Genomic DNA, 227,070 nt, shown 5'->3' on the forward strand with positions numbered 1-227,070 from the left:
AGCGACGTGGAAGGCTCTTCTTCGTGGGGAGGATTTGGAGCAGAAATTGAATGTTGTAAATGATCGCCTCAAGTGGTTTTTCGGTCTTCATTGCATTACACGCCACAAGGCAGAAAGACACAGACCAACTTTGATTCTAAAACTGACCCCAAATCTACTGATCCCCAACGAACAACTCCCGCTACCACCCATTATGCACGACCCGTGTCTGGAGACTTTTTCCAGACCGATTCCAGCAGGCAAAAAAAAGCTCAGGGACTACAACTATTTGCCATGTCATGCGGGATTTCCCTGCGTGACCCTGAAACCGCGACAAACACACAAACTCTTCGCACTGACAAAGGGACGAAGCCAGGGATACTGTGTCCGGTGTCCCGGGGAGCGGGCAAAAAAAGGGGGGATTTGTCGCGTAATGAAGATATATCTCTACAGTAAAAATGCTTAATGGGCGTTATTTATGGAAGGATGCAAAGGTATACATGCCGGCGAGCTGCTTCCCTTGGTCCCTTGGCCGGTCGTTCGGTCAAAATCTGTGTATCATTTCCGAGCGCTGAGCACTGAATTATGGAGCTCAATTTAGTTACCTTCTTTGGTTTGGGTTGGGCAACAACGCCGAGACGCCGCCGAAGTTTGATGGAGAAAATACAAAACATTACATTACTTTGTACCGACCGTGATGCCATCAGAATCGGGATTCGGGCAGGATTGAGCGGAGAGATCGCCCGATCACTTTTCATCCAAGCTGTTTGTCGACGAACGGCCAAATGCAACCTTTTCCACCGACAAAAACACAAACAGAGACACCGTGGCGCATTTATCGAAGCGGAAAAGGCACGGAAAGGATATTATTATTTCATCCACCGGAATCGGTTGCTTCTCGGTGAAAAAGGAACTCGGTCGGGATGGGTGGCATTTTTCCATTCGCTTCGCAGTCGGAAAATGATACCTTTTCCGAAAAGCTAGAGTGGAAGCTCTCGTATTTTTAACTGGGACAGCAAACAAAAACACAAACCAAATCCAGCATAAAACGGCCAAACCCGAACGTATTTTCTTTGTCTGTCGCTATCGATGATTGTGGCGGTTCGGTTCAGTTTTGTGCTGGGTGTCAATTTCATTGGCGCTTTTCCACGACTCGAAATAATCAGCAGGGAGATGCCATCGCAACACCATTTTGTACCGCGAATTGAAGGTTGTTTTTCCAAGGAAAAGCGCGCGCGTCTTCATTACCTTCCTGGCTCTCTTCTAATGATTGCTGTTGGCGTGCCGGTTTCGCGCATCGGGCTTCTTGGGATTGGGGCTGGAGAGGGGTTGGTGAAAAACAGGGGAAACATAACGAAGTCAATTACCACCACACACACACACAGACACATACATAAAACCCAACAAAATGGTTCACCTGACTTACGCTGTTCGCCGGCCGTGCAACGGTTCATTTGAATAATTCCGACATTTTTTCCCACCATTGGCATCACTTTGTCACACACTGTGTCACTCGCTGGCAGAGCAAACATAAAAAAAGATGTTGCTAAAAGTCAATAAATCCCATTTACAACTCTGGCTGTGGGATGGCCAAAAATTCAAATTCCACCCAGTACGCGCGGGTGAGCGATGGTGCGCTGGATGCGAGCGGGCCACCTGTAAAGGTGTGATATATTGTTGTTGTGCGTCGGTGGCGTTGTTGAAGCGAATAAAAACTTTTTCCTCATAATTGCATTTCATTTCGATGCAAATTTTGCGTCACCACCCTTCTGTCGGTCCACCGTTCCACACCGTTTGATGAAGGAACACGACACAGGATAAGCTCCGTTCGGGTGTGTGTTATTAGCTGTCGTCGTCCTGCCGAGTGTGTGTGTGTCCTGTAAAATCGCTTAGTATTTAATGCAAATTACTCTTCCCTGTGTGTGTGTGGTCCCCTGGAGGCAGACAACACACACAAAAAAGCATGCCATACGCTGATAAAAAAGCACTCAATAAACGGTCGAATTACTGCGGGAACCGCTTTTTCGAAGCCACGCGTATGGAAAGTGCTGTCAGCGAAGGAAAAACCGGACAAAAACAATGCCGCCAGGCTGCTGCTGCTGCTGCTGCTCCGTGTATGTGTACTTGTTCCCGGTCAAATCCGATCCCGACCTAGGCTGTGAGTTGCATATTTTTATCCCCCGGGTTTCGGTACAGTCTCGTCGAGACTGTCGCTGTCGCTAGAGTCCAGGCCGCAGTAGTAGTAGACAAAGTTTAAATATTCATGATCCATACGACAGCGACACCAAATGCAAACAAGTTAATTCCACAAAACTACGGGACCGACGGGCAGCTATGAATATTCCACCACCTGAAGGCAGAAGGACCAGGACCACCGATACTGTCGACAGTCGGTCGCATCGGCTAAACTTCGCCCTGTTTCCTTGTGGGATCGGCTGGACCATGTTGGGCGGCCATTTTTTTTTGTTTGCACCACATGACCAACTCCGGCCAGCTCGTGCAATATAGTTTGTTGTACACTCCAACGCTCACCAAGAGACTTTAAAAGAAGCCCGGACCGTGGCACTGGGGTGCCATGTTAATGTTCTGTTTCGATCGTGATTCCAAACTGTGATTAATATTCGACTTCTGCCTGCCTCAACGGCCGGTTAAGTGTCGCATTTTTTGCGGTCGACTCAACAGACCTTCACCCGAGCGGGGGACAACTTTTTGTTTTATGAACTTCTGCGCCTTTTGTACGCAAAATAAACACCAAGCCTCACAGCTGCCCCCATTGCTCGCTCGCGCCCTTCGAGGTGTACTTTACGAGGGAATTATTCAACCCACTATTTTATCGCTTTTGATCCACCTCCGGCTGCTGGGAGGCACAGAAGGACACAGTCACAGCCACAGCCACCACAAAAACCGTGTTTCGCAAGCTGCGATAAATTAATTGATTTTGTTTCCGGCCATGCGAAACTAGCCGCAAAGGAGGAGGCAGTGAGCTTAAGATATTTGTGCTATTTTGTCCCATTGGGGGGACGCTGTGTTGTGACAAATAGTCCTTCTTCTGGGGGTGACTTTGGAGAGAAATGAAGGATCCTGACGTGCCCCTGTTTTCCGACTTAAATTTCACTCAATAATGGTTCATTCAAACGATTGCATCGATTGCCAAAACAAGCCTGGCCTTCTGCTCTGTGACTTTGTTGCCGTGGAGCCGATTGTTTCCACGCGACGGTTAATAATCGGATCGAATTAACATAAAAATACCAACTTAGGTAAATGAATTTTTCGGACAATTTTCAACGATGGAATGCGTGTTGGACCACCGGAAAGAGTGAAACAGAATACAATAAACCGATTGCGGGTTAGAGTTCGCGGACACCGGGTCCCAAGATAATTGGGGATCCCTTTTTTCGCCCTCCCCAAAGGGTTTTGTGTGGAAGGAACGTGCGCCCGCGATGAACTCGGCGAAAGATAACTAAATTCTCGCCGAACTCCAAACCTTCCAGCTAGAGCTTTATCATTTTACGGTGCTTTCCGAGAAAAAGATGAATCACGCCGGATTTAGGGCCGAAAAGTTGCTGTAATTCAATTTTCACTAATTACAAATGAAAACTAATCACGCGCAGTCTCGCAAGTCTCGAGCTGCCGAGTTTAAATTAATATTCTGTTATAAGAACCACCTATGTCTCATCTCAAATCTTCCGATTCTGATCACAGCAGAATTAGAAGTAAAACATTCCGAAATCGTCGTTAGTCCCGACCGACGAACTCGTTCGCTGGTGGTATTGAATGTCGTTCGAGATTCGATCGGTATGCTTCGAGGTTTAATTTATGCGCATAGATTAATCGGGGCACACTTGAAACGATCGACGGACCTATGTTAATGAATCGGAATTATCTCTACATTCACAGATTGTACCCTTGGAGTTGGGAATTTTCGAACTATGAGATGAAAACATCCATCGTCCACGTGTTCAAATTGTTCGAACCGTTGTAGTACAAAGATTCTGCAAGTTTAGATAATCCAAGTTAAAAGGTTTTGTGAAAATATTAATAGCTACATCCTGATGGACAGCCTCATCAAATCAAACCTCTGGCGATCTGAAGGGGAGCGAATCTACAAAAACGCACCCAAATCACGCACTGCCTTCCAAACGAAGTGTTGGGCGATTCTGATTCCCCCGTCATTTTTAACGCCCTAGCAAACGAACGCACGAGTCCTCCCCATTTCTAGGGCCGCTGTAATCTCGCTAGCACGGCTCATCAACTCCAGCACCGAAATAGCTGTGCAGGTCGGTCCAATAAAACCATCCTGAACACAGGCTTCCGTGCAAAAACGATCAACGAGTCGAACGCAGAAGAGCGCGGCCAGTCGGTGCTGGTGTGGCAGGGAACTCCTCCAGTTTTTGAAATTCGGAGTCCGGACCAGCATCACACGAGCACGGCGGACACACCGCGTTTGGTCTGTGCGGTGACATCGCCGGCAAATGTCAAAGTATTTCCTGTCAGCGATGCCGTGTGCGTTTTGATTTGGCGTGTTAGGGGAAAGAACTGGATTATTTTTTATATCCGTCGCCTATTCTTCCATCACCATCGGAGTCCGGATGGTGTGCAAAAATTCAAAGTCAGAACAACCCGTTCACTGTGAAATGTGCAAAGCACCGAAAAAGAAACATTAAGAACTGGTTCGCTCGGTTCCCTCTCACAGTGGACGGATTTTTGGGAGTGGTGACATGTTGAAAAATAAATATTTTCAGCTCACTCAACAAACCTCGCGCGGGCAGTTGATTTAATTCTACGCCTAATTGGTGGTGCCTACTACTTCGTCTGATGAAAAACCAATAAACTCTTTCCCATCGCGTGTGATCGTGTTTAAAAAGTTTGTCAAACTTTTCTTTTCATTTTCACTGCAATCCATTTTAATGATGCAAATAATAACACCGGCAAGTGTCGAGGGAAGTTCTAGCTCTGGGTATGCTATTAATACCCCAGAAATTGGAACGAGTCGGAATCCCAAACATGTGGGCCATCGTACTGGTGCATCCCGGATAGCAAGAAAAAAAGAAGGCAAAAGATGATGACGATGATGATGATCCTACGGCACAGACAGATACGATAGTCGGACCGTGTAAACAAACTGCTGCGACCGACGCATCCAGAAGATCAGTCAACGACCAACAGAGTGATGTTTGGAAATCTGTCCATCTGGAATTTTGGGAGGTTCGTGCTGCATGCGGAAGTCCACCGGTTCACATGGTTCAAAGGAATTTGTCACGATGCATGTTGAAACAGTGCGCTGTAATCTCTAAGCCTTACAGAAGGGGGCTCGAAATCAGAGTTGCGCTGAGTAACATGCAAAATCAATCAATCCGTTTCGTTTGGACGTTTAGGAAATGTTTGCAAAACGCCCATCATCAAGAGCAAGCGGCGAAAAACGCAAACTAATCCCGTAATTTAGCACTTCTCGTATCGCATCAACTTAATCTAAAGTAATAGTATGTTTCATTAACCATCGCAGCCACCGCTGCCGTACCGTGTTGCCGTCTTGCAGGCGTTAATCGTCTCACAACCATACCGAGCCACGGTAAAATGGTGTATCGTAAAAATTGATCTAACCTGCTCCGTCGGGCGAGAATTACGTCCATTACACACTCGAGCGAAGTTAAGATCCCGCGACGACGACAACGCAGTCAACGATGATGAGTTTCATTTTCATTTTCACATTTCCCAAGTGAATTCTGGTTCCCGCAACTTGCCCACATACCTCCACCGCCTATTTACATGATCAACTACCTTGACATTGATTTTCTTGAGCCACCCAGAGAGTGAGAGAGAGAGAGAGCGAGAGACATGTAGGTGTGTGTGTCATCAGACGATAAGCGACGGTTGTCGGTGTGTGGTGCCGTCGTTTCGGAGGGAGTTAAAATGCCATCGTAAAATACAAACGACGTGATAAAAACGGGAAGCACACTTAACATTTTCCCGCGCTTCTATTCCGACCCAGTCACACACTAAAACGGAACTTCCGGCAGGGTCGTTACAAAAAAAGGCACACAAACACAACTTCTGCGCGGGGTGACGTTCGCGTTTTGAAATTGGTACCGGTAATTTGGGCCGTGGTAAATGACGCTGATAAACATGTGCGATAGACGAACCAGCGTACACTGATGATGATCGTTCATTCGCTTGCGGTCTGAAAGCTGGGTCGGGTCGTGTTGGGCTGGGTTGGGTCACGCGATCGGCGCGGCCACACTCACACCGGGTCCGATGAATCATTCCGAACCAATTCCACCTGGTTGGCTGGCTGGTGCTGGTGATAGGTGCTGGTGAGCGGAAAAGGTAAACAATTTGTATTTAACTAATTTTAAACTTTGATCCCAGCGTTTAGGCAACAGTCGCCAATTATAGGATAAAAGGAAACCTAGCCCCGGTTGATTTGTACTAATCACGCCAAGAGGTGTGCATAATTTCATGGTGTTAAAATCGATGCTTTAATTGCGACCCAGAACCGGGGGAGAACTGGCAGCAGCCAGGCGCTGTTTGTTTACCACGCGGGCCATATTGCATCCGGAGCTGCAGTGTGCCACGCTTGGCAGATGCTTTATAGGTGCTAATGAATCGCCTCATTAAGCACGGATATTGGTTGGTAATATTTGACCCGCTTACCATCGATACGGTCTCTATCAAGTGCGCTACCATTTGTGCATCTCTCGGCGTATCCTGCCGTCTCCTGGTGCTTCGGACATCCTTGGAGAAACGTCCGAGGTCAAACCCTCTGCTACAACAAATCCGCTAGCTGCGAATATCGATCCAATAAATTCTACCAAATTATTGCAACATTGTCCACCGTACCGTGCACGGCTATCGGTGCGGTGAGGGCACCGTTTCCGACTTCCGGCGATCAAACCCTTCCACACACGCGCGCGGAAATTAATGAAATGCGTTACAATCATGGTATGGTAATTCTGTAATGATGATTTTAATCAGGTGGTTATTTGTCCTTTCGTTCGAACAGACATTCGCCAGGAACGCCACACGTTGCGTGTTGCGGTGTATGGGTTTCGGTTTAGGCGGTTTGTTCCCGGCTCGCCCAACCAGCTAACCGGGGGCATCATTCCAGCGCCAATTACTGTGATGTTGCCATGCCCTAACTCAATAAGTACTCAGCAGCAACTTCTCCCTAGTCTACCCCACACATTCAAGTCGCGATCCGCTTTCCAAGGACGTTGGGTTTTGTTTAACGATCTTTGGCATATACTTGATGCTCGTGTTTACTTTACACCAACTGTAGAACGTTGAAAACCGCGGCCACCAACAACAACAGAAAAAACTCCCATATCATCTTCCGAGGTCCCGTCAAGCACAACCTCCGCAGCAAGTTAACGAAATTGTGCACATTCCATTCGCGTGATTTGACTTTTCGCGTCGTGCGTGTGGTGGCTAAACTGGCATCCCGCACACTGCAACATTCCAAACGCCCACCAATGGAAAATGTTGAAGCACGAATTTTCCCACCCTTATGTTTCCAAACAACACCGGTTGGCAAGTGCATCAGGGAACTGCATTCCTGTGGGCGGATTGATGTTCGGCGAGAACAACTAGCTACAAAAATCTGACTTTCTTTAAACTGCTCTACCGAACTGTACAATGTATACCTTCGGAATTTGGTTTGTAGTTGTGCTGTGGCCATCTATTATTAGGCTTATTTAAAACGTCCAACACGAAACCACCATCAACCGTTTCCGTTGGCTTGACGTGCTCCAGTATTTTCGGCCAATATGCAGTTATTTTGATGGATGAAAATAAAATTTTCCCCCCAAAAAAAAAGCTTGGAGGAAAGGTTCAAGCCGCATTCCCCGACCGCGTTCCTTCGCAGCACCATCGATCGGTTATGATTGATGACCGAAATCGCCGACGCAAGTGGCCGTCGGGTGGTCAGGAAGTCATAATCCATTGGAGAATTGAAACACAGCTCGCCCGAACCGAAGCACGGCAAACCCGTTGGGGCCAGGGCACGCAAATGGAAAATGCAAAACTGTGATGGATGGCGTATTGGATGGATGAATGAACGCACGAAACGCCGGAGCACGCACGTGGACTCGCAGCGTTCGATCCAGCAGCGAGGCCAGCTCCAGCCGCAGCAGCCCTGACCTGACCCACCGATTTACCAGATTTAGCTAAGTGCGTGACTTCCCCTTCTGAAATGGAAGGAAATTCAATTGGAACACGCATGGATGTAACTTTGGGAGTAGGCTAACCCTGCGGAACTCCACAGACTTGTTTCGGTCAAGGGCGAAATGTAGTAAAAGGCGGATTTTCACATGAAGTTTCCATTCTATTGCGAAACGAAAGAAGTATTTCCCTTTGTACTGCGAAATGAATCTGTTGGGAACGTTTTTGAAGGGTGTTTGTGGACAACTGCATCCAACTTAATATTTTATGGGTTTTGGACGGTCCCTACTGCGAGCTTTAGATAAATGAAAAGGCGCCGTATTGTTAACAAATACTCAGAAACAGTTGCATCTCAGTTGTTATTTATGAAGAAATGCAAGACAAGGTTTTCCTCATTGTGAGAGCTCCTGCTCCATGCTTACAAAGAAGTGCCTAACAGTGACTACTTCGTATAGTCTCCAGGTTCAAGCGCCCACGACGCTCTTGTTCTTGGAAGGGAAACAATTTGTTGCACAATTTAAAATGTCATTCATAACACCAACGAGACCGAGTGTTGACTTCCCGACAGCAATATCTGATCCTTGTGTAAGAACGAGATCAGAGCAGAAATGCCATTTTGTAACTGGATAGCTTTAAGAATTTTGGATCGATACAGTAGTTTTCGATCACCCTGTAGAACCTTGTATACAGTTTCCCTTTGCGTAAATAAAATTGATGCCTAATATTTGCATTTTTCCACTGCAACAACCGATCTCTCTCTCTCTTCTCTGTTTCCGAGAGTAAAATTGGCCAGCGTCAAGGAATGATATGCACTTTTATTGTATCGATTCCTGGAACAATGATTTACCTCCATAACGGTACGTTAAATATTTCCTGTAACATGGACGTTCTCCCTTGAAACGCTGCTCAACACAACACATGCCCAGGATGTGTTGCGTCGCGATACGGTAGTAAGTATCATGCCACCTTTCGCCAGCTTTCAACCCTCTCCCGGTCGTACTTAATCGTATTTCGTGCCGTGTACACACACACACACACACACACACACACACACACACACACACTCCCCTAGCCCCCAGCTCACCTCAACCGCCGAGTGCCGGAGGACCAATTTCCTGCACCATCATGCACATACACATCGAAGCATATTGTTTAAAACGTCCCCGTAGTTGCATTCTCGTAGTGGCGAATGATGTATTCATAAGCATAAACTATGTCCAACAACATCATCAGTACAGCGAACCACCACCAGCACACGGACCGGACCGGGGGTACGTGAACGTTGGATGCAGTTTTTGGTGCATAATGCGCTAGTTCTGCCAGCTGACATCCTGACTGAAGCAGCTGCGTAAACGAGCGTCGTACACAAAAAGGCAATCCTTCGCCAATCGCAGGACTACCGGGCACCGGGGTTCTTGCCGAGACCGAGAGCCACACTCACTCACCAACCTCGAGTGTGCAAATAAATTCTGAACAAATTTTCTCCCGGCCCACGTAGGGACGGGCCCGCTACAGGACATCAACATCAGTCGTCGATGGTTTTCGATGGCAGTCACGAAGACATCGCCGGCAGTGCACCTCGCAACATGTGCCGCCCGTCTTCAGAACATGTAACGAATTAAGAAGCGATCGTTTCCACTAAACTTCCAAACAATTTGATTTATGTTCCACCTTCCCAAACCTCCGGCAAAGATGGCCGGGGATCGGTGCCGCATTCTATATATGACATGTGTTGGCAGATTTTATGGCCGTTCTGGGTCGGCTCTCCTCGGCGCTCAGCTCGGGTTTGATGCGATGCTGTATTTATATTATCGGCGCAGTGCCGTGGATGCACATCGTGGTGCTCGTACGAGAGGATCGGAGCATCGGGAAATTATGATTTTCCCTAGCTACACAGCATCTCCGTCGAGCTGATCCTCTGCCCGGGCCGGAGCAGAGTGCGCGCAGCACTAATTTAATGTGTGTAATCAAAAGTTTATTGTGTCGTGTTTTATGAGCAGCCACATTGCACCAGAAACGATAACAAGTTTACCCGCGTCATGGTCCGCACTCCGATCGGGTGGATCGGGTGGGTGTCTGTTTATCGGTCTCGTTTCAAGTGAGTAAAAAAGGGTAAAATTGCTTGTATTTCTCTGGTCTGTACGCTTTTTTCTCTTCTCCGTCTTCCGTCGATTGACTGTTGCCCTTCTGCACCATTCATTGGAGCTCAACAGGAACTTGTACTCGTGGACGCATAATTGAAAAGGAGCAACCATGCCGCGATCGTTTTAAATTTACATAATCGATGTCACCCGGGGCTTGGATAGCCAGATACCAGTTACTGATCGCGTACGATAATGTTGTTCTTCTTGATCAAGCAGCAGCTCTCGCACAGCACAGGTGAACTCCGCATCGTGCGAACTACTCGAAAAGCGTGCAATTAAAATTTCAATATCTACTTAATCGCCTCCGGTCGTTGTCGTTGCCACAACACACTCAAGCGTCGTCATGAGTGAAAGAGCTCAAGTCGAGACACTCAAATTATGTCCTCGACACCGCTGCACCACTAGAAAGGTTCGTGCTCGTGTCGATACCGTTTTCCATCCCTAATTGACAGCAATTATGATAATATTCCGAACCAGGTCCCGCTCAACCTTCTCCTTCCACCGCAAGTGCTCCTCCACCTTTCCAATGGCAACTGGGCGAAAAATGGCAAAACAAATAATCACTACTTTCAGATCTCGCACAGCACCATGGCAACGGAAATGTCTTGGGTTCAAATAATTTGTCTGCTTATTTTTTAATGAAACGTACTACAATTCGACTTGTCCCTCCCCGGGGGGCTAGGAACTACAGCACAACAAGCTTGCGAGGACTTCGAAAGTAATTGCCGTCGGTCGGTGAACAACAGCACGACCAAATCGGCACGGGAGAAATTGCACAGCCAGCCTCCAACGAGACGACGCTAGCTGCTTGGTTGAGGTGAAATTACTATTCTTGAACGTGTAATTGATAAGAAGCGCTTAAGAATCGTTATCATCGTCTGCTTCTTGAGACTTTGCGCCTGGATCGCTTTCGAAAGTGCGCCAGATCAATACCTCGTCCTCGTCCGTTGTCGTCCTGTTGTTGTTTTGTTCCGGAACCTGGGCCGGAGTGTTTGCGAGACGGTTCAATTTCAAATTAATTTCCCTTCACGCGCTTTCGTAGTGGAAAACTTTATTAATTAAATAAAATTTCTACTCTCCCCCCCCCCCCCTTCCACCAGCAGGGTCCTGATACTCGGTTCGCGCCAGTAATGCGTCGAGTGAGCTACAAACTACTTTCTCGCTAATCAATCTTCCACCAGCTCGCTTCACGGCCAACCGAACCGTTACCACTGGTGACACACTGTTACTGGAGGGTGGGAACGGAAAGTTCGCGTCCGTTCAACTGTCGAAAAAGCACTCCGTCATTGCTTGCTAACCCTCCAAGAGGAAGGATATCGTCCTGCGCCCGGTCTTTTCAGCAAGCAACGAAGCTGAGCTGAACTGGAAGATGGGAAATTGGATCAAATAGAGGTGACCATTTTAGTGGAGCGAGGCGGACGAACTAAATTCGACGTGTCACCTTTGGAAGGATGACCAAAAATTTTACACTTCATTGGAAAAGAAGTAAACTGAGAGCTAAGGGACGCCAAAGTGAGATAAGATTGAGTGTGCGAATGGATGTACACTGCACGCTCGGTTTGGCACAGCGAGCAACCAGATCGATCCGTTTCGGAAACCAGGCTCCAAACGCGATAGAGACGTAGCACAGCACATCGTGACGATTTGGATTCGCAGAACGACGTCCTTCACTCAAGTGTGCTCAGGAATGTTGCACATTCCTTGGCAGCTGTCATGAAGCTACCGGGCTAGGTGAAGATTAATCGAACATTCCCACTGTGCCGGACGGACGGGCGAGATGTGCTACTCAAGTGTGGAGATCATATTCGAAACCACACATTTTGACACATTTCCGATACCTTCCATCATTCGGGACACAGACATTAGAGCTTCAGCATTCGGTGGCGGCGGCGGCAGTAGCAGTAGCAGGCAGCAAGACGCATAAAGGAGATTAGTTAGTAAAGCTCAATGATGCGCGAAGCATGCTCTGGAATCTGTGTCGGGGCGAGTGCGGCGGGAATTAACAAAATGGACCAGCCCGGCTAGGAACGGCGAGCGGAACATCATCATCATCAGTCATTATGCGGATGGACCCATCATGAGCCTCTGCGCACCTCTGTGCGTCCCTCATACGTCTCAGAAAATCTCCGTTTGGAACCATCTTTATCAGCTACAGCCGCCAGGAAGTGTTGATCGGGGCGGACGGAGCAATCAAGCTCCCTCATCTACGCCTCGATAATGGGCCTTGCCTACCAGGACCTCCACGACGATACACGGAACGATGCACGATTGGCCACAAAAAGCCGCGACAGAAACTCCTGCGTATCTCCTATCCTGCGGTAACCATGCCGTGTCGTTGAATTTTCCAACCTGCACGAGCACCTAATCTATTGTATTCCAATCAGGCATCCCGACAGCGGCGCAGTGGAAGGTCGTCGAAGGTGATACACAGGGCGCATTTCAACACCGGTTTTCAATTAAAACCGAAAGTCCTTGTCACGTCTTTTGCTAACGCGCGCGCGTTCTCGCTAACAATGAACCCATCGCCGCCATGATCCGGCCAGGGTACGGGCGATCCCGCGGCAAAGGTTGCAGTTACTATGGTATTGCTTTATCTGGGTCACATAGTCACGGTGAAATCTTCAACCAATTGTTAAGCTTCTCACGGATGGCTGGTGGTGCGCCCGGAACGGGTTGCGTCGAGGAGTTTCCTTTTTGCAAAGAATTTCTAATTTTCATCCCGGAATTTTGCGCCCACCTACCCACACTCCCCACACGCTGCCGGCTGATGACTATCTCCACTCGGGAGCTCCACAAAAACAGCGGCAAGAACAGCAACAGCAAACACAGAAAAAATGCCACGCACAAGAAACCCTTTTAAACAGCTGGCATGACTCCTGACTGGCTGGATATGGTCGTGAGCGAAGAAATCGGTGCGTAAACCTGCAATTGTAATGTCTCTGTGTTGCGTAAAAGCAATTAAGTAATCTTCACTTGCACGCGCGTAGTGCGTTTAGCATGAAGAGTCACCGCACACAGATCATAGCACATCTTCGACCATGCGAGGTCCCTCTCTTGGACACCAATCCATCACCACGGTCACGGTCCCCTTGGTGCACTGGGAACTCTGGGTGGTCTCACGTTGTAAGTTGCCGACAACTGAGTGTGTTGAGTAAACAGGCGCATTTATGAGACCACAGTTAAATCAGCATTACTTCTGCTGCTGCTGCTGCTGCCACCGCTTTGCCAGCTGGAAAACGAAACGCCCAACTGTCGATGGGATATTCATTTTTCGACTGTTCGCCAAGAGAACACCAGGACCCGGCAACCTGCTGCTAGTGACGATTTCCCATTCCAATGCGACGGCTGGTGTCGTACAAGTTGTTGAGGCAACGTTACGGTGTTGTGTTGTTGTAAAGCGAAACGAAGCAGCGCACTACCTCCAACCATGTTAATGAGCGTTCTTCGCTTCCGAGGAAATTCTCCCGCCAGACCCAGACCGCGCAGCAGAAACACCAGACGGCGCTCTAAATACATGAATGAATCACTGGTAAGCTCGGTGAGTGGTGGCAAGCGGAACACGATGTTGTTGCTGTGCCGTGGCATCGGCAACCGTACAAATTTACGAGCACAAGATACTCCGAACGGTGGAGCATTCCGGCGAAAGGTGATGAAATGTTGATGGCACTACTATCGCCGAACCCGGCGAGAGCTTCGGAACTGGATTTTCATTTGCATTACAACAATTTGTATAATTTTACCATACTTTAAATTGATTCATGTCTGCCGGTCGCTCCCGCACTATCATCATTCCCGAGTTAATGGTGTTTGCCGTAGAAATTAAAGCGCGTTTCAAATTAAAAGCTTTAGCGTGCCCGGAAAACTGTTAAGCGCCATCGATCGGCCTCTATGCCAGACCCACTTTACACAAATCAAAATTAGCTCAACACATTAAAAGGACCCCATTTGTGATGAAGAAATCGTTAAACCGTCGATAATAATGATACTCAAATCACTCCGCCATCGCGCCAGCTAAGCGTCCAGCAAAACGGCACATAAACTCTCGCTCGCCAGCATAATTAAATGGCACAGACTCCGCCTGTAGACAAAGCGCGGCATTTGGCGCTGTTCCAACGCAAACACATGGCGATGCAGACACGCAGGCACAGGCACAGGCACAGGCACACAACATTATTTGAAAATCGAAAATAAACTATCCGTCACGGAGGCTCGGGAATTGCACGAGTTTATTACCGCCCGAGTCGAGGTCTCCCGGGGGAGAAATATTTTCAACGACAGCGGCAGACAACACGCTAAGCAGGAAGTGGGCAGAATCACTGAAGCAAGCATTCCGAAACTGGTCATTTAGTACTAACGCCCGCCCTCTGCATAAATGACGTGAATTTATGAACATTGAATTTATGGTGTCGTCATAAAAAAATGCTCACAAAAGAGGACAAAGCACTCGGTCGTCTTTTGTGTCGTCGGATGGGAGATGGCACTCTGCATAAATGGGACCTATATGCCTATATGGCCAGTTTGGCAGTTGGAGATTAAGTTCTTGGCTCCGACGACGGTCATCGACGGTCTGTGGTTGTCCCGCCGGCCGGTACCGATCCAAGATTTAATAAAGAGCCCCGAACGATACGCCGGATGCTACGGCTGCTGCTGCTGCTGCTGCTTCTTGGCTGGTGTTCCTGTTCCCATGCTGCAATTAACATAACATATATAATTAATTCGGTGCGTACTTCAGCGTGGATGTCCTAACCGATTCGAAAACAAACCCCACACCCAAGGGCACCCTTTCATTTACGGCCCCGAGACGCCCTGCTACGGAGAATCCATTGAATTCAATCAATGTTGATCCGCCCCTTCCGAAAAGGACGCAGCAAGCCTCGGCCAAGCCTTTTGCTCTTATCGCTTAACACCTCGCCGGCCAGCAGCTAGCAAGTCCGCCAGTTCGGGGTTTGCCCTTTGCCGCGCAGAACTGCAACAGTCGCACGTGCAACGAAACGCGGCAAATCAAGCGAACTCTCGCCTCGAATCCGTCGGCAGTATTACCAGACCCAAGGCACAAAATAAATACTAATCTTAATTGGAAATCACGATAAGACGTCCATCTTTATCTTTCGCCAGACGTTCGGGCTCTTCACTCGGAACAACCGTCCATTAGGCTCTCGTCGTCGTTGGCGGACATTCTATAACGCACACACACACTCCGCTCTCCTTGTACACACACCGTCCGTCCGTCGTCGTTAGCGTTTCGTGTGGAAATTCAATTAACTGCCTGCATCTCGAATGCCCTGCCGAAAACTCGAATTATGGGCACGGGAAACACACCCCAAGGGGTGGATAATTGGGCCCGGAAGCCGTCGGCCAAAATTTTAACAGGCTTCGGGCTGGGCGTCCGAGATCCTCACCAGAACGGTACCGGTGATGATCGGTTCAAGGGATACCGCCATGAGGTCCATTCCGCCATGTCCATCCATTTGCACATCTGTTGAAAAGGCTGATCCCAATGCATAACGCTAAACGATTGTCCGATGCGTGTGTTATTAACATCTCTTCGCCGATTGAAATAGGCGTTCGATCGATGCTTCTGGAGATCCGAATCGGTGCACTATTCCCTTTCTCTGCCGTGGCATTTTTATCGCCTCATTCCTATCCATCATCAGTTCGCTCTAATTTAATGTTAGTACTATCCACCCATCGTTCCCGCCAGCATCACACTCTCCCAGTGCGTACCACCTACCAGCCCAAGATAGGCCATGGCGGCAAATCGAAAGATAAAAACATTCGAATTTAAACACGTGCTGAAAGATAGGACCGAGCAGCTGAACCTTCCGCTTTCGTGGCGAAAGTGCAGAGACCGAATCGACCCCAAAAACCAAAAGTGGGAACCGCCTTTTTCCACACGGGTTTGTATGCAACGAAGCATTATGCTGATGTCTTCATACGGATGTTCCAGCTCGAGCTGCAGCCGGGATGCAAACAAATCGATTCATCCACAATCGGAATGCTGGCCGCTGACGTGCAACGAAACATTTTAATTGGATGCATATATGCTAATGCATCGATTGAGATGCTGAAGCATAAACTATCGTCGCAGCGATCGACGGTTCGGGGCGTCCATTGTTATTGCTACCTGATAGACCTGGAACCCTGAACGATAAAGATTAAGCTGATCGCTTTCGGAAGTTTACAAATAGGCCATTAAAGGCCCATCAACAGGTTGGAGAAAGACGGAACGCGGTCCACAATCTAAGAGGCTGGGGGTGTTTTTACCCTGCAATAGACTAATCTGGCATGGGGAGGTCTGATAGTGAAGTGGAGATGCTGCACTCGGTAGGACTTGCATCAAATCCCTTCAATATCGTTCTTCTGTATGCAGAATAATCTGAAAAGGATTAATTCAAGATCTCTTGAGGTTGAGTTCCTCCAGAAGAAGCGGAGAGAGACTTGTAGAGAATCGGCTTCTTTACTAGCCTATTTTCGTCCTCCAGCAGTATTTATTTGCTCGACTGAGTGATACTGACAGGTTATCAATCAAAGTCTTTTCATTTATAACTTAATGTTGAAGTAATGACTGTTCGGAGGATTGTCACACCTGATAAGAAGAATAATCTGGTCTTAAGTATTATACTCCTTCCCGATATAACAAAATATAATACACCCAAAGAAAACTGCATATTATCAACGATGGAGTTAACTCTCCCACATTAATGGCCACCTTTTCAATTGCAATCATTTCCGTGCTGCTTTAAATCCTGCCCGCTTTCCTTCGTAATAAAATTTATGATAATCGCCCTCCTGCGCTTAGAGCCTTCCACCGCCGGAACCGACCAGAGCATGTTAACTTTGCAATTAACTTTGCAGCAAATTACAAAAGCAAAGAACAAAAAGAAAGATGGAAATACAACTCTCCCTCCAACCGAACCTGTGCGGCGCTGGAACCGCAAAAAAGGGCAAACTTTCTGCCTCAGAATTACGGTTGAATAAATCAGCACAGGCAGACTTACCGACGGTGGCGGCTTTTTCTTTCCCCCGATCGCACGGTGCACTGCTAGCGATGGGCGATGAGTTCAACACGACCACGAGCCAGGCTCTGCACTTGCCAGGCTTTTCTTCGCCGGTGCGTTTCTGTCTTTCGAGTGCTTAATTAAAATTATCATAAACTTTGCTCCGGTAACGCACTTTCCGTTCCGATGAAATGCAATCGACAAATCCGGTGGTGAACGGTGCGCTGCGGTTACTGCGTGTGCTGCATCCAGCGCGCCCTTGGGGGCTGATGAGTGTTCCGTGGAAATCGATCGAAGGAAATGTCGTCACGAGCTCGGCGATGGAGAGTTGTCGGGGGAAGTGAAAAAAGGAAGTACCGGGTCATACAATTTTATCATCCATCCATCTATCGAACGAGATTACATTTTCCCCGGAGGCAGAGGTGGAAAATGGTCACCCTTTCACCCCTCTTCCCTCCTACCGCGAGAAGTTACTTCCAACAGTGTGTCCCACCGAGGTGTCAAACGGAGGGTAAGAAAATATTCAAACGCCCCGGGGACAACTTGAGGAACCGAACGGGCACGATTCTCACGGCAAGTTTGCCGGCACCGTACAATCGGGCGGAGTTTGCAGTTTGTAATAACAGGTACAACTTTCGAGGATGTCTCGGCGCACTGGGTGTGATAAAGAAAATGGAACCCCATTGCCGCGCGTTCCGGACTCGGTTCGTGAGGGCCGTGAGGATAGCCCCACGAAGCTACAACAACCAGACACAACTATGATGAAAATAACCGAGACAAAACGTACTGACATTCCTGTCATTTTCATCGCCCTTTTGGATCCCACTAGCTGCTGCCGTCGTTACTGTCATCAGGTCTCTGCCGGGCGTCCCTCAGCGCCTCCGATACGGGATCCGAGGATGGAGTCACAAAACGAAAACAAAACACAAAAAGGCCACCCCGGCAACTGACATCTACGGCCACCAGCAGCAGGATCGCTACAAAAAAGTTGACATTGTTGAAGTGGAAACACGCCAACATCGGGCGGGAGAGAAAAATGGACAAAAAACACGCGAAAGATTCAGTCCCCCACGAGTCGGTTTGCCATCCCCACCCACTCGTCCGAGCCGGCATTCGAAGAAATTCCGAGATGGAGGCGGCAAAAGTTCACCGCCTTTGTTACTTCCGCTGCACGGTGTGTTGCCCTAACGGCCTCGCGGTACGGTTTCAGTGAAAAATGCTCCCTCGCATCGCATGTCCCGGGGAAAACTCCGTCCGTCCAATACGGCCCAACCTGCTGCCGAGGGACACGGGGCAGCAAAATAAAGCGGAAAACCTAGAGAACCTCCCCGGAATATCCACTGACTGCGGAACTAGTTTTTCTCGTCGTCATTTTCCACCTCGGCACCTTTCGCGGACAGTTGCTGCTGCTGCTGCTGCCGCTGCTTCGGTGGGGCGTTTTTCCATCGATCTCTTCTCGCTTTCCCGTGTCCTTTTGTCACACGCTGTGTTATCATTTGTCTGGGCCACGGTACGTAAACGGTCCAAAACCGGTGGTGGCGACTATGGGGAGAACTGATCACACGGGGAAAAATGTAATTTATTTCCATGGCGTTCCGCACAGCGGGCCGCTCTCGGTTGGCGTGATCGAGATGAAACTAAAACAAAGATGAACCGAGTACTAACGGTGACAAGTTTTCTTTTTCTTCCTCTCTCTCTCTCTCTCCCTGTACAGCTTTTCCTGGTACACTTGCCACGATGAAGTTGCAGTTCGCTCCAGGGGGAATTCTCTGTATCGCTGTCTTTGCCAGTGCGGACACTAAACGTTACAAAGATTTATAGCATAAATAAGAAACCCATCCATATTTTATGAAGTTTCATCGCTTGGAGTAGCACACGGTGGCGTACGCTGATCTACGTCGTTATTTGCCTTTTATTGGACGTCAAATTCGTCGAGTTTTATGTTTCGCAAAACCGTGTTCGTTTATCCTTTTGTAAGTTCCGCGCTCGTCGAAGGGCATGCAGAACGATCCAACGACTTCTTCGCACCCATTCGCACTTCAAACACATTGCCAAAATTTTCCTGATTTTCCCGCTGTTCCCTCTCTGCTTGCCGTTGCTCCCACCATCCCCACGATAGCGGCTCCCTCCAAAACGATATAATCGGATTCATTTTTTATTCAATTGTTTACACCGCCACAGTTCGTGTTCGTGGCGGCACACATACGTACGGCAAACAATTTTCGAAACAATTTGCTAAACAAACTCAAAAACCTGCCAAGTGCTCTTGAGCAGCAACGGCAGCAGTAGCAGAACATTGTACACCGGAACAACACAGATGCTGGAGCATGAAGTTGAGCTTCAGTTTTGCCCTACGCCGCAGCATCCATCCCGTCAACGATGTCGATGCTGATGGATCCCACAAGAACCGTCCCGAAAAAGGACAAACGGAATCCGATTCAAATTTAATGCCGTCCCATACCAGCCCCGGCGGCTGCACGCGGAAAGTTATTATCATCAAACTTATTACAACATTTGCTACAGCACTCAAAACCTATTTTCTGCAGGCTTAAATCGACGGAGCATATTTCATGGTTCCCTGGAAGCTGGCAAATATAATTGAATCGAAATGAAAGTGCACTTTTTCCTGTTTGATACTTCGTTCGTCTCGCGGCGAGATGCGCAGAGTGCGCGGCAGAACAATCAAACCGTCTTTAAGTATTTGAACAACTCACGAGAGCAGACGGCCGCATGGAGAACAACATTTGTACGCCCGGCGCAGGTATCCCCCCGCTTCACTCCGAACGGGCCAATGATCCGACAACTTTTCGCAGACAATTACCACCATTAATTGGGCCGAGGGCCGAGGTCCTGCCGACGACTGGTGGAGCTCCCACGAAAAGTGACCATTAATCATCGATCGGCGTAGACACGCAAGGCTGTTGACTTTCTTTGACTCCATTCGAACGGGCAGGAAAGGCCAAATTTAATGGGTTTCTCACCTCAGCGCTGCGGGTGACTCGAGAGATATCTTCATTCTGCTCCAGGCCGGTTTGCTAACAATCGTACATTTGCACCGAATTTTCACATTCGAATCTCGCTCGATTTGTCATTGTCACTGAGTGAGGTTGAGCGGTACGGATGGGTGTTTTGGATTTCCACAAAACTCTAGCACTCGCTGAAGCCGTTTCTGCCATAACGATCCAAGAGTGTACGCCATACGGTCGGACGAGTTCTGACGAATTCCACCTACGTTGCCTGCATTCCACGCTTGGCGACTCAAATTTGTTGTTCACATGCCTTCCATTTTTGTGCACACACACACTCCAAGCCGCTTCATCTCACCGGCCCACCTTCTTGACGATGGCCACCATATTTAACTTTGTTGGCAAGCGACAACCGGAACACCAAAAACAATACACACGATACACGCCATGGAACGGAGAGCAAACGTTGCACAATATATGTTTGGGTGCTTTTGTTTGCCACGACGACAACCGGCACGAAAATTCGTCCTGCGTCCTTGAGCGCACCCCCGCCCGCCATACCTGTGCTCTATTGACATGTGGCCGCCCGGCTCGACTTGGAGCAGGCACTTCAAGTGCAAAAGTTGGTATCTTTTAATTTGATCAACATAGTTTTCCATTATTGCGATATAAAACACCGGTGCCCTGGGTCGGGCGGGACCGAGCGCACTCAGCCATCGACATTAGATGCAACAACAGACCGAGCTACCAAGCCCTTCGCTGTACGTACACGGCTCGGAGCTCGTACGGATTCTTGCGTCTTGTGCCGTATGCATGCATGTGTGCATGTGCTTGGCTTGTTCGAAAACAACGTCATCTACTCGTCTGAAGCGACTTCCGGTTTTTGTGGGCCTCGCGCGGAACCACCCACACATCCGCCCTCCGACCGGAAACCTCACAGGGAAGCCGTTTTCTTCGGCCAAAGTTCAGTCAAGCGCAGGACGCAAACGAGAGTGACGAACAACTTCTAGCATTATGGCTGCAGGATGGGTAAGGGCGGCAAAGCAGCCCGGACGAAGGTGTATTGTTCTACGCTAAACATGCACATCATGTGTGTATGCTATGCTGCTGCCGGTATGCATCAATGCAACTACCAAACTACACTCACTCACACACACAAACGCTGTTTGGCCTTTCAACCCGGGCCTACAAAACCGACTGACCGAAAATCAGGTCCGCACTGCATTCTGGGAAGAACATTTGCCGTTGCTTCCTGTTGTTGTGGTTGCTCTGTGCTGTGCAAGACCCTAATCGCCCTTCAGCGCCAAGTGTCAAAACACAGGGTGATCCCCATGTTCTCGGGGCAGCGTCTTTCGAGACCGATTATAATTTGCACGATAATATGTTTACCATTCATTACATGCCCACAACTTTTGGACACCTTCCCGGTACGGGACGTCGCCGTCCTACCATCGGACGGTGAAGCTTTTGTTGGATGGCATTTCCTTACCGGCCGTGGCGCCACTCTCCTATTGTATGAGCAGTTTTTCTATACCGCTCCGGGACAGATCTTGTACCGGGCTCACATGCAATCCCCTGTGCTTGCTGTGTCTAATCCTGCCACCCGCCCGAAAGACAACAGGACAGCGTCCAACGTCCTGGGCAAGAAGGATTCAATTCAATTTTCCTATTCCACCGAGATGAAGCATATTCCTCCTGGACAGCACAAACCAACAAGACACCGCTCCGTCCACCGGGTCCGTATCTTTTATCGTTTGCCTCTTCAGCCTCAGTACTTCGAGATACTGCACACTTCTGGTTTTCTGGTTTCACCTCGGCAAAAATGCCATTCAGCGAGACCTCAGCGAGAGCAGAGGAATATTATCGGGTTGATGGCTCTTCAAAGGAAATGAGCTTGCACAATCCCTGCCCGTTCCACCTCGTGCCCGCTCTCTCTCGCTCTCTCTCTCTCACCCCTGATGCTCTATTCATTTCGCCCAGAAATATCGCCCACTATAAACGAGTCGACCGCAAAGACTCGGACGAGCATGGGACGCAAATAAAATGGCGGTGCGAGAGCCCGGCACGAGAGGGCAATAATGCTTAGAACAAATAAGCACAAAATTTAATACCGGAGGCACTTGGTCCATCGCACTTTCGCCTCTGGTCGTGTGATCGGATACGGGAAGGCGTATAACCCGATGTTGTGGGAATCCCTGGCGAAGGGACGCCGCTCGGTGGACAGTCGGTCGCCGGTTTCGAAAGAACACTCACAGCAGGCTTTACTGTCCAACGGACCGTTTTCGGGTCCGTCTCCACCGCCCCTGTGCAAACGGTGGACTACAACGTGAAGCAAAGTCAAGCCAAAGGATGACATAAACGTGTCCGTAAATTTTTAATAAGCCTTTGTCTGGCTAAACTTTATCGTCCCCATTGTAAATCCCTGACGTTTCACTATCGCAAAAACCCCTTCGGAATAGTCCAGCAACAGTCGCAAGTGTTGCACCGTCCGGCCATCCGACCACTTTTACAATATCTGCTCCAAGATCCGATGACTGTCGGTCGGGTAGGGGCAGTGTGCTGCGTGCAAGGTAACGAACCCGACCAGCCACACCAGAACGTAGCTAATCTCCGATAAACGGCCAACCTTTCTTGGCCTACATATCGAACGGGCACGCAGTGGCTCAGCCCAAGCTCTAGAGCGGAGCAATTTTTTGTTAATCACTGCCAGAAGTTAGATAAATAAATAAATTACCCGAAACTAATGATGAGCCCACGCTTTCCAGTTTGCACGAAATTACGTCGACCCCGAACCGCTGCCAGCGCTTCCGCCCTTCGCCTACTGCCAACAGCACATGTGGAGTCGTGGATATGTGGCCGGATGTATGTATGTTGGCAAATAATAAAACTTTTTAATGGAGTTTCTCACTCACCCGGGGTGGCCCGGGTAAGGGATAACTTCGGCTCGCAACAAACTGCGGTAATCTGCCGTCCTCTAATGCCCATAATGACGCTTGTGTGTGCTTGCCTCGCTCCCCGCTTCTCGAACGTAGTCAATTAAACTAACGAGAGAAGTAACAGATCTTGCTGTGGGCTTTCTCGGCAACCGATCTAAAATGCTAAAGATGCTGCGCGAAGATAAAGCGTATTTATTGATGGAGCCATCTCCAGCACCGCAACTCTGGCCAACTTTGATATCAATTTCGTTAGGAATTTCCACATAATTAATCATGTATACGGTTTATGAAACACGATCGTCTGCCAAGAGACGGGACCAGGCCATAGGCACCGGAATAGAAGGTGGGAATACTGTCTACTGCGAAGTGGGACCGGGCCCACTTCAAAAGCGTTACATGTTCCTGTTAATTTGTCCTCCGAGCGTTCTCGATGAAGTTGAAACATACCTGAAACGAGCGACAGGATAGAAACATTGGGTAAGTATTTCAATCAAGCATTTAATCACTGTCGGTACTTTGTATCTATCTCGGAAGCAACAAACTAAATGGGATGGATGGAAATGAGAATGCGTCTCGCCAGTCGATTGCATTTAGTGATTTGAAAATTAACACTTGTGACAAGCATTCAACGTCCTCCGGAACATAGTTCTCGGGTTTTACTTCCTTCCGCACTTCCGGAGCTCGGAATCGGACCTGACATTCCAATGTCCCATGCCCCATATCGATGACCGATCGTTATCTCGACAAATGATTCGGTTCGTATTTCGCTTCCCACATCCGTACGGGACTTCCGCAGGGTGCATCCAAATATCTCGACTATTCGTGTAGTTTTATATGGTTGCGAATGGTCATGCTGTGGGAGGAAGCGGACGCTACCGATGGACATCCAGTACGGAGCGATCTCCAGTTACGGGCATTCTCCAACTTAGTCTAAACAATTCTTCACGATCTTCACGCTTGGACCAATTCGTCTGCCACGGCGATCAAGTATGACGTCTCAACAGGAGCTCGTTTCTCATTTTACAGCTCTGGATCATGCTGGGGAGTAGCATGATCTGTCAACAAAAACAAACAAAACTCAACAATGCGATCAGATGTTTGATCAAAATTCAATTTTGGGATGGTAAATTGTGCTGGAATTTGTTTTTCTGCTGTAACTCTATAGAACAAAAAGCATACAAATCAGCCTTTCGTAATTCCACGCTAATTCCGTTAGACAGAGTTAAGAAGATTAATGGTTGTTTCTGTATTTGTGTTACTTTTCGATGGCTGGTCGGTGGGTTTTCACCTGATTGCGCGTTAATGTAAACAGCTTAAAGTTCGTTAGCATAACCGTTGCATAACACATTCCACTTCCGACGCGCCATATTATCAGCTTAGCATTTCCTGATCCCCTTTTTTTGCTGTGCTCCACCACTTCCCAGCATACTACTCATGCCCTATGCAAATGGTTTACATCACCGAAAGCTACTCCTGCCAGCAAGCGGAAGCGATGTTGCATTCGTTTGATGTGAAACGTTGAAGAAAGCAAAAACAACCTCCCATAGAACAGACTACGGGGGGTGCGATTTCGGAACGAAGGGGATAGGGGGGTGAGCGGACAACAAAAGGCGAGAAAATCGAACTCCGACCGCTTCTTTCATCTTGGTACGGCCAAAGTGTCAAGTAACAAACGCTAAACACCCGACGGAAGACTTCTTATCGAGTTTCGTGCTACGCGGTACGCGAATTCCGCTCGCAAGACACTCCCCGGCGGCAAGGACAACAACTGGATACTGAAACAATCTGTTTAACAAGCAACAAAATAAATCGATTTTGAATCTTTTCAGCATAATCCAGGTCTCTCCTCTCGGTGTCCGCCTTCCTCGACGCAATGGTAACCGTACGCGCGACGCGAAGACATCCAACCACGGCGCAGTCGATATCCTGGTCTATACCCTCCCTGGTGTCAAGGTACTCGTTCCCACTTCCGGTTGGTGCCGCCCAGAAGACGGACAGACGTCGAACACATCGTTACCGCTTCCGATCGATCCTTACGGTTTGATTAATGGAATGTAAATCGAACCATCACGCTTTGGCTTAGACGAAAAAAGGGATTCGGATCGGATCGGCTACTGACGTGAGATTGAATTCCATTCCCGCACCGTCCAGCGAACGCAGCCCTGGCTACCTTTTCTCGAAGTAGACGTACTACCCAGCGGCAGCGACCCTTACCGATTGGTAGGTAGTGGGACGGAGAGAACAAAGATTTGCTCCCTTACTTCTTCCGTCCAGCTCCGCATTCCGTCCAAAAGTGACGAAATTAAAAACAAACATTCATATGTGTTTGTGTGCGTAAAAAGGCATTCCATCCCGACATTGCATACGTTCAGGCGTTATGGCCATGTGGACGGGATTGTCGACTGGATGAATAGAGTGCCCTTCTGTGCTTTCAAGACACTCGAGTACACATGTTCTGATTTTGGTTCTATTCAGTGAAAGGAATTACTAGCTCACAAGTACATTAATGTAATTTGCCGCTTGTTCGGGCAGCTCACAACATCGTGCCCTACACCAAAAAACCACAAACAGACGCGTTCGTCACGGGATTTTCCAACTAATTGAACTTGACCCCTGAAGTCCCCGATGCAGTGTCGACGCAGTAACGCTCTTAGCATCTTGTCGACCACATGCCACAGATGTGTCACGTTATCCCATCCGACCGAGCGCGCTCTGTTGTTCTGCGAAGAGCTTTGATGTCATCCAGGTTTGAGTCACCGGCATCTCGCGCACATCCATCGATAACAACCCAATCGGTCGCCATGGTTCTGGCACGCGAAGAAAGAGAATTCCGTCAGACATTAAGCCGACAGCAGCACCAGCAGCTGCCGGTAGTGGTGTTGCACCACAAACTCTACGAGCAGCACCGTAGCGTTCCGCGGCGGCACGATGAAATTGATTCAATTATGATTAGTTTAAAATAGCGCTCCGCGAAACTCGTTGCGCCAGCCTGAAAGTCTAATTATTCTTCATTATTCGCGCCTCGCTTGTCTCGCGGGCGCGCGCTACCGACCGCGCGAGAAATGGTGTCTCAAAAGACAAATAAGCGGGCAAGGATACGCCACCGGCGCTCGCTTCACTTTGTACCCGGTGTGCTCGGAGGTTATGGTTTTGGCCTGTGTGTGCCGAACTTTTCGAATCGCGGCCCGGTGAAACTTTGTCTTGTTTCTGCTAATTACACACCGCGGCACGGGAGCAGACGAATTGTATGCACCGGAAATGGGGCGTGCTTCCGAGACAAAGGAAATGCAACACGAAAACGTGTCCCGTGCTCTCTCCACTCAGATGCGATGCGCTTTCTACGAATTGCTGGATCGTTTATTTTTCGCTCTATCACTCGGATGCACCTGCACAGAACTGAGCGAGCCGGCGCTCCATTTCGGAAGGTCCAGGGACTTTCGTCCCATGTTTTGTAAGACTACGATCGCCAACGAGCTTCCTAATGGTAAGGGTAGAACGTTCTTATCGGCGATTCAAGTGGCTCCGGGCGCGACACTCCACCGAACATATTGTCCAACAGAATCGCACTATAAGCAAGTTCTGCGCAGTAAACAAAGATGCTTATCCCGCCAGTGCACTAGCTACTAATTTATGGACGTGCTTGCTTTTCCGCTTTATCGACCGACTTTCACTATCGGAAATGGGAAAAGTATTAAATCATGACACATCTTGACGCCACGAGCGAGAGTGTGGTCAAAGGAGCCGGAAAAATGGTCACTGTCACTATTGATCAACTTTTTCTCCCGTATCACTCTACCGGAGACCTCCGGAAAACAACTTCCGATTCCGATCCACTAAAAGCACCAAAAATATAAAACTCACATCCCCCGTTTGCTGAGCGCAGTTTGTCGGCCCGAGTTCACGTTTGCGGCTCCTGTCGCACCTTTTTTTGAAGACCCACAACACAACCGAGCTTTTTGGCGATGTGTTTTTCTTTTGTTTTTCATCCTGTGTTCCGTCCGAATCCTTGTTCATTCCCATCTAATTCAATAAAACGTTCGCCCGTTTGCCGGGAAAACAAAAGGGGTGATAAATTGGAAAGATTAAAAAAAGGGTTTCCCGGTAATATTTGGGGCGACCGGAGCTCGGCCCACTTTGGGACTGGCTTTGAGCGCTGCGGAACGAACGGACAGGTATGAATGCTGCCGTAATGGATTCCAGGCGGAACGGATGCTTGTAAAGTCGTCCAGCCCAGAAGCGCCCTTTCGAGCCTCCGTACGCCGGGCACAAGCTAAACACCGAGTTCCGTTTTGACAGGGATCAGCCAAAAATATGATAGGATTAAGGCCAACGCCGAAGAAGGAAAGCCACAGTAAACTCGGAAGTGGTGTTACAGTGAAGATGAGAATGTTGTGCAATAGTTGTTTTTTTCCTTCTGTAAAATGAGTGATGGCCTCAATACACGTAAAATGTTAAAATAAACATCTACTAAATGCGTTTTTCATAGATTTATTAACTTTAAACATTTTTAACGCTCTTATTCTGGTTTTGAGGCAGTGAACCAATGAACACTTGCACTCAGCAAACCGTATATGCGTAGCCGTTAAGTTTGATTTGTTTGGACTACTGCAGCGCAGCTCATTTGAATATTTTATAACGATCCCAATCAACCGCAACATAATGACAACAAAGTGATCCAACAATGCGCACAGCAAACAACGCTTAGGATGAATTAAAAATGAATATTTGAAATGAATTAATGGCGCCGGGCCGCCTGGAACGCATCTTCCTATCGTCATATCGTTTGTGTTGCACCGAAACTGGTCGTCTTGGTTATGGCTGATTGAATTCAAGCAGATGTAAAACATGACACTGGCATCAAGATTTCACGGTGTCTTGCTGAGGTTGGGACACACCTGGTGCCGTATTGCATCACAACCGCAGGCCACAGTGTGGTTGCACAGCAGTTGGAGATTGAAAACAATGATAAAGCTATCGGCGATGAGATCTCATTAAACACATGCCCCGGTCGTCGAAGATGAACCAAACCTCGCTCTTCCTTCTGTGCCAAACAGGTTTAACGATCTTGCATGATCGATCGTGTTTACATAATGTGCGTTTTCTTTGCTGAAGACAAGGAACCGTGGCTAACCGGTTGGTCAAATAGATCATCTTTTATTGCACATTACACGGATAGAAAAAAGTCAATAGTTCAGTCAAATTTTGTTTTGGTTAATCTCAGCTCCGCTTATCCCGCAAATCCGAAACCAAGACCTCCCCTCAGTCCAGTGGAGATCCCGGAGCCACCAAGAATTCCACTACGGGCGGAAAGGCTACCAGCGACGTTCAGATTGCTGCCCACGTTGGAGGCCGCCTGCAGACCGCTGCTCAAACCTCCCAACAGGCCACCGGCCACATTACCGACCACGTTTGTGGCCGCTCCGAGCACATTGGTTGCGGCTCCGGCAACGCCTCGGACGACATTACCCGCAGTATTGATTGCAGTACCGGCCAAATTGCCAGCAGTGTTCACTGCAGCACCGGCCAAGTTGCCAGCCGTGTTCACTGCAGTACCAGCCAAGTTCAAGCCCGTGTTAGCTACATTGCCAGCAGTGTTGATGGCTGCTCCGGCCAAGTTCAATCCAGCACCGAGCAACGATCCGATCGGACGGATAGCAGTGCCAACGTTGACTCCCGTTCCGACGGTTCCAATTTTGGTACCCAGGTTAATACCTGCACCGATGCCACCGAGACCTGCTCCGATGCCGATGCTTCCACCGATTCCTCCCAATCCTCCAATATTGATTCCACCGCCAATTCCAATACTGACTCCGCACTTACGTGTCGTTGTCGTAGTGACAGTGGTGGTAGTCGGTGCAGCGGTAGTAGTAGTAGTGGTCGGTGCTACCGTGGTAGTGGTCGTGGTCGTTGGTGCAGCGGTAGTGGTCGTGGTCGTTGGAGCCACGGTAGTAGTGGTCGTAGTCGTCGGTGCAACAGTAGTAGTCGTGGTAGCCGGTGCGGCAGTAGTCGTAGTAGTCGTCAAGCTGGCCAAAATTTGGGTCAACAAATTTACCAGACCAGTGCTAGATCCCACGATAGTAATCGGAGTTCCGTTCACAGTAAGCGTAACAGTGACACTTGCTGCTGCTGTAGTAGTTGGGGCTGCAGTTGTGGTAGTAGTAGTAGTTGGGGCTACAGTCGTCGTTGTGGTAGTAGCAACAGTAGTAGCAGCCGTTGTTGCTGCTGTCGTTGCTGCAGTGGTAGCAGCAGTTGTTGCTGCAGTTGTGGCTGCGGTTGTGGCGGCGGTTGTGGCGGCGCTTGTGGCTGCAGTTGTGGCTGCGGTCGTAGTACCTTCTGTTGTACCTGCAGTAGTAGCTGCCGTAGTGGCCGCGGTAGTAGCAGCCGTAGTAGCTGCAGTTGTAGCTGCGGTGGAAGCTGCCGTAGTGGCTGCGGTGGAAGCTGCCGTAGTGGCTGCGGTGGTAGCAGCCGTAGAAGCAGCCGTAGTAGCTGCAGTTGTGGCTGCGGTGGTAGCTGCTGTGGTAGCTGCTGTGGTAGCTGCGGTAGTAGCAGCCGTAGTGGCCGCGGTAGTAGCAGCCGTAGTGGCCGCGGTAGTAGCAGCCGTAGTGGCCTCGGTAGTAGCAGCCGTAGTGGCCGCGGTAGTAGCAGCCGTAGTGGCCGCGGTAGTAGGAGCCGTAGTGGCCGCGGTAGTAGCAGCCGTAGTGGCCTCGGTAGTAGCTGCCGTAGTGGCCTCGGTAGTAGGAGCCGTAGTGGCCGCGGTAGTAGCAGCCGTAGTGTCCGCGGTAGTAGCGGCCGTAGTGGCCTCGGTAGTAGCAGCCGTAGTGGCCGCGGTAGTAGCAGCCGTAGTGGCCTCGGTAGTACCAGCCGTAGTGGCCGCGGTAGTAGCAGCCGTAGTGGCCTCGGTAGTAGCAGCTGTAGTGGCCGCGGTAGTAGCAGCCGTAGTGGCCGCGGTAGTAGCTGCCGTAGTGGCCGCGGTAGTAGCAGCCGTAGTGGCCGCGGTAGTAGCAGCCGTAGTGGCCGCGGTAGTAGCAGCCGTAGTGGCCGCAGTAGTAGCAGCGGTTGTAGCTGCAGTCGTAGTAGCAGCAGTTGTTGCAGCGGTTGTAGTTGCTGCAGTTGTTGCTGCGGTTGTAGTTGCTGCAGTTGTTGTGGTAGCAGCAACAGTCGTTGTTGAAGATTGTAGCGATGCTACAATCGCCAAAATCGTCGCTAGATCGGACGATGCTATAGTGATAACACCTACGATGGTTTTCATTCGGAAATCGTATTAATTCTCAAACTCTGCACACAGTTAATCAGTACTTTGCTGTACTTACTTCCTCCAATGTTAATTGAAACCGTGGCGGATTGGCTAGCGACAGGGCCGGTGAGCAAACACACGGCGAGCACCAGAGAAGCCAAATAGTTCTTCATTTTGTTCACTACACGGCTGCCGTATCGAAGGATAGGTTCTGAAGACTGAATGACTCCGAACCGCTTTATATACAACTAGTTTGGCACATATGCACAATTGTATCACCTATGGTGCACGTTTCGAGACCACCGTCGACAGATGTATTTTTAGCATAATAGTGTTCATTGTCTTGCTTTTCGCACGATCCAACATGAACCAGTTTGTCTAATGAATGATAGGTCATTATAGTCGAACGTGTATCACGATATGTCTATACTTCGATCACGTCAATGGATGTAACAATGTTTTGGAATCGTTTTCAAACATTCAAAGTACGATTGGAAATACAAAAGATTCATTCTTAATAAAGACTGCCCCAACACAACATGAAAGTCATTCATGTTACAGATATTGAAGCCTTTTTTCTTGCTTAGAAGCTTCTAGAACCAAACCTGTACTCTAGGATATGTCCAACACCTGCCTAGCTCTAACAATTTAACAAACATAGTCATGCGTAGCGTTAAAACACACACACACACAAATCATCTTTAAGCATAAAAAAATCATCAAACCATAATCTCCAATAACAATCAACTGAATCTCATGTTATATTGCAATTTTATTTAAAAAGTATTTTTACATCCAGGGCCGTTCTTAGCAAACAACAAAACTAATTTTAAAATATCGAGCTAAATCTCAATAAAAAAAATCATTGATGTTCATTGCATGGATTCTTTATTTTTCTGCTGAGCTCATGATCTACTTGCACAGGTAAACATTCCATCTGCACTGCTTAACCCATTACACCCAGGCGGAACCCTCCTCCGAAACCTGCTCCAAAACGACCGTTTCGTCCGCCCGCTCTACCACCAATACCAGCGCTCAATCGTGCATTAACTCCACTGCCGATTCCTGCCGCAGCACTTCCTACTCCTCCTAGCAATCCACCCGCTAAGTTACCGGCGGCACCGACAACATTTCCGGCGAGATTTGCAGCAGACCCAACCACGTTCAAGCCAGTACCCACAACAGTACGAGCGACGTTACCAATGGCTGGCAGGATTCCGAAGCCTCCGACCTGCGGTGCTCCGAAGCCTCTGATTCCACCTCGGACACCCAGTCCAAAGCCAAGGGGACCAAGACCACCTACGATACCGAAGCCTCCACCCAATCCTCCGATTGGAGCACGAGTTCCACACGTTCTTCTGGTAGTGGTCGTAGTTGCGGCGGTAGTAGTGGTCGTTGTAGTCGGCGCTGCGGTAGTAGTGGTCGTTGTTGTTGGGGCCACGGTAGTGGTGGTCGTTGTAGTCGGTGCAGCAGTAGTTGTGGTGGTCGTTGCAGCTGCAGTAGTCGTGGTAGAGGTTGTTGCAGCAGCAGTCGTTGTAGTAGCGGTGGCCGCTGCTGTTGCAGCAGCTGTCGTAGTAGTCGCTGCCGTGGTGGTGGTCGTTGTAGGTGCAGTCGTAGTGGTCGTCGCTGTCAAACTTGAGATTAGCTGAAGAACTACATTTACCAAGGAGTTATTTGAGGAGGATACTGTTACACTTGCTCCATTAACAGTGACAGTTACAGTAATAGGAGCAACTGTTGTTGTGGTGGCCGCTACAGTTGTAGTAGTCGTTGGGGCAGCCGTGGTGGTAGTTGTTGTGGCAGCCGCGGTAGTTGTGGTTGTTGGAGCTACTGTAGTCGTAGTTGTTGTTGGAGCTGCAGTCGTCGTCGTTGTAGTTGGTGCTGCGGTGGTCGTAGTAGTGGTTGAAGCTGCAGTGGTTGTTGTAGTGGTTGGTGCTGCAGTAGTAGTAGTGGTTGGTGCTGCAGTAGTAGTAGTTGTAGTCGGTGCAGCAGTAGTTGTAGTAGTAGTCGGTGTAGCAGTGGTCGTAGTAGTCGTTGGAGCTGCAGTAGTCGTAGTAGTCGTTGGAGCTGCAGTAGTCGTAGTAGTGGTTGGAGCTACAGTGGTTGTAGTAGTGGTTGGTGCAGCGGTAGTTGTAGTAGTAGTTGCAGCAACCGTAGTTGTTGTAGCTGCTACTGTTGTTGTTGTCGCTCCAGCTACCGTGGTTGTTGCTGCAGACGTAGTGGTTGTGGCTTGCAGAGCTGCTACTATTGCTAAAATGGTGTTAATATCGTTGGAAGCAACAGTAATTGTACCTAAAGCGTAAAAGTTACAGTCGTTTAATACATGATCTGTTCGTAGCTGCAAACATTGTCTAATGGCTGTACTTACTTCCTCCAACGTTTATAGATACAGTAGCTTGAGCCTGCACTTGACTTACTAGCAGACATGTTGCCAAAGCAAACGTTACAAAAAGGCTGTTCTTCATTCTCACTTCAAGTTTGGCACTAAACATTGAATGCTACCAACGAATTACGACCCTCCTTCTTTATATAGAAAATTTGCGAAACGAAACAATCCACAAGGCTATATTTTTGCCAAAATATACTAAAACAACATCAATTTCACACACAACCATAGTGAGCAGAAGCCTGCAGTAGAAAAATCAAAAGGACTGATTATTTATCGAACTTCATAGATTGAACAACACAAAACTGATCTTCAGTTCTAAGCTATCTGTGTAGACAGTTTTTTGCGACGATCAAGCTATCAAACATATACATGCCAACGTTGTACAAACCTTTCCTTTGTGCAGCAATAACACGGTAGGGGACACTTTCTCCTACAAGTTTGGCAGTCGCTTTACAACGCGTTATCGTATAATTGTCCTCTTTGATCAGAAACTTTCGTCTCCTTTACCAATACTCGATCAAGAATTCAAATAAATCGACATTGCACTACACTCTAGCAAAATGATTTTGTTTATCTATAGAAAACCTTGGGAAATAAGCAATAAATAATTGACTAACGTGCAGAACAATTTTGTGGTCAAATACAGATTTGACACTGCACAATTCTAATTTTAACAAAATCCTGTCAAGTAAATACATTCATTCACGTTCGTTGCATGGATTCTTTATTTTTCTGCTTGGCATATGACATTTCGATCGGTAAACATTATAGCGACACCGTTTAACCCATCACACCCACACGCAACCCTGCTCCGGTGCCTAATACAAGACCGCCACTTCCTCCAAAACGACTTCCCGCTTGGATATTTCCGCCAATTCCACCAACCACTCTACCGCCAACTCCTGCACTTAATCCTGCATTAACTCCACTGCTGATTCCTGCCGCAGCACTGCCCAGTCCTCCGAGCAATCCGCCCGCTAAGTTACCAGCCGCACCAACAACATTTCTGGCAAGATTTGCAGCAGATCCAATCACGTTCAATCCGGTGCCGACAGCTGTACGAGCGACGTTACCAACGGCCGGCAAGATTCCGAAGCCTCCGACCTGTGGAACTCCTAAACCACCAACCACTGGTGCTCCAAAGCCTCCGATTCCACCTCGTATACCTACTCCAAAGCCAATGGGACCTAGACCACCTACAATACCGAAGCCTCCACCTAGTCCTCCGATTGGGGCACGAGTGCCACAGGTTCGTGTGGTCATAGTTGCGGCGGCAGTAGTGGTAGTTGCAGCAGTAGTGGTCGTTGTTGTTGGAGCCACGGTAGTCGTGGTCGTTGTAGTCGGTGCAGCAGTAGTAGTGGTAGTGGTGGTTGTTGGAGCAGCAGTCGTAGTAGTGGTCGTTGTTGCAGCAGTGGTCGCAGCCGTTGTAGCAGCAGTAGTTGCCGCGGTCGTAGCAGCAGTGGTCGCCGCGGTCGTAGCAGCAGTGGTCGCCGCGGTCGTCGTCGTGGTCGTCGTTGGTGCAGCCGTAGTGGTCGTCGTTGTCAAACTCGAAATGATCTGAAGAACTAAGTTCACCAAAGAACTATCCGAGGAGGATACAGTAACCGTAACACCATCAACGGTTACAGTTATGGTTGTTGGTGCTACTGTTACAGTTGTTAGCGCTGCTGTAGTAGTCGTTGGAGCGACAGTGGTGGTTGTCGTTGTTGGAGCGGTTGTTGGAGCCGTAGTTGGAGCGGTAGTTGGAGCAGTTGTTGGAGCAGTAGTTGGAGCTTCCGTGGTAGTCGTTGGGATCCCTGTAGTCGTCGTACCTGCCACTTGACTAATTAGCAGACAAGCTGCCAAAGCAAACGTTAGCAAAAGGCTGTTCTTCATTCTCACTTCAAGTTTGGCACTAAACATTGAATGCTACCATCGAACTACGATCCTCTTGCTTTATATAGGAAACCCGCATGACTATATTTTTAACAAAATACACAAAGCAAATATCGCTTCTACACATCGATTAAGAACTGAACCCCTCAGCAGCAAAATCAAAAGGGCTGATTATTTATTGACCTTGATAAATTTAACGGCTCAAAACTGATCTTCCCATCTAAATTATTTGTTTCAAATGTTGTTTTGCACCGAGCAGGCTTACAAACATATATCAACAGCATACAAACCATTCCATTGTGCGACAATAACAAGTTGAAACACATTTTTTACGACATATTTGGAAGCCAGCTTGCACAAAACGTGGTATATCTTATACATAATTGCCCTCTTTCATGATCGCAGAGTACTACCTATTCCTAAAGTCATTTATACATTTAGATTATACAAATCAGCAATAGAATACGCTAGGCAATCGTTTAGATAACAAGTTTTTGTTGTTGATTATCAGTAATTTTTTTTGGGAATCAACAGCAATCGCACACTCAGTGACTTGCTCGTTATTGATAATGTTGTATCGTTCTAAAAGTATGGCAATTAAAAAGAACATTGTAGTACGATGGAAGAAATAGCATTTCTTGCTTGCAAATAGCTTTATCGAATGAAACATATTTGTTAAAGCGATGTTTTCCTTCGCGAAATTTCTCTTGATTTGCTGATGAGGCTAATGAACCATTATGACTTACGTCACATCTTTTGCAATGAAGTAAAACTTCTGATAAAATTATATATTTTTATTACTATTTTGTTTTACATCTTAATGAAATCTCAAAGCACTGTAAACGAATCAAAGGACCAACAAATAAATCACCAGCATTTCCACCGAATAAGATAATTTTTTTCTTCATCATCTTCTTTCGCGCTACAGCCTTGAAAGGCCTTGACCAGCCATCTTGCTTCCTTAACATGGTTTTACCCATTCTCTACACAATCCTGTCAACTTCACAAACTTCACTATCCTTCTCATGCTACCATTGATAAAACTTTTAATGTAAATGTTAATTCATGTTTGTTGCATGGATTCTTCATTTATTTGCTGACCATATGATCCACTTGCACAGGTAAACATTCCATCTGCACTGCTTAACCCATTACACCCAGGCGGAACCCTCCTCCGAAACCTGCTCCAAAACGACCGTTTCGTCCGCCCGCTCTACCACCAATACCAGCGCTCAATCCTGCATTAACTCCAGTGTTGATTCCTGCTGCAGCACTTCCTACTCCACCTAGCAATCCACCCGCTAAGTTACCAGCGGCACCGACAACATTTCCGGCGAGATTCGCAGCAGACCCAACCACGTTCAAGCCAGTACCCACAACAATACGAGCGACGTTACCAATGGCTGGCAGGATTCCGAAGCCTCCGACCTGCGGTGCTCCGAAGCCTCTGATTCCACCTCGGACACCCAGTCCAAAGCCAATGGGACCGAGACCACCTACGATACCGAAGCCTCCTCCCAATCCTCCGATTGGAGCACGAGTTCCACACGTTCTTCTGGTAGTGGTCGTAGTTGCGGCGGTAGTAGTGGTCGTCGTAGTCGGCGCTGCGGTAGTAGTGGTCGTTGTTGTTGGTGCCACGGTAGTGGTGGTCGTTGTAGTTGGCGCTGTGGTGGTGGTAGTAGTAGTAGTTGTAGTGGTTGTTGGAGCAGTGGTCGTGGTGGTAGTGGTTGTTGGCGCAGCAGTAGTGGTGGTAGTAGTTGTTGGAGCAACGGTCGTAGTAGTCGCCGCCGTTGTCGTGGTGGTCGTTGTGGGTGCAATCGTAGTAGTCGTCGCTGTCAAACTCGAGATAAGCTGAAGAACTAAGTTTACTAAGGAATTACTGGTTGAAGATACTGTCACAGCTGATCCATTGACGGTTAAAGTGACGGTAATAGGGGCCACAGTCGTAGTAGTTGGCGCTACTGTAGTAGTCGTCGTCGTCGTTGGAGCGGCGGTGGTCGTTGTAGTAGTTGGCGCTGCTGTAGTTGTTGTGGTGGTAGTTGGAGCAGCAGTTGTTGTTGTTGTAGTTGGAGCAGCAGTTGTTGTGGTGGTAGTCGGTGCAGCAGTAGTCGTAGTAGTAGTTGGAGCAGTAGTTGGAGCTTCGGTTGTAGTCGTTGGGATCCCCGTAGTCGTCGTACCTGCGACTTGACTAATTAGCAGACAAGCTGCCAAGGCAAACGTTAGCAAATGGCTGTTCTTCATTCTCATTACAAGTTTGGCACAAAACATTGAATGCTACAATCAATCTACGATTCCCTTGCTTTATATACGAAATTCACAAGGCTATATTTTTGCCAAAATATACTAAACAAAAAACATCACTTTCACACATCGCTCCAGAGCGAAAGCTTGCAGTAAAATCATCAAAAGGAGTAATTATTTATCGAATCTTGTGTGTTGATCGACACAAAGCTGATCTTCAGTTCTCACATGTTTGTTGCAATTTTTTTACAACGATCACGCTTTCAAACATATTCGGAAGGCATACAACCCACTCCATTGTACAGCACTGACACGTTGAGGTACACTTTTTACAACTTGTTTGGAAAACACCGTACAAACAACTCACTTTCTTATAATTGCCCTTATTGATTATCGCAGAACGTTGCTTTTGCCGATACACATCAAAGTATTTAGATTATAAAAATCAGCAATACACGAAGCTAGCTCAACACACAGGTTGTGTTTTTGAAATTTGCTAGCGTAACTTGACCAACAAGCATTAAACAAATTCAATAACATCATTGGGGCGGTCCGGTGGCCGAGGTGACAGCGGCACCGGTCTTCACACGGCAGGGCCGGGGTTCAAATCCCATCCAGACCGCTCTCCGTACGTAAGGCTGACTACTTTGCTACGGGTAAAACCAAGTCACAGAAAGCCAGGAACGGCAGGCCGAGACCTCTCGAGGTTGTAGTGCCAAAGAAGAAGAAGAAGAAGAAGAAGAACATCAATAGCATTGGACATCTTTACTGATTTAACTGATGAAGCTCATAATACACCACTTACAGCGAGTCCCAGCATACCCTCTACGCCTCCAATACCTCCAGTGGTCTTTGTTTGTTACCGTCGCTGTATCACTTTGGTTCAGGACACCCAGTACCCAACATAAATATCGTAACTTTTGGCAGCATTTTCTACAGTACAGTAAACATCTTGAAAAACTTTGTATTCTGTACTAATGTAGACATAGAATCCTGTCCGGACTGTCTCTCCGTACGGAGGACCATCTATTTTAAATTTAAGAATTTTAAAATTGGAGAGATTCAGATTTAACTGAAAAAAATCCTTCATCTCTTCAACGAATTCACACTATCTTTTAAAAGAATTCAATAATGCCACGTCAAAATTACTGCAGTCAGAGAATAGTTTCATTTGTTAATGGAGCTGTGCGGCCTTAATTATACTTCCTTAACTATTTTTGATAAGCGTATAACATTTGATAGATAATGTTGCATGAATTATTTATTTGACTGTCAAGCACATGATCTGCTTGCATTGGTATGCATTCTATCAACACTGCTTAACCCATTACACCCACACGTATTCCTCCACCGAAACCTGCTCCGAAACCGCCACTGCCAACACTCCTACTTCCGCCAGCATGGATATGTCCGCCGATTCCTACTCCCAGTCTTCCACCAATACCTGAATTCAATCCTGCATTGACACCACTGCTGACTCCTGCTCCTACTCCAACTCCCATTCTTCCACTAATACCGGAATTCAATCCTGCATTGAGACCACTGCCGATTCCTGCCGCAGCACTTCCTACTCCTCCTAGCAATCCGCCAGCTAAGTTACCAGCGGCACCGACAACATTTCCGGCGAGATTCGCAGCAGACCCAACCACGTTCAAGCCAGTACCCACAACAGTACGAGCGACGTTACCAATGGCTGGCAGGATTCCGAAGCCTCCGACCTGCGGTGCTCCGAAGCCTCTGATTCCACCTCGGACACCCAGTCCAAAGCCAATGGGACCGAGACCACCTACGATACCGAAGCCTCCTCCCAATCCTCCGATTGGAGCACGAGTTCCACACGTTCTTCTGGTAGTGGTCGTAGTTGCGGCGGTAGTAGTGGTCGTCGTAGTCGGCGCTGCGGTAGTAGTGGTCGTTGTTGTTGGTGCCACGGTAGTGGTGGTCGTTGTAGTTGGCGCTGTGGTGGTGGTAGTAGAAGTAGTGGTGGTTGTTGGCGCAGCAGTAGTGGTGGTAGTAGTTGTTGGAGCAACGGTCGTAGTAGTCGCCGCCGTTGTCGTGGTGATCGTTGTGGGTGCAATCGTAGTAGTCGTCGCTGTCAAACTCGAAATAAGCTGAAGAACTAAGTTCACTAACGAATTGTTGGTAGAGGACACAGTTATGGTGACTCCATTAACGGTTACAGTTACGGCAATAGGGACCACTGTTGTTGCTGTGGGCGCTACAGTTGTAGTAGTCGTTGGAGCAGCAGTAGTCACAGTCGTTGTTGGTGCTGCGGTGGTCGTTGTAGTAGTTGGTGCAGCAGTAGTCGTAGTAGTCGTTGGAACTGCAGTAGTCGTTGTAGTGGATGGAGCTTCTGTAGTAGTAGTCGGGGCTTCAGTAGTAGTAGTTGAAGCTTCTGTGGTAGTAGTTGGCGCTTCTGTGGTAGTAGTTGGAGCTTCGGTGGTAGTAGTTGCAGCGGTGGTTGAGGCGGTAGTTGGGGCAGTAGTTGCAGCGGTAGTTGGGGCAGTAGTTGCAGCGGTAGTTGGGGCAGTAGTTGCAGCAGTAATTGGAGCAGTTGTTGGAGCAGTTGTTGGAGCAGTTGTTGGAGCGGTAGTCGGAGCTTCTGTGGCAGTCGTTGGAATCCCCGTGGTCGTCGTACCTGCGACTTGACTAATTAGCAGACAAGCTGCCAAAGCCAACGTTAGCAAATGGCTGTTCTTCATTCTCATTTCAAGTTTCAAGACACAAAACATGGAATGCTACAATGCAAGCCAGTTTCTTTTGCTTTATATACCAAATCCGGAAGAAACAACAATCCCATGGCCATATGTTGGCAAAAATATAATTAAAAAAGCATTGCTTTAACACATATCCAATCGAGTTAGGCTTGTACTAAACAGATAAAAAGGATTGATTATTCATCGAACTTTGTATGTTAAACTACAACACACTGATCTTCATGTTTAAGATATTTGTTGCAGACGGTTTACTGTAAAGCTATCGAGCTTCGAAACATATCTAAACGACATACAAACCACTCCATTGTAGTAATAATGACGCGTTGAGGAAAACTTTCTACGACTCTACTGAACTCAATTAACAAACAATGAGTTATCTTATAATTTAAAACTTATCTTTTTTGATTATCTTACCAACAGCTTGTCACTCTGACACACCTCTGAAACACAATTCTGTTTATTATAATAATCATCATTATACGAAACAGGCATAAACTGTTGTCCAACAATCGGGATCGAACTCTCCTTTAGAGGCATTGCCCGATGATAATCATCATTCATTACTTTGTTTGAACTTTTTTTTCAATAGTTTTAAGTGAAATAGACATTTCAATGATTAAGAGCAGAGATGTCAAACTCATTTTTCGCTCGCGGTCCACAAGAAAAATCTTGCATCCGTTTTCTAGCCATAAGATTCCTCAAAAGAGCGCAATATACATGTTACTTATATTTTATGGTTATTGAATGTTACTTCTTGGTAAACTTTTTCATCTTCGCCTTAAGCCTTGACCTCCTAGGTGAAACTGGCCATTTAATGACTGACTAAACTTATTACTATCACGTAATTGGATAGTCAGTTGTAACTACTGTGGGACGGTCCGATTGGGATTCGAACCCCGATCCTGCCGTATGTAGCCCGGCATGCACCACCGGACCCAGGTAACAAAATCATCATCCTTTCTCGCTTGTTACTTAGATAGTACGAGAAAGCATTACGGTTGTTCTTACCTGGGGACCGACGCAAGGCTACGGTACGAGCAGGTCGTCCTTCTTGAATAAAATAAAACAGACTTTATCCAATGACTCCGTTTAAGTAGCGACGCATTAGATTTGTATACATAAAAGGGACATCGACCGAGCATGAAAACGTCCGCGATTTACGTCATAACATCGCTGTTTGATTAACGTGTATTAGCAATGTAAATAATAACAACAATCAATCATTATGCATCTTGTTCTTTTGATAGCTAGGAATGAATAGTCTCAATGTACTAACCGCTTAACTCGTCGCTGAAGGCTGTTGAAGGTCAGACGACTATTTTCTACTTAATTGTCAATGTATAATGGTCCGTATTCATGTGTAAGTGTTATTGTAGTTTTATTTTCGTTCGAAGGGTGTTTAACCCAACCCCGCTCTGGCCCCTATACCAAAGCCTCCAGCTGCACCTATGCCAAATCCACCGCTCAGCCCTGCTCCGGCAGAGAGTCCCGCTCCGGCAGAAAGACCCGCTCCGGCCGATCCTAACGCACTGACAGCATTTGCAATTCCGCCCGCTATATTGTTAATACCTTGTCCTATTCCATTCACAATTCGGCCAGCAGCAGTCAGCACCGGTCTAGCGACGAGACCAATAGGATTTACAACCTGAGCAACTGGAATTACCGGAGCCGGCGTGACAAGCGGAGCAAGTGGTCCGATCGGTGGTCTACCGATGCGAATTCCTCCGCCAATGCCTAGGATACCGCCTGGACCACCGATACCGATTCTTGCCCCAAATCCGAAACCAAAGCGCTCGTGGCTATGATTATGCCTGTGACAACCGCCGGTACGTGCAGTTGTTGTGCTAGTGGCGGAAGTCGTCGATGCAGCGGCGGCTGTCGTCGTCTTCGCCGTCGTCGTCGTTGTTGCTGCACTCGTTGTGGACGAGGATAGCTGATTGAGCAACTGTGTAAGCAATGTTAGTAGTGCGCTATTGTCGGCCACAATAATTACGGACGAGCCATTGTAATTGATCGTAATGGATATCGAAATGGAAGGTGCAGCAGTTGTTGTCGAAGCAGCAGTGGTTGTTGTTGTTGCGGCTGCTGCCGCGGTGGTTGTTGTTGTGGCGGCTGCAGTTGTCGTTGTTGCAGCTGCAGTCGTTGTGGTGGCGGCTGCAGTCGTTGTTGTAGTGGCTGCGGTCGTTGTGGTAGCGGCTGCAGTTGTCGTAGTTGTTGCGGCAGCTGTGGTCGTAGTCACTTGTAGAGCTTGGATTATGGCCGTGATTGTTGCTATGTCTGAGGCAGCGACTGTCAGAATGCCTACAACACAAAAGCCCATTGTCAGTTGCTAAACGATTATCTCGGGACCAAGCAAGATATTGCTTCTAAAGCGATACTCACTGCCACCAATGTTGAAGATCACGGTAGCCGGTTTCGAGGTCGTAGTAGTTGGCGCGGCAGTCGTTGTTGTTGTCAAGAGCCCTGCTACTGTGCCCAGTATGGGGATTGCTGAAGGGACTGTGACACCGAGTGTAGGCACTGTGACACCGAGTGTAGGCACTGTGACTCCTAAGGTAGGAACAGTAACTCCCAGCGTTGGTACGGTCAGCGTTGGTACCGTAACAGGCAGTGTGGGAATGGTTACCGGAAGCGTTACTGGAGGCACTGTAACGGTGAGAATCGATACAGTAACCGGAGGTACCGTTACACTAGGAACTGTCACAGGAGCCACGGAAACGGAGATTGGTCCAACGGTTACCGGTGGTACAGTAACTGGCGCAACAGACACTGTTACCGGTGGTACAGTGACGGGACCGACGGAGACTCCTCCTATTCCAATTCCAGTACACAAGTGCCCGGTTAGGGCTAAAAGTGCCACAATCGTGGCGAAAGTTTGCTTCATTTCGATACCTCCCTCTGCTGCAACGGAATTAGCAAATTTGCGACCCGCCACTCTTTATATACGTCAAAGTCCAGCAACGGCCTCAAGAACCGCGCCTTCATTGAAGAATAGCTTATATTGTGTTCACTCGCAAAATCAACCCAATTGTAAGGGGGAACCATTTTTACAAACATGTCTACCGGATATGTGCTTATCATCGTTCACTCGAGTAAGTCATTCAGCAAAGTTACTCTAAAATTGCTGCCTAGCTATTGATTAACATAGCACTGAAGTAGTATAAAGAATTAATTTTTGTTTCTAAATCTAAATAAACAAATAGCACGAGCCCCTGGAGCCAGTGGAGCGAATGCGTCACTAAACTTGACGCGCTATAAAATTTCGGCTCATGTGAGTTCGTTGGACTTACTTCGTCCCCTCGCTATCAGTTAAACTCCCCGAAGGTAAAATTATCGCACAGAGCATGAAGGCTAGCACCAGTTACTAGCTCTGATCAACCTATCTCCATTGATGTTTATTGGTCAATGAAAGAAAAGTTTCAACAAGATATACATACAAAGACACGCGTCTCGAGAACGGGTTTGCTCAGCTTCGTAATCATGCAGCCTAAAAGTATGCTACAAAATGCTATCTGTTTGCATGATCGAACATTACCTCATCGATTAAGAACGCACGAGCATCGTTACAGAATAGCGCAATGTAACAGAACTGCAGGGTTCCCTGTATTTTATTAAATCATTTTTCTCAATTTTTGAATGTCTTGTGTGTCAGGCCATGTTTTCGATAATTAACTCCTCGCAATGATTCATTCTGGCATGAAGCTCACACAGACAGGCTTCACGTCATGCTTTCACCCTCTACAGAACTGTCCCGATTCAACCACCAGGCGTGGTTGCCATGCGTATTTGCTTCTCTTTTTTTGCTGATTGCCCTGGATGATTACTGACATTGTGGGGTGCCACACGCAATGTGTTTAACCGCACACAACCGCCTGGGGAGCAAAGGAGCAATAACGAACTGAATAAATCCCCCCGTTTTTTTTTTTTTATTCCTCACTCACTCAGACACTGGCACGATATTTCTAATTGAATTAATCAATCTGACGAATCAAAGCTCTGTTGCTGAGGATTTCGTCATGGAAAGTTGCTTCAAAAAGAGTCATAGAGACATTGATGAGCAACCGAGCACGCCAGACATCGGAACGAGCAGCAGCAGCAGCATGAAAGACATTGGCGAGTAATTGCATCTGCATCTAATTTTCCAGAAAACACTCCGGCAAGCTCTGCAAGCCTGCAATCAAAAGCCTGTGACATATACGACCAATGATGGTTTCTTTCTGCATCCGACACAGGTACAAAGGAGCAAGCGTCTATGAACATTCATTCTGAAATCCGTGCTATCACAAGATGTGATACGACGATAAAACTCCAAAGTCCTTTTTCCCTGTTGGATACTTTTAGCAGCCTTCACCAAGCTCTCTCCGCGATTCCCCAATGACCTACGGCTAGCATAATGCATTTGGCACAAACCTTGCCAGCTTCCTTACGGCACACCCTGTGCTTCATTAAACTTTGAAGGTGTACCACATTTTAATGGATATACATATGAGACTAGCTCATTTGAAAGACGTGTCGCTGCTATCGGTATCGCCGCTTGGACGAAGTGTGTATGAGGGCAATGCTGAGCGTAGAGCACGGTCGTCGTCGTCCGAAACATTTACCCTAAAACGTAAAATGTCCAACCTACTAACCTTCCCAACTAACCACCTGCCTGCCTGGGCTCACGTGCTGAGGAAAGTATTATTAAATCTCCCCCGAGGCTGTTCGCTTAAACTTACTCAAAAATCACACACATAAATACATTAAACGAATGAGAGCCGTGTGTGGGTGAGTGTGTGCGAGCGCCGCAAAGGTGAACGATTGCACGGCAAAGGATACATGAGCGCAGTCGCCTTTTTTCGCCCTAATTCGTTATGCGCTCCTGCAGGGACCCGCACGATACGATCTTAAAATTTTAGTCAATTTTCCTCGTTATATATTCATGACGATTTCCATTAGATTCTCCACTTCTGTTTCACTTGCTTGGTTACGGTTTGTCGGCCACCTTCTTAATCCCAGCGAGAAGCACCAGAACCTCACACAGTTTCGCAGTTCTCATTGGCTCTACAATATGCACAATATTGCTTAAATAATGCAAATTATTATTATTCTACAGGTCGATTAAAAGCGAAACATTAAGCGATAAGCGACCGATCCTTCTCTCGCCTTGGGGAAGCGACGAATTCTCATCATCTTGTCAATGAGGCATTAAAAATTCATCACTCAAAGGACTTTTCGCATTACGCAAACCCGACCCACGTCCGGAAGCAAGCAATCAACGCTCTTCCCCTTTACGTGTTGTTTTCAACTTGCGGGCCAACCCGAACCCTGATTGGCTTCGTGTCGGATAATCGAATCTCACTGATTAGCATGCGGAACGGAAATAGAAATACTTGCGGAAGGTAGAACCTTTTCATTATTTTGAGCATAAAAATTGGCCAGATCATATAATATCTTCTAGCGACGCAACTCCATCGATAACAACATTACCGCCGTAGCTCTAATGCTTCCGACGCAGACTGTTGGCTGATTGGTGATTTATTCAACACAGGGCGGACAATCTTACTCACGCCCCATCCGCCCGGAAGCCGGCTTCTGGCTTGAGATTCGTTCCTTCGCCCTTTTCGCCACTATCAATCCTCATAAAAACGTAATTTCCTGCGTTCGCGAAAGATGAATCGTCAACATGCAACTGGTGGTCGGACTCCTGAAACACGGAACCGTCTTCGGTTTTGCTCGGCAGCGTAAAATGTGGCGTGGCGTGCGTGACTTTCACCACCCCGCACGAAGCAAGCACACGATCACGACGTTTTCATCGTCCCTAGTGTCCTACTGGAGTGGATTAAGGCGCTCGTCCTTGCTGCCTTCGTCGCAAAAGCTAGCAACGGTATAATGCATTTCAAATTGCATTTTTCTCATCACATCGCGCGTCCCGTGCATAGAAAATACATAAATACCGGGATAAAATATGTGCTTCAGCACGCGCAGCCATCTTGCACAGCAGCACGTCAGCAGAATATGCAACACATTTTCCGTCGATTTGTGTCAGTTTCATGCAGCCACTTACGAACGATGCAAAGAAACCGACTGTATTGTTGTTGTTAAGACGGTTGGCTGTTCCGTTCTGTTCTGTTTTTTTCTTATCCCATTTTCCAGTGACTGATACGTTCGAACGGTTGGAGCTTATCGTTTTCCGCTGATTTATGCTCCTTCAGCGTCAAGCATCTCGGACGAAAGATGCTAGAGAGTTCATTAATAGTGTTTCGTTAGTTTCTCTTCAAAGCAAAAAAATGGATCCATTTTTAAGTAGAGTTTGTAAGCACTGTTCTACGCATGACAGTTGACAGCTGTCAGATATTTGACACATTAGTACTCAATACTTACATCTACGATGAATATCAAACAATCAAAACAAGTCCGTTTTGCTTACCTGAGAAATAGAAACAAAACAAAAGTTAGTGGAAAGTCTTAGTATGTGCATAAATCAAATACATTGCGAGCTTGGGAAAACGCGAAACAAAGGAGGGAAAACACAAAACACACATTTTCAGCAACCTATTCCCAACTAGCGCTGGGACTGCCCCGATTCCCCAACAGGTGTCCTAAAATTTCTAAATGGAATTTTAAAATTTCACTAACTGCATGAATTATGCAGCAGACAAGTTGCTCCTCCGATTCGGATTCGCTTACAACAAAGCGATGCGAGCGGGCACGGAATGGAAACTGCCACTGGTCCACTGAACCAAATGGAGAGATCCGAGCGCAAGACGATTTAAATATTCAAACCCAAAGTCGGTCAACCATCGGGCGGTCGCTCGTCAAAATTGCATCACCAATTTCGATGCCGTTTTACAAAAACAAAAAAAACACACTCACACACACACGGTCGATAAACAAACAGTCTGGAAAAACACTCTTCTATCGGTGTTGTCCCGTAGAATGACTCCCCAATCCCTGTGGCCATTTCGGGTAGGTTAAGGTTTGCCTTGCCGTCCCTATCTCGTGATGCGCCCAAAAGCTTCCCCAAAAGGTTGGGAACGATTCGGAGGAAAAAAATGTTGGCATTCTGCAGCTCACAGCAGGATAACACATCTAACAGAGGCCAAAAATATCGAGCTCTTCAAAGTGTGCAGTGTGCCCCAAACCACACGCCAGACGACCGCCAGACGGGATGTTCGAAGATGTCGGGAAAACGAGGATTCGCTCCCAAAACGATCATGCTCAAGACATTCTTCCACTACTTCCTCCCGTCTTGCACTCGCTACATGCCCTCCCCAACTTTATATTATTTTTGCTCCCCTTCACAAGTCGACAGGATCACTTTAAACCTTGGAAACTTTTCACTAACCCACATACCGCATCACTAAAGCCCACACTGGCTGACATTCGGGGCACTTCCACAAGGCATGCAGGCTGCCAAAGTGAAGCTACTGTTTGTTCTAAATTCCTTGCTCTTCCTGAGTCCTGACTGCTGTCCTCGTGGCTTCTTCACGCCGCGGCCAATGCATTTTCTTCTTCCACTCATTGCACAACTTCCGGCGGTGAAGGCGATGGCGATGTGGGCGCGCAATATTTTTGGCATCCGATCAGAAAGCTCCACCAACCACACGCGCGCACAAACACCGGCCATGCATCCTATGCATTGCATATGGAAAGGGCAGCAAACTCGTCCTGCACGATGGAGCAGATCCCGCCGCACACTCAGATTAACCTGCCCCGGTGCCCGAAAAACCGACCACGCTTTTCCCAACATACGGTCGCGGTCGCTTTATAAGCGCATTCCGTGCCACCCATGCTCCACGCCACAAACTCCCCTTTTCGCAGATGGTTAGGAAATATTTTCCTCCTCTTCATCGCTGCTTCCAACGTTTCTTTCCTGTGCCATGTGAATGGTGGTAACAGTTACCGCACAGCCTCTATATACGATACAGCGTTGTTTCGGGTTGTCGGACTGTCCGGCATGGAATCAGCATTTGAAATGTGGCCAACGGTAGCACACGCGCATACAGAAACCTCGCACACTTCTAGATCGTAAAAGTGGATTTGAAAAGGAGCGCTAGGAAAAACTTTCGCCCAAACTTCTCCCTCCTGCCAAATTCGATTCCATTCAATCCCGATGTGAATTGTTTTAATGCTGAATTCATTGAATGCTGCTCGCGACTACTACCGCTGTTGCCCGTACTGCCACTGCAGGTAAATGCCCCAAAACCCTAAGTCGGAAAAGCGTATGAAATCGGTCGGAAAATGGATAAACCCGTACCGGCGGCATTCGGTGAAGCTTTGCCAAGTGAACGCCGTGAAGGACTCGCCTCGCCACAGGACGGGAAAGTACAGCTACTGTGCGCTGCTTAATTTTCATCATACTTTTTCCAAGTTTCCGCTATTGTCTCCTCATTTATCAGCGCTATGCCGAAGCGACGTCGAAGCTTTCCTTCTGGCCTTCTTCCCCCCACACCCCCCTCACTGCTACAGAGGTTCGATTGGGAAAGCTTCTTCCTTCCACCGGCTGCACCACAAGCGGCGTTGCCATCAGCGGTCGGCACATTACTCGGAAACGGTAGCTCGATTTCCGGTACACATACAATCAACACCGGAACCACCGCGAATACCGTCGGCCAATCATCTGCCACCGCGTGCTGCATATTGCACATCGCATATCAAGCGCAGAGTACGAGCAACCGTGCGAACATCGACCGGAGCGATAGCGAATGCCCGGTGTACTTTTATCTCCATTTTTTCCGTCTTCTTCTACTGCCACCACTCCTGCTGGCCTTGCGTCCACAAACCTGGTCCTCTGCACCCATTTTTCACGTAAAGCGAGAAGCGCAAAGTGCATTGCAATGCCATCGCCATACTGCGCTGACCGTGGGTCCGACCCATCGCTCGGATGTCTCATGCCTGACCGCACCGGGATCTGGAGCAGAACGATACACCGATCCCCAATCAGAATTTGGATGGGAAAACACGTGTATGTTCTTGACGTACACCTATACCAACCCCGAACGATGAGGGCCACCATCGCTGTCAGTGCTGGGGATACTGGGATGACCGGCCATGCAACCATGACCAGCATGATGAGAATGCATCCTTCTTTTCGGGCCATTCAAAACGATTCCTAACCTCTAACAGCTTCCCAAAACCACGACAGATGATAATTGCTACGCCAAAATTCGAGGACCGACCAACGTCCACCTCAAAGTCCGGAAGCGGCCTCAACCTTTGCGGTTAAAGCATTCAAAATAACACACTCACACACACACACATTATTCGGTAAAATCACAGGCTCCTTCCGGAGCTGGATCCGATCGAGCGATCGAGCTACCCCGAACGGTGGCGAATAACGATACCAAAACCTCGCAAATTCATCTCAATTATCCTCGACACTGATGCTTCGGCGAACGCACCACACAGGCACGGGTTGCAATAAATGTTATGTTTTATTCATTATAACTGATCCCTGTTTGCCGGTCGCGCGGAACTCTACACTGCAAATAAACTCCTGGCGTAATGATGAAGAAACATCTCACCGCACTGCACTGCGAGTAGTACACTACAAGGGCCGCATTGCACTGGGAACTAATGAGGCGAATGTATTCGATAGCTTTCCATATCATCAATGCATTTTGATCCTACCTATCTCCGACACCGTTCTGCGCGTGTTTTTCGACCCGGCAGCATCGGGCACCGTCTAAGCAGTTTCATGTTACACCCTTATCACGGGTGAAATATTTGCATAACGAGAATCGGGCATTCGTTCTGCATTCGTTCTCTGCTCCCGCATGCCCCTCTTCGAATATCCGAAACCGCTCGTGAATGCATCATTTAAAACAGATTTACAACGTTCGAGGTTTTCGATCGATTCGACATCGTTGATTTTAAAATTGCTTTTTTGCTCGAATGTCCTCCATCCTGCTGTACGCGGCAGGCATTTCAACGAGAGCACACCCGTCACACGTGCACATGTTTTAGAGACATGTGGGGTGTCGTTCATCCATCCGGCTTCGAACCCTTTCGACAGGATATATTAACTTTAAACGGTACCGTCTGTCACTTTATCTGCCCAATTTCTGCCCAAACTCTCCCGAAAGACTCGATTGTCACAGTTGAGACATACCTAACGCAAACAAAGATTGACAAAGGTCGTCTGGCTGTGGAGAGTGGAGTGGATAGTGTGGACACCATACAGGCGGCATCACTTGACGGTAGATTTATTCCACTGCCTCTGGGTTTTATCTCACCACCAATCGGGACCGTTCCGTCAATCCTGTCCACCGACACCGCTTTGGACAGAGGTTTTAACGAACAAACCGATTGGGAAACGCTATCTCATTGCTTATCGCACTGTAAGAACTGCGAACTAGTGGACAGCAAAATGCATAGACGAATGGACACTCGGATGACTAACGGGCAAGGGAGAACCGTCGCCTGCAGCTCCTCACACCAGACAGGGTGAATACGTACAATTAAGGCTTCAATTTTAGCTCTGTTTAGCGCGCGCCACTCTGAATAGGGTGTTAAATTAGAGGCAGAAAGATACACTTTGCGCCGGTCCCGATGAATGAATGGCCAGTTAAAAACTGTCCAGTCATGCCCGTTACTTCACGACTTTTTCTGGAATTTTTCGTCTCCAGCGTGAACTATGCTGAGTTTTTCATTTTTGCTATCAAACTATGGTCGTCCAGTGCTGGAGAAGAATGCTTGAAAAGTCAGTTAGACATCTCAAATGAATTTTCAAGCAGCAGCGAAACAGTCGTCTATGATATGAACGAAACAGTCGTCTAGCTCTGCAGAATTTACCGATGTCTGCTTGCCGATTATGAACAGCATTACAGTTCTCAGCGGGCAGTTTTCTCTCCGACCTGTCATTAGCATTTAATTCCATCATGAAATTGCAGTTGCAGTGACGTTTTCGTGCCTCCCATTAGCATCGCCGTTTGGTGGTCCTCAGGTCCAATGCCTATACGGGGATGCACTGTCAGCGCTCAATTAATATTCATAAAAAGCATTTTACGAAAGGTTTTCGCTCTGAATGACCACTCTCCGCCTGCCAAGTCCCCGGGTCAATCATTTTTGCATCCCCAAACATTCTGACACCTGACCATCCTGTCAGGGTAGCGGGCAGTCCCAGGCACGGATTCCTGTATTGATTTTTCGCCCCAACACATTGCACCGAACAGAATGTAATCAATTTGCATTGGAGGCAATGGGACGAATGGGACGCACGAGCCACGGATGGTTTCGTTACAGGCGGCAAGCTCAAATTTGCCATCACACAATTGTTCGGTTTACCGAGCGACGGCAACCAGACAGGAAGCCCGGCCGTGGACTCATCCGTCAGGCATCGGCCGGCATCCGCAACACCGCAACCTGCCAATAAAACCGAACGCTCGAGCCGGAGAAGTGACACACGGAAAAAACCGCACACCAGAGCCCAAACTGACTGGCAAAAATGCAACGTGCCATTTTCGACCCGACTGCTCGTTACCGTGGTCCTCCCTCGTTGCCCCCGTTTCCCCACACAGCTTAGCCTCTTTCCCGGTCGGGGGCAAATCTTGCGGAAGAAAAGCGCGATATCGATTTTTCATTTGCATCTCGACCGTTCTCGCTTCTGTTGGAATAACGCTTGAGTCGTACCGTGGACCGAGGCCACTATGAACCACTGTGAGACGACATCGTCGATCCGTTGGCGACGGAATTCGGTGCCAAAAATCGTCATGTTTCCTGGCCACCTTTCCTTCAGGCCTCCTCCATCCAGCTTCGTCCAGCTCACGGAGCGCTTATGATAATATTCCGCATGCAAAGCTTTCTTGGCGATTATTCCCTTGGTGGTGCGATGCTAAGCTTTTGGACATTTGGTAATGTGCAGCGGTGGACGAGAATTTGCATCTCCAAACATGGAGATTGGCTTTAGAGACTGAAAAATGTTTATCCTAAATTATGACCGGCAACCGGAAGTACCACATACTGAAGACAACCGACATAGGTATCTGTCCATCGACCCGCGTGCCTGACTGTTAACAAAGTCTTGCCCCGAAGCGCCAACATTAACAACCACACATTCAAACAGGTTCCTGACCACTTGGACGCAGATTTATTCGCAACCCAAAACCTGTCTCCCGAACAGGTTGTGTGGATGAATCTGCAAAACTGGCCGGTTCTATAGATTAGCCAAAATCAAGCGCTATTTTTACGACCTTCAGCGCGCCGTGTCCCCGTCGTGACGCTTATGACGATTATTTACGAGGATGACTAGAATCTCCCAACTCCACAATACAGGTGGTGATTACATTTAAAAGAATCACCCTCCTTTTATGAACCACGCGCTTTGGTGGAACATAAAAGTGACCCCCCGGTGGGTAAACATCAATGTGCTGCTACAGCCGATCGAATCGGCGAAATCGCCCACTCCAACACCATCATTAGCCACATCGGCACAAAACGATTAGCCGCGCTCTGGCCGACGACCGACGACTATTGTGAGCGAAGCAGTTAACGCTAGGCTTTGCCCACAGGCCCCAAATCATTTCGATGCGCTATTAATGGCCATAGAGCATCATGCCATCTACGATCACGATTCCCTTCATCACGGCACATCCACTGGGGGACGTTCCCGTAAAACAGATTATGTTACGCTGGTCACACCTTTACAGTTGGAATGTTTGACTTGCTTCGCCTATTTTCTTTTTCTTCTCTCTTGCTACAGGGCTGGCACGGTTCGATGATTTTGACTCATTTCCAGCATCCAGTTTCAAAGTGTCCTGTACCGCACACACGCATAGTTTGTCCTTCGACACCTTCGGGGCACCTTCAGAAGGGCCGCTTGTTTTGCCAACATTGTAAATTCACCCTATACCGGGTGCTCTTAAATGTGGCGAATCAATATTTACAGACCACTTCAAAATTCTCGCCAGTTGTTGCAGCAACACTTTTTCATGCTTCCGGTCTGTTGTCCTTTGGGAACAAGGACCGTACCAGGTGACGGCAGACTGGGCAGGACTCAAAACAACACCAACTTTCGATGGCTGAGTTTGATGTGACACTTGCCCCGAACGTGTACCTGTGCTCCACGAGTTCAACGACACGGCAGGGCTGCGAAACTTTGTCAATAGAGTCATTGCACAAGATGCCAATTTGCTCTCTGGCGCACGGTCCACCATTTCTGCCCAACGAGATGGGAGCGCCTCTTAGGTGAGCCAAAAACAAGTCATAAATTTCTAACCAACCAGCATACCAGGGTCGTGGTACGCCGAGGTTCAAAACATCTAGCCAAGTCTAGACCGTGGCACAGGTAGCCAAGTATGTCCGGAACGACATACCTTTGCTACCTACAACAAATTGATTACTTTCTAATCTATAATGCATTGGTAAACGTGGCATTTCGTGGCTCTGCTCGCTGATGTACTCGGCACGGGGTTAAACAGCACCATCACTTGGAATCTTGTTATCTATGCATCATCGACCAAGAATTCGGGTAATGGAAAGCTCATACAACACACACGAATCAAAGGATTATTTTAAATTCTAGCAAACACCACCTGCATTCGATTGCCCATTGCGTACTAGCGAACTACCTGCTTTGGGACGACCGAACCTCAACAGTTCAGCACGGGGGACGGGTGGGGGGGGGGGGGGTCGAAGGGAAAGTGAACTGAATTTATGATTATCGCTATTCCGGACACCGAGCCCGGAGTTTGACATGTTTCACATTCCATACCAAGAGCGTGACACTACATTAAGACAGTGTCCGACCGGGATGGATCGAGGTCGACACCAACTAACCAGAAACATAAACAACCCACAAATGAATTGATTTATCGAGCATGAGTTAATCATGAGCATGCAAGTTCGTGCTCGATTAAATTCGGAAATGCTTCCGACACATTCCATTCGCTTCTTTTGCCGAACATAATCATCTAGCACAATGAAATTTCATGGCCCTTTCGAACGCAGTTCATTGTGTACTGCCAAATCGTGTTCAACCATGCGTATGCAAAAGCAGATTCGCGCAAAAAGGGATTCCTTTTACTTTATTGGCGTATTAAGCACACACGCACGCGCCGATGCGTGGTGCTGAAAATGTATCGGAAAGAGCAAAATTTAAAGGGAAAACACAAGCCTTCTTTGTCAACATGTCTCGTGCCGGATTCATTGATGTTTCCGTGAAGAACAGTAAAAAATCCGTTTTCCCAATTGTTGTGTTCTTGATATTAAAATTCAACACGTGTTCCGTGTGCACAGTAATCAACCATCCCACCGGAGCACCGCCAAAGTCACGCGTGTGTCTGTGTTATCCTTTGCGACGGAACGGGCTGTGAGCTTCGGCTTTGGGTGCCCGCGTATCCGGGCACGGATCCAGCACATATACATGCATGCTGACAGTAATTACATTATTGCAATTGCAACGAAACCTTGCAACAGCGCCAGTAGGCCGACGGTTCGGATCGGTTGTGCTCCAACGCCACGGTTAACCAAATCGAGTGTCGCCCCGTGTCGAACACTAATGATTCAATTACGTCTCCTAATTAGCTATAATTAATGAACTCACGACAACAAACGCCAACTGCCTAATTGACAGTGGGTTGTTTCACAATTGACAATGACAGTCAAACTACGGGCAGATTATCTTCTGCTGAAGGTGATAAGTAGTGCTGTCGACCGATCAACGCGTGACCTGTGTGGAACTGCAGGTCATTTTTATCGGCGATTTACATTGTAGCGGCTCGGTGGCATAGTGGTAGCGTATCCAGTAGCTAGCTCGAAAGGACTGTCGATCAACTCCCGTTCAGAATAGGAGTTTCCATCGTATCCTACTTAATTGGACGAAATTCCTCAATGCAGCACATCGGCCTTCGAAAATCGACAGTCTTCATTCTCTCTCATTCCATCAAAATCGGTCTTTGTTTACACAGCTAAGAAAGATTCCACAGCATCTCAATTCTATTCAAAACGGGGCCGAAAGGAAATAAATCTTTGACGGGTGTCCTTCTCGAACCCAGAGACCCTCAAAGCACGAAACAATCAAACGGTGGTGTGATAAAACATTGGCAGTTCCATTCCCTGCTTTATGAGCTTCCAAATATCGGTAAAATCAAAATGTTGTTGTTGTTTGTAGAGTTTAAAGAGACTTTGGGTCTCTTGGACCTCTTTCGTCTCTTACCTGTAGTATTGTTCCCGTTTTTTGTTTTGTATGATTTAAAAATGAATTTTTGGTTATTGTACTATTATTGGGAAAAAAGTGAAATTTAAAGGATAACGGGGATAGGGAGGATTAATAGTGTGAAAAGTTGTTTAAGGTAACTCAAGCCCCTGAACCTTGGTTGCACCAGACCAAAGGAGAGAAGCAAATCTCTCTCTTGGTCGAATTTGCCCCTTCGTGAGTTGTTTGGTAACTCCTACCTTCTGACCATGTATGCTCCAGCCTGTATTTAATACATTCAAATTAGCTACTTGGATTATATAGTTATTCCTCTCTTCTTTTTATATTGTTAATATTTTGATTATTATTATTATTATTATTATTTTTTTTGTTTCAAATGAATTTAAATTTTGTCATAAAGTTGCGTTTTCCTGAGGAATCGCAAAAGATTTTTCTGTTTTTTGTCATCAGGAGACAAAATATCATCGATATTATCATCCAAATTACACGATTTTTTAAAAGTAATATACCCGTAGCATTCTGTTAGAAGATGTCGGACTGTGGTTTGTTTCCCACAGAATCGGCAGATTGGTGGAGATTCTTTTGAGAATAAATAGCTATGTGTTAAGAGGGTGTGCCCGATTCTTAGCCTTGAGATGACCTGTTGGTCTTTGCTGTTCTGGAGATCTGGCCATGGTGATGTGGATGTTTTGATGAATCTTAGTTTATTTGATGTGTCCTGTAACCATGTGTGTTACCAAGCATTGGTAAGCTCGTGTTTGCACTTTTTTATTGCATCCCTTTTGGATAAGGGATGTGTATTTATATCTGGTGATTTTCGGCCTTGATTAGCGAGTCTATCTGCTTTTTCGTTTCCTGTAACTCCGATGTGGCTTGGTATCCAACAGAAGGTTATGTTGTTTTTATTGATAGCCAGTTCTATTGATTGAATATGCGGGTCTTTAATTTGCCCATGTTCTAATGCAGCTAAAACACTAGCGCTGTCAGAAAATATTACATTTAGTTTGTGTGGATTAATGGCTTCCTCAGCAGCTATGGTGATTGCTATGGCTTCAGCGGAGAATATTGACGTAAAGTCAGGTAATTTTACTGCAGAATTAGTGATTGGGTTTGTATTTTCAGAGTAAATTCCACAACCAGCCTGAATAGTGTTAATCGAACCATCCGTATAAATTTTGTGATATGTTGAGTAATTATTTTTAATATGCTCTATTGTGAGTTGGTATGCTTGATTCGTGTTTGTCCTAGTAAGTTTATGTAAGGTCCAGTCTATCGTTGGTGTTTTTTCTGTCCAAGGGCGTCCAGACAGGCGAGGAATTTTTAAAACCTTTGGCAGTTTTAAGTTTGTGATCTCTTCAAATCTCGCATTAGTTCTATTAAGTAAGGAAGTACATTCAAACTCTTTTTCTATACAGCGGCACGCAGATCCAATCAGTCGCATTATGGCAACATAGTTGAATGGGAGTGCTCCGCTTTCGCATATAAGGGAATCCGTAGGGCTGGTTTTGAAAGCACCGGTAGCCAATCTGATTGCTGTATGATATATGGGAGCTATTTTTGTATGGAACGTATCAAATTGTGAACTAATTATTTCTGTCCCATAGAGAATTGTTGGAAGAAGCCAGTTATTTATTAACCGGATCATGATTGCTCTCGAGGCTCTGATTTTGCCCGAGCCTAACATTTTAAACAAATTTGAGTGGGATTTCGTTATCGTTTTGATGTAATTACAATGTGCAATAAAGGACATTTTGCTGTCTAAAATGACCCCTAAAATTTTTGCTTTACGGACATTTGGTATCTGTATACTATTTATCTTTAATGTATTATTTGGGCGTGAATGTTTGAGATTACAAATATGTAATATTTTGCATTTATCCGGAGCCACTTGAAACCCGGTCGATTTGCACCACTGTTGTAGTTTATATAGACCCTTTTGCAGTTTTATTCTAGCTTCTCTGGGTGAAGAGTCCATAGAGATTATTGTTATGTCGTCTGCATATACTAAACAGGTAACATTTTGAGGTATGGAAAAGAAAAGGGATTCAATACTGATAAGAAAAAGAGTTGGCGAGAGAATAGCGCCTTGAGGAACACCGTTATCCACCTTTTTTATTTGAGAAAAAGCGTTTCCTATTGTGATTGAGAATGTCCGGTTTTGTAAAAAGTTTTTTATGAAGATTGGCAAATTTCCTTTGAAACCCCAATTTTTTAATTGTTTTAAAATGCCATGTCGCCAAGTTAAATCATAGGCTTTGGCAAGGTCTATTATAGCTAGATCTGTGTGTTTTTTATTTTCTTTTGCTGTTGAAAGCATATTGTCCAGTTTTGCAAAGTAAGTTTCTGTGCCATGACCACTTCTGAATGCGTGTTGATTGATATGTAATAGTTTTCTGTTTTCCAACTCGTGGCTTAGTCGTCTGTTGACCATCCTTTCTAAGATTTTACTTATACAGTTTAATAATGATATTGGTCGGTAGCTATTGACATCAAACGGAGATTTTTGTGGTTTAGGTATAGGTATGACGTAACTATGTTTCCATCCATCTGGAATTTCACCTGTGTGCCAAATATCATTGTAAATTTTTAACAAGTACTCCAATGCACAAGATGGGAGGTGTTGGAGCAGTGGGTATCCCACACCATCTGGGCCAGCAGATTTTCCATTGCACTTTTTTAACGCATGTTGAAGCTCTTGTATTGTGAATGGTTTATTGTAGTGTATATTTTGGGAGGTTGTAAAGGAGAGACTTTTTTGTTCGGCCGCTACTTTATACTTCAAAAATTTGGCAGAGTAACTTTTGTTCGAGGATATATTTTGGAAATGTTCAGCAAAGCTCTCAGCTATTTCGCAAGGATTAGTGATTGGATTTTGAGGATTAATTAGATTTGGAAGGTGAGAATACGATTTTTGTCCTGTCAAAAGCCTTACCCTACGCCACACTTCTTTGGAAGAAGTGGATGGGCTGATTTCCAGGATAAGTTTTTCCCAGGACTTGGATTTTGCCTTGAAAATTGCTATTCTGGATAGTTTATGTGCATCTTTATATTTTTCGTATATGTCTTGGCGAATGTGATCGTTACAATTTGAGGGTGCTAATTTCCGGAGTTTTCGCAGATATTTTCGTCTAAGCCTTATCGCTTCTGCTACCTCCCTATTCCACCAAGGAACATATCTTTTGGATATAGTTCCATTGGTTTTTGGGATGCTTTTTGAAGCCGCTTCTAATATCAGCTCTATGAGTCTTTGTTCACTCACTGTCATTGAACTCCATGGGGAACTATTTAGCACATGTTGGTAGGTTGACCACTCCGCTTCTTCGTATTTCCACCGTGGTCGGTATGAGGGTTTTGTTGGGTTTGGGATTGAAGGTACGTGCTTAATTGTTAGTGGAAAATGGTCGCTGCCAAAAAGATCTTGTTCAGAACAAAGGCTGAAGTTAGTGACTATTGAGTAGGAAATTGCACAGTGATCAATTGAACTTTGATGGCCTGTGGAAGGATCAATGCGAGTGGGAAATTGGTGAAAAATTGCGTGTATCTGGCTATTTTCAAAAGTGCTATGAACAATTCTGCCTCGATTGTTTGTTATGGGGCAGCCCCAGTCCTCATGTTGTGCATTAAAGTCTCCTATAAGAAGCATGGGGTGTGGTATTATGTTGATCATGTTATTTAGTTCCGTTTCGATATCGTAACTATTGTTTGGTGATAAGTATAAGCAAATTATATAAATTTCTATTGGGCTTTTTATATGGGCACATAGAGCTGGCATTTTTGAGTTGATAGGAATATTTTTGTACGGTAAGTCTTTATAAATTCCAATACAGATGCTATGATGTGTGGTGGAGGAAGGCTTAACAATCCATGCGTATTTATTAAGAGGAGTTCTATTAAGTATGTTTGGAGGTATATGTGCTTCTTGTAGGGTAATTATACTCGGCTCATGTTTGTTTATTAATAGCTTTAGTTCATTCAAGTTTTTCGAAAAGCTTCGTATATTCCAATTCAACAAAAATTTTGGTTCTGAATTCCCGTTGTTCGTATTTATGTTTTGGGTTGTATAATCCATTTAAAAATAAAAAGAGTTTTCGTGTACTCAAATCTTCAAAAAGTCACTTATTTGTTGAACGTTTCGATTTTTTTGTCTGTTTTTCGTCGCTGGATGATGTACGTGGGTGTTTAAAGATCATAGTTTTGTTTGTTGCTGATGGATTTGTGTTGTTTGGTTCTGAGTAATCTGATTCCATGTCTGATTCGTTTGGCGGTCGGTGTGTGGTGTTCTTTTGTTTTGTTAGTTTTTCTACAGTTTTTGTCAGAGTTTCGATTTGCTCGTTAAGCTTATTTATTGTTTTTACGAGACCTTCAATTATTTTATCTTTTGAGTCTGACTGTTGTGCAGTAACCAATCTTTGTTGCACAATGTTTGCCATGGTTTGTTTTTGATTGTTTTGTTCTATTTGTGTTCGGGCCTCTCGGAAAGTGCAATTTTGGTTCACTTTTATTTTGATAATTTCAGTTTCCTTCACATATAATGGGCATTTTTTGTCAAATGTGTTGTGGTTTTCCTGGCAGTTAGCACAGTTTGGAGTGGAGTTACAGGGACCGTGAGAATTTTGTCCGCAGTTTGAACAAATTTCTTTGTTTGCACAGTTCTTTGTTGTATGTCCAAAACGGAGGCATTTGTTGCAACGCATCGGTCGTGGATAATATACCCGTGTTTTTATCCTCTCTAGCCCAATGTATATATATTCCGGGATTTTCGTTGCTTGCATTGTCACGACGTACGAATTTGTCGGCGTAACTTGGCCGTTTATTCTCTTCGTGAATCGGTACACTTCCGTTATGTTTTCGACTGCTAGGTGTGTTTTTATTTCCTCCATGTCCATTTCGTTTATCGAGTTGCACGTGAAAACAAATTTCACGGAATTGAGAGTAGCGTGTGGTGTGATTGTTATTCCCTCGCCGTTTGTTAGAGAGGAAATCTTTTGCAGTAAGGTAAAATTTTTTTCGGATCTGGTTTCGATGAGATATGTGCTATTGTCCAGTTGACGTCCCTGCTCTATCTTACCTATCGCTCTCTTGATGGTGTCAGAGAGAATCCATGGGTTCTTTGGTAGTTGCTTTCCTTCTAAAGCGCGTAGAACCAGGAACCGTTTTTCCCCGTATTCATTTGTATCGTCCAAGTATGCCGGCAGCGTTCTCCCTCTTTGTTCCGTAGAACGGAGCGGGGGGAACCCGGCAGTGAGGGTCGGCGAACTCATCGCGACACCTCACGCTTCCCCGAAAACACTGCTGCTGTTTTGTTGTTTTGCACTGAGTATAACTCGTTCAAACTGGATTTTTTTTTTTTCCTATAAGAATCGTAACAGTTGGTGAGACAAAAAATATTCTGATTTTGACTTTGGCACTGAATCACAAACACGTCTGTTCACGTTGAGCGACCGACAGCGACTGGTAAAATCAAAATGAAAACCATCAAACACAACAATCTCGCGTGCAAATAAATAGGAACACAATCAAGTGAAAGAGAGAGAGAGAGAGAGAGAGAGAGAGAAGAGAGTGTAAAGGAAGGCCGATGTCTCTGTCTGCGCTTGTTTCTTCTATGATTTCTGGGCGAAAAATATTAAAAAAATGCTAACAAAAAAATGTGGCACGCCATTTGGTAGCGGCGCCTTTCCTCCCTTGGCTTGGTTGCAAAACTTTTAAATTTAATTTACAATCGAACCGATGCTCAAATCGTACGAAAAACTTCCTGCCCGAAGGCCTTGGCCGATCAAACACCGGGACAAGCAATCGAACGAAGACGGGGAAAAACAAGGAAAGCAGCTTTCCCTCTTCTCGCGCGCAGCAAACAAAATTAATGAACGGATTCCAGCTCCAGTTTTTGGGTGGATGTAGTTTCCGTTTCTTGTCGATTTCTTTCCCCACTAGCTGCCGTGAGAGAATCGGGTATTGTTTTACCAAACTCTCCAGCCTACCAACGAGCTGCGCAGTGATTGTGGCGAGGGAAAGATCGATTGTCCTTTGCTAGCGGGGGTTTTATTATTTATTTTGCTGCTGCTGCTGATGCTCAGATCTCATCATCCACCCGCCGAAGGGATGCTGAGCGACATGCCACGGTCCCTACATTTCGGTTTACTTTTGCGGTTTCGATTTGTCGTGATTGATTTTAATTTGATTTACCCCGCCGACGCGCTGCCGACTGTTCTGCTGCAGAAAACACCGGAAGCTACCGCTCGAGCAAAAGGTAGCAGACGAGATTGATTTTTGCCTTAAGACATTAGCCTTCCTGCGCTTACCTAATCAACCGCATTTTTTAATCATGCGGATCGCTTCTCGAATCCTGAAGCCTGAATCCCCCAACCAGTGTAGTTTGCCTACCGGCCTCGCAGAGCCTCGGTTTCGGTTGCGAGTGAAACATTTCCGCCAAAGACGCAAAGTCGTCTGACAGCGAATGACTGTTTCATTAAAATCATGTTAATGTAATGTCGGGAGCCCGGGCACGGTGCATCAAAATCAAAAGCCGGCACAGACTGAGCTTTTACGTGAGCTTATCCGCCCACTGCTGGATCGGCGAGTTGGGAGAAATTTTCAATTTGCCTCAGCCAGCATGGGACGCACCACCACAGGTGGCATAATTGAACCACCGTCAGCACACACAGCACAGCTTATCATCTTTGATACATGAATCCTTCGGTGGTTTTGACATGTTTTATGTAGCGGTAGAACAGCTTATCCCCGCGTGCCTCGTGGAAACCTAACACCGGGATGCACTAGGGTGGAGTCACTTGAACATGAGCTCAATGGAGGATTAAATTGAGCGATCAAATCAGTGCCGAACGAACCTCAACAAAGGCGGAATGTGGGTATCAAAGGCAGAAACGGGAGAGAGAAAACAAATTTTTCATTTTGCCTAACCAGACACTCAACACAGCTTGTCAAAAAGCATTCAACTGAAGCTATAGATCCTGCGATTCGCAATTCGATCGCGGAACACATCGCGTATCGTGTGCAATATTTAATTTTAAATAGGCCCATAAATCGACTGAATACTGAATTATTATTATTGTTTTGTCGGTCTAGATGCAGAGAGAGAAAGGCTGGAATGGGCCAGGAATTGGCCATTTATTTTCCCGCACAACCCTCGAACCGGGATGGTGAAAATCTGGCCAATAATTTTCGAACTCCACACAAGCTCACTTAATCCTGTTGCGTTGCATTTCATGACGTCGGAACCGCCCGGACTGTGCTGCTATTAAAAATTCTGCAAGCCTGTACAAACAACAACGGAGCTTACTTTGAGCAAACAGCGTGGTTGCGGTGGATATGGGAGGGTGCGGTCACACAGATGCAATGCTCAAGATAACAGCCACACAACACAATAACGATTCGGAACAACAAAAACCTACCCACCAATATTCACCCAGGACCAGGACCAGAACCATCCATCCAATTCCATCGATGGTCGACGGGTACGAGCTGCAATAAATTTGTATGAACGGGAACGAGAACGAGCCAGAAGTCACAAAAAGGTTGTAGATATTTTCCATTGTTCAAATCAATAAATCGCTCATGGCGGTCGTAATTGTGCTGGGGAAACCGGGCGACCGGGAAAGCTGGTTCCCGCACCGCCAAGCACAGCCACAGTATTGTGCTGGAAACGGGGAAAATTTAATTCCCATTTTATTCGATAAAATTATTATTTTTTTAAATTCTTTCAAACGAATCCACGCACCCACACACCCCCAGCATTGCTTGCGAACTGGACTTTGGGAGTTTGGGTCCGATTTTTCCTTGCGGTTTTTTACTCCCCCTGTATGCTGGCCAACCAGAGTATCAAAACGGATAAATTTTAATCACTCCAATCAACATACAGCTCTATCCGGCGATAGTACTTTATCATTTTCCATTTTTTCGGTACTATTTACGTTTCTTTCGCTCGCGCCATGAGGCGAATTGGCTATTGAGGTCAATGTTGATGTTTAACTGCCTTTTGCTACGCACACCAGCGATCGGTAAATGTACTGCAAAAAAAAGCGTTCGAAAACCGAATAAAAACAATAAAAAAGAGGCTATCAAACGAACGCGTTCTGACCGCGGGAACAATTTCGTTTTAATGTCGACCATCCGTTCCGTCCGTTTGAGCAGATGTTGTCACACACCAGCACTACCACCGCCACAGCTCGGCTTGGGTTGACATCCACGGGTTGAAGTCGTAAACATAAAACCAGACAAACAACGATCAGCCACACACATTCACTCTGTCCCTTCCTGGGCGTACACCTTAATCCTGGAAGTCGGGATCAACGCGGGAGCTTCCCGGTCGGTACGAGGAAACTGGGGCTTTAAACAGATTTATTGTGAAAGGGAATTAATTTTATTACCCTCTCCCGTGGAACGTGGTTACCGCTGTGTCCTAAACGCACCAGGAACAGGAACAGGAAGTTTGACCCGCTCCGAACTCGAACACTCGAACTCGAAACGATTTTAAGCCGTCCACCAGACTGACCAAGGGCTGGCAAACAGATTACCGGTTCCCTGAACGGGAACAAAGGACACCGAACGATTCGGGAGGGAAAAACGGGGAACTGGCAATCCTGACTCCTCACTGACCAACAAGTTTTATCTGTTGATCTATTTGACGAGTTTATTGCGCGAGAGATTTAACAGTCCAACAGTCTCACCCCCCCGAAATGGTTCCTTGCTGCAGTTCCAAACATAATGCCAAACCGTGGATTACGCGAACATGAACCGGAAGCGTTCGCCATTTGCCGAACCCCCAACCGGGGCAAGGTATGGGTCAGGGGGAAACCACAGCAACCGACATCACCCAACTTAAACCCTAACTCATGTCGACCCCGTACGACAAGCAACATCGATATGCCTTGTCCAGTCCAGGCCACATCAGACGGCCCTCCAGAAGGGTCCACACGTGAGGGTAGCAACATAAAAGAAACCTTCAACGTAATCGCGATTGTTATCTACCGCGCTCGGGTATCATATCAAGATCAATAGAAACGCAAGTCCCACCCCTTAACGTTCCCTACCGGGGGGTTGATTGACGGTTGTTGTTTTTTTGAAGCACCACAAAGTGACCGCATCTGACCACTTGCGAGGATCGATCGATCATCATTCAACGTCAAAATTCGACACACTGATTATCGATCAACGACACTCGTAACGGCCAACGTCTCGAGCCAATTTCTTATGGCCAAATATCGCTAGACCATGTAGGATGTTTGACAAATAAACGTTGAAGGCATAAACTCCTGTTGGAGCACAACTCTGCAACAATAGCAAACAGCCATAACTCGATGTACAAACGAACCAATTTTGTCACGCAAACTACACATGGCCAGTCTCACCAGCATTGAGTGCGAATTTCTTGCCGTTACGAATTGGAACATGCAGCGAACGGTTCCATGAAAATATACTCTTCCCAAGCAGGTTGGTTTACGGTGAGAAAACTTTCCTCCAGGTTCCCGCTTTAAGAAGCCTCGCGTGCCTCAAACCTGCAGAGACGGACTTTATGGGGAAAAGTTAAAATTTTGTACGCAGCACTTCGACGCCATGCTGCAGAATTGGTGCAATCGAACACGGTTGCCGGATCCGATCCGGAGCAGCCTTCGATAAGAAGCCCAATACAAGCACCGAACACGGTTGTTCAAATTAAACCTAACGTAGTTTGTTGCTTCGTGGACGCGCGTGTGTGTGTGTGTGTGTGAATGGGGCATTTGTGTGGAGCTGTGGCACCATTGCAACGAAGTCGGGTACACGAGTGGAACAAACCCTAATTAAAGATCATCTCCATTGATTATCTCATTATCACGCCAAACATCCCAAACAAAGCTTGCCAAGCTGCTTCGGTGCTGCTTCCAAACTGATACACCGAAATACGAAACAGTTGAAGCTAGTCCGGGTAGATGGAACCCATCCGAACGATGAGCATCGCCAGCATTCCCGTGGAATATCGAGGGGGAGAATCGAGCCGGACGGGGACAGTACGAGGGTACGCTGCAGTCATTCTGGAAACCATTAATTTGGGTTCACTTTGTTTTTCTTTGACCAACTACCAGGCAAACTCCGGATAAACCCGTCCGTCCTTTCTGATATCGGTTTCTCCTTCGCCTAGCGCCATACGGTTACGACAGGCAAGCTCTTAAAGTCCTGCTGAGATGATGGTGCCCTCTACCTTACTGGCGGACCCTTTTTCCCTCGGTTGCACAGCGAGATACCTTCACTGGATACTGGCAAAAGTCAAACATCTTGAGGACTACATCAAGCCGTTCTTCCCGGTAGCTTCGCAGCCTTTGTCTCCTAATCCCTTCGTAGGTCATTTTGATTTCCGGTCCAAAAGATGCACCCTTCATGCCTCACACTCACGTATGCTGAGTCACGCAGGCACTCAGGACTCAGGACTCACAGGAACAGCAAAACCAATTCAATACATTTTTTGTTAATCTCGCTCAGCCCGATCGATCCCCTGTTGAAATGAAATAACACGAGAAAGACACAAAGCGACGCGTGCAGCTAGTTATTATTAGGCCGGTATATGGCCACCAATTTATATGCGATTCCGATTCCGAACTTTTTCGTTGCTGCCTTTAACAACTGCCAGCCCTTTGATTATGACATCTCGAGAGAATATTGTGTCGTGGCACCTACACAGACACAGGCACAGCGCAGACAGGTATTTGCGAGAAGTGAGATATTAATGGCACCTCATCAATCGTACTAATTTGATGATTGAGATGATAATCGAGCCATGTTAATCAATCCCATCCGCGCCTCCTAACGAAACGCACGGTCATCAATATTATAAGGGTTTGTTTACACGGACGCGAGAGGTCTCCCGTTTCGATTGGTGGGAAACTTGATGTTTCCTTTCCATTTTGCGTGCGTTCTTTGTCGTCTAGTTTGATCGGCAGGCAACAACAACGCGACAAAAAAGTGTGTATCCCAACGAAAAAACATCTGAAAGAAATATATCTTTTCGCCTGAGTTTGGTGAAAGGAGGTATGAGACGAACCGACACGACGCCAGCAGAGGCCATCAAGAAGCGGGAAAACATAACAAACGATGAAAAAAAGACCTTATGGTTCTTGCTCGAGAGGGGCTGATCTGCTCACGGTACGCAAGCAACGTACAAGCGCCAAGATAAGTGCTCAAGATATCAAAAAACGCACTTGACCAACGCAAGAACCCGTCACCAGGCAGACCAGATGAAGAAGCACGAACCGAAGCGTCTGCAGAGTTTGGAGTGGGCACATGGATGGGACCGCGCAGGAACTTGTTTTTGCCATTTCCTGTTTGCTCGAATCGATCGGAGGCTCGGGACCGAGACGAGCGTACGCAAAAGCGGAATGCCCGAAAAAACAAATGCTTATCGCAAAAATACCTTCTAAACACCGGTGCACCGTAGGCTTACCGGGCGAGGCAAGAACTGGCCCAGTCCTGTTTGCTAGCTGTTGAATCACGGACAGTGTTGACACAAGACGCCTCGTACCTCGCACCGACGACAGATGGGCAATTTAGGAGGGTGCCCTGCCATGCTTGCCAAACATTGCACCAAGCGCCCGTACCGTGTCCGTGCTCCGCTCTGCCTGACAAAGTAAATAGCATTCAAGCCAAAAACCCAACCTAAAACCTGCGAAATGTAAACATGCCGCGTGCGTCTGACGCCCTGGTTCGGAGGATGGCAGGGCCACGCAGCGAAGATCCTACCGCCTTCGATCCGATAATTTGATGTAAATGGTTGACTTTGAGTAGGCTCTTTTCACACCTAAAACGACCGTTTGGGATCTTATCGCCGGAAGTAGCATGTGGCCATTTTGGTCGGCCGGGTAGCGGGACGGAACTGGGCCCGAAAGAATCTCCTAAACGGCAGATTGATTGAGTCTATAAGTCAATGCAAATGACACCGTTTGGTGTACTGTGACATCAATAGGTGGGACGGACGTTGATGCACACTGAAGTTAAGTACACATGTGGGGAGCCAACTCAAGTCGGGAGCCATTCCTTTGCTCCTTGTTTGGTACTGTGTTTGTAGCCATATTTGATTACGCCATTATATTCCCATAAGTCGTGACAGGGTCCTTTCCAAGTGCTTACTGTGCATCTTTTTTTCTGGTCAAGGTCGTCTTCTGAGTTCTCTAATATACTGCCCCTCCCGCTCATGCACGATATGGTTAGGTAGAAGATTCACTTCGTGCAGAGATTCCGAGTCGGACTGGACAGGAATGTGCTCCGAACCACTTACCAAGGGTAATCAGTCATTATCGTTACGACTAATTTAACATCCCCCAGGCAGCGAAGACAATGACTGTCAAACGTTCGATAAATAAAAGTAACAACGTCATTGAGAGCAAGTTCCGCTACGCTATCTTCCAGGGCAAAGCAAACCCCATTTAGAGGAAACCTTTAGTTCCTCCAGGCCTACGGAATGAAACCGGGCAACGAGTGCCCGGAGAACCGAGCTACGGCGTGCTGTCTCAATTTGCGTGCTGTCATCCATAATTAATCAATCGAGCTGAGACGCGTCCCCTTATTCCCTATCCCTGTGTATATGAAGGTTTTAGCTGACTTACCAGTTAGTATCGATAGAACGCTGATGTAGTTCATGTTGAGACTTGTCGGATGTACCAGAGGAGTAGTAGTAGCTGATAAGGACTGCTGGAGCAGTGCACACTATTCGTCCAAGACGGAGGCTGTTCTGGTCGATTTCACAGCACAGCAAGCCTTGAAAAACTTCACTTCTGACAGCAGTGGACTTCACAAACACACCTCCCTGCGCAAACAATCGTATGCGTACTTGGTACTAATGGCGGGAAAGAATACGCTACTTGCACTGCAATTTTTTCGTTGGCTTTCACGCTTTTCGGAACAAACCCTCGAACAGAACCTTTCCGTTCTTCACACTTTACACTTGGGATTGGAGGCTTTCGCTTGTTCCAGTGTTGCTGCCCGTATATTTTGAATAATTAATCGTCACCGCTTGCTGCGCGGGAAAAGTCCCGGATACACTGGTTCGCGCGTCTGCCGAAGCTTTCCGTTTCACTTGTTACACCAAACCCTCTGATAAGAGAAATTGAATCGCTTCCAGCCACACTTTGACCTAAGTCTGCACTGGTAAAACACCTTCAGCCCAACCTGCCGAAAACCGGCGAACCAGCAATCGGATAAGCAATCAAATAATCCGCATCACCTAACCCACCGCGTGGGCCGCGAACGAAAACTTACTTCGGTGAAGGTAAACAAATGGAAGCACACCGCTTTGCTCGCGGGATGGTTTACTTCTTGCTAGTGCTGTTTGTTTTGACCGCGTCACCGCTTTGAGAAAGGCCGGCCTGCCACAGAAGGCGTATCTTGGCGTGCCGATTCTTGAAATGTAACACTCACTTTTCCGTGTCGTTTCCACGCACGCAGCACGCCACAAGGCAGGCGGGAACTTTAGGTCAGGTTTTGACACATCAAACGCTAACTCTCATTCAATGTAGGGTTGGGAAGTTTTTTGCTTCGCCTCCCGCGCTGGTCTAATAGAATACGAACGTGGGCCAACTGCTGGAGTTGGTAGCGGTGCACCGGTTGGAGCTGGTGGCACTTTTGTAAACGAGATCACTGCAATTGGTGATCGACGAGAGCACGGGGAGGAATATCGCGGAATCGTCGGAACGCACCGAGACAACGAGTGATTGTAATTACCTGACGTAGAATGGCGAAGCTGTCCGGCCAGCGATCGCGAAACTTTTTAATTATTCATTCAATTTACTCTCCGCGCTCGATCGACCGGCTTTACGACGGCCAATTAACGGCAAAATAAACTCAACAATCAACAATGTTGATTATTTTCCTTCCCTCGGTTAATGATTGCTACAGCCGCGAGTGCTGATAGATTCTGGCTAAAGCTCTTTAGCGCGTATTTTCCGCAATCACTTGATATTTGAAATCACGTACTTTAGACACTTTTCTTCCCGGTCGAGCGATATACGGCGCCTGTTGAGTGTCGAGCACGACCGCCTCGTTGGAAGTCTCGTAACGGAAAACGCATAGAATATTTCGCACGACTACTTCAGGCATGCCCTCGCGCGAGAAGTTCATGCAGCTGGTTCATCGCGTTCATGCGTAGAGTATGAAACGGTGCCGGTGTTTTGAAGAGCTATCCGAAGATTAATTTACACCGCTCTTGAATTTGTCTGAAATGATATTTAACAAATGTTTTAGTACTTTGTTTAGTAAAAAATATTAGATAAGAATATTTTAAAATAATAATAAACTGACCTCACGCATTCAACTCAATAGGCGTGTTCATTCTCTCTTACAATACCGATCTCTCTCTCTCGAACTGGTACAACGGCTGCATAAAGCCCAGTTTAGCATCGATGAATGTGTTCGAGCAAGTTCTACGATTGTTCACGGTATCGTGCCGTGGTTCATATCTCGACTAAACGTATTCTATTGAAAGCATCGTTCGTACTGATGATTTTTGTGCAGTATCACCAATTTTCCACGAAATCTTTTTTAAAAGAAAAATGAAAACTATCCAACTGAATGTTCTGCAAAGTTGCTCCTCCAGCATCTCCAACCTCTAAGTCAACATTTTACAAAGCATGCAGCAAAGAATTCGAACAATGCAGCTTTACATGGCATGAACATCGACAACACTTTCTCTCTCTCAAACGGTTCGCTCTTTACTCTCTCACTCTTGGTCACACTTTCTCACAATTTCCTTAGGGGTTTCCTATGATTCATTTCACAAACAGCTGTTCGTCGTATGTTTTGCTTTCGCCACACGTGCACGTGTTTCGCACAGCATACCGAGCCGAACACCACAAATGAATGCATCTCCCTAACTTAAATTTCTTACCCAAACGTTTCTTATCGTTTGCTGGGAAAAACAAAGATTCGATTTAAAAACTCGCTGAGAAGCTTCTTGTTTTCTTCTCCACTTGCGCTTTCTTTCGATAGTGTGTAAAACTCGTTGAAAAACAAATACTTGCCCCAATCTTTTTTAAATTCAGCACCTTTTCCTCTTTTGGGTCTGTTATTATTACAACAGTTTGTAACTATTTTCGTATGGTAATATTATAGCTCACTCTCTCCGTGTGTATGTGTGAGAGTTTATTTTCTTTCGTGGAGTTCAAGTTTTGCCAGATCTTCCTGCAGAAAAGGTTCAAAAGGGATTTCTGTTTATGGAAGAGCTAAAGGGTTGTTTTCATACATAATGCAACAAGCGAAGGGGGGTCAGTTGATGGGGAACGATTGATTTCGTGCAAAAGAGTGTTTGGGCTGAATAAATCCCGTCCCGTAAATAAAGCCCTACTTAATTGATGCTACTAATGCTAACTGATCCAATCTTTTCAATCTCCTTTAGTCGTCTTCAAAAGAAACGTAAAGCACTCACATCGCCTCAGCTATTTAAAAGCAGTAAGTCGTAATTGCCTTGTATCGTTGCACGTGTACGTCCTCTCAGCCACAATCCCACTCTAGATGCAATTGCACGCGTCGCTTCTATTCGTCGTAGTGTCTGCCAGGAGTACGGCCATTCCGAATAACTGTTTCCGATCACATCCCAAAATTCTATGCATCGTTGAACCGTTCAAGTGGGAATTCTTTATCGTTTCATATTTTCTCGAGTGAATAAATCTTCGGTCCAGAATGAGAATCTCACAAAAGAGCTACTCGTTGATGCTTGATTCTACTCTTTCCACTCAGCTCGCCAGCAAGCAGCTCGTCCCATGAAGGAACAAAAAATCTTCTCCTTTTCTCTGATTGACTGTGCACCAATCCTGGAGCACAAAAACTAAAACTCCTGATAGTCTTATATCCTTCGACAGTCTCGGGCTTCATTCAACGTATTTCCCAGTACACCGGAGTACATCATCCAAATTGCATACCACGCAGACGAAAATGCGCGCACGTGAGAAGCTTGATGAACTTTTTCTCGGCAGGTGCAGACGTGCGCTGCCATCATCCCGCTTGCCACCCCCTTTCACGACTGTGGAGCAACGGCTACCGAAGCACCGGATAGGCACACCCCTTTTTATTGCTTCCGGGTAGTTTCCCCCAACATGTGGCATGTTAGCCCGCATTAAACGTCATCATCGTACTTCCTTTTTCGCCGCACCATTTCCGTTGCCTACTTAGTCGGCCGAGCCTTAAAACGCCGCTGCCAATGAACCTAAGACCGCTGGCTGCTTCTTAGCAGCTCTAGCCGCCAGCACTTTGCGCTGGTCCCTGCCGCAGATAATATCGTTACCAATGATGCATTATTTATTGCACATGTTTGCCGACACCGGTATCGAAACGAAGGAAAGGGTTCGATACATCGGATGCTGCCACGTTTCGCTGCTGCTCGGCTAGCTAGCGTACGAAGGGACGTTGGACGTTTGGCTATGCTTCTCCGCTTCATGTCTATTTTTTTCCAATTCCAATACTTTTCATTTTTCATCAAACAGCACACCCCTGGTTTCTGTTAACCCCATTCGAGTGAGGAAAGGATCATGAAAATTCATGGCTAATTATATGAAGCCGGCCCGGAGAAGGGATACAAATTTACTCTCAATGTTTGCCCAAGAAAATATCCTCAGGTGAAACTTTTGCCTCACCAGTAGATATACACCCGTAGCCAAAAAAAAAACGGGTGAATACTGCTAAAACGATCTCAGCATGAATATAAACAGATAACTAAATACACGACACGTTGGACGTAAACATCAAAAGGAAGATTTCTCTCTTCACTTTTAAAATTTACCCATTTTCACGATAAACATCGAGACCGGTATCGAATCCTATCCGAACCATCTCCCCCGTATTCTGGACGTGACTAACCAGCTACTGGTAAACAAACAGTCAAGCAAGCCAGAACTGGCAGACCGAGACATCCAGAGGTTGTGGAGCCAAACCCGAAAGAGAGCGGAGTATGCAACCTCAAACACACAAAGCGGACGTTTCATTTAAACCGCATCAACCAACCTAACCACTACCAAGCTGGGTGTCCCTTAAATCATAGAATTTACGGTACAGCCACCTGTATCAACATCTTGTCCGCATATTGATCGCTTACTTACGCTCCCCGACTATTTGATGCCGTTGTGCCAACAGGCGAAACTAGACCTAGAACCGACGAAGAAACTATGCCAAACAGGAGCTGCTCAGCAACATTTCAGCGTTGAAAAATGTGTTTCATTCAGCTAGATACTTACCGACTCAACGGCTCGTCGCATCGAGTATTGGTCTGTGTTTGAGCCGGAGTCCCAATTGCTTCCATGCTACGAGGAGTTCTTTCGTGAGTGACACAGCACGACAGTAAAATCCGCCACACAATTTTCCGTGTCGTTAGTTCTTATATTCTATGTGTGTATTGTGAATCCTTCCTGCTGCGCGCGTAGCTGCTGCATTCAACGCGTCTCCTATTGGCTAACGCAACGAAAACAATGCGTTTTATCATCTTGAGCTAAGCAAACACCTACCATAATCTTAATTACTTACTCTTGCTCGCTGCTTTCCTCGCTGTATGGACACACACGAAAATTTACACTTGCAATCCGCCAATTAATGTTTCCCACCGGCCAAAGTTAGTACGATCACACCTGTATCTGTGACCTTTTTTTAGTTTTGTTGTGCTATACTGCCTGCCTTCCTTCGCTATTACTACTTGCCTATCTTCCTTCTATTACCAGAGTATCTCACAAGTTCTCTCTACACACGCACCCACACACAGAGCTGCACAGCCTCGCACGATATACAGTGAGTAGGAAAATGTGGTGCACACCCTATATTGTTCCTATGACTAAACATTGTAATTCGATTTTTGCATTTTGGGCATATCACACGCTATCTTATCCTCTTATCTCAGCAACTGGCCTTCTCTAGGAGGGAAAATTTAAAAAAAGCAACCGAAGCGTCCAGAGCTCGTTTTTGCGTTTATCCTTCTTTTCCAATGGCTCCAACACCGATGTGTCCTTGGTCTCTGGTTTCAACTTTCGTACAAGGGACAAATATTACATCTTACGCATTTTTGCAAGTATCAGTACTTGTGCGAAAGAGAGAGTGGAAGAGACAGAGTTGCATGGATCGGCATTATTATTGCATAAAAATAAATAAACTCAACAACCGTTGGTCAAGCGTTCTCTTACATGGGAAAAGTTGTCCTACTAATAATGCACACGATCCGAAGCGAACCGGAGAGTTGTACACTACATTACGCACATGTAGCTGCTAGGTGGACAGACGCGCACACACACACAATAATGACGGAGTGAGGAAAGGTATTTAAAACACATCATAAAAAGGACAATCAAATTGACGGTTTGTTTCGGAAATACGCAATTACCCTCCATCTTTACACCCACCGGTTCACTGCATCGCTTCTAGATCGAAAGTCCAAACACCGATACGATGCAGTACATCGTCTTATTCTCCCAGCGTACCGTGCAGGAACCGTCCGTTTCGTTGTTCCAGTAGCAAGAACTTGCCGTATGCAGTCCAGCGCCATTTTTTTGCATTATCATGCACGTTACTAAAGAAAGAGAGGGAAGAACAACCAGAAAAAAGTTCACTTTATAAATCTGTGCAGCAACACTTAATCGGTCGACGATGGAAACGTGTAAAGGTGACACCAACATCACGATTACGGTGTGACTCTATCTAAACAGCCCAGCGTGGCCACATTCCGGGTAAACCGAATTTTACGTCCTGCGTGCAGCACGCAACATAACGGTGTGCCGGTGTCTCAACCAAATGACTAATTTATTGTCTCTTTAGCACTCAACGTTCAACCATATCAGTCAGGCTTCAGGTCTAGGGCTGAGTTCGCTCGAAAAATGAAAGTGCTATAAATTCACACCCACAATTTTCTTCCATGATTTACCAATACGAAAATCCAAAACACTCTTACACGCAAAAAATGTTTATATTTTGGTCCTTGCCGAGTCGAAAAGAACCAATGTGGTTCTTCTAAGGCACCGCGTCGGTTCTAAGGTTACTCGACCCAAACAAACGGCAGTACAATCGGTTTCACTATTCAAAAAACTGCAAATACAAATTCAGCACATCTGCCAATTGACGCACTTTCTCCGTCAAGAACAATAACCTTGTTTTAGGATATGTTTTTGGTCTGCTCCTCGGTCGGAGAGGCTTCTGGTTCCGCCAACAAGCGAATTGATTGATAAAGGATTGTCGATCGAACGATGGTTTACGCATATATAAAACCAAAGGATCTACGATCCGTTCAGAATCATCGGTTATCATCAGCAACTCATTTCAACCTTCTACGAAATGAAGCAGCACTTCCTTACTTCTATCCTGCTCGCCGTGTGCCTACTCACCGGCAGCACGCTTGCCCAGATCGGTGTCGGTATAGGAGACATCGGAGTCACAGTCCTCGGTACGTCCTCCATCATTGGTGTTACGGTGGCCACAACGGTTGCAGGAGCAACTACCACCACACCAGCCGTGACCGTAGCTCCTACGACCACCACTACCGCTGCACCAACTACTACCGTGAGCAGCGCCACAACCGCTTCCGGAACGGGAAATACCGTTGTTTTTAACATCAATGGAAGTAAGTAAAGGATAACAATCCGGGGGTTTTCTTTCTTTTAACCCGACAACCGATCGTTCCTTTTCCAGGTGTCGTAACTGTCGCTTCATCCGATCAAGCCACGATCGCCGCTATTATCGCAGCCCTGTCTTCTACTACTACCGCAGCCGCCACGACCACTACCGCAGCCGCTACAACGACAACTACGACCGCTGCGACCACCGCTGCCACCACCACTACGGCCGCCTCTACTACTGCCGCTACGACCGCAGCCACTACTGCAGCCACTACTGCAGCCACTACTGCAGCCACTACTGCAGCCACTACTGCAGCCACTACTGCAGCAACTACTGCAGCAACTACTGCAGCCACGACCGCCGCTACGACCACCACCGCCGCTGCTTCCACTACAACGGCCACTTCCTCCATCTCGATTACGATCACCATCAATGGAACAACAACCGTGATAAGCGCAAGCGATCCCAACCTGCTGTCGATTCTCACCCAAATTCTCAACAACCTGTCCACGACAACGACGGCCGCCGCCGCCACAACTACTACAACTGCAGCAGCTGCAACTACCACCACAGCCGCTCCCTTAACCCGCGGCGGTTGTGGAGGCCGTGGCGTCGGAAGAATCGGAATCGGCTTTGGTGCCGGAATTGGACTGCGCGGAGGCGGCGGCATTGGTTTCGGTGTCGGAGGCGGTATCCGTGGACCCGGAATTATCCGTCCCATCATCGGCGCTGCCGCCAACACGGCGGGTAATGTTATCGGTTCGGCAGTTAACGCTGCGGGCGCTATTGCCGGATCAGGACTGAATCTCGCCTCGGGACTCATCGGTGGTGCGGCCAATCTAGCAACCGGTGTCCTTGGAGGATTAGGCAACGCGATCGGAGGTATCGGAACGGGACTATCGGCAACCGCCAATGGTGGACTACGCGCCGGAGCAAATGCTCAGGTTGGCGCAAACGTTGGTTCGCGATTTGGTGCTAGATTCGGCGCAGGTTTGGCAGCGCGAGGAGGACTAAACGGTGGAGCTGCAGTCAATGCCCGATTCGGTGTTGGTTTCAATGGATAAATTAACCAGCCCTGCCCTCCATTGCCCACACGTGCTCGCACACACACGCAAACCGTAATAGAGATTTTTGTGTAAAACGATAGCTACTTCTACAACTACTAAAAATCAGCAATAAACGAAAGAATCCATGTCGAACCGTGTTCACAACAGTGTTCCTTGCACCCGCATCCGACTTACCTATGTATTTGTAAGGCTTCTGGAGCTTTGTTAGCACGCTAAGGCAGCTCTCCACCACCGATCCGGTCCAGTTGTTGACCTTATCATGCTGATATGCATTACCCCCAATCGTCGTCTCGATCGCTTCCTTGATGATCTTGCTCACATCGTCCACAACGAACTGGTGCTGGTGAAGAATTAACATAGCGCGGTTAGTATTGCGGGTAAGTAGAATAACATTCGCGAACTAGATCTATCCAACAACTGTGGGTCACCCCCGGGGATTTATCGGGGATAAACATCCGATAGAAAAAGTTTCATCATGGGGGAGAAGTTGTTATTGTTGCCTATGTCCCTACCTGATCCCAGGGCTTCAGCTACACTACTTCCGTCGGGGAAGAAGGTAACAACACAACCTGCTGGCGTCAAACACGAATTACTTCGCGCCAAAGTTTGATCAATGCGCTTGCTTGTGAACAACGCTACCGCGCTGCGTGTCCGCGGAACGAGGTCACAACACAAACCGTTGGCAAATTTCTCACTCTTTTCTTCCGTACACATGATTGTTTGCACATGGTTGGTTATAGATAAATTACTACCAGCCCTGCTGAAGGGATTCCACTTCCGCACTTTTTCTGCGGCAAATAAGCCATCATCGCGAGACATACCGAAACGCGATGCGTTGCATGACCGGGAGCGATCAATCGCAAACAATGGCATCATCGCACCCGTGGGTGAGGTGTCGCTGACGCATTCTTCACGATGAAACTTTCATCCTAGCCCTAATGGCCTAAACCTTTTACATGGTCAATGCTAAATGAAGATGTTTCACTCATCTTGAAGCGGGCTTTTCATTCCCGCAATACAGCAAACCAGCCAATATGGTTTAGTTTCATTCTACAAAGAACGTGCATGAGAGAAGACGCACTAGCTTTAACTGTATGGAAGCTTGATTTGAAGTAAAATAGGTTTTAAATCTAGCAGACATTGGAACATAACGACAGCTTGGCAAAAAATGTTACTCTTTCCACCAAACACATTCCTTGCGGGCCAGTATCGACCACCGCGAAGGAGTGATGACGGAATTCTTCAACGTCAGCTGGCCATCCAAGGCTGGTGCTCTTGTTGGCCGCCCATGCAATTATTGAACCTCCCTCTCGACACAAAAACACTGCACCAATCCGTGTGTTGCACTTCGCAATCGTTGCTTATCTTACCTCTTCTTTTCCGTCTTCCATGGCGATTTAGTGCTGAGGCCAGGAATCCAAATATTCACGCTATCACGTACTGTTTTGAATATGCCGGAGCCGCTAAAAGCTGACGACCATTAATTCCTAGAACGTTCCGTACTGCTTCTGTGCTTTTTGCCCACGATTTTTGACAGTCCTTTTGTTTCTACGTTTTGTTTGCAATGCGTTTATACTCCACGCCTTCTTTACTCTGCGTTGTGCCCGGAACGACAAGCGTTGATATTCTCTGCTCAACGCAAATTAAATTAATTAGTTGTGTTTCTAAAATGTAGCATTTTTTATATTTCATCTCAATATTATTTATTAGCTTGCAAATAGTATAAACATAGCTACAGCACCGGTACAGAACTCCACTCCTTATTTTAAACGTATTGGTTGACGCACTATTTCCAGAAATTGATGACTTTTTTATGTTGTCCCGACAAAACGCCATCGTAAACAAACAGTCCTCACGAACGCGGTAAAGCAAGTATTTTTGCTGCATATATCGGAAATAAAAAAAGGAAGTAAATTGAGCATTCTAGTTAAACAATGGCAGGCTTTAATCCAGTAGATATGGTGGAGGAGGATGCGGCCGATTTACAATTTCCCAAAGGTACAAATACACCCTCCATTTCTTTCCTCAACACAACACGCACTGAATGTATTTGTTTACAGAGTTTGAAAGTGCGGAAACCCTTTTGATCAGCGAAGTACACATGCTGCTGGAACATCGAAAGAATCAGAACGAATCCTCGGAGGAAGAGCAGGAGTTCTCCGAGGTTTTTCACAAAACGTACACCTACACGAACGAGTTTCGTAAATTTCGTAACAAGGAAACGATTGCCAGCGTTAGAAGGTAGGTAATCATGCTACTAGTGGCTACTTGTAGAGAGCTTTCCACAGTAACGTTTATTTGATGTGCAACATCTTTCCTTAATTAGTTTGCTGATGCAGAAAAAACTTCACAAATTCGAGCTTGCAGCCCTGGGAAACCTCTGCCCGGCATCGCCGGAAGAAGCAAAAGCTCTCATTCCTTCGCTCGAAGGCCGCTTCGAGGACGATGAGCTGCAACAGATACTGGACGACATTGGCACGAAGCGCAGTTTGCAATATTAGGCTATTCCTACCCTCAGTTCTTTAGTAGGGCTCATTGTAACTAAACGCATCAGCCAATCCGGTAACTATAAAGTGAATAAAATACAAAAAACAAATAGACTAAGTAACGTTTCTCGTCCGTACGCTACGATGGTGTACTTACGATGCAATTTGTGCTTTCCATATGCTTCCCGGCTGAGCAATTTGGCCAGCTGTTGGTGACATTTGCAGTACGTTCGCTCCAATTCATCCACCTGCGAATTCGCGATGAAATCTCCCATCGTGCTGTTGTCCGGAATGTCGCCCCGTGTGTCCATTTCGGTGTAAAGTACTGTGTTGTTCCATTCATCGCGTAAAATGTGCACCAAGTTCAGCAACCGTATGATACCTTCCATAACCGGTTTGCTATCATCCTGCTGGAAGCAATGATCGAATATGGTCGCAATGTAGGACTGATGAACGGCGATCATCTCACTCAGGTTGTCGGCCAGGTCGAGCTTCTCGTCCAGTTGCTCGCCAAACGATTGCAGTACGTGCGTCATCAAATGCGAATGGATGCACTGGACCGAAAATATCATCCAGAACTTAAGCATGGCCAAGCGCTTCAGGATTAGATCGAGCATTCCGAAGCTTGCGTACGGTGGGCGCTTTTTCTGAGATTCTGGAAAACGCAACATTTCCAACGTACCGAGGGCCCACTTCACCTTCAGCAAGAACCGAAACACGCTGTTATAACTGGCCATGGTTTCGTCGTTGATCATGTTGCTTAAATCGTGGCTCGGATTGTATAGGACTTGTATTTCATCGATCGCCGCCAGTACTATGGTCGTGTCGAGCTTGTATCCAGCCGCTCGATTTACCTCGACGGTGAACAGCGACGTCATATCGTTAAACCGTGACGCCAGTATGTCGTTCAGCTGGATAGTGAGCAGATAAGGATTGGCCCAACTTTCTCCCGCCTCTATTCGACGGAACAGATCGCTATAGAAATAGTCCATCAGATCACTCGCCTCAAGCAGCAGGACCTTGCGAATGTTCTTCAGATGATCCATCACATGAAACTCGTCCTTGTAGATGTACGTCACGTAGTGGTTCGCGGCCTGCCGCTTAGTTTCCATGAGATTTTTGATAGCATTAAACAGCACATGCTCCAGCGGTAACTGAAGGGTAGAAATCGAGTTGAGAATCGTGTACATAGTGTAGGCGTTTGAAAGCTTCCCAGCCGATTGTTCGGCCGGCGACGAAGGCTCATCCGTTCCAGTCTGTCGACAACTCTCGTCCACTAGCTGGAGCGTGCTGTTGAAGGCTAGCAGCAATAGATCATCATCACACACTTCACGCATTTGTTTGCGAAGATTGTGCAGTACAGCATTTTCACTTTTCTGTAAGATAAAAATAATGACCGAGCAGAACAAATTACAGAAAACTATTCCTCGTTTCCTACCTTTTCCTGTACGACGGGTTGCTGCTCCGTCTCGCAGCTCTTTTCTTTGGGGCTTTCTGTGCGGAATCGTTCCAACTCGTGTACGATCGTTTCCAGAAAGTTGACATAGACCAAATTTTCATCCATTCCCTGTTCCTTTCTCATATCGCTTATTCTGTCCAGCCCGTTCAGTATGTTTAGCGTGTAGCCGGCCTCCAGCGAGTGGTGCAGCAACAGCTTGATGATCGGATCGTTCTCAATCACCTCCGATATGGCCGAGCTAACGTAAAACGAGCGTATTTTGCATTTCGAAAACAACCGTGCCTGATACCCCGTCTGCAAACCGGTGGGTGAATTTTCTGCGTATGTTTTTTCCACCAGAAATTCCTCTCGCCAGTCATCGAGTCGGCCTTCCGTCCACCAGGTATCGATTATGTTCATGTAACACTTGAGCGCCGCCAGCAATAATGCAAAGGCCAGGTTTCCCTTTTCTAGGTTGGCGCTTAGCTTTACGCTGCGAAACAGCCCAGACAGCAAGTGTGCGACCGCAATGTGTGCCGGGAACTTGGTCCAGTCAAGCACCGAAAACTTGTGAATATCGTAGAGCTTCTTCAGCACAAATAGTTCCGGTTCTAGCTCGTGGAAAAACTTGATGATCGTGTACGTTTTGCCTGGTTCTTGTTTGATAAGCTCCTGCTCGTAGCGTATCATTACCGCTTCGATGTTGTCCAGAAAGCTCTTCACACCAGCCGCATAACACTCGAAGGAGTGAGGTGCCGGCAGGCTTCGTGCAGTGTGCTCCAGAATGCTGCTACAGAAATTGCGCAACCGATACGCGATGGTCATATATTCGGTGAAGTTCAGCAGAAATGTTTGTAGGCCGTGCTCGGTCGTGCTCGACAGGGAGACATTCGTGTTGATCCAAATCTGATCGTCATCGATTCGGAACAGCTTGCAATCGACGGGATTGGTAAACATCCACAAGATTTCTCTTAGCATACAATGCTCCGACACGGTCGAGACGGGCTCGCTTTTCAAAAATCCGTGGGACACTTTTACGATACGTTCGGTCCAGAAATCACAAAACGAAGCACCTCGGTGTTCGCTGTTTACCTCCACCTTGTACTGAGGGTCATTCCACCAGGCCTCTTGTACATTCTGCTGCAACCAATCCACTGCCAACTCGTCGTTAAACGTGTCGTAGGTTTCTTCTTGTCTTGGGGGTTCAATTTTGTTGAATACCACCATCTCCTGTAGTTCAGCGTTCCCACAAGCCAGTTTGTTTCCAACTTCAATCGATTCTATTTCAACTTCCTTTTGCCCGATGCTGTGGTAGTTTCCCGATGCGCTCTCCTCTAAATCACTCCAATCACTCAGCTCCGATTCTTCTCTATCGTCACGTGTATCGAGCGGAAAATTATCTTCCAATAACTCAGCTATTAGATTTTCACGCTCTTTATCCTGCCAGCGCACTTCCGGTGGTTCTGGTTCGAAGAGCTGAATAGAGTCACCTGTCCGTAAGCGTTCCTTTAGCGCCCCGACCGGATTGTAGGCAACGGTTAAAAGGAACAACAAAACTGACCACTGGATGTCTTGCACATAGTGGTCCAGACATGCCGGATCACTGATGAACTCTTCGTAGCATCGACGCAAATGGCCCGCCTCAGTGGTGAAGTTTGTTATTTCCATGTTTTCTATAATCGCTTCCATCTTTCTCCGTATTTCATGGCTATTGACGGAGAGGTAGCGGTCGTTTTTTATGGTGCCCAGCGTAAAATTATAACAGATATCAAAGTTTTCCTCAGATTCCTAAAAGTAAACATTGCGGATAAGTAAGTGACCATGTTCGCACGACCAAAATACTTGCATTGAACCCGGTCAGAGATTTTATCAGCTCAGGGACATATTGCAGCACCAGCGCTTCTACTTCTGCTAGCATTTTGGACATTTTTGCTACTGCTGCGCTAGCTTTCGCACTTTCACTGCAAAAAGGTTTATTTTATGCAATTCTTCTATCCAAAACAAAACATCCGCGTCCGTTTTCGTACGGTTTGTTTTTGCAATATAATTTTCGCACCTTTTCGACCAAGGTGTATGTATTTATATCCATACACCTTGTTTCCAACCGAAACACCGTTGACAGCAGCTGTCAAACTGAACGGTCCGTTTTGTTTGCGCGAATTGTATGCAGCCAACTGGCAAACGGAGGGAAATTCAAAGCGGGAGAAATTATGGATTTTCAGTTTCAGTACGCTTGTTCGTGCAGAAATCAAAATAAACTTACCGTCAGCATACTGCACGATACCGCCTACCAACAGCGGATGATAACACGGCTGAACGAAATCGTCGATCGAGCGTGGGATGAGGGCGATCCGGAAATCCTTGCGGAGCTGGTAAGAAATGACCGGATGAGAAATAGCATTATGGGAAGAATATTAAAGAAATTGATGTTTTAGGCGATTGTGCCGGAGAATATAAAACAGCTGGATAATCTGAATGACCCACCCGCTGCTAGGGAAAGTATTTCTATACTCCACGACAGCGAAACGGATCTAGCGGTCATGAACTGCATTCGTAAAGAAAGCTTTTCGTCAGGAAATGCGTGCATTTGTGAGGCAATTGCCGACAGATTATCCACAGTTCTCGATGCCGGACTGGCCCAAGTCAACGTCGAACCTGTGCAAGAAGAAGCTTTGCTCGAGAAATTGCAACTGATAAAACCGTTCGTGCAAGTCCTTAAAGACGATATCTCGCTAGCCAACTTTTTTATCAGGTGTTGGAAACAAGCAGTTCGGTTTTATTGTCCCAAGCTGGTACAGGTCCTGGCGCAGGTATACCCACAGTTCCTTACCGCTATCGTAGATGAATTACTGAAGCGTAAAGACTCAGATTACGCTTCACTGCAATCGTTGAATCACTTTAAATTCCTTGCCCGAACGCTTACGATAGGCGAATCCTTTTATGCCACACTATCCTACCTGGCCAAGCAGGACCGTGCGCGTGCTCAACCTCTGATAAGTGCATGCATTCGTGCTACCAAGGACCAGCTATCCAGTAAACAATATTTTGCACTATTCCCGAAGCGGCTACGGCCGTACGCCATTATAATGAACGAAATTATTAATCCCAACGATCCTGACCTTGAAACGCTTATCCTGCAGTTGAAAAAAGAGCAACCCCACGACTACAGAATCCTCATCATGATTTCCCCGGTTTTTTGCTGCCTGGAGGATGGATTATCAGAAGAAGTCAACAGTTGACCCCCATCTCACGGCAATAAACATAAAAGATGCTTAAAATTCTTAATTCATCTCATGCGCATTTTCACTTTCTTCCACCTTCAACCGTACGGTGCCGTGATTTCCAGTCACTTTCGACTTCGCAGCTGCCCGCTCGGTTCAGTTTTGACAGCAACTGCCAAGGAAAGAGCTTCACAACATTACTGGTTCTGTGGCTTGAGGTGAACCTTGTTGTGTGTGGTTCCGAATCTTGCGACATAAAAAAAAAAAACAATTTGCCAAAGATGAATTAGTAACCGAAGCAGAATCGTACTTAATATCTGTGCTAGCGAAAGAAAACAACAAAACCCGTGCCTATACTCCCGTTCACTAGTTGTGGTCAATATCGGTGCATCGGTGGTTGCCGTGTAGCGTTCGCGTCTAGTGTTCTGGCGATTGGATCGAAGCTCTACGCGATAGACTTCCATTTACCACAGGTACGTGGATGGCACTTGCTACATTAAGTCACAACGTATTTAACTGCAAGGACGAAAGATTAGATTTGAGGTACGGTTTCATCATCGTGCGTGCTTTTTATCGCTGACGTAGCGATGTAGCCCCAGCAATAACAGAACGGAAGAGTGGAGAGCAGCTGTTATTTACATTGCGCCAGTGCCTGCTTCTCATGCTTCCGAATAGTGCAAACGCAAAGCGGCAGTGCTAGGGGCTAAAGACATCGTCCAAGCAGTCGGTGTCTGATTTCCCAGTGTTTGTTCCTGCTATCTTCCGCTACAGTGTTGTATTGTACTCCCATCCCATGCTCGCCCACGCAGGCCACAACTAACAGGTTCTGCTTTATCGGTCAATGTAAACAAAAAGTCCAGTTATGATTGCCGATCTCCCGTTTCATCTCGCGTATCTAGCGCTTACACGTTTCCGACGCAGTTTACTGATTTCACGCATGCAACGCGGTGCGGCTCCCACTTTTCTCTCCACAAGGTAACACAGCCAGCCAGCCAGACAGCCAGCCATGGGGAATGATTGAGTGCAGTGAGAAGGAAGAGTGTGCCAAGGAAAAGAAAGACAGCTCGCTTATCGGATACGGCGTATCTTACCGTGTGTGTTAAGATGCCCCAGTCCACGACGACCAATCAGCATAACGCTGGTGTGAACGTGTGCGGTTCGCACCAACAGCTTTCCTACGATACGGCCGCCACCGCCGCAGCAAGCATAGGACACGGAACTAGTGTAGCACCGCGATCTAGACCGAAACCGACGCAGCAGCACACTTCGACCACACCGTCGATTGGGCTCACACTGGCAGCAATACCGCTGAATCCCTCGCCGAAAAACGTCATCTCGCCCATTCCGGCAGCTATCGTAGAATGTGATAAGTTTGTGGCCAACTTTGACGACAAGTTCCTCGGTGCGTCCGTACCGAGACAAAGTCCTGCGGAAGGAGATTCAAATAGTTTTAGGTAGGTAACCGTTCGTTACCGTCACCATACGTACGTAATTAAATGTCCTGTTTTGTAGATTTGCGGTACCTTCGGCAGCTGTATCACCCGCTGCTCTGCTGTCCCCCTTCGAGCAGGATCCAATGTCGACCTCTACCACCACGGTTTCCATTCGCCCGCGGCCAACGGTGCTGTCGCATTCGCAGCAGCACATGCTTAGCAACTCGAACAGTGAGAAATCGCTAGTCTCTCCCCTGTCCGGTTCGTCCACGTGGAATCCGTTCGGCGATCCTTCGCCATTCAGCCCCATATCAACACTAACCGAGGATCAACTGTTCGGTGCCGAATTCGATAAGCTGCGGCTCGAGGGAAGTCAAACCTCGATTGTGACCTCGCCGGAGGAAATGAAATCGGACCGATGCGTTTCATACTGGAGCTCCCAGCGTGGATCACTTTCGCAAGCTCTATCGACCGGCATGATTGCCACGAACGGAGGAGCGTCTGGAAAGGATCTGCTTACCCTCGAGGAAGATCCGTTCGGTTCCGCGCCATTTACTTTGCCGAAACGTTTCAAGCAAAAAAGTAGCTCTTCGAAGCTGGCCTCCAAAATAAGTGACCGGTGGCGGTATGCGGTGGGAAGTGGCCAAGGCGGAACCGGCAAAGAAAGTCTGATAGAAAACACTCCGACCGAACCGTGCGGCAATGGCCTAGACACGGGTATTGGCAACTCGCAGAAGGAAGCGGGAGTAGACAAAACGGTCGGACTCGGACCAAAGAATCTGAAGCTGGACGATCTTATCAGCAGTGGTGAAAAGGGCTCGCCCAGCTTCATCAAACTCCCGTTGGACGATCGTAACAAGTACGAAAAGCTCAACTCCAACGACATCACCTCTGACGACAGTGATTCGGAGTTTTACTCCGAGTCGATCGGATCGTCCGGTGTTGGTGGCACAGGTTCAGCAGGAATTCATGCCAACAGTGTTGCCAGTGGTGGAAGCGCCAAGAAGCATAGCTTCAAACAGTTCGTGGAGAGCAACATTCCAGAGAAGTTGCAAGCCGTGTACCATAAGGTGGACAAGAGTCAGATGAAAAACGTACAGCTGGTAAAGAAGCTGCGCAGTAAAGTCGCTCAAGCGGGCAAAGATTCGGCGGCGACCAGCACCGCCACGACGAAGGGCACCAAGGATCGTCGTTCGGGGAAAAAGAATGGAAATAGAGAAGAGGTGAATGCACCAACGAACGGGAACGCGGCATCAGACGATGATTCGATTGGATCAGCGTCGGATCTGCGTGCGAACGATGATTTCCCGGAGGGAGACGAACCCAACGCGAAGGTTCCTTCTCAGGAGCCGACCCGCAGAAAACCATTCGTACGGGGGGGAGTGTTTGGCGGGGAGGGGAGTGTGGACGATTGTATTAGCGAAAGTATTAAGACGTGCGGGTCAAGTGCCTACCATGCGGAGTGTGAAAGCGTAACCACCAACGAGGACAACACGAGCCGAATAGTGACGCGGGTTCGCGTTAAAAAGCGGGAACATTTGGGTTCCAAGCACAGCGTCATCGACGAAGACGATTCCGCCGAGGAGGATATGATTCAGGGCGAGAAGCCTCTGCTGTTGGACGATGAGCTGGACTATGAGTCGGCGGCAGAGAATAACACGAGTGGGGAAGAGGTCCTGATGGATCCATTCACGCCCGAGGACGAGTTGGGTGTTGCAAAAAAGCAACGAAGCAGCAATCTCGAGGAAGATGAAGCAGATGAAGCGGAGCTGGATCCGTTCGCGATGGCTCCGTTTCGTAAGCCATTCGTGCCAAAGCGGAACAGTGGGGTAAAGTTTCTGCCCGAAGTACATCCCATCCCGGAGCACTGTCCTACCGGCGGTGGAATAGAGCTGATGGCGGGCGATTTCATTACATCTACACCGATAAAACCGGCCGCAGCCAGTCGCGAACCTGTTGCACCTGCTTCTGTTTGCAACGAATTTTTCGATCTGACCGTCGATCCGATACAACCGCAACGAGAAAAAGACTCGCCAAGCGCTCGGCGCGATCTGTTCGGATTGGAACCGTTTCCCATCGTGCCGATGGTTCCCGTTGTTTCGGCCCTTTCGCCAGCAACGGTCACATCATCACTGCCAACGCAAATGGTGGCTTCCCCTACCACAGGAGCTCCTATCGCACACGCACCTCAGGAATCGTTAATCTCCCGCGTTACGCTCGAGTCTGGTGGCGTAACGTTGACCCACATCGTAATTCCTCACACCCACAGCTCCGTGCAGACTATTCCCATACTCCCCGCGCCACCACCATCAGTGCCGTCGACTATTTCGTCCCTGTCCGCAACCGGTTCCAACCAAAACCAGCAGGCAGATACAGCCATGAACAGCCATCTCCACTACAGCGGCCAACAGCACCTGACCGCACGGCGCAACTACGTAAACTTTAGCCAGATCCCCTCGCATAGCGTCACTTCGATATCGCCCGACAACAACTACGTCAACTTCTGCCCCGATGACGATGACGTGCGTAATCTGAAGTCGGACGATTACGACGACAATAGCAGCGATACGGTTGTGAAAGTGTCCTCCAAAGGATTTCTGACCAAAAAGCAAAAGGTGCGGTACAATCATTTGCAGGAGAAGAGCAGCAGTAGCAGTGCCAGCGCCGCCGGTCACGGGCGTCCGTATGAGGAAGCGTCCAGTGCCGCCAGCCTTGGCCAGAAAATGAAAGCGAACGTGAGCGGATATCGCAAAGCGGTGCTGGAAAGTGGCGTTGGAAGCATCGGGAAAAGCCGCAAAGATGACCAAACGGTCAAACAACCGAAAAGCAGCTCAAAATCCAGCACCAAAGCAATGGGATTCAGCAACATGAGCTTCGAGGACTTCCCGTCGGACGAGCTGGCGGATGAAGCGCTTGGAGCGGCCGATGGTACACGGCTGACGAGTGCAGTTGGAGGTGGTGGTGGTGGTGGAGGTGGTGGCGGTGGGAAGCTACTCAAGATGGCCCCGTTCGAGGTGATCCGCAACGAGAAGATGCTGCTGGAGGCGGAGAAAAAGTTCGGTTCCCTAAAGCGTCGCAGCAATCCGTTCTCCTGATTGTACGCCGAAGGATATAAGAAACGAAAGTGAAGCAGACTGGTGTTGCTAGGCAACCAAACTAACTTATTGCTGCTGTATTCTATACCCAATCAAGCTGATATCGGCAATTCGGAAACTGCTCCCAAGCGCGGGAATCGGTTGAGTATTGATCAAAAAATTCGCCAAGAAGTAAAAACAAAATGTACATGCATGGGTGGAGAAAGATTCTTTAGAAGAACACAACACACGTGCATGCAATGAACCAAGAGACTGGAAATGCTTCGTAATGATGAGTGAAAATTAGTACTTGCAAGCTACTAGCTATTACACACGCACGCACACGCAGAGACAGTATGTGGAATGGTCCCGGACAAGAACCGGGAACCGGCGGCACACACGACGAGCTAAACGCTTGAAAGAGGAACACAGCAGCTAAGCCTCCCTCCCAACCTCATCGACTCCACTAAGTTACAAAGATTTTACTATTTAGCGATATTACCAAAATGTAGCATTATTGTGTACGTAAGTGTGTATATTACGGTACTACTGTATTATTGTTTTGTTTTATTATGTATGTGTATGTTATTTATTACAACTTATTCAAACGCAGCAGCTCGATAGTCTGTGGGCACGTGCGTAGGTCTCTTAGGACAGTAGAATGCATGCAATGATGCAATTAGACTCCAGACAGTATGTGTAGCACCCCGTTAATATGTTCAGTATTAACCGACAGAAAGGTAATACGCAAAGTGCATTTCTTTACACGCGCCGTTTCATCCAAAACTACAGCTCTAAACTTTTATTCCGGAAACTATGAAGGATCGCAGGGTAGAGGAGGTGTCTGGTTGTCTGATGTCCGGACAAGACGGACGTACGGCTGCCTGTAACTTGAATCCTTGCCTCCAAAAGCTAATCCACCCCTGTACCAGCTGGTTTACATAGACTGCAAAAGGAAATATTCGATACGTCATAATGCAATCCCTGTACGATCGGTTTATAGTATACAATATATATTTATATAAATTACCCTTATTGTGCTTGCCGTAAAGAAAGAATTTATTCTATACCTTAGTATCGTTTAGTTTAGTACAATTTTCTTGGGCTTGCCCTGTTCCACCTACAACAGCAAGCTTTGTCGCAGTTTCCTCACGGTCATGTACACCGTCTGGTACAGCTGCTCGTCCTGGTCGCATTCGACCTCGTGCGTCTGCAGGTTGATCACGATTCGCTTGCCGCGTACAGTCACGGTCAGCCGGTCCGCGTCGATGAATTTCTCCATCGACTGTTCGCCAAACAGTTCCTGTAGCGTTTCGATCAGACAGTCCTGGTAGTGCTTCTCGTCCACCTTGGACATCCGCGTGCCGATCACGTTGCTACCCGCGATATCACACTGCAGCAAGCAGGCCATCACCATGTCCGCGTACATGTCGTTCACCGGTGTCGCTTGCCATTCGAGCGTAACGATCTTCCCGTCCGCCGTAAGATCGATGCAATCGCACACCCGTAGCCGCGCCGTCGCGGTGCTTCCCACGGCTACCGCACATTCCACTACCGATCCCGGTCCACCGGCACGCTCCAAAAGCAACTTCAGCACCACAGGTGACCCGGGCCAATGGATGCTTTGCTTCTGGGTCACAATCGACATGCTCATATCGGTGTACTTCGAAAGATCGGTCGGTGCCAGCAGATGGTACTTGAATTCGCGCTTCACCAACACCCCGCTCAACCGCTGACAGTCTGTCGGTTCACCGACAGCTAACGTGCCCATTACTTTGGCCGTTTTCTCACCCCGGAAGTAAAGCTCCACCGGTTGAGTGTTGCGCGGATTGTGGAACGTGATTTGTACCTTCGGGTTGGCCTCATACTCTCTCATCAGTGCAGATTTCAGCCGTCCCATCTCGTTCTGTTCGCCGTGCACGAGAACCACGTGCGTTGGTTGCAGCAGTCGAATAAATTCGCTCGTTTGCTGATAGTCCGTGTGCGCCGAGAAGGAAATGTAGTCCACCGACATGTTGAGTGGCAGCTTCTGTCCGTTCATGCTGGTGATTTCTTCCGGCTCGAACAAAATCGTCTTGGCAAGCGTGCCCTCCACACAGTAACCCGCTATAATGACACCGTTCTTCGGGTCCGTACACCACGATTCGAACAACTCCCGGGATAGTCCACTCTGCATCATGCCGGGCGATGCCATCACGACGCACGGACCGACATCGTCGAAGTGATCGATTCCCTTCAGATTCGAGATGAATCGAAACACGAACGGATTGTTGATGGCAATCTGTCTCCGGATTTTATCGTTCATCGCGTTGATGTACGTCTGGTACACGGCCATACACTTTTTCGCCAGCGACGAAGCGTAGTAGATCGGGATCTCCTGCAGGTCCGGATTTTGGCTCCAGTACTCATCCAATATAAGCAACAGTTCCTGCGCTCGGCCAAGCGCAAACACCGGAATCAAGCAGCGCCCTCCTTGTGTGACGATTTTTTGCACCAGTGAGGTGAACCTATTTTCGCGATCCTCACGCTTCTCGTGAATGTGCGTTCCGTACGTTGACTCGGTGATGAGCACGTCGGGCCGCATGGCCGGTATTTCGGCCGCCATCAGATGCCGATCTTCCTGTCTCGAAAAGTCACCCGTATACAGCACACGAATGCCTGCAATTTCGATCATGAACATAGCTGCTCCCAGCACATGACCGGCATTGTACGCCCAGAACCGTACGCCAAGGATGTCGCGTTCTTCGTGAAAGTTTATCGTCTCTATCTTCTCCATGCTGGCTTCCAGGTCCGCCTCGGTGTACAGCATTTGATCGGTGGAAATGTTGCTGACCTTGATGTAATCGGACAGCATCCAGCGGTAGATGGCTTTGGTGGCGTGCGTCATAAAGCAGCGGCCCTTGAACGAAGTCTTCTGCAGAAACCATGGCAGCGCACCGCAGTGATCCAAATGGAAATGCGAGATGAACAGCAAATCGATCTGATCCGCATCGATCAGATCGACGAACGGTAGCGCATCCATGCCGGACAGTCCCGGATGGATGCCACAGTCGAGCATGATCTTTTTCCCCTTGAACTCGAGCATGATGCAGGATCGGCCCACTTCCTGCCCGGCGCCCAGCGGCCTGATAACCATCAGATCGCTTTCCTCCTTTAGCAAGCGTGCTCCGTTCGATGCTCGTTTCTGTGCCATTTCCGAGCTGGTTCTTACTGCTTTCCGATTCTTTTTCTATATATTTCACTCCACAGTTCGATTCAGGTAGGGCGGCAGGGCTTCCGTAAACAATCGTTTCACCACCTGGTTTGTTTTGCTTGGGCTACGCACCGGGCGGTCGGCCATCTGTCAAAACCAACACCAGCAGCTGTCAAACGGGCTGTTTGGAAGTAAACATGGGCATGTGCTTCGTCGTTCGTTGAGGAATCGTGTTGGGAATAGTGCTTTTTTGTTTAGTAATCGCAATTATAGCTAAAGCAGAACCATTCGATAGCGTAGAAAATGCCTCGACCTAGTGCAAAATGGAGCGATTTATCCCCATCGCTAAGTGCGCCAGTGCTCGAGGTGATTGAAGGGCTTGGATTCGATAGGATGACGCCGGTGCAGGTGAGCTGAGAGTTACTGCTACATTACTTGTTAATATTATGCACAAGCAATTAACATTATGATTGTTACTCCAGGCCGCAACGATTCCGCTTCTCATGTCCTACAAAGACGTAGCTGCTGAGGCAGTGACGGGATCCGGCAAAACGTTAGCATTCCTCGTCCCTTTACTAGAGCTGTTGCTCAAAAGAAAGCGTAGCGAGGCGTGGAAAAAGCACGAAATCGGTGCCGTTATAGTTTCTCCCACGCGCGAATTGGCCACCCAGATACACGAAGTACTGTCCGAATTTCTAAGCCACAAAGAGTTGGCCTGCTTTCGACAGAAAATGGTGATCGGGGGAAATGCCGTGGAAGACGATGTGCTGGCTATCTTGCAAGATGGTGTCAACATTCTAGTGGCCACCCCTGGTCGACTGCAGGATCTTTTCGAACGCAAGGGAGACGTAAATCTGGCCGCCAAGGTGAAGAGCTTAGAGCTGCTCGTACTAGACGAAGCGGATCGTTTGCTGGATATGGGGTTTGAGGCGACGATCAACACGATCCTCACGTACCTTCCGCGCCAGCGTCGTACCGGCTTGTTTTCCGCCACACAAACCAAGGAGGTTAGAGATTTGATGCGCGCTGGTTTGCGTAATCCGGTGCTGGTTAGTGTCCGCGAAAAGGCCAGCACAAGTACGCCGAAATTGCTGCAAAATTACTACGCGATCGTTGAGCCAGAGCAAAAGCTGGGGGCTTTACTGGAATTCATACGCACTAGGAACGTGAAGAAGGCGATGATGTTCTTTCCCACGTGTGCTTGCGTCGAGTATTGGTCCGTCGCTTTGGCGGAGCTTGTATCATCGATGCAGGTACTGGCCTTGCACGGAAAAATGAAATCGCAACGCTTTCGCACACTGAAGACGTTTCGGGAAGCGGATAGCGCGTTGCTCCTGTGTACCGATGTACTTGCCCGAGGTGTTGATATTCCCGAGGTGGATTGGGTACTGCAGTGGGAACCACCATCGAACGCAGCCGCATTCGTTCATCGTGTGGGTCGTACGGCACGCCAAGGATCGGAAGGAAATGCGCTCATAATGCTGCTTCCGACAGAGGATGCTTATGTGAATTTTCTTACCCGTAATCAAAAAGTTTCGCTGAAGGAAATCGAGTTAAAGCTTCCCGAGCTAAAGCTAACCGAAATCCTTCACACGCTGCATCAGCTTCAGACGAAAGATCGGGCCACATTCGACAAAGCCAACCGAGCGTTTGTGTCGCACGTGCAGGCGTACAGTAAACACGAGTGCAACCTTATCCTTCGCCTGAAGGACCTCGATCTCGGCAAGGTGGCAACAAGCTACGGACTGCTGCAGCTACCGCGGATGCCAGAAATTAAGCCACAGTTTAAGGAGTCATTCCGCGGTCCGGAGCAGACGGTGGACGTGTTCGCGCTGGCTTACAAGGATAAGCAAAAGCAGGCCTCATTCCAGGACAAGCTGAAAACGTACGCCGAAACAGGCGAATGGAAGGGCAAAAAGAAACTTATACGCAAGAAATCGATTCCCTGGGAGCTGGCCAACAAGGAGCGTGAGGAGCGCAAGGAGATAAGGAAGAAACGGAGGGAAAAGAAACAAACACGAAAGGCCGCGATCGAGGCGGGTGCTGTGGTGCCGGTGAAAAAGAAACGGCCCAAATTTACCCAAGAAGAGCTCGACGAGCTGGCCAACGACATACGGTTGTTGAAGAAGGTGAAAAAGAAGAAAATCACCGAAGAGGAATATGCGGACGAGATGGGTCTGAAGGACGGAGAGGATGATTTGATGGACTCGGAATAAATTGATCGCCGGAGTGGCGTGGTTAGTTTTATGGCTAAATCAAACATTTCTATTCAATGAAATCATACATTCGATTACATTGCATGTTTTTAAGCGATTCCTTCGAAATGTGTCCGTATCCTATGCTTACATGTTAAGAAGAGGCAGGTTGCAAGTCCAGCACACGTCCCTCGAGCACGTGTAACCGGTTGTTGGTGGCATTGGTGAAGCCTTCGCGCGTGCTGAACACGATGAACCCATACCCACGACTGATTCCGGTCGTTTTGTCATAGATTACGTTCGTCGAATGGACATGGCCGTACTTGGAGAAGTAGGTTTTGAGCTCCTTCGTACTGACCGTCCACGGCAGGTTGCCTACGAACAATTTTTGCACGCCTCGGGCGATCGTGCTGGCCGCAGCGGTGGTGGAAGACATGGCAGTAGCTTTTGTGAAGGGCCTATCCAATCGGTTGTCTCACTATTTCCAACAAATGGACGGTATGGTTGCCCATCAACTCCTGTGGATCTACACCGAGGTCCTCACTGAGATTGTCTAAGCTGATGACGGAACAAACCAAATCCCACTTCTTCAGGAGATTCTCTATACACCAGTCGGCACTCCGTTCTTGGTAGGTGCAGATGAATTTCGCGCCCGGATTTGCCTCGAGTATAAACGAAACCGTCACCAAAATGTCTTCAAACACCGACGGATCGTAGAACACGTCGGAACCGAGAATCAAGTCCAGCGGTCCTAGCTGCAACACCTGCTCCAGGAATAGTCCCCACGTCAGTCCGATGACTTCGATGTCCTTGCCGGGTCCGGGCACAAGATTGTTCAATCGACAACAACGCTGTATGTGTTCCAAGGTCTTCGGTAGCGTACTGCAGTCGCTGAGTGTTACGTGAGCTCCACACTTTGCTGCCAGCAGCCCCGGCAGCGCCGTACCGGCACCGATCTCTAGTATTCGTTTGTTGATGAGCGAATGGCGTCGTTCCCAAAGAAACCAGGCAAGCACCGGTGCAGACGGCCAGGTGTAAAACGAATAACCCGGCAGTGGAAGCTACAACGGCAACGAAAATCCCGAATTAAAATGATGCTCCGTGAACGCAATGTGCATGCGAGCGAGGTGATTGTAGCAAGTTTGACACTTGATCGGACGCAAGCGTCAGCCCAACGCCAATCAACAAAATCGTCGCAAACGATCGCTTCCAGTTTGGACGGAGCAATCGAGTTGCTTACCTCCGGTATGAGTATTTCCAGCTTTTCACCTACGTACGAGGCACCGTTTCTGGATTTACCGCCAAAAACAAACCTTTTTATTTGCTCGCCATCGTTTTCCATTTGTTGGAATTTGGTCATTTTCGTCCAAACTGACCCTTGTTTTGGCAAGTGTACGGCAGGTACAGTGGTTGAACGAACGGTCAAAAGCGCAGGACCTAACATCAATATTGCTTAGGAGGATATTTTGTTGTTCTGTGACAAAATCTCCACATTATGTTGCACCAAATCTGTTAGAAATTTGTATTTTCGTTAAACAAAGATGGACTTTTAAAATCCCAAAAAGCGAAAAATAAAAATTGTGCGTTTAATTACGATGCTTTTATCTGGCATCACTGCTTTGACACTCTCCATCAAACAGCGTATATACATCCGCGGTTAACTTAGAGTTGAAAGGCAATCAAAACAAATCCCATACAAGCAGCACAGTCTCAAGCTGGCTTCAAGATCGATCGCCCAGTTCCTGTCCCGCAAACTCGGCTTCAACTGCATCCGAAGCGGAAGCATAGAAAAGATGCGAACAAAAGCAAAGCAAATAAACAATAATAAAAAAAAATTACAAACACCCTTCGCTTGCGCGAGCTGTCACTCTCGCGAGGCTTTTGTAGGGATAAAAGGATCCTAAATTTAGGAAGAGTTTGGAAGAAAATGGTTCTGCAGTAGTAAAAACATTTATTACTACTGTCGGGGATACGCCAAGAACGCCGCGCATAACGTAAGATACCGTATTTGATAGTCCAATTTGAAGTGTGTGTGTGTGTTGTGGTCGGAGAAGAAGCTTGGCCATTGCGCGGTACACAAACTAATTGCAATTAGAACTAATTAATGTGATGTCTCAGTTGGCACCATCGAAAATCTTAATGCAAAATGCGGATGAAAGGCATAACGCTGTCGGCTATTCTGGAGCAGGGTGCCACACGGCGGCGCAAATCACCTCCTAAAGAAGAATGTCCCAAAAAGCAAAAACGTGACTGTTGGCGGAAGGTAAACAATTCGCTCGAACGAATGAATGGCAGGCATTTTCCATCAGGAGTAATCTTTTTTTCTTCCCCCCTTTGGTTCATTTAAAATTGTAGATAGCAGCAGTATTAAACAAATGTGAGAGCAAGCGAACGCACGATGAGGTGCGGCTTTTGGAGAGCCAGCCGGAGGTAGTGAAGCAGATCCTCGAACGCCGAAAGCGCAATGTCGAGTACAAGGAACGTGTACTCGAGACGGAAGACGATCCCGAAGTTATCGAACGGAAAGCCTTAAAGCTAGCTCAGGCCATTGCCAAGGCAAACCATCTGATCGTCTACACCGGGGCCGGAATTAGCACCTCTGCCAAAATACCGGACTACCGCGGAAGTCAAGGAATATGGACGCTACTGGAACAAGGCAAAGACATTGGCGAGTACGATCTTTCGCTGGCGGATCCTACCTTCACCCATATGGCGCTGTTCGAGCTGCACCGAAGGGGCATTCTAAAGCACGTGCTGTCGCAGAACTGTGACGGGTTGCATCTGCGTTCCGGATTGCCCCGATTCTCTCTCTCGGAAGTGCACGGTAACATGTACGTGGAGGTGTGCAAGCAATGCAAACCGAATGCCGAATATTGGAGGCTTTTCGATACCACACAATTCACCGCCCGTCATTATCACAAAACGAATCGCCGGTGTCGTCGCTGCGGTGGACCGCTCATCGACACGATCGTACACTTTGGCGAGCGGGGTCAGTTGAAGTGGCCACTTAATTGGGCTGGCGTAACGCCCCATACCGAGAAGACTGATTTAATTCTGTGCATTGGATCCAGCCTGAAGGTGCTGCGCAAGTATACGTGGCTGTGGGCAACGGATCGACCGATAAAGAAGCGGCCAAAGATCTTCATCATCAATCTGCAGTGGACGCCCAAGGATAAGGTGTCGACGCTCAAGATAAATGGCAAATGCGACGAGGTGATGAAGCTGGTAATGGAGCACCTGAACATCGAGGTCCCGCAGTACAATCGGCTCAAGGATCCCATATTTGCACATGCAACATTGCTACTGGCCGACGAACAGCACACAGCGTCGCAGCCAATGTTGAAGAAAATCACTGCCGCCAAAGAAGAATCGTCGGAAGAGCCGATCAACGACGAACGTGACGAAGAAATCAAAACGGAACCGAACGCATCCGCCAGTGCGACCATCTCACCTCAGCAAATATACTTAAACAATCTGTTTCTCGCGCAACAACAGCAAATGAGCAACAATTACAGTATCCTGCTAAACTCGGCAGGACGTACGGAAGCGCGCGGTTCTCTGTTGCCCTGCAATTTGCCGCCGCTGGTGCCCTGTTCGCTAAACGCTAGTGACGGTGGCCAAACTAAAAACGAACCGAACGGCCCCTCTTCATGTGACGATCACAAACCGCTAACGTCTCCTCCAGTAAACGTTATAAAGATAGACACTGCATCGAATCTGTTCGGTAGTCTACGCCAAGTGCTGAGTACCATCAATCCCGGGACAAACTCGTCTTCCGTGGAGAGCAAACCGCTTTCGGCCGCTGATGAAAAACCCAACGCTTCCCAAAGTGCTGCAACGGAACAGCTTTGTAAGTGAACGCCTTCATCATCATATGCCTTCTTCGTGTAACTGTTGATGTTTCTATGAATTTCAGTACACGTCCCCGTACCACTTTTGATGCAACCTGGTGTAACCGTAGTCAAGCAATCGTTAATGGCGGCTGGTACATCGGACAAAAGCAGTCTGCTCGATGCGGCCGCTCAGAAGAAACCGCCAATGTGTAATCAGATACAGCTGATCGTAAAGCCGGTCGTGGTAAGTAATCCGCCGAGTTTGGTGCCGCTGAATGCACATCGGCCGGTAGATGCACATCAATCGGCGCATAGTGCTCATGGTTCATCCGGTGTGTTAAATAATGCAATGAAAGTGGAACCTTTCGAGGAAGTTTTACCAGAGATTAAAAGTGTGCCAGAAGTTCTTTTGAAGGGCGAAGAAATTGTCGACGATGGTAGTGAAACGATCAAATGTGAAAATACTTCAAACGAAATGGCCGTTAGCAGGGAGCTTAAAAGAGAGGAAACCGGCGACGGGCTTTTGGCGCCTGGTCAGATCAAGCATGAACACCAAATCAACACTGTGGACACATTGGACAGTGAAATGGAACTGGGCAAAAGTCCCGAAGAGATATCCGACGTGAAACAACCGATTCCTGGTGATGGACCTGAGCCAGCCAGGGAATGCAGAGCAGAAGTAACGACAGATGATATAGAATGCATTTCCGTACATTCTTCATCTTCCGAAAACGATATCGATCAAAGACACAGCGTTGGCGAGGCTAGTCTTCATCCTGAACCGGACACAAAGCAACCAACGGACGTGAGGGTTCCTGCAGATGATAAGCGCTGCACCGAACAGCCCACCGGCAAAGTGGATAAAACGTTAGAGCAAGGCTTGTTGTCACCATCGCATGAAACCCTTCTGGAACAATTAAAAAGCGTTTCTGTGGAAAAGGCAGACAACAACATTGAAAATGCTCGTGAAGATCGTGTACCAGACCCAGTGCAAAGTATGAGAGATTCTTTAGATCAAAGCGATGAATGTGATGAGATGAAAGAATCAAACCATTTTGATCTTAAAGCTGCTAGTATGATGGCCACGCATGAGGGTCAGCCGTCAGCTTTATGTTCCCAACCGTGCACCCGGATCGAATTGCCCAAGCACGAAACAAGCAACGGAGCGACTCCAGAAACACAAAATTTAAATACCTGGGTAGAAGCTGAAACCATCAACAAGGATTTGGTAAATGAATCAGTTAGTCAGCGGAGAAAGGTCTCATCAGATGCAACGGTTAACGGCAAATTGGATCTTAACGGTACTGATTCTGAGGCTTCTGAAGTAACGTATTCGAATGTTGATGAAGCTATTAGTTGTGCAGAGCCGGTACCAGTGAAAGAGCCAGCAGATGTAACGGAAAGCACACAAGAAGAAGCTGACGATTCTCAGTCTCCACAAGTAGAACCAAACGCTGTAACCGTAGCATTCTGTTCAACGCAAGCAACGGAGACAAGTATGGCAAAGGCAGAAGCAATTCAAGAGATAGAGATTGATTTGGGCAGCGAAGAATCGTGGCGCAAGTACGATGCGTGTGATGATGCGAAAAAAACTTCAGCCAACGAACGAAGCGTCGATGAAACGGTCAATGATGACGACTCACAAGCGAAAAGTGAAGTTGAAGGTTCATGGGCCGACGACCATGATGAACCTCACAGTTGCGCCGCTGTACAAAGGAATGGAGACGTGAACGAACTTGAAGTGATCTCGAACGATGTATTGCAGTCAGAAGATGTTCTCCCAACGAACCAATCTGACCGTGACCGAGAAGAGAAAGTTCCTCTGGAGGTAGAACAAAGCGAGACTGATGCCGACACTGTACCCGTCACCTTGCTGCTTGAAACTAATCTTACAACTTCGCCAGTGTGTGAGAAGATAGAACAGGAATTGAATTCTGTTACATCGCCTGAGGATGGTTCCACTAAAGATATCGCCACTGGTGGAACATCCCCGGTGAGCAATGATAACACATGCTCCCTGTCGGACAATGATCGCGACGTAGCAAAGAATCAACCGGCGTGTGAACTGAATACAGCTTCAAGCCGGCAGCAGGAAACGTTAAGTACTGAACCGAATGATCGTAGCAACGTACATCAAACCTCCTCGAATGAAAACCTGCCATCACAGTGTCCCGAGCATGAACGAAATAGGGAAGCGACGATGGGACATGAAGAAGGCGTTACCAAACCTACCCCAAATGCTTCGGACGACCTGTTGCAGTTAGTCTTGAAAGATGGCGCGCAAAATGTCCCGCAAAAGCCAAACGCAGATTCAAATTGCGGCCCACACTCATCGCTTCCCAGCAAGCGCACACGCCACCAGAACATGGTCAAGGTTGTGCTTAGCAATAGTGCCCTGTTCGAGCTGTACGAAGCTGCACCGAGGTTCACGGATAACTGCCCGCCGGCATTAAAGTTGATAGCTCCGGTCAAATATCAGCTTCCCACACACGTGGTTGCAAAACTGGCCAAACCTGGCAGCAGTCCGCCGCCGGCAGCAAATGAACCTAAACACGAAAAGACTGATGAGGATGATAACCTCGAACAGCAGCAGCAGCAAGATGCAACACCAACGCAAGCCTCGTCCCGATTTCAAACGCTCGATCTTTCCACGACGACACCAAGAAGCTCGCAGACGCCGCCCTGCAAACCGATACATCGGCCATCGGCATTTCTTCTCACTCCGCCAATGCACTGCATCGGCAGCACACTGACGGTGGCCCCACAAAACGCTACTCCATCCTCGGTAGCTTCCTCATTCATCCCACTACCAGGCCAGGCCGGTCTGTCGGCGAGTGCCAGTGTGGCGGCCTACATGCTAAAGAACGGCAGCTTCATGAGCACGCAAGCGAGGCTGCCGAACCTGTTCGGCGGTTTTCACACCGGCCTGGGGACGAACTTACTCCTGCTGACCAGTCCTCCCAAACATCCAGCGACTCCAAGCGGTAGTACTAGCCAACCGGCAGATAGCTCTCCCACGGCCACAACACCAACGACACCGGCCAAGTCCTTTCGGCTCGAGTCGGATGAACAGACCGACGAGGAGGATGGCATGAGTTTGAAAAAACGACGCTCCAAGCGTCTCGAGTCGGCCCGGCTGCACAAGCACCAGCCGGTGACGCCGGAAAAGACTGACTCCGATACGGACACCACGATCGATCAATCGCCCCGGGAGTCGCGAGCAAGAGGAAGCAACCGATCTAGCCAATCGCTCGACGGAGCGAACGAAAGCGATGAACTGACGGGGGAAGGTGGTTACGGTGCGGGCCGGTCACGCAGCTTTCGCATTCGACGAAAGCCCGAGTTTCTGAACATTAAACATCCGGAGAAGAAGAAGAAGCGTCCCAACGATGAACCGCCAGAGACGGCGGCGTGTGCGAAGCCCTCGACGAGCGGCTGCCAAGAGAAGATGCCAAAACACGGTGAGCAACTGGCAACGGCAGCCGCCACCACCGCGTCGACGACATTGCCGGCCACCAACCGATTATTCACGATTGCTGCTCCAGTAGCGTACTTCCCTGCCCCGTTCGTCTCAACGCTAGGAACCTCAAGCTCAAGCGCAAGTAAGTTGTTTCCATTTCCAGCTGTAAGCATGTAAGACTTGGTCTGATAGATGTTTTAGCGGTCTTTACACGACAGGACCGTGGTTTGAAACCCAGTACGGGCAGGACTGACTCTCCAGCTAAGGGTACAACCCATTCACGGAAAGCCAGAACCGTGGTAAGCCAAGACTGCTCGAGGTTGTAGAGAGTGATGGTTGGCAGTCGAACCAATGTTGTTGTCGGTGCTGACTTTAGAGCCCTCAGATAGGTATAATTTTCGGAGCAGGGCCGCTGATGGGGCCAGCCATCCTTTTGGTTCTCACCTCATTAATCTCCAACCCCAGGGTTTAGTGCCGCTCGCTAGATCCTTTGGTAGGCTTCTGCTACATTGGACAGCCTCAAACCAATGATGTCTGTGTCGTCAGCGTATGCCAGGATCCAGAAACATCTACGAGTGTCATCCGCTCTTTCGTTTGCAATCGCTCAAATTCCAGCGCCATTTGGTCGGTAGAGAAGGGGACAAAAAGCACCTACTTTATCATCTTTTAGGCATTTTGTCAGCAGCAAAACCAAACGCTTGTTTTCGTTTCGCATCACTCGCCAAGGCTTAAGCTTTGTTGGCTAAATAAGATTGTTCCACAAAAACCCAGTCCATCGAGTGTTGTTTGAGCGTGTCTTTTTGGAAAACAGTTGCATGATAAACCTCGACAGGTAATCCTCCAAGTAAACACTTATGGGTTAAAGTTTTTCTTCCGTCTCTTGCACTCGGACTGGCTGTTTTCGACAGAATGCTTTGCTCGGTCGGGAATCTGGGGAATCTGGACTTTTAGACTTTTAGAAGCTCTTCCCCGAAGCTTCCAGCTGCGATTCTCGGGGATGGTCGATCCTCGGTAGCGCTTGAATGAGGAGAAAACTGGCCAGTCCATGGGAAGGTTTAAGTGATGCTAAGGCTTTCCATTCCGCTAAAGGAGTCCTCTCCCGATGGCCCCATCTTCTTCTTCTTCCTTGGCACTACATCCTCGAGAGGTCTCGGCCTGCCACATTTCTGGCTTTCTGTGACTTGGTTTTCACCCGTAGCAAAGCAGTCAGCCCTGCGTACGGGGAGGCGGTCTTCTGGATGGGATGTGAACCCCGGTCCTGCCGTGTGAAGACCGGCGCCATTATCGCCTCGACCACCGGACCGCCCCAAATTGTATAATTGTAATTTATGCGCTGTTATCCGTTTCATTTTGCAGTAATGTCGCAACAGGAAAAGTACAAACGCATCCTCACGTACTACAAGACCGCGATCCAGCAGCAGCAGCAGCATCAGCAGCAGGCCAGCAGCACGCCCAACGCGCTGCCCCAATGGTATGACGTAAACTACGCCTACTCCGGACTGCACAGCATTATCCATCCGCCACCACCGGACGTCAATCTTTGGGGCTGTGGCTCACCGATCAAGCTGGAACCGCAGCAACAGCCGCTAGAAATCGAGTGCAAGTTCTGCTTCGAGAACTACGCCCAGTACAGCTGCCAGTTCTATCCTCCCCAGCCGGCGGATTTCGCCGTCAAATCGTTCCGCCGGGGCAGGGTGGTCGTGTGCGAATGCTGTGACCACTCCGATGGGGAAAATGAGAAAGCTCAGCCAGACGTCGTTGCCACGGGAGCTGACGAACCCGGTTCCCTCGCATCAACATCGCAGGTACCGTGTGGTGGTGGTGGCGGCGGTGAAGCGAACTCCTCCGAGAATGTAGCACACGACGCGCAGGACCAAAAGCGTCGTCCGCTGGCAGAGGAGGACCAATCGAAGGAGACGGAAGTGAGAGTGTCCAAACGTCCCAAGTGTGAGGCAAGCGTTATTTCCGCTGATGGTTCCAGTTCCGGAGTCGGCGGCAATACGAATGGCACTAATGGCGCTGCACACAAACCGAGGGTGAAACCGGGATGGTACGGAAAGGGCTATCGAAAGCATTTGCGGCGCAAGAAGCGCACGAGTCAAGGATGAAATTGAGAGATCCAGGCGGTTCTGTAATGTAGATACCTAACAGCGACTGTAAGCATTTGCTTCTCCTCAGCGTTAAACGGCGTGCTCAACAGATCCACTAACAACCGATAAGCATAGAACTAGGAAGTAGGATGGGTGCCTTGCTGCGAGGTAATAGGGTGATAAGGGCCAATTTCAAAGTTCTGTTCAAACACACCCTTGTTTGTGTGAAAGTATTGTCGTTCCTTTTTTACTGCGCTAAGAAATGTACATACAGGCTAGTCGGTAAGGTTACGGTTCTCTTAGGCTTAGTCTGATGAAGCTCACCCTTCCGTGAGCATCCTGCATCATCGATCCGTTCGAGGACAGCAAGAATGCGTGAAGGTGAATATGTTTCCTTCTTTTACCTCCAAACAGCGTGTGAAGCGATCTCAATTATATGTCCAGTAGAATGTACCAACTTTTGTCTTTCATCAATCGACTCCGTAGGCCGACTCGGTGGCCGAGCGAATTAAACATTAATACAAAAATGACTAAGCGATCGGCACGGGTCATTTCTAACATTGGCTCAGCATTGTTTCGTAGATTTCTCTGTAGACAAGAGGGTGCAAAAGGGTGGGCCATTTAATACAAAAGGACGGTGTAATGGCAATGTGCGGATTGAGTGAATAAAAACCAATTGAATGAGACGTTTCGGCTTGGTTTTGATACGGCGACCAAAACACTAATCCGGATAATCAGTGGCACATCAGGGCTGGCAGAGGTTCATTGGATAGGCCCAACTTGGACTAGCAACATTGGACAGTCTCCTTGGACGAGCTAATGGAATGCTAGATTGTGGTCGAAGTCTCTGGCATCTGGCATCTGGTGGTTCGATTGTAGCTGCACTCCCAAGACTGTGCCGATTGTTCGGTTTCGAAGCGTCCGGAAGTGCGTTAGGTTCACCGTTGGTGACTTCATCGACCAGACGACTCACGCCACAAATTATTTCCGTTGAAGGCAATTTGGTGGGTTGGCGGTAATATGACTCTTGCCCTCCTATTGACCACTTCTCTTGGTTCGGTCGATGACGGCATGCTGGTACAAATATGGTTAAACAGGTTAACGAGAGACAGAGCGTGGGATGGCGGCGGCTCCAAACAAGTTTCATGCGATCAACAGCGCCCACCACTCGAGCGCCGTCTGTGCCATGGTCTTTTCACTTTCAGTGTAATCGCGTTGGCGACGATCAGTGGGTTGCTGAGCGTGTCGTTAACTGGAGAGCGAAAACATTGCCTTTTAAAGAATTGTTTTTCATTCCCATCGAGACTCTTCATGCGGCACACCATAAGAGGCGACCATAAGAGTCGCAAGTCACGTGTGGGCAACGTGGCCAAGATGATGTCATTGCGCAGTTCTACAGAGGGCAAGTTGCTAACGAACTGAGATGATAAACTCTCCAATATACACCAAATGTCATCATGGATTGCAGTACCTTCCCTTCCCAAAATTCAACGCACGTTAGATTTCTTGTACAGAAATAATTTATTCAATCAATTCTTCATTTTTTAATGGAAGAAGCGACACATCTCACCAATCTTATATTGGCCTGATGCTTGCTTCTTCTTGTTGTTGCTGTTGTTGCTGATGCTGATGCTGTGGGGTCCCCACTGCTGGAGAAGCATTCGGCGCTTAGTACTCTTCAGCACCTTCGCCTTCTCCCTCACCGGAGTCCATACCGACCTCCTCGTAATCCTTCTCGAGGGCGGCCAAATCTTCACGGGCCTCGGAGAACTCACCTTCCTCCATACCCTCACCGACGTACCAGTGCACGAAGGCACGCTTGGCGTACATCAGATCGAACTTGTGGTCCAGGCGGGCCCAGGCCTCGGCGATGGCCGTGGTGTTGGACAACATGCACACGGCACGCTGCACCTTGGCCAGATCACCGCCCGGCACGACGGTCGGGGGCTGGTAGTTGATGCCCACCTTGAAGCCGGTCGGACACCAGTCCACGAACTGGATCGTGCGCTTCGTCTTGATGGTGGCGATGGCCGCGTTCACGTCCTTCGGCACCACGTCGCCACGGTACAGCATGCAACACGCCATGTACTTGCCGTGGCGCGGGTCGCACTTGACCATCTGGTTGGCCGGCTCGAAGCAAGCGTTGGTGATTTCGGCCACCGACAGCTGCTCGTGGTACGCCTTCTCGGCCGAGATGACCGGCGCGTACGTGACCAGCGGGAAGTGGATACGCGGGTACGGCACCAGATTGGTCTGGAACTCGGTCAGATCCACGTTGAGGGCACCGTCGAAGCGGAGCGAAGCCGTGATGGACGACACGATCTGGCCGATCAGTCGGTTGAGATTCGTGTAGGTCGGGCGCTCGATGTCCAGGTTGCGACGGCAGATGTCGTAGATGGCTTCGTTGTCGACCATGAACGCGCAGTCGGAATGCTCCAGGGTGGTGTGGGTGGTCAGGATGGAGTTGTACGGCTCGACGACGGCCGTCGACACCTGCGGGGCCGGGTAGATGGCGAACTCGAGCTTCGACTTCTTGCCGTAGTCCACCGACAGGCGCTCCATCAGCAGGGAGGTGAAACCGGATCCGGTACCGCCGCCGAACGAGTGGAAGATCAGGAAGCCCTGCAGGCCCGTGCACTGATCGGCCAGCTTACGGATGCGGTCCAGCACAACGTCCACGATTTCCTTTCCGATGGTGTAGTGGCCACGAGCGTAGTTGTTGGCCGCATCCTCCTTGCCGGTGATCAACTGTTCCGGGTGGAACAGCTGGCGGTACGTACCGGTGCGCACCTCATCAACGACGGTCGGTTCCAGATCGACGAACACGGCACGGGGCACGTGCTTGCCGGCACCGGTCTCGGAGAAGAAGGTGTTGAACGAGTCGTCACCTCCGCCAATGGTCTTGTCCGACGGCATCTGACCGTCCGGTTGGATGCCATGCTCGAGACAGTACAGCTCCCAGCAGGCGTTTCCGATCTGGACACCGGCCTGTCCGACGTGCACGGAGATACATTCACGCTGCGGGGAAGAAAGACCAAACACGTTTCATCGCATTAGTACGCGGACAGATGCTTGGAAAAGCTCGTCGATCGATCGATTATCTAATGTTCATCCCTCTCCAACACATGATGGCCATTGAACGTGCCAGTATGCCAAATGATTCAAAGGACTTGTCGCTGTTGCCTCGACTGATTAAAGGTAGAAAATGCCAAAGTTTGGGCATATGCACCTTTTGCCCAGTGAGGCGAAAATGTAATCTGTCCCTTTTCTTCCACATGACCTCAATTTTCCTTCATTTCCATGCGCACAATCCGTCATCGCCTTCTTTTCCTGCTAGCGTTGCTTTCGTTCCCCGTTATTACAATCCAAGATGGCATCGCAATGCGGTAAAAATAGTATGACTCATCAACGGCGATCGATTCCAACCAACGCCCTTTTCCGTGTCTCCTACGGTGATGAGTTTGTGGGGGGTAGGAAGTTTCGAAAATTCTAACCTCAATCAACCAAAAATGCGTACCCCTCACGGAAGATTCTTACTAATTAACCGTAATTCATGTTAATGAACGTGTCTGACTGCCGAAAATAGCCGGCAAGCCAGAAACACGATGACGTGGAAGCAGTACCACGAAATGAGGTTATGGGAAGCCCTTTTCCGCACAGCGACCTAATGCTATTCGGTTTACAGACAAAACTTTTACCCTCACGCAATTTTAATTCCCTCACTCTCCGTTTTCCCAAATTCCACACTGGTTACTTACCATCTTGAATAAATGCCTTGGTTAACACTTCACACACAAGAAATGGAATAGATTCACGTTTGTACGGGATTCCGCTTGGCGCAGCTGACTAGGACGCTTTCCAAACAGATTCGGTTTGAATGGAACCGCCGCACAATTTTCTGTTTTATACAACCGACAGGAACACACCGGAATCTGAAACGACGCTCTCTCTTCTAACGGACTTTACTCGCGCTCTCCGGCTATCGGGTGGATATAACGCACAGTTGGATACTTTCGACAAGGGAAAACGCTGCACAGAGCCACCATTTCCGGGTTATGGTTGAATTTATGCGATAAAAATGCGCTTGATATCGCGCAGAAGACAGTTTTGATAAAGTGGAGCGGTATTTCAGCGATTTGCGGACGAAATTTGAACGTAATTAGAACATATGCTCTTGGTTGGGGAGGGTTGGATGTTGCCGCGGAAGGAGGGAAGGGCTTGGCTGGGATGCATTTGCATCAACGAGAGACAAATCAAAGGAAAAGAGAGGGTTTAATGGATGTGCAGCGCTTACAAGTTGCAGATAGGCCCGGAGCGCAAAATCAGTCACATTGCGGTCCGTAGGCGATTAATTTGACCGTCGACTGCCTTCGGGGGTCAAACCACAAACATCTTTGGACCAATTTTATGTCATTTCAAAAAAATTGCTTGAAGAATATTCAACATGTGTGACTATCTTTCTTGGCTTCATCATCATCATCAGCATAATTTTTTCTCAAGTATGTTTCGATCATTGATTGGAGTTGATATGCAGGCACTATTTTTACTATGGCACTATGGTTACTATATTGTTTATGTATCAATGGATGCCAATCGTAGCAATGTAATAGTCATTAGAGCTTACAATATATTCGAGTTTAATCATCGTAGGACAATCATCAAGCATCAAGTAAACGATTTTTCATGTACATTATTTCATTCACCGATCATACCAAAACATGTAGTGTGTAATTAAGTGTGTTATACTAGAACTGGAGAAGTTCAGTGCTGAAAGTGGAAAAATTGTTCCTTTAGTTTATTGTTTGGCATTGGAAGTGGTATCATAGTCATCAAACAGGCCCAATAATAGGGCCTCGAATTTTCAAATGGTGATTATAATTGTTTTTTTTTCTCAGGGCATCTGCCGTTAGAACGCTCGGTCAGGCGGCAACAACCTCGGCGTCCACATAATACACCCGCAACAACACAGTGGCCTAACCATCTCCAATGTCTTGAAAGGAGGCTGCGTATCACTGAAACAAACCCAGAAGATTCGACATTTAAATGCCTCGAAAATTCGATTCGATTCGATTGTCCATTTTGCAATCTCAAAAATGAAAAATACCACATCTGTTTGGTACTAACATTGATTGTTTACGCTTCGCAAAATAGTACCACCTTCAATCAAAATTATATAGTTTAATAATTGTAATTGCATTTTTTTCTGATCAGCTACACTAACATGCCGAAAACTGGTACAGTTACCCTAGTGGAAATTCATGGTTATCATAAATATTTTTTATTTTCGGTAATTTCGATCTGCTGGATTTGTGGTTCTTGCATTATGAATGAAAAAAACATGTGAAAAATTATAACTATTCGTAACATTCGAAGGGTGAATTCTTTTGTTGTGTTATAATATGATTCGCTATTGATTCCGATATCGAGAAAATAATTCAATTCATGGACTAAACACATTGTTCCAATTTTTCTCTTTCTCTTCTAAATATGGCATTCTCTCGTGCTCTCATTCCACAACTCTCGCAGAAAGCTTGATCTCCCCAACCAAGAGCAACTGTTCTAATTACGTTCAAATTTCGTCCGCAAATCGCTGAAATACCGCTCCACTTTATCAAAACTGTCTTCTGCGCGATATCAAGCGCATTTTTATCGCATAAATTCAACCATAACCCGGAAATGGTGGCTCTGTGCAGCGTTTTCCCTTGTCGAAAGTATCCAACTGTGCGTTATATCCACCCGATAGCCGGAGAGCGTGAGTAAAGTCCGTTAGAAGAGAGAGCGTCGTTTCAGATTCCGGTGTGTTCCTGTCGGTTGTATAAAACAGAAAATTGTGCGGCGGTTCCATTCAAACCGAATCTGTTTGGAAAGCGTCCTAGTCAGCTGCGCCAAGCGGAATCCCGTACAAACGTGAATCTATTCCATTTCTTGTGTGTGAAGTGTTAACCAAGGCATTTATTCAAGATGGTAAGTAACCAGTGTGGGGGAAACGGAGAGTGAGGGAAATAAAAGTGCGTGAGGCTAAAAGTTTTGTCTGTAAACCGAAAAGCATTAGGTCGCTGTGCGGAAAAGGGCTTCCCATAACCTCATTTCGTGGTACTGCTTCCACGTCATCGTGTTTCTGGCTTGCCGGCTATTTTCGGCAGTCAGACACGTTCATTAACATGAAATACGGTAAATTAGTAAGAATCTTCCGTGAGGGGTGCGCATTTTTGGTTGATTGAGGTTAGAATTTTCGAGACTAGCTACCCCCAAACTCATCACTGTGGGAGACACGGAAAAGGGCGTTGGTCGGAATCGATCGCCGTTGATGAGTCATACTATTTTTACCGCATTGCGATGCCATCTTGGATTGTAATAACGGGAAAAGAAAGCAACGCTAGCAGGAAAAGAAGGCGATGACGGATTGTGCGCATGGAAATGAAGGAAAATCGAGGTCATGTGGAAGAAAAGGGACAGATTACATTTTCGCCTCACTGAGCAAAAGGTGCATATGCCCAAACTTTGGGATTTTCTACCTTTAATCAGTCGAGGCAACAGCGACAAGTCCTTTGAATCATTTGGCATACTGGCACGTTCAATGGCCATCATGTGTTGGAGAGGGATGAACATTAGATAATCGATCGATCGACGAGCTTTTCCAAGCATCTGTCCGCGTACTAATGCGATGAAACGTGTTTGGTCTTTCTTCCCCGCAGCGTGAATGTATCTCCGTGCACGTCGGACAGGCCGGTGTCCAGATCGGAAACGCCTGCTGGGAGCTGTACTGTCTCGAGCATGGCATCCAACCGGACGGTCAGATGCCGTCGGACAAGACCATTGGCGGAGGTGACGACTCGTTCAACACCTTCTTCTCCGAGACCGGTGCCGGCAAGCACGTGCCCCGTGCCGTGTTCGTCGATCTGGAACCGACCGTCGTTGATGAGGTGCGCACCGGTACGTACCGCCAGCTGTTCCACCCGGAACAGTTGATCACCGGCAAGGAGGATGCGGCCAACAACTACGCTCGTGGCCACTACACCATCGGAAAGGAAATCGTGGACGTTGTGCTGGACCGCATCCGTAAGCTGGCCGATCAGTGCACGGGCCTGCAGGGCTTCCTGATCTTCCACTCGTTCGGCGGCGGTACCGGATCCGGTTTCACCTCCCTGCTGATGGAGCGCCTGTCGGTGGACTACGGCAAGAAGTCGAAGCTCGAGTTCGCCATCTACCCGGCCCCGCAGGTGTCGACGGCCGTCGTCGAGCCGTACAACTCCATCCTGACCACCCACACCACCCTGGAGCATTCCGACTGCGCGTTCATGGTCGACAACGAAGCCATCTACGACATCTGCCGTCGCAACCTGGACATCGAGCGCCCGACCTACACGAATCTCAACCGACTGATCGGCCAGATCGTGTCGTCCATCACGGCTTCGCTCCGCTTCGACGGTGCCCTCAACGTGGATCTGACCGAGTTCCAGACCAATCTGGTGCCGTACCCGCGTATCCACTTCCCGCTGGTCACGTACGCGCCGGTCATCTCGGCCGAGAAGGCGTACCACGAGCAGCTGTCGGTGGCCGAAATCACCAACGCTTGCTTCGAGCCGGCCAACCAGATGGTCAAGTGCGACCCGCGCCACGGCAAGTACATGGCGTGCTGCATGCTGTACCGTGGCGACGTGGTGCCGAAGGACGTGAACGCGGCCATCGCCACCATCAAGACGAAGCGCACGATCCAGTTCGTGGACTGGTGTCCGACCGGCTTCAAGGTGGGCATCAACTACCAGCCCCCGACCGTCGTGCCGGGCGGTGATCTGGCCAAGGTGCAGCGTGCCGTGTGCATGTTGTCCAACACCACGGCCATCGCCGAGGCCTGGGCCCGCCTGGACCACAAGTTCGATCTGATGTACGCCAAGCGTGCCTTCGTGCACTGGTACGTCGGTGAGGGTATGGAGGAAGGTGAGTTCTCCGAGGCCCGTGAAGATTTGGCCGCCCTCGAGAAGGATTACGAGGAGGTCGGTATGGACTCCGGTGAGGGAGAAGGCGAAGGTGCTGAAGAGTACTAAGCGCCGAATGCTTCTCCAGCAGTGGACCCCACAGCATCAGCATCAGCAACAACATCAACAAAAAGAAGAAGCAAGCATCAGGCCAATATAATATTGGTGTGATGTGTCGCTTCTTCCATTAAAAAATGAAGAAATGATTGAATAAATTATTTCTGTACAAGAAATCTAGCGTGCGTTGAATTTGGGAAAGAAGGTTGGTTCAATCAATGTAAGCCAACGCAATACGCATTCCGAAAAATTGTCCTCTAGGTTATTTCTAGACCGGGCAACGAAAAGCAATCTCAATGCATTCTTCCAAAAAGCTGTAACAACCAGCACTATTTGGTATCGCTCATTTGCTACGGCATCACGATGACATCATTCAGATTCTGCCGCTCGCCCACACTTGGTTTCTCTTCTGTCCTCTTTTGGTATAGCACTGAGACGATTGATTTCAAGCGAGGAATACTTCCATAAAAGGGCAGTCGTTAGTGCTACCCTTTTTACTTCAATTTGGATGTAACGCTGTGGGAAATTGTTTCCATCTCGAGGCTAGAACGATTTCTCAATTTAACGATATCATTTGAGCTAGAAAGGAGATCGAATTTTATCTATTTCTCTGGACTGTTTGGTCTTTATGCGGAGGCGAAAGTTTTACTAAACTCTTATTTGATTGTTGCACATGCATTATGTAGGTTTCATGTTTCATTCCCGCATTTTCCTGTAAACGTTTTTCAGTATTCGCTAACTTTTATACGAGTGCCATTTCCTCGCTTCGAACCTTATCTATGAACCTTGGTTTTCAAAAAAGCTGTCATGAATGTTACTTCGAAGCACCCTGTTTTGCTGCAAGGGCACCAAGCCAAATATAAGTAATGGCTAATTTAAACCATTTCCTCAATTTAATTGTAATTACTTGTGCGAATAAGCCCAACTCCCTTTTTTCGTGGAGCATATTTAGCTTTCATAATTAATACTTATGAGCTTAGGCTTTAGCTTTCATAATTAATACTTTCCAAAACAAAGATAAAACTCACTTGAGCTTTTATTTTCGTTTGACAGCTGATTGTGGGACAACTGTCAAGTCGCGCGAGGTAGAAAGTTTTGATCGGATTGCAGTGAAATGGGAATACGCGGTGTTGTCGTGGGAGATAGATAAACGTTAGTCTAATTATCTAAATAACGATGACATTGTGACGTGTACCGGAACGTGCGTGTACCTCCTGCTGCACCGCAATTGGTGCGCCCTTGCCAGCAACCCTGAAACGCACACGCGGCCAGTTATTGATCGGGAGAAGTAGGCGCACTCTCCTACGGAGCGGAGACGTCGCCACCGATGAAGCAATTCGGCAGCAGCTCGAACTTGTCGTCGTCCTCGTCATCCTTGCCGTACACCAGTTTGGGGTCGGGGAAGACCACTTCCAAGCAGTCGTCCTCAGGCTCGACCATCATCGACACTGGGATGTATTTGCGGGATTGGCGGAAGGCGCTCCGTTCGCCACCTTCGTACCGGATAGGCAATCGGACCATTCGGTTGCAAGTGCACTTCACCTGGGTGCTGGCCACACTGTGTGCGTTCCTTCTCCTGGTGCTGTACATCTCCTCCAGCCCTTCGTCGTCGTTGATCAATGATGCACCTCCGGCAAACAGCTTTCTGAGGAATTCGGTCATAGTATACAACCACACCTACCCACTGACCAGTCCGATCATTAGCAGTGGCATATACTCGTTCAGGATAGGGATCATCGCCGACCTCGATACGAATTCGGCGCTCAAGAAGAATCAGTGGGGCAGCTACTATCTGAAGGGCTATCTGAGCTTCATTCCGTCGAAACGATCGATCACGGTGTCCTGGGACGATGGCGAGGCGAAAGCACTTCAGTCTGGGTTTTCGCTGAAGGGCCGGGGGATGGAGTTGTCCGAATTGGTGGTGTTCAACGGTAGGCTGCTAACGTTTGACGATCGCACCGGGTTGGTGTACGAGATTGATGGCGAAAAGGTGTTGCCCTGGGTGCTGCTAATGGACGGGGATGGCCGCACGACGAAGGGCTTCAAATCGGAGTGGGCCACCGTGAAGGATCAGGTGCTGTACGTAGGGTCGATGGGCAAAGAGTGGACGACTTCTACCGGGGATTTCGAAACGAACGATCCCATGTACGTGAAGGCGGTCACGGTACACGGAGAGGTAAGGAAGGAACGCGCTCTTGGTACTGTGGGAAGAAGCTGTCCAATAACGGAACTGAACAATTGCAGGTGTATCACTTAAACTGGATCAACAATTACAAAGCCATCCGGAAAGCGATCGGTATCGAGTGGCCCGGGTACATGATTCACGAGTCTGGCGCTTGGTCGGAGGTGCATCGGCGATGGTTCTTCTTGCCCCGGCGCTGCTCCCGCGAGCGCTACAATGAAACGCGGGACGAGCACATGGGGTGTAACTTTCTCTTATCGTGTGACGAAACGTTCCAAGGAGTTCGCGCGATCGAACTGAAGAGGAACGACGTGCCATCGACGCACGGGTACTCGAGCTTCAAGTTCCTGCCCACGAGCAACGATGAAATAATCGTTGCCCTGTCCACGGAAGAGCTGAACGGCAAAACGTCCAGCTTCATCAGTGCGTTCACCATCGAGGGCGAGCAGCTGATGGTGGAAACACGCATTCACACCGAGTACAAGTACGAGGGACTAGAGTTTATCTAGAGTTTTAGTGTGTAGTTGCATTCTTGTACATAGCCAACAGCCGCACAGTGTATTCTCACTGTCCCCGTTGGCAGCTAGTTAGACAATGACACCTAAATCCGCAATCGCGATAACGCTTGTAGGAGCTTGCAACCAAACCCCGTGGTATCGGAGAAGCGTTAAATGCCAAACTTTATCATCACACCTTTTCTTTTCCTCCGTACCCTAATATACCACCACGTACAACACACACGCACGCGGCAGGGTTGGACACAGTTATTGGTGGTTTCCGATGCGTCGTGGGCAGCAGAAACCATTTGTTGTGATATAGTATTTCTGTGTGTTGTTCTTTGTACAGCTATAATATTATTATTTTTAAATAAACGCAACGCACGTCGCTCTGAAGCAATAGCAGCGTACGAGATAATAGGTCTTATCTAACGCATTTTGGGGCTTTCACAAGGATTAGGCGTGTGAGACAGAGAGCGCGAGAGCGCGCTTGATTGTGTGCGTGTGCGTATACGACAACCAAAACAGAGAGCAACAAATGCCGGCACAACCGAGCTGGAGAGTAAATAGAGATAGAGAGAGAGAAATAAGGATGGCTGCGTTCACTCGGGCGGATGACATTTCACGACACGCGCTATATCCTTTCAACCAAGGAGTCCACGCGGAGAGATTAGGGCCGTTGTGTTGTTAGGCAACCAACCACTTTCAGGAAGGAGCTGCAATACGACGAATCCCGAACACTTTCACCGTAGAACCAACCGTGAACGGATAAAAATTAAGTGTTCCCAATGTATTTCGCTTTCGCGACCGGTCTGGAGTTTGTGCGAAATTGGCCCGGTGGGCTCACGGTTGTGTAGGCATTCGTTTGCGACAGTGTTAAAACCAGCCAGAAGTCGCCCCATGTTGCCTTGACCTTATCCGTCGTCGCACGTTAATCATGGATCGAAGCAGTCGAGCGTTGTAAAGTGTTAGTGTTTGGTGGTGATGTGTGGTGAAGGTGTAAAAGTGTGCACCACATGTTATCACACAGCACCAGGGTGTTTCTTTTGTTGACGTCGGAACTCGCTTTGAGGGCCGCCCTAAAAAGTTTGGAACCTGTACCTCAAGCGTTTGTAGTGAAAAGCAAGCTGTGTGCTGAGTATGTAAAGAGCTTTGTGTTTGTGGACTGCTGTGATGTGATGTCAGACCGACCAACCTTAACAACCGGTGATTTGCTTATATTCGTTCGATTTGTACATTCGTAGTACACAACCTGGAGTGGACATGGACAAAACGACAAAGCTATTATTAAACTACGGGCTCATCTTGTATGCATTTGGCGTATGCATTGAATATTCGATCCGAAAATCGATCCCCGAGCAACTAATCTGTTTGCGGATTTGTAGCGCTAGTCCATCCCATACGTGAGCTTCAGAATAATGTCCTTTTCTTAATTTTCCTTCGCACGGTCATTCGGGTTCGTTCTGATCGCTGGGTCGCCGTTTGTATCCTTAAGTGGGAACAAACGAAAGTTTGAAAATTGATTTCTTCTTGTCACACAATAATATTCAATTTATGCAATCCCAACACAAGAATAGAACCGTGTCTGTTTTCGCGTCGGGAGTTAACCGGCATTTTTTAGTTTCGCTTTTACTTCCTTTTTCATGCGTGTTTTTGTCCTTTACGTGCTGTACTGGACGGTACTTTGCAGATTTGCGTGCCAAGCGATAGTATATTGCGCGCTCCAGTGTCTTTGGGGAAATTGAATCGATTAAATAAAAATCAATTTCTGCTCTTTTACGTGGATTACAAGGATCTCGAAGGGCTCTTTAGCGAAACGTGCACAACGAAAACGACTGCTTTGCTGTTCATATTGAGCTTCTGGAAGGTCCTTTGTGACATGATACGGCAATATTCGAAGAATAGGATATTGATCCTCTTAAAGAACATTACAGGCAGAGGAAGCTTGTTTGAACGGTTTAACATTTCTTTCAGACGTTAATTACTGTTGAAGGTGTTTGTTATGAAACAGTTCCTGCTAGCGATAAAGCGGTTGCGGTTAGTTGAAAGGGTACCGTGCTAAAAACACCCGGCAAATTGAAAATTACATCGCGATTGGTTTAAACTGCGTACAGCCTACGAATGTGCATCAATTTTGCTGGTTGATGGAATATACGGGACACGGCAAGGTATTCACTGTTGCCACTCTCACGACATCATGTGTACCACTTCCGCTGTGCGAGAACAAACAATGGATGATCTCAAGGATTGGGAGTACGTAAAGCAGGGCATCACCATGTGGCTTAACAACATGCCGAAAGCTGCCGAGGATAGCTTTAAGGATCGGCCGTCCAGTGTGCACATTGTAGCAGGGCACACATTCATCTCGTTCATGGTAAGTAAATAATGCAGACCAAATTGCTAGGGGAATAGTGCAAGAGCTCTCTCGGTGTAGCACCATTAAAGATGAGGAATGCGCGTTTTCCCCTTTTTTTGGATGGAGCCACGCGGCTTTGTTATGGAGCAGTAGTAGTAGACGACAATCGGGCGGACACATCGCAACTGCCAGCAACAACAATAAACACAGCAGAACAATATAACAAGGGTGTGCGACCCTTCGAGCAACGAAGAAGCTGCTGTGCCAGATGCTAATGATAGGAAAGCGTTGTCAGAACATTAAGTGGAAATTGCTTCTCGTACAAAAGGAACGTGCTATTGTCGTCGCTCTAGCTAGATGAGAATTGCTCGAGAATAGAGCTTCGGTTGCTATGACTATAGCGAGGTGGCACATGTTTTAGAAGCACCGCGTTCAAGCAACCTACGTTTGAAAATGGTGAAACCAACCTGGCGCCTCCATTCCGCATTAACACATATTGGATTTGGTTACTTTTTCTCTTTGACCGTTTTCTTGTGATTGTGAACCGTGGGTGGGTACAATATAGCATCTGGATGGAATGGCACATTGTCGGGCTCACATATGCTGCAGCGTTAAAAGTGTCACTTGATAAATTGCTACAACATCAAGGGCACACTGGGTCGTGTTCCACCCACAAACAGTTGGGTGGACATAGCGAATGCGACCCGATTGTTTATGCTGCATGTGATTGAGAAGAAGCATGGAAGCACTCTAATGAATGCCCGATTCCATCTGACAAAGATTAATTGTATTCCTTCACCCGGGAAGAACTCGCGTCAACACGTGTGCTTGCAGGGAACTACAGATTGAAATTTTATTGCACGACGTTTTACGTTGGTTTGATCTACCGCTTTATCGTATTGTTAATTTGGATCGCATCTACAGCACTAGACGCGGCAGAATTCTTGGACGGCGAATCCAAGGACGCCGGATCCAGGGACGACGAATCGCGGTGGCCTGGAGCCGTCCAACTAGATAACGCTTCAGATAGTCCAACTCTTGCTGGCGCTCTTCCAGCTCCTCCACAACTGCTCGTGCCTCTTCCAGTTCGTCGTTCTCGTCCGATTCGTCCGATTCGGCCTGGTCCTCTTCATCCTCATCGGCTTCCTCTTCATCGGCTTCTTCCTCATCTTGTTCCTCGTCGAGTTCCGGGGCTGCAGGTTCTTCGGGTGCTTCGTCCTCACTAAGTGCCGAAGGATCCTCGGCAATATCCGCAGGGGAGTCTGGTTGGATCGGAGCTTCCGGTTGCTCGGGAACCTCGAGATCTGCCGGCACCTCGAGATCCGCTGGCACTTCCGGGACACTATCGACGTCGGCGCCCACTGCCAGACCGACACAGAGAACGAGAGCAAAGACAAAAATCTTCATGATGCTAGACTAGTAGATACCACTATCAAGAACTGTCCCATCGATAAAAGATGGTTAGCCATTTATAGGGCCAAGCAGAGTTGTTCGAAGGTAGAATCAATCACCCCACTTGAAAGCTGCAAGATACACAAAACAACAAGCATCGTTTACCTTTATTCCAATTGTAGATAAAATGCGCTTGTTCATAGAACTGACGTCTTGTAATGTTGTGAAGCACTTTGGCTGGTAAACCCCATTCGTCATCACTCTCAAGTTTCGGTGTGTTTCATTATCATATTTTAAACACTACAAAGCGTGTCACGTTTTAAATGTGTTTTGAAAATTGAAAATGAAATTGTGATTGAACTGTGGCCCGTATGCATTATTGAATTTCAATGTTCCTTTCCTTCTCTAAGTGGTTAACTCCTTCCTTCCGTGTGAGCGATTCGCAATTTCATGCAAAATTCAACATATGTTTTACGCATGAAACACCAGATTCTTCCACATTCACAGTGCGTGATCTGGCGTGCTTTCTGCTTTTTCGCTCCACAGAATGCCGTCATTTCGTGGGAAACGGAAAAGATGAATGATGCCCAAACACGCCTCCGTGAGCTCGAGAAACAGTGTGCCGGCGATGTCGGCTGGTTGAAATCGGTTCGATCGAAGCTGTTCGGGTCTAGCGAACCACGAAAATCACTTACCGAAACGCTGGAAGAGCAGATTATACTGGCCGACAGCCAGCTCTGTCTAGCGATACTGGTGTCCTTGGGCCAGGATATTGGTGGATTCGTTAAGGGCGGATGGCTGCTGCGGAAGGCTTGGAAGGTGTACCAGCACACGTATCAACAGATCTACCAGCTGTACTCCGATACGGTGGGAGAGAATGGAGAAGCGTCCATTCCACAGGCTCCCCTACGTCACCAGTTGCAGAGCAGAGAGTCGGGTGCGAGGTTATCACTCGACCTGGGCACTCCTTCTTCCACGGATTGGACGGTACCGAACTCCACCCTTCAGTCTCCGGATGATTGCAAGTGGTACGTCGACTATAGGTCAGTCTGGGAACCCAATGTGTAATTCGTTTTGATTCTGTATTTCACAGGACAGCGCACCTGGAGGCGCTGCGTAAATCGAAAACTACAACCTTTGAACCTTCCGAGCCTTTTAACGAAACGACCTCGAGTGAATCCGACCCAAGCGGAAGCAGTGGCAGTGTGAAGAAGAGCTACACAACTGAATTTGTTGGGATTGGCATTCCGTCGGGTGCAGGATCAAGTACCGAGTCACTGGAGAACAGTGGAGCGATGGAGCAAATGGATCGCGGAAGTGCCGACCGAGATCGTTTGATGTTGGACCTGAGCCAGGGAAGAGAGCGACGAATAAACTTAATGCCTAATGGGATACCTCCAAGAGCAACCACTAGCTGGCGGTCGTTAGCAACAGCTCCTTGTGAGCCAGGTCCAAGCGAAAGGTAGTATGGTGCCGTTGCTGCGCCGAACCTACCAATTCGAGACAATTCATCCGGTCCCACCAATCTCCATTTCAGAGCCATCCATCCAGAAGACATCCACCGGCTAATGGGCGCAATCAGCTTCGGGTATGGCGTGTTTCAGCTGAGCATATCGTTGCTACCACCGAGTTTGCTCAAGCTGATCAGCTTTCTCGGGTTCGAAGGTGATCGGGCAATGGGGATTGCGTGTTTGAGCTTTTCCCGCCAAAGCAACGACATGCGGGCACCGTTGGCTACGCTCGCGCTTCTCTGGTACTACACGATCGTGACGCCATTTTTTGCACTGGATGGTTCGAACCTGAGCATCGAAATTAGTGCCGCCCAGGAGCTGCTCGATGAAGCAAACGATCAGTTTGCCAAGTCGTCGCTGTTCCTGTTCTTTCGGGGTCGTGTCGAGCGGTTGAAGGCGAGTCGCTGCGTGTTTGGTAGATAGGAGCGATAGAGCTTAACTTGTTTCTTACTTTTCTCTACAGTCCAACATTGAGGATGCGATACGTGCCTACGAGCTAGCATACCGTTCATCCGCTCAGCGCGAGATTAAATTGCTGTGTCTGCACGAGATTGGATGGTGCCGGTTGATTCAGTTGGATTTTGGAACGGCGATGAAGAACTTTAAGGAACTGAAGTGAGTGTCTTGCGACCATTTGCCAGACTGATGCCCAAACATCTTGCATTCCTTTCAGGATGTGCAGCCAATTTTCCAAGAGCTTTTACTCGTATCTGACAGCAATATGTGAAGGATCGTTCGGGCAGTTTGCCAACCTCGTCAAGTGGCGTTCGGAAATACTGGAATTGGTCAACCGATCTCCACAGAAGGTGAGTGCGCAGGTGAGCGCTGACATTGACATCCATTCCTTAACCATGGTGTCTCTACCCCGGTGTCTCTAGGACTCACAGATTGAGCGGTACATATTCCGACGCAGCTTAAAGTTGCCACGCGCGGAAGGTGGAGAGCAACCAAAGTACCGCAGTTCGCTCTACTGGAAGTATTTGGTGTTCGAGATGCTCTTTCTCTGGAACACGCTGAGCAGCTGCAACGAGGAGCAGCTCGAAAGCATGGTTGCCGACTGTTCGCAACCAACCGATGCATTCAGCGAACCGATGGTTGGAATCTCCCGCTTGATTCTGGGCGCCTGTCTGAGCTGTCTGGCCCGCTTCGACGAAGCGATTCACGCATTCCGTGAGTGTATCTCGATGAGGGAAAGATTCGAGCATCAGGAGCAACAGGATACGCACATTTCGGCCTTTGCCCACTACGAGCTGGCCGTGCTTCTGCTGCGCCAGCAGCAGCACGCCACCACAGCTGAAGCGCATCGTTTGCTTACGCACGCGCAGCAAAACTTCAAAAACTACGACTTTGATAACCGTGTCAGCGTGCGCATTCACACGCTCCTGAAGCGGCTGGATTAGAAGGAGTGCATGTTTTCGGACTGTTGGACGATATTTTTAATGGTGCCTTATTTATTGATACATACATACACCCAGAAAGTAAATGTTTAGCTGCCGAGCGTAAACGACATGTTTTTGGGGGGATAATTCTGAATAGTCACGTACACTACTTGCTGGTCAAGAGAATCGTAACGTAGGAAGATTGAGTAGATAGTCCTTGCCTTCCAGCTGCCACCAACCAGTGCTGAGTGCAATACTAGAAGCAATGCTGTTGTTGATTTTTTTATTATTACCCATTACTTATCCACTTGCAGCAAAAGCAACAGAAGGTTCAACAATCGCAAATCGGAAACAATAACTTTTATACAATGCACAAGTTTCAAACCAATTTGTCCAATTGTTGATGAGTAGAGTAAGTAATCCAAATAAAGCAAACAAACAAATGGTCCGTGTTATTAAGAAGAGCTCAGCGGGTCAGTTTAAGGATTTATTTTTAAGGTAATAGAATACAACAATCGGCTTTGTTTTTGAGATTTGGTTGTTGTTATTTGGTTGTAATATAATAATGCTTAGTCCGTCTTTTACTTAATGCGTGCACTTTTAGCTTCTTAGAAGATGATACACGCTTCTCCTTCTGTTCTTTCGCGCTCGTTGAACCGACTTAACTTAGGGGCAGCAACACGTGTGAGAGTGCTAGACGAAGTGTGAATAGTGTGAACTATTCAACGAAAATCGCTCGGATTTGGCGGCTATGAATGTGTGAGACGACCCCTCCTTTAATCACAATGCAGTTTTTATTAGACTATTTAATATTTCATATTACAAGAAACACGGACAGAAACCCGTTTCTTCCCATTTTTCTTATTTGGTGACAAGCGTATTTAAGGTTTTTTTTTCCTAATTATCTCGTGACTGTTTGCTGATGTCCTTTGAACGTGACGGAAAACGTTTTTGACTAGAATCGTAACAGTGCTCCTCTTGCTGCACCACGAACAGACGAAAGCACCCTCGCCCTTTAGAAAACTGATCCCCAAAGCGGGTTGCATCGCCCGGCTGCAGTAGGTGTCCCTTCTAGGTGGCTTCTTCTGTGTCCTACCGACGACCACGCAAACGCAATGTGAGGAGTGTGTAGTTTTGGAAAGGTCGAGGGTGCGCGTAACTTTGGGGGGTTTGTTTTAGGTAGTAGCGTTTAGTTCCATTGCTTGTTTGATAAAACAATACGCTGGAAAGCAATTCCGTAGTTGAATAATATGGTGTATGTATCGTTAAAAATACTTCTTATCCACCTACACTCTGATTTTGGTCGTCATAAAGTCTTACGGTTTATCATTTTGTTGGTTTTTCAAACGTTCCTGGTGCACCGGAAACATCCGGGGAACACCGGTGATAAAATGCGATGCGAGTTTGTAGTTTGTGTTGCTGTTGTTGATTTTGGTTTTGGTTAAGAGAGATTGTTTGTGACGTGGCTTAAAATTGGATGAAAACGGATGGTAAGGATAACTCTGTTCTGGTTTAGCCGTGCCATTTCTTGTGATCCGAAATGGAGCTTCCCGATGAACACAGTCCTACGTCGTGACGTGAGCGAGACCGTACGTCCTCTATTCCAGATAGAGGAAATGCAATTTTTTCCTCGTCTCCGAGTCTCTCGGCAATGCTAGGGCCCATTTGCGCAGTCCCGATAGGACCACCGAGCTGACCACCAGCAGTGCACCCAGCACCGAGTAAAGGCTGGGCGTTTCCTTGAAAAACATAATTTGCCAGATGAAGGCAAACACGATGTCGGCCGAACGGGCAATCGCTACCGGACCCGCCTGTTCGTACTGCAGTGCGAGCGTCAGCAGTATCTGGCCACCGAAGCTGAACAGGGCTAGTGCTATGACGAGAAACCGATCCGTCCCGCACAGTGGCCAGCACAGTGCACCGATGTAGTAGCACACTATAAGCGTGTAAAGCAAGGCAAAGGCGCCAAAGTTGGACATGATGACGGAAAAGTGTAGCCCTTTCAGGGCACGCAGCAGCACGTACGCGTTCGCACCGAACAGCGTGGACGACAAGGCAGCCACCGGGCCCCAGATGTCGTAGCTGTTTTCCATAATCTGCTCGTCCACCAGCGACACCTGATGGTCGCCAAACAGGAAGGGCGGTTTGGTGATAAGCACCACACCGATCAGCGTGAGGACAATCGTGATCACGTTGAACATGCCGCAAGCCTCGCGAAGGAAAAGCCGCGCAAAAATGGCCACAAACACTGGCGTGGAAAAGATAATCACCGACGCATCCGCCAGTGGCATATGGCGGAATGCATAAAAGCTAAGCATCAGTCCCGTAGTGCCCACGAAGCATCGGAGCACCAGTATGATGCGCTTTCCTTCGGGGAAAAACGTTTCTTCGCGATATATTGCAATCGGTATCGATGGCAGCAGCACTCCGATAAATCTACAAACGAAGGAAAAGAAAGGAGTTTAAATATACATATTCAAGCGTAAGCGCTAAGGATTATTGCCCCAGCTACGAACCTGAACGTAGCCAGCTCGATAGGATTAACATCAACAAGCCCTTTCACGATGACGGAGCATAGGGAAAAGAAAAACGAAGAAACCGTGGCAAGGATGATTCCCAGGTACGGACAGGAGCATTGCAGCCACGACAGGGACGGATGGCGTGTGGTGCCCTGCAGCACCCCATCCACCAGCTGTTGCAGTTCGAGATGTTCGGGCATTTTGTGGCAAATATACAGTTGGGGCCGTGTCGATGTGCGATTCCGCCCAACCCTCCTCCGTCGTTCTAAGCGATCTAACACTTCTACTTGCGATTAGCTAAAACCTTCCTCGGCGCGGCACTGCAAAAAGACAGTTTTTTCCGTTTCCAAACTTTTCATTAGTGGGTGTGAACGAAAGCAACAACAAAAAAAGTGCAAAAAGCGGCACTATAAACAAACCTTCCTTTCGGTCGCATATTCTTCTGCCACGACGGTGCTGGCACAGGACGGAACCGAGCAGTGGAGGAATTTGTCGCACCATTAATCCATATCCTCTATTCGGAACGCACTGTCTGGGCACGGGGGGTCACACTCACGCAGCACATTTTCACGAAGTATTTATTATTAACCAAGTTTTCCACTCGCTACTCGGACGAACGATAAGCTGGCAAAGGCTCGTAGGCGAAATCCTGCTGTTTTTTGTATGAAAGCATTTAAGGATTCCGGAATCGATTACAGTGCGCGCAGCGTACGGTACGTTCATAATCCTTTTTCACACCACTACATGCGCACGGCGTTTGACGTTTTAGAACTACAACAAACCGTTTCGGGCCGACGAGTCTGTTTAAAACAGACTGAATATTACTCTTGTATCCAAGAGTAGAAGGGATTACAAAAAAGCGCTTAAATGGATTAGCATTTACAATAATAAAACACCAACTGTGAATGGTTTTGTAATTGCAGGAAATTTAAAAAGCCCTCACAGGATCTTCGAATGCTTTGAAGTTCGAAAAGGAATCAAACTTCGGCTCCACTTCGGCTTTTCGATTTGACAGCTGGAGCAGTTTGTTTACCGTGCCAAAACAAATCAGCCGACAACAAGATAGAGAGAAAAAAAACCTTCACATCACAACAAACAACGGAGCGGTTTTAGCTTAATTTAGTTCAAAAAATGTTTTCCGTTTAGCCGTATTTAGTCAATCCATAGAATGAACTAGCTCTCGTACATAAAGGTAAGTTTATTATACGTGTATACAAAAGTAACGATGTACAAAAATACTTGTAATTACGTGCCACTCTGCCGTTGCTGCTCTGTCTGCTGCTGCGTGCTTGCTGCATTGATGCGGACAATGTTTTCTGAAGCGATAGCTTTTTTGCATTTAGTTTGTTTGTTCATATGAGTATAAAGTACTGCCACAAGGTGCTGGAACGGCGGTGGAAAAGAACGTCCTGCAAATATACATTGTTCCGTTTTCTCCCGAGTTGCTTGCATTGTACGCCTAGGGAACAATTCCACATTCGCACACACACACACACAACTTACAGCGCCTGCAGCTCTTGGGAGCTTCCTCGGTCCATCCCATTTTACTATGTCGGTAAAGATAATCTACAGATACTGCTACGGAGCAGTATCAGCCCAAGTCCGCTATGACGTTGTCCAGATCCGTTTGCAGTGTACAACACTCCTCACGCACCTTGCTGATCTCGTCCTTAATACGGTCGACGTTGGCCTGCAGCAAATAGTTACCCTTCTTTAGCGAGGCCAGGCGTGCCTCGTGCCGTTTGACTCTGGGTTCCAGATTGACTTTCTTTTTGTCATCCGGAGCATCCTAAGGGCGGGAGAAAACGGGGACAAGGGTGAAGGTCAGAAGCGAGTCGCAAACCAAGCAGTGTCAGTTGCCCACTTACTTCTGCCTCATTTTCACTCTCATTTTCACTTTCCGATTCCGATTCTTCCGATTCACTCTCCTCCTCCTCCTCTTCTTCCTCCTGCTCGTCTTCCGGTTCCTCTGGCGGTGGTTCCTTGGCCTCCGCGGTGTCATCGTCATCATCGTCCAGCTTCATCATGGCGGCCATCTTTTCCACCTCCTTCTGGAGCTTTTTATACTTTTTCCTCTCAGCTCTGTTGGTAAAGTATTGTTAAATTGAATTTATCCAGGATGCGGAGATATGGAGATAAGGAACTGCCAGGAGATACTTACTTGAGGGCATACTGGTTGGTTTTCATGGCGTATTTCAGGGCCTGACGTTCGGCGTGCTTCTCCTCCTGCTTTTCCTTCAGTCTCGTTAGCCGAGCCTGCAGCATGTTAACCTCCCGGTTCAACCGTTTGGCCATCTTTTCGGCCTTCTTTTCCTCGTCCTCCTCTTCCTCCTCCTCTTCCTCTTCCTCGGGTTGCAGCTCGGGCGAGCTTTCTTTCTGGGCCGACTCCGTGGCTTTGCGATCGTCCGTAATGCCCTAAGCAAGTAGTGAGTGCAAAAAGTTATTTTTCTTGCGCAAACACAATGCTGCCACTAATCTACCGACTAATCGCTCCACTGCACATCAGCCATACAATGACAAGCAGCTGGAGATAGTTAGTAATACGTGAAGCCGCTTTAGGAGAGGCAAAACCGATCTTTTCCTATGAGGTCTCTTACACCTTTCTACAACACTGACAAAGGTTACATTACCTGATGCTCGTTCAAGTAGTAGTCATCGTCCGTTAAGCACTGCGATTAAAATGATAGCAACATAGAACTTTAGATTAGCATCGAGTCAAGCCATAGCCATTTCAAGGGAGCTTGTTCTGTTAGCTGTGTCCAATCGAATTTCAAAAGTTAGTGACATTTGTTTCGCAAACCAAAAGTTAAGTTTTTTTCCGCTCTGGTCACCGAAAATCGGCCACTGATCTTCGGTGATCTTTCTGTGGTGTGTGTGAGGTTGGAAGCTGCTTCCCTGTAACGATCCCATAACCCATTACCTGGAGTTTCCTTTCAAGCTCGGCAATCTTTCGCTTCTGCTCGTCCACCTGCTTGTATGCCGTATCGAGCTCCTTGGCCACCGTTTGGTATTTATCTTCCAGCTGTTTCGATTGTTTCTGCGCTTCCAGCGCTTCATCCTTGAGGGACTGTATTAGATCGGACTGTGGTCCAGTGACGGTGGTTCGTTCCTCTCCACTCAGCGGATTCCACCGTTCGCGGGAAAGCTCAGCTTCGAGGTTCTGTACCCGCGCCTGTAGCCGCTTGTTTTCCCGCTCCAGTGCCTCGTTGTTACGAAGCTCGTGGGCAAGCATCTGCTTGGTGCTTTGCAGATCATCCCGTACCTTGTCGATATCGTCCAGCTCGTCTAGCTCTTCCTCTTCGGCCGGCGGTGCTTCCAAGTTAGCGCGCGATTCCGACTTGGCCAACTGCTCCTCGAGCGTCATCTGACGCCGGAACTTGCGCAAACCTTCCAGGATCGGTTTGCTGCGATCGTTACATTTGGTCGGCTTAAGCTGCACACCGCCCTGAATTTGCTTCAGCAGCTGATTGTGTGCCGTAGCCTTCTCCGTCTCAAAGATGAACTGATCCTTTACCTTAGTGATCGATTTGGAGTTTATGATCGGATGCGATCTGTTGGCGAGAAATGGAAACAAAGTAAACTATCGGGCTCGCTTGACGGAAGGAAGCGAAAGAGGATCTATCTAGGGGGAAGGAGTTGTCGGTCACACTTATCACATAGAAAGCAACGCAACGTAACAGCGACGAGCAACACAGAACAGTGGATCGTGGATCCAACGGGGCGGGAGTTGGGCTAACAAAAATCGCAAAAAGAAGATCGTCGATCGTTGGCTAGGGCGCAGCCGCTTGTACCTGTCATTACACTCAACGTGTTTCAGTTTCCTGCCCTTCTCAACCTCCTTCATCATGTCCGACCAGTCCGGACGTCGACGTGGACGACGTCTGCAAGAATGGAAGATTCATAGAAAGGTAACAGTTTGATTAGTCGTTGTTAGTCGAGGTGACGATGACGATGACACGAGAACGCACACACAATTTTGGTTAGTGACGGGTAAGTTTTAGTATGCGCGCGCGTGTGTGCTGACACAGTGGAGTGGAGTGCTACATAGCGGGGCAAACATCTACTGGAATGGTACGTTACATGTAATGGTTTAACAGCGAGATATGCAATGTATGGGAGTGGTTTTGTGTGATGCTCTTGGTGTAACGCACGATCGCTGGAATACCTACTTCAGCTTATCGAGCACTTCCTTCTGCTTGTCGGATATTTCTTTCTTCTCGAAGTCCGGTGGTGGCTTCAAGCTTGGCGGCGGCGGAGGCGGTGGAGGTATAATCGACTTTGGCATTGGTGGTGGTGGAGGAACTAGCGGGGCAGATGGAGAAAAACGAGGGCTAAATTAACCTTCAATAAAGCTTGCTGTTCGTCAGCAACGCAGGTTTAGGATGGCCTAGGGTAACCCACTGGGACTTTGCTTAGTGACTCATCCATTATGCTCTGCAACCTGTAGCTTGTGCTGCTTTACGATAAGCGAAGTGTCAACAGTGGGTCAACCTTAACTACACCTCTTCATGTTCGCGTTTTTAGGTTTTTAGACCAAGGTCGCACGTTGCCATTTCAAGCTACCACCCCACTTCCCCATCATCCTCCTCACTACTTACTTCTTTTACTGCTTTCCGATTTCAGCATCGAAGGCTTATGCGGGTAGGCTTCCTCCTTCTTCGGTATGTCCTCCAGCAACGGTTTCTCCACCTTCTTCAGCTGTACCTCCGGCAGCTTTTCCTTCACTCGGGGCGCTTTCAGATTGGACGGTACCTTTCGCAGCTGCACGCGGAAGTTCTTGGCCGGTTCGGGCGAAACGGAACGTTCCTTCGGTGGCGTATCCTGTGGCGGCCGTACCACCTTCTTAAGCGGTGGCCTAATGAATGGTTTCGGTTCCGGCGAAGATGACTTCTCCGACATCGACTTCGAGGACGATTTGCTGTCGGTGTCGGACTTTTCGGGGCTTTTCGTTGGCGTAACTTTGCGCAGTTGCACAGCGGGCAGCTTCGATGAGGTGTCAGCCTCTTGCCGCTTTACTGGTTCGGGCTTTTTCAACACCGGTTTCGCGGGTGGCTCCTCCTCGGATTCGGTTTCCGTTTCGTACTCGGTGCTGCCCTCCTCCTCCTCCTCCTCCTCTTCCTCCTCTTCCTCTTCTTCTTCCTCTTCCTCCTCCTCATCGTCGGACGGTTCGGGGGTTGGTGGCTTGGCAGCGGGTTTTGGCTTCGGTTTAGCCACCTCCCGATGGACCGTCATGACGGGCGTCGTGTTTTTAAGTCCCACCGTCGGTTCGGGTTTGGTCAGGAGCGGATTGGCTGGCTTTTTCTGCGCAACGACAACCGGAACTTTAATTTCCTTTGACTGTAGCTTGGCCGTCGTGGTTGCTTTCGCACCCGTTTCACCATTTTCTTTGACGGGAGTGCTAACGACAGTCTTCTTTACACCGGTGGTGGACGCCGGTGCTGTTGGCTTGGTGCTGGCAGTTGGCGCAGCTTCGCTTGCATTCGATTTGTTCGACGGTGAGGATTCCTTTGTGTCTGTGGCAGGTGTGACACTAGCCTTGCGAGTCCATGCCGGAGGCACACTTTTGTTCACCGTCTCCAGACGATCCTTTAGCCAGGGTGGACGACTGTTGACCGGCATTATGCGCTAAGGGAACGCCGAACCGGGAACGCCGAGTCGGTGATGGTCACGTGAAATTGAGTCAACGCTTGCCGAGGTCTGTTTTGCACTGTACAGAAACTATTGTTCACTAAACGTTCTGATTCACGACCGATCGTTTGAGGCGTCACTGTTTAGGTAGCGTGCTATTTTTCACCGGACACAGGCTTTATGTTGATTCTTCATATTTAAAAATAATCACATTAATTTAAAGACAACTACCACGAGTGTGTGCATGCGGCAAAAATAGGCGTGATTCATCGTTCGATGGCAAATGGCATTGAAGCATAACATAATAACCGTTTAATGATCTTGCTTCGTAGACTTTGCGTGGTTCAGTTTTTGGGTGTGCGTTATCATACACGAGCAGAAACGCTTTTCGAATGCTGCCACAATGTAGTAGAGGGAAAAAATAACTACAAATCAAAAAAACATCATCCCACAAGAAGTGGCCCGCTTGAGGGAGGGATTTGCAATTAAAATTTTCTCTCATCATCCGGTGTCGCTGGTCGTCGTTCTGATGACGTCTGCAGCATCGTTTGTCACACATCTATTTTACGGGGACGTCGTTTGTGGGTGGTGGCCAACCGCCAGTGTGTGGTGGCGGAGACGAAATGTTGGTATAAATAAAGGTGTACAACATTTTGCCTAAAAATAAAATACCGTCTGTTGGCGCGTTTTTGCGGAGGAGATGGGTTGGGGAAAAATTCGCAATGATTTGGTTCTTATCGAGAAGTGTGATCGTGCAGTGTGTCACCATGAAGAAGACTCTCGGGTTTTGCCTTATTTACTGTAGGTGATTAAAGGTGAACACTTTGAAGACAATGGTTTAAGTTGGCCACAGTCAATATTTCTCCAAATGCGGCTGTTTTGCTGTTTGTTTTTAATTTTCTGAAACTAAAACTTATTGCACGTAAACACTTTAATGAATGCGCAAAGTGCACAAACATCCACAAACTATCAAAACGATCGATGGTTTTTCTTTTTCCTTTATCTCTATAACTGTTACCTTGAATAATCGAATCGAATGAATAATTTGAACAAACCAGTAGCCCAAATTCTAATCCACTCGAAACGTGTGATTCGTATAAAACGCTGCCACTGAACTGATTTGCTCCGCTAGAACCCTTCCAAAGCAAACCTAACGCCAGTGATCATCTCAACAAAGGAACGACGATATTGCGTAGGATGATCTTATTAGCCAACTACGGACAATAGCCACTCCTTTTCGCGTTGCATCAATTATTCAAAATAAAACAAGTACTTCGCATTTTAACGCAGCTAAGGTTATCAGGTAAGCATCGTAATCCGCACCGTCCATGACATTGGATGTTTATTGATGCGAATCTGCACCCTTGGAGATGTATCTGGCGTATCTTAATTGGGCGATGAATATAGTATACGAGTGATTAACTATTTTTTACGCGGTTTTTGGGTGTTGTCGTATGCTTCTTGCTAGACAAAGTGGCGTAAATTGAGTTGGTGTGGACGTGTAATAATGCGTAACATGAGGTGGAGGTTTATTTTTTAAAGTTTGTCTAAGAATAACTTCTCTTCAAACAGTGATTCGTTGAAGAATATATGCCAGGAAACAGATACATTCACACATACACACGCACACACACAGCCCCCTGCCTGCACGTGCTTTACAGATGGAGGCGTATGGTCTTTCACCGGTTTTGTCAACAATCCGTGAACCCGTGGGAAGACGAAGGCAGCGGACAAGTGTGCGTGTGTGCGGCGTGACACGATCGACTGGATCGAGCGAAACGCCGTGTGTGTGTGTACGTAGTTTAATTTAGAAGTGTAAACTCAAAAACCACCCAGCGATCGGCCCCGAACTGGTACCGTTGTTGGATGAAGATGTTAAACAAAAAGGTCAAGACGACAGTTTTATTGGAGGCCACTGAGCCAACCGAGCTAGAACGGCACGTTTGAGGGTTGTCCGTGTCCGTTCGCCTGTTGAAGGCCGAGCTATAACACCGTTCGGCCTTAGTAATAAAGCCGAGACCCTACGGCGTTTTAAGAGAGACACACAGCCAAGGATTAAATAATTTTAATGGAGAACAAGGAATCGGACTTTCTTCCGATCGTGGAGGTTGGAGAGTAAACCCCCAATCAGATCGCAAGTCGTACAGGAGCGTAGCCTCCGCACTGGTTTTGCAATAAATTTCCCGAATGACGTCACTTGGAATGGCAGACGATCATAGTATTGGAGCCTGTTTCTGTGTGTGTGTGTGTGTGTGTGCGGTGTGTTCGTAGATTTGGCTCTGACCTAATGAATCCTGTGAGTGTGTGTGTGTGTGTGTGTGTGTGTGCGTATGTGGCATGATGTCTATTGGAGATTTTCACAAATTGTCCGTAGACTGTGGTAACGCTACAAACTATGAAATGAAAGCTGCGACTTCCTCAAACAGTGGGTGCGCAATCATGAGCGTGCGTGTGATGTCGCGCAAAAAAAGGAATCTCCCTTTTGAAAGAAATGTCGAAAATTTCACTCGTTGCAAAGTGGGTCAGCACACGTCGAATTCCACCCGCAAAGACGGATACGCATCGCCGTCTGTTGCGCTTCCCGCTTCACTGTACTTGTTGCGCACCACTGTTTGCGGTCACACTTTTCCCTTCCGTTTTTCCTTGCTCGCAAAACAATTTCTCACATCCCTGCACACATACGCGCACTCTCACACCCACACACACACACATTGGCACAGTTGCACGGTCGTTGGTCTTCCTTTTGTATCGATGCAGATATATTGGCTCATCAAGCGATCGCAAGCGTGCAATTTTCCTCACATTCACCAACACACTCGCACGAAGGATCCCGTACACACACCGACACTCACACACACACACGCGCGCGTGCCAGATCAGGTGAAATTGAAATTCCTGCCCGTCCCGTGCTCGACTGAGATGCGCTCGTTTTTGTCATTTGGCAGTGTTACGACACGGGATTTTTGCAATACGCGCCTCATCTGTACACGATCGTTCGTGCCTTTTGCTGCACCTTGTAGTTGTGCGGCGATCGTTTTGGAATCGGTGTGCAGCAAAGTTCACATGCTTAACGTCGCACCAGAGCAACCTTGCGTTAAGGCTTGGAATTGGAAAAATTTCCAACCGTCAGCCACGGTGTGATCATTAACCCCTTACAGTCTACTTAGAAGTATGTCCTCTAAGTATTGCGTCGTTGTGGCTTCTGCTCTCTCACACGCACACACTGGCTCTTTTGCAACTGTTTTTCGCCTTTTTTCTGTTGCACGGAACGGAAAATGCACCCAGTGCTCCGGGTAGTGCCGCGTACGGTGGGCGATCTTTGGCGACTGAACGCTCACGCACGATCATCACGATCACGGGCGGCACCCGCAGCACGTCGCGAAAATGCAGAGAGATTACGGCCGAACCGAAATGCCCGATCGTGTGTTCTCAACGTGGTGGTCATAAGGTGGTTTTTCCGAATTTTCCCACCCATCTCACTCATTCCGTACACACACACACACACACACACACACATACGCCACACCACCGTACGCCACGCGCCTACCGTCTGTGGGTTCGCGCTGTGTGCAGAAGAAATGCACGCGCAAAGCTAAAATTAAAATTCTTACGGCTTTCGGGCACTTTTCCTCCATCGGCGGATTGAGATTGAGAAAAACGAGGTAAAAAATGAGAAATCATGTCCGTTCGCTTCCTCGGCGATCGGCGACGCTGGTTGTGACGCTCTCACTCGCCCGCTGGGTTTGGAAATTTTCGTCCAACGTACGTTCTTCTCTCGGGGAACCAACCACGTCACACACGCCACACGAGCCGTTTTTGAAATACTTAAGGTTTGCTTTGTTTACCGCCAGTGGCAGACACGAGCGCCATTGGGTGGTTGTTGTTTTTCCTCGGTTTTAGGGAATCGACAGACCTGTCGCACAAAGGCGCCATCACCGGCTCAGCTGATTTTGTGTCTTTGTACGCAGTAAGCTTCGGCAGAGGTTCGATTCCGGTGGCGCCAATAATGAGGCCAAGAGCAAGATGTTACGAGTAGTGGCAACACATAAATTACGTGATACGGGACTAAGGGGCGCTCCACATCGCCCTTGATTCTTAAGATTATCGTCATGCAAGGGCGCGCTCATGCGGTGTGCCACACAAACAGACACGTGCTAATTAAAGATGATTTTCTTTTTTTATTTTCTTACAAAAAGACAACAACATACACACTAGGAACATGATGGATTGTGTTGGATGCACGACGAGGTAGTGGAACTAACCGTACGTTAAATAGCTATTATCGGTTTACAAAAAGAAATACTTCGTTTCGATCCAGGCGTGTGGCTCGTGCTCATACACTGTTCTGGTCCACGATATCCGTCATCGGGTTGAAATGGGGCCATGTCTTAATCTCCTCAAACAGTCGATCGCCAGGACACTCGGTTGTGCGCACTTGTCGATGTCCGAGCAGGGTGTAGTTCTGCGCTATGAGTCCATTCCGGACGCCGTACTCGATGAGATTTTTTGCTGCTGCGAGCATATTCTTCGGTGGTAAATCCGCTGGTAAGGGACGGGGGGACTGTTAGACACAGCTTCACGCACATTCCAGGACATGAACTTACCAACCCAATCGCCGATCAGGCAGATCCCAACGCTCCGGTTGTTGTACCGTGGAGCGTGGGCACCAACGACGTTGAATCCTCGCCCTTGGTAGATACGGCCGTCACCACCGACCGCAAAACTGTATCCAATGTCATTCCACTGCCGAACTTCTTGATGCATTTTCTGCATCTGTTGCATCGCTGCAATGCACTGCAGGCCGTTGTAGCACGCCGCCGGCATGTACGAATGGTGTATGATGACGTACGGTATTGGTCCGGCAAAATGTTCCACCAGCTTGGGTGGCAGCGCGTTCCAGAAGTCGCGTGTGACATAGGGCACCGGGTCTGCGAAAACAATGCACTCGTTAATAGTGGGGACGGATTGCGATCGAAGGGGAAAATTTCCAGCTTCGTGAGCGGCACGAAGCGGCAAAAACGGAAGCTGCAGCCATCGGTGTCACGATCACGATTAAACCCTAGTCTAGTGGTGGAGGTCTGCTTGTTTGCAATCAACTGCCCGTTGGAGGTAAACACATTCAGCCCTGCCGATGCTAATCAGTGGTTGGTCAGCTGTTTTGATGGGCTGCTTTTTGCCCACGTTAATGGCTTTTTTTTTTAAATGATAAGGAATTCATTCAATGATCATACGTCATCGCTCGTGAATCGTCAATGGTCAGAACAGAATTTGTCGCACTATCCGGTCCAAGCTACCAAAGAAAATTAAAAGAGTGCAATCTGTGGTGATGTAATGGATTGGAATCCGCATCAAAATCCAGCTCTTCAATGCAGGGGATTTTTTAAGCCGATGTAGCCCGCTGAATGTCAAACTCCGGCCGACCGATGATGACCGATGGTTGATTAAGGCTCTAGGCACTTTACCTGCCCACTTGGCAAACACTGTTTCAAATCGTTCTGTTCGACTGTTGTTTCTTGTTTTTTGTACTTAGTGTCAAGGGGAAGAGTTTTATAAATAAAAGTGGGGAAAAGCAAACTCACCACATGCTTTGCTGTCTACGGCAACGTACAGTACGGTGAACGCTGTTATGGCCACGAGACACGAATAAAAGTCTTTCACTAGTTCCATATTTTCGGCAGTAAGTTGTTGGGACAGTTCCGCCACTATACTACGATCACGTGTATTAACCTGTGTTTACGTTATGTTTTACGGTACCTTTTGCACCGTCTACAGTTCATCAATCGGTAACCTCCAAACCGGTCATTTCAACCAGCAAACAATAGGTTTTTTTTTCTAAACTGCTGCCCAGTATCTATTGCGCTTGATGCGTCGAACGAATAAATCACTGTCACACAACGCCAGGGCCAGGACAACGTGCTGGAAGAAGGCCCGTTTTTTCTATTCACTTTTTGCCAATTATCATTGTTGCCATCATTACGTTTGCAGGTATCGGCAGACGAGTAGAACTTCAACAAAGGTACCAAACCAAGTGCCACTTGATCGAATGTCTAGGTCATGTGCGATCCCGCGCTTGAGCTTTGATAAGACAGCAAACTACGTACTCAGTTCGATTCCGTTCCCAAACACGACACTTATCGCCGGTGGCTCACGGGCGCAGGTTGAATTGATACTGTTGTGGCCGAAAGCGGCCGGCTGGCGTTAAATACATCCGCGCGCGCGTGGTTAAGGTGCGTTGCCAATGCAGAGCCAACAGCAACCGTTTGCGTGAAGCCAAGAGCGAATGTGGCGTGAGAACAAACGACAACAGAGAGAGAGAGAGAGAGAGAGAGCGCGCGCGTTAAGTGATCGCATGAAGATCCCCGTGCGGTTGAATGGAAGCGAGCAGCGGGGAGAGAGAGATGGGACCGGACAGTTTCACGCCACTGGGGCGACGTTTTCCCACCGTGGGCTTTATTTCGCGGGGAATCACCGTGGTGAAGAGAGATACGATCGCCGCCGCCGCCGTCGGAGATAGGTCGAGTGTCGTGCAGAAGGATAATCTGCGATGACCAACGAGGATCGGAAAATTCCTCCCATGATTCATGGGTGGTGATTAGGAGCGCGGGCCGTTGTCCATTTATTTATGGAAGGAAATTTAAAGGATAAATGCATCCGCTCATTTCCCTACTCGCTCAGCTCAGTGTTGGAGGGACGAAAGATTGTAGTTACACCACCATGTGCGCATTAGTAGACAAATTATTGCCTGCTGCCGGTGGTCGTCCGTCCACAGCCGGGAATGTACCGATTACAAGGCGGACCAATTAGGGGTGGAACTTCTCACGCGACATGTAAACCTTTCCGGAGCGACGAGCCACGGACACGAGCTAGGCAAGCACCGATGGGAGGAACTGCGCCCTGTGCCGCTGTCCGACAAGCGGCCGTTGTTTACTCGCGAATATATGCATAATCATAACAGCAAACAAAACGCAATTTAAACGATGCCGGCAAAGTACATTCGACAATAAAAATAAATGAATCATGTAGCAGCTATCCGAGCGCGCGGTCTGGAGTATGTATTGATTTGTCTCTTATCAAAAATGCATTGCTTCACACACTTTTTGTCATCGCCGGTGCCGACAGCTCCTGGAGGAGATGTGTGTGTGTGTGAGTGTAGTGGAGAGTTTTTGCAGGAGTAAGCTATACTTGGCGGTGCTTTATTTAAATTTTGATAACATTATATAAATGCTACAAAGTTTTGTTGTTTTATTGGCATTCTCTTCTAGCCGGTAGCGTAAAGCAGTAGCCATTGGACCTTGTTTGGTGGGTCTGTTCTCTGTCTGATTATCAAACCAACGAGTGTGAGAACAAACGTCAGAGGTTTGTGCCGATGAAAATCCCCTCGACAGCATGCGCAGCGCCAAGTTACAAGCGGCTTTGGTGAAACGCCGGGAAGCGGAACAAATAAAGTACCAAAAATCGGCCGCCGTCGAGCGGTACTACGACCAGTGGGGACGCATAACGAGTCGCTACGAATCGTGGACCACACCGCAATACTACCGGGAAGCGGAACAAGCGCTCCGGAAGCGTGAGGATGAGAAGAAAAAGCAGGAAGCGCTCGAATCCAAGCGGACCCGCCTGAAGGAGCTGTTGAAGAAGGAAAATGAGCAGTTGCAAAAGGAGATGGAAAGTGAGTGAGCGACGCAAGCCTAGTAAAGTATTTGTAATATTCCACCATCTCCCATCTCCCATCTCTAGATGTATCCCGACCGAAACCGAAAGCCGTTTCGACGGAAATCTTGGAAGGCATCCGGTCGCGGCTGCACAGCGCCGAGGAGGTAAAAAAGCGCATCGATCTCGAGGCCAATCTCTACAGCAAATGGCGCCTCGGCTTTGATAAGGACGCGGTCATCATGGACTCCAAAACGAGCCACCAGGCGATGGCAAAGCTGAACTGGATCGATCGGCAGGTAGAACTGCAGCTGCAGGACGAAAAGGAGCGCCGCGAGCAGCAGGAGCGTGAGCTGAAGCTGTGCGAAGAAGTTCGCCGGCGGGAGGAACTTCTGCTGGAAAAGAACCGGATGCGGGAGCAAGAGCTGAAGGAGCTTCGCAGCATGCAGGAAGTGCACATGGCGGAGCTAAAGTCCCGCGAACAGGAAGCGAACGACCTGAAGATGTACGAGGTGCGCTTGAAAACGAAAAAGGACGAGATGGCAACGGAGCTAGAGCAACTGCGCGTGTACAACGATCTGCGGCGCGATCGTGTAGTGGCGATGCATAACCTGAGGCGCATAAAGATGTTGCTCCGCGAACGTTCGGAAGCGGTCCGCAATGATCTGCGGCACGACATACAGCTGTTGCAGCGGATTAGCATAGACAATCCGGCCGCTTCCGACAGTGCCGAAGGAATCGAGTATCTGCGGCGAAAGTTCCAGCTCCAGTACGACCTGGAGGTTGAGCAGCAGACGGCGATCGAGAATATGTACGAGTCGGAAGCAAAGCACAGTCTGGCGAAGTGTGAAGACAAGTGGAACAGTGAGGCGATCATTCGGGAGCAACAGTTGCGCTGCCTGCTCGAGGATCGGCTGATGGACTTTGAAACGAAGCTGGTCGAGTGTACGCAACGGCAGCGGGAACTGATCGAGGTGCGGGAGCAGCACATTAAAGCTATCGAAGGGGCCAACCAAAGGCTGAAGGAGCTGATGTCGGACAAATCGCGCGACGAGTTCGTCACCTCGTCGAACAATAGCCAGCTGCGTGATCTTCAGGTGCGAGATGGAAGCGTGAAGCAGGGCCCGCGCCGCCCGTCAACACAGAACTCCCAGCGGAGCAGCACTTTTAGCAGCATTTTCCCATTCGACGAGCACTGTGAGGACGGGTTCAAGCTGACGGACGAACATCGATCCTACGCCGGAAGACGCAATGAAACGCCGACGAACGGTTCCGAGGGACTGAGCGCTCCACGGTTTGGGAAGAAGAAAGTAGCCTGGTGCTAGAAGCGAAGAAGCACATTTCCGTCCGTCCGTCCGACTAGTAGTTTAAGGGCAGTTTTAAAATCTGCAGCAGTAGGAAATAATATGTTTTTTTAGCATTTTTATAGGATTAAGTTGTGGCGTGCTTTGGAAATGTATTTTTATAATGAACCACCCTTTTGTCCAATGCCGTCTCGTTTCGTTCCATGAGCTTACCGAACAGTTTAAAGCTCGCTTTCCTATATGTTCCTCCAGTTGATTTTGTTTCGTTTCTTTATTTCCTTTTAACTCTACATCCATCAGCCCCCGATGTTTCCCCACACAATCACGTAAAGTTTAATGCGCAAAAAAAGACTGCATGTGTGTTGGTTGAGTTGGAAAGTGATGGGATTGAGCGGTTTCTGGTATGGGAAAATATGAGTCTCGCAAGGATCCGCGACAGAAAGAAAGAAAAACCAAACACACCTTTACACCCATTTTGCCGCAGCGTGCCGTCTCAAGAAGGGGTGGCAACGTTCAGGATTCTGGCACCGCAGGGAACTGTTATGCTACAACGAGAGGAGTTTCCTATAGTTTCAAATCTGCCTAGCTTCCTTCGGGATCGTACCGTACCGCTCACTTAAGTCTATGCCTATGCGTCAGTAGGAAGAGAAGAATGTGTTGCTCGCGTTACAACGACTTGGTCGTCAGCTGGCCTCTTAGTTAAGCAAAAAAGCATGATAAAACGATATCAACTATGTTGCCGATGGAATGATGGGTAGTTTGTGGTTTCGAGTACCTTTCTAGCGCTTCGCTAATGCTTTCGTTTGCAATGGCATGGTTTATTGTGTCGAACAACAAGTCCAAAAATGTGTCGTTACTTAGTGCTTCAACCCTTGGCTGCTCCCATGTCCTGTTCTTTCCTCAAATCCGAGCAGATACGAACTGAGAACCTAAGAGATACAGGGAAAAGGGAAAAGCCTCCTCTCCTCGAACTGCTACCAATATCTGCTTTTCGCTTTTTTTTTCTGCACACACAGATTATACACGCATATATTATGTTTAAAGGTTGACAATTCTATTTTCTAGAGTGACCATTTTATAGCATACTTTCTCCCTCGCTCGCTCTCTCTCTCTCTGTGTATCGATCTCCTGCACGAAAAAAAACCTACAGCCCTGTTCGTAGAATCGACTATGAGCTCTAGAATTCACATTCTCCCGAAACCATCGTTACTTAAAAATCTACTAGCATTCGCTCCGAAGCAATTTCTTCCATTTGCTCGTTGCGGCTCAGTGCTTACTGCGTTTTCGAATACACACACACACACGCGCATTTCGCCAATAGCTTTCGCGCAGAAAGCGCTCGTAAAATATCGCAGACCAAAAACAACCGGCAAAAACACGGTTAGCATTCCAAGCAAATTACTACCCATGAAAACATTGAATCCCACGGAATCTCTTCTAATGACAAATCATTTTGCAACGTTAGCCGCACCTCCTCCCCGAGGGATGGGACGTGGACAATTTCGTGAGTGTGTGAATCTCGGACAAACAAAAAGTGGAGACACATCAGCTATACTTCTTTTCTACGCTTTTCCTCGCTCCTCGCTGCCTCGCGGTCCTGAATGTGGCGTGCAGTGATGAATGTGGCGTTGTCCGCGTCGTCCCTCGACACTCCCTATCCGTTTACATACAGTTTAAATAATAATAATCATAATTATTATTTAGTGTGTTATATAAAAAAATAATAATTATTAATAGTAGGACTACTACAAGGTCAAAACAGATTGCACTTCGATAGCCAGCTGGGTGCCTTCCGTGGTTCGACCTGCGGCTTGAGCTGATGGCCACCTTTCGGTGGGTTGTTGGCTTCCTACAAAAGGGCAACAAAAAAAAATGACACGTTTAATGTACCAAACATGTTAAGCCTTGTCCGCATCAGCAAGGCAGCACTCACCATCCGCTTCTCCATTTTGCATTTAATGTCGCGGGCAAGTGTGAAGAATGCATCGTCCACGTTGATGCTCGCCTTGGCCGAAGTTTCCATAAATTTAATTCCATATTCAACTGCTAGCTGTTCACCTCTAACTCGGGTAACCTGCGGAAAGCGAAAAACAGCCGTTTGTTTCATTATCCTTTGGGTTGCATCCATGCACCACGACGCCACGGGCTACCGTACCTGTCTTTTTTCATTAAGCTCACACTTGTTGCCGAGCAGCATCTTTTCCACGTCGGCTGCCGCGTTCTCCTCGATGTTTCGGATCCAATTTTTGATGTTTTCGAACGATTTTTCCTGTGTGATGTCGTATACCAGCATGATGCCCATCGCGCCCCGGTAATAGGCCGTCGTGATTGTGCGGAATCGTTCCTGTCCCGCTGTGTCCCTGTTGAACGTACGTAATAAAGAGCAGATTTTTTCTTTTTGTAAACAGACGCAAAAAGGCAAACGTTGTGCAACATTTACCATATCTGCAACTTTATCTTTTTCCCGTCCAGATCGATAGTCCTAATTTTGAAATCGATACCTGGAAAGGAAAGAAAACGTGTAAGCAAAATGCGTGAAATGCTTGAGATGCAATCGTTTTCTCATTCTGGGTAGTATAAACACAACAACACTTGGTCGCTATGGAAATGCCTTCACGTGTTAACTCGATTAACTACACACTACACGGATGGATGAGACGAGGCTGCACTTTGTCCGGCAGAGCGGTTGCCAAACTTTCGATCGTTTTTGCCATGCTTCGGTTGGGCAAGATGGGAACCCTTCAGGGTAGAGCGTTGGTTGGCTCGACAGGAGAAGGTGCTGTGAGAGATGAAGGAGACACGCTGCTTGTGTGGCGCAGTATGATCATACAAAGATATTTTTATCTTATTGTCATTCTATTTGCATTGCTTCCAATTCAGTCGCGCATATCCCTGAATGTGTGTTGCAAAACGGGAACATTGCTAGTCGCCACTGTTGTTGCCGCTGCTACTAGCACAGCACATGTACAATTTGCCATATTTCACGTTTCCGTATCTGATCTACCACAGCCGCATACTCGCGATACGTCTTCCAAACGTATCTTAACCAATGGACTATGACGGATGAGAGGCATGGATTAAGACGAAAGCGGCAAGCGGGGAAGTTGCGAGTCTTTTATTTGAGCTGTATAAATAACGCTCTTTTGAGGTGTGTACGGGTGGTGAACGAAATAAATTTCATTGTTTTTAGGATGCCGATGCGTCGCTGCACAAGGGTTGTTTCCTTTTATCAATTATGCGTAACAATTGGCCATTTTTTGATAACCCTTCTTGCAACCAAACCCGAAAACAGAAATTATTCAACGCAAGCAGCTAGAGCGACCGATACTTGTGGACGTCGTATCACACGAAATCGATATTTGATAAGCTGTTGTTATAGGCTCTAACCGACCCGTTGGAAAGTTATCGAAAACGAGTCCACTAGTTCTCGTTCTTGCGTGGTTGTGGTGCAAAAAGTTACGCAGCATGAAACGATGAAAAAAATGAAAACAAAACAAAATAAAAAACTGCTTATCGGACACTGGTGTGGGTCTATGATGATTTGGGGCCCAGCCATGTATCATCGGAATTCTACTTATGAACGATCTATCAACCAACGCACACATGCACACACACACATAACGCGCGTGTACAGCTGACAAAAGAAACATAGCTGAACCAAACATAGCCCGATATGCCGGAAAAGGCCTCGCCCTTCGTTGGGAAGATGGTGATAGAGGGAAGTGAGTCGAATGAGACAGATTTTTGTGGAACCACCAAAATTGGCTTCTTTTGCGGCATTTTCCATCTCTTGCTTCACAGATCGTCGATCGGGATCCAGATAGACTGGGAGGGGGTGGATGCAGAAGTAAAAGAGGCTTTACCACCTCGTCATTACGACAGGTGTAGCGGTCGTAGTACTACTCGTCGTGGTTGTCGCCGTCGTCATGGTATTACTCATAGTAGGACCAGTTTCTTTATGTGTGTAGTGTGTAGAAGCATTATTAAATCTCGACTGCCCGTGTCGACCGACGGTGTGTCGAAGGCGCATCGCACAAGGTCGCCATCACCATCGGCCGTTTATTACTCACCGATTGTACTGATGAATGTGGTATTGAAGGCATCCTCCGAGAAGCGGAACAGTATGCAGGTTTTGCCAACGCCGGAATCGCCGATAAGTAAAAGTTTGAACAGATAGTCGTACGTTTTCGCCATCTCTGCTTCGTTGGAGCTTTTTGCTTTTTTGGACACCGGTGTTACTGTGGCAGCTGGGGTGCTGGCTGGGTCGTCGACACTTTTGCTTTGTGAGCTGTCAGTGAAAGAAACAAAAAAGAAACACCCCGTTCGGCGGACGAAAAACTATACGGCGAGGATTTCTTTTTTTCTTTTCCTGCTCGCTTTTAAGAACCCGCAAGACGCACAATTTACACCAGCGCGACAGGGCACGATTTCGTATCCAACACTTTCACACGTCGTCTAGAACCAATTCACATACAGTTGAGTTTGCGGCTCGTTTGGAGAGGTTTCTTGCGGTCGGCTTTCAGAGGGTCGGAGGGTCCGGAGGTGCAGCGGTGGGTGCTGCTGCTCCTTTGCTTCGATTCGCGTACGAGATGATTGCGATGACGAAAACTTGCTAATCGTGGAGGAACAACGCGGCAGGCACAAATAAAACTGGCACGGAGGGTAGGCTTCAGCTTAAGCCTACGATTTGTTCCGGAGCTGGTCTTCCGTGCAAAAAAAACCGAAACTTTCCTTTTACTCGTCACACTCGTGCGTGTTCTGTGCGTTTTCCTCCTGTCTAGCGTAACAACGTAAAACGAAAACGGGAAACTGAGAAATAGACTTCGACGTCGCTTTTTGTTTCAATCACGCACGTAGAAAACGTCAAACCTGGCGATGGTACGTCAATTCGCCGAAGGCACAACTATACGACGTGAACCGGGGACATCGGCATTACAACAAAAATAACAAAATATATTCTTGTTTGAGAATAATATGCGGCTAGCAAATAAAGGACAATGACTAAAAAATTGGATAAAATTTTCACCACTGCTTTCTTTGCTGACTGTTTGGTCGGAATACGAGATCGGGGAAAACTGAGCAACAGCTTTTGGACAAATAACAGGTGGAAGTTGCTCAAAGTGTTCCAATCTGTCAATAAACCGTTGCCCACCGTGTAGTGATGGGCATATTCGGTGACAATAATGCAAATCGGTCTTAAAATATAAAATTACGACTTTTTCGAGGAAAATGACCGTTCCGATTTTATTTTTCAACAAGACATGGCTAAACAGTATGAAACGCTGGTCAATGAGCTCAAAACGCGGTGAAAATGAATCATTAGAAAATAATTTCAATTTGTCACGATTCTCATGCCGACTGACCACCGTGCACAGGGTTTGACGTTTCTACGAATGGACGTTCCAAGCAAAGAGCACAAGACCTTTAAACATTTCCATTGCGGAAAACGAGGAATTTACTAGTGTGTCCCGTTGGGAAATTGTTTAGAACGGTGGCAGACGTACCCAACGCTTATCTGTGTGTCGCTTAAAACCAATTGCATTTACCATTGGCTACCGAAAGCGAGTGTGTTGTGTTTTGTGTGCCAGTTAACAAGATACAGCTGAACGGGGGCGTGAGCGTGTGTGCGTGTGTGTCCCATGTTTTATGTGCAATCAGCGTTTGCGATATCTCTCTGTGCGACGTATTCACTGCTAAAAGGTGTAGTGTACAAAACACGGGCAAATTGCGTTGTACTACCACCCCACGTCTTGTGCTCGGCTGCTCGCTCGCCCGCTGACGGGGTCGAATTTTTCGCGGATGGTGTGATGGGGCTTTCCCGTGGCTGGCAGAAGAAAAGCTACACTGCATAGCCAAGTGTGTGCGAGCTGATAGTGTGTGGTCCGTTTCTCTCGCCCTCCCCGAGAGAAGAAGAAGGTGTCCGAAGCAAAGAAAGTGTGACGCAATGAAAAAATCGCATCTGCTGCTGACTGCTGCATAAAACCCTTTTTTTTCGTCGCAGTACCCTGGGAAAGCCATGTTACAGCGGGGAAAGCGAAAAGTTTTTAGGCGGTGGTAAACAAGTAAAAATTCTTTCCAACCACCCCCTTCCCTCTCCCACCCGTTGCTGTTTAGCGGAGTGTGTGTTGTTTGTTCAAGGATCAAATTCGCGAACGTGTGTATGCGTGTGTTTGAGTGCTCGAATGTGCCTGAAACAGGCGAAGAAAAGTATTGAAATTTGTTAAGTAAACGGTTATCTGCTTAGCTCTGCTCCACGATCGATTCGACCCGTGGAGGAGCCAACGTAAGCCATGAAAAGTGACATGAGTGAGCTAGGTTCTGAAGCACTGGATAACTGTCCGTAACTGCAGCAGAAGCAGAAAGAGCAGGAGGCAGGCAGAAGGGAAACAAGGTCTCGATCTCGATCAACGCAAAGCAATCATGGGAGCCAAGGATTCGAAGCCGTCCTGTATTAGCTACGAGGAGGCCGTCAAACGAGGTAGGTAATGCTAGTGTGTGGGGGCTTCGAGGAACTGTCTCATCAAGTCCCCCCACTTACGAGTGGGTCAAATCGTGATGCACACCTGCAGCATTCCTTCGGTTCGGTTTCGCTGGCTATTGGAAGACAGCTCAATGAATGATGACGCTGTCGGGCGAGCGGATGGATCGAGGGAAGTCGGATTCACTTGTCCAACGGCGTCAGCACCGCGAGGGCTGCGAATGAAAGCTAATTAGCAAGCATCACGTCAGCGATAGAGTTGTAATATAATGTTCCCTTTTGCTCTGTGTCCGGTCGTTAAGTCTGTGTGTGTGTTTATTTTACTATGGAGACACACTTTATTGCAGTTGTACACTAGCTGTTCTAAAATGTGTGTACGGGATCTTAACAGGCTAGAACAGCTTACTCAGGGGGAGCTTTAGTTTGGAGGGAGAAAAAGAGGGAAAAAGACAGAGAGAGAGAGAGAGAGAGAGAAGCAACAGCAAATAAAGAGCTGAAAATTGGTTACTTGATGTAAACCCCGCAGGAACCAGCAGGCTGGAATGTGTCGTTTTATTATGCTGACTGTTACCGAACTAGCAGCAGAACTAACACGACAAAGGAATTTATTGATTTTACGTTATGCTGCAGTTCCGTTCGGATTTGTTTGTTATTTCCCCCTTTCTACTGTTACAACAAAAAACCGGCTAGAGGTGGAAATTTCTTTCCATCATCATGACGGTACATGGACCTTTCGCGCAGCCAACCCTCGAATTCTGGCTGCTTTTTGTGACATACGCGAATTTAGCAGCAATTTTTCTTTGTTGTCAGCACCTTGTTTTAAAGACAGATGGAGAGATGTACCGTGCTTGAAGCCGAGGTTTGTTTTAAATATTCAAATCAAACAAAAACCTGACCACCGTGCACGCTACTAAACGGCGAGGACGCAGGCGAAAGACACACATTCCTGTCGCTGTCCGGTACAAAGATTAGATTAGACAAGACTGCTTGCCCAGTGCGCGCGTCTTTTGCAATGTACAAAGCAAAACTTTCCGTGTGCCGGTCTTTAGTTGTGTGTGACAATCTTGCCTTTTTTCCTTCAAGATCTTTCTTTTTTACTTCACCAGAAAACTGTAATACTGACCGGGTCGGACTTTTTTATGAACCCTGTGAAAGGGAGAAGTTTCGACAATGATTGAAGAAATGAATCAATCACTTCCTGCTTCGTCCCGGTGGCATGATGGAATGAATAACGATTAGCCAATGCTGTCGTCATTATTAGGTCGCTGCTGTAGGGTGATTAGATGATAGCCATCGACAAGCAATGCTCATCATCGTACGAGTATTCTTTTTTGGACCGTCCCCAACAAACAGCAGACTGGGCTGGGCCGGGTGGTGTTTGTGTGCGACGTACTGGTGGTGTTGTACTTTGCTTCGCTTCGCAGTGCAAGTTTTCCACGCTGATAGCGTTTTATCGCTGTGTGTTGTGTTTTGCTAATTTTTCGTTTCTTTTCGTACCGTGCAAATAATAATGAACATGGAGTTTGTGTGTTTTTTTATTTGATTCGAAATTGGCTAATGAACAGAATAAAGTGTATAATTTGTAGCAAAACAGAGACAATTAACTTAACGAAGCCATCCCTACATTGAAAACTCCGTGTTTTTTCTTTCGTAGACTGTCGTAGCGGGGCGGTCCGGTGGCCGAGGTTACAACGGTGCCGGTCTTCAGACGGCAGGACCGGGGTTCAAATCCCATCCAGACCGCTTCCCCGTACGTGGGGCTGACTACTTCACTACGGGTAAAATAAAGTTCCAGAAAGCCAGAAATAGCAGACATAGACCTCTCGAGGTTGTAGTGCCAAGGAAGAAGAAGAAGAAGACAGTCGTAGTGAAGATTGATTTGCCGCAGGTGATAACTAATAGGCAGATTTGAAAAGTTTGCATTTATATATGCTTTAATTGCCGACCATTGATGGTTTCGTTTGAATACTTCTTGCACACCCTCTCTCCAGGCTATACGCAGGCAGATGTTTTAAAGCTTCTTGTCCGATTTTTCTCTTCTTCAAGTCGGGACCCTGAAATGAGACAAATTCAGCGTGCGTGTGTGTGAGAGAAGGGGATTTGGCGCTTGGCATCTCTTCAACACAGATGATACGTCGTACGTGGTTCGTTGATGTGTGTTTGGTTAGCAGATTTTACCAGATGGTGACAATTTGACTTTAATCAAAAGACAAATATTTGTCCCGCTTGAGACTAAAACGGCGGCAGATCTGGCTGTCTTTCGGGTGGGCCGTCGCGTGAAGAACAGTAATCCGTATTCTTGAGAAGTGTGTGCGGACTGGACGAAAAGACCAGTGAATGAACTTTTCCATGGCTTCCTTAGGTTGTCTGATATTGCAAAGGGAATAAAATGCTGAATAATGCAAATCATTACATGCCGCTCCGTAGTGGTATCCCAACAATCTTCAGAGTTTTTGGGAAGAAGTATTTAATAAATGAAATTAAATAAAAAAGGGGTGCCTAACAGTCACTTTTAAAACTTTTTAAATTTTGTGTTGTGACGTGGTGGGTAAAAATTTACCATTTGGTACACGCTGCATTAGCTCTTGAATGGGTTTTCAAGAAATTAATTTACGAATTTACGAATTTACGAATTTACGAATGTTAAACATGGGATCAGGTTTCATAGAAACGTAATTTACCACCCCTCCGCAACCCACCAATTTGATGCAATGCATACTCAAGCCGCTTTCGTCTTCAATCCCAATTGATTGTTTGTTGCGTTTGAACTGAAGTCTTGCTGATGCTGCTGACGTTTGCTCTAATGTCTGTGGTCATAAAAATTACATGAATAGATTGTGCTTTTGCTGCGGTTTTCTGTGGTGGGATAATTCCGTTCGCTTGATTTGCGCCCTCTCGCTCGGCTATAGACTGGTTGACATTGAAACACGAGGAAGAAAGGGACGATCTGGACGCCGAACGGCAAAGAGTGAGGCATGCTTCACCGCAGGGAGAAACGCACTGGGTCGATGTAATAGAGTGGAACCAGTGCGCTAAGCCCGGGCATTTTCCTGCACTTGTAAACACCTTCGTGTGAGCGGAAATGTGTTCTGTGTCATACAGACGGAAGGAGTGAATTGCGCCACAGCGCAAACATGCAGCTCCCGCTAGTCCACACACACACACACAGACACACCGTGCGCGTACATACTCTAGGGATTCTTTACACACAACAAAACGAGCACTTACTCCAACTCTTGATGCGTCATGGGACAGCTCTAAAAAAAAAATGTATTTTAACGCTTATCAAACGTGTATGAAGGTATGAAAGGGCAGAAACGTTATCGGCAAGATTTTGAACGCGTATCTGGAAGTTCGTGTCACAGGATGCTCCTTCTCGTTCGTTTCTCGATTACCGATTCGATTGCTTTCCCAAGGGTTAATCGTTTTATCTGGCCCCATCAAACGGCTGTATCGCAACGGCGGGGTGTTGTGCCGTTGGATTAAAACCCTCCTCTTGGTCGGTGGTCACGGTTTTTTTTTTTTTTTTGCAGAAGGTGCCACCAGACGGCAGCAAAAACACACATAATAAGGGCGGACGTGTTGGAGCTGTAACAGAATCTAAATGGAGGCACGTTGCTCTAGATGGAAATGAGCTGGGTGTGTCTGAATGAAGTGGTGGGCCCCTAATAAAGGGGTGTCGATAAAGCGATCAGAATATAAGCATGTTTGCGCCCATGTCCACACGGCTGCGATGTGGCGACCGAGTAGCGCTTTCGTAATGCAATATTGATAGCAAGACAATCATCATTAATCCTGCAAACATTCACTAAAGCTTGTGTTTCTTTTGTTTTTTTTTTTTCGTTTTAGTGACGGACTCGGAGCTGCGACGAATCAAGGATGCGTTTAAACGATCGGCCGGCACCAGCGGATCAGTGCTGAGCAAATGTGCCTTCATGCAGGATGTCCTCGGCGATGGCGTACCTTCGGTGGTGGCCGATTGGCTGTACACGGCTTGCGGCGGTACGGCCAAAGGTATCGCCTTCAAAGAGCTGCTCTGTGGCCTCGTGCTACTAACGAAAGGAACGCAGGATGAAAAAATTAAGTAAGTGTTGCTGGCGGCGCGATTGGGCCAGCGAATATAATCTATACCTCGTGGCCGGCACTTTCTTATCGCCAATACACTTAGATAGTTCACCCATTGTTTAGGTGGTAGTCGGGCCAGCTAGCAGCTATCCACCGGTTAGAAGAACTCGCCCGATGTAACACCTCCAACCCACCAATTCCATCATACAGAACACCGCCAGCGCGTGCGGGGCCTGTGTGTACACGAGTTTATTTATATTGTCCTGCTATCGGCAACTTTTGTTGGTATCGCGCGGGTATCATCATTGTTTAAGGGCAGGGCGGCTCGTTATCATCAACGCGGGTTGTCGTTAGTGTGTCTTATCGTCGATAACGATACGCAACGCGATCATTTCGATTGAACGCATTTGCAAACGATGCAAAGGATACCCCGCGTTGTACATTGATCCGCAAGGCTTAAGCGACGATGATAGAGGGAATACTTGTCACAGTTACTTGCGGATTTCCGTTTTATCTATTTTGCTCGTCAATCATGCTGCAGAAATTGGTTTTGGTGGGTGTGTGCGATTTGTTTTTGCCCCATTTTACTCGTACATTTATTATGCTTTGCATAATGTATGGGTAGTCGGTAGAGACTGGTGGACGGTGTTTTGTGCGAGCGTTTTAGCAGTTTGAGCGCTGTTACGGTCATGTTGCCGGAAACGCTAATTGAACACCATTTGGGGAAAATGGCGAAAATCTGCTCAACGAAGGAGGAATGTTTCAAGGGTGGGCAATTATTCAATTAGAATGCAAGGCCACACCTGCAGCAGAATATGGCGTGGCAGGTGTGCGGTAGCTTTCTAAGTCAGGGTCATTACCCTCCCATCTGTGGCCAATGGTGGTGGTCGGCCGTACCATTCATTTGCCGTAGACGTTTGTGTACTAATTGGGATAATATGTCGTTTTGGCCGAGGCGATGGTTGAGGCTTATTATGCAGCTACATGTTAGAATTAACGCTAGGAATCATACGGCGATCGTTTGTGAAAATTCTAATAGTCTTCTCTGTGGTTTTCAATGTTTATTTATTTTAGATTTCTTTGGACGCTGTACTGCAACGAGTCGGGCACGCATATACTCAAACAAGAGTTCCACAAAGCCATACAAATAGAAACGACCTACCAAAGCAATGCCACCAATAGCACCAACAGCAACAACAACACCACCAACTGTAGCAATAACAATAATAGTAATAATAACAATCAATCGGTAGTGAATAGGAACAATCATCAGCACCAGCAGCAACAGTTCCAGTTGAGCCGGTTTCAGGTGTCACTGTTCGGCCAGAACGATCGAGTCACGTTTGAGCAGTTCAAGTCGTGGATACAGATGCACCGCGGTGCGACGGCCTTATCCAAGTGGTTGCTGCAGGACGCGTGCGTCAACCTCAGTTCCGAGCTAGAAACCCCTACCTTTTACCAGAGTTTGGCCGGAGTCACTCACCTGGAAGAGCAGGATATCGGTGATCTGGAAAAGGTGTTCTGGTTGCTTAAGGGTGCTGCCGTTACGGGGCAGCTAGATTTGGAATCGCTCGGGCCGCTGGTCAGTCCACCTGTTCCGAAAGCCGCCCTCGGTGGAGTGTTTGTAGCGTTCGACGAGAACCACGATGGGCACATCGATTTCAAGGAGTTGTGCTGTGGTGTGAGTGCCGCCTGCCGAGGACCGAGCGTGGAGCGTAGCAAGTTTTGTTTTAAAGTATTCGACATCGATCGTGATGGAGTGCTGAGCTTTGTGGAGATCAGGCAGATGATCGACATACTGCTGTCGGTGGCGCGCGAAGCAAATGCCAGCGTGTATCGGAATCTGAACCACGAACGAGTGCTTGCGGAGCTGTATCGCCGAGCAACGCAGGGAAGTGAGGGTAAAGAGACCGCCAGCGAGGCCAGCGGAACGCCTCTGGAGGGTGGGGTTAGCGCAGCGAACATCCCGGAGTTTAAGTTTACGCAGGAAGATTTCCTGATCTGGAGCATTGAGAGCAGTTCGAATTTGGTTCAACCATTCCTCGACCTTCTGTTTGAAGTTTGTCACATTGTGCTTGGGCTGCGTCCCCAGTGCCGTCATCTCGAGGGTGACATAGTTCGTGGTTGGCTTTCGCGCGAAGTTCGTCGGGGGTATAAGGTTGGACAGTTTTGGTATTTAATATCATCGGACTGGTGGCAGCACTGGTCCCAGTACACCCAACTTTCATCACCCAGCTCTTCCTGCGTGCATTGCAAAACCACGGGGACCAGTTACGCGAGCAATCGCGTCAGTGCCAGTGCTGCAGGTGGCATGCCCAACGGAGGTAACGTTACTAGCACCGGAACGGTGGATGAGGCAATGATCTGTGATGAAAGCTTTACGTCCAATTCGACCGAGAGTATGGGCGATTTGCTGGGTACGGGGGATTCATCTAGTCTGGGCTCGGGAAGTAGTGGAATTTCGTACGGTCGGCACGCCGGCAGTGCGCCCGGTCCGATCGATAACAGCTGTCTTATAGCGCCGAACATTTACAAGCAAATACCGACTCTTACCGGCGAAGGTGGTCGCTTGAAGCGGGATCTTACCCTGGTGCAGCACCGAGACTTTGAGCTAGTGCCGGATTCACTGTGGAAGGCGCTGGCGCAATGGTACGGTGGTCCGCTGCCCTTGCCAAGGCAGGTCATTCAACCGCACAGTATTGGCGATGTCGAATTGGAGCTGTACCCGTTGAACTTGAGGATACTGCGCCATCAAAGCCAGCCGGTACAGCATCAGCAACAGCATGGACAGATGGCCGGCAGTAGTGCGTGGGCCAGCATGTCCGGAGGGTACGGCGCACTCACGACCGGAAACTATCCAACGTCGGTTTCGTCGGTACCGGCTGTCATGCATCCGCCGAAGAAGTATCTCGCTTACACGGCCGCCTTCAGCCGATTGGCAACCATCAAGCAGGTAGCCGAGTTCCTATGCCAAAGATTGAAGTTAAAACCGGAAGACATTCGGCTCTGGCATCTCGTTCCAACGCCGACTGGAATCAGCGAATTTCCCTACCTACTGGAGGAAGACCAGCTGACGCTGCACGAGCTATCGATTGGAGATAGCGATCAGATCCTGCTAGAGATTCGTAACAAGGATCTCACCTGGCCAGAGGAGCTTGGTTCGCTAGCACTATCGCAGGGCACCGGCAGCACCAGTATGGAGCGAAGAGGAACCATTGCGTCAATCTCATCGCAACATCCTCCGGGTGCGACGGGACTGCACAATCTGGGCAACACGTGCTTCATGAACGCTGCCCTGCAGGTTCTCTTCAACACGCAGCCACTCACGCAGTACTTCATCCAAAAGAAGCATCTGTACGAGCTGAACACAACGAACAAGATGGGCACGAAGGGACAGCTGGTGCTTCGGTACGCTGAGCTGTTGCGCGATGTTTGGACAGCTTCGACGCGTTCTATCGCTCCGTTGAAGCTGCGTTTTTGTGTAACGAAGCACGCGCCGCAGTTTTCGGGCGGTGGACAGCACGATTCACAGGAGCTGCTGGATTGGCTGTTAGATTCGCTGCACGAGGATTTGAATCGGGTGATGGAGAAACCGTACACGGAGTTGAAGGATTCGGACGGACGTTCGGATGTGATCGTGGCGACGGAAGCATGGAGTCAGCATCACGCTCGCAACCAAAGCATCATCGTGGACCTGTTTTATGGACAGCTAAAATCGAAAGTAACCTGCCAGGGTTGTGGCAGAGATTCGGTGCGGTTCGATCCGTTCAGTCTGCTAAGTCTGCCGTTGCCCGTGGAGAACTATACGTACTGCGAGGTACTCGGTGAGTAACCGTTGGATTGAGCAGCGCTGCTGGGTGCCAGTAGTTATTGACCCTTGCTCTATGCATTACAGTGATGCTGCTGGATGGCTCCGTACCGGTAAGGTATGGTCTGCGGTTGAATTCGGAAATGAAATATTGGGATCTGAAGAAACATCTGAGCGATCTGTGTGGACTTGAGCCGGACCAAATGTTAATCTGCGAACTGTCCAACTCGCAAATTCGACTTATACTGCCCAACGAGCTACGAATAAAGCCGAGCACCGCATGCGAGTTGTATGCGTACGAGCTGCCAAAGACCGACAGTGTGCTCCGATCTCGGGCCGGCTCCGAGTTGGGCATTAACATCGAGAAGGGGCTCAAGGATATACAGCGGAATCAAGGTACGTGGAGAGAATTTGGCTCTTATTCCAACGCTTATCGATCGTGCGCAACTCGTGGCGTTCATCTTATGTGTGTTTCACTACATTACTGTAGCGGGTTTCGTTGTTGGGCCGTTTTTGTTTTGCTGCAGAGAAGGAGTAATGTCCTCTCAGTGTTTTGCCCTTGTTTTTTGTATAATTTAAGATTATGCGTACCACAACGTTGATTTTAATTGTGTTGTTTTTCTTTTTCGTTTTTGTTCCTCATGTTCCTCTTGTTCTTCGACGAACCATTTTCTGACCTGATTTTTCCTGTTCTTTCATGCTCTCACCTGCCACAAATCCTCTAACTGTAACTCGTTCATACCGGCATGCCATCAAACACTCACACATTCACTGATTTGCCCCTTCATATCTGTGTGTGTGCGGTGCGTGTGTGCTCTGCTCTACTCGCTTTCCATCTCAACCTGAATCGAATCCGTTGCAACTATCTGTTCTCATCAATTTCGTGCATCATACTCGCCACAACTCTTGCCAATGAGGACCGAAACCTTCCTTCACGCAAAATTCGTTCCGACAATCTGTACCGTACTGCAATCCAGCTCTTCTACTACCATCATTAGACCCGCACCAGCTAACGACAAGCTCGATCAACACCACGATCTCGTCGACATCGTCGTCCACGTCCTCCTCCTCCTCCTCCTCCTCGACGGCCACGACAGACGATACGGCGGCCATCACCGGACGCAAGGCGGGATCCGCCGGGTTCGGCGGATCGAAACCATTGACGAACGGAGTGCACTACAATGGTAGTGGTGCAGGCGGCGGAGGCGGCGCCAGCGGAGGAGGAGGTGTCGATGGCGGCAATGGAGCGACGATGGCTAACCGCAGGACCTCGGCCACGTCGAAGGTAAGCCGGTGCTTTGGCAACACACTCTGCATGCCCCCGAATATGTTGTGCTTCAAGGTATGGTTGTGTATATAAGTTTCTTTCTTTTACTCAATACTGTTGTGTTGCTCTGTGTGTGTACGTACATTTGTTTAGCTAGCAAAGTGCAGATTCCGTTTCACTCGAGTTCCAGCAGGTGCATCATACCAAGTTAACTCAAATGAAAAAGAACTTTATCCAGGTGAAACATTCAGTACGAATAATCCGTCTTATTTCTTAGACTCTGTAAATATGCGACCAGAGTTTCGGTTTGTTTTAAACACAAACACTAACAGTTTGAAACGTATCAGTTGTGAGCGTATTTAAAATACGCTTTAAGGCTTGTAAATATTTGTCTAATGCAGTTTACCCGATCAAACATCAAGCGTCCTTTAAATATTTAAAAGAAAAGTCGGGACTTACGGACACAAATCAAATCAATTTAGAAAATAAATCCCTTTAGATTCGCTTGAACGAATGCTACAAAGTCATCGGTAATATAGACGATTTTGCTCATTCTTACTTATAACTTTAAACGCCGTAAAGTCCTTTCGAGACCAAGTCTTTCGAAGCATTTTTGGTAAAAGACTCGAGAAGGCCCCTCCTAGAATCTTTTGTGTGCAGCACTGTGGCCTGTCATTTTTATTGCACAGTGGGATTTTTGTATGGTCATAACTCGTTTCATATAAACATTTTGCATTGTTCCCTAAAACTGTTACTGGACAGCGAGTAGAGCATTCTGTTTTTATTCTTAATTTTCCTCCTTTTCTGAATATCTATGCTCGTTAACAAGTATCCATCGAACCAATGTTCCGTTACAGTGCGGGAACACCGTGTATGTTGTAAGCCTGATTGGTCACTCCTAGCGTGACCAAAAAATTAGTACGTAGCTCCTGTAAACCAATATAAATGGTTAGGATAGAGGGAGGGAGTTTGAATCGAATAATAAGCAACATTTCATTCGACTTTATTCAACCGTTTTTGACCACACTGAAAGCACACTGTGATGCTTTCGCAACGTGTACTGTGGATTGCATACATTCAGGCGTAAATCATACAGTGCCTAACAAATTTTGTCAGGGCGGGGGGGCTTCTCGAGTCTTTTACCTTACCCGTAGCAAAGTAGTCAGCTCTGCGTACGGGGAGGCGGCGGTCTAGATGGGATTTGAACCCCGGTCCTGCCGTGTGAAGACCGGCGCCGTTGTCGCCTCGGCCACCGGACCGTCCCAAATGTATTTGTATTAACAAACAATATTTCTCATCAGTATATTTAGGTGCTGCAGTTGTAGATATAATCTATATTGTCCCAGAAATTTGAGGGTTTTTAAACAAGCCAATAGTGTTGCTAGAATGATTTGATGTCTGTACACGTCTCAGTATATTCTGTATCTCTAATCGCGCTTTGTTTCCAAGCCCTTCTTGATGTTTAATCTCGTAAACGCTGTATAGTTTTTGTTTATCATACTTTCCAGTTGCTATACTCTCCAGTTTTTTTTAAAATAATTTGGTTTTTGGATAGAAGTAGATTGCCAGTACATTAGTGCATCGGTAATGCAATAACGCTGTGTAGAATCTATTAATCCCTATGGTAATTACCACGGTTGGTACCCAAACCATCCTCACGCGACAAACAAAACATTTCAGGGGGCATTCATTTATCTATTTCTTTAATTAATTAGCTTAATGCAAACCAAAACCAATGCTCTAGTATCCACCTCTATTGCAATGTTTGCGATTGTTAATTAGCAATTAGTAGTACAGCTAGAGGCTAGACTTCGGACAGTGGCAGGTGGCATCGCTGCTAGTGAAGGAATGATGTGCGTCTTCACCAGGCGCGGTTTAACCCCGTTGTGTGATGTTGATTCCTTGCTCCCTTACAGCACATTCCGGAGATCAGCACCAGTCCCGACAGCACGTTCGTGTATGGCGCCGGGCAGTACAGCGAGCTCGCGGCCGGGTACGGCGGCAATACGAACAGTGTTATCAGCCATCAGCAGCATCATCATTCGCAGCCAACGAAAGATCCGAACCGATCGAAAACGATATCGACGACAAATTTGTTAAACAACACCGATAACAATGGTTGGAGCAGCAGCGGCGGTGGCAATGGTGGCGTTGGGTGCGACCTATCGAACACGCACCATCTGCATCATCCGTACGAGTGTACCGACTGCGATAATATCTACATGAGCGAGGACATGCCGTCGTACGGTGATCAGCAGCAGCAGCAGCAGCAGCAGGGAGATGCGATAAGTCTAAGTGCAATTAGCAAGCGACCGCAGGGGCACGGGTTCGCGGGTGGCCAGCGGAAGACTAACTACCTGATTGCGGTTCATCGGAAGCTTAGTCGGCAGGACACGTACTTCCTTTCGCATCACAAATCGAAACCGGGCCTGTTCGGTGTGCCACTGCTGATTCCCTGCTACGACGGGGTCACCAACAAAGAGCTGTACTGCTCCGTATGGTTGCAGGTGGCCCGTTTGCTCAGTCCACTGCCTCCGACGCCTCCCGACCAATCAAACCACGCTACCGACTGGTGAGTCATCGTTGCGGGTGATTAAGCGCACCCGGTAGTTGAATGGGCGATAGATAATAATGATCGGTTTGTCTTATCATTCCGCTTTCTTCTTGGCGTTTCGTGCCTCGTCCATGAACAGTGATGATAGTCTAGGGTACGATTTTCCGTTCACGTTGCGAGCGGTAGGAAGCGGCGGCCGCATGTGTGCCCTCTGCCCGTGGTCACGTTTCTGTCGTGGTTGCGAGATCCCGTGCAATGACGAGCCTTTGCTGCAGGGGCTGATTTGTTCGGCACCCGGTTCCACAAGTAAGCATTTACGGTCGATGATCTGTTACGAGACGCATTAACCGCTTTCCGTTGCACAGGTAACAGTTCCACACCAAATCTATCTTCGCGCGAGCAAACACCGACCCTGCGACGGAAGGGCTATGCGGCAAGCTCGTCGGGCAGTTCGTCGCTAGATGGGACCACCAACCATCAGCAGCAACCGTCGTCGTCGATGGGAACAGTGCCAACAGCGTCGTCTGCGTCACCGGCAGCCACGTTGCAAAGCTCCATCAATGCACGGTCGATCCAGATTGCCATCGATTGGGATCCGACGGCGCTCCACTTACGCTACCAAAGCACGCGCGAACGGGTATGGCTGCGCGAATGGCGCATGTGTGTGTGTGTGTAAATAGAAGCTTTAGCAAACGAATCTCAACTATCCTTTCAGCTGTGGACCGTGCACGAGTCGGTGTCCATCTGCCGCAAACAGCAAACCGAACCGGTCGATCTGGATCACTGTCTGCGGGCGTTTACCTCAGAAGAGAAGCTCGAGCAATGGTACCACTGCTCGCACTGTAAACAGAAAAAGCCTGCCACTAAAAAGCTGCAGATCTGGAAACTACCTCCCATTTTGGTAGCGTATTGCGCTTATGGGTGCTGGGTTGCGTTGGAGCATGCGTATGTTAATTGCTTTTTTATTGCAGATCGTGCATCTGAAGCGCTTCAACTACGTCAGCGGTAAATGGGTAAAGTCGCAAAAGGTGGTCAACTTCCCGTACGAAGACTTTGACCCAACGCCTTACCTTGCTTCCGTGCCGCAGGAAACGATTCTGCGCCATCGGGATCTGCTCGAAGGCATCGGTGCTGGTCCGCGCGGTGACGGGCGCAACCGGGACTGCCACGAAGAGTTCGTCGAGTTCGATCGGGAAATGTCCATGATCGATGAAGCAAGCGATGAGCTTTCACTGTCCTCGCTGCGGATAAACGGAGCGAAGGATAGCGAAGCGGGCGGCGAAGATGACGGCGAAGAGGACGGTTTGGGTGGCGTTCCGCGGACCAGTATTATCACGCCGGCCATCGTTGGTTCGAATCATGTGGCAAGCGCCCGTCAGACTCAAGACAGCGACGGGGTGGTGTTGGGCGGTGCTAGCTCCTCAGGCAGTCATGAAAACAGTCCCGCATCCTGTTCGTCCGTACGGGTAAAGTCGGCATGCTCGGTGCGGAGCAGCGATTCGACTCGCCGGCAGCGGTTAGTGTCTACCAGTCTCACGAAGACACCCATCATCGATGGAGAGCTGACGGATTTCCACAAACACCATCTGAAGCCCGAATGTGATGCATTCGAGTTGAAGTACCAGCTTTATGCTGCTGTGGTAAGTACGTTCAATTGCAGGGGGGGCTTTCGGATAGTTTCGTAGCTATGCCTGCGAAATCATCTCAATAAACCTCTGCACGATGCGACCTAATGCTGACGATACTGATTTTGACGATTGTTCGCAGTGTCATTCCGGTATGCTTAACGGTGGCCATTACATCTCCTACGCGGCCAACCCGAACGGATCGTGGTACTGTTACAACGATAGCTCGTGCCGGGAGATACCTACCCGGCCGAAAATCGATCCCAGCACGGCCTACTTGCTGTTTTACGAGCGGCGCGATCTTGACTACGGACCGTACCTACCGAAGGTGGACGGGAAGCAGCTGCCGAGCGAAGGCCTTCTCGACATCGATGACAGTGATAATGATTTAAAAAAGATGTGTACGCTCATGTAAGTCGAGAGCTGTTGCAGTGTAGGGTAGCTAATCCACAAAAGCAAGCGATATAATACCATACGTATGGCGCCATTCTTTCATCATACACAAGCAATTAGTTGTCCGGAGCAGCGTAGTTTAGCTTAAATTTGATAAAATCAAACCTATAATCAAAGAGTTTCACGTCTAATCTGCAATCGAGCGAAGAGGGGATTGTTTTTTGCGATCCCATTCCCAGCCTCCAACTAAGGTGGTGTGTAGGTAGCGCAGAGCAAGCATTTGGGTTTGTACGTGTTTGCTTTTGCATAAATATTGCTAGGCTTTACATTTTTTCTACGAAAAATATAGCGCAGGGCAGGGCTGCTTTAAGTTGGCCGTCGGTTTCGAGGGCGCGTGTTAGGAACGTTGAACGGCGCTGTGATCAACTATTTGCGGGGGGAAGGGCTGATTTTGAAGACATTCGGGAAGGGAGCTAGTGAGGAGGACATTCCACATACACCTATAGTCCCTCTATCGGGTGAGAATATCGGTTGCAAGCCAAACCATTGAGGGAGCTGTTGCTGCGTATGCTACGCCACCGTGCTTGTAGGATTTGTTGGGCGCGCAAAGAAGCTGATGGAATATCGATATTGTAAGCAATAGATATTATAATGGAAAAAGTGGCAGCTGCATTAGCGCCGAGCCGCGGCAGACCAATCAAACCGTGCATTATCGTGCTTTATTAGATAGCTTTTGTTTTCCCGTTGGGTTTTCTTTTCTGTTCGGTTTAACGCCATCATCAAAGCCGAGATGTTGTTCAACAGAAACACGTTCCTTGTTCAGCGTAATTTGTCCGTGTTTGTGCGCTGCAAAGGAGTCTCGTTACATTTCACGTGTCATCATGCTCTATGTATTGTGTTTTTTACTCGCATGTATGTTGTTTAATACTATCGTGATCCGCTGTTTGTATGACTTAAGCCAGCATCACCAGAGGGCTCTTGCTCTGCTGCCTCTGCGCCCTGAACTTCTGTCGGAATGGGTTGATCCTCGGTTTAATTGTTATTATTTGTACGTGAATAGGCCTTTTATTTTGTTAGTTGTTTAAATAAAGAAGAAAAACTCAATCTAGCTTCAATTTTGCAACCTTTTCTCTGGGTGAAAGCAGCCAAGAAAGAAACGCGCTGTCCGCTTGTCAGGAAGGAGGGGCTTCACAGTGTAATCCGTTTATTTCATAATGATGCTTTGCTCTAGCTGCGTCCATCCCAAGAGCAGGACGTTTTTCCGGTCTACACTCTATGCAGCTAATAGCAACCGAACAAAACAAACAAACAAACAAAAAAACACAACCGACTCTGCTTAGAACTGACGAGCTTGGGAGCTAAAACCAAGGCCAACGCCACGCATCGTGTGGGTCACCTGTCGCGCAACCTCGTACTGCTGTTCCATCGTGGAGAACAGTTCCTCCTGCTTCTTAATACTATCTCCCGACGCTTTGCCACCGCCGTTTGACGTGCCGCCACTGCTCGCCATTCCACCAGCACTGCCGCCTGATCTGGCCGTGGCCGTGAGCGACGAAGAAGTGCCGGCGGTGGATGGTGGCGGGGAGGTCGTTTCTTCGCCTGGCTTCGGATCCTTGACACCCATCAGTCGGAGAAATTTGGACGCTACCCGTCCGTCAGTGTCCTGGGCAAACTTGGCCTGCTCCCATTTGCTAATGTTCGAGGACACCTCCTTGCTTTCGGTTGTTTTGTGGCTCCAAAGCAGTTTGCGCTTCTGCACCTGATCCGCGTATCGGACCGGATTCACAACGCCCGGATTGTAGTACGAAGGGAGCGGCACACTGTCGACCGCTTTCTGGCTCTGCTGCAGCACATCGATGCCCATCTTTTCCAGCTGCGCCGCCTTCGCGGTATTACGCAGCAATGCGCTACGGGATAGCAGTATGTTCGCGATGGCTGGATCTTGAGCAGGTTGAGCACCTTGAGGGAGCGGCAGACCCAGCTGGACTGCTTTAGCTTCGTTCGAGAGGTTGAGCTTGGCTGCAACGGCTGGCGGAATAAGCGAACCGAGCGGCGGTTTCGTTGGGATGCTCATCAAGGACGGTATGCCAGCAGTTGAAGAAGGTAGTGCTGCAGGCACTCCTAACAGCGATTGGGTGGCGGGCGGAGTGGGCAACAGAGGTGTGGGGTTTTGTGAAAATCGGCTGGTTGGTGTTGGAAGCAGCCCGCCAGCGTAGGGTGGGTGTAACGTTGGTGTTTGTTGCTGGCTGGCCCGCGGTGGTGAAGGTTTACCGCACGACCGCGAGCGCGACCGGGATCGAGAGCGAGAGCGCCGACGGTTGCGGGACTCGCGTGAGTTTGAGCGACGGTTCCTACGGTGATCCTTATCGTAATCTCGGCCGCTTCGCTTGTCCTTACGATCATCCTTTCGATCGTACCCGCGTCGGTTATTGTCTCGATCATTGGATTTGCTGTAGGTGGGAAAAAATTAAAGCAATTCAGAAGCAGGTGGTGTAAGCAAAGCTCCCCGAGCGAAAGATCCGCTTTCCGATCATTACCTCCAGTTGCTTCCACTTCGACGCTGATCACGATGGTCGCCACCTCGTGAATCGCGAGTCGCACCACGTTCACCACCACGATCATGACGATTGCGTTCCCGGTCTCTGTCTCGTTCCCGTTCTCTGTCCCGTTCCCGATCGCGATTACGATCACGATCCTTTTGCCGGTTCTTCTCCCGTTCTCGTTCACGGTCCCGATCACGATTCCGATCACGTTCCCGCTCCCGATTGCGGTGCTGTTCACGCTCACGATCTCGCGTACGATCACGTTCTTTTTCTCGATTTTTACGATCCCGATCACGGGATGTGCTTCGATCGCGTCTGCTTGCATCCTGTTTCGGTGGGGAAGATTTGCGTCTGTCCTGTTGGTCTGCCTTCGCAGGGCTCTGGAAGGATAGTGTTATTGGTACAGATAAGTCAACGCTTTTAAATCGATATGAGACCTTACTAGCGTACCTTATTGCTACTGGGGCCACTGCCTGTTTGTGAGACAGAACCCGTACTGCGACGATGATGATCTTGCGGTGATTTCGATTGTCTACCCTTGCTATCCTTGCCAGCCGAAGATCTTTTCTGTGCCGATTTGTGAGCATCGGCACCATTTCTTTTGCTACGCAATGTGGGCGATGGGGTGCGCGATCGAGACCTGGAGCCGGAACCGTCCGTCGAGCGGGAGGAGGATCGCGAGCGGCGACTATCGCTGGGCGACGATGAGTTCTACAAAGAAAGAAACAAAACGCCATGCGTACGACCCAGCTGTTTTATACTGCACCCAATCCACTCGCTTAACATGCACACGCCACGAGAGCGAACCAGTGTGGCGTTCTGTGCACCCAATTGTCCGTTACAGCGGTCAGTAACGGGCGTGGTTGAACATCGTGGCTCAACAAACTGTCACGTCTTGGCGAGAGCATATTGGTTGCAGTAAGTGAAGGGTTATGTGATAAACAATCCGTTAAATCCTTCTTTTCATACGCGCCACGATAAACCACCACGATAAACCACCACGATAAACGATCGGCGGGCGAATATATGGTTTAGCATTGGTTTTTCTTTTCATTGTTTGTAAATAAGGCTTTAAAAAAGTAACATTATTGGGAGATTGTAGTAAAGAAGAAGAAAGCGTGAGTTGAACAGGTCGATTTTGGAGCTTAAAGTTGTGGTCTAGGCCATACTTACACAGCACGCTGCATCTTACTCACAACGGAACAGAGAGAACGTGAGCGGCGGCGGTGGTTTTGCTACTACGAGTGTCCCTATTCGAGTGGCTTCAGACAGCAACACCTGCTGGCTACTGGGATGTTGGAACTGGCAGCACAGTAATGATGACTACCAGATGACCGTTTGTTCCAGCGCTACCGAAAAGCACCTTCCATGCAAAGCTCGTTTGGAAGAGGGAATGTGTTGCTTCGGTGCCGTAGGGTTTCGGTGAGACCGCTTGCAGCAAGGACGTTGCTCTCTTTAGGAAGTTCTTTTGAGTGTGTGTCTTTTGTTTTTTGAGGAGGATTTTGTGGCATATGGCATTTTCTTTTATAGGCTAAATGATTGAGGTGTTCTTTGGACGACAACATAACACGCGTCAGGATTATTGGCAGTAACAGCAAGGGGCGAGGTTTTGTTTTTGCGAAAAGAAATGAACGTAATACTGAATGGTTTTGGAATTGAATCGTAACGGTTTCGTAGAGACAGAGGGAAAACACAAACACACGCATTGCAAATGGAAAGCTTAAAGTTCTTTTCTGCTCCGAGAATGCAGATTCTTCTCGCAGTTTTTTTTTTGTGTGTGTTTCTAAGAAATCAGTGATCAATAATTGAACTGAACTTTACGGATAGAAAAACAGGTGAACAGGACAACAGATGCGCTAGGCCTAACACGCTCATATTTACCTCATGCAGCTTCTTGCGCGAGTTGTGCTGATGGTTCTTTTCCTCCTTCCTATCGTCATGCTTCTCATCATTACGGCGTGCGGAAGATGGTTTAGCGTGGCCACTTCTATCGGGTGATCCGGCCTTCGTGGAGGAGGAGCTCGATGAACCGGTCGGTGACGCGGTATGTTCCTATGGGAAGGGGCAACTATTCAGGGCGTATACAGGCAAGACGGGCGAATTGTGTTATTAAAACGGTCTTCACACAACTGATGATGCATGATTTGCTTGGCGGAAGCAACCTGTCCCACACAACGCACCACCGGATACGGATTGCATTGACACTTTCGTGACCTTGAGCGCGGAGGTACCGTACAAGCGAGCTGTTCGTTTACAATCCAAGCAACCTGCTTTGTTGCTCTATGTACGCTCATCATTAAGCGTATTTAACCAAAAAGACTGATCCTCTAAGCATGCTGCAACGCATTTGTACCCGTGTGAAAGTGCATAGTTGCTTCAACCATTGATTCTACGCTGGCTGAAAAATCGATAATATCCCGCGCAGAGTATGCACACTCTACAGTAGACGGGAGAATCACATGGGTGAAATGCTGTCGGTCCATCATCATCCATCCAGCCGGAGGTACAAACCGGTGGGCTATATTTAATCTTGAAATATCTTTTTTTAGCTATTCCCGCAGCTTTTGACGCTGTTCCTTTATCGCTTCAGCTTGGTACGTACGCATCCCTATAACTTCCTTATATGGTTTACACTCCTGGTGAAATGTGCACCACCGTGTGCATATGTGTACCACCTCCGAATGAAAGTGCTTGCAAAGGATTAGAAGCACGCGTCTAAATGTGTTACGTTCCTTCCACTGAAACATCCACCGCGAGTTACGGAAAAAGGTACGACCAAACGTTCAACAATTAACTACTTACCCGATGCGAGTCCATGTCCTCCGATTCTTCCTCTTGCTCGTCCGCTTCGTAGTTACGTAGAAAGTCCATGGTGCTATCCCACGGCTAGGACGCGCAGAACAGGCCAAGAGCGTCTGTTCTTTAAGCTCAAACTTTCCAAAAACAATCCGAGATGATATTTTGCGCTACACAGAGCAGTACAGGTGTTTGAAAAAGGGGTTTCTTGTCGATTTGCAAAAGTGCGCCCGAAACAAACAAACAACTTGACAGAAGGAATTTCTAGAGAACTTTTTCAGGCTTCTTTCGCATATTCTATACATGAGCAGGTTTTGCTATGGGCAGATTGGATGTGTGTGCGTGCGTCTTTTGATTCGCTTGTCAACGCGTTTATGTACGAGAGTTGGCTACTGGGTAAATTAAAAATTCAAACTGAAGCAATAAGCAACTATTTTGAAGCATTTTTTCTTGAAATTAGAATAAAGAATCATGACAAAATAGCTAGGTATAATGCAAATAAGCCTATTAAACCTTTTCAATCCTTGTAAACATATGAATAATTTGTTGGTACGTCTTCATCGACCACTGTGTTTGGCGTATTGCAAGCAAATGTTAAGGTGCGTTTAAATGGTAATCATTATCGAGTTCAGATCCAACCGCGTGCTAGAAGCAACATTTCCGAACGATCGCTTAGTGCTTTAAATTCGCTTCCCTTTAAGCCAATTAGAGTACTCCGATTTTAAATTATCCTCCTCGTCATCATCATTCTGACGATCCGGCTTTATTTCTCCTCGGAATGTTTCTTATCAAAATTATAGCTCTCCATCGTATCGCGAACCGCTTTCAGCTCGTTCAGCAACAGCAGCGCATCGTTCCGGTTAAGATTGACCGTATGGGACGTTTTCTTAGGCAGCCCGTCGACTATCTCATTCTGTATGCCAATCTTCAGCTGAATGCAGTCGATCGTGTTCTTCGGAATGCTGCAGCTAAACGTGTCCAGCTGGTTGATGCTTAAGCTTTTCTCCCGAAGCACAGCCCGAATTTTCAGCACGTAGGCGTCCAACAGTTGGCAGAGGATGGCGGTGTGGTCCTTTGGCAGGCCGAGCTGCTGCAGTTCCGTGCTGAACTCGGCGCTCTCTGTGTTGTATCGGGAGGCACTGGTTAGCAGAAATCTCAGACAAGCGATGCCTCCCTTCGGTGCATCCATGGAACCCTTTGTGATGGAATAGATTTTACTGATTTCGTTCTCCTGCAAGAAAAAAAAGTTGTATCTCGTACTTTAGTTTAGCCTAAAGCCTGGTGGCTTACCGGTATTTCCGCTCCAAGGATGGACTTGGCCGTATGCTCTCCCAGCTCGTTCAGCTGGTCCGTGGTGAGTTGGGCCAGGTTGGAATGGATTTCGGCCAGCACCCAATCGGGACAGTCTCCATCGCCGCAGAAGCGAAATTTCTAAAACGGTACCAAGCACCGAACAGATTTACTAACCTTGCAGATTTAGACCGTGGATAGTGGGGCACGCCAAAGGTAAATGTTTGGGGTAAAACTTTCCAACCAACTTCATTAAACGAAATGGGCCAGTTAACCGGTGGGGGCTACCGGCAGTTTGAAAGTTTCCAACTTCGCGTAGTAGAATTGGAGAATGGAATAGGTTTAATTGCTGTTGCTCGATGACGTACGATCCTGCAAAGTCTCGGAGTAGCGGAGGAACGTGCAGCTTTAGTTATTGACCGCGTCACACAAACAACAGCTCGATGTCTTTAGGCGAGAGTCGTGCAATGATGACAGTCCTACCAGACGCACCTTTATATTAAGCAAAAGACCCGGACAGACGGAGGTGTAGCGTGATCGCGGCACAACCCTACGAAGGATGTGCTTTCGTCACGAAAGCAGTACGAGAGAAGAGGCACCGGGCCAATTTCAAAGGTTCAGCTGAAGCCCGCCGTCACCAAGGGGTGACCAGAAAAGGCCAGTCACCATTATTCGGCCAGAAAGGATTCCAAAATGGCTCTCTGGTGCAAGTTTTCAAATGAGTGTGCCAAACGTACTTCATCGGTTCCGCTCGGTTGAACATATTTGATTGCACGAGCACCGAGCAGTACAACCTGAGCGCCATTACTTTCCGGGTCGGCCATTTGATACAACCCTCTCCCCACGGTGATACTAGGTACTAGATGTCACCTTTCTCCCACCAGATCTCCCTCCTTTGCTCCAACCAAGCTGGCCATTTCTTTAAGGATGAAACTTTTCATTACGCACGTCTCTGATCCCTTGGTGCGCGGTTCGATGGGGGAGTTCGCCGGATGAGGCTTTGATAATGGATGTAAATCTTAAATCCCCTTCCCGCTGTTTTCTATGTTTCGTTTGTTAGAAATACTTCAATCGCTTGTAATTGTCAGCAATCAAGGATGCTTCACTGCCAGCATTGGCAGCTGCGTGGCGCGCACTCTCCCTCCGGAATTATTTTTCCGAATCGATGAATTGTGTAGGTTCCACCAAAAAGGACGCAGTCAAAGAACTCGCTTCGCCAACCGAACCGACGTGTCGTTTGGTCGTTTGGTTGGAAGAGGCAAAGGAAGTGTATAAAAAGGACATCCGCCGTTCAACAGGTGCGTCAGTTTGCGATTGACCGTGACCGCGTCGACATGCAGCCGGTGTCGCGTTCGGTTGCTCGAGACTAGTGGGCTGTGAGAAAGGCAGACACGCACAACAAGGAAAGGACTCGGCAAAAGTGCAAACATTTATTTTTGGTGACCCGAGGATTAACCCAGCAAAAGTGCAAACAATCTGTTACCGTTTTCGGGCGTAAAACCGTTGCTTTGCGGTAGTGTTAAGTGGACAGGGACACGATGGCCATATTTTGTCTAGTGCTCGCCACAGCCGCATTCGTGCTGACTTCGGTGCCCCAAGCATGTCGCTGCGATCGTTCCGATCAAACCGATGGCAACGATTTAGCGCTGCGAGCAATTCTGTCCTCCAGTGATAACGGGTTGGAGGGAAAAATTTGGCAAACTATTCGCGAACGATTTGCAAACGGAGATGAGAACAACAATTTGATTTCGGCCGACGCCAAACTAACAGCGAACGTTCCGGCGAGCTCGTCCGACGCCGTGCAGTTTCTGGAATCGCTGATCAACCGTTACCGGAAGTACGTGGTGGAAAGATTCGTTCGGTTCGATGACGCGTGTTCGGTGGAACTGTTGGGCGGTGGAACGTCCGAAAGCGACGACACCGAGGATAACGAACCGCGCACAGAAATATCGCACAGCAGCGCGACCTCCGACGGTCTGCTGGAGGGAAGTCCGGCCAAGGGGGCTAGCGGTGGTGAGTCGTTTCGACCGGAAATCAACGGTCAGTTTATTTGATTTTGGAAGTCGCTGGCGGTTTTTTTTCTTCTGTAGAATCATCTATCGAATTTTTGTGTTCTGCACACGGAAGCACTCTCAGCGTGTGTAGGGAAAAGGGTTTTTTTTTCTCTTTTTACGAATGTCCACCGACACACCGGGCATGGCATGTTTGCTTTGCTGCTAGTTGTTGACGGTGAGCCATTTTAGCGTGATTGCTTTTTGCCCTCCAGTTCTTTCCGTCTCGCTCACTCTCCCTCTCGATGCATGCATGCGTGGTGCAGAGGGAAGTTAGTTGAATTAATGTAACGCAATCATGCAATTATGGCATGTTGGTCCATGTAGGATGTGTTTTTAAATGTACTTTCCTCTCTGGTCCTGGTACTACGCTACGCTCGAAGACCAAAAAACAGGGAAATTGTGGAACAGGCTGGAGATGTATTAATTGCACCCTTTGCACGCTTCGTGCACGGGCAGATCAATGCTTTGTAGGGAATTGATTAAAAATTCATAACTACTGTGCGGTTTTTGTCTGCTTTCAGCATCGAACCAGCTAGGACACGATTTATGTTCCCGAGGCGTGAAACAGTATTACCGCTGTCTGATGGAACGCTTCAACGATCGGCAGCTGATCGGCATGTTGCAGGATCATCTGGAAACGTACTGCTTCCGGCGGGGAGACCGGTTCGACGGTAGCTCGGCCGCGCTTCGCAAACGTGACACCCCGCGCTATGTGTCCAAGCAAAAGTTCCACTCGTGGGGAGGTAAGCGGAACACGGCCCAGGTGTTTTATCCGTGGGGTGGCAAACGTACCGTCCCGCGACCACACAAGCAACCGAAGGTGGTCATACGCAATCCTTTCCACTCGTGGGGTGGCAAACGAAGCGGACTGGCGATAGATTCGGTTTCAGATTGATCGATTGAACGTCTACCCGCCATCGTCTTGCGTCTCAGGTAGTAAGGAGAACGTTTCTTTGTCACCGGTAAGATGATGAAGCTATGAAGCCAGCAGTCGCCGTCACCGATCCACCAGCCATTTCGACGCTTTTCCCCTCCGGTCAGTGCATGTTTTGTGGTATTACTATTGCTATCGTCCCGTTTGCTAAGCGCTTTCCAAAGCTGCCCCGCGCAAGCAGTTCGCACACTCGCAATTCACACAGAGCAGCAAGGAAATCTATTTGAATAAACATTACGTTTGCGAACCGAACTTCGATTGTGTGGTTTTTTGTATAATACAAGTGGTGTTGTGAAGGTCCGAACTGTTTTCTCGGATGTAGCATTCCGATGTTGTAGCGATAAGAGGACAACTTACCATTCTGCTAGCGCTCGGCGGATGTTGTGATAAGAGAATGCACCACCTACCGGAACTGTAGTACGGGAGTTTCGCTCTTATTCGCTATTATGTCCTCAGTATCAGTAGAAAAGAGGTCGAAAAAAAGATTTAATCGGTATCCAGCGCAGGGATCGGTAACTCAAGACGCAGGGAAACGGTTAAGAAAACGAGAATCCTTCGTTGAACACAGAGCGGCTGGATAGAGTTGTTTGTTTATTTTGTTGCGATTGATATGATAAAGGCTCGTATATACAGACAGCGCTGTCAAACAGCTGTCAAACTTCGGGGTCAAAAACAAACTTCGAGAAAGCTCACGGACAGATGGCGCTGCTACTGCGGAGGAGATTTCACGTCGTGAAGCTTTCTCTACTGAGAAACTATGAGGACCCAATTCTTAACATTACAACATTTAAATAACTTTTTTCTGATTTCTTCTTTAAATTGTCCCTCGTTGAAAAAAGAACGCGAAAATATGAAATACAGTGTGTAGAATCAAGAAATGTCAAGGATTCACAACGATTCTCATTTTGCCCTCGAATAAAATGAGCCAAAAGCGATTAAATCAGTTTGTCGTACGTGGAATTTACGCCAACGGGTTAGATCTTTCCCTCTCTGTCTCTATCTATGGCGAAGAAATTGCACTTGAAATTGTGTAAACTTGTGTGCATGCTCAGCAAGAAAGCATTTGGCAAAGTCTTTTGGCAACAGAGTTTTGTGATAAGGGTGGCGTAGGATTACAAAACGCTTTGCGAGTTCGGTTGATTTGCGACGACCAGCGAGACCGGTGAATAAAGATGTGGATGTGTGGGAAAAGTTTTGGCTAAGATTCCGACTCCCGTCATCACCTAATCCATGTGCGCTTCTCAAAGAAGCCGTGTAATTCAATCAAATGTTGTGCAAACTTTCACCTACCAGAATGGGTGTCAATGTGTGGTTGGTTCGCTGCGGGGCTTTAGCCAGAATTGCATGTTTTAATCTCTTACTTTGCCGATAATCCGACCAAGCATGTCTGGTCCTTTATTCGCTTGATTATGGTTCCCGCAAAGTTCTTTGTAACAGGAGCTATTTTCTTCTCGATTACCCACACACTGGCTCGTTTGCGTTCAATTGACGCTTCTAACAGCGCGATGCATCTCGATGCAAGCGAAAGGATCGTTCGGTGTGTTGCATCAGTGTGGAACGGTGGTTAGGGGCAATCGAGCATTGCGTCTTTCGAATGCAATCGCCAAGTACACCCATTAGTGCAACAGATGGTTTGCGATGATGCGTTCCCGGGGAGAACCCCACGAGAGAAGCACCCATTGGTGGGGCTACTTTCGGTAGCGCCAATTACCGTGATGCACTTTCTGTCGCATCTGCCAATGCAATCGTCGATAGAATCGATGCCATTGTGGTTGGTTCATTAGAAAACAGGCAGTGTTGACGGTTGTGTTGTGTTGTGCCATTGTTGCTGCTTTGTAGCCGCAGGAAATGGAACACTGGGAGACGTACATGCCGTACGAAGTTCTCGATGGCATATCGTTTGAAAGGTGCATATGGTCAAGAATTACCGATGTTATGAGACATCTCCAGAAACATCTTGCAAGACACATTTCGAAAGGGTTCCGTGAGCAGTCCCCTTTCGTCCCGTGGCGTTATTGATGAATGGAGAACGTGCGCGCAAGAATGTTGCGTAATGTTGACCATCGATCGCGTCCGAAACAAACGCGATCTTTGACCTTGGCGTTGGTGTCGTCTGACGACGTCGGTGTCTAGCGGAAAAAAGGGAATGGGACGAATGGATCCCTTCTGGCGTGTGGGGGAGAAGATCGCGATACGTTTGAAGGCTCACTCATAGATCGGACAAGTAAACAATGTGGGACATGACGGGTCTAGTCTGAGAGTTGAGGGCGTCAGACATTTCGAGCAACGACGTGATGAACCAGCCACCGTACGACGTTCAAGGTTTATGGGGGCTGCGCTCGTGAGAAGGTCCACCAAGAAACGTCGGCCGGTTTGAAACGGAAACGGCAGGACTTGCGTTCTGAATACGATCGAAAGATGAAGAATGCGATCGATTTGAAGCCGGACAATTGCGTAGCGCTCTTGGCTGACCGTGGACGACATTCTCTGATCTAGATACGATCAAGGCAGATGCGAGAAATGAATCTACGATGGCCGTTTGAATGTCATCCAACAAGATCATTTCAGCGTGATAATCTCCCCCCCCCCCCGATCGATCTCAAATGACAATATCTGGCTGCTCTCTATGTCTTGACCCCAACAAAGACAATCTGATTATGACTTTCGAACACGTGATCGGGTTTGAAAAATGAAGTTGCCATATTTCCGCCGGCTAAGACCACCCGCCTTAAGGAGGTTGGGCCCTTCGGTGAAGGTTCGTGACGGAAACGGAGCAAATCAGAGCATTAGAGACCCACCGCTCACTTTCGGTAGTGAAAGGAGGAGAGTAGATTAACATGCGATTTAGGGAATTTCTTACCGCATAGTATTTTGTTGCTCATTTCTCATGCCTGAACATGGGCAACACGATAATTCATTTTTCTTGCACGGGGACACTGCATTTCTATTTTTGAGACAGCTCGTCGTGACGCTACATCGACGACGACCTACACTGGCGAGAGGATGCAAATAGTGGACGGAGTTACCTTCAGAAAAGGAAATTAATTTATTGTTTAAACGTCGAACGTCGGGGAATGTACATTAAATGTTGGGGAACCCCGACTCGGGTCGAGCTTATCGGCCAATCCGGGAATTCCAGCGATGTACATCTGCAGGGAGGATTGAGATAATTCGGTTAACTGCGCTTAATTAATAGATAATATTTACCTTGTCGAGCGCGTAACGATTGCATCTTCCTCGGGATCCGGGGTAGTCGAGCTGATGTTTGGTCAGTAATTTACATAATATCCTACCATCGGATTTGGTTCGGATTTAGTAAGAGTACGAGGGTAAGCGCAGACCGATAGAAATTGATGTTATAAAGGCTTAGGAGTAGATATTATAAATCATAACTTGGTGCAATCGTGGTGAATCGCGGGGCTCGGCACTGGGTGCAGATATGCGCCACACAATGGCTCGATGATGATAGGTAAGTGCGAGGTGAAGGATCAGTCACGCGTTCCTGGCTGAAGGAGGAGGAATTCAGGAGCAGATGAAATTCTATAACATAAGCCTACCTTTAAGTGTAATAGAGCAGCGAAATGAGTCTTGAATGGGCGTCCGCGGATTGATTTGTGCTAATTAAATTAATGTATGGCGCTGATGTCTAACATCCCCAACGGCGTAAAAGGCTAAACATCGTAAACGCACTGGAAAGTGTGCCGGCGTTGCTATGGTGATGCGATGTGCAGCTCTCCTCAAATATCAAGCCACTCATGCTTTGTTCGGGGGTTTCCATCGATTGTTCCTTGTTGGCGAGGGCTAGAAGTTGTCTAAAACTCGTCCCCGTTATAGAACGTTATAGGTGGGTTCATGTCGTAATGGGGCAGCAAATGATACGGCCCTTTTCCTCCCCACACACACACACACATGTACATTGCATGCAGTGCAATATGCACATGAGAATTGAATTCGCTCTCGTAAACGGAAATGAAATGGCTAGAGTGAGAGTGGGCGGTGAAATGCTTGCACCCGACTGTGTGTGTGTGAGGGAGAAGGAAGGGCACATAGTTGAGCGATGCCAAAGGCGTAAATATTTGAGTGGCAATGATTTTATAATGTGTTCTCAAACACTTGGGAGCGCGGGAACGCAGGGTTGGTTTGTAAGGACCGAACGGAGTGGTTCTACAGCCGGAGCAGCATAATGGGTGTAATAGTCCGTGAAGTTAGTGTAAAGTTTAGTGCACGAAAGGGGTTATGCGTAGTGGCGGGAAAGCGTGCAGACGATAGCTACACGTGCTAACACGTGCTTGAAGCGAGTCGAGCGAATCTGTATGGTGCTACTAATCAGGAAAAATGACGATTCCATTAATGGTCTTGGTGCGATGGCATAAATTACACTTTGCGAAATCTTTTCCTTGTCCGCCTGTCGATTGCCGGGCACGATGCCTAATTAAACACCGTCCTTTCTGTGGGTGTGGCTCGCTCACGGAGACCGTGTTGGACTGTCAGCGTTTTGAATTTTTAATACAATCCTGATGACAATAAAGAGCGGCAAATCCAAAACCCTCCCTTAAAGAGCTTTAATATTAAACTTGGTTTGAGGTGTTGTTTTTTTAGCTTCGTTCTTGGGGAGTTCTTTCTCCTATCCTAACATCGTCCGCACTGGATGACGAAGGTCTGGATGGAATTTTTCGAGACACACCACATTTAACGACATTATTATTATTCATTACAATGATTAATTACAGCACGGTTTTTTTCGACGGTCACTCACGGTTGAAGGTGTCGAAAAGTGGCTCGAAACACTGCCCACCAACTAAACCACTTCACAGCGCGAATGATTCAGCAAGGAGGCAAATTCCAACGAAATAAGAGAACTTGTTGTTGGTAGGCAAACAACGCATCGGGTGACTCGGTCGGTTGGGTGGTTTAAAGCAGGTGCAAGGTATTTAAAACAGGAACAGTGTAACAGTGCCAATGATGACAAGCAACACTTGATCGTAAAAATAAACTTCCAACCAATCGAAAAACGTGGACGGCAGCACTAACAGGAACAAAACCCGTGCTCCTCGATTGGAGTAGAAGCGAAAACAAAACAAAAAAACAAACACTTTAACATTACACCATCCAAGAGCGGTAAAAATGGATGTTTCCTTGGGTTGCGTGAAGCGGGTTGGCGCCACAACGTGCTGGGCTTTGATGTTCGATTTGCCAGCTTCCAGCAGCTCCATCGCCCATCAACATTAAATCATTCCGTTTCCCTTTCGACAGTGTCGCTTTTAATTAGTTCGTTTTGAACACGGGTGCCAAAGCAACAGATTAATTGCCCTTCAGAATCTAAGCGAAGTGGATTGGCGCGCTCGAGAGCGAGATCGAGAAAGAGTGGAAGACCCTAAGCGTCCGCCGAACAATTAGCCGCCTCGTGCAGGATGTGACAGATTGACACAATGCGCAGGTGACATCGTGGTGATGCAACACGCGATCGACGCACGGCCAAGATTAACATATGAGCCCGCGAAAGTCCGAACGTGAGCGTATTAATCGTGGGAAAGTGAATCAACGGAAGTGGATAGAGAAAACGGGGTCATTCGGAAGAATAACTTATGTTCAACGACCTTGCGCTAACGGAAACCCCTACGGCTGAACGACGTGTTGTTGTTATCGCGGTGGAATGTGCGCTGTTAGAAAGGTGTGAAGAACTGGCCACTTGCTACACATCACGACTGGGTTGCTACCAACACGGATTGCTCACAAAGTTCGAAGATCACTATGGGCTCGATCGATCATGGGACGTCGCGGATCGGATTGGAGGTTAGAATTGTGCATGCGCCGGCTCATCAAAGGACAGTGCGACATTACGACACAGAACTGCGCCGTCAATTCGCGCAAATCCGAATGGCAAACCGACTGGGTGAAGGCAACTCACGGACCCGACCGCTTCACTCGATCTTACGATTATGATCTTGAACATATGTACGTGCGTGCGTAAGCCTGTGAGCGTGCGGGTTTTGCGAGTATGGACAGAAATTGCGCCACTGCTGCAATGGCGGAAGATAAATGGTGTAAAATTGGAGGAAAAGCATGTGCCTTCGATATGGATCGAGCGATAGGCGAACGGGCTGAAGATGGTAACCCGAGGTCTGTTTTTAATGATATTCCGTGCAAGTGCGTTCCTTTTTAGCGCTTTGGCACACGCGGATTACGAGGGTCTGCTCTCAATGGTTTTGCAAATGTGGTGATTGTGGTCGTTCCTAAATGGTTTGTCGTTGAGTTGAGCTGAGTTGGATCCTCTGCCAGCTCCGGGCCCTGAAGGTTACAATCGCTCGACACTGAACTTCGTCGTGAACACTCGAAGGCAGAGACACTCGCTCCGAGTGGAATTCGTCGAAAGCATAGCCGGAGCTGAAGGACGAATGTATCTGTTTGTTTTATTAGTTTGCTTGGGTGACGTATTATGACAATTTCCTTTTACGACCATATCCACTATCTGATGGTTTTGGACGCTTGAGGTCATTCCTGACATTCGGCTAGAAAAGTGAAATACGTGAATGATACGTGTTTTAAATTTAGAGAAGATATCAAATAAAGACTCTAGGACGAAGATCTCAAAGAAACTCTTTTTCATTAATTTCTAGACTAAAAAGGCCTTGTACAAAAAAAGCTTTTACACACGGCCTTGTAACCTTACGGCAAAGAAGCCGGAATTCAAACCGAGACCGATGCGGAGATGGGTGTTTACGCTTTGACCTCAAAACGATTAGAATAGGTCATCCGATTGAGAGTAGCTCAACAAATCGACATGGGTTAGAGTTGAAGCATACTGAAAGTGTTGGATGACTTCGACAAACAGTATATCTTCAACCAGTCAGTCAGTCTAGCGGTCAGGTTCATCCATAAAATCAAATCTTTCGTCGGGTATTACTTCATTTCCTGTACCTGTAGTTATCCAAGATATTGTTTATCGTGTTAGACGTCCCTTCGATGTTCTCGCCTTTCTCATCATGAAGGTGAAGATGAAGTTGATAGGGAAAACCAATCATGGAGCGTAGTTACTTGATTGTTCCGGATCTAGCTCCAAATCAACTGAAAACGCAGTTGATCGCATCTCTTTTTCTGCATGTGTGTGACAATAGATATGTTGACTGACCATTAGTTAGTACAGACATAGATTCAGCCCATTTTTTTTTAAAAGAAAACAAACGAGAGTTACAATTAAAAACTGTAATGTCATTCGATTTGATGCCATCGTAATTGCATTAACTTTCTCATGCTCTCATAGCGATACATTTTCGTTGTTCCGTTAGAAGAAAAGTAAAAGTGAAACTAGCAAAGATGAGTTAACAAAATAAAACGAACTACCAACGTAGCGTCGCTAACAATATCGAATTAACAAAAGAGTGCACACAGACGGGTGTAATTGCGTCAGCCCCCAAACAATGCGGGAAAAAGGGCACAGGGTCCAGGGTGGGGAAAAAATCGGGAGAAGGTATCTCAATCGGGCAGGTGCATGGGAAGGGCCATAGCAAAGCAAACGCGTGCCAAGAAGCAAGATAATCGTGATGAAAACGTGGATCGAAACAAGCACCAAGCACAAAGCGATGGCGTTCGGCGAAAAGCTGGATGTATGCTGGCGAAATGGCATAACTAAACACAGCAAATGCAGACACAAACACACACACACACATTGAGACTCATTGATCATTGATGACTTCAGTGTGTATCGAAGACAGACGGACGGATGCGGGTCGTGCTTTCTGTTATGCTCGTGTTACCATGGATCGGGTTGCTTTGATTGAAGTAAAAGCTCCCGAAACAGAGCGCCCTTTCGGAAGGGGAGTAGAGTACAGGGCGGAGAAATGTTAGCCGCTTTGGCTTTGGGTAAATATTGTTGAATGCACACGACCGAATAATTCCGAATGCTGCTGGCTGATAAATAGAGGACATTTTTGTGAGTGTGGCTGTGTGTGTGTGTGTGTGTGTGTGTGTGTGTGTGTGTGTTTCGGCGTTCCGCAATCGATATACGGGAAATGGTAATTGAATCCGATCCGTTTCAAGCAGCTCGCTCATCGCCATTAACCCGAACGCAAACGAATAGGTCATGTTTATCATAAAAAACTGCTATTATTGAACCAGCCAAAAAGCAAACAAGAGCGCATAAGCGACCGTGTGCACAACGAAACATAGCTCGTTGGGAGCGGCACCCGTACACAAAGCATATTCAAAGCCTGCGTACTGCTTGTTTCTTGAGCTTATGTTAATTAATGTTCGACGAGTGGCAGCTGGCCGTGATTAGATAAACGGTTCGACAGATTACCCTGGGAACTACTGGGCATTACTTGGCGTGCAAGACTTTCAATTTTTCCTGTGGCCCATCTGCCCGCTCGAGAGAGTGATGCGTCTTGAAGACACCGGGGATCGCGCTTCATCTTCATCAGCAGCTGGTGATGACGGATCGATGCTTCGAACGGTAGGAACGATCGTGGTTACGCTTACTTACACTGTCGACTGCCTCTCGCGCGGTTTCGTCATACCATTTGCCGTGTGTGGTGAGTGAGTGCGTCGCCGAGTGCACGTTGAGAGATGAAATTGAAAATTAAGCGACCTTCTAGTTCAATGTCTGCCGATGCGCGATGTTTCGCAGCAGCAGCCTCTGCTCGTAGGACCGGATTAAGCTGGAACAGGCCCGGTCTGATCGACCGGTGGTACAGACGGCGATCGCTAACGATCATGGATAAATAAGCCATCGCAGCGGGAGAGCACTTGCTCGTCCGCGTTTCCGTGGTTGATTGTTGTATTGCAGGTCGCACGTGTGCGGTGCGCCATGTGTGTCGTACTTTGGGATGGAGTACACAGTACACGGAGCATAATTACATACTAGCATAGCATAGCGAAACGGGTGGGTTGCGAGTGTGGCAATGGAAAGGGAGAGCGAGAGCATAAAAACCATAAACCTACATCAGAACAAGGGTTCTTTATTGTTGCCGTAGCTAATGGAAAATCGATTGTATCTCTCTGGAAACCTGAAGCATTCAGATGTAGCGTGGCATCAGTTTCATCAGTTTTATTTTAATAACGCATTGCTTTTCACTACAAAAAAACTCTAAACAAAACCCTAGTGTGAAACCTTTACACGCTAGCTATGGGGAGTACAAATTAATTGAAACTATTATCAGTATCGGCCCTCTGTGTAAACTAACCGCGGTTCCAGATACGTAACAAAAGCGTCCCTTTGAAAGCCTCGCGATCGTTTGGTTGGTGGCGCAATATTGCGAACGCGAAAAAAGTTATCATCAGCGACTCACATTGACAATGATGATGGGTCGGCTGGTTTTCCATCTCCCTGACAGCATAGTCCATCGATCGTCCCGGTCGTGGCACAGTAAACCCGTCTGCAACTAAGCGTCGCGCAGTTGGCCACTTTTATTGCCTACTTTGATTAGATTCAACCATTTCTTTCACCCGGACTAGAGCTAAGTGAATGGTTTTGAGCGTTACGTTTTCCTTTTCCCGGTCCGCGATGCTGACCGTGGCCAACCAAACCGTGCTCGATCTAACACTAATGGGAATGGAGAGGAAAAAGATGATGCGAATTAAATTAAATCATACTTTAAACATTCTCTTTGGCCGCTTAAGCCACTCATTGGAAGCGTTGTTGCAACGTTCGCTGGTTCTTATTATGCATTGCTTCTGGATGCATATAAATCGACCAAAAACACAGAATGTCCCCCAGCGGATTTGTGTGTCTATTGTGTTGCAAGTAAAGGTAACAGGTGCTGGCCGCAGCAAACAAAAAATCACGAAAAATGAAAAATTGAATAGCCCAACATGTTTGCAGATTTATGGAGTAGCGTGTTTTATATTCACGAACTTCGCAATGGGGACCGGCAAGGCGCATGGGGCGATAAGTGTTGAAAGTGCATCAACGGACCGGCCGAGGCTCCTACTACTCACTCTCCCTCTCTCTCTCTCTATCTGCGGCTCCTTACCAGTTAATCTATGTTTAAGGTAATCTTTCCACTATCTTTAGCAACATCGGTTTTCGGTTAGAAAAACATCGCTCCTAACACTGCGGTCGTGCAGGAAAAGGGTGCAACTAATTGTGCTGCTGCTTAAAATGTGATCTCACAGCACTGTGACCCCTCGGGGTGTGACCAGTACCACCCAGTACCAGCACGCTGATGTGCGCTTGTTCCCGCATAAATTAGTTCCGTTGTTTTGTTGTTTTTGCGGGCTGCAGTGCTGTTGTTCGATGTTGCAGCTCTATCGCTGCGAAAGGTGTTGATGGTGCAGTTCTCACGGGCCGGGTTGCCTTACCTGCGCGGTGTTAGTACCGCACGGTGCTGCCGAAATGCATCCTGATAAGGTTGAGAGTGAAGCGGTGAAGCAGATCTCGCCACCTCCAGCACCAGCGGCTGGCATTGCCGTTTTCCGATCTGTTGGCCGAAAGCAAAAATCATCCCTCGTCGCTGCTTTCGTTTCGTAACGGTAACGTTAATTGCATCTACGATTATTGCTCGTAAAAATCAGACCGGCGGTTGTTAAAACCAAACCGTAAAACATTGTCACTTTCATTCGGGCCTGGGCATGGTCGGCATGATTAAACTGTAACCCCGGGATGGGTGCAGATGTCGAGCGGAACTAAGCGATACAGTGAGAGTGGCTTAAATTGTGTTTTTTCTTTTTATCAAAAATAATTCAAGCCTTATTGACGAAATCCATTAAGTACAAGATTGCTGAAAAATTGCACGCACAGGTTATTGCGCCATTGTGTAGCGCGTTTCCTTTTGAAAACGATGTGATTTAACAATGGACGGATGGATCGATGATAGTTGATTTAATACCGAGAATATGGTAGAGAATATTAAATAAAATTAAACTCGGGAATTGTATTTGAATGGGTTTGGTTATTGAACATGAGTTTTTTTGAGAATTACTCTCATTACCGTGAAAGGCCAAAACCAATGTGTTAAACAGTTTGGGATAATTAATTTTCGTAAAGCTCACTCTAGCGGGGATACGAAGCGGTAACGCAAGATTCATTATTGGGGCAAATATTTGGTTAGGAAAATAAACAGATTCTTTAACAGGTTTTTTAATGCAGGATTAAAAGGATTTGGGTTCATCCAAAGTTCCTTTCCCTGAGCTCGCGAATTCAGAGAAGATACCGGAGACTTAATCTGATTTTATAGGAGGCTTCTTTCGAGGACATGTGAGTCTTTCATCATCATTCTAATGAATTAAGATTCTCTTTCAAATTTTTTCTTTAAGCTTCATTGACTCTAGTTAGCCCGAAACCGAAGCAAAGTTGAGAAGAAGTTTGAGAAGAAATAACAAGAGAAAATACTGTGCCAATGATCGCCCATACCTCTACGACGACTACTGATCACGATGACCCAATTGTTGAGCAGTATCATACACAAATGTCGCTACGGGAGTCGCGAAATACTGACCTGCACTCCTTGGCAAGCGTAAAAACCCATGAAAAAATGTGGCGAAACTTGTCCCAAAGATTTTACGATCAATGCCTGTGGTAGAGATGCTCTGGCTAGTATACGATAGGATAAGAGGGTTTTTTTTTTCAAATTTTCAGTCTAAAAATTGCATGTAAAGTTGTTCTCTTGTAACTCTGGACATCTGTTAATTTGTTCGATGCCTAAAGCTAACAATTTTTCGAACTCGAATATTGTCTTAATTGTTAACAGTCTTTCAACTGTATGAAGATGTAATTATACACCCTGGTTATCGGTCCCAATCGAACCTGATCGGGCCTCGGGGGGCTCGGGCGCTTGTCCTCTGTTTCATGTCAAACGCATTACTGGACCTTCGGAGTCGAACAAATGCAGCGTCCGTGAGGGTAACGAGACACGAGGCTAAGAGACGTGCAAAACCCTTCGATTGACATCCTACACCAGGGTTGTAAGCGATTCGATTTGCCTTCCTGGTGAAGCATAACTTGCCTTTTGGACCGAAGAAGCTTCAGTCTTCGGCCTGATCCAGGTGTAGAATGAGGAAGGTGGCACCGGGGGATCCATTGGAGCATGTGTGTGTGTGTGCGTGGTGTTCCTTTATTTGTAGGATGGTACTACGGTTAACGTGTCGAGTTCGAGTTACAAAAGCGACCGTAACACAGTTACGGCACCGGTCTTCTGAAGCTGCGAAGGAACGTTCACTTTCGATTGCAGGTGAGCGTTAGCCCTTTCCACCCCATGTAAATATGATTTGTGTCGAACCTGCCACTCTGCCATTGAGCACAGTCACACAGTCCCAGCCAGGGATAGAAGAAAAATGTGCACACCGTTAGTGGTTAGTGGCGATCAAACGGTGGAACTGATCGGGCGGGAAGAATGCGGAAACGACAACGACGCCGACGACGACGACGACAACGATGATGATGATGATCATGTGGTGAGTGCTTCTTCTGGACGATCACCTCGAAATGGTGTCCAACATAAAGTGAGCTTATTTTAGCATGATCGGGGCAGTTAAGGAAGGGCTTAAGGGTTCGCTTGTTGTCAGGAGCTCAAGAAATTCGAAGATTGACTTCATTTTTCCACCTCTTAGGCTGGAGCTGGACATGTGCATACGTTTACCGGGTTTGGTAATTGCTCGTCAAGGTTCTTCCTTTCACAGCGCGTGAATGAGTGAGTGTGCGAGTCGTGGCTTTAGAGCGTTTACGAGATGAAGTTTGTAAGCGTCCGGATGCTACCGTTTTGTTCGGACAGAGTTTGTATTGGTCCTTAACTTATGGACACGCAATCCAACCCCACCGAAAAGCCGTTTCATTTCCATAACGATCAATTGTTTGCGGTTCATTGGTGGCATTGGTCGAAGATCGGTTGAGTTTTTCTCGCGTTCAATGAAGCCCATCGCAGGCGTAATATAAACCGTTTGTCTTGGTTAATTATCAACCGTGTGGCCGCATGAACACATTGCTCGAATTAAAGCTTCAAATGGGAAAAGGAATGTAACATTTCACCTCCCGCCCATGTCAACGGACCGATAAGTGGAGGCCGCTCTTTCGCCACAACGGGTCACACTTTGGCCTGCTGTTCATCGTCATCGTAGAAGCGCTGGCGTACAATTAAAGGTGTCAAAACCCTACGAAGATCGCGGGAAAACTGACCCATCGCACATCGATCGATCGTGCACCGGTTGCTTCAATATTGTTTCGCGAAAGATGCTCTACTGAAGATGATCTTCCTCTGTCGTGCACTGCTCGTTCGTCTGATTTGCGTTAGAAGTCGTGCGATCACCTTGACGGCGATCCATAAATGGAAGGTAAAAATATATTCTTTACTCGTGATCCATTTTTCCTTGCCTGGTTACACGTCGCGATACTCGTCATACGATCGTGCGGTGAGAAGAGTTGCAAAGAACAAAAAAGCTCAGTATTGACCACTTTTGGTCTTTTTTTTGCGCGCCATCTAACACATCTGTGTCCGTATGGTTTGACGCGTCAACTGATTGATGGTGGAACTTGGTGGTGGTGGAAGCTAATGTGGTAGAGAGCGTCCAAAGAATGTGTTCCATTCGTGGCAGTGTTTTAATGCCCTATGACGGTGCCTTCTGTTACGCCATCGCCACCGAGTTGGTGAGTGGAGAGTTCCTTTATAATTTTGAGTGCTGCAAACTTTAACTATGCAAAATTTAACAGTTTTTCGCGAGAAGAAAATTGCAAACTACGTGAGGTGGTGCGTGCCCAGCACTCTAGGCTAGGGTGAGTGGCAAATAGCGGATAGATCAAGCCATTACGACCTTTGGCGCTGGATTGGATTGGGCTGAGGATGATGTTGTCGAACTGAGTCCAATTATCGAACCCCCTATAATTGCAAAAACCTTCGCTGGTTCGTGCGAGCAGATAATTTAGCCTGTTAAATGATTAATTTAAAAATAATATTTATACAATTATGGTTAATCGTAAATGGTGGCCGGTGGGTAAAAGCTCAATTATGAAAATGTTCCCCCGCGCGGTTTCGGTGTCAGCATTTGCATAATAAAGTAATGTGTAAAATACAATCATCCAATTCAATCGGTCGTTTGGAGGTCTAAACGCTAACAAACGCTGATCTGCCTTAAGATGTGTCTTTCGAAGACAGCGAGCAAGTGTTAACGGAGTCCGCTCGCTAGTGATTAATGGTTGTTTTTATGTGGAGTGTGCACCTACACGATTGATACACTTGTTCTCGAAGATGGATAGTGAACAGACAGCCAGCGAATAAAGAAAACCGCTCGCAGCAGATCGGATCGTTTGAAGGTGATTCTATTCCGGTCGCTTGGAGTGGTTCCGTACCCGCATAGTGTAGGGAGGGAAGCTCTGCTCAAAAGTAGTTCACACGAACTGGTCGTGGTAGGTGGTAGGAGATGATCATTCTTCGCCCGCTCACCTGTACGACGGGCAAAAAAGCTCGCAGTTGGACGAAGATGCGCGGGCACATTTGTATGGAGGCTTCCAGCACGAGCCTCTACAGCGAATGCAATCGACCCTTGTTCCACCCGTTCGTCAGTAGTTGCTGGTGGCAACAAACTACAATCTCTCGCTTTGGGCTGGTGGGAGGAAAAACAAAAGGCGAGAGGCGGAAGGTACGGATATGCCGTTGCTGCTGCTGCTGTTGCTGCTGCGGGTGAGCACGTGCAGCCGTGAATTAGAGAAACAGAGAAAGAGTGCGCCCGATGATGATCATGATGATGTTGTTCGGTTGCGGACAAAAGCGACGAACCGGGGTCCGAAAGAGAAGCAACGATCGCGCCACGAGACTGCAACGGGCCAAAGCGCACGAACCCCCGACAACAAGATTGGTGAAGATTCAAACGATCCGATGTGACACCCGACGTGAAGCTAGGGGGCCACCAGTCCACCGAGACGGGAGGCTCTCGTTTTGGGGTTGTTTTTCATAAAATTCAACCACACTACGAATAATGGCGCTATTTGGTGTTTGAACCTTCGACACGGCGCACGGTGCGGTCGTTTGTGGCGCAGAAGCTCGATCGAGTTCGTCGCTTGATTGCTACGTTGAAGTTTTTCGTTCCTTGTTTCCAATCCCATGGGCGAGTTTAGTGAGCAGCACGATTGATAAATGATCCCACGATAAGGATCGTTAAGCGGAACGACGGAAGGCATAGCGGGTGCGAGTGATTTATGCACGGAAACAGTGAGATCGCAGCCAACAGAAAAAAACGCGACTCTGCCAGTGACATAAGCCGAAAAGAACAGGTGCAAATGTCTGAACGGCGGTGAAACGATCGTGCCGTTATCAACGTTCGCCGGAAATCATCATCATCGTCATCGTAACGGCCCAAATTCGCAGTGAGTGGTAAAGGTGTGATGCGATATAATAAATCATCGCGGGCAGGGCACAACGACCGTTGATTGCAATCGCGGGAAAACTAAGAAAAAGGTGTTGACTTGAGCGTGCCTCTGTTTAGCTTATCGGTGACAGGCAGTGTGTTTGTGGCCGTGTGCTTTTGCTAGCTGCTCCCTTTTCGTAACGTTCCGATGCGGCGATGGCAAGAATTCCGGGTGGATAAAATCACTGCTCGATCGCGCAAAGTAAACACAATCCCGTTTCCATGGCAACAGCAGCAGCGCAGTCTAGTGATCGGCGCTCTAATGGCTCATTGTGATCTTTCGCAAGCGGAGAGCTTATTATTCGATCGTAGCACAGTGGATTAGCAGTGTAACGAGACGAATTTACTTTTAAAATCGATTACACCTCAGCTCATCGGCATGATTCGATCCTTTCGCTTCGTTTCGTATCCGTGGATCTGTGGTGCGTGATGAAAGGAGATTGTAGAATAGTGACTAGCGATCGAGATCGAGAGTCTGGAGGGCTTTTATATCCTTCGTGCGCAATCGAGTGCCGGATAGGGGAAACATCGTTTTGTACGCCAGCCGATGAATTGCTTAATTTCACTCCAGAGCTACGAAACCCATCCTCACGGGTGCTGTTTATTTTCTCACACATAACGTCGCTGGTGATCTATTGTTTCACGGTGCCGTTTAGTAGTGTATCAGGGCTTCACACAGCTGGCGGTCGTGGTCATAAATTTGGCAGTTTTCCTTGGACCGGTGTAACGCATTCATCTTGCTGGGGGGTTTTGTTTCTGTGTGTAGTGTGTAAGGTTCGGTAGACGGTTTCGCAGCTACTGGCATTTTAGCGGCGCCGCGTGTTTACGAAATTATGCTAATGCATGCTCACACGAGCAACGGCCGATAAAATGCTGGTGAAGATGCCCAGACACAGGTTGGCGGGATGGGGAAAAGGAAATCATGCCATCATGCCAAGAAACGAAAATAACACAAATATTATATGCAGCAGCAGAGTGCTGCTCGCAAGCTTGACGTGTGTTGCTGGTTGCTAGTTGCGTTTTGAGCCCATCGTAGAGTCGCTGTTCGTTAATGGGCGACCGATGTGCGATTGTTATCAAAACACTTACCACAAGGGGGGCCTGAAAAAAAAAAACGCAAATCTTATGATTATGGAACAACGGCAGCGTGTGGTGCAGTCCGATGCAGGAGATCGGGCCCTCGCTGGTCGCGTTGCTGGTCGGATAAGAGTAGAAAATGGAACCGTCTATTCCATTTCGGAATTTTCAAGGTCTGCTGCCTGACGGCACTGTGACATAAACTTTCGTATTTCATTAGCCTCGGGACGGGCATGCTACGTGGCGTGGAAGCAGGAGAAAAATGAGAAATGTATGAAAACTTTCCCATGACGATCCTGCAAAAGTGAAGTAATTTCTTCAATTGCCCTGCAAGAGACACACCACCGTAGAGCGCAAAGAAATGATGAAATGTCCGTTACAGTTCGTTCGCAACGAATCAGCACGGCAAGGGGCGGTATCGAAGAGCTTGTGAGGAGGAGATTCATTCAATTTAAATTTTTATGATTGCAGGCCCTCCCGGTGATGGTGGATTCTGAGACATTCCAGGACCAGCAGCTGCAGAAAGTGCATCTCGCTGCTTGCATTTGTTGCATCGGGACGTCAGCGGTACGTTTGTTTTGTTTATTCAGTTTTTGTTCTGCGAGTGGCTCGTGCTTGAGTTTCCATCTTCGCATTTTCCCATGCTCGAAGCACGATAACGCGTTTGATTGTGCGTTTTTGCACTCATGGCTCTCATTGCGATCACGGTACACTTTGTGTGTGAGTGGATGGCCCGTGGTTCTGCGAGATGGTTGATCCTTCGGCATGGATTAGACGACGGAAGAAGCGAGCCAGAGCAAACCGTGCAATAAAAAAAAAACTAACTGGAATATTCTTCCGATTTTCTAGCAAAACAGAACAGAAAAGGAAGTTTAATTCGATTAGAAGCATTCGTCTGGATCTGTGGCAGGTTCAAGTGCCGAGGATTGCACAATGGATTGATATTGATTTTCTGTTTCAATTTAAAGCACTCTTTGGCCCCACCCATCCATCCGAGCGTTCCAGGGATTGTCGTCGGTGGATCGAGAGAAGAAAGATCTCGGCCAGACGGTTACGCAATCCGCACACCGTGTGGACAATAAGGAACCAGTTGATGAATGCAATTATCAGATGAATTCTGTGGAAACTGGTGACTTTTGATGTGCCATTTTAAGCCTTGGGGGTCTATTTCGAGTGAAAGGTTTGAAGATTGGTGAAAGCTTTTGCAACTCGGTGCCAAAACTAAGCTTCTGAAGCAGAAAAAGAACTATCGATCAAAGGACAACGTTCAACGAATGTTCCAGAAAAATCCCCTACTAAGGGTAGGCCGGAATACTTAGCACAGAATAGTTTACTGATGATGTAACATTAAATCGAGATTGCGGATGATATCGCTTCATCTTAAATTTGAATCCACTTCGAAAGGTGTGGTTCGCTAGACCACCTGCTAAAGATTCATTAGATTAATGCAAAGTCGTGTTGCTCCGGTGGAAGATGCGAAGCCTCAAGCAGCAGGACATTTAGTTTCGTAGTGAGTTCTTGGTGGCAGGCGTCATAAAAATAGATGAGAAGGGATTTGTAAACATTTCGCGTCCCTTCGCTGTAATCCCGCGAACTGTGCGAGGTAGGTAAAGTTAATTGGAAAGGTTAAATTAACGCTTGCCGAGGGTGCTTTCTGGTGCGCTGAGCGTTGATTTCAACGTGGCGGAAGTTGTCTCTATGTCAACTTGAAATGATACCATCGGACGGTTTTTTCGCGGCAAGCCGTGGCGTTGAAAAGGGGTGACCGTTAAAGATTATAATGAGTAATTAAATTTTAATTGATAATTTAAGGTGTTGCAGTGCTGGTGCAGAGGACCTCAAACGCACGAGCAAGATTAGTTATTACGGGGAAGCTTGTGTCAAGAAGGGCATAAGCATGCTGTTGAGTTGAGACGATTTATTTAGGATAAAGGGAAAAAAAATATTCACAATAAGGTCATGTATGTCTGGAACTCCAGCACGAGGACGCTAAGTCGGTTGAAGGTAAAGACATTCGACATTTCGTTGCCTTGACTGATAACCGTGGCCCCAAAAAATGATTCCAAATGACCGTTAAGTCGAAATGGTCAATTTGTGGAATATTTAGGTTATTACGTCATGTCCAGCCGATGGCCTACACTGCGGCAAAGAAACGATCTCTAATGCTCATCAAATGAAAATAACTCATGATGATGGAGGATGAAGTGCGTGGAAAAAGCTGTCTGGTATTCATCTCCTGCAGGACACAACTGTCAAATGATAGAAAATGAAGAATTCTTGTTTTGTACTGCGTAAGTAGACAGAAGCAAAACCGTGAATAGAAACGATTGCCCCATTATGAATAGCCGTAGACGCACACAAACAAGGAAAATCACTTGGTCAAAAAGATCTAAAGCGGTTCATTAAGCCGGTGGTGGGCATTGGGTAATTTTACGCTTTTCACGAAATTCAATTTCCATCTTTCAAACGTCATGCGAACGGTTGGCAGGCAACGCAAATTCATGAAAAGCTCACATTTTTGGATATATTTTGAACGGTTTTTTTCTTCGAAAAGTGGAGCCAGCAGACATCATGTAATGGCCAGGGATTGAAAAACGCTGACCCTGAAATGATACAGTAATTCGGTAATGGATGTTATGGCTGATGTTTTGGAAATGGTTTCCAACTTACAACAATAAATTATGCGTCCGTTAATGATATGGTAAAGCGAGCAAGGGCAATATGGTGCGTCAGGAAATCAATATGCCACGCTTAACCCATTTCCCGAACTTGTTGGACAAACGCGTACCTTCGACGGAAAGCTCGGTCGAGGATGCTCACTAATAGTCGGAATATTTCCTCTGGTTTGCTTTTGGCCACGGTCCATGACCACGGTGCCTGTGTGTGTGTGTGCGAGTAGTGACCACATACGGCAGCGGTACGTACCAATCCGGAAAGATCATCCGACAGGACACTGGCTGACGGTACGGTGTTGCTGTACTCGTGAAACGTGTCATTTTGAACAGGAAAGGATCGCCACCGAACGCCGATTGTCACCGTGTAATGTTTGCGGTTAGCCTGCGACAGGCCAGGGGACCTAGAATGCCTTTCGCCTCTCCTCCTCTCTCGCACACACACCCGGGAAAGCTTCTGCCATGCCATGGCATAGTCGCTTTTCCTTCGCCAGCAATTAAACTTGGACATTTGATTGCGTGTGCATAGGTTGATGTGATTTGCACGTGCATTGCCAAGAATCGATTACCTCGCTCGCCTGGATCGATCAACGGTGAAGGATGGAGGACAGTTTTTATTGCATTTCCTCTGGCGAGGCCTCGAGGACAAACGACACGATGGTGCAAACTGTTGCAATGCAGACATCGGCACGGCAGTGTGAGAGTGTGTTTTTTCTTACATTTCCGATTTTATGTTTGATGCAATTGGTTTTTTCGGTGCGAAATGGACGCAGAAAACGTTTCGAAGGTTTTCGTTACCAAATCCAAACGTTAGATGGATTAGAGATTCTCGTGAGAGAACGTCCGGACTTGACACAGTTCCATACAGACCACCAATCAATTTCTCAATCGCACCAAAGTGTGATGAAAAAAAAAACTGCACAGAAAACAGAAAAAATAAAAACAATCCCACAAGGCTTTTTATTTGACACTCTGCCACATTTGACACTTTCACATTCAAATTGACAGTTTGAACCGTATGCAATCGATGAATAAATGTGTGCCCCTCGATCTGGATTCCAGGGAAACTTCCCATTAAACATCAGCAATGAAATTGATGCGAGGTTAACCGGATCGATTAAGTTTGTCGGAGAGATGGAAAAAGTCACACACATTCGCGGTGTACCAAATGAATGGGATTTAGCACGAAATTGACAGACAGTGCTCGCCGGAATGCTCAATCATCGCTCGGTAAACAGCCCACGACGCTATCAACGAGCGGATTGTGGTTTGAAGGATTTATGAGCAGGCTTGGCAAACGCACGTGTGCGTTTGTGTGTGTGCGTCCCGGCCGGGGTTGTAAATAATTTAGCCGAGTCGAGTATGATTTGGCGACGAACGTGACCACCACGACTTATTATCGGCTTTACGGAGTGGCTGTACGGTCGGACGAGGACGAGTCGAGAGGACCAAAGTTAGGAGTACTTTGCCGGTGTCGTCTCAGTAAAGGCGCTTTCACTGTAAAGCTGCCATGTGGCACTAGTAATTTAAAGTTCATAAAGTTCGACCCTTCAGCGTCGGTGGATGCTGGCAGTCGTCGGCTGGTGGTTGGTTGGCTCGGCAAGGCCTTACTGCAGCCACACCGAAATCGTTCATCATCATCGCCATCGTGGAGCGCCCGGGAGACTGGCGAAGCTGAAGGAAGGAGAAGCGCGTGGAAAAGGAATCCGGAAGCTTCACACGCACACACAAGACTATATACCCACTTCCGCCAAGCACACACACACACACACACACTCAGACACACCTATGCGCGTCGCTTCAACAGTCGATGATTGTAACGTGCGGCGTAACACGAATTTCATAAATTCAATTTTAATCCGCCACGGCTAAGCCGGTGGAAATTTATGGGTGTGATTTCGTCCACACCGCAAGTGAGCGCGTGCGGTATCCAGGGCGTTTCGTTTGTTTTTCTCGCGTACGGTACATCGGAGGCATCGGGTGCCATGTTGGACCACAAAAACCGCGAAGGCACTTTTGCAAACCGATCGCCAATGGTTTTCCCTTGCGGGGAAAACTGATGTCTCACCGTGGATCGCTGGAACTAGGTGGATTGATAAGTTTGTGGCGCGAAAAACAGCCATCGGAAATGGTTTTTGGAGTAATAATTTCCAGTTATACAATTTTGGTTTCCACGAAAGACGGCATTTTGTTAGAAACTTCCCGTGCCAGTGTGCGGAGGAACCGCACGGCGGAATGTTAGACTAAAAAGCCTTGCGAGTCGTAGCTGGGGGTGTCCACGTGGGGGTATTATAATCTCATTTCCAAATGGGAGATGGAAATTTATTAGCAGCTAACTACCATTCCGTGACGTGTGCGCGTTGATAAATGGCTCGCGAGCGATTTGGCGGGGATGACTGAGGAAAGCGCCACCAAAGATGATCGGAAAACGGCGCCCGGGAAGAAGATGATGGACTCGGACCGAAAGAGATGATGTTGCAATAGAGAGAGAGATGAGGCTCCCATGTTGCCCGCACAATTCATCATTCTGTCAAATTGAAAACAACAGCGGAACGTCTGCGGAACGTGTACGCGCGTATTGCGTCGTTGCCTTGGTGACGGTCGGCAGCTTTTTGGAAGGCATCCCTTGGCCTTATTGCTACTTCATTGACGGATACGTTTTTCATTTGGCGTGCTGGTTGATGTTTGGATTTCTGGCGCCCAACTCCAGCTAAGGTTTCCAGCTTCGGTTTCAACCGTACGTGTGCGTGTGTATGTGTGTCTGTGTTTGGAATGCATGATGATTATCGGCGTGGGTTGATTGGTGTAAGAGATGAGTTTCAATGCAAATTTTCCCAAGAGCGGGACCGACAAAAAAAAAAACCAAACCGAGCTTGGAGATCCGTGCTCTATTAATGAAAATATGACAAAACGCTTGTGAGCTACCGTAAACCCGTTTTACATCGTGTTTCCCTTGGCTCACGGTCGTCGGAAGGTAGGTTTCGCTCGGGAACGGTTGCACATACCGGGTTGGGAAATGTGAAGAGCTGCGCTTTAATGATCGTGTACATCAAAGTGCAGCGCGAACGGTCTTGCGAGCGGGCGTAAATGATGTCTTTAATTTGAGCGGCAGACACTTTTCGCGGTGCGCCATTACGCATCTGCCGCGCGGGCCCGGGCACATTAAAGCACGGTGGCATTGAAGCTTTTAATGCGATTTACCACGAAACGGCAATCCGCTAATGTCTGATGTGCCTACCGAGGTGGATAATTCGGTTCGGGAGGCTTACGTCAGCGGAACTCGTTTGCGACAGGATTGCGTGCGTTATGAGCGAGTCCGAGTCCGGGCAGATGAAGTGCTCCGGGAAAGTAATGTGGATGATTGGAAAATACTTTTACTAAGCCACGGGGCAAAGTTACAACAAATCGGGAACAAACTTCGCACAGTGATGTCACCGATTAATCGATGGCGATGTCCCCAACGATCGGACTTCTTTGCCGTCGTTCGTTGAAAATGCGTGTCGATGGATATCAATCGACTTCAATTTATATGGCCAATGGGTTTTTACTGTCCAGCCTGGGCTGGACGACGCTTAGAGCTATCGGTTTGTGGGTAAGCTCTCATGAAAGCGTGTTCTTCCGTCCTTCTTCTTCTTCTTTTTCTTGAGTTCGTCCAGCTCAGGATATCCGAAAGGACACATGTCGACGAGCTGGAAAAGATAGGCCCGTTGGTCCATAAAAGTTTATCGACCGCCCGAAAATTCGTAACAAATGAGCAATCGGTGCCAATATCTCTAGTGTGGACGGTTTCTGCTCCTGCTGCTGGTGGTGCTGTTCGTTTTCATGTAGATTTTGCACCTACAGGAGACGTCCTAATATCGGATTCCGGGCCAGGCCAACTACGTGGGTGGGAAAACAGGCCCAAACGGAAGCGACAGAGAACGATTAATGATCCGTATCGATGATAAACATGATGTGAAAACAGATGAGCTTTTGAGTGGACCAACGGACGGAGGATGCTTATTGGAACGTGGATGTGGATTTGCTTTCTTTTTTTACTTCTCCCCGGTGGGACATCATTAGGTCAGGACTTGCTGTGTGAAATAGGCTGAAGTTGTGGCGGGATTGATTACAGCAAGAGAAAGAGATTGAATGAGATAGTTCGTACTGATAGCACTGTTTTATATTGAGGATATGTCCAACTAGTGATGAAGTAGTCGTACTTCAAGGACTATGAATCAATCTTTACCAAATTTTTGAAAGGGTTACCCACGAATTCTACATATCAACACCTGCTGCATCAACGTGTGTGTGTATATTAAATTTGCCAGAAGACCATCGTTAGATTCCAATATTTGATGAAGAATCAACACAAGTGTTTTGCAGGAGCAAATGTTTTCGTAATATAATTAAGCGATTCTATAGATAATTCCTCACCCGGTGGCGTGTTTCAGTATCGTATTCCGATATCAAGCAGGGCGAGCTTCTGGAATTTACACTCACTGCCTCGTAACCTCACTGGCCCACTCCCAAGCTTTTCATGCCACTTGATCCCGTTCGGTTTACTTGCAACTTGACCATATCGCCCCGTGAGTCTAGCAGCGCCGTAGTGAGGTTAGTAGTGATGTTACGCAAACAGTACGGCAAATTGATTATCAATCGCGTCCGCCGCATTAGCGCATTTGGAAAGGTATGATGCGCCAGCGTGTGACGGCCCCGTCGCTGATGGACCCGACTCCTGAAGTGTGTGTATTTGACGCATCGTTTCGATTGCATCGGTGTGGGGCGGTCTGGTGAGATCTTGCTTTCGCTGCACGGGACGACGAAACTTTGTTGATGAGATTGTGCACTTGAACTAGCAGCGTTTGATCAGCGGCAAGCGTGTGTGTGCACGTGTGATTGCGCATCGGCATTCAGCGCCGCATCACATCAGAAGCAGCAGCGGCCATGTTATAGGTTAATAGGTACCTTTGAACCCGTCCAGGGTGGTTCGATTGTGTTAACTGAATTGACCTTTCGTTGTATGACGCGTGTTGCACAAAATGAGTACGTTGAACGCTTATCAGTCTTATGATTATCGGTTAAATGCCTGATAAACGTTGAATTGTGTTCCAGGACTATGATTCGGTACTAGGAATGAGCCAAAAACAAATTGTCACTGTCCGGGTCATAATTCAAGGAAAAGCGATGGCTCTCCTATGTAGCGGCACAATATCTATCGTCGGCATCCATCCATCTACCTTGGCTGTGGCTAATGAAATGGTCTATCCTTCCACGCGGCGTGGGCAACGGTCGAGAAGTGAACGCTTCGTCAGTAGTCAGCTTTTATTTGTTGAACCGTTCCAAATCGTAATAAGATAATCCGTGCGTATTTGTATAGTCACGTCCCGGTAGCTTCACGGCAGTCGTTCGTCGTAGTTTTGCGGGAAAAGTTAGCTTCCAGCGAAAGCGCCCCGACTGAAAGTGATAGTGATTCATAGTCCCCTTGATGGACTTAGCGAAAGATCTGGCGCCGAATCGTCGTCGGTCGGGTCGGGAGATAATCATCGGAGGAAAATTATATCTCTATAAATATTTTCCCATCGGCGGCACTAAAACGGTGCTTCTTCAGGTTATTTTTTTCTCTCCGTGAGGTAGAACGGGACAAGTAGCCGGAGCAATGGAGTAACCGGGTAGGTCGAGTTTTTTGCCGCCCTGTTTCGTCGTTTTGCTCAGCATCTGGTGCTGGATCTCGGCGCTGTGTAAGTGCTCGTTCCGGAGAAATTTATTGGCGCTATCATGCTGAAATCAGGTACTGCCACTTCTGCGCTGTGTTCTGTCTGATGCAGCCAGATTCCGTGCTTTACCAGCGTCAGGTGAAAATGGACTGCACCGTGGCGTGGCACCGGGGAACCGGGTATGTGTGTGTGGAGGTGGGAAGAATTTTTTAAATAAATAAAAGCAAAACTGTTTTAAACTCCAATAACACTTAACGACTAAACCAGAGCTCTGGTGAACACCGCAGCCGGGCAGAGAAGTGATATGGTTCTCGGGACTCACGGCAAAGTATCCTTGCAGAGAAGCGTGTGACGAGCCCGGCACACGGATGGCCTCATGGTCGGCGAACGGATGGCTTTCCGTGGGAAGATAGTTGCAAGAACCGGCAACTATGAGCACACGGCCGTTAGTGATGTATAAAGGAAGCTCGCCGAGAGGAAGATGGGAATCGTGGTTTGACTTTGCTGGGTGTGAGCGTATTTTTCTTCACCGTGCTGGCCGTAGGTGCCAGATCCGTACATTTCATCAAGAAAACCTCTCGCCTTACTCCGGGCTTGTCCTTTCTTTCCCTTGGCCGCACACATCACAAGACGGAGAAAACATTGTAAAGAAATATAGTACGGTTGGAAATAACGTTCTGCTCATGAATATTAATTTTGATATTGTTGTTACCCCGGCAGCGCGCTCTCATCCAAGTGTGCGTCGATTTTAGTGGATACCGGCCGACCGTCCGTCGGAGCTTTTTAAGCGTTCGGTCACGTTGTACAGCATGGTTGCTATAGCTACCGGTGGAAGGCTGAAGTTAATTTTTATTGTTTTAAAATTATCAATTATCGTAAATTTGGGCACTTTCCTCACGATTTTGCTGCCCCGGGGAAAGCAACGGGCCCAAGATGGAAGGAGCTTTTCTGCAGCAGGGCGTGGAATTAATTTAGTCAAACAGTAGGATCGTAGGATCTGTTGAAGCGTAAATTAATTGTTTATGGGTGGGCCCGTTTGAAAGTCCGTTAAGCATTCCTGCCACTTTTATGCCGTTATCGAGTGTGGTAATAATGAATAAACAGTGTTCAAATGTGCCGGTATTGTGAGCGTGGAAGTGTTCCGGCGTGATAAAAATAATGAATAAAGCATTGTCATAAAATTAGCTGCCATGAAGGGTGGCGTTCCAGGAAAAACGCATTCGAAATGAGTATCTGCTAGAAGAGGAGCATTTTTACAGCGCAAGTGTATTATTTGAGCTGTGCAACGGGACAGGCCTCGGCACTGCGAAATGCACCGAAAAGTGAAGCAGCTCGGGACTCTTTAGGAGCTACTCCTCGTACACGAGGAATTCACGAGTGAGAACTAATGAAGACTAATGATGGCCGGTATTTTTGTAGCAACAAGAGCGTTCTATACCGAGGGCTCACTCGAAACGAACTGGGCGCCTTCTTGGGTCGTTCGGTGTATTTGCAGCTTAGCACGGGGCACGGGCTCGCATTTCGTACTCGCTACGCTAAGAGCACTTCATTCCATATGGCCCCCGGGTCCGGTGCAAATTGTTTCACGTTGAGCCGTCCAGCAGGACTCGACTGTAGCCGTGGGAGGACTGCGTACTACTACGGGTGGACACAATGTGGCTAATGAATAATTGACCGTGGTTTCTACACGGGAACTACGACGCCGACGACGACGATGATGTCGATCTCGAGAGTGGGCCACCGGAGCTGTGGGAGTTGTCGAAAAAGATTCGACGTGCGACGGTGTGCTGACACAGACACCGGCAGACACTGGGAATGGAATGTGTCGTCGTCGTAGTCGTCGCCGGAGTCGTCTTTGCTTCGAATGTCGACCGCGTACGAGTTCATCAAAATCCTGCAACAGCTATGAGCATCAGCTGCGTTTGCAGGATTGCTTCATCCTTGCTTGATTACGGTCGGCTATCGAGGGCACAGTGACTGGGAGAATGATGTGGTTTTGTGGTATTTTTGCAAACATTCAGTGACGGTTCTATTTGGGGAATCGCATCTTACTGAACCTCAGTGGGTCACCCTTTTTTCGGCTTTGGCAGGGTGATGTTTCAGCACTATCGTCGGCAATTTTGGCTGAGTGCTGGCTAATTGATCGACACAAAGTCCGGTAGTGGCGGTGAATATGCTGTCACTCGTTAGTACTTCAAGAGCATTACCGAAAACAGTGGTCAGACAGCCTGTCGAGAAGGGTAAGGGAGAGCAAAAGTAACTTGCAACTTTACCAAGATAAGTTATAAAACATAAAGCGCGAAGAGACTTCACAATAAAAGCAGGTCTCAGTTCTCAGAACCACGGAAACCAGTGCTATCAATCAAAACACCTCTTGGTGCGCTATTTATGGCACCAGAAAAACGAAACTCACATGAAACTTTCCAAAAACCATATTTATTATTAACCGAAACGTCTAATGGTTCTGCCAGACTGTGGGCATTTACGGAAAGCTGTCGTTTTCTCAGATGAACTATAAATTTTTCATTGAACTCGTGCTGTCAGTCTTGCTCGAGCCAGACTTAACTCGCCGAGAGCTCGTCGGTGTTTATTTACCAGCGGCTGTACAGCGCACATCGCGCAGGGTTACCATCTAGGGCACGATCGTCTGCAAAGACGGCGGAACATTCAGAGACAATCCTTCAAATCCTTGACAAACACTCGTCACAGCCGGGAGTCGTCTAGGGCCGATTCAATGGACGAACGGAGAACCGTAGATGGGTTTGGTTGTGCAATAATTTTTCGCACCTCACCACGCCACAGTCTATTTATCGCTTGTCTTTGCGAGCACGACCGGAGGAAAAACGAAGTGTCCCCGTTGTGATGAGGGTTCACGGTTTCTCGGTTGTGTCTAACGTTCAAAAACAAAACCCGAACCAAACCATAACGGACGGGAGATGGTTTTTTGAGGTTAAGAATAGAGTCGGGGCCTGGGGCACACAGAAGTAGAGTGAAGCCGTGAGATCTTACAGGTGTTTTGTCCGGCAGGAAAGGGAAGATCCATGGTTTTGCCGTGAATGTACCGTCGGAATACTGAATCACCTTCTGGGCGAAGCTTTCGAGGAAATGTAAAGAGTCGAAAACTGTTGAAGACGGTCGTCCGAAGTGCAACAGAATCGCAAAAAGGGTTTCCCGGCAGAGTCTTGGGCGTATTCATACGGCACAGCATTTGTTTCTATTTTGTATGACTTCAATTATTACTTTCTATTCCTTTGTCATTTTTCATCATTCTCGTTGGGGCTTTAGCGCTCCATCTTGCTCGGCAACATCTCCGGATGCTTTATTCAGCCATGGTTACCACTATTTACCGTCGTAGATTTAACACCGGGTTTCTTCGGGTGTTAGGTTTTACAATGTGTGTCTCTCTTTCTCTCTTTCCTTGTACTGGCTGGACAGCGAGATTGGCTAGCTGGGCTGTAGGGTGTGAGCAAGGAAGAGCAAGCGAGGTGCGGTCAATGGGCAACCCATCCATCCATCCCATGCCGGGGTCTCCCCGGTCGGAGCGGGTCAGGATGGGGACTCGGTTACCTTTGAAAAAAGATACCTGCTTCGGGTGACACGACGACGCCATAACACAATGGCACTTGGGTTTCCTTTTTATCCCTTTAATTTTCTTCCATGTTGTTGTTTCATTATTATTTAGCTTTCCCGCTCCCGCCGCCGGGCATCGTCGGCCGGCGTGAATCATGATCCTTCAGCTGTGTTTTGCCTGGGGCAAGTACCATTCAGCCATTCAGTCAACAATCTGCTATCGCAAACGGTTTTTGTTGCCACTTTTCACTAGCTTCGGATTCGGTTCCTCGAGAACACGGGTATCCTTTCACTACCTCGTTGGTTTGCTGCTTTTTTTTGTTGTTGCTGTTGTTCTGTAGTCAGCATCCCTTGACCGGAGCACCCGGTCCCGGAGGAAGGAACCTGAAACTGTCGAGGATGTTTATGTGGGTGGTTTGTTTTGCCCTTGCGTACACGGGGCAAAACAAAGCTCTTCTCACGCGCTTGTTCTCTCGTGCCTGGGCTCACTGCTTCGAAGGTGACCGAGCGGAAACGGAAGTGTGGCGTTTGGCTGTGTTAAGAATCATCAACAATAGTACCAACAGCAGAAGCAGCAGCAGAAGCAGCAGGAGCGTAACAATAACAAAAGACAACAGAAAGTAACTCACCACGAGCACCCAGTGTTCGGTGGCGAAACCGGGTAAAGGGCACAGCAAAGTGAAGAGAAAACAAAGACATCTTTATTTATTCGGCTTCCTTCGGGGGACAGACTCCTCCGCCTACCCTGCGTTCATTGCTTTCCCAAGTTCTCCTCCGTGCGTGCAGAAGGTCCGAAAAGCTTTTTCTTGGACGGCCAGAAGCAGAAAGGATTCTTTACGCACGCCAACAAGCTGAAGGCACCGAGGGTTGATTTACATTTGTCAGCGTGCTTTCGGTTGTTAGTGTGTGCGCTTTGTTTAAATTAAAATTTCTCCGAGAGGAAATTGGAAAACATGATGCACGACAAAGGGCGTCGCGCGTTTCGTCCTGCCGAGCGTGCGGTCCAGCCATGGATTGTCCAGCCGGGAAGATTGAGTTGCCTTTAATTGACCGTACTGCTGTAAAGGTGGCGTGGAAAAGCTACACTCAAGCGTCTTCTGGTATTCGGTGGAGGTTTAATGTAGCACGCAGAGTAGAGCTCGGGTCCATCCCGCTTCGAGGTATTCTGTAATTCTGGGCAGATTGGTCGATTGGCCGATGCTAACCGCCATTTTGCAAGCTCAGTGCAATGTGGCCAACGTCGAGAACCGGTTTGATTTGTGTACGTGCGAGTGTTGACGTGCAGAAAATGGCGCCTTCGATGCTGCTAATAAATTAATCATGATTTGCTTGGGGAGCTCTGAAGAAGCGGTCATATGCAAAGGTATTTAGTTGAGTGAATGCACTTCGTTACAAGCGAATAATTGGGAACGCGTGTGAATGGTGCGTTCGGCGAAATATTTCGATTGCTACCAAGCGCACAGAACCATTGAAATACTCAATTTCATAAACTACATTGCATTGGTAATTCAGTAGAGATGATTCGTCTACTATTCCGGAGCAACGGCACATGACCACAGGCCTAGGCACTAGAACCTTAGCCCTGCCGAGGTCCATTCGAGATATCAATTGCATTTACGATGCACGGAACTCTTTGGAGGTTTTCCATGATACTTTTCTTGGAACCTTGGCCGGCATTTGCAATCGATACACACCTCTCTTTCTCTCACTCACACACAAACACGGGGGTTATTGTTTTGTGCGTAGCCACATGAATACGAAGCGAACATGAATACTGTTCTGATGCCGGTGAAAACAATGATGATCTCCTCGAGGGGGTTGCACTAAGCGTATCGGAACACTGCCGAACGTTTGGATGAAAGTTCATCACAAATGGTTGGATTCGATCCGAAGCTAGGTGGCGTGGGGAGAAAGGACAGGGAAAGCAGTCACTGGTTCCGGTTTCCTTACGAGCGCTGGTAGTAGTGGTGAAAGGTGGTGTGTATTTATGTGTTGTGGACGGACGTGGACATTGTCCGAGGCGGTGCTGCTATCTATAATCGGATAAACATATGATAAAGTGAGAATAATAAATCAATGCGGATGATATTTTCCTCCAGACGCGTTGGTGCTCCACCGGGGAGTGCTTATGGGAGTTTTGCACCAAGATTCTGGACGACAGCAGCCGAATGCCAGCCTGGACCATGAATAAGTTTCGGCCTCATTATAACAAATGTCGACCGAACGACAACAGCTGCCATACAGGGAGATTGTGTGTATGCTGTGGTGTCGAACAAGTTTCGTACGAAACAAAACTTTTGCCCACAACCGGAACACGTGCGTGATGCATTGAATTTCAATTTTCCTAACCGAACGACCGAACAGCATGCCGGCACACCGAGTTGGTCCACAGACACCCGGGGGGCTTCGAGCCAGTTTGAGCACGCACGCCGACTGCAACGAACCCGGGTGGATAAATAATATCTTTACCCGAGTTCTCACATTGCAGGCTGTGGTGGGTGACCACACACAACGGGACCAACGGGACTGGATGAGCTGATGAGCTTAAGGAAGATCATTTGCGGGTAACACTGGCATCGGCCATCGGCGAGAGGATGGCCGTGTGTCCGGTTGCAGTAAAACAAAAGAAGTGAATGGCCAAATTTCAGATTTTCATTCGGTTTAATTACGTTCCAGGCTACGGGGAACGGTTTGGTTTGGTCGATTTTGGAAGGAGTCTATGTCCGGTTGTACGAAAAGTCACCGTGGACAGGCCCAATCCGACCCGAAACATTCGGTTAGCATTGTCTTGATTCTTGGGAATGGTAAATGCAGTTTGGGGCTAGAAGCTTGCGTATTTGACCATCGTGCGTGTGGGGAGCCTGTCTTCATGGAAATGTAATTTCTCCACATCGACAGCATCGTTCGGGGAAATGCCGTTTCGCAGCGGAATGTGTCTATTCTAACAATGTGTCGGTTCTTTTTTCGGTGTTCGATCTTGCAGACCATCGGTAGACGAGCTCCATCGAATGGCAGGATGAAGGTTTCACTGTACATAATATTAATCTCGATCTTGCTCAGCAAGCACTACGCGTTATCGCACATAATCAGGGTGAGTGTTACGGGCCAAAGTCACCGACGATGAGCTGCTTTACTCACAGGCCTATTCGTTTGGGTTCTTCACAGAAACGGCAGCTCTTCCGCGAGCAAGTGCTGCCGCACGCCGGAGGCAAAATACCAGATTCTGCGTTTCTAACCGATCGCCTTGCACTGAACCGACTGCAGAAGGATGGCATCGCCGTCCCGGACGGTGTACTGCTCGAGCAGCGTCAGTATCAGGTGTACCCGCACGCACATCGCTCCACCAGGCCAACGTTCCGCGTCGTCCAAACGCCGGACAATCGGTACACGTCGCCGGAGGGAGAGTACAACCACAACGCGCTGGCGACGGTCGACACGACGTACCTGATTCCGCACGCCGGTGACAAATTGTTGCTGCATGATCATCCTCAGCATCAGCATCATCGGCAGGCGCATTACGCCGTCCCGAAGGCACCGATACTGAAGGAGTTCCGGTTACCGAACTATGCCCTGTTTAATTTCGACTACAAAAAGAAGAAGGTTCCCCTGGGACAGGTGCCTCACTCCACGTTCAAACACTATGGCCATCCGCTGAAGCTGGATGGTGGATGGCCGCAGCGATTACCTCAAGACTTTGTGAGCTTCCATGCAGGTAAGGTGTAGCGTGCGGCTTGTAGCAGCAAGTTGCATACCTTTAGGCGTTTCCACTGTATGGGTAATTCGATTCGATTCGTTGCAGCTGTCGGTAATGGTCACAATTATCCATCAGCCCATCCCGTCGCACCGGCAGCGTACGGTAGCGATAGTGGCTGGCACAGTGGCTGGATACCGTCCTCCGGTGGGCAATCTGGCGAGTCGTTTTCAGCGGTAAGTTGTATTCCATCCCGCCTCTCTCGTGGCGACAAAATCAGTGCCGCTTCGTTTTGTAGCCTAATCGGTTTCGCGAAGTGCTCACGAATCGTATCATTCAATTATTCTGTCAACGTCCGTCCCTATAGCAACAAACGCTTGGCAGTTTCGAGGACTATTACAGTCAGTTGAACGATAAGCACCGCTTCTACCGTAACGTGGGCGAACCGAAACTCGCGGCCAGCCCGAGCCCAGCACCGAAGCCCGGCACCATATTGCAGCGTGACCGTCAACGTGGCCATCCGCAACGCCATCAAGCTTAAAATTGACTTCCTGTGACGGGGACTGGGATCGTGGATGCTGTCGTCATCCGCTTGCTCGCGTTGGTCGTCGTCGTCGTCGTCGGCGCGGAAGTGTAGTATATGGTAGCGTAGCATAACTGGCGCAAGATGATTCCATTCATTCATCCATTTCACCGTACATTAGACATAAGGACGTTGCGGGAGCTGCGATAGCCTATCTAAAGGACTCCTAGGGCGGGCCGGTACGCGGGCCACTACCTGCTACCGGCTGATGGTGAGATTAATAGAGTGATTGACGGGATCAAACGCCAAAACACCGGCCACCGAGAGGCGGCACTGCCACGTCCGAAGTGCTCCGAGCGCTCCGAACAATAAACACGCAAAAGAACGTTTGCTTTTGGCGCGCTGGAGATTGTGATTAGATAAGTGACCATAAAGAAAATAAAAAGAGAATGTTCAAGTACACGCCACCGAGTAGTAGCGCGAGATGGGTGAAATAATAAAGCACTGAATTAAGATAAGTATCGGGCATCCTTCCGTGTCGCTCCGAGGGGACACACTGTGACGATGATACTGCTAGCCATGAGCCCAGGAACGTCCTTGACATTCGAAGCCACACCCCTGGCCGTGAAAGTTGAGACGAAGACTTCTCTTCTTCCTGCTGTTGTTTTTTGCGTCTCCGGTTCATTTCCATTTCAGGTTTTTCGGCCTTCCGCTCACTTCGAATATCCCACGGCTTGACCGTTGACAGGAGAACAGAGTATCACATTCTTGCTTTCACGCGCCAAAACGCTGCGGGTTTGTTGCTGAGGAGGAACAATGTCTGTCTTTTCCACTGCTCTTCAACGGTAGGGCGAGTGAGGTAATGCATGGGAAAACTGCTCCATCATCCGTGACGTAAATTGGGCAGCCGAACAGGCGAAAACAAAGCAGAGGCACAGGAAACAGCAGGCCTCCGGAGTTGGAAAACCATTGCGCCACCATAATGATATGCAAAATATTGCAATAAATTGAATGTAGGATTCTTTCATTTCATGCTTCTCTGTGCGGCGTGTCCGGGAAACCGAATGAAGCCAATGTGCTTTTGCCAGCAGCTTGATGGAGGCGCCTGGTAGTTGATGGAGGCGCCTGGTGCTTTACCAAGTTTCGAAGCAGCAGGAATGTGGGAGAGCGAGGATGAGTGCGTATTATCTCCGGGTGTAAATCTTGTTCCAATTTCTCACCACAGCCGCAGATAGGGAGATGGCCACTGTGGGATCTACGATTACATGCGGTAGATAACGCGGTAGATGGGTGTGAACGAACGCAATGGGGCAGGACGCCACACGCTGAGCAGGCTTTAGGAACCGGTGTCGATTGTGGTGCCATTGTACAAACATATGAATAATGAAGAACCAATAAACCCTTCACCTGGAGAGTGGGCTGAGTTGGCGCCCTTGCTGATAAGCGTTCACCGTTTCTCCCGCTCCTTCGTGCCTTCCGCAAAAGGGCCGTTCCGTACACGTTACTGTCAATTTGTTGTTGAGCTTTGCATTTATTATTGATTTGTTCGAGCGCACGGTGTAGAGAGGCCGTGGTAGAGTGAGCAGTGTCCGGGTGGTAGATAATGAAATCAATTTAGTTTTGCGTTAAATATTCATAGACGTCAAATTGAAATTAACGACTATGGGCGCCCGGATAAAAGGCGATGCTTGTTTGCGTGCGTTGTTCGGCTGGTGCTTCTCGAGAATAAAATCAGCAAACAGACTGGAGGCGGTTGGGCTCGTTTGGGCAATGAGTCTAAACACACACATACACACACAATCACACGTACGCGCGTACACACAAACTCATCCTCACCTGCAAGGGAAGCGTTGAATGGAAAACTTTTTCTCAGAAAAACTTACACTGGCTTTCGTTTCAGTTTGTGCCTTGTGTGCTTTTGAGCACAGGGAGACCCAAGGATGTTGCGATGCTGAGGGCGTAAAGTTTTGTAAAAGACGGTCAAACGGCTCGTTTTCGAGGTCAATGCAAAAGAATAGCGCCTGAAAATAGGACACGGCTGTAAGCCATGCGCTACAAGGTATTGTTTCGTACGAGCCTCCGGAGTGGAAGCGAAAAAGTCAAAGTTTTTACTGGTAGATCGGGTGGTGGAGGCTGCTGATTTGCTAAGGGTGTGCTTGCCAGTGGAAAGCTTTCTTTTCTTCCCGTAGGGTGTCCACTTGCGCAAGACGTGCCGGAGGGGGTGTGGTTCATCAAGGCTAACGAGGGCCACAAGAGCATGATCGAGTAGAGCGGGGCATTGGATTGTCGGAATTGTTGAAATTTCGAAATGAAACAAATGATCAGTCACAATCAAGTGGTTGGAAGTATGGTCAACTGTCCCACGGCCAGTGCGCAACCACAAGATGGAGCACTCCGGGTGGAAGTTTGTGCTTGTTAACGGTAGGATTTGCAGCTCGGGAATAACACCAGAAGGGCGATGGGATGCACGGTGGGAAACAGTTTTTCACTCTGAAGTAGAGCAAAAGGAAACGGAACCAAGTGAAAGGTCCGGCAAACTATTCCCGAGAACAATTTATCAACAGTTAATTTTGCTCTTTTCTCTTCATTTGCTTCCGTGGGAGTGAGGCAGAGAACAGTTTGCACGTTCTGTGTGAAAATGCAATCAGTGTTTTCGTTACGAGGCTGACAAGGAGCTCGGTGGAATTCGGCAACCAGCATAATGATGTTGATGGCAATGATGATTAAGAAGCCATTGCAGTGGTAAGTGGTGTCTACTCCACCCGACAAGATAAGATATGTTTAGAAGGCTCACAAATCTATGCCTACGCTCACGTTTTCCAACGGGCACAGTTCTGTCGATGGTTTATGTGTGTAATGCAGATTTTAAGCACTTGATAATACTGTACGGCCACTTGCTGCATTAGCATACGTATATAGCAGTCGTTCTTCCGTGGTGCTCTATGGGGCTCACAACACGTCCGAAAAGAGGTACACGAGTTTTGGCTTTTCGGACGCATTTATGCGACGGTTTATCATCATTAAACACAGATTTAATCATGTTTATATAATTGTTATGGGAATAATTCATAATTACCCTTGATTCGCTCATTAGTTACCCGTGTGTCGGGTGTGTGTGTGTGTGCTGTTTGGTGTGTTTTTCATGTGCACTTAAATAAGCACTGCCGATTGACGCACACGCACACGGTAGATGGATTGAAGCCTTTTAGGACGACTTTCGTGGGGAAACCCAAATTGACCGATACACTTGATTACGGTAATGTTGTTTTTTTGAAAAAATGTTCGCTTTTGTTTGATCTTTTTCAGTTTTCTTCGCATGGTGTGGGATGTACGAATGTCAGCGCAGTTGGCTTCCAGCAAATTTAATTCATTCTGAGTGTTCTCTTTTTATTGGCAGTCATTCATTCCATTTAATGTGTGTGCGCGCGTGTGTGTGTGTTTGCGGGGAGAACTCACTTCGAACTCTAAAGTATCTCATTACTGGTTTTAATGGAGATGACATTGACTGGTGACAGTGGTGAAGATGGTTTGCTGCTCTTGTCGAACTCAACGCTCGTTGCTGATGGCGGAAGCCATGCCTGACCATTAATTTGTCGATGCGTTTCTGTGAAATTAATTTCATTTCAGTGTGATTAAACATTAATACGGTGGGAAAACATTCGCTTAAAAGTTCGCTGTGGGTTCCACGATACGTGATATTGGCTTTATAAAAGGTTCGTGAAGATGAGCGTACGAATGAAAGAACGTTTTGTGGAAGAAGTGTATCACGGCAGGAAATAGACAGCACTGACAGCATTGTTAATTCGTGTTAAAGCAATGTCACCTCCTGAAGGTATGCAATGTGTGTTATATTTGATGTTATAAAATGTATACATTTAGGCGTAAAAGACAAAGATCCCAACTTCGTTTACCTTGTTTGTACATTATAAGAAAAACATGATTTTCTATGTCATGGTTAAGAGGCCGAAGAAAAAAGCAAACATTACCTTTCGCTTGCAGATTTTCTTACAGATTCGCTGATTAAAATTGAATCCAGATCGTCCTCCTGCTCTGTTCATTCGCTTCATATTCGAAAAGCTTGTGGTAATAAAATACAACATCTAGCTTGCAGGCTGGGTGATTCAGACATACATTTTATGGTGCGTCGAACGCGTTGAGTGTGGTTTAGATTTTTTGTTTGGTCTGTTTTCTTTCTAAAACCGTTGCTTTTCTTGCTCGTTTGCATTGTCTTGTCTGTGTGTGGGAGCATTTCGCTCGATGTCATCTCACTATCGGGAGCCGTGGAAAAGCGTGTAAAGCGTTAGATTTTACTATAGTTTGTAGCATTATCGCGTCGAAGCACGTACGATGTTTGTTGAATTGAAAATGTGTTTACATTCAATAGAAAATACAACCGGCAAACAAACCGTGGCGTGGCAAAAAGTTCCGATGGAGTTGTAAAATGTTCAGTTTTATAAGAGCATTAAGCAAAAACAGACACCCCCGCTGGGGCAGCTTTTGTGTTTGTTGTGTGAAATTTCATCTCAAGCTAAAACAAGACAGTGCTTTTTTAAGAGAAAAGACTGATTAAAATATAAATGAATACCACGAACAGGTGGTGGAGACTATTTTGCCGTAAAAAAGCTTATTATTTGTGGAGCCTCTGGAAGGATAATTCAAAACAATACGACCTACGGTAGCCAAAAAGGACTCCGGAAGGCAGACGAGAGCAAATTTGATAAATGGCAGCCCGGCCTATGCTTTGGCAATGTGTGCCCGTTGAGTCTGTGTGGGAGGATAAATTTAGCCTCCGGAAAAAAACGAGAGCGTCTCTGGCCGGTTTGTCACCGATTTTTCGCCATGAGCGCCAGTCGGCCGCGTTTGCATAAGGGATGAAGAATGGATTGGAAGCTAGGAGTAGCGTCGGTGGTTGCCACATTGCGCCACATGTTACCCGTTACGCTTGTCTGTAATTTGACAGATTATCATCGACAGTTTGTCGAGGATGTGGCTGACGAGGACGAAAGGCAGGAACATTAGGTCCATTCGTTCAACCATTTTTCGCTTATTTTTACCCATCATTCGTACCCGAGACTGCTCCGCGGTACTGTGGTACCGCTTTCGTTGATGATGATGCCTCCACAGCCGATGTTGGGGAAATGGGTCGCTCCATCGACGTTGGCATCGTTAGGAAATTCAATCACCTTACATGTTGCGAGTACGAGACTCAATCACGACCCTGAGCCTGAGCGCGACCGCGCAGCGAGAAAGGCGACAATATTTTCTCGTGTCACCGCTGTCGAGGGAGGCTTGGTCTAGCAGGCAGCTGTCGGCCAGAGTCTTGAAGCTTCCTTTATTCCAAAACACGCGTTCGATGATCTCAAAATATTGTTCCATTCGCTTCGCGCGTCGCTGCACCCCGATGATCCCCCTGAATTGCTGCTGGAGTGTGGTTTCTTTACAGCGAAAAGCTCTCGAAAAGCTGCCAGAAGCAACTCGCGATGGCTCGCGAGGCATACACCTTCACGGGGCTTACTGACACTTCGTACGCTAACGATGCCCTCTGGTACCATTCGCGCGGACGGGCGTTGTTTATGAGTCACACGATAAAAAACGGTAATAAAATTACATGCGCGGCAGCTGGGCGCGGAATGGCGAGTGATCCAGCCAGGCAGGCAGGCAGACAGGCATCTTGCCGTGCGGCTGTGGTGTCTTAAGTAGCGAGCGAGTGTGGTGTCGTTGGAGGTCCTTTACGCAGTTTTATTTTGGTTTGCATTCCATAAACAGTCCGTGTCGGTGCGGTCGGTTTTCTATGGTACGGCCATATTTTAACGGGTTCCGCTAGCAGCTGTTCAGTTTATGAGTCCTGGGTTGGTGGGGTGGGTGGCAGATAAGACTACTTTTTTTAGCCGGAATTGAAGCAGCTCGATCTCATCCTGTCTGGTGTGTACTTCAGATTTACTTAAGCAAAACTTTCGCACTTTGTTCACGAAAGCTTTTTCTAGTTTTTAAAGACTCGGCAAACTCTTGGAACCTGGGGAGTCTCTTATTTCAAAGAATTAAAATCCGTAATTTGTGTTGTGCTTATGTGGTTGTCTTAGGTAAGCTAGTGTATGAAGGTTACTAGGATTTACCGCATCCGAAATGGATACTGAAAGTGGCAATGTGTTGACCTTTTTTCCTGGGATCGTTATGAAATTGCTGCACAACAAGCACTTGCTCTGCACCATTCCAGGAAGGCACACGGTCGCATCGAATGCTGTCAGTGGTTCGATGGGTTTTTTTTTATTAGTAATCCATCATCTGCGTGGTGGACAGAATCTACAGCCCAAAACGTGTGTTCATGGTCCATCAAAATTCAGTGAGAAAATTGAGTCAAAATGAGCGAAAAACGACTCACATGGGACTGGGCAACCGTGCAACCATTTCCATGGAAACGAGCGTCGGTAAGCTCGGTCGGGGAACACAGCGGGCCACATCATTGTAGCAGCTTTCTTTACCATTTTGTGTGCTCGTGTGTATCTATGTGTGTGTGTGTGTGGCTGGCTTACCACCGTGGCTGTATGCAGCGGTCCGAGATTACTGGCGCTGGTCGAGTGAGTAATAACTTTTATTTATGCTCCTTTGCTGTAATCTCCTGCGAGTAGGCAGCAATTAATTCCGGTGCTTGCAATTTTCCACCACTCGGTCGGTTGGTCGAGCGGTGGTTTTAACCTCAGCAAAGAAAAACAGTCGCTTGGGAGCGTGATGGGTGGCACAAAAACCACGGTAAAACAAACCACCCGATGACCGGTGTATGAGGTGGAGCGATGTTTGTGTGTGTTTGTTTGCTTCCTTTTTGATTGGTCGTTTGGTGGATGGTGGACCGAAAATTCACTCATCCAGCAGCTCGTGCAGCAGCCCGGGCTCGTCCGAAGGTTCAAGCACATTGGCCGCTTTTTGCGGGAATAGTTATCAAACTCTTCGCGCCGGTGAGCTACGCTGGTGAAGACAGCTCGAAGGCACTGGAAGAAACCACTCACCCTGGGGCCAAGTCTCTCGGGGATCGTCCTGCTCTGGTTGGGGCTGCTACTAGATCTAAGTTTCATCTTTTCCAGTGCACTTGAATTCGTTCACTCGCTTTGTAAGGGCGTCGTTGTTGTAAGTTTTGTTGATTATCTTGAGAATCTCGAGTGGGGCGAGCTGTTCCTTCGCAGCACGGCCAAAGATCTGCTAGGGCCAGCGATCCTCACCGCAAGGAAGCGAAGCCCCAGAGCTGAAGGTGTTTGGTGGAAGAGTTTGGTGAAATAGTTGCAACTTTAAATTGCGCCACTCCATTCCATTCCTGGTGTGGCCCGGCGTGCCATGGCATTAAGTTTTTCCACCCGTGCACCGGAACCAACCTTTAACATTCCCGCCGGGAGATCCGTCCTCTTCAATTCCGTCCATTTCTCGGGCCCCTTTCTCACTCCAGGGGTTTGTTTTATTGCCTTCACCATTTTCGCGCACGATCGACGAAGTGGAAAGCCTCGATGGGAAATTGCTACACACACACACACATACTCTCTCTCTCATCCAATTCCAGTTGCGTGTGGCAATTGACTAAAAGTTTTCGGGTGTCATCGCTAGTATCTTTACCGGCGAATCCGAGAGCGAATGCACTTACTTTAAACGATTTTTCACGGCCCCAAAATGGTATTGGATCCGTGGAGTGCCAAGCCGAATGCGGGCCATCGTCGCCCGGGTACGCTCGTGCAGGTAGTTTTATGATTTTCGTCAGCAAGTTCTTAGCCGTGGCTGTGTTTCATCGATGGAAAACTTTCTGCACACATATGCATCCCGAGGTGGAGGGGCGTCTGAAGGAACAGTGCCGGTGACAGGACGATCGTTGGGGAGTAAAGTTGCTAGCAAAACGGAAGGAAAACGTGATAATTTACTCGTAAAAATATTTATTGTTTGCATTCCAAATGAGAAAAGTTATTATAAATGCATGCTATCAAGCGAGCCGTCTTTCCACGTGGAAGCAGAAGAAGTTTTGTTTGGAGAAGATGTTCCGCCAGGAGTGTTGGGGGTTGGTAAAGGTGGGTAGCGGGGGCCACAGATCTTCATTGTGCTGCTCAATTTGCCACGCGACATGCTACACGTCGGGGTTTTGTGTAGGTGAACAGAGAGCGCAGATTGGGAATGGTTTTAGTTTTATTAATAATGAAGCCAAGAATGATGGTTAATGCTCCTCGCATGTCCGATAAGGACTGACATTGATCAAACAACCGACCGTTCGGTTAAACTGCACATCTGAATCAAACCGTCGGAGTAAACGACAATGTCTTGTTGTTTAATTTCGAATTGTGCTTTGCGGTTTTCATTAAGGGGTGGTTTGCCATTTAAAAGCTTCTAAATATGCTCAAAAGGACTCCGTTTTGGGTGCAGCGCTTACATGGCAATGCACTTGTGCTGGGGTGAGCGCCATGATGAGTTCAGGTTAGTTGATTGTGTTTAAAGAGCAAATGGACGCTTGCCTTGCCATTAGCGATGGTTAGGATAGAAGATTGAGCAGTAGCAGCACCTTATTATTAGTGGGAGGAATGTTTTTTTACAACGCTCAATTAAACCCACCAGGTTGGACGAGACTCAAAAATCGCTCATGTTGATCCAGCGTGCTTTCTTTGCACTGCAACCTGCAAGGCTAAACCGAAGCTGGATCGCTCGCGTTGGATTTTCTATTTTGCTTCAGAGCATTCTATCTCGTCCCTGAGCGACAGAGTGGTATTTGACCACCGAATTCACTGCATTGTGACCTAGACGGGAGGAAGCAAAAGAAAAAAAAAAAAGCGAAAACGAAAAGAAATGTGCAGCGTGCCAGCGGAAGCGCCAGAGCAAATTATATTACCCTCTAAGCGCTGTCCCAGAGCCCAGTTCATCCCACCCGAGACAGGAGAAGCACTTTGTGCTATCGGGAGCGTCTGTGTTTTTTCGTTGCCATTTGTGCACGAAACAAAAGAGGTCCTAGCAATCGCGTCGGGAGCGGAGGCTTACATCGCGCAGAAAGCTATGATAGGATGCAATTTTATGCAGCACTCATCAGTGCCGTCATCGTCTGAGGAGCGGCGGCTGGGCTGGGGCCTGGGAAGCGATGTGAACGGCCGGGAGATGCTCGAAAATGTGGCGCAAAGCAACATAACCTAAAAACTGGAAATGGCGTCTTCATCGTCGTGGAAACGTTCATCGCAATTCGCCATTTGCAGTGGGGCTGTCGGGATGGCCTAGGACGCAGTCTGCATGATGTGAACTAATTTAAAAGTACGTCAGCCAGCGCTAGTGTCCTTTTCGCTTTGCGGGTGGGTCCAACATCGGTCACAGTTAGCGCTGGAGCTGGTGGTGAGTTTTGTAGCACGCTTTCTTTTTTGGCTTTTGATGGTATCAGTGTGATATGATCTCTCTCTCTCTCTCTCTCGCTCTTTCTCCAAAATATTTAATGTCTTGCTCTCACTTGTTCAATGCGAACAAAGGGATTCTCTTCAAGTTGCACGTGGTGTTGGGCTTGGGTGTGATGCGAACGCTAACTGACAGACTTGGTTTTGAGTAGTCGTTATGCAGCGACCAACAAGCACTGACCGTTGAACACGTGGATTTGGATGGCGGAAGTGAGTTAGAAGTATCTCGTCAAGGATAATGTATTTATCAGCTTTAAGTGGCCTGATGTATCTGGACCACCATGCCTTGGTAGTAAATTAGCAAACAGATAATAATCACTCACTTGATAGAGTGAGTGTATAGTTTAGCGAAGTAAACTCTGAAGTCTCTGGGCAGTCTGAAGAAGAAAAACAAGAACAGAACCTTAGTATGACTCACCCTTCATCAATGAGCATCAAATCTTATGTCACTTTCCTGAAGATCCGATCTTCTGATGTTTTGTTATAAATTGTCCCCAATTACTTAATGCAGATCCCTGGACATTTATCCTCGTAGATGGCTTAAACATACTTTACCAACCGAAGCTGAGCCATCTATTTCACCAACAACGCATAGTACAGTCATCGAGCGGCTTCATAAAATCCACCCTCTGTATCAGTATTTATCACAACTGTCCATGCATATTTTTCGTGTAGAATGCTAATGAACTTGAAACTATTCTTTTGCATTTTATTAAACATTGCAAATTAGATTCTCTCTTCCGCCGTGACACAGTAGTATCGAACATACACGAGCGACACAAAAGGATGCGATTTGTTTAATACGATTGATAAAATCAAAACGAGAATCCTCGCCGTAATTGTACCAAACTCAGCTTTTGAACGAGTTCCGGCGGTGGAACTGTTCCGGTGGATGCCACGAGCTTCGCTGCAGAAAAAAAGGGGTCACAATCGTGTGTATGATGATTGTAAAAGTTTTCGCACTGCTCGATATTTCTAGCATCCCCACGTTTCCGGATGGTCCTCCCGCTAGGTTGGGGGTCGGTTTGGCAAGAGTGTAGACGAAGTGGAAAAGTTGTCGATCGATCTCGATTTGGGAAGTGCTTAAGCGTTTGATTGCTGGAAGAAAAATAGGAAGTGTATGTGTGTGTGGTGGGAGAGTTTGTATTTTTACGATATTCAAACCGGAAGTAACTGGGTTTTTAGTGGGAGGAGAAGGCAAAGGACCTGTTCTTTCTGTAAAGCTCTCTTTGGCACTTTGACGTTGTTTTTTTGTTGTTCAGCTTTAGTGAAAAAACTTGAACTGAAATTGTTATGATGGGAGCTGAAGTTGAGCGCCTCTCCCTGCTGCCGGACCTTTTGCCTCCTCACCATTACTATGAGGAGAACGGATAAGAAGAAACAAAACAGTAGGAACAGAGGGAGTAAAAAAAGGAAATCGAGTGGGAAAGAGTTGTAAAACTTTGTATTCGTCGTTGGCCGGTTATGAAGCGTTATATATATAAGTCTGCTGGTGTTCCGCCTTTGGGCTGTGGGTTCGCCTCAAGGAGCGTCCTAGAAGGAATGAAAATTTTAACGATTCCGTTGACAATGGGATCGAAGCCAGCTGAATCGGACAGCGGCAGAAGACGATACGCGCGTGATGGTGTGGAAAATCATAGGAAAACTTTTTTCATTACTATCGATTTTCATTACTGGTTTGTTTTGGTTTCGCAAGGCTCCCGGAGGTTCATCGGGGACACTCTCGGTTCGGCAGTTCCGTTTTGTGTAAGCTCTAATTCTGTGGTTCACAGTTCCAAACCCGGGCTGCAATAATGGGTTAAGCTGGTTTGCTGTTGCTGTATTCTGCAGTTTTCATAGTAACGTACACTTCGGTCGCGTTCGAACAGGGCAGGGCAGAAAAGTTGCCGATGAAGGTTTGTGTCGGCTGGTAGGGTTTTATTGTACTATGGCTGCATCCTCCAATCTGGATATGCTTACTGTGGGCGAAGAAGTAGGATGGAATGGCAGACCGATTGAGTCTGGCTGGTGGGACAGTGGACGCTGAAGAATGCCAGTGCATGAAATCTTTTGTGGATGGTTCATTGATTTTACACTTCCGTTCCGTCTTTGTGTCCTGATGGGTGGGCGAACGAGTGAAGGGTGTCGTACACTGCGTTGAATAAACTTTCCAATCGAGCAAATATAAATCCGAACAATCGTATTCCACGACACATAACGGACTTATATGACATACTGTCGGTGGTGCACCGAGGGACTCGGGGAAGTGGTTTCGTGACAGCAGTCACAAGGATAAGCCATTAAAGTAGTCAGGAACTCCATTCGTTGGTTAGTATCGTGGAAGTTCCAAAGTTCTGATCGCTGTGGTGGTGAACGGGGACTCCATAGATTGACCCAATTCCGTGCAGAGAAAGTATGTCATCTACTTATAGTCGAAAAACGCCAAGCTGTTGTAGAAGCTGCTTATCATTACTCAGTTGATTAGTGTTCTAAATCGTTTGGCTTCGTTTTTTTATGGGGAGACTTGAGTTTTTTTCCTGCTTCTCACATTTGCTTTACATTTAAATATTCTTTGTTGACATTATTACGGAAAAATGACCGACGGCCAGCGACCACATTGTGAGCCGCCATTCAGCTGTTGCACGCTCGTTTGTGCCGCAATTATGTTTCACGTCCTGGACATTCAGACCGGAGGCCGGAATTTAACAGTTTTATTAAACGAGCTTCGTTATTACGTTTGATATTTTACTGCTGCGAGGCGGGAGTCGCATTAACCAGTGAAACAGCAGGCAAGTACGAGGGCTGCAAGGAGAGGCAGGAAAACGTACCGTTTTTATCAAGCGGATCTCATTAGGACGATATGACCTTCGTTACGGGACCATGCCCGATGGAAAATAAAATAATTTTATATCAAAGCGATCACCAGTTCACCAGGCGCTAGGCTGTTAGCAACGCATGTTTATGGTCGCGTTCGATTGTTATGAATTGACGGTGTGTTTAGGCTGAAGGTGTGCGAAAGTACAAGCAAGCCTGAATAGTGCGGATGCAAACATAAAGTTGCAAACATAACTGTTTGCTCAACTGCTAGTTTTACGTTCGCAATATGGCCGAGCACACGGACAATAGATCGTGAAATGTGTAAAGGGTGCCATAGTTTACAGTCGACATTATCATCCGTATATTGTTCTTTTGCCCGCTGTCTCCATCATCATGTGGCATAGGTTTTGTGGTATTTGAATGTCTGTAGGAAATAGTATTTTAATTACTGCATTCTGGCCATACGATTGGGTGTAAACGAGGTGGAAAAATTCGTTTGATCATTATTCAAACATATTGCATAGTTGTGAAAGCGAACACCACAAAGACCAGGTGATAACAGGCGTGAGTGCAGCGTGGGGCAAAAACGTTCACCGGTTGGGTAGGTGCCTACGTATTGAAATGAATTGTTCCGAAGAAAGAACGAAAAAAACAACCATCGAACCATAATTTGACCAAATAGTTTACCCTTCACGACTCGCGCTAGTGGGGTGGCCAATAACAGCGGGAAAAATAGTAATATGCCATTTTTTCCCCAAAATTTCGGTCAAATCTGTGCCGCTTTTGAACACTCACTTTACTTGCAAAAATGTCCGTCGTCGAAACATCTGTATGGATGAGGAATTCTTCCGGTCCTCGAATATCCCTAATGGAAGCAAGTGAGTGGAAAAATGGACATTGTCACATAAAGTGAAGCTAAATGGACTGATTTCACATTCTTCTTGTCGTGGATGGGGAGAAAGAAATGCCGGCTCCCGGAAAGCGGACCTGGTACCGGTGCCGGGAGAGTGACCACCATTTTGTGCAATAAAATCATAATCGGTGTCATAAAATATCGCGGTACGTTCATGCCAAATCGAATTGAAGTGAAGCGATGTGAGAAACGATTGATTGATGGGCCTGGGTCGGTCGTCGACGGACGGTTTGTTTGTCCTGGACAGGCTACAGCGAGGGCTGAAGGTGTGCAAGTTGTGCGACCAGACGCATATGTTGTTTGTAGAACCACAACATTCATCCTTCATCCGTCGCGCAGGGATTGCAAACGATTCAAAGCGTTTCGTTGTTGTTGTGGTTGATGTAAACAGGGTACGTACCTTTTTTTATTAGAGGACCCGATAAGAAACTACCAGCCACAAGTAAGCAAGCATTTCTAATAAATCAACACGAGCTGCTTTGAATGGTCGCCGAGCGGGCGAGCGGCGAAAGAGTTGAGAGCTGTGATAAAGCTTGCCGGGATAGGTAGGAAGTTTGATTTATTTTTTGTTTTGCACCAGACTCCAGTCACGAGCTTTCGCTAGTCCTCGTCGGAAGAAGGACCTCCACGTCGACTTACAAGGTCTTACTGAAGGCAGAGTTCTAGTGGACTGGATCGAGTTGCGTGGAAAAGAAGCTTGGTGGTTATCAGTAACGGCAGGAGGGAATTACTTTACCACGAACGAGTGATTCCGTCCAGCAAAGTCGGCAAACTTCCTTCCGTTTGGTAAAATTTTGCTCCCAACCCTCCTGCGGAAAGTCAGTGATGGGCAAGTTTGAAGAGAGCAAAAAAGCAACAACAGAAACAAAGTGTTCCTAGTCCCGGCTTGGCGCTCGTCCACTGTGAAAACCCCTGCGCTGGCACATTTTGGTAGTGTTCCTGGTAAAGCAAAATTTTGCCCAGTTGCACTAGAAGAAAAGTTTATTATGATAATCATTTGTAGAAGTGATTAAATTTCCTTTCCCGCTGGATCGTACAGTGAAAAATCGTTGCACGAGCGAGGGAGACAGAAAGTGTGTGTGTGTGTGTGTGTGTGTGTGTGTGTGTGTCCGGGTAAACGATAGCCCGAGGGTAAACGTAACGTAGTCGTTCGTGGGTGGTCTGGCCATGGCCCGCAGTCAAATAGTTCTGTGAAAATGAGAAACTGCTCAACGCTTCTGGTTTGGCACTCTTAACCGAACACGCTCTCGTTCCACTCGCGTTGAGCTATAATCTTCCGGTTCCTTCATCATTTCTCGCCGGGCAGCGGAATATCCACCGGGGAGGTTTTGCGTTGTGATGTCGCTCGGTGGAACAGCAGCAGCAGCAGCTCATCTTGCACCGAGGAAAAGTTTTGGAAGGTTTTTTGTGTTTTTTGTTGTTGTGTGAGACGGTTTTGTTCTTTTGTTGTTGATTCGCGCTGGCTTTTTCGGGGGAAGCGGCGATGAGCTTAACCACATCCAACAGCACAGTGTCGGAAGTTTGCGTCAACTCAACAGGAACCTCATGAGCAGTAATTTGTTACTTTCGGTGTCTTGCATTCCTTCCCATTCCGCCACCTTGATGAAGTTCGACCAACTACGGTTAGGCGAAGGCAACTCGGCTCTTGCGATTCTTTGGCGGACGGTTGGCCCGTTCGGCCATCTCCAGTTCCACCGTCGGTCGGCGATACTGCATGCCTTCGCGAGTGTCATCGTCCGAGAAGTTATCGTCGAAATCGTCGTCAACTTGGTAAGCAAAGTTGGTTCGACCTCCGGCACCGAGTCCGTTGTTGGATGACTGACGACCGCCACCACCACCACCACCGTTGTTGTTGGCACTGCTACGCTTCCGATTGCCACCACCAGCCCCTCCACCCGCTCCGTTGTACGATCGCGAACCGGGAGAATTCTGCTGACTCGGTGGCTCGTCCGGATACCAAAGATCTCCACCCGAATCGTACGGGTTCTGGCCTCGGATGATCGACTTACGGATCTTTCGCTGTTCGGCCATCGATTTACGGCGCGTATCGAGCACATTGAGCGTTTTCCGGCTGAGCGTAAGTCGGCGACCCAGGTCCAGTTCGCCCTCCTTGTAGTAGTTGCGCTTGAAGTTCGCTTCCAGATTGCTCCAGTCCTGTTTGTTTTTGTGCTGGTACAGAATGCGATGAATGGTGTCGCGTCTTCCAATAGCTTTCTGTTCATCCTCCAGATCTTCCTCGTCCCACTGAGGTTTGGGACGCTGGAGACGGCGCGCAATCTCAACCGCATTCTCCCGCAGTTCCGCATCGAGCGACATGTCCTTTGCCTTCTTGGAACAATACCAGTTCAGCTCGGTCGAGGCAAGAATCTGGGAGATGGTACCGAATCGATGCATCAACATCGCCACAAACTGGATGACGAGAATCAATCCGAAGAACATCACAAACACCAGACCGATCGGTTCGAGCTCCAGATACTCCCGGCGGATCATAATCTCGACGGTGCTTTCGTCGAAGCTGATCTTGTTCTTCACGTTAAACCACCACTCGATGTGTAGCTCCTGCTTTTTCAACTGCAGCAAAAAGATAACCAACACAAACAGTGCGTTGGCCATCACGAAGGCAAACACGGCCAGATCGCGGAGTCCTTTCAGCTGTGACTTCATCTCGTCCTTCTGCTTTTCGGTGAGATCGAGTGGCTTCAGATACTTCTCGATAAGCTCAATCCAGAACAGTTCCTCCGAGGCAGATATCGTTTCAGTGTCCCCGTTCTTCAGATCCACATCGTACAACCAGTCCGGAAGGTAGTTAATCTGCTTCTCGGGCTTTAGGGTGAAGTAGAGAATAGCGAGAAAATGATAAAAAACAAGACGATCATACTTGGTGCGATGTGAACGTGCGTTTGTGCCGCTGTCACAGAACGAAGCGTACCTCTTCAAGGGAATCATTTTTCACCGTCTGGATCGGTGAGGCGGCGCCGGAGGTTGAGGCGGGCGAGGCCGGGCCTCGGCTACCTTCCGGGCGATGCATATCGAGACTGCCGATGTCATCATCTTCGTCGTCTGATCTCATTACGCTGACGTTGCCGGTTAATTTCCTGAAAAAATAAATACGACTCCATGAGTGAGTGAGTCGCGTACCACGGCCACGGCTATGTAGTGGATGTTTGGAAGAAGAGTGACAAAAAAGCACCGCGAGGGTTTAAAAGAAGCGGAAAATCGCACCGCTGTGAATCCTGCTGATGGTGATGCGCTTCGGGAAGCATAAGGTAAGATTCCGCTTTCTGCTTGACAGCAAACGCCTCTCCCCATCGTCTGGCGGTCGGCGTGCGGATGTACGGGATCATGTACAAGCGTCGGATGAGAGCATTTAGGAGGGGAGACCCACCGAAGGGTGGTGGGGATTTTAAAGACTTAGCGAAGCAATAGGAAGCACGCTACGCTGGATGAAACTCGCATTCGGAGTGGAAGAGAAAAACGGCAAACACCAGTTCTTGCCGCGGTTGGGCTGTAAAAATATTGGGTAAGTCACTGGCAAGACGGCACGCGGAAGTGCGAGGCACGGAAGGATATCCGGCGGGTGATAAACGCAACGATGGCAACGACCGTGCGCCGTGTTTAGTGATGCGCGACGACACGGGAATTGCATTTAGAGGGTTTGTCCTTTCCTTTACCTTACCGCGGTTTGGGTGTGTAGTTGTGTGTGTATGTGTGGATGAGCATGATGTCGTTGATGTTATTATCGCAGTGTTAGCCGACGATCGGGGGAAGCGAGATGATTTGGGTAGAGAAAACTACTTAAAATTATGTGCAAAATTGTAAACGCGAGCTAGGAAAATCGTCAGCGACCAGCGTTTTTCTCGTGTCGCTGTAGGGCTTAACTCCCCAAGGACTTGTGGGACAAGCGCAGAGGAGGAGGTCGTATGGGGAGTGGGTGGGGGGAGGGAAATAAGCGTGCAGTGATGCAACGACAGACATCAACAGCCATCGTGGCACGAAGCGGGGAGAGCGCGAGAGAGCGATGCTGTGAAGAAAATTTTCCGAGACAACGATTGTGTAAACATTCTGAGCGTTTTTCCATCTCGCATCGTATTTTTACAAGGGTGACAGTAAATAAATGCAAATATGCACAGGCCCTTAGCCACAGCATTCAGCGTGTGCGCGATGTGAGGGAAAGAAGGGGGGCGCAACAGTGGAATACGTTAAGAGCATAAAGTGGGCCCACGCCACCGCACACACGCCTTGGAGGAATGTGAAAACGGAATATAAATTGTGTTTTAATTTAATTGAAACTCATTTTTCCCTCAAGGGGGTAAACCATTGGGGATGCGCGGCAAGGGGGTGCAGGGTAATAACGAATGGCGGAGTTTCGATTCGGTACTCACATTTCTAGTGCCTTCATTTTGACGCTTATTTCGCCGAGAGATGCTGCAATTTGTGCGATCTGCTCCTTTTCCGCACTGGCCTTTGGATGCGTGCAGAGCAAACACCGAAACAGTCCGTTAATCGAGATGTCTATCGAACCGTCCTCTTCCTTGTCGGGTGACCGGAGATAGCCGAGAATCTTTTGCATCTTTCCGGCTGGTGCAGCTGTCGGTGGAGGTGCCTTCTTAGCTGCATCGACGGGATTTTCTCGAGTTCCCCAGGAAACGTCGTTCATGTTGAACACGGAGTAGATGACGAGCAACATGTACATGGAAGGGATTGTAATGTAGTACACAAGCCCGGCCGGCAAGGCTTCCATTTCCTGAGGATGCAACACCCCGGTGATGACGATCTGTAATGCGACGGCGAGGAAAAACACGGAGGAGGGCGCAAGTATACCGTCCTCCATCACCTGAACGACGATACCGACGAGTACGGCCATCATGACGAGCGAATAGATGGCCGATATGAAGAAGGCCGCAATGAGTTGATACTTTTGCTTCATCCAATAGCAGATAGCCATGAACCCGGCGAGAGGGACTCCGTTCCACAGGAACGATGTCCAAATGTCGATACGGAACACGGCCACCAAAGCTCCCACCATCATGAGGAAGATCGTTCCCGGGCCAAGAATCGTACCGAACATGAGCATGCACTGATAGATGATGTACGGCATCGAGATACTGTTGTTGGTCTTGACGACACGCTTCGCATCGGCCAGAAGATCGAAGATGTTGGCAATCGTAGACGGAACCCAACGACGGCGTTGATTGTAAAACTCGTTGAATCCTTCCGGAGCGTGCGTGTAAGCGTCCGAGGCGGCCGAATATTCGACACGGAATTTCTGCTTCAAGAGGAGCGTGCACAGCCATCGATCTTCGCCCTGATCGTACTGTACGTAATGCCGTGCCTGGTCCGACTTGGTGGTGTACTTCTTCATGACCGAGTTTTCCATCAGCGCTCGACCACGGAACAGCGAGAAACAACCGGGAGAACACAGCACACAACCGATCACGTGCTCGGTAGCCTTCTGCAGCCAATGTCCAATGGCGTATTCGAAGATTTGATACCACACCATCGGACCCGTACCGACCGGGTGAATGCGTCCACAGGCAGCTCCAAGATCGGGATCAACCTTCATCCGCCCGACAAGCAGCGATACGGCATTTGGTTGAAAATCAATGTCCCCGTCCAGTGCCAGCAGGTATGTGTTCTGTGCAATGACCATCTTGCGCTCGGGAGATGTATTAAGCTGCATGATCCGATAGCCCAGCAGGTAGTACATGTACATGACCTGTGACCAGCGCTTCTTGTGTCGAATCTTGTTCTTGTCCTTCAGATGTGCAATCATTTTCGTTCGTCCGGGCAGAGTCCAGATGAGGCGACCACCGTACGGAGTGACGATTTTGGTCGGTGGATACACGCGCATCTTCGTTTTGTACACCTCCAGTGCTGCTTCTTCTATGTGGTTGATAAGCGTTTTGACGTAGGAGTTGAGCGGGGACGCATCGGCACTTTCGCACTTGGATTTATCATTGACGAAGGCGTCGTCGAAGAAAATGTGAGCTACAAGAGAAGAAAAGAAGTGTGATAGAGTGAGAGAGCTCTCTATGATTACACAGGCCTATACATACTCTCAAGATCGTAATAGTCCGGATCGATGTCATCCTTGTTCGCCTGGATGTGTTTCATCGCCATCCGCCGCGCGCACTGATCTTCATCGAGTCGTAGGATAGACTTTAAGAACTCCATCAGCTCTTCCTTGTTTTCGTGCCACATAGTAGCGCAGATGAAGATCTGCGGTATGCGATCGTAAGGTTTGATCCTGTCGTCCTTACCTTCGTTTGCCTTTGCATCGATTTCGTTCGCCTTTTCGGTGTCTTTCACCTTCACCATGTCCTGCATGAAGCATATTGAGCATTAGTTTCACGGGCCTGAAAATCCACATTAGTGAGCTTACAATTTTCTTGACAAAATCTTCCTGATCCTCACGCCGACGATTCATGGCAACACTCTGGTCTATCAAGAGACTGTTGTACATCGGCGTGACAAACAGTTTCTCCGTGGACGCATTACGATCGCTCTTGGCCATCCACAGATGGCGTGTGATCCAGGTCTGCGACAGTAGCCAGAGCAGCCAGAGCCAGGAGAACTCATTCACCACGTAATCGAACAGGTAGTATATCGGCGGCATGCGGAAAAAGATGTAATCCGGCAGAATGTTATCGAACGCACAGACATCCGCCTCCCGCAGGCCACAAAACACCAGCAGCAAGGTGACAGTAACTGGGACCGTTAGGTTAATGGGGAACGCCATCGAGAAGCTTTGGATTTGAATTTTACACGCAAACTTGCTGAAGATGTAGCACAGGTACGCACACAGGATGTGCGTGACGGTCGTCCAGATGATGGCGTTGCTGGTGGGGAATATTTCATGCACCTCCAGATCGGACGTGATGGACGAGAGGTCCGGGAACTTTTCGTTCAGAACGGCCTCCATCTGCAAGCGTAAAAAGGACGCTATGCTATGAGACGGCTGATCGGGTCCAATTTGTAGCCAATTAAACGGTATGAATTAATTAATGAAACCATTTTGTGCAAACCAGTTCGAAATAATTATAGCTCATAGCGTTTAGTTGTGGTGCGCAGCATATTAAAAAATTGCGATGCTTTTTATGAACATATTTGGCCGTCGAAACATGTCGGACCCTTTTTGATGTGAGAGTGGCATATGGAAACAGTTTTCCCCGTCCCTCTAAGTAAATTCTCGTGCAGTAAATATTGTGCGCCAGGTAGTGCCAGACTTGCAATGTGCAAATAATTTAATTCCATCTGCTCACCAACGCTCGTCTGCCTACGCAGCACCAGCTCGTGGGGGAAGGTCTGGGTGAATATCTGGCGGAGGTCTGGGGGAAAGATGGGGGCGAGTTTGGCGAATGATTTCATCCGCTTTGCGGATGTAAAGTACTCGTTCAACCAATTAATGTGATTGCCGCTCAGGAATGATACCCAGAAAAACCTCGACAAAAAAAAAAAAAACGGGGAAAAAGGCTGGACAAACGGTTGGAAAAGAGAAGATAATTGCGGCACATCAAATTGAAGTAAAGTTTGTTTCACGATAAAATTATGGTACTTTTTAAGGGGGTTTGGTTGAATTCCCTCCAGCATTTGGCTGACGTTGCAGCACCGGCCAGCTCGTGTGTTGGTGATGGCTCGTCGAACGCATTTGTTTTTTGGGTTAAAGTACAAACAAGTGGCAAAAAAATAACAAAGCCGAACAGCCGTACACGAATTGATAATAATTAAATAGGATTTCATTAGTGGGGAATTATATTTCACTGGCAGGAAAGCGTCCGGTAGCTACGGTGCATTGCTTCGTGCATTTCATCAAACTTGTGGAAAACAAACAACGCTTTGTGTGTTCGTGCGCGTGTGTTTGTGTGCAGGCTCCGCTGTGGACATGCTGGGCTGTAAACATGATACCTTAAACATGCAGTTACGACACAAAGGAGTACAATAGAGATTGGTTCAATCTGTTGTTTTGGGTGAGAGTTGTGACTTTAAAGGCAATCGTTCCGGAATATCGATTTAGACTGCATGAATCACGACCTCTGGTGTGTGGTTGTGGAGACAGAAATCGATAGGATGAGAAAAGATGGGCAGCTGTGCATTGTTATAAACAAAAACTATGACTTTGTAAATGGGAGCTACGAAGATAAAATCTTATCAAATGCTTGCCCTTTAACGGGAGCATGTTCGTTTAGGTTAGTTTATGCACTTAGCGAAAGGCGAAGAGCTGCATCGAACAAAAAAGGAAAATATTGCGCTCGTCACTGATGTCTGTGGCCAATCGGTCGTCAGTCACATCATCAGGCTCAATCGGCGACCGGTTATCGTACGAAAGTGGAACGCGAAATGCCAGAATCATCATCACAGCTGGATTAACGATTTATCTAACGGTCGCCACTGAAGAGCACGAGAGGCAGAGAGAGAGAGAGAGAGAGAGAGAGAGAGAGAGATAGAACGAGGCAGAGCACAAGTGTTACGTCGATGTCGTGGGGAGGAGGATCAAAATCCTTCCCCAACACACTGACAACGCTAATGGCATATCTGATCCTTTCGAATTCGGAGAAATAGTCATTTGCGCGAGTAGGAAAAACAATTGCAACGTGCAAAGGGACGTGGAGAAGATCGCGGTAATCCGGCGAGCATCGTTGTAGTCACGTTCTTATCAAAACTCAAAAAAGCTTAAAAAACCAGGGCGATAAATTTGAGGCAGCAATGGTGAACTTTTTAAGAACAGTGGGTGATGTGGTGATGCGTTTTTTGTTAAATGATTGTTCTGAGAGATAGCCTGCAAGCGGGCTCAATTACCTCGCGTACTGTAATGGTATGATTACCCCAGCCACTGTCGAACATCCCGAAGAAATCGGACACGGTTTGCCCGGACAGATAGATGCAGGCACCGAGAAAGAGCAAAATTTTGTACGGCGCGATCAGCAGATAGGTCTGGTATCGACAGTCTGTTAATTTTTCACGTATACCGGCAAAAAGAGCAATCGGACCTGCAATTCAAGGCGAGAAGAACAATGAAAGAAACGCTTAATATTGGTTGTCACCGATGTTCCCAAGTGCTTGTTGCATACGTACGAAGGAGACTTTTTTGCGAAAGGTAGTTTTCCCACCAGTGACACGATACGAGGAAGATGGCCCCGGGGATGAACCACAGCTCGAACTGATTGCTTAGCAGGGGCCACACGACGTACCCGGTAAGCTGGGCACTGATCGCAAGCAGGTCGAAGATGTACTTAAACGCCAGCTTCGACTCTTTGGGCGAACGGGACAGAAGTCCTCCGATGGCGGGGACTAGACAGACACAGTTCGTCAGCATCGCTGCCTTAACGACGTCCAGGTTGGGGTAAACAAGAAATGCCAGTATCGCGAGGCCAATCACGTGGAAACTTTCCATGACCGTGACCATCAACAGCTGGCCCCAGGATGGGCGTGGAATGTTCTTGAAGAAGCAGATACGTGACGCGCGGATGAAGGTACCGACCTCGGGTACGGCGAAGGAGAACACGATTGCCCACATCCAGGCTACCCGTTGCTCGCGTGGAATATACGCCTCGAATTGTTTGTCCGGTTCTGTAATGAGAAATGTGTGCATGATACATTCGAGAGAACTTCCATGATGGATAAGAGTTGTGCGTTTATAAAAAATATCGTTCGCCTTCATATTTCCCGCTCGATGCTAAACGTTCTATTGAAAAGTCATTCATTTCTGCTCGAACCTCCCAAAGGTCGTTATCTCACTACATTGAAACGCTTCTCACTCAACACGTACTGTGAAGGACGAAAATAGACACATCGCACGGGCGCACAGATTGTAAAGGGGCCAGCAAGTTTACTCACGCCGAACGTCACAGTAACGATTCTTGGTACCGTCCTTGATGTTCGATACCATCAGCAGGAAGGACATCTTGGCAAAGCACGCACTGGCCAGAATGACGAGAAACACGAAGATGTAGGTAAACACCTTCAGTCCTTTGATGAACACGAGCAGATACTCCCGGCTGGCGGCAGAACCGGATGTCTGCGGTACTGGCGGATCCTGGAACGAGTCCCATAGCTTGTTGTCCTGCTGCACTCTGGAACGAGAGAACGATCGGACGAAGCGTGTTAGTAGCGTGTAGTGGTGTCTAACGACCATCTCGGAAATCTCTGTGGACCGGCCGGCCGGCTGGCTGGCTGGCTGGGGTGACGCTTTCAGGCAAGGCGTTCAGGCTAGCGTTCGATATATTGTTAATCAAAACATCAAACACAATTTAATTAGACTCCATCGGTGGTGATAAATTTAATGGCTTACAGGTTAGCGTATCTTGCCTCCGCAGCACCCCGTCGATTATCTGCCTGCTTCCCCGATGGTGAATAAATAAACCCACAGCAAAGGTGAAACACGACAATGATGGTTCGGATGGTCGTGGAAAATGCCGGTGTAACACACAACCACTCACTACGATTGTGTGTGTGCCGTTGCGTAAGTGCTCGTGATTGTTACACACCAGCGAAACAATAGCATCCGGCCAATCGATTCGAGTACACGATGTGGCGCCCACATGCCAAACCGGAAGACAGCACTGGATGTATCGCTGCGGACTGCAGCAACAATTAGTCGGAGCGGAGTAGTGGCTCTCGGTCCAGCGTTCGGGAGCGAGAATGTGAGCGAGAGCACTGGATGGTAAAATTTATGAGCCAATTGATTTATGGTCCTATGCAAGGATAGTTCCGGAGGATATTGCTCATTCGCTACCGTTCCGTTACGACCGCAACGCGCACGCCATGGCAAGGAAAATCCCAATCAATCGAATCGCTCGCGGATCTTATCGGTGGCGACGAACTATGTGTCTTCCGGATTTATCCAACAGTGCACGTTGGACATTTGGTGGGATGGAAGTCCAATATTCAACTTTTGGATGACGTTGAACTAAACATTAACATTAAGATATAACATTAAGTGAATGAGAATTTGAAAGAATGCATCAGGTCTCTGAGAAGGAGTCAGTCAGTTAAGAGAAGAATAGCTTTAGTTAGGAAAGAAATAGTTCAAGAGTTAATTATTCCTCTTATTGTCTTATTGTTTGTTCCAAAACAATTTTGGCGCTGTTACCATAATGGCGCCAAATAACCTTTCAACGGGTAAAAACTTGATCCAACAAAAAATATCCAGACATTTGTTTGGAGCTGCCCACTGTGCAGTAGTACGTCTTCATCCTTGCTTAGGTCATTTTGTCCAGCGAACAGTAGTAACCGAGGACCAGTAACAGAGTCGCTAATGCACTAAGTGGTTCATGGCAAAGTAAAAAGGAAACTTGCGTCGGTTTACTTCGTAGCAGAGCAGAGAGTCGACGAAAACAGGAGAAGGTATCGAATTGAAAACTCAAATTGATTGATAAGGTTATATTGTTCATGTAGCAGGAAAAACGTGCGAGGGCACAACAAAGAGGAGAAAAGGAAGGAAGGTTCACCAATCAATGCGTGTAAAAGCGAAACGTTGTTTACCGGTGACTGAGAAACTGAAGTTGCCGAGGCGGACAAAAGTCCGCGCACTTTTATTACCGTGCGGCTTCACGATTCCCGAACATCCCGGGGCAGAAGCCTTACGTCCCAGTCAAGGGCAAGCCCGTTTTACCCATTCGCGAGGTTCGGGTAGATTTCGCTTTATTTACTTGCACCGGGTGTTTCCTTCAGGTGAACGGATCCGGATCTTTTCTACCTCGTTTCGCTTCCGAGGATTTCGTCGCAAAATTGTTATGAGCGAACGTCAAAAGCGCGGTGGACGTGGACGAGTGTTTGGAAACGCATGGGATCATTTCGACATTTTCCAACCCCACGCTTCTACGGTATCCGAGCGTGTTAACGGTGATGGTTTTTCACATCAAAATTCGGTTGATGTATGACGGGTGACGGGTGCGTGTTGTTTTCGTGATTCATTCGCTCTGCGTGCTGATGGTGGCTCGGCTCGTAGACACGACCGGCGAAGGCCGACAATGGCCAAAATTCGATTTTAAGAATTCCGCAGCTGGTGCTGCACACAAACACCCACCCACACACACATACTCACGTACACACATACACACGTAGTTGAAATGTTGTTGTTTGTAGAGTTTTGAGAGACTTTGGGTCTCTAGGACCTCTTTCGTCTCTTACCTGTAGTATTGTTCCCGTTTTTTGTTTTGTATGATTTAAAAATGAATTTTTGGTTATTGTCCTATTATTGGGAAAAATAATGAAATTTAAAGGATAACGGGGATAGGGAGGATTAATAGTGTGAAAAGTTGTTTAAGGTAACTCAAGCCCCTGAACCTTGGTTGCACCAGACCAAAAGGAGAGAAGCAAATCTCTCTCTTGGTCGAATTTGCCCCTTCGTGAGTTGTTTGGTAACTCCTACCTTCTGACCATGTATGCTCCAGCCTGTATTTAATACAGTCTAATTAGCTACTTGGATTATATAATTATTCCTCTCTTCTTTTTATATTGTTAATATTTTGATTATTATTATTATTATTATTTTTTTTTATTTCAAATGAATTTAAATTTTGTCATACAGTTGCGTTTTCCTGAGGAATCGCAAAAGATTTTTCTGTTTTTTGTCATCAGGAGACAAAATATCATCGATATTATCATCCAAATTACACGATTTTTTAAAAGTAATATACCCGTAGCATTCTGTTAGAAGATGTCGGACTGTGGTTTGTTTCCCACAGAATCGGCAGATTGGTGGAGATTCTTTTGAGAATAAATAGCTATGTGTTAAGAGGGTGTGCCCGATTCTTAGCCTTGAGATGACCTGTTGGTCTTTGCTGTTCTGGAGATCTGGCCATGGTGATGTGGATGTTTTGATGAATCTTAGTTTATTTGATGTGTCCTGTAACCATGTGTGTTGCCAAGCATTGGTAAGCTCGTTTTTGCACTTTTTTATTGCATCCCTTTTGGATAAGGGATGTGTATTTATATCTGGTGATTTTCGGCCTTGATTAGCGAGTCTATCTGCTTTTTCGTTTCCTGTAACTCCGATGTGGCTTGGTATCCAACAGAAGGTTATGTTGTTTTTATTGATAGCCAGTTCTATTGCTTGAATATGCGGGTCTTTAATTTGCCCATGTTCTAATGCAGCTAAAACACTAGCGCTGTCAGAAAATATTACATTTAGTTTGTGTGGATTAATGGCTTCCTCGGCAGCTATGGTGATTGCTATGGCTTCAGCGGAGAATATTGACGTAAAGTCAGGTAATTTTACTGCAGAATTAGTGATTGGGTTTGTATTTTCAGAGTAAATTCCACAGCCAGCCTGAATAGTGTTAATCGAACCATCCGTATAAATTTTGTGATATGTTGAGTAATTATTTTTAATATGCTCTATTGTGAGTTGGTATGCTTGATTCGTGTTTGTCCTAGTAAGTTTATGTAAGGTCCAGTCTATCGTTGGTGTTTTTTCTGTCCAAGGGCGTCCAGACAGGCGAGGAATTTTTAAAACCTTTGGCAGTTTTAAGTTTGTGATCTCTTCAAATCTCGCATTAGTTCTATTAAGTAAGGAAGTACATTCAAACTCTTTTTCTACACAGCGGCACGCAGATCCAATCAGTCGCATTATGGCAACATAGTTGAATGGGAGTGCTCCGCTTTCGCATATAAGGGAATCCGTAGGGCTGGTTTTGAAAGCACCGGTAGCAAATCTGATTGCTGTATGATATATGGGAGCTATTTTTGTATGGAACGTATCAAATTGTGAACTAATTATTTCTGTCCCATAAAGAATTGTTGGAAGAAGCCAGTTATTTATTAACCGGATCATGATTGCTCTCGAGGCTCTGATTTTGCCCGAGCCTAACATTTTAAACAAATTTGAATGGGATTTCGTTATCGTTTTGATGTAATTACAATGTGCAATAAAGGACATTTTGCTGTCTAAAATGACCCCTAAAATTTTTGCTTTACGGACATTTGGTATCTGTATACTATTTATCTTTAATGTATTATTTGGGCGTGAATGTTTGAGATTACAAATATGTAATATTTTGCATTTATCCGGAGCCACTTGAAACCCGGTCGATTTGCACCACTGTTGTAGTTTATATAGACCCTTTTGCAGTTTTATTCTAGCTTCTCTGGGTGAAGAGTCCATAGAGATTATTGTTATGTCGTCTGCATATACTAAACAGGTAACATTTTGAGGTATGGAAAAGAAAAGGGATTCAATACTGATAAGAAAAAGAGTTGGCGAGAGAATAGCGCCTTGAGGAACACCGTTTTCCACCTTTTTTATTTGAGAAAAAATGTTTCCTATTGTGATTGAGAATGTCCGGTTTTGTAAAAAGTTTTTTATGAAGATTGGCAAATTTCCTTTGAAACCCCAATTTTTTAATTGTTTTAAAATGCCATGTCGCCAAGTTAAATCATAGGCTTTGGCAAGGTCTATTATAGCTAGGTCTGTGTGTTTTTTATTTTCTTTTGCTGTTGAAAGCATATTGTCCAGTTTTGCAAAGTAAGTTTCTGTGCCATGACCACTTCTGAATGCGTGTTGATTGATATGTAATAGTTTTCTGTTTTCCAACTCGTGGCTTAGTCGTCTGTTGACCATTCTTTCTAAGATTTTACTTATACAGTTTAATAATGATATTGGTCGGTAGCTATTGACATCAAACGGAGATTTTTGTGGTTTAGGTATAGGTATGACGTAACTATGTTTCCATCCATCTGGAATTTCACCTGTGTGCCAAATATCATTGTAAATTTTTAACAAGTACTCCAATGCACAAGATGGGAGGTGTTGGAGCAGTGGGTATCCCACACCATCTGGGCCAGCAGATTTTCCATTGCACTTTTTTAACGCATGTTGAAGCTCTTGTATTGTGAATGGTTTATTGTAGTGTATATTTTGGGAGGTTGTAAAGGAGAGACTTTTTTGTTCGGCCGCTACTTTATACTTCAAAAATTTGGCCGAGTAACTTTTGTTCGAGGATATATTTTGGAAATGTTCAGCAAAGCTCTCAGCTATTTCGGAAGGATTAGTGATTGGATTTTGAGGATTAATTAGATTTGGAAGGTGAGAACACGATTTTTGTCCTGTCAAAAGCCTTACCCTACGCCACACTTCTTTGGAAGAAGTGGATGGGCTGATTTCAAGGATAAGTTTTTCCCAGGACTTGGATTTTGCCTTGAAAATTGCTATTCTGGATAGTTTATGTGCGTCTTTATATTTTTCGTATATGTCTTGGCGAATGTGATCGTTACAATTTGAGGGTGCTAATTTCCGGAGTTTTCGCAGATATTTTCGTCTAAGCCTTATTGCTTCTGCTACCTCCCTATTCCACCAAGGAACATATCTTTTGGATATAGTTCCATTGGTTTTTGGGATGCTTT

General features: G+C 47.6%; 32 protein-coding genes across 54 annotated transcripts in view; 13 read left to right on the plus strand and 19 right to left on the minus strand.

Annotated features, from left to right (window-relative positions):
- Positions 1-28,307: 28,307 nt before the first annotated feature.
- Positions 28,308-36,959, minus strand: LOC118502495 (mucin-5AC-like). The gene is made up of 7 exons (XM_036034726.1): positions 35,825-36,959; positions 33,589-34,711; positions 33,027-33,042; positions 32,135-32,664; positions 31,718-32,067; positions 30,491-30,662; positions 28,308-30,413 (listed from the first exon to the last, which is right to left on the minus strand). Exons 1-7 carry the CDS (start codon positions 36,944-36,946, stop codon positions 28,408-28,410), a joined length of 5,319 nt encoding a protein of 1,772 aa, XP_035890619.1. The 5' UTR covers positions 36,947-36,959; the 3' UTR covers positions 28,308-28,407.
- LOC118508429 (cell wall protein DAN4-like) lies at positions 31,284-32,929 on the minus strand. 2 transcript variants are annotated; one of them, XM_036048207.1, is made up of 3 exons: positions 32,783-32,929; positions 32,474-32,706; positions 31,284-32,314 (listed from the first exon to the last, which is right to left on the minus strand). In XM_036048207.1, exons 1-3 carry the CDS (start codon positions 32,904-32,906, stop codon positions 31,361-31,363), a joined length of 1,311 nt encoding a protein of 436 aa, XP_035904100.1. In that variant the 5' UTR covers positions 32,907-32,929; the 3' UTR covers positions 31,284-31,360. The 2 variants fall into 2 exon arrangements, with proteins under 2 accessions (XP_035904100.1, XP_035904099.1); XM_036048206.1 differs by having other exon boundaries at positions 31,284-32,706.
- LOC118508432 (mucin-5AC-like) lies at positions 35,731-39,672 on the minus strand. The gene has a single exon (XM_036048210.1). It carries the CDS (start codon positions 39,646-39,648, stop codon positions 38,239-38,241), a length of 1,410 nt encoding a protein of 469 aa, XP_035904103.1. The 5' UTR covers positions 39,649-39,672; the 3' UTR covers positions 35,731-38,238.
- Positions 39,673-40,992: 1,320 nt separating this feature from the next.
- Positions 40,993-42,556, minus strand: LOC118508433 (mucin-5AC-like). Its single transcript, XM_036048211.1, has 2 exons — positions 42,016-42,556; positions 40,993-41,934 (listed from the first exon to the last, which is right to left on the minus strand). The coding sequence occupies exons 1-2, from the start codon at positions 42,515-42,517 to the stop codon at positions 41,033-41,035; spliced, it is 1,404 nt and encodes a 467-aa protein (XP_035904104.1). The 5' UTR covers positions 42,518-42,556; the 3' UTR covers positions 40,993-41,032.
- Positions 42,557-45,127: 2,571 nt separating this feature from the next.
- Positions 45,128-68,955, minus strand: LOC118508438. The gene is made up of 3 exons (XM_036048217.1): positions 68,723-68,955; positions 67,357-67,556; positions 45,128-46,042 (listed from the first exon to the last, which is right to left on the minus strand). The coding sequence occupies exons 1-3, from the start codon at positions 68,864-68,866 to the stop codon at positions 46,039-46,041; spliced, it is 348 nt and encodes a 115-aa protein (XP_035904110.1). The 5' UTR covers positions 68,867-68,955; the 3' UTR covers positions 45,128-46,038.
- A 3,136-nt stretch (positions 68,956-72,091) lies between these two features.
- Positions 72,092-76,938, minus strand: LOC118507959 (dynein light chain Tctex-type). The gene is made up of 3 exons (XM_036047286.1): positions 76,764-76,938; positions 75,568-75,733; positions 72,092-73,286 (listed from the first exon to the last, which is right to left on the minus strand). The coding sequence occupies exons 1-3, from the start codon at positions 76,782-76,784 to the stop codon at positions 73,138-73,140; spliced, it is 336 nt and encodes a 111-aa protein (XP_035903179.1). The 5' UTR covers positions 76,785-76,938; the 3' UTR covers positions 72,092-73,137.
- On the plus strand, positions 73,980-75,525 carry LOC118507951 (mucin-19-like). Its single transcript, XM_036047277.1, has 2 exons — positions 73,980-74,330; positions 74,399-75,525. Exons 1-2 carry the CDS (start codon positions 74,045-74,047, stop codon positions 75,388-75,390), a joined length of 1,278 nt encoding a protein of 425 aa, XP_035903170.1. The 5' UTR covers positions 73,980-74,044; the 3' UTR covers positions 75,391-75,525.
- LOC118507958 (DNA-directed RNA polymerase II subunit Rpb4) lies at positions 75,707-77,997 on the plus strand. Its single transcript, XM_036047285.1, has 4 exons — positions 75,707-75,770; positions 77,190-77,391; positions 77,454-77,634; positions 77,720-77,997. The coding sequence occupies exons 2-4, from the start codon at positions 77,328-77,330 to the stop codon at positions 77,892-77,894; spliced, it is 420 nt and encodes a 139-aa protein (XP_035903178.1). The 5' UTR covers positions 75,707-75,770; positions 77,190-77,327; the 3' UTR covers positions 77,895-77,997.
- LOC118507941 (gamma-tubulin complex component 5) lies at positions 77,640-81,376 on the minus strand. Its single transcript, XM_036047259.1, has 4 exons — positions 81,164-81,376; positions 79,318-81,105; positions 78,037-79,255; positions 77,640-77,959 (listed from the first exon to the last, which is right to left on the minus strand). The coding sequence occupies exons 1-4, from the start codon at positions 81,242-81,244 to the stop codon at positions 77,916-77,918; spliced, it is 3,132 nt and encodes a 1,043-aa protein (XP_035903152.1). The 5' UTR covers positions 81,245-81,376; the 3' UTR covers positions 77,640-77,915.
- Positions 81,377-81,436: 60 nt separating this feature from the next.
- Positions 81,437-82,606, plus strand: LOC118507953. The gene is made up of 2 exons (XM_036047279.1): positions 81,437-81,689; positions 81,753-82,606. The coding sequence occupies exons 1-2, from the start codon at positions 81,528-81,530 to the stop codon at positions 82,554-82,556; spliced, it is 966 nt and encodes a 321-aa protein (XP_035903172.1). The 5' UTR covers positions 81,437-81,527; the 3' UTR covers positions 82,557-82,606.
- Positions 82,607-82,730: 124 nt separating this feature from the next.
- LOC118507940 lies at positions 82,731-88,061 on the plus strand. 3 transcript variants are annotated; one of them, XM_036047255.1, is made up of 3 exons: positions 82,731-83,011; positions 83,514-83,992; positions 84,051-88,061. In XM_036047255.1, exons 2-3 carry the CDS (start codon positions 83,643-83,645, stop codon positions 87,064-87,066), a joined length of 3,366 nt encoding a protein of 1,121 aa, XP_035903148.1. In that variant the 5' UTR covers positions 82,731-83,011; positions 83,514-83,642; the 3' UTR covers positions 87,067-88,061. The 3 variants fall into 3 exon arrangements, with proteins under 3 accessions (XP_035903148.1, XP_035903149.1, XP_035903150.1); XM_036047256.1 differs by lacking the exon at positions 82,731-83,011 and adding an exon at positions 83,065-83,081; XM_036047257.1 differs by lacking the exon at positions 82,731-83,011 and adding an exon at positions 83,363-83,381.
- LOC118507945 (cleavage and polyadenylation specificity factor 73) lies at positions 87,857-90,376 on the minus strand. The gene is made up of 2 exons (XM_036047270.1): positions 88,116-90,376; positions 87,857-87,991 (listed from the first exon to the last, which is right to left on the minus strand). The coding sequence occupies exon 1, from the start codon at positions 90,236-90,238 to the stop codon at positions 88,166-88,168; it is 2,073 nt and encodes a 690-aa protein (XP_035903163.1). The 5' UTR covers positions 90,239-90,376; the 3' UTR covers positions 87,857-87,991; positions 88,116-88,165.
- On the plus strand, positions 90,356-92,498 carry LOC118507946 (probable ATP-dependent RNA helicase DDX55 homolog). Its single transcript, XM_036047271.1, has 2 exons — positions 90,356-90,646; positions 90,721-92,498. Exons 1-2 carry the CDS (start codon positions 90,542-90,544, stop codon positions 92,452-92,454), a joined length of 1,839 nt encoding a protein of 612 aa, XP_035903164.1. The 5' UTR covers positions 90,356-90,541; the 3' UTR covers positions 92,455-92,498.
- Positions 92,477-93,647, minus strand: LOC118507960 (SRA stem-loop-interacting RNA-binding protein, mitochondrial). The gene has a single exon (XM_036047287.1). The coding sequence runs from the start codon at positions 92,867-92,869 to the stop codon at positions 92,588-92,590; it is 282 nt and encodes a 93-aa protein (XP_035903180.1). The 5' UTR covers positions 92,870-93,647; the 3' UTR covers positions 92,477-92,587.
- LOC118507954 (methyltransferase-like protein 23) lies at positions 92,477-93,991 on the minus strand. Its single transcript, XM_036047280.1, has 2 exons — positions 93,674-93,991; positions 92,477-93,494 (listed from the first exon to the last, which is right to left on the minus strand). Exons 1-2 carry the CDS (start codon positions 93,875-93,877, stop codon positions 92,892-92,894), a joined length of 807 nt encoding a protein of 268 aa, XP_035903173.1. The 5' UTR covers positions 93,878-93,991; the 3' UTR covers positions 92,477-92,891.
- Positions 93,992-94,104: 113 nt separating this feature from the next.
- Positions 94,105-102,502, plus strand: LOC118507939. Its single transcript, XM_036047254.1, has 5 exons — positions 94,105-94,427; positions 94,552-94,696; positions 94,789-96,283; positions 96,350-99,868; positions 101,083-102,502. The coding sequence occupies exons 2-5, from the start codon at positions 94,580-94,582 to the stop codon at positions 101,832-101,834; spliced, it is 5,883 nt and encodes a 1,960-aa protein (XP_035903147.1). The 5' UTR covers positions 94,105-94,427; positions 94,552-94,579; the 3' UTR covers positions 101,835-102,502.
- Positions 102,503-103,316: 814 nt separating this feature from the next.
- On the minus strand, positions 103,317-106,093 carry LOC118507949 (tubulin alpha-1 chain-like). The gene is made up of 2 exons (XM_036047274.1): positions 105,575-106,093; positions 103,317-104,834 (listed from the first exon to the last, which is right to left on the minus strand). The coding sequence occupies exons 1-2, from the start codon at positions 105,575-105,577 to the stop codon at positions 103,485-103,487; spliced, it is 1,353 nt and encodes a 450-aa protein (XP_035903167.1). The 5' UTR covers positions 105,578-106,093; the 3' UTR covers positions 103,317-103,484.
- A 1,230-nt stretch (positions 106,094-107,323) lies between these two features.
- Positions 107,324-110,025, plus strand: LOC118507948 (tubulin alpha-1 chain-like). The gene is made up of 2 exons (XM_036047273.1): positions 107,324-107,780; positions 108,512-110,025. The coding sequence occupies exons 1-2, from the start codon at positions 107,778-107,780 to the stop codon at positions 109,859-109,861; spliced, it is 1,353 nt and encodes a 450-aa protein (XP_035903166.1). The 5' UTR covers positions 107,324-107,777; the 3' UTR covers positions 109,862-110,025.
- Positions 110,026-110,848: 823 nt separating this feature from the next.
- LOC118507950 (soluble calcium-activated nucleotidase 1) lies at positions 110,849-113,838 on the plus strand. The gene is made up of 2 exons (XM_036047275.1): positions 110,849-112,025; positions 112,094-113,838. Exons 1-2 carry the CDS (start codon positions 111,177-111,179, stop codon positions 112,538-112,540), a joined length of 1,296 nt encoding a protein of 431 aa, XP_035903168.1. The 5' UTR covers positions 110,849-111,176; the 3' UTR covers positions 112,541-113,838.
- On the plus strand, positions 113,596-119,609 carry LOC118507944 (tetratricopeptide repeat protein 39C-like). 2 transcript variants are annotated; one of them, XM_036047267.1, is made up of 8 exons: positions 113,596-113,734; positions 114,503-114,902; positions 116,766-117,304; positions 117,370-117,738; positions 117,814-118,183; positions 118,251-118,402; positions 118,461-118,593; positions 118,666-119,609. In XM_036047267.1, exons 2-8 carry the CDS (start codon positions 114,726-114,728, stop codon positions 119,185-119,187), a joined length of 2,262 nt encoding a protein of 753 aa, XP_035903160.1. In that variant the 5' UTR covers positions 113,596-113,734; positions 114,503-114,725; the 3' UTR covers positions 119,188-119,609. The 2 variants fall into 2 exon arrangements, with proteins under 2 accessions (XP_035903160.1, XP_035903162.1); XM_036047269.1 differs by lacking the exon at positions 113,596-113,734 and having other exon boundaries at positions 116,823-117,304.
- LOC118507957 (glutamic acid-rich protein-like) lies at positions 115,713-116,336 on the minus strand. Its single transcript, XM_036047284.1, has one exon. The coding sequence runs from the start codon at positions 116,289-116,291 to the stop codon at positions 115,803-115,805; it is 489 nt and encodes a 162-aa protein (XP_035903177.1). The 5' UTR covers positions 116,292-116,336; the 3' UTR covers positions 115,713-115,802.
- A 31-nt stretch (positions 119,610-119,640) lies between the features above and the next one.
- LOC118507952 (solute carrier family 35 member G1) lies at positions 119,641-122,716 on the minus strand. The gene is made up of 3 exons (XM_036047278.1): positions 122,105-122,716; positions 121,683-122,005; positions 119,641-121,602 (listed from the first exon to the last, which is right to left on the minus strand). The coding sequence occupies exons 2-3, from the start codon at positions 121,883-121,885 to the stop codon at positions 120,765-120,767; spliced, it is 1,041 nt and encodes a 346-aa protein (XP_035903171.1). The 5' UTR covers positions 121,886-122,005; positions 122,105-122,716; the 3' UTR covers positions 119,641-120,764.
- LOC118507947 (trichohyalin) lies at positions 122,703-136,435 on the plus strand. The gene is made up of 3 exons (XM_036047272.1): positions 122,703-122,877; positions 134,576-134,979; positions 135,048-136,435. The coding sequence occupies exons 2-3, from the start codon at positions 134,700-134,702 to the stop codon at positions 136,283-136,285; spliced, it is 1,518 nt and encodes a 505-aa protein (XP_035903165.1). The 5' UTR covers positions 122,703-122,877; positions 134,576-134,699; the 3' UTR covers positions 136,286-136,435.
- On the minus strand, positions 122,860-130,743 carry LOC118507942 (trichohyalin). 8 transcript variants are annotated; one of them, XR_004905727.1, is made up of 10 exons: positions 128,332-130,739; positions 126,284-127,502; positions 125,855-125,987; positions 125,477-125,566; positions 124,606-125,236; positions 124,316-124,354; positions 123,847-124,100; positions 123,554-123,767; positions 123,189-123,474; positions 122,864-123,094 (listed from the first exon to the last, which is right to left on the minus strand). XR_004905727.1 is itself a non-coding variant. In XM_036047263.1 (9 exons), the coding sequence occupies exons 2-9, from the start codon at positions 127,302-127,304 to the stop codon at positions 123,277-123,279; spliced, it is 2,580 nt and encodes an 859-aa protein (XP_035903156.1). In that variant the 5' UTR covers positions 127,305-127,502; positions 130,534-130,739; the 3' UTR covers positions 122,860-123,276. The 8 variants fall into 8 exon arrangements, 7 of the variants coding, with proteins under 7 accessions (XP_035903156.1, XP_035903157.1, XP_035903154.1 ...); XM_036047263.1 differs by having other exon boundaries at positions 122,860-123,474; positions 130,534-130,739; XM_036047264.1 differs by having other exon boundaries at positions 122,860-123,474; positions 130,528-130,739.
- Positions 131,472-133,504, minus strand: LOC118507956 (peptidoglycan-recognition protein LB). Its single transcript, XM_036047282.1, has 3 exons — positions 132,893-133,504; positions 131,918-132,241; positions 131,472-131,855 (listed from the first exon to the last, which is right to left on the minus strand). Exons 1-3 carry the CDS (start codon positions 132,978-132,980, stop codon positions 131,647-131,649), a joined length of 621 nt encoding a protein of 206 aa, XP_035903175.1. The 5' UTR covers positions 132,981-133,504; the 3' UTR covers positions 131,472-131,646.
- Positions 136,436-136,503: 68 nt separating the features above from the next.
- On the minus strand, positions 136,504-141,107 carry LOC118507955 (ras-related protein Rab-8A). The gene is made up of 5 exons (XM_036047281.1): positions 140,335-141,107; positions 138,705-138,765; positions 138,420-138,624; positions 138,198-138,338; positions 136,504-138,113 (listed from the first exon to the last, which is right to left on the minus strand). Exons 1-5 carry the CDS (start codon positions 140,456-140,458, stop codon positions 138,018-138,020), a joined length of 627 nt encoding a protein of 208 aa, XP_035903174.1. The 5' UTR covers positions 140,459-141,107; the 3' UTR covers positions 136,504-138,017.
- Positions 141,108-141,639: 532 nt separating this feature from the next.
- On the plus strand, positions 141,640-157,569 carry LOC118505295 (ubiquitin carboxyl-terminal hydrolase 32). Of its 5 annotated transcripts, XM_036040900.1 has the most exons (12): positions 141,640-141,964; positions 142,379-142,742; positions 146,592-146,826; positions 147,882-150,631; positions 150,703-151,011; positions 151,593-151,957; positions 153,799-154,454; positions 154,576-154,742; positions 154,802-155,073; positions 155,152-155,337; positions 155,408-156,076; positions 156,204-157,569. In XM_036040900.1, the coding sequence occupies exons 2-12, from the start codon at positions 142,685-142,687 to the stop codon at positions 156,474-156,476; spliced, it is 5,940 nt and encodes a 1,979-aa protein (XP_035896793.1). In that variant the 5' UTR covers positions 141,640-141,964; positions 142,379-142,684; the 3' UTR covers positions 156,477-157,569. The 5 variants fall into 5 exon arrangements, with proteins under 5 accessions (XP_035896793.1, XP_035896792.1, XP_035896795.1 ...); XM_036040899.1 differs by having other exon boundaries at positions 141,640-142,742; XM_036040902.1 differs by having other exon boundaries at positions 141,640-142,742; positions 151,593-151,900.
- A 49-nt stretch (positions 157,570-157,618) lies between these two features.
- Positions 157,619-162,128, minus strand: LOC118505297 (arginine/serine-rich coiled-coil protein 2-like). The gene is made up of 5 exons (XM_036040904.1): positions 161,800-162,128; positions 160,879-161,049; positions 159,448-159,708; positions 158,992-159,377; positions 157,619-158,904 (listed from the first exon to the last, which is right to left on the minus strand). Exons 1-5 carry the CDS (start codon positions 161,866-161,868, stop codon positions 157,791-157,793), a joined length of 2,001 nt encoding a protein of 666 aa, XP_035896797.1. The 5' UTR covers positions 161,869-162,128; the 3' UTR covers positions 157,619-157,790.
- Positions 162,129-162,512: 384 nt separating this feature from the next.
- On the minus strand, positions 162,513-166,696 carry LOC118505299 (COMM domain-containing protein 4). Its single transcript, XM_036040908.1, has 3 exons — positions 166,429-166,696; positions 163,084-163,224; positions 162,513-163,024 (listed from the first exon to the last, which is right to left on the minus strand). Exons 1-3 carry the CDS (start codon positions 166,429-166,431, stop codon positions 162,557-162,559), a joined length of 612 nt encoding a protein of 203 aa, XP_035896801.1. The 5' UTR covers positions 166,432-166,696; the 3' UTR covers positions 162,513-162,556.
- LOC118505298 (leucokinins) lies at positions 164,140-166,323 on the plus strand. 2 transcript variants are annotated; one of them, XM_036040905.1, is made up of 2 exons: positions 164,140-165,123; positions 165,659-166,323. In XM_036040905.1, the coding sequence occupies exons 1-2, from the start codon at positions 164,622-164,624 to the stop codon at positions 166,030-166,032; spliced, it is 876 nt and encodes a 291-aa protein (XP_035896798.1). In that variant the 5' UTR covers positions 164,140-164,621; the 3' UTR covers positions 166,033-166,323. The 2 variants fall into 2 exon arrangements, with proteins under 2 accessions (XP_035896798.1, XP_035896799.1); XM_036040906.1 differs by having other exon boundaries at positions 164,146-165,096.
- Positions 166,697-170,218: 3,522 nt separating the features above from the next.
- LOC118503332 lies at positions 170,219-199,145 on the plus strand. Of its 5 annotated transcripts, none has more exons than XM_036036494.1 (5): positions 170,219-170,275; positions 197,397-197,504; positions 197,579-198,125; positions 198,213-198,340; positions 198,472-199,131. In XM_036036494.1, exons 1-5 carry the CDS (start codon positions 170,255-170,257, stop codon positions 198,643-198,645), a joined length of 978 nt encoding a protein of 325 aa, XP_035892387.1. In that variant the 5' UTR covers positions 170,219-170,254; the 3' UTR covers positions 198,646-199,131. The 5 variants fall into 5 exon arrangements, with proteins under 5 accessions (XP_035892387.1, XP_035892385.1, XP_035892389.1 ...); XM_036036492.1 differs by lacking the exon at positions 170,219-170,275 and adding an exon at positions 170,932-171,864; XM_036036496.1 differs by lacking the exon at positions 170,219-170,275 and adding an exon at positions 180,951-181,370.
- Positions 199,146-209,821: 10,676 nt separating this feature from the next.
- Positions 209,822-227,070, minus strand: part of LOC118505357 (chitin synthase chs-2-like) — a 21,531-nt gene continuing 4,282 nt past the window's right edge. For 2 of the 3 annotated variants that reach the window (XM_036041031.1, XM_036041033.1), the window contains exons 2-9: positions 221,563-221,798; positions 220,801-221,295; positions 220,525-220,715; positions 218,111-218,686; positions 217,785-218,049; positions 216,111-217,716; positions 214,658-214,823; positions 209,822-214,551 (exon numbers count right to left, since the gene is read on the minus strand). In XM_036041031.1, coding sequence (XP_035896924.1) covers positions 213,352-214,551; positions 214,658-214,823; positions 216,111-217,716; positions 217,785-218,049; positions 218,111-218,686; positions 220,525-220,715; positions 220,801-221,295; positions 221,563-221,798 — 4,735 coding nt within the window. In that variant the 3' untranslated portion in view covers positions 209,822-213,351. The remainder of the gene's footprint in view (positions 214,552-214,657; positions 214,824-216,110; positions 217,717-217,784; positions 218,050-218,110; positions 218,687-220,524; positions 220,716-220,800; positions 221,296-221,562; positions 221,799-227,070) is intronic. The other variant, XM_036041032.1, reaches the window with a different exon arrangement.

Source organism: Anopheles stephensi, chromosome 2 (genome assembly GCF_013141755.1).
Source record: "Anopheles stephensi strain Indian chromosome 2, UCI_ANSTEP_V1.0, whole genome shotgun sequence".
Taxonomy (NCBI): Eukaryota; Metazoa; Arthropoda; class Insecta; order Diptera; family Culicidae; genus Anopheles; species Anopheles stephensi.

Excerpts from the sequence above, each read along its gene's own strand:
- LOC118507947 (XM_036047272.1), top strand. The coding sequence starts at position 134,700 with ATGCGCAGCGCCAAGTTACAAGCGGCTTTGGTGAAACGCCGGGAAGCG. Across the intron at positions 134,980-135,047 it reads GTTGCAAAAGGAGATGGAAA|ATGTATCCCGACCGAAACCG; the intron begins GTGAGTGAGCGA and ends TCCCATCTCTAG.
- LOC118507952 (XM_036047278.1), bottom strand. The coding sequence starts at position 121,885 with ATGCCCGAACATCTCGAACTGCAACAGCTGGTGGATGGGGTGCTGCAG. Across the intron at positions 121,603-121,682 it reads ATCGAGCTGGCTACGTTCAG|ATTTATCGGAGTGCTGCTGC; the intron begins GTTCGTAGCTGG and ends CTTCGTTTGTAG.
- LOC118507944 (XM_036047267.1), top strand. The coding sequence starts at position 114,726 with ATGTGTACCACTTCCGCTGTGCGAGAACAAACAATGGATGATCTCAAG. Across the intron at positions 118,403-118,460 it reads AAGAACTTTAAGGAACTGAA|GATGTGCAGCCAATTTTCCA; the intron begins GTGAGTGTCTTG and ends CATTCCTTTCAG. Across the intron at positions 118,594-118,665 it reads TCAACCGATCTCCACAGAAG|GACTCACAGATTGAGCGGTA; the intron begins GTGAGTGCGCAG and ends CGGTGTCTCTAG.
- LOC118505299 (XM_036040908.1), bottom strand. Across the intron at positions 163,025-163,083 it reads TCCTTGGAGCGGAAATACCG|GAGAACGAAATCAGTAAAAT; the intron begins GTAAGCCACCAG and ends TTTTTCTTGCAG.
- LOC118507955 (XM_036047281.1), bottom strand. The coding sequence starts at position 140,458 with ATGGCGAAAACGTACGACTATCTGTTCAAACTTTTACTTATCGGCGAT. Across the intron at positions 138,625-138,704 it reads AAGATAAAGTTGCAGATATG|GGACACAGCGGGACAGGAAC; the intron begins GTAAATGTTGCA and ends TACGTTCAACAG. Across the intron at positions 138,339-138,419 it reads AGCTTAATGAAAAAAGACAG|GTTACCCGAGTTAGAGGTGA; the intron begins GTACGGTAGCCC and ends CGCTTTCCGCAG.
- LOC118507954 (XM_036047280.1), bottom strand. The coding sequence starts at position 93,877 with ATGTTAGGTCCTGCGCTTTTGACCGTTCGTTCAACCACTGTACCTGCC. Across the intron at positions 93,495-93,673 it reads TGGAAATACTCATACCGGAG|CTTCCACTGCCGGGTTATTC; the intron begins GTAAGCAACTCG and ends TTGCCGTTGTAG.
- LOC118505297 (XM_036040904.1), bottom strand. The coding sequence starts at position 161,868 with ATGGACTTTCTACGTAACTACGAAGCGGACGAGCAAGAGGAAGAATCG. Across the intron at positions 161,050-161,799 it reads AGGACATGGACTCGCATCGG|GAACATACCGCGTCACCGAC; the intron begins GTAAGTAGTTAA and ends CCCTTCCCATAG. Across the intron at positions 159,709-160,878 it reads CGCGCAAGAAGCTGCATGAG|AACTCATCGTCGCCCAGCGA; the intron begins GTAAATATGAGC and ends CTTTCTTTGTAG.
- LOC118507959 (XM_036047286.1), bottom strand. The coding sequence starts at position 76,784 with ATGGAAGACGGAAAAGAAGAG. Across the intron at positions 75,734-76,763 it reads TGGAAGACGGAAAAGAAGAG|CACCAGTTCGTTGTGGACGA; the intron begins GTAAGATAAGCA and ends ATTCTTCACCAG. Across the intron at positions 73,287-75,567 it reads GAAGCCTTACAAATACATAG|TAACGTGCATGATAATGCAA; the intron begins GTAAGTCGGATG and ends CTCTTTCTTTAG.
- LOC118502495 (XM_036034726.1), bottom strand. The coding sequence starts at position 36,946 with ATGTTTTGTGCCAAACTTGTAATGAGAATGAAGAACAGCCATTTGCTA. Across the intron at positions 32,068-32,134 it reads CAACAGTTGCTCCTATTACT|TTCTTCAGCTAATCTCAAGT; the intron begins GTAACTGTCACT and ends TGGTAAATGTAG. Across the intron at positions 30,414-30,490 it reads TTCAATTAACATTGGAGGAA|GTGTTATCACTATAGCATCG; the intron begins GTAAGTACAGCA and ends AAACCATCGTAG.
- LOC118507953 (XM_036047279.1), top strand. The coding sequence starts at position 81,528 with ATGGATTTTCAGTTTCAGTACGCTTGTTCGTGCAGAAATCAAAATAAA. Across the intron at positions 81,690-81,752 it reads CGGAAATCCTTGCGGAGCTG|GCGATTGTGCCGGAGAATAT; the intron begins GTAAGAAATGAC and ends TTGATGTTTTAG.
- LOC118507958 (XM_036047285.1), top strand. The coding sequence starts at position 77,328 with ATGGCAGGCTTTAATCCAGTAGATATGGTGGAGGAGGATGCGGCCGAT. Across the intron at positions 77,392-77,453 it reads CGATTTACAATTTCCCAAAG|AGTTTGAAAGTGCGGAAACC; the intron begins GTACAAATACAC and ends ATTTGTTTACAG. Across the intron at positions 77,635-77,719 it reads ACGATTGCCAGCGTTAGAAG|TTTGCTGATGCAGAAAAAAC; the intron begins GTAGGTAATCAT and ends TTCCTTAATTAG.
- LOC118505298 (XM_036040905.1), top strand. The coding sequence starts at position 164,622 with ATGGCCATATTTTGTCTAGTGCTCGCCACAGCCGCATTCGTGCTGACT. Across the intron at positions 165,124-165,658 it reads GTTTCGACCGGAAATCAACG|CATCGAACCAGCTAGGACAC; the intron begins GTCAGTTTATTT and ends GTCTGCTTTCAG.
- LOC118508433 (XM_036048211.1), bottom strand. The coding sequence starts at position 42,517 with ATGAAGCAAACTTTCGCCACGATTGTGGCACTTTTAGCCCTAACCGGG. Across the intron at positions 41,935-42,015 it reads GATCTTCAACATTGGTGGCA|GCATTCTGACAGTCGCTGCC; the intron begins GTGAGTATCGCT and ends TTTGTGTTGTAG.
- LOC118507957 (XM_036047284.1), bottom strand. The coding sequence starts at position 116,291 with ATGAAGATTTTTGTCTTTGCTCTCGTTCTCTGTGTCGGTCTGGCAGTG.
- LOC118507950 (XM_036047275.1), top strand. The coding sequence starts at position 111,177 with ATGAAGCAATTCGGCAGCAGCTCGAACTTGTCGTCGTCCTCGTCATCC. Across the intron at positions 112,026-112,093 it reads CGGTCACGGTACACGGAGAG|GTGTATCACTTAAACTGGAT; the intron begins GTAAGGAAGGAA and ends GAACAATTGCAG.
- LOC118507960 (XM_036047287.1), bottom strand. The coding sequence starts at position 92,869 with ATGTCTTCCACCACCGCTGCGGCCAGCACGATCGCCCGAGGCGTGCAA.
- LOC118508429 (XM_036048206.1), bottom strand. The coding sequence starts at position 32,906 with ATGTTTAGTGCCAAACTTGAAGTGAGAATGAAGAACAGCCTTTTTGTA. Across the intron at positions 32,707-32,782 it reads ATCTATAAACGTTGGAGGAA|GTACAATTACTGTTGCTTCC; the intron begins GTAAGTACAGCC and ends TTTACGCTTTAG.
- LOC118505295 (XM_036040899.1), top strand. The coding sequence starts at position 142,685 with ATGGGAGCCAAGGATTCGAAGCCGTCCTGTATTAGCTACGAGGAGGCC. Across the intron at positions 142,743-146,591 it reads CGAGGAGGCCGTCAAACGAG|TGACGGACTCGGAGCTGCGA; the intron begins GTAGGTAATGCT and ends TTTTCGTTTTAG. Across the intron at positions 155,074-155,151 it reads ACCAAAGCACGCGCGAACGG|CTGTGGACCGTGCACGAGTC; the intron begins GTATGGCTGCGC and ends CTATCCTTTCAG.
- LOC118507946 (XM_036047271.1), top strand. The coding sequence starts at position 90,542 with ATGCCTCGACCTAGTGCAAAATGGAGCGATTTATCCCCATCGCTAAGT. Across the intron at positions 90,647-90,720 it reads ATAGGATGACGCCGGTGCAG|GCCGCAACGATTCCGCTTCT; the intron begins GTGAGCTGAGAG and ends TTGTTACTCCAG.
- LOC118507956 (XM_036047282.1), bottom strand. The coding sequence starts at position 132,980 with ATGGAACTAGTGAAAGACTTTTATTCGTGTCTCGTGGCCATAACAGCG. Across the intron at positions 132,242-132,892 it reads CGTAGACAGCAAAGCATGTG|ACCCGGTGCCCTATGTCACA; the intron begins GTGAGTTTGCTT and ends TTGTTTTCGCAG. Across the intron at positions 131,856-131,917 it reads CCTGATCGGCGATTGGGTTG|CGGATTTACCACCGAAGAAT; the intron begins GTAAGTTCATGT and ends GTCCCTTACCAG.
- LOC118508432 (XM_036048210.1), bottom strand. The coding sequence starts at position 39,648 with ATGTTTTGTGTCTTGAAACTTGAAATGAGAATGAAGAACAGCCATTTG.
- LOC118507945 (XM_036047270.1), bottom strand. The coding sequence starts at position 90,238 with ATGGCACAGAAACGAGCATCGAACGGAGCACGCTTGCTAAAGGAGGAA.
- LOC118503332 (XM_036036491.1), top strand. The coding sequence starts at position 182,959 with ATGGTGGATTCTGAGACATTCCAGGACCAGCAGCTGCAGAAAGTGCAT. Across the intron at positions 197,505-197,578 it reads CGTTATCGCACATAATCAGG|AAACGGCAGCTCTTCCGCGA; the intron begins GTGAGTGTTACG and ends GGTTCTTCACAG. Across the intron at positions 198,126-198,212 it reads CTTTGTGAGCTTCCATGCAG|CTGTCGGTAATGGTCACAAT; the intron begins GTAAGGTGTAGC and ends GATTCGTTGCAG.
- LOC118507941 (XM_036047259.1), bottom strand. The coding sequence starts at position 81,244 with ATGTCCAAAATGCTAGCAGAAGTAGAAGCGCTGGTGCTGCAATATGTC. Across the intron at positions 81,106-81,163 it reads AATCTCTGACCGGGTTCAAT|GAATCTGAGGAAAACTTTGA; the intron begins GCAAGTATTTTG and ends GTTTACTTTTAG. Across the intron at positions 77,960-78,036 it reads TGGAAAGCACAAATTGCATC|TTACCGGATTGGCTGATGCG; the intron begins GTAAGTACACCA and ends TTCACTTTATAG.
- LOC118507940 (XM_036047255.1), top strand. The coding sequence starts at position 83,643 with ATGCCCCAGTCCACGACGACCAATCAGCATAACGCTGGTGTGAACGTG. Across the intron at positions 83,993-84,050 it reads GGAGATTCAAATAGTTTTAG|ATTTGCGGTACCTTCGGCAG; the intron begins GTAGGTAACCGT and ends CCTGTTTTGTAG.
- LOC118507942 (XM_036047263.1), bottom strand. The coding sequence starts at position 127,304 with ATGCCGGTCAACAGTCGTCCACCCTGGCTAAAGGATCGTCTGGAGACG. Across the intron at positions 125,567-125,854 it reads GAAGTGCTCGATAAGCTGAA|ACGTCGTCCACGTCGACGTC; the intron begins GTAGGTATTCCA and ends CCATTCTTGCAG. Across the intron at positions 124,355-124,605 it reads AGCTTGAAAGGAAACTCCAG|TGCTTAACGGACGATGACTA; the intron begins GTAATGGGTTAT and ends TTTTAATCGCAG.
- LOC118507951 (XM_036047277.1), top strand. The coding sequence starts at position 74,045 with ATGAAGCAGCACTTCCTTACTTCTATCCTGCTCGCCGTGTGCCTACTC. Across the intron at positions 74,331-74,398 it reads TGTTTTTAACATCAATGGAA|GTGTCGTAACTGTCGCTTCA; the intron begins GTAAGTAAAGGA and ends TTCCTTTTCCAG.
- LOC118508438 (XM_036048217.1), bottom strand. The coding sequence starts at position 68,866 with ATGAACTTCTCGCGCGAGGGCATGCCTGAAGTAGTCGTGCGAAATATT. Across the intron at positions 67,557-68,722 it reads CGGGAAGAAAAGTGTCTAAA|GGAGGTGTGTTTGTGAAGTC; the intron begins GTACGTGATTTC and ends TTGTTTGCGCAG.
- LOC118507939 (XM_036047254.1), top strand. The coding sequence starts at position 94,580 with ATGCGGATGAAAGGCATAACGCTGTCGGCTATTCTGGAGCAGGGTGCC. Across the intron at positions 94,697-94,788 it reads AACGTGACTGTTGGCGGAAG|ATAGCAGCAGTATTAAACAA; the intron begins GTAAACAATTCG and ends TTAAAATTGTAG. Across the intron at positions 99,869-101,082 it reads AACCTCAAGCTCAAGCGCAA|TAATGTCGCAACAGGAAAAG; the intron begins GTAAGTTGTTTC and ends TTCATTTTGCAG.